The sequence below is a fragment of the Lingula anatina genome, chromosome 1 (assembly GCF_051362555.1).
Source record: "Lingula anatina isolate TDL-2025a chromosome 1, LinAna3.0, whole genome shotgun sequence".
NCBI lineage: Eukaryota > Metazoa > Brachiopoda > Lingulata > Lingulida > Lingulidae > Lingula > Lingula anatina.
Window position 1 is genome coordinate 38344200 of NC_141767.1, and position 218658 is coordinate 38562857.

General features: G+C 34.5%; 21 protein-coding genes and 1 long non-coding RNA gene across 38 annotated transcripts; 12 read left to right on the forward strand and 10 right to left on the reverse strand.

The window, feature by feature from the left end:
* Positions 1-375: 375 nt before the first annotated feature.
* Positions 376-9749, forward strand: LOC106180937 (casein kinase I). The gene is made up of 8 exons (XM_013565113.3): positions 376-654; positions 750-856; positions 4528-4654; positions 5739-5837; positions 6038-6256; positions 7476-7550; positions 8148-8385; positions 8723-9749. The coding sequence occupies exons 1-7, from the start codon at positions 526-528 to the stop codon at positions 8364-8366; spliced, it is 975 nt and encodes a 324-aa protein (XP_013420567.2). The 5' UTR covers positions 376-525; the 3' UTR covers positions 8367-8385; positions 8723-9749.
* Positions 9750-9862: 113 nt separating this feature from the next.
* Positions 9863-28173, reverse strand: LOC106180936 (ATP-dependent RNA helicase SUPV3L1, mitochondrial). Its single transcript, XM_087000254.1, has 16 exons — positions 27339-28173; positions 24924-25001; positions 24249-24356; positions 23633-23747; positions 20398-20566; positions 20089-20200; positions 19361-19438; positions 18462-18553; positions 17940-17991; positions 14298-14426; positions 12145-12238; positions 11585-11804; positions 11187-11267; positions 10768-10947; positions 10355-10503; positions 9863-10178 (listed from the first exon to the last, which is right to left on the reverse strand). Exons 1-16 carry the CDS (start codon positions 27643-27645, stop codon positions 9986-9988), a joined length of 2157 nt encoding a protein of 718 aa, XP_086856380.1. The 5' UTR covers positions 27646-28173; the 3' UTR covers positions 9863-9985.
* A 70-nt stretch (positions 28174-28243) lies between these two features.
* On the forward strand, positions 28244-50418 carry LOC106180931 (uncharacterized). Of its 2 annotated transcripts, XM_087000253.1 has the most exons (18): positions 28247-28437; positions 29235-29390; positions 30188-30299; positions 30470-30563; positions 35863-39952; positions 40267-40377; positions 40518-40912; positions 41238-41352; positions 41554-41654; positions 41950-42122; positions 44910-45266; positions 45840-45901; positions 46210-47912; positions 48156-48406; positions 48667-48841; positions 49209-49272; positions 49676-49775; positions 49933-50418. In XM_087000253.1, exons 2-18 carry the CDS (start codon positions 29344-29346, stop codon positions 49984-49986), a joined length of 8004 nt encoding a protein of 2667 aa, XP_086856379.1. In that variant the 5' UTR covers positions 28247-28437; positions 29235-29343; the 3' UTR covers positions 49987-50418. The 2 variants fall into 2 exon arrangements, with proteins under 2 accessions (XP_013420558.2, XP_086856379.1); XM_013565104.3 differs by lacking the exon at positions 30470-30563 and having other exon boundaries at positions 28244-28437.
* LOC106180932 (uncharacterized) lies at positions 42767-44700 on the reverse strand. Its single transcript, XM_013565105.2, has 2 exons — positions 44150-44700; positions 42767-43887 (listed from the first exon to the last, which is right to left on the reverse strand). The coding sequence occupies exons 1-2, from the start codon at positions 44167-44169 to the stop codon at positions 42834-42836; spliced, it is 1074 nt and encodes a 357-aa protein (XP_013420559.2). The 5' UTR covers positions 44170-44700; the 3' UTR covers positions 42767-42833.
* Positions 50419-50722: 304 nt separating the features above from the next.
* On the reverse strand, positions 50723-56600 carry LOC106180933 (sideroflexin-1). Of its 3 annotated transcripts, none has more exons than XM_087000257.1 (11): positions 56511-56600; positions 55672-55920; positions 54770-54940; positions 54455-54553; positions 54019-54094; positions 53032-53117; positions 52643-52770; positions 52402-52451; positions 52168-52217; positions 51972-52019; positions 50723-51563 (listed from the first exon to the last, which is right to left on the reverse strand). In XM_087000257.1, the coding sequence occupies exons 2-11, from the start codon at positions 55851-55853 to the stop codon at positions 51467-51469; spliced, it is 987 nt and encodes a 328-aa protein (XP_086856383.1). In that variant the 5' UTR covers positions 55854-55920; positions 56511-56600; the 3' UTR covers positions 50723-51466. The 3 variants fall into 3 exon arrangements, with proteins under 3 accessions (XP_086856383.1, XP_013420560.2, XP_086856382.1); XM_013565106.2 differs by having other exon boundaries at positions 56467-56600; XM_087000256.1 differs by having other exon boundaries at positions 56404-56524.
* Positions 56544-60992, forward strand: LOC106180934 (transmembrane protein 128). The gene is made up of 4 exons (XM_013565108.3): positions 56544-56697; positions 57831-57990; positions 58422-58589; positions 59166-60992. Exons 1-4 carry the CDS (start codon positions 56619-56621, stop codon positions 59275-59277), a joined length of 519 nt encoding a protein of 172 aa, XP_013420562.2. The 5' UTR covers positions 56544-56618; the 3' UTR covers positions 59278-60992.
* Positions 60993-61762: 770 nt separating this feature from the next.
* Positions 61763-74625, reverse strand: LOC106180935 (cytoplasmic polyadenylation element-binding protein 2). Of its 2 annotated transcripts, XM_013565109.3 has the most exons (9): positions 73521-74625; positions 72896-73016; positions 69715-69738; positions 68249-68434; positions 68019-68108; positions 67698-67816; positions 67281-67395; positions 66479-66660; positions 61763-65336 (listed from the first exon to the last, which is right to left on the reverse strand). In XM_013565109.3, the coding sequence occupies exons 1-9, from the start codon at positions 74496-74498 to the stop codon at positions 65109-65111; spliced, it is 2043 nt and encodes a 680-aa protein (XP_013420563.1). In that variant the 5' UTR covers positions 74499-74625; the 3' UTR covers positions 61763-65108. The 2 variants fall into 2 exon arrangements, with proteins under 2 accessions (XP_013420563.1, XP_013420564.1); XM_013565110.3 differs by lacking the exon at positions 69715-69738 and having other exon boundaries at positions 73521-74624.
* Positions 74626-76447: 1822 nt separating this feature from the next.
* On the forward strand, positions 76448-81844 carry LOC106180938 (E3 ubiquitin-protein ligase MARCHF5). The gene is made up of 6 exons (XM_013565114.3): positions 76448-76842; positions 77626-77831; positions 78281-78411; positions 78643-78829; positions 79092-79255; positions 80686-81844. Exons 1-6 carry the CDS (start codon positions 76799-76801, stop codon positions 80797-80799), a joined length of 846 nt encoding a protein of 281 aa, XP_013420568.1. The 5' UTR covers positions 76448-76798; the 3' UTR covers positions 80800-81844.
* Positions 81845-82346: 502 nt separating this feature from the next.
* Positions 82347-101058, reverse strand: LOC106168930 (insulin-degrading enzyme). 4 transcript variants are annotated; one of them, XM_087001594.1, is made up of 29 exons: positions 100890-101058; positions 100034-100218; positions 97903-97979; positions 97696-97722; positions 97399-97502; positions 96946-97115; positions 96663-96785; positions 96387-96499; positions 96001-96090; positions 95673-95745; positions 95347-95439; positions 95039-95130; positions 94375-94455; positions 93826-93929; positions 93366-93468; positions 92916-93011; positions 92523-92632; positions 92088-92232; positions 91746-91856; positions 91309-91429; positions 91085-91176; positions 90835-90946; positions 90451-90618; positions 89934-90058; positions 89544-89691; positions 89204-89265; positions 88737-88925; positions 88236-88362; positions 82347-85479 (listed from the first exon to the last, which is right to left on the reverse strand). In XM_087001594.1, the coding sequence occupies exons 1-28, from the start codon at positions 101000-101002 to the stop codon at positions 88261-88263; spliced, it is 3129 nt and encodes a 1042-aa protein (XP_086857720.1). In that variant the 5' UTR covers positions 101003-101058; the 3' UTR covers positions 82347-85479; positions 88236-88260. The 4 variants fall into 4 exon arrangements, with proteins under 4 accessions (XP_086857720.1, XP_086857722.1, XP_086857721.1 ...); XM_087001596.1 differs by adding an exon at positions 100684-100735 and having other exon boundaries at positions 82347-88362; positions 100890-100997; XM_087001595.1 differs by lacking the exon at positions 94375-94455 and adding an exon at positions 94230-94310 and having other exon boundaries at positions 82347-88362.
* A 790-nt stretch (positions 101059-101848) lies between these two features.
* Positions 101849-108036, reverse strand: LOC106180940 (cytosol aminopeptidase). Its single transcript, XM_087001597.1, has 14 exons — positions 107877-108036; positions 107499-107614; positions 107121-107281; positions 106799-106867; positions 106099-106213; positions 105602-105760; positions 105036-105191; positions 104512-104636; positions 103921-104009; positions 103656-103758; positions 103351-103430; positions 102671-102817; positions 102305-102398; positions 101849-102102 (listed from the first exon to the last, which is right to left on the reverse strand). The coding sequence occupies exons 1-14, from the start codon at positions 108003-108005 to the stop codon at positions 102053-102055; spliced, it is 1593 nt and encodes a 530-aa protein (XP_086857723.1). The 5' UTR covers positions 108006-108036; the 3' UTR covers positions 101849-102052.
* Positions 107843-113947, forward strand: LOC106180941 (palmitoyltransferase ZDHHC16). 4 transcript variants are annotated; one of them, XM_013565120.2, is made up of 10 exons: positions 107843-107987; positions 108544-108791; positions 109175-109366; positions 109808-109919; positions 110170-110309; positions 110606-110668; positions 111380-111445; positions 111610-111831; positions 112109-112179; positions 112450-113947. In XM_013565120.2, the coding sequence occupies exons 2-10, from the start codon at positions 108597-108599 to the stop codon at positions 112556-112558; spliced, it is 1170 nt and encodes a 389-aa protein (XP_013420574.2). In that variant the 5' UTR covers positions 107843-107987; positions 108544-108596; the 3' UTR covers positions 112559-113947. The 4 variants fall into 4 exon arrangements, with proteins under 4 accessions (XP_013420574.2, XP_086857724.1, XP_013420573.2 ...); XM_087001598.1 differs by lacking the exon at positions 107843-107987 and adding an exon at positions 108111-108364; XM_013565119.3 differs by lacking the exon at positions 107843-107987 and adding an exon at positions 108112-108297.
* Position 113948: 1 nt separating this feature from the next.
* On the reverse strand, positions 113949-115533 carry LOC106180942 (mediator of RNA polymerase II transcription subunit 28). The gene is made up of 4 exons (XM_013565122.2): positions 115444-115533; positions 115216-115282; positions 114929-115041; positions 113949-114546 (listed from the first exon to the last, which is right to left on the reverse strand). The coding sequence occupies exons 1-4, from the start codon at positions 115516-115518 to the stop codon at positions 114277-114279; spliced, it is 525 nt and encodes a 174-aa protein (XP_013420576.2). The 5' UTR covers positions 115519-115533; the 3' UTR covers positions 113949-114276.
* A 187-nt stretch (positions 115534-115720) lies between these two features.
* LOC106180920 (transmembrane protein 127) lies at positions 115721-121761 on the forward strand. The gene is made up of 3 exons (XM_013565093.2): positions 115721-116274; positions 116657-116827; positions 117338-121761. Exons 1-3 carry the CDS (start codon positions 115911-115913, stop codon positions 117667-117669), a joined length of 867 nt encoding a protein of 288 aa, XP_013420547.1. The 5' UTR covers positions 115721-115910; the 3' UTR covers positions 117670-121761.
* A 3133-nt stretch (positions 121762-124894) lies between these two features.
* On the reverse strand, positions 124895-162403 carry LOC106180923 (otoferlin). 3 transcript variants are annotated; one of them, XM_087001590.1, is made up of 46 exons: positions 161974-162403; positions 156923-156981; positions 152662-152750; positions 152398-152497; positions 150517-150638; positions 149729-149784; positions 149527-149605; positions 149239-149293; positions 148766-148897; positions 148448-148510; positions 147217-147252; positions 145205-145328; positions 144782-144897; positions 143063-143101; positions 142204-142244; positions 141796-141982; positions 141123-141309; positions 140571-140785; positions 140209-140317; positions 139772-140034; positions 139251-139445; positions 138931-139059; positions 138479-138631; positions 137608-137800; positions 137081-137340; positions 136699-136860; positions 136189-136368; positions 135836-135997; positions 135272-135455; positions 134909-135099; positions 134602-134679; positions 134358-134445; positions 134086-134186; positions 133763-133846; positions 133341-133475; positions 132816-132962; positions 132414-132541; positions 130059-130229; positions 129631-129794; positions 128972-129114; positions 128667-128755; positions 128344-128490; positions 127910-128100; positions 127428-127621; positions 127025-127125; positions 124895-126623 (listed from the first exon to the last, which is right to left on the reverse strand). In XM_087001590.1, exons 1-46 carry the CDS (start codon positions 162050-162052, stop codon positions 126443-126445), a joined length of 6102 nt encoding a protein of 2033 aa, XP_086857716.1. In that variant the 5' UTR covers positions 162053-162403; the 3' UTR covers positions 124895-126442. The 3 variants fall into 3 exon arrangements, with proteins under 3 accessions (XP_086857716.1, XP_086857718.1, XP_086857717.1); XM_087001592.1 differs by lacking the exon at positions 143063-143101; XM_087001591.1 differs by lacking the exon at positions 147217-147252 and having other exon boundaries at positions 161974-162402.
* Positions 162404-163760: 1357 nt separating this feature from the next.
* Positions 163761-165652, forward strand: LOC106180929 (thyrotropin-releasing hormone receptor). The gene has a single exon (XM_013565103.2). The coding sequence runs from the start codon at positions 164246-164248 to the stop codon at positions 165308-165310; it is 1065 nt and encodes a 354-aa protein (XP_013420557.1). The 5' UTR covers positions 163761-164245; the 3' UTR covers positions 165311-165652.
* A 2466-nt stretch (positions 165653-168118) lies between these two features.
* Positions 168119-170576, forward strand: LOC147764333 (cysteinyl leukotriene receptor 1-like). The gene has a single exon (XM_087001072.1). The coding sequence runs from the start codon at positions 168796-168798 to the stop codon at positions 169900-169902; it is 1107 nt and encodes a 368-aa protein (XP_086857198.1). The 5' UTR covers positions 168119-168795; the 3' UTR covers positions 169903-170576.
* Positions 170577-173057: 2481 nt separating this feature from the next.
* LOC106180927 (structural maintenance of chromosomes protein 3) lies at positions 173058-186636 on the forward strand. The gene is made up of 34 exons (XM_013565101.3): positions 173058-173243; positions 173608-173683; positions 173849-173887; positions 174456-174595; positions 174820-174899; positions 175081-175159; positions 175337-175454; positions 175605-175719; positions 175902-175962; positions 176202-176282; positions 176477-176641; positions 176761-176882; positions 177175-177319; positions 177507-177575; positions 177805-177908; positions 178123-178222; positions 178392-178552; positions 178814-178955; positions 179289-179439; positions 179772-179921; positions 180287-180356; positions 180690-180771; positions 180927-181118; positions 181917-182100; positions 182244-182314; positions 182537-182626; positions 182825-182911; positions 183119-183262; positions 183392-183460; positions 183667-183756; positions 184022-184105; positions 184423-184600; positions 185149-185255; positions 185425-186636. The coding sequence occupies exons 1-34, from the start codon at positions 173229-173231 to the stop codon at positions 185494-185496; spliced, it is 3633 nt and encodes a 1210-aa protein (XP_013420555.1). The 5' UTR covers positions 173058-173228; the 3' UTR covers positions 185497-186636.
* Positions 186637-186638: 2 nt separating this feature from the next.
* LOC106180928 (transferrin 2) lies at positions 186639-193353 on the reverse strand. Its single transcript, XM_013565102.3, has 13 exons — positions 193161-193353; positions 192096-192344; positions 191785-191871; positions 191366-191524; positions 190967-191154; positions 190247-190628; positions 189870-190116; positions 189418-189536; positions 189094-189210; positions 188631-188807; positions 188193-188387; positions 187950-188025; positions 186639-187530 (listed from the first exon to the last, which is right to left on the reverse strand). The coding sequence occupies exons 1-13, from the start codon at positions 193222-193224 to the stop codon at positions 187284-187286; spliced, it is 2307 nt and encodes a 768-aa protein (XP_013420556.1). The 5' UTR covers positions 193225-193353; the 3' UTR covers positions 186639-187283.
* A 201-nt stretch (positions 193354-193554) lies between these two features.
* LOC106180921 (uncharacterized) lies at positions 193555-196610 on the forward strand. The gene is made up of 3 exons (XM_013565094.2): positions 193555-194056; positions 194277-194535; positions 194806-196610. The coding sequence occupies exons 1-3, from the start codon at positions 194051-194053 to the stop codon at positions 196476-196478; spliced, it is 1938 nt and encodes a 645-aa protein (XP_013420548.2). The 5' UTR covers positions 193555-194050; the 3' UTR covers positions 196479-196610.
* Positions 196611-196867: 257 nt separating this feature from the next.
* LOC106155704 (phospholysine phosphohistidine inorganic pyrophosphate phosphatase-like) lies at positions 196868-202786 on the forward strand. Its single transcript, XM_013530666.3, has 7 exons — positions 196868-197053; positions 198428-198615; positions 198961-199114; positions 199491-199554; positions 199742-199834; positions 201997-202088; positions 202339-202786. The coding sequence occupies exons 1-7, from the start codon at positions 196914-196916 to the stop codon at positions 202427-202429; spliced, it is 822 nt and encodes a 273-aa protein (XP_013386120.2). The 5' UTR covers positions 196868-196913; the 3' UTR covers positions 202430-202786.
* Positions 202787-202904: 118 nt separating this feature from the next.
* Positions 202905-208126, reverse strand: LOC106180918 (BTB/POZ domain-containing protein KCTD9). Its single transcript, XM_013530684.3, has 11 exons — positions 207940-208126; positions 207125-207246; positions 206765-206808; positions 206194-206379; positions 205824-205955; positions 205369-205436; positions 204963-205058; positions 204567-204716; positions 204244-204349; positions 203900-204033; positions 202905-203665 (listed from the first exon to the last, which is right to left on the reverse strand). Exons 1-11 carry the CDS (start codon positions 207985-207987, stop codon positions 203549-203551), a joined length of 1203 nt encoding a protein of 400 aa, XP_013386138.2. The 5' UTR covers positions 207988-208126; the 3' UTR covers positions 202905-203548.
* An 812-nt stretch (positions 208127-208938) lies between these two features.
* Positions 208939-212774, forward strand: LOC106155708 (uncharacterized). 5 transcript variants are annotated; one of them, XR_015333340.1, is made up of 5 exons: positions 208974-209596; positions 209787-209883; positions 210917-210994; positions 211806-211896; positions 212009-212774. It is a non-coding gene; the product is annotated as an uncharacterized LOC106155708 (long non-coding RNA). The 5 variants fall into 5 exon arrangements; XR_015333341.1 differs by lacking the exons at positions 208974-209596; positions 209787-209883 and adding exons at positions 209901-209915; positions 210501-210637; XR_015333342.1 differs by lacking the exons at positions 208974-209596; positions 209787-209883 and adding exons at positions 209901-209915; positions 210501-210637 and having other exon boundaries at positions 211858-211896.
* The last annotated feature ends 5884 nt before the right edge of the window (positions 212775-218658 follow it).

Below are 218658 nucleotides of genomic sequence, written 5' to 3' on the forward strand. Positions count from 1 at the left end.
ATGTCACGATCTTTAACAAATAAAAATAATATATATGCATTGTTCAGTGAATTCAGTTTCACCAAAAAGTTCTTTGTCCTTTAAATAGACTAAAAATACCTATTTAACTTTGAAAAGTAACTCAAATAGACGAAACAAAAACACTTTGTGTCCATAGCAATCGCAGTTGCTTGTTTCAAAATTATACGCAGTGAGTTAAATATAAAAGCAGTGAGCCCAGACCTAGATTATAAACACAATTCAATTCAAATCAATAAACCTATTCAATCATTTGATAACATATAAACACTCCGTCCGGTGCCCTTTCTTTCATTCAGTTTAAAATGGACAAAGCGGTTCATTGTGCAGGTTACCCTGGGCGACTGGTTACCTTCCCAGCATCCTTTGCGTTTTGTTGGATGAAAGACGTCACCAAGAGAGAGAAAATGTCTCCCAACAAAAGTGGATTGGACTAATTCGGGGGCATTTTACAGGTTAACAGATACTTCGAGGTTGTATATTTTGATCTGAAATTCGGAAGAAACAATGGCTGGTTCGTGTGAAGGTCCAAAAAAGGCTGAATTCATAGTTGGCGGAAAGTACAAATTAGTACGAAAAATAGGCAGTGGTTCATTTGGGGATATCTACTTGGGGATTAATACTCTAAATGGAGAGGTATGCTCTTTGTTTTCTACATTTTCTGTACATTTCTTTATTTAATCCCTGTAAAGTGTGTACAGTGTAATATCGATGTGAATCTTATATTTCAGGAAGTGGCAGTTAAATTAGAGTCCACGAAAGCCAGGCATCCCCAGCTTTTGTATGAAAGCAAACTGTACAAAATACTTCAAGGTGGAGTTGGAATCCCACACATAAGGTAAGTCAAATAACAAATACAGGTCCATCTGTGTAGACTTGCTTGATATATAATTATTCCCTATTACATTATGCTTCTGGTAAAACAATAGTTATCAGTATTTTACAGTATACATATAACATTTTACTAGTGCATCCTGCTGGTTGTCTGTTAGTGTTATTATTCATATTGTGATCTCGGGTAAGTTTTAGTCTACAGATACTGCAAAGCGAGTCAGGTTTGGTCTGTATACTATTTCATTTCTTGATCTCACTCTTGATATCATTTTAAATAACATAATAATGTACAGTGGTGTTGATTGGGGTTGGATTGTGAAACAATGCAGTAAGTTGTCTCATCCATACAGGAAGTAAAACAATATGGGCATAATTGTTACTCAGGTAAAAGCTGATATGAGTCATTGCACTACAGAAAAACCACTAAGTAGTTGTCTTTGTACTTTAGAGCTATAACTGTTAAGAAAAAATAAATAGGTGCATATGGTGGGATTGGCCTACTACTAGTAAGAGCTTTTTTGTTATGTTACTGGCACAAGTACTAGCTTCCTTTTCAGTCAAATGCTGTTTCTAGGGGGTATTAAATAGGGTTGCAATGATTGAATGGAATATACTTTTGCGACCAGTTATAATTGGTGGATGCTGAACTGAATAATTTTGATTTCTTTATCTTGACTTGTCATATAGTTATCATAATCAGGAAAAAATATGACATTAAAAGCATTGAGTGTGTGTTTTAAATATTAGAAAAATGTTTACAGACTTATGTGAAATGTGTGAAGTTATCTGTTTGGTGAAAAGTAATTCAGAACATATGAACATTTACTTTAGATAGCTATATAATGCAGCCCTATTAAACTTGGCTTCTCTATACATCTAATGTGCAATACCAAGACTCATGGGAATTTTCCAAGTCAGCAGCAGGCAGTTTGGATATGTATCAGATGGTGGTGGGATGACATGATAATGATAATGATGATACATTCTTAATTTGTAAATTTTATAAATTGATAAACACTTTTCTATGAAAGTTTGCCTATAAATGAAGAATAAGATAGGGAATAGATGAAATGCTTAACTTATATGCCTGAAGTTGGAAATTCCAATGCAGGGTGAATATATCATTTTCTTTTGTTTATTATCATTACAATCATTCATAGATGGTTTTCTGTAGCAATATAATGTCAATGCCTCTTTCTGGAAAGAAACATAGTTTTGAAAATATGCATCACTTTTCTGATAATAGATTGTGCTAGATTAAATAATCAGCAGGTAAACTTACATTTGCTTATCTGCACAAAAATGACATGGTAGTCTAATATATTGCATGCAGAAGAAAAAAAGGGTGGGAACATTATCTCACTGGTAATTACTACAGTAAAGTGGAAGTTCAAGTTAAAGTCAGTTGGTATCTACCAGCCTGTAAATTTTAAGTGCTACTGATGTGTTGGTTTTAGCGTTAAACCAGTAATTAAAAATTCATCTCTGATCCTTTAGGGATGGCAGTTATCACAAGAGCGTTAGAGAGCATGCTTGAAAAGAATTTAACAAAGTATAAGTTTATCAAAATGATGAACCACATACTAAGAGAGTTATAATGTTTTGTAAGTATGTGTTAAGGCATGTTTAGTGAGAGTTTCAGTGCTTCAATACTAGTAGATGTTTTTTATTGTTCAGCAGAGCAAATCAGCATAAAAATCTGGGTTACACTTGAGCTATCTTTTCAATCTGCAGTATTATTTGCCAAAGGTTTGACATGTTTGACCAAGAGGTAATATTAAGGATGAATTCATATAAACTGAAGCCCATGTTGACTAAGTTGCTTAATGTAAATCTTTATTTTGATTCTTTATACGACAGCCCACTTACCACTTCACACTTGTTTGTTATAAACATGGAGTAGTGGATTGGATTGTTGGCAAATTAATTGCATACATGCATTACTTGTGTGCAATATTTTTTTTTTAATACAGATTTAAAATTAGCACATTATTGTAAAAATTTGCCCTCTCTTTTTCCATTTTGGGCAGTTGTACACATATTTTAGTAAATATATTTTATCAATACCTTAATGGTAATCAGGACACTGTTCAAACAATATACAGCTCTGTATTGATTTCCCTGTTTTTATGGCAAAATGGAAGCAATACAATATTAGAAAGTGTACGCAGCTGATTGATTGGTGGATTATTACTTGAGGTTAGTGTTCTGAAAAGCTCAATTGATATATATATTATCTTGTATGTTCGTCCAGCTACTGCTGTTGTGGGTTGATTTAGAACTAAGTTAAATTATCATGTAACACTGGGTTCCCATACCAAAATTGATCTAACAGGATTGATCCATCTTCAAGGAGTTCCTCACTAAATTTCTTTTAGCTTAAGCGGCTAAGATACTGCACGCATACTGAAGCTGCTAAACGATAATTAATTAGAAGCTTAAGTAGGCTTGACAGACATCTAAGCCGTTTAAGTTGATTGCAATTTAGCGAGAATCCCCTCAGAGATAGATCGATCCATAGTTGGTACAATAGGGACAGGGAATGGTCCCTAAGTTTACTTATGCCTCTCTTGGAATTGATGCTCTTGCCCTGCCTATAAGAGAGAATAGTGTTTTGCCCATTTGCAGGTTACTACCCCTGCCACCTGCATCTGTGAATGAATGAAATAGTAAAGGTTCATGATTAGAAAAAAATAAATAATTATAAATAAAATGAAATGTATACAGTATATATGCATATAAAATTCACGGATTGTTTATGGAAAGGGGATGATTATCTGTCCATCTGTGTGTATATATATATATATATATGTATATATATCTGTATAGTCGTTATATAAATATGACATTAAAAAAGTCATGTGAAACTTTTTTTAGCTACAATATAGATTCAGATTTCTTTATATAGCAGACATGCTGAAAACTTTTCAGAATGGCCGGACATTTGGACTGCAGTAATGAAAAATTTGACGAACCAAATAGATTTTTGCCAGACCGAAAATCACCTTTTTTTTTTTTTTTGAGACGGATACTAAGATTAGGTAGCTTTGTTTATGAATGTGGTCGGTTTGAAATGGAAGGGAAAAACGCTTTGGGCTTTATATAATTTTTTTTAGTGAAGTATGTCGAATGATGACTGTAAATTCAAAATGGTGTCTCTTAAAACTCTTGTCGGTCCTGTGGACCGACTAAGTCCAATTTTTTACCGGTCCAGACAAATTTTGCCAGTCATGACCAATCAGACCGACAGTTTCAGCATGTCTGATATAGATAACCACTCAGTGTTACACCCAAGGTACAATCATGGACATAAACATGTAACTACACTTTTACACAAAAAATAACTTAACAGTACATTTATTTAAATAGTTAAGTACATACATATAAAACAAATTCTTTGCAACTAAATGCTAGGTTTAATCTACACAGCCAGTTACTCCCCACGGCAAGGGGATCAAAAACCAGCATAGGGGTTATTTTTAAGCATGCATGAAAAAGTTTACTCTTTTCTCCATGCATTTCTGCACAAACACAAGTAGGGGAATAATTATATTTATTTATGCTTCATTTCCCTGTCCACTCTGTAAAATGGTGTTGAGAAGTACATTTTTGAGTAGTGTACCTTCCTTACTGGCACGTGTGTCACTTATAAAAGCAAATATTTTTTTGTTTCAGATTTTATGGACAAGAGAAAGACTACAACTGTCTAGTGATGGACTTGTTAGGTCCAAGCTTGGAAGACTTATTCAATTTCTGCTCCAGGCGCTTCACTATGAAAACAGTGCTGATGCTTGCTGATCAGGTAGGTGTAAAGGAGCTGAATGAGCTTGGGCAATTTTAGAAAGGAAGTCATATCAGGTTTATTACCTGCTTTAAGCACATATGCCTTAAATCCCAATAGACAAACACTATATCTTATAGATAGAGGAAGCCATTGGATAAATTATGTCTGTGTGGCTTCATTGTGAAGACAAAATCTGACAACGTTGCTATTATTTCAACATATGCTAATTACCCGGTTTTCTGCATTTTGTAATCTTGACTTGACCCATTTACATTGGGGTGATAAAAAAATCCTAAAAGCAGTTTTACTTATTAATTCCACCCAACACCTGCCTGCTTGCCAGGCAATTACAGTAACCACTTCAACTGATCATTTAAAACTTGAAACCAGTTTTTACCCTCACATAAATGAAGGGTAGGGGGGATACATTCACCCTTGAAATATTGTCATTTTATTTTTAAGATAGATGCACAGCAGCTGTCTAGTCTGGACTGGGTTGTTTTGATAGAAGCCTAAATGTGTTTAAAACCATTTAAAATGAGAGAAAATCATTTGAAATAAGAGAAAAAAAGGGTTGAGCCCCTATTGATTTGATTTAGTTAGTATGATTTTGTGAGAAAATAACTGATGTTATATTGCAGACATTTTTTTTTCATAAAAATTAGATACAAGTAATCCATAGATCAAAATAATCAATTGTGATTTTTATGCTTCAAAATCTTGGGAGAAGTGAATTCAAAAGATCAAAATGGAGAATGTAATATATATATATATATGTTCATTATGAATAGAATGTATGTCGAACATGCATATCATGCATTATATGCATATCCTGGAGCCAAAAAAGACACATAAAGGGTTTGATACTTGGCTTGGAGATTTTATACTCTCCTGCATTGTGGTGATATGAAAACGTGTATTTCAAATAAGTGAGCATTACCTTAACTTGAAATCAGTTTGGGTAAATTGTAACTCTAGGTTTTAAAATGGGGAATGTGATTATTAGGGATAAAGGGATTTTTTTACATGATTTGTTATTGAGAAGATTTTTCTTTTTTGTGTTATATGTCTATAATGTTTATCTTTTTTTATATCTTTTCAGATGATAGGCCGGATAGAGTATGTACATAATAAAAACTTTATTCACAGAGACATCAAGCCAGATAACTTTCTTATGGGTATTGGACGGCATTGTAACAAGGTATTCACACAACTAAACCAATCATTACAGTCAGTAGTAAAGTGCGATGCTTTTTTTTAAGAAGTGAAGATGTAAGGAAGCAATCAATTGGTTATTTATTGACTCAAAACGAAAGCAAAGGTGATGTAAAGAACTGCAGCATTAAGATCAATTTGAAACAGAGATGAAAAAAATATCTGATGTGCTCTGGTTTCTTGTAGGTGTTTATAATTGATTTTGGACTGGCCAAGAAATACAGGGATAACCGTACACGCAATCATATTGCATACAGGGAAGACAAAAATCTAACAGGAACGGCACGATATGCGAGTATCAATGCTCACTTAGGTATTGAGCAGAGTCGAAGAGATGATATGGAGTCACTTGGCTATGTTCTCATGTATTTTAACAGGACTAATTTGCCTTGGCAGGGATTAAAGGTAAGGCTTGTGGTTCAACATAAAGTTGTTAAGTTGTAACTGAAAATTGTCATCTAACTTTGCATGACATGAAACTCTTTGAAATACATTCGGAATTGACCCAGATTTTGTTTGTAAATTTTATCTTACTTCCAATGGAATAATACAAAGTGAAATTATTTTTTGAAAAAAAAAAACAAACTTTTGTGTGTTTATTATATGAGAAAGCCTTGTAAATTAAGCATGCTCACACACACACACACACACAGAACTAGCAACAGAAGGAATTTTAATTGTCAGAATTATCCTCAGATTCCATCCAAGTACTTGTGATTTTGCCTCATTTTTTTTCTGCAAATACAGAAAAGTAATGTGGTGAAAGGACGTTAATTCTTTAAACCATTTGAAATATTACATTATTCAGTATTTTTGAATAAAAATTTTTATTATAACTATTTCTTATTTCGGTCCAGTTCTTTATGGTTTCATTATGGAGGCTTTTTCTTGTGTATGTGGACGCAGGAACGGGTGCAATGATTGCCTTCTGAATAAGCTATGAAAAGAGTAATTTCTGAAAACTTTAAAAACTAGTCATCCATTTGATGTTGTCATCCATTTGGTACATTTCAATAAGACCTCTTCCACTTTTACTAAAAAGCTTTTTCAGACAATTAATTAGCAATTTAGATGCCATTTATTGGCCACTTTGCAAAAATAATGTTATTTAAGTGACATTTCAGGCTATGAAATGTGACTTAAAGGTTATTGGCGTGGTTGACCCAGGCCTAAAACATTAAGTTATTTTTATCTGCAGTTTTAAAGCATCCTGTAATAGGGTAACCTTTCCTACTGTCTTGAAAAATTTTCATCATTGATATGAAGCTTTGTTTTCATTTGAATTGGTTGCAAGAATATAAATGATTTATATTAAAATTTGTGTATTGATAATATGTATTGCTATTGCCTGAATGCTAATTTACAGTTATCAACACCCTTCACATGAATTTATAACACAGAAATGCTCAATAATTTTAATAAAACAGTTGGCAAGCATATGCACACTTGTTTCCTTCATTAATATCAAAAGTCAAATCGGTTAAGCAACATGTTTGTTTTAAAAATATTTCAGTTGTTGCTAATGATGCATTTTTTTATTTCTCTGTCAAATGGAAGTTTTTGTCAAATGGAATATTGTTACTCAAACAAGCTATAGGTAATCAATTAATTTTTTTCTTTTCAGGCTGCAACTAAAAAACAGAAGTATGAAAAAATCAGCGAAAAGAAAATGTCCACACCAGTTGAAAATCTCTGCAAGGTAAAATTAATCCAACTGCTTGTTATATAAATATACAAATTTATTTGTATCAACAGATATTGAGTAATTCTATATCGAACAATTATATCTTCATGAAATGTAATTTTGTCTTACGTCAGTGAATGATATTGTATGGTTCTTTTTCTTTTGAAACTAAGTTTGTTGCTACCAACAAACGGGGTTCTTTTTATAATCTTTATTTCTGCTTAACACATTTAACTATGTACAAGAGCTCTGCCCTCTGACTGACAGCCCAAACAGTAACAGCTAACTGCTTGCTCCCTTGAACAACTGCTCTGACTTCCACCTTCTAACTCTTAACTGGCCAAATTGGCTCAGAGCCCCTGTATTTATAGAGGCTTACCCCCAGGCACATTCTGGCTGCAAGAAGAAGAAACTCCTGGACAGAGCTATTACAGTTGCAGTACAAGCTAAGCATGTGGTTTGATCAAAACAGAAAGGACTGCTGTTGCTAAAATTAAACAGGGATGACAGTCAGGGGTCAATTGAGCTGTCAGCAAAGTAAAAAATGTACATGTAGAAATGCTTCAATGTTACTTTCACGAATGTTTCCTTAAAAATGTTTTGTATTTTCAGGGATATCCTGCAGAATTTGCTATGTACTTGAACTACTGCAGAGGCCTTCGGTTTGAGGAAGCTCCAGACTACATGTACCTGCGTCAGTTGTTCCGCATTCTCTTCAGAACACTGAACCATCAGTATGATTACACTTTTGACTGGACCATGCTAAAACAGAAGGCATCATCCCAAAATGCAAGTTCTGGTGCTATGGCAACACCAGGAAAGAAGATATGATTTTTTGAGTGGGTGTAAGGTGGGTAGTTTGACATTGAGAACTTTCTTCCAAGGCTTGTCCTTTAGAAGTAAGTTTCAAAAATATGAATGTAATATCTTTTTATGAAGAAATATTATACAGTGTATAGTCAGGAATTGTATAGAAATGTATATTTATATCTTTATGAATCTTCCAAATAATATGATCAAAAGGGCATCTTTTTGGGACCTGGTTAAGAATGAGATTAATTAGTGATTTGATACAGTTCTGTAATGTTTGATAACCAAAGGCTTTCTAACAGCCATTGTGGCATATTATTTGTTTTTTTGATGTAAACCTACAAAAGTTTTAACTTGTGGTTTTTTTTTTTTTTCAGGAGAGTCATTGAAAGAAGAATAGCAAGATATCTTACTGGGAAGTCCAGAGATCTGGAACGCAGTACAAATACTTAACTTTTGTCATTTGTTTCAAGCACTGCACTGTAAATTATGCCTGTCAAATAGGGCTTGCAGTATCTCAGTACCAGCTTCAAGAACACTTATGTAGATGAGTCAGGGTGTCATTGTGCTCTGCAGATCTACTAGTACTCGTTGAACAATGTAACATGTACTTGAAGGACATTTTTTTTTTTCTTTTGTGGAAAATGAGACCTTGTAACATTTGTTGCATATATTACATTGAAGACCAAGGTTTTTCTATTTATCATTTCATATTTTCACAAAAGTATACATTCATTGTACTCTGTATATTTCATAATGCATGGGATGGGGTTCTTTTTTAAGAAATAATTGTAGTATCAGATGTGGGAAGTATTCTGTGGTAAACAAGATGTATTAGGGAGAAAAACTACAGGAGACACTTGGCTTGGCTACTTGGCATGGATGGGGAATGGATTAGATGATGCAGGTAGTTTTCAGAAATATCTATTGGTCCCTTTTATATCAACAAATAAGTTTTATTACAATGGACAAGAATGCCTTGGAAAAACACAAGAAAGACCTGGGTGCAAAAGATACTGTAAAAAATCGACACTTCAGACACAGACATGAGTAACAGTAGTAACATTAATCATTTAAGCTTTCAAAAAGGGTTACGTAGTCCATTGCAAACCTGTTATTTAAATATGTATGTTGTATGATATTTTAATAGTGTGTGATATCATTCTTGTTGATTTTATTCATGTACAAGAGGCACTTTCGTGTCAATAAATGTTTAGAAAAGACACATTTTAAAGTAAGTTGCAGGTGTCTTGCAGATGTGGCATTAAAGAAAGCAAGAAAAGGGCCTGTAAAAAGTTTTTGCTTTGTGTTCACTTCATTCTGTATCCAGAAACTGGAGTATTCCCTCAATTTGCTGTACTGACTGTAGATAAATGAAATAACATATGCTGAATTATTCAAGTATCTCAAATGACTTCCTTTCGTTTTTTTTGTAGCTTCATACACAAAAGGGGAATTAGAGTCCTTTCAAATCCCAAAATGTGAGGCATTTTTTTCATCAAACAAAACTTAACACGTTTGTATATGGCCAGTTTATTTTTAAGTGTATCAATTATAAAAATATCTGCAGTGAAATTTTCATGCAAAATTTTCAAGATGTTTATCACATCATCTTGATCTGTATTTGGAAATTTACTTTTTTACTTTTCTTTTACTTGTAAGGCAGATTTCCATTTTTTGTACATAGGTGATTTCTCAACCTTAGTCTCTTCTGTGTCACTTGCATCTTGTAAAACTGTTATATTTTTCACTCCTGCCAATATTAGGCGGTCTATTTCATCCTGCATCTCTTTGATTTGTTCACTATCTGGAAACATGTCTGGAAATCGTGTGCTGGAAAGTAAATATTAAAATAATATTCATCACAGAGCCTACCTTAGAAGACAACATGACAATTCAATAGATTAAATATCAGTGCTTTTATATTAAAAATAATACTTTGACAAATCAATTATGCTGATGTTTAATTTTCCAAATGTCAAAAAATTAATACCAAATCATACACATACCCAAACCAACGGTATAAATCAAGACCTTGATACACGGACTCTAAATTATTTATCATAGCTGTTGTTCTTGCAGGAGAAAGAGGCCAGTTAAGTGTTTTCTTTATGAATTTCACAGTCACTGGTTCTGCATGACTGTATTGTCGAGCATACTGAAAAATTCAAGTTTGTACAATTGAATTAAGTTTTGCTGCAAGTTTTAAATTGTAAAGAAAAGACTTTGTAGCTAGGTAAACTTTTGTTCAACATACTAGGACTTAGCGATAAGCTTCATTTAAGAACTTTCTTTTGTCAAGTAAAAAAAAAATTCTTTTCATAAATTTCACTAATATCTCAAGAGGCAAATCGAGTAAGTAATAAGTGCAAATCATATGTACTCAAAACATTGCTTATACAAAAAACAAAACAATTCTTACCCTCAAGAAAAAAGAAAGCAGAATTTTGTCCTCTGTTTTGATAGGTGCCACACAAAACACATACTTCACACGTAAATCTAAGGGAATATGGGCTGAGAGCTCAGCTAGCTCTTTGAAAGTTTCCATATCAGACAAGAAAAAACGATCTCCATCCAAACTGCACTGGTGAATAAAAACGTCCTGAAAGTGGAGGAAATAAATATTTAACACAAATTTGGTTGATGTAAAAAATATATCTGTCAGCAGATTAAAATATTAAAGATTAATCATGCTCAGACATTAATCCTTAACAGAAAACAAGAAAAGGAATAATTGGTAAAACATACCAATAGTAAGTTCAATATTCAATGCTTAAAACACAGACATTATGAAAGCATGTGAAAGGTATTTTAAATCTGAAAAAAGGAAACAATTCTGACCACTAAATCTGCAAGTCGAAGCTTGGGTAGATAGAAAGAAAACATTTCAATCTGGTCACTTGTAGGATGCAATCCAGCTTTCTGTAAAATAACATATAACCCATTTTTCCTTCAGTTTGTATTAAGTGTAACACAGGATAAATAATTTCTCAACTGTTTATTCCAAAGCTTAGGAGGAGAATTGGCGGAGGAGAATTTTTCAAATGATGCGAGTTATTTTCATGAGGGCACTAATGAAATAAAATGCAAAATGTTAAAAATCTTTAAAAAATCCTATCTCCACTTAAATGTATGCTTTAACTGCTTATGGCAGTGAACTTCTTATAGTCATCCTTTTTCATGTAAAATGGCTTTTTAATTTCATTGAAGTCTTCTGAAAAAATATTTTTGGGCGATACCTCAATTTCCGGGATGTCACTATTCAATAACCTCCTCAGTTTGTGGAGGTCTCTTTCCATCAATGTTGTTACAAAGCCATTTTCAAAATCTGTGCCAAATCTTCCTGCTCTGCCAGCAATTTGCAATGCTTGTGATGGAGCAATCATCCTGAAAACTTTTTGACCATCCTCACCAATATCCATCTTTGTTAAAGAATGGAATACAATTCTTCTTATGCTCCTGAAATAAAAAATAATTCAATCTTGTGGGGGTGGTATCAATGGTTTAGTGAGAACTAAGAAAGAACAACCTTAAAAATGCTATATAATCGCAATATAAGAATGATTTATTATTTCATTAGACACTTAGTTTAATTAATAACTTGTGAATGATTAGTAGTTTTGCACACTGGCTGATAAACTCACATGGAAAATACTGGCATTCAAATATCTAATTACTTGGATTGGGCAATCTGTCTTTGAAACATATATCACACTATTCTATGAGTAATATCATTGAATCACATTTTTGTTATTAAATTTCTGTAGAAAATTATTATAAATTCATATATTTTTCTTACAAATTGAGACCCATTCCTATTGCATCTGTAGCCACTAATATTTTACAAGGATCATCTGGATCATTAAACCTCTTTGCCTGAGCAAGTTTAGTTCCTAAAGTAAAAAAAAATTGTTCAATAAGATATATATATTGTTCAATAAGATTATATATTATTTAAAATTATGACAAAAGAATTGTACAATGTTCTCCTACATTTGTGATGAGGGCAGACTAGTGATAGCTAAATGAAACAAAAACAACAGTGTTTGTCAGCAAAAATGATGAAGAAAATAAAGAAAAACTAGATGGTGTCAATGGGTAGCCATTGCATATCCCGGCACTTCCCCATATTATCAAGAGCAGCTCACCCCTAGGGACCACTTACCATACACGCACGTACACATGTACAACCCCCTGTTGTAAAATTCAAAAGTGCCCATGCACATCTAGCTCTGATGATGGGTAAACTATTCACCAAAGTTTCAACTTCCTACCTGCAATGGTCTAGGAGAAAATAGCAGAAACTACAATGTGAAAAGAATTCAGAATCAACCTACCCCTGGGGACAGCCCAACCCCCGGTTGCAATAAAATTCCAAAGTGTATATGTACATCCCTGATGATGGATCTTCCAATTCCCATAGTTTCAATTTCCTATCTCTAACGGTCTAGGAGGAGATAGCAGAAATTACAATGTCATAAGAATTTAGAATCACCCCCCCCCCTCCCCCCCGGACAGCCCAATACCCTGTGGCACTAAAATTCCAAAGTGCCCCTTCACATCACTGATGATGGGTAAACTATTCACCAAAGTTTCAACTTCCTACCTGCAATGGTCTAGGAGAAAATAGCAGAAACTACAATGTGAAAAGAATTCAGAATCAACCTACCCCTGGGGACAGCCCAACCCCTGGTTACACTAAAATTCCAAAGTGTCCATGCACATCCCTGAAGATGTGTCTACCAATTCCTAAAGTTTCAACTTCCCACCTGCAATGGTCTAGGAGCAGATAGCAGAAATTACAATGCCATAAGAATTTAGAATCAACCACCTCCCAGGGTACAGCCCAACCCTCTGTTGCACTAAAATTCTTAAGTGCCCATACACCTCCCTGATGATAGGTATACAAATCACTAAAGTTTCAACTTCCTAACTCTAATGATCTAGGGCAGATAGCAGAAATTACAATGTCTTAAGAATTTAGAATCAACCACCCCCCGGGGAAAGCCCAAACCCCTGTGGCACTAAAATTCCAAAGTGCCCATGCACATCCCTGATGACGGGTATACTAATAACCAAAGTTTCAACTTCCTAACTCTAATGGTCCAGGAGGAGATAGCAGAAATTACAATGTGAAAGGAATTTAGAATCAACCACCCCCTGGGGACAGCCCAACCCCCTGTGGCACTAAAATTCAAAAGTGCCCATGCAGATCCCTGATTATGGGTCTATCAATTCCCAAAGTTTCAACTTCCTATATGCAATGGTCTAGGAGGAGATAGCAGAAATTACATTGTGAAAAGAATTAAGAATCAACCCCCACCCCCCTGGGGACAGCCCAATCCCATGTGGCACTAAAATTCCAAAATGCCCATGCACATCCCTGATGATGGGTGTACCAATTCCCAAAGTTTCAGTTTCCTATCTGTAATGGTCTAAGAGAAGATAGTGGAAATTACAATGTTATAAGAATTTAGAATTAACCACCCCCCGGGGACAACCCAACCCCCTGTGGCACTAAAATTCCAAAATGCCCATGCACATCCCTGATGATGTATCTTCCAATTCCCATAGTTACAATTTCCTATCTCTAACGGTCTAGGAGGAGATAGCAGAAATTACAATGTCATAAGAATTTTGAATCACATACCCCCCCCCCTCCCCCCCCCCAGGCACAGCCCAACCCCCAGTTGCACTAAAATTCCAATGTGCCCATGCACATCCCTGAAGATGGGTCTACTGATTCCCAAAGTTTCAACTTCCTACCTGCAATAGTCCAGGAGGAGATAGCGGAAATTACTAACACACAGACGCGTGGACAGGCGGGATAACATGATCCCAGACTTTTGTCCCAAAAGTGCGTGGATAAAAAAAAAAAAAAAAAAACACACACACACATTTGTAATTCTTTATTGACATCTGATGAATTTACAACTGAACACATTTGCTGACCTGGTGGAAGGTTCCCATAAATAACAGCTACTTCATGGCCAAGCTTTTCCAAGTGTTGAGTAGTGGCATATATTGCCTTTTTACTGAAGCAAACAATGCAATCACCAGGTTGTACATTTTCTAGTGAGCCTGGAATGAAAATAATACAGAAATGGATTTATTATCTAGAACAAGACAGCAAAGCTGTCAGATGTACAAAGAAAAAGCAGAAAATAACTAGAGGATCAGAGAGGCGATACCGCCTCTGGGTATTCAGACTTGGAGAAACTGTCGGACCGACCGGTCTTGACTGCCAGAAAAGCCTGAGGTCCGGCAACATCTTTGGAGTAACACATCTGTGTCTGTACATAAAAATGTGACTAGGAAAGGAAAGGCCCATGAAATTTCTAAGTTACATCTTGAAAATGCCAATATATACACAGGAGATAACTGTACTGAAATAAGTTTCTTTCCATTTTCAGCACTTTTTTATATAAAACAAAATAATCAATTGAGATGGGAAAGATATAAATAAAGCAATTTTAAATGTCCATTTTGATCCATTCTGAGATTCTGAACATAGTGAATGATTGAATCTGACAAACTGCAATGGAGTTTGTTTCCATTTTTGACACTTAATTACACAATACACAATAACAGGTTTACCATCATTTTTATATAATCAACTAACAATATTGTTAAGATGCAGAAAGAACACTTTTACCTATCTAATTAGTTCAATAATTAGACTGTTCACATGTATAAGAATCAATCCATTCTGAGATTCTGAACATAGTGAATGATTGAATCTGACAAACTCCATTTTTGAAACTTTATTACACAATACACGATAACAAGTTTACCATCATTTTTATATAATCAACTGACAATGTTGTAAAGATGCTGGAAATGTCAACCAAACACTTTTACATGTCTTATTAGATAAATAATGAGAATGTTAACATGCCTAAGAATTGAATCTGAGGAAGTGTGAAACAAGACAGCACTGTTCTGACATGGGTTTACTTCCATTTTTAACACTTTTTTTAACATAAAACAAAATAAACAGTTTACTGCCGTTTTTATATGATCAACTAAGGAAATTGATGAGATGGGTAAAATATCAATAGAGCAGTGTTAAATGTCCAATTTCTTCCATTCTGAGATTCTGAACATAGTGAATGATTGAATCGGAAAAACTGCAATGATATGAGTTTATTTCCATTTTTGAAAATTAATTACACAATACACGATAACAAGTTTACCATCATTTTTACATAATCAACTAATAATGTTGTAAAGATGCAGGAAATGCCAAACAAAGACTTTTACATATCTTATTAATTAAATAATGAAACTGTTAACATGCCTAAGAATTGAATCTGAGGAAATGTGAAAAAACGGCATTTCTTTAAAATAATGGCCCGATTATGCTGATTTTTTAACTCAACCTGCGTTTTAGCAGGAATGACCACTCCTGTGAGTTTAATTACAATTGGCCTATCTGTTTTTCTTATATTGTGTTTACAGTGTTGCATATTTGCTGAAAAGTGAAAAAAAGCATAACTACTAAAATAGTGGCCCGATCATGCCGATTTTCGAACTTGACCTGCATTTTAGTAATATCAATTACTCCTGTGAGTTTTATGACAACAGGCCTATCGGTTTTCTTTGAAATGTGTTTACAGTGTTGCATATATTCTGAAAAGTGAAAAAACAGCATAACTTCTACAATAATGGCCCGATCATGCTGATTTTCGAACTTGACCTGCATTTTATGAATATTCATCAGGTCTGTAAATATACAGCCAAAAAGTAAAACTGCCTTCCACTTATCGTGTTTACAATGAAAGTGCACGGCAACAGCGACAGTGACGGCGACGACAGACGCAGGTGATGGCAATATGTACAGACAAATCTGTACATATTTACTGTACTGTTTGAGAACAGTAAGTGACATGGTTTTTCTTAACTGGTCATCATGGGAGCAGTGCCCAAAATAGATTTTTTCAAAATTTAATGCAATATTACATAATGTTTAACAGCATAATGACCATCAATTTTTAATAATAAAATATTAGTATCATGGATATTCAGAAAATGTGACTAGCAAAGGCCAAGGAACTTCAAAGTCACAACTTGAAAATGCCAAAATGTAAACAAGACAGCACTGTTCTGAAATGGTTTTTTTTTTCATTTTTAACAATTTTTTTAACATATAACAAAATTAACAGGTTACTGCCATTTTTATACGATCAACTAAGAAAATTGATGAGATGGGAAAAATATCAATACAACAGTGTTAAATGTCCATTATGAGATTCTGAACATAGTGAATAATTGAATCTGACAAACTGCAATGATATGAGTTTATTTCCATTTTTGAAACTTTATTACACAATACACGATAACAAGTTTACCATCATTTTTATATAATCAACTGACAATGTTGTAAAGATGCTGGAAATGTCAACCAAACACTTTTACATGTCTTATTAGATAAATAATGAGACTGTTAACATGGCTAAGAATTGAATCTGAGGAAGTGTGAAACAAGACAGCACTGTTCTGACATGGGTTTATTTCCATTTTTAACACTTTTTTTAACATAAAATAAACAGTTTACTGCAATTTTTATATGATCAACTAAGAAAATTGATGAGATGGGAAAAATATCAATACAACAGTGTTAAATGTCCAATTTCTTCCATTCTGAGATTCTGAACATAGTGAATGATTGAATCTGACAAACTGCAATGATATGAGTTTATTTCCTTTTTTCACACTTTATTACACAATACATGATAACAAGTTTACCATCATTTTTACATAATCAACTAACAATGTTGTAAAGATGCAGGAAATGTCAAACAAACACTTTTACGTATCTTATTAGTTCAAAAATGAGACTGTTAACATGCCTAAGAGTTGAATCTGAGGAAATGTGAAAAAACAGCATAACTTCTAAAATAATGGCCTGATTATGCTGATTTTTGAACTCAACCTGCGTTTTAGTAAGATTGACCACTCCTGTGAGTTTAATGACAATTGGCCTATCTGTTTTTCTTATATTGTGTTTACAGTGTTGCATATATGCTGAAAAATGAAAAAACAGCATAACTACTAAAATAGTGGCCCGATCATGCCGATTTTCGAACTTGACCTGCGTTTTAGTAAGATTGATTACTCCTATGAGTTTCATGACAACAGGCCTAACGGTTTTCCTTAAAATGTGTTTACAGTGTTGCATATATGCTGAAAAGTGAAAAAACAACATAACTTCTACAATAATGGCCCGATCATGCTGATTTTCGAACTTGACCTGCGTTTTATGAATATTCATCAGCTCTGTAAATATAAAGCCAAAAAGTAAAACTGCCCTCCACTTATCGTGTTTACAAGGAAAGTGCACGGCGCCGGCGACGGCATCGGCGACAACAGACGCAGGTGATGGCAATATGTACAGACACATCTGTGTCTGTACATAAAAAGGACATACATACTATATGGTGTGTGCAGAAATAATTTTTTTTTTTTGTGATGGTAGACAAACTTATTAGGCTCAAGTAAAAATATATGTAAAAATAATGACATATATGTCAAAGGCATAAAGCATGTATATTACCATTTATTAAAAAAAATTTATTCAAAACACAGACCTACCCATTGCTGAATTCTCAATTGTAAGATCTGTTAGTCTCTCATATTCATTCACCTTTAATAAAAAGCAAATTAAAGTGGTAAAATTCATTTGTTGATTGTGTTTACTACCTTGCACTTGCTGGAAACTGTAGAGATTATCTCAAAAACTGTAAGACATAACCAGACAAATTTTCATCCAAACCAAAGTGGCAGCTCCATAAAAGGATCTGAGAGAGAGAGAATTCCTAAGTAATTGCTTCTACTGTCACGTGTGAAATCTGTTTAAAATAGTTACCCCCACCAAGGTGGTAATGTTTTCACCCCTGTTTGTCTGTTTGTTTTTTGTCATCAACATAACTCAAAAAGTTATGGACCGATTTTGATGAAATTTTCAGGAACTGTCAGAAGTGGGCCAAGGAAGAGATGATTAGTTTTTGGTGGTGATCCGGATCAATAATCAATCAATAATCAATAATAATCAAAAATTGCTGCCTTGGCGGAGGTCTGTGCTTTTCTAGTTAAAAATGAAGTGACTAAACTTGCCTCCACTTCTTCATCTAATTCTGCCAGTAGGTCTTTGATTAAAGGTATTGCTGATTTTTCTCCACATAAATGTATCTCATCTGCATTGACTCCTGCAAATAAAGGATAAAGGGATAATGAAAGTAATCTAAGCCACATGACAATTTCTGTACATTTGACTGAGTGTGTGACTTGTGCTTTAGGTTTTCTTACGGAACTTTTGACTTAAGGCCTTAATATCAGTTGACTTATTATCCTTCTGGCATTGAGAAGAATAAAGAAAATCTGGTGATTATAGGAGTACATTGGAAATAAGAGGATATGTTTTAATCTGATCGCATCAGCATGAGGTCCAGCAAAGCTGGATCAACCTATGTAGAATGGGAATGAGCCCATAGATTCTGATATTAATTGTTCACCATGCAGATATACTTTAAGTACTTGAAAATTGCCTTCACTCTGTATCAGTTTACATTTTAATTTTTAGATCAAATGAGTCATGTATATACTTAATACCAAACTTTGGGACAATTTCTCCATTATTCCATCAAGTTATTGGCTCAGTACAGTAAGAAATAGGCTGAATAATTTAGGGCTTTTGCAATGAGGTATGTGCTCCTGTAAATTAGAACTAGCAGTATTTGTTAAACTCAATCTGAACCAGGGAACAGAAAAACGTTGTTTGTAGAAAGAGTATAGGGAGTTCGTTAAGGAGGATCTGCGAAATTACCATGATCACAAAAACAGACACATATGCACTCATATTGGAATTAATTTCACTTTTTTAGTAAAAAAGCCAACAATCTTCAGAAAACAGACACTAGTACTATGGTAACCACTATGGTAACCACTAAAACAACTACCACTACAACTGTAATGGGAAATAGGACTGTTACTACTATTTCTACTAATATGCTTACCCAACAATGCTCTTGTCCAAGCCCAGCCTCTGTTGTAATCTCTGATCATCTGGATCTCATCTATTACAGCAATTTCATCTGTGGCATTAAACAAAATGCATTACAATTTATACACCATAATCAAACACCTATTACTTTATAACCTCGGTTAAACAATATAAATGCAATTGTGTGCAAAGAGTTTGTAGGCATCTGTAGTCAATTTTATATGTGCATACAGAATCACAGATACTCTCACATGAAACTGCAATATATCTACCCTCTGATATCAGGGCCACACTTAAATACTGTACAAAATATCACTGAAGGTTAGACAATATGGCATGATGAGACTACCCCACCTCTATCTGCCTCTTAAATGGTGGCTTACGTAACACAGACGTGGATGTGTGCTACTCAGCAATTAAGCGTGAGATCGTCCTCAATTTCAAATATAAAGGGTGTGTCTGGCAAGGAAATTATTCCTCCATATAACACATGGTTGCTTTCAACATTTTTGTAACAGACTACTAGTGCCCCCTGTGGTCAGAGAGTACAATATGTCCATGTCTGCATATAGTCACATAGGGCAATTTTGCTTATTCATATATTGGCTCTTGTTTGCAGCACTAACTACAAAATTGTTTCTAGAGAAAAAGAACGAAAGCTTTAGCATACTATCTTCCAGAGAACTCCCTATCACTAAGTCTGCTGAGCAGTGCAGGCACAATCTAACATGTATTACTTACAGTCAACTGTTGTATTGACCATTTCAACAGTGCAAGCCACGTGATCTGAAATAATCCCATCTTCCTGAGCATACTTCCTCTCTTCTCCAGTCACTAAGTCACAATAAGTACCCTAAAAATAAATCAATATTCATATTTAATGATGAAATTGTGATCTATTTTGAATATCTTTTAAAATTTTTTGCCAACAATTTCAAACTTAACCAAAGATTTAAAAATTCTGTATCATCATAGTTTTTGAACCTACATGTCATTATCTACTAAAGTCACAAATTTATTAATGAAAGGTAAAAATCAAACTATGGCTACCAAACTGTTGGTTTTATTAAAGACTTCATTGGCAAGCAATTTGAGAGGCCCACAGTAAACTCCAGATTGAGATGTTGTGAAGCGTGTCAAGGCCTGATATGTCTTTCCACTATTTGTAGGTCCTGCGTGAAATATGATTTTCCTTTTCTTTTGTCTGGCTTCAGGATACCTAAAGATAAAGGGTTTTCTTAAAAATCAAGATACAAAAAATGTGGAATTTACAAGTTAGTGTGTTAAAAAAATTAAAAGAAAAACAGTAATAGAGTCTCCAGGATGTTTTGATGCATTATAAAAAATGAATCTTCCTGATATCTTCAATCTTGTTATAACTCAAAGCAGGGGTAGCGCTAGCAATTTTTTTGGCTTAGCCAAATCACCACTTTTTTATCAATTTGTTATCCAAATGGTTATAATTTGACTAAAACAAGCCAAACCAAGCCCTTTTTGTTTAGCCAATTAAAGTCAGTTTTAGCATTTGGCTGAATTGGCAAGTGTTACGCTACCCCAGCAAAGTTGACCACTTTCCCATCTTCTGAAATGAACATCCTTACAAATATCTTTTTAGGATAACCTTTTCTTCAACTGGCTTGAACAAATTAATCTATTTTTTGTGTTACTGCCCCTTAATTTTCAGTAAAATGTAAATTTCAAGCAATTGGGGGTATTTATTTCTCAAAAACTTAAAGCAATAATAACTCTTCCTTTGAGGTTCAAAAATCCGCAAGAAATACATTGTAAACAACCCATGGAAATATATTCTATTGCAATTTACCACTAAAACGGCCGTTATTGTAGTAAAACTAAAATCTGTGCTTGTCAGTAGGGCTTTCGATGCCTTTCTTCCCGGTCGTCAAGGCATTTGTTGCCAATGACGTTTGGGTGTCACGCGGATTCTTGCGTTCATTCGAGACCAAAATAACATATGGCGCCAAACGCTAGTGCAGTCCGCAGACGTAAGTTGCGAGTTTTTGTACAGCGCGTCGGATAACGAACAGCCCAGAATGGCACACATTGTCAGGGTTCTCCCTAGGCCTTTATAGTGTATTGGCCCCGATACGCATCTTTTTTTGCTGATACGCATCTCTTTTTGCCGATACGCTTCTTTTTTTGCCGACACGATTCTTTGAACTCCGATACCCTTTAAGAGTGTGTGTGTGACCAATGCCTTTAATCCTGACAGTCGCGACGTAAACGATTTGTGTGCGTACTTGGATCTCTTGTGTGCACGTTAAGTTGTTTATTTTTATTCTGCCTGGGTCAGTAATACAAGTATAACATCTTAATTTATGTTGAGGGCGCGGGACCTGCGTACTGACAAGTTTCGAATATCAACATCCGCTTATTAGTTTCGTCATCAATGTAATTCTGTGAGATTTGTTTGCTTTATCTATATTTTTGGAGAAATATAATAAATAGTCTATCCTTCATGTTATTTTGACTGAAGAATAGTAGCAGTCGTGATCATTTATAAATAAATGTATCCATGCGGCAAGAGAAAATATCAGAAAAGATGCAACGCTATTTAATACATTAGCGCTTGTCCGGGTCAGGTAAAAATTCAGCTCGGACAGGTGAAGTTGCAGGGTTGGCTGTCCGACAGACAGGTCATGATTTATGAGAAATTTGGAGCAAAAATCTTTTAAAAATCATTTTTGATGCATACTAACGTCTTTTTGTCTCCTCCTAGACGGTACTGAAAAGAGTGACCTACTTTTGGCACAAAACACGTGCAGTCGCAAAACGAAGTCTGAGCAAACTTACCGTCAAGTTATGAAAGTGAACACCCTCCAGAACTTCATCAGACAGACTTTATTCACATAACAGGCTCACTACTGAATATTTATTTGGTGCTCTAGAGAGAAAGACCGTTACAGAAACAACACAAGTACTGTGCTTGTTACAAAGCCAGATTGGACTAGATGAACTGGCTGTATCTAGTTCGTTGTCCAGGCAACATACTGCCTGTCAATCAAATACGTTGTATGCTATCTACTCACTATAGAACGTGAAATCTTTGGGACTGAAGATCTTGTTGAAATATTGTTTATTTGCCAAAATATAACCTGAAATTTTGTATGATGTTTTCTTTAATGACTTTATCATCACCTATATTATTTACAGTTAAAAATTAAGTGCTGGAATATTATAAATTAACATTGCTGTCATATACCAATGTGATATTGATGTAAGGAAGAAATTAGTAATAACAAATATTAGAATTTAAATAAAAAGGGGAACTTTTTTATACTGATTTTATTTAACTCATATCTTTAAGAAAATCAAACACATGATATTCCCTAAAAAGTTGAATTGTTAACATAAATATAAGTAAAGTATTATAAGATGAATATTCTTTAATTTTTCATTGAACTTTATTCAAATATTATAAAATTTGAATATTTTAATAAAATTAATCTAACAGTACCCCCTCCCCATCTGCCACTCAGGGTATTTATATTTTGCTTTGGTTAAACTTCATGTGAATTTGTTATCAAATTGCAGATTTACAATAAGCAGACCCTGTACCCAAAATCCTAGGAGAAGCCCTGATTGAAACTTTATAATGTTAAATCAGACTTATATGCAAGATTAAATCTTCAGGAGTTCACAAGTATGAAAAAATAACTTTTTATCTGAAAATAAATCCACTTTCAGGTACATTTTCCGGCTCATTTAATTTAATGTCTTGGCAATAAATGCATTAAATGTATGACTACACATATTTATTTACACATTATCTACACATCCCTGGACCCCCCCCCCCCCCCCCCCCCCAACACTTTGTGCCTCGCTTCGCGAGCTTCGGTACTCTCGCGTAAAAAAAAAAAATAAGGGCTATTTTCAAATCCTGGGGAGAACCCTGCATTGTGGATATAAATGCATTTTTAACAAAAAGACGAATATATATCATGAATCTTATATTATTGTTATATAGTGTTGTTGTTGTCTGCTTTTCCCGCGGTTTTCAGTAGGTCACCAGTGACTATGCAATGCCAGAGAGAGCTCCGTCAGTTAAAATCTCTTAAGAGATTTTAACAAAAAAATGTACGTTTAGGAAAAAAACCCTGGACTAACTTTGAATGCAGGAATGGGGTCGTTGACCATTGGTAAGTAAGGGAAAATTGCCGTTTTTTTCCAGGAAAATCCATTTTTTGGCCAAAACAAAGAGTTATTATGACTTTGAGCTTCTTTTTGATCAATAAAGTACAGACCATTTCAAAATATATGTACATACCAGTTTGTTGGTTTCCTAAGGTCACTGATGTGCATCAACTCATGAAGACACTCTAAATGAGGAAATATATCTTTTGCATGATCTAGGAAGTATGGGAATAAGTCTGCAACATGACCTGACAAAATGAGAATAAAACAAAATTATCCATTCAACAAGACAAATTCAGAAAGAACAGAGTAATCTTTATTTCATATGATTTTGGGAGGCCATCAGGAAATTAAGTGACTTGCTTTTAAGTGGGTTGGCCATATTTGATCTGCAGATCTGTTAGCCTACAGATCAACTAGTTCTGAATACGGTCTAAAGGTGTGTACTTAAATCAAACAACTTTGAAACAAAACATTTTTTAAAAATAAATTAAGATATCCCAGTAATGACAAAAAACATATTGTTTGACAAATAAGATCAGGCCCAATTTATAAAACATGACCTGTTTTTTAGCCTTACAGATAATTTTGCTGATCTAAAACAAAATGCTTTCAGGAAGCTGCAATAACTTGAAACAAGCATGTCTTCCACACCCACAGCGATAGGTGATGGATATATGTACAGTGACAACAGTGACTTGCATACAAATATGAAGACAAAACTTAAAACATTCCAAATGACTTTTTACCATTTTTCTGAGACAGGTCATGAAGCAATACATGAAGACTTGTAGGTAGTTCCTCAGCCTCCAATAAAGAACTTTTGAAACTCTTAAATGATTGCATATAAAGTGCCCCTGAAAATAAAAAGGAGGGCTATGTGCAGAACAGAAGTTATCTCTAGCAGAAATGTTCTATTTCAGTGGGGATTCTTGCTATTAGAAGGCAAAGCCAGCATAATCAGCTTAATTGTCTGGCATACCCCCTCACAATTTAAAGTTCTTGGGTAAAGTCAGGGAAACTGATGTTGTTCATGTTGATATGCAAGGGGGCGTGCCAGATAATTATTAGTAAGGTGATTACAGTGACTGCGCCTTAGCGAGATTCCCCACTGAGATAGATTGATCAGGACTGCTAGTATGATCACTTTTATTCTGAACACAGCCAATAACTAAGTAACTGCTCTAAATTCAGATGTGATAAGATACACAACCTACAGATTGAATGCTAGATCTAGCCTCTTTGAATCATCTGAGTATCTCTTGCAACTACAAAATATACTTTATTTTTACAGCAACTGTTAGCATATCTGCATGAATAAGGTTGAAGTAACATTATCTCGAATTGATACAGCAATGTTTTTTGTTCACAATGATTATTGTTTAACGACTTTCATTTCCACTTTCCTTTCAAGAGGAACTTACTATCCAAGCCTTGTTCTTCTCCCAGTTTATACAAACTTTCATCTTTGGCAAAAGCAGAGAGCACCCTCACAATATCAACTGTAAAACACCATGTTTGCATTAATTCATTACTTTTTCAACAATAGTGCATTACATAATTAACTTAATAAACATTTTCAAATGAATGTATCTAAGATGAAGGATCAGATGACAATTTCATAAATTTTGAAGGAAAAAAATATTATTTTGGGACATTTTCAAATGCACGAAAGATACCCTCAAAGGTATCTTATTAGTTTAAAATCAAGAATCACCGAGTATGAAGTATTAAAAAGTCACATTTTGGTGTTAACAATACAAATGACAGTTATATGTACAAACAACAGTATCCGACATACAATTTAAATGCACATCTTATAGTTTCTAAGGTTAAGAAAGGAATGACAACATCAGATAAGCCTTTTTTAGAAGTTTTACCATATTTAATATTGGAGTTGGGAAAGATATATGACGCTTTGCAGGATAAAATATGATTTTGGGACACTTTCATTTGAACCAAAGATGCCTTTAAAGAATGTGGGTTATCCCTAAATTGTGCAACAATACGGCACAATACAGTACTACACAGCGCAATACACTTGAAAAAAAAAAAAGAGTCCAGTCACAAGCAAACACTGGAAATGGTCATTCCAAACAAAATAGGGTGATATAGGAGCCAAATATACTACTAAATGATTAATAGCGTTGATAAAACTTGACAAATCGTCACCATTTGTTTATCATCAGGTCAGTCGCAATGTTGGTTAGTGGCTCTTCTTGGCTGGTAATACTGTCAAGAGGAGCCACAAGCCAACATGACTGCGGACCCGAAGATATAGAAGTCTACCCATGTGTTAAGTTATATCAATGATATTAATAATCTCAGGGAGGGAAATGGGAATTTTTCAGCACTGGTCCACTTGGACCAGTTGACTCTGGAGGTAGTGGTCCTAGGCCTTGGGGCACTGGTCCAATTATGAAAGAATGGAAAAGGGGTGGATGGTTTAAACATACTGAGCAACTTCATTTTTTTAAAATTATTATTAAAATGCGCCAATAAAATAAAGCAAATGAAGTTTAATTTTCATGTTTTTATTTTGAACATATTTAAAAAAATTGAAATCAACCATATAACTCCCAAAAATTCATCAACATTTATTCACATTTTAAAAACTAAACAGCTTTTTCTCCCCACCTTTTATGGTTAAATGAAATGACGCCACATTACATTATAGGAATCGAGTATTTTAACTATTAGTTAAAAAATATAAAGGAGTTATTAATTTCTGGTAAACTGTGTTTACCCAAACAAGGTTTGGAATTAGAACAATGGGTTAACACCCATTGTATTAACACAAAATAGGAAGTCCCAAAAGTTGAAATATAACCATAAAATGGAGCAAAAAATCCTCGCCTTTTTATTTTCCTCAAAAATCCATAGCTGTTATAAAGGAAGGTACCCGCGCTCTCTTTTTTTTACATTTAGTGCTAGGTTGTTCACTTTCGTCATTTGTCGGTGTTTTTCGTTTAAGAGGCTCTGGCGGCTTTGCCACACCAGGCAAAAACCTCCACATCGCTATAAAATTGTAAGATAAGTTGAACTAATTCAATTCACACACTAAATGTAGTTTTGATTTAATTTCCAATAAGATAATATTTCGGCAGCATGCAAACGGTCCCAACGGGAAAAGTAACGTTTCTTGTAAAATCTTAAATGTACTTATAAGCTATTGACATCAAAAAAGACCAGAAATCATTTAAAGAATAATATTTACCCTTCAAAACTACAAAACAGCACTCATGTAAATTAGTATTTTTACAGAAAAGGTTTGTTGCGTATGTAGCTTTTCAATCCTCGAGGCTCTGCTACTTCATACGGCGCGAATGCTGTGGTAAAATCTGATTGGTCAAAATTGACAGTCTGATGCAAGAGGTCAGGTCGCATGCAAATAACGTCTGACGTGTTCGGAAGCGTCATTAAAATAGGTCAACACATCTGAAACTCGCGTAGTCTTCTATGCAGACAAAATTGGGAGCGGATTTTATTTAAAAAAGGAAAAATATCTAAGGACAAGTAAAAACCCCGTATATTTCTCATGTTGCCGCTGCTTATAGAGCAGTAGCCCGTTTGGACCAGTCACTGAGATTGGCACTCGCCAATTCGTTTTAGCGGTCGCATTTGGCGACTGGCGACCGCCCATTTCCCTCCCTGTAATCTAGTCAAATATTTTGCTTTTATATCACCTTATTTGTTAAATTGCAACTGCATTTGTGTTTTCAAGTGTATTGCGCTGTGTTACGCTAATACTGAGCACTATTGGGCAATTAAGGTCCACCAAAGAATGTGTTCTTGGCAAAGTAATATTTTGATATTTTCATTAAAATTTACCAATGTACCTTTTTTTAATTCCCCAACCAGCTCTTTGCCGAGTACATCATCCTCCTGAAGGTCTGCTGTAAAATCCACTTTTATTGGCTTAACTAAATCACTTAGTTTTTTCTGTTTAATTCTTGTTATATTCACATTTCCACGTTGTTTCTGTTTCTGTTCCGGACGTGCAGTATTCTTTTTCTGCGCCATCTTCGAAGATTTTTTAGAAGAGGCATGTCGCAGCACACGTAATGTCAGATCTAAAGGAGGCTGTGTGCGCAGTTTTAAGTAAGTGTTTATATGTACAAGTCCTCGTCGCCACACGAACAGCATTTTTTATATTACAATCTCCGTCATTCACTTCACAGACTCGAATATCTAATAAAAGTAATATCCAAAACTCTTATAAAAACTGGCTTACATGCTAGAATGCACGGAGAAATTTTAAAATGCCAATTTAGCCTACGTGCAAAATTCGTGGTAACTAGTAATGCCGTGGTCAGGGGTAATCCTAGAGAGGGGTGAGAAACGTCCATTGTTCTCGTCAGTGAGGCTAACCATTTTCAGGGTATGTACGCACAGACAGAAAACTAAGTATTGTGGGAACGTTACTAATGAAGCCACTGGTAGTACTAGTAGATATCAGCCTGTAGTCGTGAACAAGCACCTCGATGACGAGTGAACAGTTGTCAAAAACAAAAGACCCAGGTGTGGTAGTTCGACTACTGTTCATGCGTGCCGCAAAGACCAAACCTAATTGCTCCTCAAGGTCACAAAACAATATCCGGTACTGACGGCTAGGCTCGTCCTTATCATATAAGTAGCGCGTTTCCACCCCCTGCCGTGGTCCATGTGCGCAGCCATGTTGAAAATTGGGGACTGTGGGAGACTGTGTATTTTTCAAGAATTTAAAAGAGATTCACAAATGGTTAAAATTTCCACTTAAATTTCAATATATTGTTCAGTTGTATTTGTATTTAGTACAGTATTTTACTTTTTGGTTCATATAGCGTTTATCTCGTTTGAACGCAACGGCGCTATACCAATATGGCCGCTCATATTCAAACGTAAACATTGCTTCAAAATTCGTGACATTCGTTAAGGTTGCATGGCATGGAGTCGGAGGTGGGTAGAGAATGAGTGGTAGCACAAATGTAAAAATAACAGGCTACTCTATATGTCTTTTGAATGATTCTATGCAGTAAAAGTATCAAAAATGCTTTATAGATATCTAATTTTTGTTTTTGCCCATTGACAAGATCAGTATTAACCATAATTGCTCTGACCTTAATTGCTTGATTTGCTGTACTCGACTTAAAAATGCCACATTAGTCTACCATAATGCAAAAAAGAAAAACGATCAACCTCTGACTTTCTCAACATATGCGCCCAAACTATGAAATAGGCTACTCATTGAAATTAGACCGGCAGATGACATATATTTTAATATACGTCTTTTAAAAAAGACTTTTAAAGACTTATATTTTTAGAACAGTGAAATACCATTGACCAAACAGCATATTAAATCAGCTCCCCATGCTCCGTCACCATGGGTAGAGCACTCTTCCAAAGTGAATCGTCTCAATCGATCATATTCTCCGTGATATACTAGTATATATATATATATATATATATATATATATATATATATATATATATATATATATATATATATATAGAGAGAGAGAGAGAGAGAGAGAGAGAGAGAGAGAGAGAGAGAGAGAGAGTAATTTTAATATTTATCACTTGCTATTATATATGAATAGGTGTGGTAGATGCAAATTTCTTTAGGATCATGGAAAAAGTTACTTCATATTCTTTATAATTATAGATAAAATTTATAATATTACCTATTTAAATAATGTTGATCAAATATGTCTCTAATGGTTGCAGATAATAGGGATAGTTTGTTTTTATTGTAGCCTGAATGGGGTGAATTAGCAGGAGTCACTGCATCAACAGCAGACAGCATTCTGCAGGAATCTCTACCAGACCAAACAGGCTTAGTGTCAGTTCCCACACTCTCTCAACATGCCTTGTCTCCAGAGAGTGGAGGAGAGTACAATGACAGCTTTAAGGTTATCGTCTATGTTTACAACTATATTTTCTTAACTTTAATTCAATAATTGTTATTTTAATATATAGTTATGGGATGAATTCTTTTTTCTTTTTTGGGTAAAAGAATATTTAATTAATGCTTTTTTATATATGTGTTTATTATTGTTTATTTATTTATTTATTTATTATTATTATTATTATTATTTTGGATGGGATTGGGGCAGTATCAAATTTTTTCTTGAAAATGCCAGTATATTTGAATATATGTGCATAATGAGAGTACAGTGACAGTTTTAAGGTTATCGTCTGTGTTTACAACCATATTTTCTTAACTTCAGTTGTTTTTTTAATATAAAGTTTTGGGAAGAATTATTTTGTCTTTTTGGGGCAAAAGTATGTTTTCTGTTTAATTCTTTTATAATGCTTTTATAATACATGTTTATTATTTATTTATTATTATTATTATTATTATTATTATTATTATTATTATTATTATTATTATTATTATTTTGGATGGATTGGGACAGTATCAATTTTTTCCTGAAAATGCCAGTATATTTGAGTATATGGGTGCTTTCCCAGAGATTAAGATTGATCGAAAGATAAGTTTTAGATCGACCTAACTCCCTGGGGGTTCACGCTAAATTGCAGTCAGCCGAGCGGGCACCATAGTTAATTACCCCCTTACATCTTTTAGTAGGCGGGACAGACGCTTAAGCTGGCCAAGCTGACAGTAATCTAGTGAGACTCCCCACAGGGATAGATCGATCTAAAAATCTATGGAAATAGGGTGTATGTGCATAATGTTATTTTTCAGATTGGACCAGTTGATTTTCATGACAGTCGCGAAGAAGATCACTTCCAGTTATCACCAACTTATTCCAGTGGTACAACTGTTGAAGAAAGGAAACAAAACACAAAAACATCAGGTACAAAATATTCTTTAAATTGGAGTTTATGATTGAGATAAACAAGTCAAAAAATCAAGAAGCATAAAATTTTTATTTAAAAAACACAGTTAATTTAGTAAATATCATTGTTTATTTATTTTTTTTTTAATGGGAAAATTTCTTTTATTCTTCTAAAATATCAATCACAGATTACACCCTGGATGACGTCAGTGCTCACATTTTGCAAAATACAGAGAGCTGTTACATCATATTGTATGTATGTGATTGCCATCGCCCTAAAAGGTATAAATGGGGGACTAATAGGACCACGTGGCAGAATTAGCCTATCGCAGACCATGACTACTTGTCACCAAAAAAAAAAAAGCACATGACTGAAACGAGTTAGATCTAGTCTAGATGAAACTTTCTTCATGATTAGCAAATGTAGACAAGTATACCAGGTTTTTTCTTCACAAATTTATATTAGCATTATAATAGAAATACTACAGAAATAAAACAGACATCAACTACTTCATAGTGTTTTGTTTAACATTATCTTCTAGCTGTGTATAGATTTCCACAAGTTAGGACACAAGACATGGCAAAATATACAAAATTTTATTACCTGAAAGCAATTACTTTACAACTGCGGAGCTAAAATGTCTGTACACCCCTCCCCCCTTACCTGCTTTTTATGTACAGACACAGATGTGTCTGTACATATAGCCATCATCTGCGTCTGTCGTCGCCGTCGCCGTCGCCGTCGTCGCCGTGCACTTTTACCGATAACACGATAAGTGGAAAACTGTTTTTTCTTTTGGCTTGAAACTTACAGAACTGATGAATATTCATAATGCGCAGGTCAAGTTCGAAAATCAGCATGATCGGGTCACTTATAGGGAATTTATGCTGTTTTTTCACTTTTTTCAGCATATATGCAGCACCGATAACACGATAAGTGGAAAACCATTTTACCTTTTGGCTTGAAACTTACAGAACTGATGAATGTTCATAATACGCAGGTCAAGTTCGAAAATCAGCATGATCGGGTCACTTATAGGGAATTTATGCTGTTTTTTCACTTTTTTCAGCATATATACAGCACCGATAACATGATAAGTGGAAAACCATTTTACTTTTTGGCTTGAAACTTACAGATCTGATGAATATTTATAATACGCAGGTCAAGTTCGAAAATCAGCGTGATTGGGTCATTTTTAGTGAATTTAGGCTATTTTTTCTCTTTTTTTCAGCATATATGCAGCACCGATAACACGATAAGTGGAAAACCATTTTACCTTTTGGCTTGAAACTTACAGAACTGATGAATGTTCATAATACGCAGGTCAAGTTCGAAAATCAGCATGATCGGGTCACTTATAGGGAATTTATGCTGTTTTTTCACTTTTTTCGGCATATATACAGCACCGATAACACGATAAGTGGAAAACCATTTTACTTTTTGGCTTGAAACTTACAGATCTGATGAATATTTATAATACGCAGGTCAAGTTCGAAAATCAGCGTGATTGGGTCATTTTTAGTGAATTTAGGCTGTTTTTTCCCTTTTTTCAGCATATATGCAGCACCGATAACACCATAAATGGAAAACCATTTTACCTTTTGGCTTGAAACTTACAGAACTGATGAATATTCATAATACGCAGGTAAAGTTCGAAAATCAGCATGATCGGGCCATTTTTAGGGAAGTTATGCTGTTTTTTCACTTCTTTCAACATATATGCAACGCTAATAACACAATATAAGAAAAACAGATAGGCCAATTGTCATTATACTCACAGGAGTAGTCAAACTAACTAAAATGCTGGTTGAGTTCCAAAATCAGCATAATCGGGCCATTCTTTTAGAAGTTATGCTGTTTTTTCTTATTTCCTCAGATTCAATTGTTAGGCATGTTAACAGTCTCATTATTGAACTAATAAGATACGTAAAAGTGTTTGTTTGACATTTCCTGCATCTTAATAACATTGTTAGTTGATTATGTAAAAATGATGGTAAACTTGTTATTGTGTATTATGTTATAAAGTGTCAAAAATGGAAATAAACAAATATCATTGCAGTTTGTCAGATTCAATCATCTACTATATTCATTATCTCAGAATGGAGGAAATTGGACATTTAACACTGTTCTATTGATATTTTTCCCATCTCATCAATTTTCTTAGTTGATCATATACAAATGGTAGAAAACTGTTTATTTTGTTTTATGTTAAAAAAGTGTTTTAAAAATGGAAGTAAACCCATTGCAGAACAGTGCTGTCTTGTTTCAGCATATATGCAGCACCGATAACACGATAAGTGGAAAACCATTTTACCTTTTCCCTTGAAACTTACAAAACTGATGAATATTCATAATACGCAGGTCAAGTTCGAAAATCAGCATGATCGGGTCATTTTTAGGGAAGTTATGCTGTTTTTCACTTTTTTCACCATATATACAACACTGATAACATGATAAGTGAAAAATCATTTTACCTTTTGGCTTGAAACTTACAGAACTGATGAATATTCATAATACGCAGGTCAAGTTTGAAAATCAGTATGATTGGGTCATTTTTAAGGAAGTTATGCTGTTTTTCACTTTTTTCAGCATATATACAACACTGATAACATGATAAGTGAAAAATCATTTTACCTTTTGGCTTGAAACTTACAGAACTGATGAATATTCATAATACGCAGGTCAAGTTTGAAAATCAGTATGATTGGGTCATTTTTAAGGAAGTTATGCTGTTTTTCACTTTTTTCAGCATATATGCAACACTGATAACATGATAAGTGGAAAACCATTTAACCTTTTGGTTTGAAACTTGCAGAACTAATGAATATTCATAATACGCAGGTCAAGTTTGAAAATCAGCATGATCGGGTCATTTTTAGGGAAGTAATGCTGTTTTTTCACTTTTTTCAGCATGTATGCAACACCTTTGTGCTATATGACGGTACTGTATGGATAGCAGTCTTTAAAATTGTCCCTTGGGTGATCACTAATTAAATTAAGGTCTTTAAAGTCACTTGCCTACTCATTAATTTTCAATTGGCCATTAAATGAGATTACATAAAACACTCCTTGAGATTTCCCTGTAAAGTCCCATAGGTTTAGCTCTCTTAACTGTGTCACAAAATTAGGATTTGGTGATAATTGTGCAGATAAATGGTGTTTAACATTGCAAATAATTTACAACAAAAAGAATGTGTTATGCCAACATGCTATAGATGCATAACAGTGCTTTATTTTTCTCAAACTTAGTGGGGTTATTAATATCAAGTTAATACAGCTAGATTAAAAGTTTGAATAGCAGCTTTATTGGAATTTTTTACGTTTTATTTAAAATTTTTTTAAAATTATTTTTCAAACACTAGCATCTTCAAGATGTGATTTTATACTCCCATCCACCAGAAGTGCTGTGCATTTTCTGTATTTTTGTATATAATTGTTATTTCTTCAGATTTAATTCTTAGGCATGTTAACAGTCTCATTATGGAACTAATAAGATATGTAAAAGTGTTGTTTTGACATTTTCTGCTTCTTAACAATATTGTTTGTTGATTATATAAAAATGACGGTAAACCTGTTATAATATTGTGCATTGTGTAATAAAGTATCATAAATGGAAAGGAACTCATCATTGCAGTTTGTCAGATTTAATCATTCACTATGTTCAGCATCTGCAAATGGAGCAAATTGGACATTGAAAATTGTTCTATTGATATTTTTCCTATGTCAACAATTTTCCTAGTTGAACATTTAAAAATGACAGTTTATTGATCATTTTGTTTTAAAAAAGGTGTTGAAAATGGAAAGAAAATCATTTTAGTACAGTTATCTGTTGTTTACATTTTGGCATTTTGAAAGTGTGACTCTGAACTTCCATGGCCTTGAAGACCTTCCCAAATCACATTTTCTGAATATTCATGATACTTTTATTTTTTTATAAAAAATTTGATGGTCATTATGTCATTATGTTTTATTGCATGAAAGTTGAAGAAAACCCTATTTTAGACACTGCTGCCAGGATAGCGATTAAGGGAAAACCATGTTACTTACGATACTGAAACTTAGTGAAAAGTTTCATAAGACAGAAGTGCGCAGCTTGTGTTTTAAAACCAGTGTGATTGTTTTCTGTTTTGGAGGCAATGCAGGTTTATAGAGTGCTATACTGGCATTTTCAAGTTGTGACTTATCACTCCCATCTGCCAGGAGCCCTGTACTCTTACTTTGTAACATTTTTTGTATTTTGTTAAGTTACAAAAATGATTCTTAGGATTGACATACAGCCAAAAAAAAAAAAAATTAAAAAAAAATATATATATATATATATATATATATATATATATATATATATATATATATATATATATATATATATATATATATTATGAGTTTAAGCAATTTTTTTTTTTGTGTGTAATTTTCACTATACCTCATTCTGGCATTTCCAAAGTTTAACTCTTATCAGCCTGACACCTTAGGGACTATTTCCAGAGCCTATCACGCTAACTGTGGATCGATCTATCTCCATGGGAATTCTCGCTAAATTGCAATCAATGTAAGTGGCTTAGTTGTCTGTCACGCCTACTGAAACTGGCATGCCAGAATCCTAAGACTCTCAAACTGAAAGCAATTTAGTGAGAAACCCCTTGGAGTTGGATTGATCCTGTTAGATTGATCTAGGTATGGGAACTTAGTCTAATGCTTGATACACATTTTACTTTCATCCTAATCCAATGTTATGCAGAATAAGAATTTGATGTTGGCTATGCAGTTACAGTAAGCATAATACATTAGTTCATCAGAATTGACAGTATCCTATTTCCTGCGTTTTTATTTTCTGGTTTTTGTCTGTACATTTGACAGCTTTGCTGCCTGTTTTTTTTTTTTTTTTTTTTTTTTTTTTTTTTTTTTTTTTTTTTTTTGTGTAAATATCATTACATTAAAATTGCAGACCTAGTAGTGGTGAAACTATTTTGCTGTTTAAAATGATTAGTGTTTCATCATGTTCATCATATATTGCAGCCCGTTTATTGTAGAAAAGTAAAATGGTGCAAAGGAAAATTTCTGGTCATTAAAGTTCTATACGTTGATATACTTCTCTTTCTACAATTCATTAGGTAAATTTTAACTTGACTTTGTATAAAGAAATTATATTTCAAACAGCGTATGATATGATTTAGTGATTGGAGATTAACTAGTCAAGTGCAGTCCTTGGTCACTTATATAACCTTTGAAATGATTGAAGACTACTCGAACATTGTTGTCATTGAGTATTTCATGCCCTTAGAACTCTTCAAGCTCATCGAGGGCACAGCAGACTGTTTGGAGATTAGGCTGATATTTTAAGTAACTTTTTCTCAATTTTCCGGGATGCATCAGGAGAAGACGTGAGGTAGTGAAAGCAGTTTATTTTGTCAATAATAATAACTGTTAAACAAGTTTTGGACTAATATTGTGTAAACTGTTGCAATAAAATTTTGGTTATCTGAGTCAAAAACAGGGCATCTAAAAGACGGCTTGACAGCTAACACCTTGCTTGGAGATAATTTTGATAATTTACTATATGTCCATATTCATTTCTTCTAGATTCACTTTCACAGCATCCTCTTGAAGAAACGGCTGCAGCTGAATTTGTTGGAAGTGAAGTCAAGAATCTCATTGCAGAAGTATCATCAGATTTCATAAGTGGAAGGTTTTCATTGTCCCAGCAGCCAGTCAGTGATGAGGAATCCACACCACGTGAGTCAGGGGATGGTGGAAATGAGCAAGATGATTATCAGGCACTGAGTGGGAGATACTCACAGAGGTCAGAAAGTGACAGTTCTTGGAGGTCCAGTGGCACCTTTCACACTGGCTCCAATGGAGAGGGGAACCTTCAGCATTTGCTTCCACAAATAGGGCCCCAAATAGATGTTATTGGTACTAGAGGCAAGGTTGAAGAGCCTTTTGAAAATGAAGGATTGTTGAAAGAGCCTGAACCCAACAAAAGCACAGTTGTCAAGGCAGTTGAAGGGGAGAACCAACTCAGAAATGTCCATTCTGAAGACTCTGATCATGGTTCCCAAGAAGAGCCTCCAGTCAAGCATCCAAGATTAGCAGGGGAGGAACAGGCCAATGTCAGTGTCCTTCCTAACATGTATCTCCAAGCTTCTCCACCTCAAGAGGAGCCCCCTCAACCAAACCATGGGCTGGAAGAGGACTCTGTGGCCTTCAGCCATAGCAGGTACCCCTTCAGCATGATAAGTGACTCCTTGGTCTTTACAGAACAAAAGCCAATTAGTCAGTCCACACCTTATGTAGTTGGCCTAGTTGATCCCATAGCTCAGATAAAAAGCCCTCCAAAGACTTCAGGTGTTGAACTGAAGAAGTACTCCCAAGGCCTTACTACAGGGGGTAGTGGAATACTAAGCATTGGCACTACTAACCCAGCCAGGGCTGGACAGATCCCTTTAAGGGCAGATCATGACATTGGTTTACCTATAGCTGTTGTTGAGCAGGAAAAGCCTCTTTCAAAAGGCACTGGCCCACAGAAGCGTGTGTCATGGGGTGTCTCATCAGACAATAGTGGAAGAATTGATCAAAGTGAAGGTGCTGCCTCAGCTGAGGCAATAGATGAGGATGGTGATCAGATGAGGATTATTAGCAGACAAGACACGGTTCATTCAGATGTTGCTGATGGAGGTTTCACTTCTTCAAAGGATGCCCCAGACAACATGTCCAAGTCTGATGTAAAGCCTCTGGCCTCTTACATTTACTATCCTGCAGAGCTTAGGAGTGGGTCTGTGAACACCACTGATGCCACTAGCAAGAGAAGTTGCAGCTCCCAAAGTTCCTTGAGTACCAGTGAGTCAGTTGAAAAGAAAAGTACCAGCTCAGAAAGTTCAGACGTGAGTGAGGTCATTCGCAGTGCAGGAGTTGACTACATATCAGTGGAAGAGCGGGATCAGTTACTGAGTGCCTCATCATCGCGATCATCAAAAACTTCTGAAATTGAAACTGAAAGATCCAGAAGCAAAGAAGGCAGATCACCAGTGCCTCATACCTCTGAACTCCCAGATTCTCAAGAAACCATCACGTCAGTTGTTTCAGATCAATTGACTTTACCTCCATCACAAGAAACCTTATCACAGCCTCTTTCCCAGCCCCTCTCCCAGCCTGCAACACAGGGGCTCAGTCAGCCATCTTCAGGCAGTACACAGAGCCAAGACTCCTTGGCCAGACGAGTCGAATTACTGCTAAGAGGGGCAGATTTTGAGATGGAAGACCCATATGGCGAGGAGGTTGTGAAATCACTACCTCTTAGTACTGCCAGTGCTCCTTCAACTGTCAGGTCATCACCGCCAGCAACATCCAAATCTGATGGAGTCAAAGGTGAAACAAATAATGGAAAAGGCACTTTGGACGACATTACAAACTTTGGGCAAGCAGCTAGGGTACATGCTAAAAAACATGGGCCCTCACCAGTGGCAGATGTTATCAGTCCACGCAGCACTACAAGTACTGTGTATGATGAACTTCCTCACCCTAGGCTGAGTGGGTCTTTAGGTGAGAGAGGTTTCAGTGCTCTGAGACCAGGGAGTTCAAGATCTGACAACAGTTCAGTTAGCACGAAAAGTGTCCTGATGGAAAAAGCAAGGAAAACAAATATGTCTCCCAAAGATTTGCCTCCATATGGTCCGAGTGATAGAGTTTCTGACCCATTATCAGTTAGGATTCAAAGCATTCTACAGGGTGCCGAATTCTCCCATGGTGAGGCACACTCCAGTCCTATTTCGTATGGAAGCCTTTCGCACAGTGTGTCTCTTCCTATGGGTTCTGGCATCAGTGAGGATACAACAGGACCCACTGATGTTACAAAGGATAGGAAATCTAATGAAAAATCCAATTTTAATGCCTCCAGGGGGCTGGCTGCTGAGACCTTTCAAGATGATCCTGTGCCACGGCAAATGGTAGGATTGCAGAGGACCAGTAGTATGCAGAGTGTCCAAAGTACAGACTCCTTGTCAAACAGAGTGCAAGCAATACTGTCTAATACTAAGCACTTAGATGGTGAAGCTGCCCCTGTAGACTTGCCTCTGTCACAGGATCTGCTGACACAGATTCCTTTAACACAAGTGCCTGTACCCCAGCAGTACCTGTCACAAGAGGTGGACTATGAAGTATTGGAGCAGGAACTTAATGATATACAGCAGCAACTGCAGCAGTCACACCAGGATGAAGAGGACCTTTATGACAAGTACATCAGACCCCACATGTCCCCTGAAGAACAGAGCACTCAGCATGAAGAAGAACCCACAGAGAAATCCAAGGATTCAAGCCAGGAGTCGAGCAGTGGTCTGGCAGGGGCACCCAGAAGTAAGAAACTCCTCTGGGATTATGGTGCTGACCTGGGCTATGATGAGGGGGATGGTAGATTTCTTGGTACACTGAAGGAGGTTTCTCTGCCTGATAGCCAGTTGCCTGGCAGTTATGCTTCCTTTAATAGGTCAGAACCGGAGGGTACCAGTTCAATGAGAGCTGATGTTAAGAATCCTGCTTCCGGGGACAACTATGAAAGGGTAGTCCATGATGCTGTTATCACTGAGGAAGGTGAAATACTCGCCACAGGAGCTATAACTTCACAAAAAGATGATCATTATGGCAGCACTGATAGCCTTGCTCGCCGTGTTGGGGTACTCTTGGGTGCAGAATCACCACAGAAACAGGTCCAGCAAATACTACAGGAGGTGGAGGAAGAGGAAGAACAGCTATTGTCTCAGAACAAAGCAGAGATGGCTAGATCATACATTCAGTATCCATCTGATTTAAAGAGCACTACTCCTGGGCACAGTGAAATTAGAGGAGGGAGAAAAGATGAAGAATCTTCAGAAAAATCAGAAACCTCCAGGTCTGAAAGTCTTCTAGAGAGTGACAATCAACAGATTCCTACACAGATCCCTGTGTACAGCCTCAGCCAAGGTGGAAATGGTCTTAGTCAGCTCAGCTCTGGACCTTTGTCACAGCAAAGTGACTTCACACTAACTCCAATGGCAGCTGGCCCATTCACTGCATTTAACACAGCCACAACTTTACTTGCAGCTCAGTTAGAGAAAGCAGCCAGGCAACGCTTTGATAAAAGCCTGATGCAGACCCCCTCACAAAAAAATATGTCTCCTGGGGATCATCTTGGAATACATGCTTACAGAGATGAGCTTTTTGAAGACGAATCCTTTTTGCAAAATTCGCCATCAGACGCAGAGAAGTTTATAACAGAGAAAGCTGCTAAGGCTATGATAAGACAAGCCTTCCAGGCACCTGTTGTACCAAGATTGTACACTGACAACAGAATTCAACAACAGGAGAACAGAGACTTTGGTAAAGTTCAAAGGAGGGATCTGGAGAAGCGACAAATTTCAGATAGACAATCTAATATAGGCTCTGTTGACAATAGAAGTTACATTGAATATCCACCAGATCTGAGGAGTAAAACCCCTCAAGGTGGCCGCAGGTCAGAACCCAGTTATTCTGGACATAGGTCAGAAGCAGGCTATGCACCCATTCCCTCTGTGGTCACTGCTCAGGACAAGAAAGCAGGGAACAAGGACCAAATCCGCAGGCTTGTGCATGTGGGTGATGGTATTGAACACCAGCAGAGGGCTCAAAGTGACCCCCTTAGGGAACAGACCATGAAGGCAATGTAGGTTGCAACAGTTTATTTATTTCCATTAATTCATTTTGTTTTATTTATTTTTGTATTTTTTTTTCTTTTTTTCTGCTTTTCTAATAAGATTTCTTAATTTTCAAAACTCTAAGATAGATAGTCTCCTACTCTCATTTTTTATTTATTTTTTTTTTTTTTGCCTTTGATTTTTGTCAAAAAATGATACGCATGCATAAATCTTACTGTAAGTAATGATAGTTAAGTTTTTTTATGAAGTAAAGAACATTAAAGTGAAATCAAGAGCATAAAACTTTTCCACATAATACATGAGCATTGTTTGTTCTTTTAAGGAGCCCTGTACCAAACCGACACTCTGCTGAGGGCCACTCTGAAAGGAGGAGAACTGCATGGGAAGAAGAGCAGTCAGGTGATCACAGAGCATTTAGTCAGAGAGCTACCAGGTAAGTTACTGAAGTAATTTGAGATCGGTTATTGTGAATTTCTTAATTTTAATCCATGCATGCCAAAAGACATTTATTTACTGTCAAGGCAATGAGCTTTGTATGTTTTTATGCTTCGAAAATATTTTTTTATGTTACAGCCAATTAAAGACCTCTGCCAGGGGCAGCAGTTCTTTGGGCTCAGTGAGACGGGAACAAATGCAGGATGATAAAAGATTCATGAGGTCTGCTTCTCCATTGCAATCAAGAAAACCTGTAGTCCAGTCAAAGGTGTCTGATGGCTGTGACTTGAAACGAAAGTCCAATGAAATGACAACTGGGTCAAGAGGACATGATGTCAGGGCAAGAATACGGACACCATCACCAGTCTCCAGAAATGTTCACCGAACTAGAAGTACAAGTCCAGAGCCTAAAGAAAATGGTCACAGAATGGGTAGAATGTCCCCAGTATATACTGGTGGAAAAAGAATACCAAATGTAGAAAGGCACTTTGAGCTCGCAGTGAGACCAGTTGAGAGACAACACGTGAGAACAGGTAAGGGATGAGAGGCATGTGTGCTAGGTGATTAACTGATCAAAAACAAAAAATGTTCAAATGAGTAATGCTTTGTCTTTGTGTTTTTTCCGTTGTATGTGTCAGATATTATTTTTTCTGAGGTGTGCTCGTTAAATCACCATCTTTTCTGTATTCTTCTTAATGCCAGGAGGAGGCATGCTAATCTGTTAATCTGATTGCATTCAGTGAGAGTCCCAGTGGAATTGGATAGATCTACATAGAACGATAGTTTTTTTTTGGAAATTGGTCCTTAAGACTCATTTTCACAAATTCATTGACAAGCACTTAATTGAATTTGTTTCAGGTGGAGATTTTCACAGAAGATCGTGGAGTCCAACTCTAGGTCAGCAAATGAGATTTTCTGTAGGGGATGCCAGTAGGAGGTCAAGGAGTACCTCCCCAGCTCTCAGGCCATATAGGTGAGGCCTTGCCATGGGAACAATAATTTTTAATACTTTGCCATAAAGATGGTTAGGTGTAGTTTAAAGATCAAATAATGAGGTTTTGTATATTACTATTTCTAGTGGCTATCTACAAGCTTTAAAGGAATGTTTCCAGCACCTACTCTCACATATGAAAAAAATCATACATTGATCTATAACTTGGATGTATATTTTCAGGCCTCATGGTAGTGAGGAGCTGTACTATGTAGAAAGTGGTGTGGAAGATTCCGGGTTATCTGTAGCACACAGCGAAACCACCTTGGAAAGTACTCACACAGGTGAGAAAACATCTGCTCTCTTATTTAAATTTTTTTTTAACTTGAATTATTGTTAAATTTCCAGTTTTTGACATTTGTTAAATTGTTGAAGTGAAGATTTTTAATTCATGTTTGAATAGAGTATATTCATCTTACATGTGATTTTAAGCTACAAGTACACAGAAATTACAAAATATTTGAATTCGGTTGTTTGAACATGTGTTCCCTACTGTGGCTATAAGATACATCTCCTTTTTGGATGACTGTAGAATTCATAGTTTTACCATTTGTTTAATATTGTAATTTATCTCTCCAGGTTCAGATGATGCATTAGGTCCCAGCCTTCCACCACATCTTCTAGGATCCAGGAAGGATGTGGCACCCAAGCATGCACGTGGAATATACGGAAACCGTATCTCTCCTAAGTCAAGATCCCCATCCCCATCCCCAGGTCCAGTGTTAGGCACCATAGATGAGAGGGACACAGTGGTAGGTTGAAGTGTAAAGACCATAATTTTTTAATAATTTTTATTGTGTGTGTGTGTGTGTGTGTGTGTGTGTGTGTGTGTGTGTGCATACATGTGCACTTGCATATGTGTGATAGTCTTCTTGATTGATGCCAACAGTTGTATATTTTTCACTTCTGACTGTTTGCTGTGTTCATCATGGATTGTTATTTATGTTTTGTTTTAAAAGGATCTAACATGACAAATTTAGCTAATTATTTATAAATATGATATTTAGATAAATGAATAAGATAATAAATGATTTATAGAAGTTGTTAAGTTATATATAGACGTTGTAAATTCATTTCTCATAGTCCATGTTATTTGAAAATGCAGCTTAAAAGTCATGGCTGCAATTATTTGTAATGAACAAATAAGCAACTGCTGTCCAAATCAGCTGTAGATACATGAAAAAGAAATTAAATAACATTCTTTAGTCAAAGTTACTCTTTTTTATATGCTGTCATCCAGTATTTATTTGTTTAAATTAAAAAATAGACTTCTGTTTTCTGAGGTGAAAACAATTGTCAGTTATCAATGCCTTACTTTATGTACATAATCTTAAAGATTAAAATAAAATTTAAAAGAAATTAAAATTTTCAAGAAAAAAACAAAGGAGACAAAATCTTTATGCTGTATGTCAAAATACTTGTCAATTTTGGCTTCTTATATACAAAAAATGTGAGTAAGTTATTTATCTGCTGTTAAGTGCATCAATTTTTTCTGCGGGAAAAATAGTCTCATTAAGAAATTTTCTGACATCTGTTTTGCTCTGCTTCGAGTAACGTCCTTGTGGCTGAGAATGGTCATAATCATGTGGCAGCCATTTGTGGTCTGTGTAGGAGGAGGGCCATATTGGCTCATTCTGGAATTTTCTCTTGACAAGTTTTTGGCAAAGTTTTTCCTCTTGCTTAGTTTTGTTAGATTCTGCACATCTGATTCGCAAGTTTTGGGTGGCCTGCACATCAAAACTTGGGTTAAACTGATTAGCTGGTGCTACGCTTATGTAATCTAGCTTTAAGGTTGGTGGGTTCTGCATATATGAGTTGTACAGTGTGCTCAGAGTTACAGGACTGCTGTCCACTGTGGTGCCTGCCTTGATACTGTCAATTACCATCTTATAAAAAGGATGGTGTGGACGGCACATCAGTAAAGCACTGCTGAGCAGTTTGCTCCCAGTTGGATATTGAAACAAAAGTGCGTGTTCAGCCGGCTGCTCAGCTAGAACACACACTTTACCAGCCAGTGCTCTGTTTAGAGGTCGTAAACACTCCACGTCAAGTTCAGCAAAGAGTCCACCAAACTCGTAGATGATTAAATACCGGACTATCTCTTCCTTTATGATTCTGTGCTGCTTGGTACTATTGGCAGTAGACATTTCTTTTTGAAAACTGGGATAGAACTTTTTGAAAAACTTATCCACAGCATCTTGTGTCCAGAACCAGTGCTGCCAGTCCGTGTTCTTGGATTCCCATGATGATATCCAGGACTGTGTGTTTGGTGGAATGTGGTAATCAGGCCAGTACTGATGGATTATCTTGGGAATGGTAACTAAAGTCTTCTTCTGTAAAATCCTTGCTGATGATTGTCCCAGGTCTTTGAGATAACTCCCGTCTTTAGGATTGTCTTTGAAATCTGGATGATGGTTTTCTGTAAGCCTGGCCAGTGGTTGAGAAGACTGAGAATGCTGTGCTATCCATAGTAATGCAGTGATGGTTAAGATGCTGCAGATTATTGGCACCTTGGATCTGTGAAAGACAAGGGCATCTATGTTACAGTTACCTGTGAAGCTTTTATACTTGGAATTTGCCAACAGTGATTGAGTAAATACATTGATCATTCATTTGAAACTAGCTCAGTATTCTCTTTTAGTACTAGTACATTATTTAAGATATGACAAAAGTTGAAACCAACAGCTTAAAGTTTCTCATTTAAAACAAATATTTCACACTAACCAAAATGTAGGGAGCCTACACAAACCAAAAAACAACAAGAAGAATGCCCATGTACCTATAGAAAGATGTCCGCATGTTTTACTTTGTGTCAGCCTTTTACAGCTCCTCCATTTTAACTCATCTGGAAATGATTAAGTGCTATTGATTCGAATTGTGCATGTGCCTTTGTTGTACTATTGATTATTTTGACAGCACTGGGTGTAAATGTGCACTGCATGGCAATTTTTGCCAGTTTTAAGCCTTTAATCTCAGTTCCCAAAAGTTAGTGTTTGTTATTATATCATTTATTTGTTTTATTGATCAAGCACTATTATTGATTGATGACATCAGAAGAGCAGTTGGGTGTTTTGTTCCACCATTTCTCACTTAATTAGCATTTGGTATTTAATGAAGTGGTCAAGTAGGTGTGTTCTTTTCCATCTTGTGAAAAATTGATTTTATTATGGCCTAAAGACACTGCAAAGAAATCAAAACACTGGCCAGAATTCTTTAATGAACTTCACTGCTTTGCATCTCGTGGCATTGCATGATATGCAATTCTAGTATCTTTTGACCAGTTTTCAGGTGACCTTTAAATGTTCAAATATGACTATTTGATATGAAAACACAGTAGCAGTGGTATCTGTTTTTGCTATAATAGTAAATGTCTTTCAAACTTCTTGAATCAGTCATGAAATTGACAATGTACATCTATGGAATTATTGATCTTTTTATTGCCTTGACTTATTGCAGCTCCAGTGACATTCTCTTGAGCTTGAATAAAACATGATAACTTGAAGGTTATATCATACTATCTAAGTGTTCTTGTCTTACAGGTGCACAGAGGAGAGGAAAAAAGCACCAGGATTGTTACTGGGAGGCCAACTGCACAGCAAGATGGTCAAGTTGATGGACATCAAGGTGACAATCAACCAGGTGACAGCAGACACAACTCCAGGCCTCTTCAGAGAAGTCTTCACAAAGAAGATGTCCTGGATGCTAGAGACTACCACAAGCTTCCAGCAAGGTCTTTCATTGACTACCCTTCGGATCTCAAAAGCAAAACGCCATCTTCAGAAAGAGGGGGTTCTGGTGTACCTGTGGACAGCAGGTATCATGGAAGACGGACTTTATCCCCAGTGGAGACGAGAGATGGTGGAAGGGGAGATGCTCTTACTCCTCTTTTGGCAGAGGTGAAGTTTCATTTAAAAGTAATTAAATACCTAAACTGAATTTAAATTTGAAAAAAAAATGTGTCATTTTATCATTTTCACAAATTTAGCAAGAAAAAGACAATGTTATATGAAAGTCAAATGTTCTTCCTATAGTGTGACCATACAGTTTTTAAATTTGAATGAATCAGAACACATTAACTCTGACATAGAAAATGACATGATTTTTCTCCTTCATTTATAGTAAACAAATTGTCATTTTGAGATTGTTATTTTGAATGTTTTAGGTATTTGCAGTCAAAGAAATAATTTTTAAAATCATCAAAGAAAGACTTAAAGTTACTATTGACATTGAATATTAAATGAAATGTGACAAAATATTTTTTGATAGAAGTGGAAATTAGCTTGTTTTTATGGACCCAAACAGTGACTCTCCCAATTTCTTACTCACTCTTGTGCCTTCTTATCACCTTGAAATGCATATACTAGTAGGAGGCTTGTAGAATCCAAAGTACGTTTTATATCTGAAAATTAAAGGAGAATTTTTTTTGTACAGGAAGCAAAAATGCTTACAATTAGAATATTTCATTGCAGGAAGACAGTGAGGCAGATATCAGCAGTGATAAACACATTGAGGGGCACATGCAGGATAAAAGGTGATTTCCATAAATTAATTGTGTTTAATGTACCTTTCAAAGTGATTATACCTGTTTGACTGGGAAAGTAACAAAATGAATTTTAAAGGTAACTGGACTTTTAGCCAATTATCAAAAGATAGATGCTATGCAAATTTTTACAGTCAATATCCATTTTCACTTGTCAAACGTTTATATTAACCATCCAGTACTTTGTCCTCTGGTAAGTTGGACCAGTGAATGGAGCTACCCCCCTCCATCCTTACTCCTCCCTGTGAAAGATTTTATGGCCATCCTGTCAGGTGACTTACTTACAGTTTGTTTTTTAGCTCAGCACAGGAGATCCAGTCAGTAGGTGGCAGTGAAGTCAACAAGAACAAGAGTGCTCTTCAGCATCTGCAAGAAGCTCTTGACAGTGAAAGTGATATGTCTGATATGCCTTCCAACCTCCAGGAAATGTGGCAGAGATTCAAGGAAATAACTGGGGAAGCCAAGCAGAGAGGCCCACAGAAGAAGAGTGAGTTCAGTAGCCTCTTGAAAAATCCAGTGCAACACATGGTGAAAAAAATGTGTGCAGAGAAAGAAGGAAGGGCAAAAGAAGTGAAAAAGACTGGTGATATGATTGACTCCGTTATCAGCAGTAATTATGAATTGGAAAAAAAGCGAAATGTTCCTCGTAAGGCAAAAGAGAAAACATTAGAAAAAGGGAAGACATTTGATCAACAGAAAGATGACCAAATACAGCAGGGACATAAGATGGAGAAAGATAAGCCTGTTTCAAGACCTTCACCATCTAGGGTCGATTTTCTCCCCGGAGACCAACTGGTAAGTGTGTTTAACGAGACAGATGAAACAATCCAGTCTGTTCCTGAGGATACAACTGTTGATGCCTTGAGTAGCAAAGTAGTAACAGGAGAAGTAGATGAAAAACTCTACAGAATTTATGATCCAAAGCGAGTGGATCCAAGGATGGTAAAATTGCAAAGAAAAATTGAGAGGCAAAAACAAAAGTTCATCAGGCACCAAGAACGGGAGAAGAAAAGGAAAGACAAGATTGAACAGTGGGAGAAAACATTAAAAGAAAGAGACTCTGAAAAACAGTCTATAAACACTGATTCGATGTCCTCCATCTCTACAACATCATCAACTGTGAATGGTTCTACATGGAGCAATGAGAGCTCTCTTATGTCTTCAACAAGCAGTGAATCAAGAGAGGTTACGGCTACAAAATCTACAACATTAACACCAGTTCCAGAATCAGAATTGGAAAGCTACACACCTTCTCCCATGCCTTCTCAAAAAACTGCAGCAGTGCTTAGAAAACAGAAGCCACCTGATGTGCAAAGAACTGTAAATCTGCCCAGTACTCAGTACGAGGAAGTCAGTGATAGTACAACCGACACTGATCACAGCGTGTGTGGGTGCAAAGATGCTCATGTGAGACAGAAAAGGAAATCTGTAGCAAAGGAAGAGAAAGACAGGCAGATGATTGGGAAAAAAGAGAAGCCTTTGAAAGAAGTGTACGGTCCCCAATCTGCATACATCGAATTCAAAAAGCCAGAGTATGCAGCTCCCAAGGCAAAAGTGAAAGAGAAAGGGAAAAAGTTTAAACAAAATCATCCTCCTGGGAATGACACTTCTGTTGACAGGACAGGACAAGCAAAGAAAGCAGTGAAAGCAGAGAGCACACCCCTGAAAGTTGATACTTCAACCCAGAAAACAACACGAGATGTTGGAACAATATTTCCCTCACCCATGCTCCCTAGTCCCCCGATTAAACGCAAGTACCGAGCGGATGTCAGCATGGTGTCTGCAGCAGTGCAAACAACACCTCGGGTCTCGGGAGCCCCATCAGAACACAGGGAGTATACAGCAGAGAAAGGCGGCAGCAGCAGCAATCAAAGGTCATTTGTGACAGTACCAGTGAGCTCACCAAAGCCTAAGGATAAACCTGCTGTACGGTCTTCTAAAATCTTCAGTCCTGAGACTCCGCCCACAAGTGCAAAACCTGACAAACTGAGGCATAGTCCAGGTAATATTTTAAAGATGTATGACATTTCAAGTAAATGTGCGAATGTGTGGGCATGCCTGTCCTTGAGTTTCTGAAATTGTATGGGATACAGTACTTTAAAGTTTTATCATTAAGTAATTAAAGACAATGCAGGTATTTAGTAAAAGAGATAAAAACCAATTTAATTTACTAATGCTCATCCCATGCACCATACGTATTATTTTACTTTGAGTTAAAATTCATGGCTTTCTAACCTTTTTTCAGGTCTAGCTTGGTATATTCCAATGAAGGAAACCAAACCGAAACCCTGGAGAAGGCCATTACAGGAGAAACAGTCAGTTCAAGAAAACAAGCAGCTTCAATTCTCCAGTCATTTCAGAAGCAAAGAAAACCAAGATCCAGTCTTAAAGGACACTGGGAGTAAAGTGGACATGTATCTGTCAAGGAAAAGTGACCGTGTGAATGTCTTGAATAATGGAGAGAAGATTAAGCCCTCAGAGAAACTGACATTACAGGTAATAGTATGTTTATTGAATAAAAGAATATTATTGTATGTTGATTAAATCACATGATGTAAAATGATGTGTTCAGTGTTTAAACATTTTATTGCTTACTTTTAAAGAATAATTTAAAGCATACAAGCTCCCTGGTGATGTGCATGTAGTTCTGTCCACAAGTAAATTGGATGTGACATAATTATATATTGCCTTTTTTGGGAATGTATACATGATTTTAGGTGAAAAGAATTTGAAAATTAAATCTTATCCTCTTGTAGGAGGCCTTTGTCTTGTTTAAAGGTGAGGCAATCTCTAGGTCTAGAGAGCGCCAGAGGAGAATTGTCCTAGCTGCAGAGGAAAGGAAGGTTCAAGAACAGCACAACAGGGAGAGACTGCACCTCTTTGCTGATCAAAGAAGAAAACATGCCAATCCCAATGCACATCCTTACAGTGGTAATTATTTATTTTCATTTCTGGACTCTCAAAAGTGATTCCAAAATTGAGTTGGTTCACAGTGCAGATTGAAAGCTCTTTGTTTGTAGACTGGGATATTTTCTGTTAACTGATCAGCATACCTTGTAAACATTTTCTGATTGATAAAAAATTTGTATGGTATTGCATTATATATTGTTCTCATGCTAGTGTATTACGAAAATGCTGTTGTAATCTAGTGAGATTTCCACAATATGTGAATGGAAGGGGCATTTTGTATATATAACTTCTTTCTGTATCTTACAGCATGGGTTTTTAAGTTTAACAGTTTTAGTACATTTTAAAATTTTATAGTATGTTGGGTAAATTCAAAATGTATATATTTTAGAGCAACTGCACCAACCAAAGCAGCGTGTAATGACCAAGAGTGAAATGAGAGAGCATTCACTTAAGTAAGTAAATTAAACTTCTGTAAATTTTTACCCCTTGGCCCAATTTATGTCAAAGGAATTGGGCTCATATTTCATCATCTTCACACCACTGATTCTCTTAATGTGAAAAGATGTCCTTGTTAATTTAATACCACAAAAATACTAGGATAGTGCAGAGACCATTGCAATGAGGTCATTGATGGCTCTTGGGGAGCTCATTGGGGCACCCTGACCCATTTCAAAGTCACAGACGTCAACTTCAGAAATTTTTGTGTGGCAGGGATACATATGTCTATTTTCAGTAAAGGGAAGAAAAATAAATTAAAAGGAAGAAGAAAAACAAAACAAAAAACACTAACACTTTTAGTTTTCAAGCACAGTTTTTAGATTTTATATTTTCTAAGATTACAGTATTACTTTTCAGAATATATCAAAAGCTTCCAGAAGTGATACAAAAAATTGAGGAGAAGAAACGTCAAGAGAAGTACAAAACTAACCGTATCAGAGCACAGCTTTTCAAAGAGGTAAATACACATTTCTTGAAACATGTAAAATAGTATTCGGTGTCATAAATGCTACTTTTGTTGTCTAGAAATCGACATTTTGTTTATTTATATAGTTTATGAGTGGAATTTTACCCATTCTGTAATTTTAGCAACTTTTGGTTGATTTATTTTTCAGAAAGTCCTGAATAAGGTTTTAAAGAATAAAGGACCCTGGCTTCCAAATCCATGAGGGCTTATTTTGTCATCATAAGGCTCACACAGACAAGGGGACAAACAATAGGAACAGCCACAAGAGTCATGTAGTTGAGAGCCATAAATTTTCACGTCTTGGCACATAAAGAAAATAAGACAATCATATTGCTTTCCTTAAGCATATGTAAGTGTGCTGGCATTTAAATAAGACATTGCCAGTGCAGGAAAGTTTATTAAAACAGAAATATAGTCGAGGTTTTGTCCGTCATTGTATGTTGGCTTTTCTAGCTGAATGAGAAAAAAAACTAGAAGTCTTATTTTTGGATAAGTTTCAGATCATTTTATAGCGTTGCTATAAGTAATGAAGCATTTAATGAACCATTTTGTAAATAATATTCACTTCAGATTTAATATATTTATATTGTAAAACTGCATACCATTTTGATATAAAATGCTTTTTTACTGTTAACTTTTTTTTCCTCTTATGACACAGTGCTGGATGGATCAGTTTTTCTTTAATTCAAACGGACTAAATAGATTGATTATCCATTAATTACATTTCTATTCAGACTCCCATTTTCAATTCATGAAGAGAGATGATTTGGGGGTTTTAAGAAAAAAGTAGAAAGAAATAACTTAGTGGCCTTACAACTCGGGGGGGGGGGGGTATGTTTAAGGTCTAAAAAACTGCCAAAAAGAAATTGGATTTCCAATTTAAATCCAATATGAAAATCATGTCTACATTAGGAACACACAATTAAGGAAAAAAAATATACTTAGTGTGGCATTTATTCAGTTTGAATTTTATAATTAAAAAGAAAATGCATTTAGTCCTTATACCCAACAAAAAGTGTGCAGTGTCACATCATCCCAAATATATAACAAGGTAAACATTTTTTGTTCTTGGGCAGTAATATGATAACCACACCCACTGATTGCATACAATACTTGGCACACATGATCACATTGTAAAACTTAAGTGCTATATAATTCTACCAACAACTGTCTTTGACCGATTGCTTTAAGATACATCATGACATTTGCTTTTAAACCATGTAATACTATACAAACTGATATAACAACAGATGTATACTTCTACAGAAGTTTCATTGTTATCAATGAAATAATTTTAAAAATTCATATTTCATAATATTTCCATTGAAATATAAAGTTCATATTATTACTAATTCATGATTTTCCATATCAGGAAATGATGTTTTTATGCTAAAGCACAATCATAATATGTTTGAGATTAGGAGGCTTACAATATTTGCACACAAGACAGTCTTAAATCTTCCAATTTTATAATGTGGCTGTTTTTGAGAGAAGTCTTCGAAATCAATTTGCCTTCAAAACAATCATCTCATGGTAAATTTTAAATTGAAGATATACTGGATACAAGGGGACAACCCCATTTAAGACACTCTATTAAAATGCAATATTAGCGCCATGTTATTAAGAGACTGGAAGATCCATTATCCTCTGTAGCTGCTTTATGGCAAAAATGTATAATAACATCAGAGACCTTTATTGAAATACACAGTGCTAGGTGGATTGGGTAGGGCAGCTAGTTTCTCCTGTAGTTCTGGTTCAAGGTGAGACGTTGCCATGGAACTGAAAGTGGTCAGAAAAAAATTCAAATTAATGCTATGTAGGATATTACGCTTGTCAAGTGTGTTGTGGCACAACTATAGACAAAAGTATACATAGTCATCCGTATGAGGTTACAAAGGCCAAGCTGAATTTTACTCAGTGAGACTATTCCCGTTATAGACAAACTACAACATACTTATGTCAGAGCTATATTACTAGATGTGGCTCTTTATATTGGTCCTGGTTTCTAAAATTTAAATCCGTGTAGTGACCATTCCATGCAGACACATCTATGTAATACATGCTACTTAAAAGAAATTTTACATATTGAATCAAATACTAGACTATCTAATATACCCTAAGCATATTAATCTACTTAAAAAAATTGTGGAAAATGTAACCGACTTTGCTGAAAAATAAAAAGATTACCTCTTTTGTGGAAACAGTGCACAGCATAAAGGAGTAGCAAAAACCAGACTGAAAGAAAATAACCAAAATTATTCATTTGGTTTTCAAATTATCAAGTTATAAAATGTTGTTCAAAAATTACAATTTCTCTTCTTTATCTCTTATTCATGCAATTTAATTATTCCCTTGAAAATAGTGTAGTAGATTGTTTACTTACAACGCCCCTACCAATCCAACCTGAATTGGAGCATTCAACCATGGATACTTCTGGAAAATATGACATGGCAAGATGAATAATAGAACTGACGACGCCAAAAGATTCATATCTGACTAAAAGGATGTTTATGTAAATTAATCCTAAAAACGAATTCTAAAAAATTTGGATCATGCATAATGATCATGCATAATGATGTCTATGGCACAGATTCTGATGTATCACTTTCTTACTTACCATTAAAAGGCTACCTTTCTCTAATCTCTGCATTATAATTGGTGGAGTCACTGTAATAAAAAGAAAAACATTAAATACAATATCAAAAGCTCAATCATGTACACTCTTTAATCCAAAATGCACCAACACGTCAAACTACACAATACATAACAATACTACTAAATTTACTAAAATGATTAAATTACTTTTGGCAACTTTGTCACAACTTAATATCAGGAGTAACTGAGTTGGTTTAACTTACACATGCCAGGCATGGCCATACAAACTCTAGAGAAGACAACTTGAAAAATTGCTTTCTTTGCAGCTTTTTGTGAAGTGCCCAGTCTATTTCCATTTTCATCAAACACTGGAATCCCTGAGATCATTTCTCTATGAAAAAAACATTAATTAAAATTTCCATCAAATCTAAACAAAAAGAAGTTACATAGTTGATTAGGTGTATGCACATATTTCATGTTTGCAACCTGTGGTAAAGAGGATAAAAGTGAATTTTTTTCTTTACTTTTAACAATATAATTTAAAGGTGACCCTGAGAATGACTTAATAGATAGTCACAGCAATGTAGTAAATATAAAAAAGTCTTCAAAGACATGTTTGTTGTGTAATCCTAATCAACAGGTATTTTCTTACTGGCTTCTCATGCAGGGTATATTGATACAGTTAGCAGCAGCCACTGCAGAGAATGGGACATAGCGTGCTATCAGGGGAGGGAATCTCTGGAATTAAGAAAGGAAGCATACCTCAGAAGTAAATAAATTAATTAATTCATTTATCAATATTTATAAACTTTTATTTCATTTTTCAAATAGTGGGCACATGAGTACAATAAGAAAGGAAGATCCAGTGGTCAAGGGAGTGCATGCCAACCCTTTTTATTAGTTTCTGCATGGAAAAAGTCAAGCAAAGAGGAAAAAAAAAACTTTTTTCTACCCCTATCCCTCCTCCCAAAAGCCCTCCCTGTGCCCCTCTCCCAACTCCTAACCTCCCCTGTATCCAAACCTTGGAGCCACCAGTGGATCATAAAGAAGGAAAGATTCAGATGACATAATCAAATAGTTGCTGGACAAAAACAAGGAAAACAATGGTATCCACATTTCAACAAGGAGGGATGTGATTGTCCAAACATTACTATTAGTTGAAGGATAATATACCGTGGTAAATCAGTTCAGTTAAGTGTTGCATAGATGGGTCTCCTTTTAGACTTGCTATGCAAAGGAAATGTGATAAAGAGATTATGTCATTCCCAGTATAAGTAATTTCTAAAGATGGGTGTATCAATGCACTGATCTATCAAACCACAAAATTATGGCTTTTCTAAAGGAAAAATTGGTCAGACGATAAGGCTATTTACAATGGTTGTCCCTAGTCAAGTGAAAAATTTAATATTATAAGGAAAATACCACAACTAATTTGCAGTGGAAAATTAATATTTTTTCTTTTCAACAAATATATCAATAAAAGATAATAAAAGAAGAGCAACTGAGAAAGAGTACATAAATATCATAGAAATAAGGGAGGAAATTACATTAAACAAAAATAACACAATTTTTATTGAAATACTTTTTAAATAAAACATTAAATAAAATTTTGACAAATTTTGAAAAATAGCCAACTTACATGTACTTGACTATTTAGTCCTAAGGCCGTGACCAAAGCACCTCCTGTTGCCAGTACATATGACAAACCTAAATGTCTGCAAATTAAAAAGAAATAAAACAAGGAAAGCAATAGCCAAGCTGTATTGAAAACAAACTATAATGAGTTTTAACTGTACTATGTAATATACTCAATCTTTATAAAGTCTCAATCTTACTTCTGGAAAAATAAACCATTGAAGCATTCCAGAAATCATAATGATAAAGAAATTAAAAAATTTTGAAAAATATCTTAATTAAGAAACTATATATTCAAAACAAATATAAACTTAAAGACTTCTGATGTTTTATCCACCAAAGCTCATATATGCTTGTCAATCAATAATTTCAAACACACAATGCAAATTAAAACACTGATTAAACCTCCCTAACTAAAAATGTCCTTGGTTAGTGCTTACTTTACTGGTATAGGATGATCTCCACTCCTGTTGGTATAGTTGACGACTGCATTAAAAGACTGGTTAATCCACTGCCAGAATATAACAGCTGGTGTTGACCTGATACAAGAAAAAAAAATTAACATTTAACTAGTCCTTGATTTTAATACCAAAGCATTTTATCTGAATGTCAATTTTGGTCCAGGAATATACCAGTATCTATAACTGTAACATTAAACATTGACAAAAAAAAAATAGAATTTGTGTAGACTTCAAGCCTATAGCTAAAAATACCAGGGGGAGGAGGGGGGTTAACATTTAAATATTTTTCCTTACTTGTAGAAGGTCATCATACATCCTGTGATGCTCATGTTCATGGGCACCTGTGCTGACATGCGGCCAATGATGAACATCTTTTCCTTCGTATCTGGGTGGTAGGCAGAGTCATAGATGTGCTTGGCTCTCCAGATCTGATCCTCTGTAAGCCCTGCAGGCTCCTGGCCATTCCTGTTAAAATTGAGATCAATAAATCTTCTTCCTTGTACATATATGTTTCTCATTATATTCCAATAAGTTAGTTCCAAGAGATTTTCCGCATTCAATTTCCTTAAAAAATAACAATTTTCTCTTATTGAGAAATTTAATGCTTGGCCCATCCTTGCACATGGATTAAATGATATATACCAATTCTAATTGTGGCCAGTCACTTAGACTGCAATGTTTTCCTGTACATTTCAGAAGCAAATATCGACATCAGGTACTTTTACTTGAGGGGTTTAATTGATTTTAAGAAAATAAACTGGGAAATATGATAAGTAGCTTTGCAGAATATGTAGCTATAGATAATAACACTATGACTTTTTCAAATGCAAATATTATACCTCATATAAATACTTTTATGAATTTGTTAGATTTATCTAACATTTAAAAATATAATAATTGAAGTATATAATCTCGTTCCTAATTGTTCCCATGCAACATTTTGAGTAACATATTATTAGTCTTGATAAATAATTTGATAAAATATATTGTTTGCTTCTTTATAAGAGACAGTATGCATAACATCATAAAATGTTTGGTTTGAAAATTAGATATAACTGAAAATGCAATTACTTAAAAGTACACAATTAAAATGGAAATAACTATTACAGAAGAGATAAACATATCAAAAATTATCCAAATAGCACTTATTAATGATGAATATTTGAATATGAATGTTGAAATTGAATATTTCTTACCTGTATTTCTCTACCAAGATCTTTGCTTCTTCCAAAGTTTTATTGGAACAAAATAAATTCAGTGGATTTGTTGTGATGAAGAAGTGCTTGGCTCGCCCACTAAAAGTATTCTGATCATATCGTGGTTCATCCAAGTTAATGCGTGGTCCACCACTGACCTGAGAAACTGTTGCAGCCTCCATTTTGACTTTTTCTAATATTTGATAATTCCCTTACTTCATTTCAATCAAACAATTTCAAATGTCACAGCTGAAAACAATACATGGTTTAATTAACATGTTTTTATTAAATTCCAGTTATAGTTATCATAATTATATTGAATATCAGTTAATGCAATAAAATGTGCAAATAAAATACATATTTTATCCAGCACTTTAAGTTTTAAAACTGAATCAAAATCATTCGCCCGTGATAGTGCTGTTGCACATAAAATATCAAAATGCAATGAACTTTCTTTTTCTGTTGCACGAGTCGTCAGAAAATCGTCATTCGTTTCTGATATATCCTTGCACGACCTATACAAAATCTGCAAACAAGTGTTCACCATATGTTAAACTAACAGAAACAGAAGGTCATAAGACAGTCTGTATGGCAAGAATCTTGCATCAGTCACTGAGACAACACACATCCTCTGTGTATTGTTTATGTTATTAATTCATCGACGATTAAAAAAAATTGCAAATCGATGCAAGCAAGATGATGCATAATGGAATTAATTACAATACATCTTACCGCAAAATATTGCTTTGCTCGTAAAGTGCTTTGCTGTAGTAAATGCTGCACGCATTCACTTACCTTGGTCTTAATATGTGGCTAATAGCGATGATGCAAACACCCACCACATGCCAGCCAGTCTCAACCGGAAACACAACATCAGCAATTCTCCGCACTTTCTTTTTGTCATCATATTATTGGCCCCTGTGTTTTCCTCTAAGATTTGCGTCAAAATGGCGGACCGTGGAGACGAGATTCGGCAGCGGGTTAGACATAAAATGCAAGAAAATATGTACAGATCTATATTTCCAGGTACTCCTTACGTAAACTGAAACAAATTAATGTGATTGCGTCTGGTTGAGAGAGTATGGTGAGGTGATGGGGTTCTTTTTAGATTCCCCTCACTCAGTCTTTTGTAAAAAACCTGTACATACTGTTACTGAGTGTGAGATTGGAGTACATGTACCAGAACTGAAGCTGCAAAATGTGTGCACCATGATAATGCAACATAGATAAAGATAACTGGCGTGGGGCGTGGTGTCGTCAAGCGTCATTATTACGTAACACAAATAGGTCATACATTTAACGACATTATGATACACTGACAAACTAAGATTGTGTCAAGTACTCTATGTAACTTGAGACTTTGATTATCTGTGGACCATTGATTCAGATAAGTCTGAACAAATGATATTTCCTTGTTTCTACTAGTTCTGTCCTGGGAATGTATTTTAGAAATACAATAATACAGTTAGCATTATCATGAAAATATCATTTCAACAGTTGTCACACTGCTTTGAAGAATATTACATTATGTCTTGATACTTAAATTTTCTGTGCAAATCTCACCTGATCCCTCGATCCTCCCCTCCTTAACTTGCCAAAGTCTCAAGCCATGCAGTGGCAAGGTTAACTGTCCAAACCCCTTTGTTATAGATCCTACAAAATAGTAATGATTATTTTAAAAATAATATATATTAATGGAGTCTGGAAGGTCCAGTTATTGTCTTAATTATGATCTAATCATGGTTAAGTCATTGTTGGTGTGTTTAGTTGGATATGGATGCTTGTGACTGTGCCATTTTATTTGTTAGCCTCCAAACTTACCTTGGGATCAAAAGTAAATGAATTGCCAAACTAATTTATTTGACTAGCCGAGACATTACTCAGAGTCACCACACAAATTGATTTAGAAAAGATATTGAATATCACAGAGTTATATGGTGGGGGAGAATGCTGCAAGAGTGTCTAATTCTTACCTCATTCTTGAACCTGCCCCAAATCCTGTTCTGTAAATTAATCTAAACCTGCCAGTGAAAATGCTCTGGTTACTGGCCAACAGTCGGTATGTTAAACATTTTTGCCCACCTATACATTTGTATATCATTCATAATGATTAAAATTATTTATACAGTTGTATATGTCTATTCTTTTAATATATTTAGATCCAAAGGTTGCTGAAGAAACTGAAAAGAAATTGGAGAAACTGAAGAAAAAGTCATCACCTTATAGCATCCAGAATGTTTGTTGGCTTATTGCCTCTATGGCTGTATTTTACTACACAGACTTATATCTGGCAATATTATATGACAACAGGATCAACAGGTAACAAAAAATGTCATCTTGATACATGTAGTACATGTGTCTGAGTTTATTTTCTGTGCAGTAATGGTAACTGAATTTTTTGAGGTGTAACTCTGTTAAAATAGTAATGTTATTATTTTGCCATAGCACACCTCATAAAAGTAAAGACAGTTTTTGTTTAGTACTTTGTTTAGACTTTTTGCATGGAGTATTGTTTTAACATTTATCACTTTAAAGTTAGGCAAAAAATGTTGTCTGGGTGCCACTCCCATCCATTAACAAAATAATGGATATGCCAGTTTAAAAACATTTTTTAGATTTAATGTAAAACTTGTACTAGTAATTGACTTGGGATGTCCAGGTGCTCCTTGTTTTTTCATAATCATAAGTTATAATCCAGTTTTTGAGAAAAATCTAAGCCTAAATTAGTTTGTCATTCTCCATCATTTCAGACTTTGGCTGTACCCTGGGTTAATATCAATATCCATAACGGTCATGATTGCTTGTTTCCTAATAGTCTGGTTGTCATATATCAAGAAAGTCCCAAGTGATGAGTGGGAGACCAGATACCCTGCAGCTATTCCAGTGTCCACATTCTGTTTCATTCTAGGCAGTGTACTGTAAGTTAAAATACTATGAGAAAGGTTGCATAACACTGTTATGAAATAATGGCACTTTTTTAAAAGCCTGTATATAACATTCTCTCTGGACCCCCAGTGTCTAGGTGGATGATTTTTCATCCTCATGACCAACACTGGCCACTGGTCAGTGTCCTGGTCATTTTATTCATCAGTGACCACTGTCCATAGTTTTTGGGCTGAGGGTGCAACAGCATCTTTATAAGCATTATCTGTCTGATGATAGATCATGGGTGATGACTGGTTATGTTGAAAAATCTGTTGATTTTGTTTTCGCTCTATCAAAATTCAAAAATTGATGTAGAAGATAATTAGATATAGAACATTTTATATAATCATATGGAAGATGAAGGGTTGACATTGGGCTTGAAGGGAAAAGTATTGAAAATGCAAAACAGTTGTGTAACATTTTTCTCTAAAATGCCACCTCCTCCATCTCTAGCACCAAATATAACATGTTTTGAAAGAGTCTCATGCTGCTTGGGATTCAATTTGTCATAAATAACTCCTAAGTTTTCTGTCAAATTAAATGACAAATTGAATTCTTATTATTTTCAGGGTCATGATAGGACTGTGGCCTGTTTATGCCTTCCTTACTCCATTTATCCTGTTCACAATTTTCATGGGAGTTATTGTGGTGGCAGCAGCTCTTCCAGGAAGTATATTTTGAAAAATAAATTATGTCATTCACATTGGACTATTCAACATGAGAAATATAACTCTATTACATGTGATATCTTACTCAAAACATGAACCTATGTTTATGTCTTGAGTAACAAAACAAAAGAAAGTTCACATTTGCTCTGGAATATTTTCTTAGTATTATCTATAAGCTATTGACCTTGCCTATCAGATTTTATGGCAGCTTTGCAAAGATATTGATTGAATAAATATGTGATTTGTAGGTTGTAAATATATTGTATATATGCCAGCATACACTTGAAATTGTTTTCATAAAATACATATTTTTGTTGTTCACTGTATTCTTTGTATGTTTTACCCTGATGTTTGAGAGTGTTTGGTGAATTTAATTTTAAAATGTTTATTCACGGGTAAATGGCTTTTCTGTTTCTGATTCTTTTAACAAGACATAAGAAATAGGCATATATAAGCTGTCTCAGAAGTAAATCATAATTTATGCTAAGAAGGCAATATTTTGATACCAGATAATGATATTTTAAAATATTCATTGAATTTTTATTTTTATTTTAATTAAATTCCTTGGTTAATCTCTATGGATGTCATTCTTATTTTTCAGACAAAATATCTTTATGTCAAACTAGTACTGAGGGTTGTGTACTTATTTCCCCCAAAAAAAACATATATTAATTCAACTTTGGTTTGTGATTATCTTTACCACATTGGATATGAATTTCTAATCAGCATAGTGCATTGGTCAATTCTTAGAAGCCAAGCCTATTTATTTTTTACTCTGTCTTAATGATATGCAATGCATGTTATATTTTTATGGTACAAAAACAATTATAAATGATAACTGAAAATATCAATATTCTTTTCACCATCTGAAAGTATGTTCTATCAAAAACTGCTGAAAAAATATTTTGAAAAATCTATAAACTTGTTCTTGAGATAAAAATTTTGCAAGTAAGATCCACCAATCTCCATTCACATTATAAGTTAGAGTGACTCATGAATTCAAAACATTATTCTCAAAAACAGGTTTGAAGACCATACTTTGTCTCCAGATGAGGATATTGTGTACCTTAGTGATTAAGGGAAAAATTTCAAGTTTTTTTTATGTGTATTTAGGTGTTATTGCTTTAAGGATCTTTTTTTATTTATTCAGGAAGGTAAGAATGACAAGCAATATTAACTCTGTAATATAGCATATTGACTAATAGTATGTGTTTTTATACCAACATGTTTATACTGGAAAGAGAGATATATGTAAACAACTCTCAGCAGTGTATGATAACATTAGTGACCTTTTTACATTTCCTTAAAGGAAAACAATTGTCACTTCCAGAATGACAGAAATCCAATTACAGAGGTGACTTTTTTTATTTTTGATATAAGGAATAATGCAATTAATCAAGACAACATGGTTCCTATAATATGGGACTTGGGGATAAGTGTACATAAATAATAGGATGTTGTGAGGATTCACTGCTCTGAATTAAAAATATTTCATTTGAAGATTTTATAGTAAGGTTTATTTGTTTGAAAGTTAATTTTAACAAACATTCATTTGAACATTATTATAAGCTGCAAGAAAAATTTTTTCAACACCACTCTAAAACATCTTTTTTTCTTTTTCATTAGGGATGGAAATATGGTTCTGAATGAAAAAAATGCTCAAGTGGTTTAAGTCATAATATTTCTGCATGGTATTTTGAAATAAAATGATATAATTGTATTAAAAAAGGTATTTCTTTCCATTTTTAATCCCTTGATTGTCCATCTAGCATTTCAATGAAGTAAAACTTTAATCAGGAATGTGTGTATAGATAGATAGATATAAGATATTATTAGTTTTATACTAGGTTGGAAGGAAGTCTTGTATGCATAGTCAAGCCCTTTCTGCAGATTATCTCAACTTTAGTTTTGGGGAAAACATCCAAATTCATGCCAACTAGGCTCAAAATCTTTCATAAAGATATAGTCACCCTATTTATTTTGATAAAATGCTGCACTTCACTTGTTTCATTTGTTTGGAAATGATTATAGGGAGTGTAATGAACATCATTACACTCCCTTTATATATATATATATATATATATATATATATATATATATATATATATATATATATATAAAACTCACTGTTGGTTTAATTTGTATTGCTCCAATGCAGAGGAAAATGAATGCCTAGAAAGGGAGGAATCCTTACTTGGGTAGATCAATAAAGTGAGGCTTCTTTAATATGTTTTGACATTCTATCAACCAATTCCTCAGTCAGTGAATTCTATTTTTCCTCATTTCCTGTCAGCCTTAATTAGTTCCTTTATATTTTATTTACTTTGTTGCTTACTGACAACTATTTGCACTTAAATATGTGGGTTCAGGTTTGACACCATACCTCCTGCTTCCCTTTGCCATTACATAATGATTATAATTATTTTTAAAAAAATATTCATACAAACATGCACATAAACCAGTGTGTTATTGAGAGAAACTGCAAAAAAAAGACAAACTGATTTTCTTGCATTTATTGTTAAAAGAAATTCTGTTGCACAAATTTCCAAAGGTCATAAAAATGAAGTGGAAAGTATAAATAGTTATTAAAGTGGCCAAGAGAACTTGGTATTTCTGAATACTATGTGAGATGGATCTTGTTAAAGAGTCCATTCACTGCTTTAAAAACCAATCTACTTATAAAACAAAAGCCTGCAAACAGCAGCTGCTCATTATAATGTATGGCTTGAAATAGTTTTTAAAAAAACATACAAATACCCAATCATTCCAAATCCAACAAAAGTCTAACAAAAAAACTCCCCAAATACAAAAAAAGTGTATGAAAACTGGTTTCCAATTGTACACTCGTTTCCATGCATCTAACTAAGTGGAAAATATACTAGGATTATTCTCATATTAACAGAGAATAAATGTTCAACTGCCATAAACATTACTAATCTACCACTAGGTTTAAAAAAGTTCACAATTCCAAAAATAATCAGAACAGAAAAATAACTCAGCCATTTACTTTTTTTAAAGATAACTTAAATCTTTTTTTAGTATTCCTGCAAAATATGTGATAATACTGTAATAAGTGTTGAATGTATCTGATGATTTTATCACCTGTTGACCCACTTGATTGTAGATCTCCACTACACAAACATCACTATGAAACATGAAGGTGCTATCAAATCGACCTGAATATTAATGCAAAATCTATAACCAAACATTCAAGTGTCAAACTTGCAAATTCTATATATTAAAAAACTATAACTGTCACAAATTATGAAAGTGATGTTGGAATAATATTTTACTTATGCTACAGCTACTTGTTATTTGGGCACATACCTATCTGGCCTAAAGGTAAAATACCTGTCTTGTGCTACAGACATTGGAATATTTTGGGATATCCATAGTTCTAGTGTATTCTAATAAATGTATTAAAATTTCATATTGCACACAATTGGCTTGCATGCTATAAGCATTTATCAGCCTGCAAAGCATTTTTCTCATAGAATACAGCCATACCAATTCCCAGAATGGCATGGCTTCCAGTAATACTTCCAAAAGACCACAATATGACAGCATGTATAGCTCTAATACGTCTATATTGTCTGTCACTGCGAAAATTGCCTGCCTTACATTCAGCAGCAAAGGCAAGTCATGTAAGTACCTGATAGAGATTGTGTAGCACCAGTTGGTACACAGCAGCTCAGCCACTCCTACGTGACTCGTGCCCAAATAGCCAGGAAACCTGCAAATCACCACAATTCTAAATGCTCAGAAAAATACAAAATGTGGAATATTGTAAATCCTGGTAATGTAACATTCGGTACAAACCACAAGATATATGAAACATTGTTTTTAAGCTCCTTTTCTCTCTCATTCTCTCTTCATAAAAAAACTGTCAGCTCAAAAGTAGATAATGTACATGTATGCAAAAAGCTTACTAATATCCCAGAAAAAATAAAATTACCCATTTTCCTACCATAAATTATCTTGTGTGCTGAATTAAATTAACATACATCTTATATAATATCATTTACTTCTGGGGAATAAGTTAATTCAAAAATAGGACAATCATCTCTGATTTCACATATATTCATGTAAAATGTGGTATTAAAAGCTTCTGCTACAAATAACCTCAAAATCCAATAACACTTTAACAGCTACAACCTGCGGACAACCCAGAAACCACACACAAAACTTACATTGTTAAGGAAAACAACACAGAACAATTGCAAAGTGCATAAGCATTAATAGAAAAAACAGCACATGAATTTAAATATTTTGATATGTCAAAACCCCTAGTATTTTTTTATATATTTTTTTAAAAATAATTTTCTAACTCAAAATTAAAAATTGCATGTACACACTAACATGCTCTCTTTCATGTATGTTTAACATATAAATAACCAGGTAAAAGTCTTCCATCATGAGGTACTAGAGACATAGTGCACCTATCTGATACAAATTGTACATTTTAACAAAAGATACACAAATCACTCTAGTACCAAATCAGTTCCATCATATATATACATATATCTGGTGACATTTTCCCTAAAGTGACTGCCCTCCATGCAATGGGTTAGTGTTAACTGATAACATATTGAGCAAATAAGAGGGTTCACAAACAAACTGATACTCTAATATTGAGTACAAATATTAAAATTGCACGGTGGACCCACACAGGTCAGCACTAGCAAAAACAAATGAGACATGGCCCTAAAAGGCAACCAACAGATGCCTATAATATGTAATCATAACACTGCACCAGAAAATAAATTAAAAGGCTTAGCCTTCCCAGGAATGGAAGGTTCTGTCACATGTTAAAACAAAAATCACACTAACCAGCAAATTGCAATGACTTAAATGGGTTAAGGGGGAGTAGAGTTCAACTACATTGGTCACAGTTAATCACAAAATGGCACAGGGGTCATGGCACTAAACACCAGCTATTGGGATGGGAGGGGGGCTTGCAAACTATCTACCAAAATTATTTGCACAGTAATTATCCATTATTATGCATTAAGACATCAAGATGGGTTTATATATTGTTTGACAACCGTGGGATTACATCAGTATTCATGCAAAGTTAAGTACCAGGACATCAATCAGTTGACTACACATTACAAAAACTATATCAATCATCTCTGAACCTGAATATAGAAATATTACCACAGCAGTGCAAAGGAGTTTACCATAACTCTGTGACTAGACAGAACTCATCAAGACTTGTTATCAAGTATAAAAAAATCTTTTAGACAGTTCCTAGAAAATGATTGTCCACTGGTTACTTTTATGGTCAGTGCTACCATGTTTTATATGAATGATAGAGTTCTTTTTTTTTTACAATGGAAGGCTACTACTTTTTTTACAAAGTACAAATTTTTGTTAGGATACAAAAAGCTGAATCTCATTGCTTAGTAATATAAATAATAGTTATGTGCATCTGGATGAGATACTGTTGAGGAAGGTTCATTTAAAATTACCATTAATTCTTTGGTATCTGAGATCAAGCCTGATCAATGAATCTGAGATTACATCTGTCAATCACAATTATATTCATTCCAGTTGAGGAACTACTCATCCTGTATTATATGTCGGTGTAGTACTATGCACTACTGAAACAGGCACCTGACCCATGAGGTTAATAATAAATTAGTGATAGGACATTAAAAATTTAAGCCAAATATTAACTAAATGCATGCTGACTGGTTGTGTGTGCTTAACATCTATTATGTCATCTGTAGCACAGGACTTCCCTCCACCCAGCTGAACACTGCATGTCACATCACACTTTTTTGGTCTGGATAATATGAGGTAAAGCAAGAACAGGAATGCATGCCTCTCTAGATATTTAATCTAGCACCATCGAAATGGTACTGCCCTGGGACGATCGGCCCCTTCCTTGACTAGTGGCTTGTGGAATTCCCGTCCTGGGCGCGAGTGGATCTGGGCCCAGCAGTGTTCACAGTAATACTGCAGGCAAGTGACATTGGCGCAGAAGAAAGGAGCAAACTTGCCTCCACATCGGGCTCCCTGGCATTCATCACAAAGCTGGTCATCTAACACATAGGGCTTCACTTCAACCTGGATGATAAATAAGGGGGATATTAAAAATTGCTGTAAATTAATTAAATTACCAAATAAGAACTTTGCAGAGCAACACTATGCTGAACACAAAATCTGTGCATCTATAATGGTTATCAAGCCCAGGTCAAGAATTTTTCATCTTTTCCTCTTTTTTCATATGATCTCTACGACCTTATTAAAGAAGGTCAAGGTGAATCATCCACAAAGTCATCCAAAAGTCTCATGAGAGGTTTGTGTTCCAAATTATGTTCTTTTCTTTTTTTTTAATCTCCCCATTCACAAGTATGAGACGTGGATTGAAAGAGATAGATGGGTAGACCAAGGGACCATTCACAGACCCTATTGTACTGTGGATTGATCTATCTCCGAAGGGATTCTCGCTAAATTGCGATCAACTTAGGCGGCTTAGATGACTGTCACTCCTACTGAAACTGCTAGGAGGTAATTAATTATCATTTAGTAGTTTCAGTAGGAGTGCCAGACATCTAAGCTGCTTAAGCTGAAAGCAATTAAGCAAGAAACCCCTCAGATATGGATCAATCCTGTTAGAACGATCTAGGTATGGGAACCCAGCCCAATAGATTTTTTTTGCATCCTGCCATACCAGAAAAATGCCATGGTGCATAACTATTTTTTTAGGCCATAATGTAAGGTTTCACTGAAATTGATTGAAAACTGCAGTAGATGATATGCAGTTACAATTGCACACTGCAAAAGAAAGCACCCTTATTGTATATCATTGTGCAATTACATAAAAATCGTATTTAACTGCCATTTATTTCTGATTCAGTGCTTATCTGTAACTCACAAGCACTAATATTATATTGTTATGTAACACAAAGCAACAAAAAAAGGGGTAAAAAAGTTATCAGTGCACTGCTGCATATTGATTGGTACAATCCCTTCAGAGAATTTACCTACATAATTCAGACACGATGTTCAATAATGTGTTCAGCACAAGAGCAATCCCCAAAAGATTACTTAACATTTCCTGTAATTTAGCCACTACTTCAGGTTCTAAGCTTCTAAAATCACTTTGATTGGGGGGGGGGGGGAGGGGGGGGGGGAAGGAGTTCTCATGCACTTCAATACACAAGCTCTCCACAAATACTTTACGTGACAATTAACCTATGCCTTACCCTTTTATCTATGTCTCCATGCTGAAGTTGTACAAAGCGAGCACTGATAGCTGCTATGTAGCTCTGCTGGTTGGAAAAAGCAACTCGTCCTGCTCCTTTTGGATATTTCAACTCGGGGTCAGTGTCAATTCCAGCATAGCACACACCTCCATACAGACGGTCCATGATCATGGCCAGCTCAACTGGAAAAAAAAACACAAAAGCTATCTCTTAAACCAAGCCGTTTTCACAGTCAGTATGACCAAAATATTTTCAAAAGCTCTATTAAATATAGCTTTGCATGAAACCAGAAAGAAAACAAAATATTGTTTGTTTACATTTTCACCTCTCAATGTAAATTCACCAAGTCTACAAGCCCACTTGCAAAGGTTATAAAAACAACAGGGTATCATTGCAGGTGCCCTTCAGTGCACAACCAACCCTATCCCTATCTGCCTTTTCTCATGTGGTCTATTTGGCTAACAGTCAAACACACAGAACAGATAGCACTATATAAATTGCTGAATGTAATATAATCATGTGTAAGCCAATAATCTCCCAAGATTAGATTTTTTCATAATTTCAGTAAATGTGAACCTTCATACAATATACATGAAATCTGCTTTGAAATAACCAAAAACACATTATCAGAAGAAATAAATTATATCAAGAAATATGACATGTTTTGTGATTTAAACAGACTTGCAAATGAGGTACAAACTTTGATATCATAGCTATAAATATAATTAAAAAAAAAAACAAATATGTAAGAACTTAAGGAGTAATAAACCACCAATGAGCTAAAAATGATATTTTCCCATACCTGCTCTCAAAGGTCTAGGTACTCCCCCTACAAAAATGGTCTTCCTAGGATCAAGTGGTTGAGAGCCATCCATCACAAAGTCTGAGTCACTCAAGTTCCACGGACGAATCTGCACCTGATAACATGGGCAAATTTAAGTGTAGTTTATTTCAAAAATAATAATATCACTTTAACATGAGCATATGATATTGTATAATTATTTCAGTAAACTCTGAAAACAGTCAACAAAATTTACAAACATCTATGCTACAAATTAAAACAGCAAAATCAACACATGGAGAATGTTAGCTTTAAATTCAGCAATTAGCAGATTCCAAAAACCAGTATATCGGCACATGTTTAAATACCACTTACAATAATAACTGATCAACTGACTATAGCACATTTTAAATATCTGTGGGGAAAAAAGCAACTTACTGGTTTATCTTTCATGGTCGGGCTTGATACACACCAATATAACTTGCCATCATCAACAATACATGCATCGATTAATGCCTGAACAGACAACTCATCTTGGAACAGTAAGAAGCAATATCCTATTAAAAGAAAAATGTTTTTTTCAAAAAAGGAGTAATGAGAGGTCAAATGATTCAAACATCCATCTTTCAATAATTAAACCAGTATTTTCTTTCTCACATTTCAAACATTTTTACAAAAAGCTATAACATAGTTGGAAACCACAGTAGTAAAGTAAGCAAACCAAATGATCATTTACAAAATGAAAAATACAAAATGTACCTTTTGGAGGAAAGTAAGATTTGCTCTCTGCTTTGTGGGGCCAATCTACAACCAGAGGTCCAAATCGCCTAAATGCAGCAGTTATCTCTTCTGTGAAGCAAAAACAAGATTGGTTAAAATAAAGACCTGGTATGTTTTGGTTTAAAATAAATATGTGAATGATTTCAATACCCATTCAGTTACAGAAATCTCACCCTTAAGAAAATACATACATATCCTTTATTCCTTACCTTCATCAATGTCAGGTGGCAAGCCTCCAACGAAAACCTTTCTGGAAAATCTTTCTACCCTCTCCATGCCGGCTTCAGTTCGAGGAGACCCACTTGAAGGGGTTCCCAGGCTTCCAGGAACAGTCTGGTCCAGAGAACCATCCTCAAGGAGGTGATGATCTTCCACAAAACCAAAAGGAGATTTCCCTTCAGGTAAAAATAAAATTACATTCGTTTTGACAAAAAGTACATAAAAACTGCTCGAAACATTCAATATACTACATTAATTTTGTGATAGCTGAAATAATTCTTTAAATGAATAATTTAATCATTTTAATCACTTTTATCATCTCTTCGATAAATGAAAAGAAAAATCAAATGAAATGGGCACCAAAATGAGTTGACAATAAAATTTAAACAAAATGGATAACAAATATACTTTGTTTATCAGTGCTACAAATAATAATCATCTGTTTCTAGATAATAAATATATGTTTTAAGCTGAATTATATTAGATTAATATAACCAGTAAATATTTTTTGTAGAACTGAATAATGTATAAACTCCTTGAAAAAGTCCAAAATATTGCAAAAATACCTAAATTGTACGAGAAAATATAAAAATTTTATCTGTTACAAAAAAGGGCCAATGATAAGAATAACAATAAACAGATACATTAAAAACTGTTTGAAAATGTTTCAAACCAAGAAAGGTACAACCATATGACTTCAGTAACAACATAGATATGGATAAAACATCAAAGTTTCCACAAGGTTATTAACGTTTTAAACAATGGCCTCTATTCAGAAATCATGATATCATCTTAGGCAAATAAAAAATATGTGTAGCAAATATAAGTTCTATCTGATTTTGTCCCCTCAAATGCACCCCTAACATCATGACATTAACCCCCAAAAAAACATCGATATAATAACTCTTAATTCCTTTCAATCCTCTGTGTGATATCATGCACCAAAAGCCTATGATTTGTACTACTTCAAATGGGTAATGTGGTGCACAGAATATCCAAATGATGAAATTAAAAGATTTGTGCAGTTATTGGCAAAGCTATACAACATAATACAACTGACATTCTGAATAGTTCTAAGTCAAACACAATGATGCTAACATATTATAAAACACTAGAAATCTAAATATATGAAATAACTGAGGTACATTCAAAATAATAAGTCATTTCTTTTTATTTCAGCAATTATTGTACTGTATTTTTCTTAAAATAACTTTGTACCATTTTCTAACCTTCACAAGTCAAAAGATTCCATATATTTGCAAAGTAAGAATGCATGAACAGAATAAATTGAAGGAAAAACAACAGTATATTATATTTAATAAAAAATTGTCAAAATAAGAACAGGATTAAACAACATTAATATAAACATCCAATGTAGAATTACAAACAACCCAGCCTCATTGATATAAAACACATAACTGAAGCAGTTCTGAGCAAAACAACACCTATTGTGTACCTCTGCGTCTTCCATAAGGACGAGCTGCTCATGTAATTGAAGAAAAGAAGTTATGTACCTCATAAATGTGTAATATCCAATAGATGACATAAAAGACTAAGAACACTGCTGTGCACATGCTACCACAGGCCAAAGCAAACAATCTTATTTCTAGCAAGGACTGGAGGATGGGATTGAACTAAATCTTCCTGTGCTAAATTGGATTTACTGTGAAAATAGTAATTCTTTCAACATAGCTTGAAATGACGCAAGTTGGAAGGCAGGAGCTAGTGCTGCTGAACCACATACAGGTCACTCTACCCAAAATGCAACCTTTCAGTTCCCAACTAGCCCAAGGCTGTCACATCTTCAGTGCGCATTATGGGTTAAAACAGAAGCATGAAGACTGCTCAGCTTGATAAAAACCGTGTGACATAAACCTTTCAGTTATTAGAAATGCTTTTTGCTTTCTAGTGAGTGAAACTTTTCTGAATGCCAAATTACTGAATGCTTTACCAAAGTGGTAAGATAACATCTTAAATGTTTAGACTACCAATAATAAAACATACATGACCAAAGCATAGTCCAATTACATCTTTAAAGAATTATTTGACATATGAAATGGTAACAAGGACATTTAGGACAGATACATATATCTACTACTGGTATAAGTACATGGCAATTTCATTGAACTGCAGTTGTACACATTTCTGTTATACACAGAGTGCCATTACATTTCCTTACGTCTGATCACAATGGGTTGATATTACTTCATTTATCAATATGTCTTGAAGCATTGTCTCAACTATCAAGCATATAATGAAATGACGAAGAAGTCTTAAGAATTATGCTATTTCTACCAATATATTGATCGGCATGGTCCATAATTACTTTCTACTGACTGTGAAATCAACCCTTCCACAAGGGTAGCAACTGTGATCACATGCCTTACAAAAGTTATTGATCTCCTGAGAAGAAAGAGTTAAGAATATGAATACTGAGTGTAGATTGTGACAGAAAATGTTCAATAGTCTTTAACATCAGTCTTTGTCATGACCATTCTCATCTCTAGCAGAATTTGGTCATTAGACAGATAGGCATAATAAATTGCTTCTGAACATGCAAAACTCAGGTGAGTACAGTATGTTACCATATGGCAAATAATAATCCCCTGAAATAAAATATTGAATACCTGCACATTTGTGGTTACTTTGCAACTTTTCACCTGTATTTTGCATACTGATGATGAATAGCTTATTACTCTGCAGATCCTTACACTACCGGGGGGAGAACAGGAAAATCCCTGTCAGTATACTGGTTCACCTCCAAGGACTGTCTTATGCCTCAGACGATGTACCAAGCAGCCAATATAACACTCAGTTTCAAACATTAACAGCGTGCAGACTTCACATTTAAAACACAAGTTGAAGTGGTATATTTCTAACAACTAAATGACTTACATAAAAAAGACTTATTGAAGAAATATAGCCCAGTTTTTAGACATTGTTGGTCTGCTGGTGTTTAAGGCAAAGGGGGCAAAAAGCTGGCCTGAAATATTTCACAAATGGCTTTTGATCTTGCCTTCAACACTATTCTCTTAATGCCTTATCTGAATTGATTCATTCAAAACACTGAATCAAAACATGTTTTTCAGTTCTTTTTCTGAATATGTATCACCTTAACTGAAATCCTAAAGTCGTGCCTCATAGCCTCTCTGTATGACCATGCACTTCAAGGTTTAAATGAAGTTCAAATGTTTTAACTTTATATACTAGTACTAAAACTGACCACATGAAACTAATAACTAGGATTTATATCTTTATCTAGATATCCTGTTTACAAGACAGACTTGACCACATGAAAAACGGTGTGCTACTAACAGCTGGCACACCTATGATTGGTATTTCAGTGAACACTCAACCATCATGTAGTATATAATATACAAGAAATAAACACATATTCAACACTTTATGGGATGCTTGTTAGTTAAAAACTGTTTGAGGGATTGTTTAAAATTGTTTCCATGGTTTTATTTCAGCTGACAGTCCAAAATCCATAACAGAAACAACACTGGGTGAACTTGAAATGTTCTACCTGAAATAATCAATGGGGTTTTCATGCATAAGAGGAGGTGTTTATGCTAGCTCTGAATAAAATAACCAATACAACAGGCTATTTATATTCAGAAAAGCCTTGACAAATATATGGAGAAACAACTTTTGTAAGAACTTAGCTGAAATCCATCTGCTAATTTTAGACCTACAAGTAAGACACAACAAGAAAAAAAAAACAAACCCTCACATTTAGATTGCTTTTTTATAAAGTAGGGTCAGACAAGATTTATCTAAATTTAAATCATAACAGTGGTGTGGAATAAACTGCCTCGGCTATGATATATTTCCACTTGTTCTCAATAGAAATTCTTCCATGTTCAAAGATGGAAATACGTGTATTGATTTTTTAATACATTCTCAGGCCTACACATATCTATACAAAGCAGCCTGCAAATGGCAAACACCCACACTCAATGTGAATAGAACCTAGTTTCGAGATTAGCTCTGACGTAAATGCCTGCATCACACTTCACAGTTAAGAATATAAATTTGATTATAGACTACAAGCTTCACAGAGCTTGCCAGTAAATTTAATCTTAGTGTATAACATATACATATATCCAGTGAACCTATATGAAATCCATGACTTTGGTTGAACTACATTGTGGCCTAAAGCAAACCCAGGTGACTGGGTTTCAGAGCTGACTAATGATATTCGAGATATGAAATTGGGGACATATCACTATACAGTGGATGAAAGATTATGAATGCAAAACTAAATGCCCCAAGTATATGTATGTACAGAATAATTTTCATTAACATTCTACTTCTCCAGCCAGCATATTTTGGTCCCACTGATGAAAGTTATTATGAATGCCAAAAGTATTAATAGGCAAAATTTGTGAAACTCTTCCTAATATGAAAATAGGAGCACATTATCATTTCAAAGTTTATACATACAGTACTTGACTAATGCCAGAACAAGAAATGAAAGCATTAATTTTAATCAGAGATTATATCCAGATTTAAACTAAATCCAGTTTACCATACTTAGATAAGTAATATATGCCTTCTTAAAGAGTATGCTTGAACATTTTGGGATATCAGTTAGCTTGTTTTATTGACTTGATATACATATAGTATTCTACCTTTGAAATTTGCTTGTTGCTGATGCTGTGGCTGCTGCTGTTCCACTGCAGTTTGTCGCATTATATCAAGCAGCTGGCTCTCTAGGGTTGGGAATCGCATGCTGTCATAATTATTTTGATCCTGAAAGAAATTGGCAGATGTGGTTTTATTGTAGAAAAGAGGGAATGACCAATTAACCAAAATTTCATATCTGTATTTCATGAAGTCATACAACTTACCAAAAGACCCATATTATACTTCTAGCGGTAAAAATGCCCGTAAGTTTCATTATATCTTTGGGTGGATCCTCAAAATACTAATTAGGATTTACTTATAGAAATGCTGTGGCATCAAGACATCTGTCACAAACACAAGCTCTGCATAAGCTATTTATTTGTGTCTGAAATCAATCCACAGCTGCTCAGAGCTCCAAAAATCTGTTGGTCAATATTAGGAGAATAAAGGTTGGGTTACTGAAATGACCTTTCAAATCTCATATATTTAAGTGCTAAATGAAAATTTAGTAAATATGTAATCTTAAATTCTATGTTTTTGCTTAAGTGATCAGAGACCTTGATCATCATAATAAATACATTATTCCTTAAAAGAATTTCAAGAGTAATGTTATGATAAAATGTTATATACCTGCATTCCACTCATCTGATTCATTGAATTTGCTTCATCTACACTGCTGAAAGTCTCAAAGCCAGGTTTAGTTGCCATCTGTGGAGGTTGTTGCATGTGCCCTGGATATGAGGTACTTCGTCTAAATTTGGACGGGGTGAGGAACATGTTTTGTTTTCTCATAGAACCTCCCATTTGGGCAGGGTTAAAGGTTGGCATGTTTGGCACAGATCGCCGATTTGGCTGAATATTACCCCACATATTAGCCTGCTGCTGTTGTTGTTGATGCCCAGGCCAGGACTGGTGTGGGGGGTTACTCCAAGAGGGATAGCCTTTGGAGTTATTCACATAAACATGGTTCCCCATATTTCCAGGCTGATTTCTCTGCTGTCCAAACTGATTGTGTGTCCCTCCAGTTATGGCCCTTCTTGGTGGCTGGGCTTGCTGAGGCATTCCCATACTCATCTGAGGGGGAGCAACATTAGTGTTAAACATTGCTGGGTTAGTTGGGGGAGGAAAATTTTGAAATGTTACGGTTCCATTGAGAGCCTGAAACCCCTGAAGAAAAGTATCATCAATGGTTGCTGCTGAAGACCATGGAGCTTGGCTAGGCAACGAGTTTACCATAGCACTATTCACAGAAGCCGGGTCGACAAGACCAACAAATTCTGTAGTGGTCACTACTGTTTGGGCAGGTGCTGCAGACTCAATATTTTTTTCATCTTGTTGCTGGGGGGATTCGATCTGCGTTACGTTAACCGTATTGCAGGGCGAGTTCTGCTCTGGACTCTGGCTATCTGGAGTTGGTGAGCTCTGCTCTGTACTTACTACTGTTTTCTCAACCTGCGTTTCATGACGATTTTCATGATCTTGCATTGTGCTGGTCGAAGATGAGACAATGTCTGCTGAAAACAAAGACTGGTTGTTCGATAAATTGTTCAATCCGACTGGTGATAATACTCTTATATTGGAAGCCAAACTCACTCCGTAATCCCCCATCAAGTTTTTGGCAATAGATCTCTTTTTAAGTTAGTCAGATCAGTCTTCAGGGGAATTTTTTTTGCTCCAGATCGCCACGTCTGCTGGTGTCCTTTTGCAACGCACGATACTGTGGCCTCGGTATCGAATATTTCTTTTCGCCGGAGGTTTCTGAATCACCAATATGTGAATAAAATATTTCAAACAATATACTTCCCCCTACTCTACGTTATATAGTAATTGTATTAGATTCAGTTCGATATCATCTATAGTGTGGAAGATAATCATAAGTATATTTACGTTGTGATACGAGTATTAAGAAAATTCATCGCATAGGGTGCCTTGAAACTGACGACGTAAGGTCGCTTTAGGTCGAAGGGAAACAGGATAATGACCTTAGGCTAATATTACCGATTGTACAATTTAACATTCGCCAAAAATCAGATAATATACGTGAAAATGTTTGAAAAAAACATATAATTGTGTTGTTATTTGTTGCTTCGTTTTTTTTTTAACAGTATGTGCACCTACAGTGGTTTATGATAAAAATATTCCAGTGGGAAGATAATGTAATAATTCACCTTTGACCTACTGGTATAGTGCCCAGGGATGGAGGATCATATGGATGTAAAACTAAAAGCATTTCCTGCTTTATAATTATATTAATGATAAGAATGTTAGAAAGTGATATATATTTTTTGACTCAGCCATTATAGATTCATTTTTTCTTTTCACTATAAACTTATTTTTGTGTGGCCGTTGTCACAATTATTGGAGGGAAGAAACACGTACTGCACGTACTCGATCCTTTGCACTATTCATCACATGTCCCTGTAACAAAGGGCAACAAAGTAAAATCCTAGGTATCAGTATCCCCCCCCCCCCCCCCCTTGAATTCACAACTTACAAGTCTTTGATTATTTCTACATTTCATGTGAGATATTTTATACCTTTATTAAAATATTTCATTTCATTTATCAGAAGTCCATTCTTATTCAAGTACTTACTTTTTCATTATTCATACAACTTTTTTGATGCATTATTATTATTATTATTATTATTATTATTATTATTATTATTATTATTATTATTATATCTTGTCTTTTTATAAGTCTCTGAAAATTTAGATAAAAGAATACAAAAAATGAATATTCTTTATAAAGAAAAAGAAATTCTTTAGTGCATCTTTGGCCATTTTAAGTGATGCGTCATGCACATTCAGTTTTTGTCTAGGCTACTTCAGTATTTTATTGAAAAGATGCATATATAATATATGTACAGGTAGGTGTGCATAATAATAATAATAATAATAATAATAATGATGATGATGATGATGATGATGATTGTGGTGATGATAAAAAACTAAAACATCAAATGCCAAGTTATAAAGAAAATAATAATATGATGATGAGGATAATTTTTGTAATAATACAAAAAAACTAAAATTTCAAGTGACAAGTTATAAAGATAATGATATAAAGTTATGACATAGATCTATTTTTTTTTTTTTTTTTTTTTTTTTTTTTAATGCTTATTTTTCTGGGTAATCAAAAAGAAAAGAAAAATCGGAAACACGTGGATTGACTTTCAACTTACAAGTACCCCTGTAGACTTACTGGTACTTACACTTCACCAAATAAAAAATATTGATGCCCTAGGCCTATTTTCGAGAAAAAAAACTGAAAATTGTTTTGGTTTCTCCATGAGGAACGACCACGTACCGGTACGTTCTCTAAAAATTCATAGAGATATCGGATATCAAATTATTTATATCTTGCAAAAAATTTGGAAAGCCTCATTTCTTTCTTGCGTTGTCTGGATGATTTATAAATATAAACAAAAAAGAAAAGAAAGAAATAGAAAAGAAAAAATGCCGATTCAGTGGACGGTAAACTTTTAAATCTGTGACCCCCCCCCCCCCCCTCAATCCTTGTTTCCGCTTTTGGTTACTCGGTACACTAAGGGATTATGGGAGTGGGGAGAGTTAGTTCCGGTTTGATAATGGTAACATGGACTGACCTTATTACGAGTTATCGAGAGACCTAGCTCTTAGTAAACATTTTACGCGTTCTATATGGCTGACTTTTTATAGGGTCAAAATGGGTGTTTAATTGTAGGACACTTTTATTTGATGACATAATTAACATTTTCGGCAGAACACAGCAGTCAGCGGACTTCTATGTTTGACGGCGTCGACAAAAAAATTGAACAGTCTACACAAGATCTTCAGTTTTACTAGACTGGCTAGTTGAATCCGGAAGAGAACTGTCATCTTAAACAAGACTGTTGTAAAAGTGAAACAATATCGGTGATCTGAAGCCATGGCACGAGCACAGGTACAAACGCAGCTAGAAGAGGACCTGAGGTAATGTCTAATGTGTCTATGCAGAGTATGCCCCCCCCCCCCCCCCTCAACCTGAATTTACAACTTACAAGTCTTTGATTATTTCTTAATTCGTTATGTGGTTACTTTGATCATTGTGTCTGCTACCAGAAATATATTAGTTTGGAAGTGTTCGTAAAGTTTTTCTGTTTTTTTTTTTTTTTCTTATTTCATGCAAGCCCATTGAAAGAGAGTTGCTGTCATTTCAAGGGTAAATCTATTAACATGAAAAATCAGTAAAAAGCAAAACCAGTTCATCTGAATAGCAGAAACATTGATGAAAGTCACCAATTTTTGAGATTAGAAAAACCTGAAAAAGCTAAGACTTCATACCAGTACCTCCAAACATAACATGCCCACATATTACCTTTCCATAACAAATCCCAGTATTCCGAAATAGTTTTTTTTTTCATGGATATTGATTTGTATTTGGACAAGATGTTTCAACAACTTCTTCACAAATCTTGATGACATTTTCAGGACAGACAATTATATTCAGGAAGGAAAGAAGTGATAACAATCTCAGCTTGAACTGGGTCTTCTAATATTTTTTAGCATAAGTACAGTAGGCAGTTTGGATGTGTATCAGATGATGGTGGGATGACATGATAATTAATGCATTTTCAATTTGTAGTGTTATAACTTTGTTACATTTTTTATTTCATTACATTACGTATAATCTACATGTTTGTTATCATAGGTCTGTGCTCTCTGAGAGATCTATAGTTTTTGTAAGTTTAATTTTAAGAAACCTCTTTGTTTTAGACGCACCTGTTGGGTTTGTTTTGCCACTGATGAAGATGACCGCAGTGCCCTCTGGGTCAAGCCTTGCAAGTGTAAAGGAACATCAAAATGGGTTCATCAGGCCTGTTTGCAGAGATGGATCGATGAAAAACAAAGAGGAAACAGCACAGCCAAAGTATCATGCCCACAATGCAATACAGAATATATAATAATTTTTCCAAAATTAGGCAAGTTTTCCTTTTTTAAATATATAGAATTTAAAGGTTAAGAGGACCATGCATGGTATTTTTGTTCCTTAAAGCTTCTTATTTTCTTGTAGAAAGTGTGTATAGACATGTTAATATTCAAGGTACATGTTACATAGCTGAAATATTTCTAAGTTCAGATCCTGATAGATTGCTGATTGTCAACTACAAAGTGGGATACTGTTAGGATACTAGGAAAATTTGTAATTGTTTGTTATATTTGTATCATGTTGCACCTTAAACCTTATGGTTTCTTTGAAGTAATCAAATGTTGTTTTTTTTAATGTTTGAGTTTTTTTTACTGAGTTGTTATTATGAAACCCAAAGTCAATTACAACATACCTTTTGGATTTTTAAATCAAATATTTTAATTATAGAAAAGAAAAAAGTAAGTTAGCATAATATGGCATTTTTTCTTTTCTTTTCTATAGGTTCAGTTGTTTACCTCATGGATGTAGCTGATCGAATAATCTACAAAACATGCCCATTTCTTGCTGGAGGGATATTTGTTGGATCAGTATACTGGACAGCTGTAACATATGGAGCTTTGACTGTGATGCAGGTTGCTATGTAACCTTAACAATAGATATGTTAATTTCAGCAATACAGCAAAAAAAATTGTTGTGTACTGCTTAATGCTAATAACTATTATAGCATAATTACCATGATTGTTTTTGATTGTAAAATTTTCATGTTTTATAAAAAAATATCTCTATACACTTTTAATAGTTTTGAACCAAGGGATATTCATTTAGCACATTGAAAAAAGGGTGTAATCCATTTAATTATTTAGGTATTTGGACATACAGAGGGTCAGTCCAAAATGGAACAAGCAGACCCACTGTTTCTGCTCCTGATCCTCCCTGCCATACCAGTTATGTTGATCCTATCCAAAATGGTGCGATGGGAAGATTATTTCTTAAAAATATGGAGGAAACATTCTTCAAAAGTGCCTTTCCTCAATCTCTTATTCCCAGGATGTAAGTCATTTGTGATCATCTCTACATTATGTGTGATATTTCATTGTCACCTCTTTTTACACCAACTTTCCTTGCCTACATATTAAAAAATTTGCAATATTTTCTTTTCTGGTGATTGGATATACACAGTATTTTTGAAACCAATACCCAATACTTTGACATCAGTAATCAACTTGAGTTTAGAAAAATATTATACCAATATGTTATTTCTTGATTTACTAACACCACTAATGCATCCAGTTTTTATATGTTTACAATGTAGCCCAGAATCGACTCCAGCGTGTTCCAGCTCAGCCGAGCCCTCTCTCAGATCCAGTCTCTGCCACCCGAGTTTTGTGTGGAGCTCTGGTGCTTCCCACTGTGGCTACAATGGCCGGGAAACTTATGTTTGGTAATATCAGGTCCAATTTTCAGAGAACTCTTATGGTAAGTGTTTGTTCAAAGCTATTGTTTTGCATACACGCATATATTTGCAAGCAACCAAAGCAAGAATGGCATTTGGTATTTAATAATAATGATAATAATAATACACTTCTTTAAAACCGCGCTACACATGCGTCTCAGCGCTGTTTACATAAAAAATATAACTCCACAGATAAATTAAAGCCAGTATAGACTAAAAACAGAATACTTAAAAATTTTAAAAACTAAAAAGATGCTGTAAATTAAAGTATTCTTTAAATAAAAAAGTTTTTAAATTCTTCTTAAAACAGTAATATGAGTCATCCAGAGACACATTAGATCTTGTGATAAAATTAGACCATAAAATCGGTGCACAAATCTCGAAACTTCTGTGTCCATATGTCTTAAGAGTCTTTTTTGTGTCTTTTCGCTTAAGTTGAAGTTGTCCACTAGATCGAAGTGATCTGATAGGAGTTAAAAGTTCTATGGTAGAGTTTAAGTAAAATGGACAGTCGCCCTTTAAAATCTTAAAAGTCAAAAATAACATTTTAAAAACTATTTGTTGAGACACGGGTAGCCAGTGGAGGTTTCGCAGAATTGGTGTGATGTGGTCGGACTTCTGAGCTTTACAGAGGAGACGAGCAGCAGAGTTCTGAATTGATTGTAGCTTTTCCATTTGATAGTTAGGTATTCCAAACAATAAGCTATTGCAATAATCCAGTCTAGAGGTTACAAATGCATGGCTGAGTAATTCAGTTTGCTTGGTGTTAATAAGGTGAAAGATCTTGGATAGCCGTTGGAGACTAAAATATGCTGTTTTACATACTTTGTTAATGTGTGATGTCATTTCACATTTGTTATTAAAAATAACACCCAAGTTCCTTACTTCTGTTGTTGGTTTTATAAAAAATCCCCAACTCTAATACTATCAAGTGCAGTATTGTCTTTGGAAAACTTAAAGTTGAAATGGACTAATTCAGTTTTTTCATCATTAAAAACTAAGTAGTTGGACTTGAGCCAAGATCTAAGTTCATTCACACAAGCCTCAATAGTTGCTTTTTCATCACAAGGATTTTCACATATAACATATATCTGGGAATCATCTGCATACACATCAAATTGAAACCAAACTGAGCAACTATATCCTCAATTGGTGAGGTGTAGAGTGTAAACAATATATTTATAATAATAGAGACACAACCATGTGTTTTATTGTAAGAGAGCATGTAAAACATACTTATTTGAAATAGTTTGAATATGACAATTGTTAAGCACAAAATATATTATAAGTATGATAGTGTAATTGTATATGTTGGTAGAAAAAGGAAGGTCTTTATATATTATTTAAAGTGACAGCATTAGAAACATTATTTTTCATTTTCAGTTCGTAAGTGATTTGGTATGTTTAAACCTCTTAAAGAAATGATTTTCACCATGTTTTTAATCAATTTCAGGGAGGAGTAGCATTCATTTTAATCAAAGGGGTATTGAAGATATACTACAAACAGCAACAGTATTACAGACAAGCTCAGAGGCAGGTTTTGGATTATCCATCAGATTCAGAGTGAACTTGACGCGTACACTGAGACTAAGCCATGTAGATTATATTTAAAGAATTGAGTTTTCATTGATGGTAGAAGGGATATGCAGTAAGTGTATTGATGTATGATATACCTTAAACATTATTAAATCATTTCACTGAGTACTTCTTCAACATACTGATTGAATTTTTTTTTTAATGAAGAGGTTTATAGTTTTTTTTTTTTTTTTTCAAAAGAGATACTGTTTAAAGTTTGTTGTTAAAAAGATTAATATTAACATGTACATTTTGTGCTTTGCAAATTAGTAAGGATTTTAATTAACATACCACCACACTAATATGGATATTTGGCACAGTTACTAAGTGACAAGTATTGCCAGTTTTAAAACTTTCTGCCAAAAAGAGAAATTACTGTTTATCACATGATAGTTTCTCATTTTCTGCACATGGTTTGTTATCTGATGTTATTTCAAACACTATTTAGTTGATGTGTTTCATCTCAGATTTATTTAAAAAGGAAGTTTGGCAGGTAAAAGGTCAAATTAAGTAGTATTGGTTAGGATTTTAAAAAAAGATATGCATTTTTGTTGCATAAATTAATTTAGAAGTGCATATGTATTCCGTAAGTCTTTTTATGAAACATTTTATGATTCACGCATTTAACACTGGAATCACTTCTTACTATGATCTGTATTAAACAGAAATATATTGGTGACAGATAATATTATGGCTACTGCACTGGGCCTGTTTTTGGCCCATTTCATGAATTCATACTATATTTTAAAGAATGCAGGATATAACTTGAGTGGTATGCTTCCTTTTATTCATAACCAAGTATGCAAATTAATGCAGAACAGTTACTTGGCACAGACATACATGGATACTGTGTTTTAAGTATTGGGCGTCAAGCAAGTGATGATTTTGGGAATGATAAAAAAGCAAGAAAGTACCAGTAAAATGGTTAAGGAAGTGTCTCATAGTGAGCTACCTAACAATTTATTTGTAAGCATTTCATTCGAAGTCAAGGATTGTTGATAAATGTAATCTGTGAATAAATGCCCTCTAACTGTTAATGGCTCTTTTTGTATTTTGTATAAGCTTTAAGAAGAGGTACAAATGAGGTGCATTTTGGGAGGACATGAAGTTAGGATTGCAAGAAAAGCAAAACTTCAACTATCTACATTTCAAAACCATGTCTTCAGAGCTTAATGTCTCATTTATTTCTATCACTTAACATTTGCTGGGACATTGGAGAGACTAATGTAAATTCTACATCACACCATGTATAATCTGATCATGATTATGGTTTACAATTTATAAAGTAAAATGCAGTGATTAGGTTAAGCAACCTACCGTAGCTTATCATTTGACCCAAGGTAGCTTGGAGATTTTAAAGACTGATTTGGAAAACATTTTAGTAGAATGTGATTTGGTAATCATTGTCAGACTTGCAAAATTAAGAGATTTCTAGAACAATGATACCTTGTTAAGAATGTTCCTCAGTCTGCGGAAAAATATTGATGTAAAAAATCAGTGGGATCAACTGTGTAAACTTACAAACAAAAACTGAACATCTAGGTGTTTATCATTTATTGGATGTCATCATGACAAACTGCGTGTACTGAATATGTAAATCTCGGGTGAAATCAAGAATAAAAACACTAATATGTTTAAGAAATTGTAAAGAAATGAAAACAAGGCAGCAAAGCTGTCAAATGTACAGACAAAAAGCAGGAAATAACTATGCACAAAACAGGCTACTGTCAATTCTGATGCAAAAGTACATTATGTTAAACTGCAAATTCAACATCAAATTTTAATTATGCTCAACAGGTAATACCAATGTAAGTAAAATGTGTAACAAGCATAAGGCTTCAGGCCCATGGCAGTTCAAGTTCACACTTTGAAAATGTATAACTTCCAGAAAAAGAAGCCAATTAGACTGCTTTTCCAACTCAGGCTGCATTTTAGTCCTGTATTTCTTTTTTGAACGTTTGGCCATCAATTTTTAATAATAAAATATACGTATCATGGATTTTCAGAAAATGTGACTAGCATGGGTCTTCAAGCCCATGGAACTTCAAAGTCACACCTTGAAAATGCCAATATGTGAAAAATTAAATTTTCACAAAAAAACTGTTTAACTAGCAGAAAGAATTACCAAACAGACTGCATTGCCTACTGAAGCTGTATTTTAGTCCCATGTTTCTTTCCTGTAAGTCTGAGAACAGTAAGTGACATGATTTTTCTTAAATGGTCATCATGGGAGCAGTGCCCAAAATATTTTTTTTCCAAATTTTGATGCAATATTACATAACGTTTAACAGCATAATGACCATCAATTTTTAATAATAAAATATTAGTATTATGGATATTCAGAAAATGTGACTAGCAAAGGCCTTCAGGCCCATGGAACTTCAAAGTCACAACTTGAAAATGCCAAAATGTAAACAAGACAGCACTGTTCTGAAATGTTTTTTTTTTTTTTTTTTTTCATTTTTAACACTTTTTTAACATAAAACGAAATTAACAGTTTACTGCCATTTTTATATGATCAACTAAGAAAATTGATTAGATGGGAAAAATATCAATAGAACAGTGTCAAATGTCCAATTTCCTCCATTCTGAGTTTCTGAACATAGTGAATGATTGAATCTTACAAACTGCAATGATATGAGTTTATTTCCATTTTTGACACCTTATTACACAATACACGATTACAGGTTTACCATCATTTTTACAAAATCAACTAACAATGTTGTAAAGATGCAGGAAATGTCAAACAAACACTTTTACGTATCTTATTAATTAAATAAAGAGACTGTTAACATGCCTAAGAATTGAATCTGAGGAAATGTGAAAAAACAGCATAACTTATAAAATAATGGTCCGATTATGCTGATTTTCGAACTTGACCTGCATTTTAGTAAGATTGATTACCCCTGTGAGTTTCATGACAACAGGCCTATGGGTTTTCCTTGAAATGTGTTAACAGTTTTGCATATATGCTGAAAAGTGAAAAAACAGCATAACTTATAAAATAATGGTCCGATCATGCCGATTTTCGAACTTGACCTGTGTTTTAGTAAGATTGATTACTCCTGTGAGTTTCATGACAACAGGCCTATCAGTTTTCCTTGAAATGTGTTAACAGTGTTGCATATATGCTGAAAAGTGAAAAAACAGCATAAATTCTACAATAATGGCCCGATCATGCTGATTTTCGAACTTGACCTGCGTTTTATGAATATTCATCAGCTCTGTAAATATAAAGCCAAAAAGTAAAACTGTCTTCCACTTATGGTGTTAACGCTGAAAGTGCACGGCGACATGATCGGCGACGGCGACGGCGACGGCGACGACAGACGCAGGTGATGGCAATATGTACAGACACATCTGTGTCTGTACATAAAAATTAACATTTACAGATGCAAAAATGTACAATTCATGATACCAACACAACAGTTGTCAACTCCATGAATTGATTGGTTTAATGGTACCAAAATGATTCCATAACTATCTGAACACAGGATGACTTATAAAAGTTGCATATGAAGTGAGCATGGGTTCCCTATCAATTATATAAACCACTTCTACTCGTTTCTTATAATTCTCAAATATAGTTGACATATCAAGGGATAAACCAAATTAAACCTGTGATCAGCCAAAAAATACCTTCAAAACTGCACCTTTTTCAAATTTCTGGTTCCAAACTTGGCTTATTTATCCATCCATCCCTCCAGTTTGTAAAAGTCTGCCAACTGACATAGTAATGCATGGCGCATTACTGGTGCAGGCAACGACATCAATATTCAGACAAGACTTGATAAAAACAACCAAGGGTTATGTAAACAGTACAGAAAAAAGGCAAAAAATATCTGTTGAAATGTCATTCTTTCTAAATATGAGACAATACCCTTTGGTATTTCATTCAGTTATGCTATGTGAAATTATGATGGTGTTTGGTCAGGCTAAGTGGCAAAGCTTTCACTTCATATGTAACTTTAAGCAACACTGAAAATCTATAATATCATTTTAATATGGTATAGTAATTAATAAATGCACATATATTACCAACATGAAGGAGATTGGACTCAAAAATTCTTATTTTCTAAAGCAAATGACTTCACCAAAGTATTGCATAAGAACTTGTGATGATTGCCAACAACTTACAATGTACTAAGTTGGTTTACTGTGAAATTATTATTAACAATAATAATAATAATAATCTTTTCATGTGAATTTTAAATAAATATCACCCCATTAAAATATAAAGTAAATGTGCACAAAATATTTCATCTGCCTTTAGAAATGAGAGGTAAAATTGTGTGATGGCTTATGAATAAGATGCAGTGATGCTGTCCATTTTCATAATCATTATGATCGTTAATGTGCTGATATGGTGTCAAAACCTGAGGATCAACAAATGAAACAGATCCTAAAACGTTAATATGTAATCAGATCTATTACACTGACAGCCAAGTGAGTAAGATTTACTACTACACTCTGAAAAACTTATTTTTACAGTTAATTAAATACACGAAAAATACCATCACTGGCAAAACTAGAATTTAAGAATGAATATCTGAATAGATATTTTACATAAAAGTATCTTGTGATATACTGTTACCCTCTTGGGCTCTTTCAGCTTTCGATTAAAATGATTTTCCCTAAAATGAGGTGCAGCAATAGTGCAACAAACACAACAACAACTAGAGGATCAGAGAGGCGATACCGCCTCCGAATATTGTACCACCAGCTGAAGCAAGCGCATTCGTATAGACCCCCACATACACAAAATAAGGGACACAGCCACCAGTTTTGTGCTTGACAAGCTGTAAAAATGCAATCAACAAGAATTTTTAAACTTTTGCAAAAAATATATATGGTACAATCAAATTTAAGTTCTTCGTAAGATAGGTCAAGGGTCAATTTCAAGGTCATAGTAAATTGCCAGTATATGACTTCCTATTCAAGTTCAATAGTAACTACGGACCTATCTCTGCCAGTTTTGGAGATAAAAGGGAAGCAAAATTTGCAAAGTTCAGTTCAAGGTGAAAAGTAGGTCAAAGGTCAATTTTAAGGTCACATATAGATTGCCAGTATATGACTTCCTATTCAAGTTCAATAGTAACTACGGACCTATCTCTGCCAGTTTTGGAGATAAAAGGAAAGCAAAATTTGCAAAGTTCAATTCATGGTGAAAAGTAGGTCAAAGGTCAATTTTAAGGTCACATATAGATTGCCAGTATATGACTTCCTATTCAAGTTCAATAGTAACTACGGACCTATCTCTGCCAGTTTTGGAGATAAAAGGAAAGCAAAATTTGCAAAGTTCAATTCATGGTGAAAAGGAGGTCAAAGGTCAATTTCAAGGTCACATTTAGATTGCCAGTATATGACTTTCTATTCAAGTTCAATACTAACTATGGACCTATCTCAGCCAGTTTTGGAGATAAAAGGGAAGCAAAATTTGCAAAGTTCAGTTCATGGTGAAAAGAAGGTCAAAGGTCAATTTTAAGGTCACATTTAGATTGCCAGTATATGACTTCCTATTCAAGTTCAATAGTAACTACGGACCTATCTCTGCCAGTTTTGGAGATAAAAGGAAAGCAAAATTTGCAAAGTTCAATTCATGGTGAAAAGTAGGTCAAAGGTCAATTTTAAGGTCACATATAAATTGCCAGTATATGACTTCCTATTCAAGTTCAATAGTAACTACGGACCTATCTCTGCCAGTTTTGGAGATAAAAGGGAAGCAAAATTTGCAAAGTTCAGTTCAAGGTGAAAAGTAGGTCAAAGGTCAATTTTAAGGTCACATATAGATTGCCAGTATATGACTTCCTATTCAAGTTCAATAGTAACTACGGACCTATCTCTGCCAGTTTTGGAGATAAAAGGAAAGCAAAATTTGCAAAGTTCAATTCATGGTGAAAAATAGGTCAAAGGTCAATTTTAAGGTCACATATAGATTGCCAGTATATGACTTCCTATTCAAGTTCAATAGTAACTACGGACCTATCTCTGCCAGTTTTGGAGATAAAAGGAAAGCAAAATTTGCAAAGTTCAATTCATGGTGAAAAGGAGGTCAAAGGTCAATTTCAAGGTCACATTTAGATTGCCAGTATATGACTTTCTATTCAAGTTCAATACTAACTATGGACCTATCTCAGCCAGTTTTGGAGATAAAAGGGAAGCAAAATTTGCAAAGTTCAGTTCATGGTGAAAAGTAGGTCAAAGGTCAATTTTAAGATCACATTTAGATTGCCAGTATATGACTTCCTATTCAACTTCAATAGTAACTATGGACCTATCTCTGCCAGTTTTGGAGATAAAAGGGAAGCAAAATTTGCAAAGTTCAGTTCATGGTGAAAAGTAGGTCAAAGGTCAATTTCAAGGTCACAATAAGATAGCCAGTATATGACTTCCTATTCAACTTCAATAGTAACTATGGACCTATCTCTGCCAGTTTTGGAGATATAAGGGACTAAATGTTATAATTTTGGAGTTACCATAATGTGCCTTAAATTTCGTACAGAAAAAATTAATTAAAATAAAGAAAATGTCATTTTGGTCAAAATTCTTGAAAAAGGAGGTGCTCTGAAGTTTCAGAAGTTCAAATTTGATGAAATAATGTCATTTTTGAACACAAGTTGTCTGCTTTGCCAAGCCTTATGTTTTATTTTTCCAGAGTTCAAAATTTATTATCCATTACCGTACTGCACATTTTGCTTTTACCACCAATATGTACTTTTTGATACAGCGTAACTCAAAAACCGTATGGAATAGAAAAAAACGGAGACCACCCTCAGTGTTGGGCTTTACATGCTCTACAAAATGCAAAAAAGAATGGGTCTCTAGCATTAACGGTTCCCGAATTAGAGACAGTTTTCAGTTTCGGTATCTTATGGCCGCTACTCCCGTGAAAATGCACCGATTGACCCCAAATTCATGGAGATGAAAGATGACCTGAAGGGTAACACTTTCCAATAATATTATTGGTTAAGTCTGTGTAGTGTCTGAAAAACAGGGCAAAAAAAATTTTTTTCGTAAAAAATTTCATTTTTTTGAAAATTTTGGCCCATTTGACCTTGAAGTAAAGGTCAAAGGTCAAATCCAAGGGTATATTTGAAATCTACACATGTGACTTTTGGAAAGCCGTCTATAGAAATTTTTCCCATAACTCCTTCCGTAGGGTAGATAATTAGCATTTAATTTTGCCATTTTTAGACAAGGGTGCATTGTAATGAGTGCCACACCCAGACCCCAATACCGACAAAGCCCAAATTTTACGTGGAACGAGTTGAGATTATAGGTGACCTAAATCCATGAGATGGGTACGGGGGCCCTTACCGTCTAGGAGGAGAAGCGGTAACGGTAGCCGTCCGGCGGAGCCGGCGGAGCCGGCGGAACGATCCGGACGGGACCGAAACCATGTGTACCGCCAGCGCTAACGCTGGTGGTACAATTAATACAGTTTTGAATATTTTCACAATTTTGACTTGGTGCTGCTAGGGTTAATGAATGGCTTCACTAATGGAAACAATGGGAGCTCCTGCTTGAAGTCGCAAACATCACAAATAAGGATGGGCTGAAAAAATAGAACAGAGACTCAAGTTTTTCAATTCATTAGTATTGTGTGATTTGATTATATAATGTTTTACAACACTGACACAGAATCAGTTGCAAATAAACATCAAAATTCAAGAATGAAAATGGAGGCCCACAATGGCAATGAATTCTGTTCAAGAAAAACTTGCTAAAAAACAAGTAATGCAACCTACTTTTTTCTCAATTAACCAAATATATGATCAAAATCTCTTATTTTTTTTATGAATGTTTCACACTCTGCAAGAAACTCATGTATTTAATAAATATACTTTGACTTGTCAATTTTTAGCATTTTCTCTCCTTAAAAATGGATAAATCAAAAGTAGATATTTTGATAAGAAAGAAATGACTTACCTCAGCTACTTTGATTTCATCAGTTGTGTTAGAATCTTCTTTTGCATTTTCCGGAGTTGCCATGTTCAGTGATGCTATTTCTTTCACCACTTCATCAGATACCTCGTCTCCACTGCCTGTCTTTTTAGCAGTGGATACCACATGTACTGATACCTTGTGCCGTTTTGGAGCCTCTGGTGATATCAATTCCTATTTGAATAACAGAACAACATCGTGAACACATTTAAGTGGTGGTGATGCACTGTAACTCCCTTGAGAGTGAGTGAGTGCTTAAACTTATTCAATTGCTAATCTAACTTCTTGGGGCTCAACTCCCCCCTCCCCCCCAAAGAAATTATCAATTATCAATTTTAAATCAACTTTTTTTTTTTTGGGGGGGGGGGGGGGGGGGGTAGCCTCAAGAACTTAAAGTTTTACTATCATAACAATACAACCAATACTGAACAAAGTCACAAATAATTTTTTACCTTATAGAATTGCATAACATCATCCTTGGTGAGAGTTCTTAGGTGGGCTGCTTCAATTTCATCTAGAAATTATTGTAAGAGATACACAGCATAATGAAAGAACTGCAAAAAGAGGTGGATCCTGTATGCAATAAACAACATGAACCATTATTCAAGCAACATTTCTAATTGTGTATTGCTTCAACTCCCAAAAGAAAAATCCTTTTTATTTCTTACTGACCATCTCATGAAGAAGACAGAATAGGTATTTGCAAATATTACTTCATGTCTCATGTCTTATTCTAATATAAAACTTCAAGGACAATGACTGAGAGAATGGAATCAACATTTTCTAACAAACCTCTGTCAAAGTTATATTGCTTGCAGTTGATTTCAGACCATAATTTTCCATTCTGTGCTGACATTTTCTTTGGCTTTTCCAAACGTTTTTTTGCAAGTGCCTCTACATGTTTTTTAAATATATCATCAGTCATTTCCAGTATGTAGGACTGAAAAATTCAATATGGTTTAAGTGAAATGAAGTTTGACAACAATCCCTTTATACTTCAATAATCAAAACTGCCTAATCTATTTTTCTCCTTTTTTTCACCTCATATTTAAAAAACAGTAAACAATATCAAACACAAATGCACTAGGGCAATAGATGCCACGCATAAATAAATAATGCATTGAACATTTAGACATTCCCATATACTGGGAAGATTCACAGTGAAAAGAAATGCCTTCTTGCCTCCATTTTCTTTAGAAATGCCTCCGTTCTGCTCTCCACATACTCTGGACTCCTGTCTGACTGCACTATGATTCTCAGTCCTTGTACACCGCTATTTCTACGTATACCACTAAACACAATGTAACCTGTAACATATTAATATATCCTACTCATAAATTGAGCACTAGTCTTACAACATATGTGTGTCACCCCCCACTTCTTTGAACCCGTTTCTTTCCTGATGATAAGAACGATAAGAATTATTTACTGTATGTAAGAGTGATGTATTTGCAGCCCTGTGCAAAAACTAGCTACTATATTTAACCAACATTTCTTTGGCAAAGTTCAACAAATGGCCCCAAATATGCTTGCCAGCAGCATTGGACACCTGGTCTATGACTCGGTAATTGAGGAATGTACATACTTTGTACACATATTATGGATCAAATTGATTTCTTGGTTAATTTCAGTGTTTCGTCCTGCATTTAACATCACTAGCTTTGCCTATTTAGCCAATTTTGAGATAAACTAATCATACCTAGCTGTTCTTGTGTTCGTAGTATATTAAAACAGGGTTCACTGATGATCTGACAGAATAATTCCAACAGAACATTACTGTGAGTTTCCTGTAGGTTACACTGGTAATAAACCTCTATGGAAGAACTCTTGTGTACGTCATTGGTGGACTTGTATAAATAGGAACAACCTGCATATAAGGATAATGTATTACATATGTATTAAACATTGCTAACTCAAAATAACTGTGATAATTCTGTAACACTGACAGTAGAACTTAAAGTGAGTCATTCATGAAATCACCATGGAAGAGGAGATCAAAGTTTTAAAGAGATTTATTATTCTCACATCCAGAATTCTACCCCAGTTTTGAATAGCTACATTTGTCTTAGAAACCATTAGTTACCATCAGGGAGCTGCACCTCTCTCCAACGTTTCTTTTGACTTGGTGCTAGTGGTTTCGTATCACAGTTTTCCTTCAGCATGTTCTGGATGATATCTAGGACCTCTTCAGCTCTCTTAAAAACATTAATTAGTAGTACTTTAGTGCCTTTATATACAGTTATCTTTAAAAAAATTCAATTTAAAAATAAACTTGCATTCAACAATTCTGTGCTATTGAAAGTCACCAGCGAAATTTGTATATTGTCTTTTACCTGTCTCGTGACATTTCCATACACAAGACCTTCAATATTTAGTCTTGAAAGGAACTGTGGTATCATAGCCGTAAGTCTCTCCACAGTTATATCTGAAATTTCAAATAAGCAATGAGAAGTTGTTTGACAATCAAAATTGTTGGAAACAAATCCCAGATTAACCTTTTAGAGCGTATTCAGTTAAGAGTTATGTTTTCTTGATATAGCCTTTTTAAATCACTCACCTTCGAGAGCATCTAATAGTTCCTCCTTTGTCCACATCTGTTCACTAGTAACCAGATTTGTGTAATACACTGCATGTTGATGAGGTTGCTCTGCTCGGAAATTTTCTAGACTTCTTTTATACTATACAAACATATAGAAAAGAAAACTGTGTCATTTGTGATTTCATCTTGATACATTAATTCAATGAAAGGCAAGACTGATAGAAAATCAAGAATAGCTTTTCAAAAGTCATTTTTGCTTAGAATTAATTGGTCATGAGTCAAAATCACATTGATTTGATTTGATAAAATTTCAGTCCTCCATTTGATTCCATCCTCATTTGTATCATGGATTTTTCATTGTCAGATCCAATATCTATATCAAAGAGATTAAACCATTTTTTCAAATATTTTGAACACCTGAATAAGTGATTCTGTTCACTTATGGGGATACTTACAGCTTCTTTGAAGATTTCAAATCTCTTTGGATCTGGCTTAAATGTGGTCATTTTTTCCATCACCTTCTTCAGCAGTATTGGTTGTTTATCACTATATCCACGGATACCGAGCTAAAATGAGGAGAAAATTTGTCTTTTACTCAACAATTAAGCTTTACCAAAGAGGTATATCTTTCCTTGCACATTGCTATCTCAATCTGCATTTGCACAGACTACTTCATATGGCTAGCTTTTATAACATTTAGAACACTTTCAAGTCTTAAAAGACCTGTGCATTTCTCAATTAACCTATTCAGATTGATACCTGCATAAAGTATACAAGTTGTATTATAAATGACTTACATATATTCCATACACAGTTCCCAAGAGAGAATACCCAAGGCCTGCTAGCTCAGCATCATAGGCGTACTCATTCAATGCATCTCTAAATAGGTCACAGAACATTGCATTTAAGTTGGTGTGTAGTGGATCCATGTATGCCAAGGGACTAAAACAAAGGTGGAGATAAATAATGAATACTTTGCAATGTAATTTTTCCATGCATTCTAAGTAGTGGATACTCTGCTATAGCATCGGCAGTTATTACTTATTTCATTATAAAAAATATATAAAGCACTGCCTCACCAATCCCTCTCAATATTTTAATAATCATGATGAAAGTAAAAATCAACATTCTATGTCATGGCTTGATTCTATGGAACTTCTGAAATCAGTAATTTGGATGTTAACTTCAAATGGAAAAAATCTTCAAACCATGATTAACAGGACTTAACTTACCTGTTAAGTTCAAAGGCATAATATGCCTTTGGTAGCAGAAAAGTGTCATCTTGCTTGAACCACAACCGGCTAAGAGGAGTCTCCACAATTACCTGTGGGCTAGAAGTTGCCTTAGACAAAGGAAAACTCACGAATTATTACTTTAATTTGTGACTGGGAATACATTTTTTTAAAAAGATCAAATCATATAGACATTTTTCTAATGATGAGATGTGCAAATCTGATTGCCTGCTTCCAGGTATTGTATCTCGAGGTGTATAAAATGTGGACTTTTTATGTATATATTTTAGTCTATATTAAAACACATCAGAAAATTTCTACTTAATCTTTGCCTTAATATAAATCCTACATTATTTAGTCAAATCAGCTTCAAAATTTACAAAGTAAACTTACTTCTTTTTCTCTTGGAACAATATTAAAATCTGTGGCAATGAACTGATTCTTTTGCGGCAGCTTCAAGTTCTCGTGATAATCTACATTTTCCCACATCTGAAAAAGAGGGTTCATATTCAATTTTACATGGTATAACAAGACTGTCTAACAGGCTATTAATATGTATCAGGCATATGCTTATCATGAAGATTCTTAACTACAATGTCCTTTTGGGATCTTAAAACTGGCCCCATGCCAATAAAATTGTGTAAATTTGTTCAGCAGTTACTGGCCTGTATTTCTGCTTTCAGATAACACATACTTATAATTAGACTCTAGTGTGCTCAATGACCTGCAGGCAATAATGTTTTTATGCACAGGCAGTCTTTATAGCTAGACTTAGGATGCCTGACTGTCAAAAAAAAAAAAAAAACAGTAATAATCATATGGAAACCCATGGACAAACGCTACCTGTATCAGCTCTCCTGGTATCTTCTCAACACAATAGGCAGTGCCATACCACTTCTCTTTCTGCTCTGCAATACCCTCAAATTGTTTACCAACAACACCAACCCTAAAAAAACAACAGGATTTACTAACTGTCTTAAAAATTAGGATTATCATCTTTAGTACACAGTTTATCTCAATGTTTCAAGACATTAGCTCTATAAATAAAAAAAGACTAGCACAGATGGTAACTGGAGGCAAACACTAAAACACTAGTATGATAAATGCAGATTCTAAATTTTGTTATGATACATGGTAATTATAATCACATTTTAAAAATAACAATAAAAGTTGGTAGTCAATTAGTATTATCATCTTATCTAAATTTTTGTATGTTTGTGATTGTGGCAATCTGATAATAGGTATACAGAGTTTTATCCAACAATTTTCACTTAGAAAACACTTCTTAAGTAATCTTTCCTACCGAATCTTTTCTGGTGTAAGCATATCCAGCACCAAGCTGATCAAGTCTGGTCGGTAATCTGTCAAATGATAGCCATGACTCAAGGCTTCTTCAAGGGGATATTCCTAAAAAAAAATAAAGATTAAGAAAAATAACAGTTTGGATAAGTAGATGAAACATGCAAACTATAATACTCCACCTCATGCAGACAATGCACACAAGAAGCTTATGCAAAGCTGGGCAGATAGCTGTTACACATAAATAAGATATAAAGTGAATCATATATTGTTTGAAACATAAAAGGCCACAAACAGTTTATGATTGTGGGAAAAGCCAAATGAAAGGAATACAGTTATATGTACAATGCCCTAATAATAAAAAGGTTTAACATTCAAAATGCAGGAATGGCCAACACAAATACTTACATGTAGTATTTTAGCTAGACGACAGGCATATGCTCTTGGCGGGCTTTTATCTTGAAATCTGAACCTTATCTTTTTAAGCTCCTGTAAACACAGAAGACACATTGAGTATATAATGTGCCAACGAAAAACATGAATAAATACTTACATGAAGCACTGAGGCTACTTGGCAAGCATATCCCTGAGGCCTCTCTTTGTCCTTAAACCTAAACTGCATATGACTCAAATCCTGAAATTAACAAATAGAAAAGAAGCTGGATGCTTGCTGACTTTTGTTAACTAGTACCTAGTCTTCCTCATTTTACTGCTACCTAGAACAGAATTATTACTCCTAAAAAATTAATATAACACGAAAAGTTAAAGAACTGCAATAGAATTTGATGTACATTTTATATATAAACAGTACCAGTACATCATTTCTACAGCCTGTAAAAGCAGGCACACATAAAACTGACAATTATCAAGGATTTTAGTGGCACTAGGAAATTCATTTACAATTTCATTCTGTATAGAAATTGAGAAAGATCCAAACTAAGTTTATTATCTCACCATGTTCAAAAAACCAAATGTTCTCACCATGTTCAAATAACAAATGTAATATTACCAGGTACAAGGACATAACAGGATACATGCATACACATATATACATATAAAAGATGCTGGTTATGCAAAAAGACCAAGCCTGAAACCCCTATACCATCCCAACCCACCCAACCAAAATTAATACCCTAGATATCTTAATATTGAGAATACATACAGTATGAAACAAAAACTAAAATAATAAACAAATCAATAAAAAACATTGGTTTTACCTGAAGCTCTTTGAAGATCCATTCCTGAGGTCCCTCTCTCTTCAGCATCTTTATGTATTGAAATACTAAAGTAATGATGTCATCTACATGTTCTGTAAAAGGAAAATTAGAAGAAAGATATTCTTTTAGTCCAATTTACATGCACAAAACCATTTCTTCAAACAGCACTTACAAATATCAAGATGCAAAATATCCCTATTTCGATTCACAGTGCCGTTATTTTTTCTTTAAAAAAGTATAAGTAGGATTGCTCCATGTGGACAAGAAATTAAATATAAAGATCAAGATAAAGGTACATTTTATATTACCTATTCCTTCTTCAGTGAGGTCGACACTGACATGGAAAAACATGAACCCTTTGGCCCCTCCTGACTGCCCTCCAACCAATGTATTAACCCATCCTGTGAACATAACCCATTAGCAAATAATTAACATACTTCATCAAATTCTAGATACATTAATAAATGCATTTCATCAAGTGTAAACAGAAAAAAATGTTATTCATTTCAAACAATTACAACTTTACAGTTGAATCTTTTGACTGTCAAAGGGGGAATAATTACAATATATTTTATTAATTAACCTAATGATCAACATGTCTTTCATTTTGACTGAATTCATTTATATGACATACCCTTTGCCTTCAACTCTGACAAGAGACTCCCTGGTCCTTCATGACCTATCAGATGGCCTAGGTAGTGTCCAGGCTAAACAACATAAAATAAGGCTTTAATAACACTGAATTCAAAGGAGTTCATATGCTGTCTACCCTGGACTTGTTCAAAATAAACTTTGAATAACCTAATATAACTAAATTCAAATGACCATTAAAATAAAGCTATCAATTTTGTTACAAGATCCACACAGACCACACAATTTGTTCTATATTTTTTTTTTCATCTTTCTACATCAACCTATTTCTACCTTTCGCAGTAAGGGTACTGTTGTGTCTTTATACTTACATTGGATTTGTAATGCTCCTGTAAATCAGGAATAGGCCAAAGTATACTCAAATTCCTTATATCTTTTACTGGTACAACAAATGCCTTCACCTAGAATAGAAATGTACATTAAAACAGTTAACTTAATATTTCACATTATAAATCATTAATTCCAAGTTCACAGCCCCATTGTAATAGTATTAATGTAATCTAAACAGCAAGTCCTTATATCGTGTTTTGTGATGAACTATGGAGCTTAACAAGGTGGAACATGGCCTGCCATTCAAATCATAATATCAATATTACAATCAGGCATAGTTTTAACACTACATACTGGTATGTAAAATCCACAGTAAAACTAACTCATCTAATGTAATGGCATAACTATTTCAAAAAATAAATAATACCTGCAACTGTTCTGGACCATAGGGAGATTCAGGCCACTCAGGGATAGCCACTTCTTTATTCTCCACATTACTAAAGAGGTCCAATACCATTTCTTGAAGCTCATCTAGGGACTCTGTAAGTAAGATTTACAAGGAATAGAAGTTGTGTATCTAATAACTGATTAAACCAATGTCACTGATCAAGCAATGGACTATGGACTTTCTTCCTTAAAAATACCTTTAACAATAACTTACTAAAAACGTGACTACATTAATCACAATTGATGCACTACCAACCTTTTCCTAAAACAGACAAACCCATGATGTTGGCAGAGTAAAATTTTGAATGGAACTTCAACAACTCGTCCCTGGTATTAATTCCAAGTTCCTTTGGTCTTGTTTCCAGTGTATATTTGTTGCCTTTGTTGTTGTGAAAAAAAAATTAAACAGAATTTATTTGAATATCAAACTAATATCAGACTAATTTTCAAACTGTAAAAAATCAACAAAATATTCAGTATCAACATACTTAAGCAGATCATACAAGTTTGTATATATGCATACAAAATCAGCTCCTTACCTGTTCCAAATTTGCTAAAAGGATGTTTAGGATTGGCAGTGGCCTTTTCCAACTGATTGAACCGCCATGCATCATTGGGAATGTTTTTATCATTCTCTGAATTCACTGCATTCACTTCTCTTTCTGTAGCACTGGCTGTAAACAGGGGGCAAAGAAAAAACTGGGCAAACCTAAAACAAAGATACTATATTATATTTCAACATTGAGAACTATCAAGAATAAAACATTCTCACTTTTGTTACAAATAATCTCAATCTCTAGTTATTGTGATAATTATCATGATAACAAGCCTCCATGAAGATATTTCAGGTGTGCTTGTTGGACAAAATTATTTACACTTTTCAACTGACTTCAGACTGAAATAAATAAATAAATCACTTTGTTTTTGACTACAATTATTGAGAGAATGAGAGCCCACTGCTGCATAGCCACAAAATATAGGGGCAGTCTCACCTGTCCATAGCTCCCTTCAGGTGTTCTGGTGCAACATCAAAGAAGTAGTTGGTGTGTTCTGCACTGGTGAAAGCATTGGAACTACCACCATGCTCACTCAAGAACTAGAAATAGGATAAGTCAGTAGGATATGGATAAGTCAATAGTGTAGCTATATTATCCATGTTTTGGGCAATAAAAATCTTTCATCATGTAGAATAAAGAGGTATGCTTTTACTTAATGACAGCAAAGTGTTTATGTCTGGGAAGCAAAATACTGAGATGTTCAGCTTGAAAAATATAAATTAAATACACTACCTTGTTATATTCATTCTCGGATGGATACTGAAACATAAGAAATTTACAATAATATAAGACGTTTACAATAAATGTGACATCTTAACAACAGATAAAATTTAAATTTTCATATCAAAACCAGTGTAACTAAGATTCCATAATGCTGACTGCAAGTTTTCACTTCACTCATTTTTCTATTTTTGATATTAGATTATCTAAATACTTTACCTTCTCAGTCCCAAGGAACAGCATATGCTCACAGAAATGAGCCAAACCAGGAAGGTTATCAGGATCTGACATGTGCCCTGTGTTAAAAAAATACAAATTTGTAAAATGCTAACAATATAAGAAACTAGAGGATCAGAGAGGCGATACCGCCTCTGGATATTGTACCACCAGCTGGAGTAAGCACATTCAGATGGAAAGCCAAAAAAAAAAGACACCACCACCACCAGTCTTGTGCTTGACAGGATCTAAGAAATGCAATAAACAAGAGTTCTCAAAATATGCAAAAAAAAAAAAAAAAAAAAAAAAAAAAACTGTAAAAATGGTCCAATCAAGCGGTTTTTCCAATTGACCTGTATTTTCCTAACAATGATCACTCCTGTGATTTTCTAGACAATAGGCCTATTGGTTTTACTTGAAATGTGTTATCAGTGTTGCATATATGCTGACAAAAGAGGAAACACTGGGCATATCTGTGCTAGTTTTGAAGATATGAGGGGCAAGAAAATATGCAAAGTTCAGTTCAAGGTGAACAGTAGGTCAAAGGTCAATTTCAAGGTCACAGTTTATGACTTCCTATTCAAGTTAAAAAGTAACTATGGGCATTTCTTTGCCAATTTTGGAGATATAAAGGCCAGAAAACATGCAAAGTTCAGTTCATGGAGAAAAGTAGGTCAGTGGTCAATTTAAAGGTCACAGTAAGATTGCCAGTACATGACTTCCTACTCAAGTTCAACAGTAGCTATGGGCATATCTTTGCCAGTTTAAGAGATATTAGGGCTGGAAAATTTGCAAAGTTCAGTTCATGGTGAAAAGTAGGTCAGGGGTCAATTTCAGGATCACAGTTAGATTGCCAGTATATGACTTCCTATTCAAGTTCAACAGTAACTATCGGCATATCTTTGCCAGTTTTGGAGATATAAAAATCAGAAAACTTGCAAAGTGCAGTTCATCATGAAAAGTAGGTCAAAGGTCAATTTCAAGGTCACAGTTAGATTACAAGAATATGACTTCCTATTCAAGTTCAACAGTAACTATGGGCGTATCTCTGCTAATTTTGTAGTATTTCACTTTTTATTTTCACCACTAAATATTAGATGTTGAACTTTTCGATAAAGTGCAATGCCTAAGCAGTATCGAAAACAAATAACGGACACCACCTTCAGTGTTGCGCTTGATAAGCTCTACAAAATGCAAAAAACAAGAGGTCTCTAGCTTTAACAGTTCCAGAATTGGAGAGTTTTCAGTTTCGGCATTTAATGGCCGCTGCTCCCGTGAAAATGTACCGATTGACCCCAAACTCACGAAGATGAAAGAAAACCCTAAGGGTAACACCTGTCCATAATATTATAAGTTAGATCTGTGAAGTTTCTGAAACTTGGCATAAAATAATAATTTTTTTGCAAAAAATTCCCATTGTTAGAAAATTTTGGCCCGTTTGACCTTGAAATAAAGGTCAAAGGTCAAATCCAAGGGCATATTTGAAATCTCCACATATGACTTTCGGTCAGCCATCTGTAGAAATTTTTCCCATAATTCCTTCGGTATTGGAGATATTTAGCATTGAATTTTCAAAAATTTTGACAAGGGTGCGTTACAATGAGCGCCACGCCCAGGCCAATGCACCGACTGAGACAAAAAAACCAGGGTGTTCAAGTTGAGATTATATGTGACCTAAATCCAAGAGATGGGGACATAGGTCCTTGCGGTCTAGAAGGAGAAGCGGTAACGGTGACTTGTATCCAACGCCATCCTGCGGAGCCGCAGGAGCCGCATGAGCCGCAGGAGCCGCAGGAGCCGGCGGAGCTGTACGAGACGGGTCGGGACTAAAACCATGAGTACCGCCAGCGTACACGCTGGTGGTACTAATTAAGAAATTTGAATAAAAGTTTACCAAGATTTATTGATAAGACAGTCAATATTATGAATATTATGAGGATGACACATAAGTCTGACCTCTTGCAGCTATTCAGCCCTCCATAAATCCATCTTTACAATGCACTTCTTTTAGAATAAGCTTTTTTTATTCTCTTCAGAATGCAAAATAAATGCATCCCTGATTTCCTATGCAAGTAAAGATGAAATGAACATTTTAGGGAGTGGGAGGGAGGGTTGAAACAAAAACTTTACTGACCAACATGTACATCCATTGCAGCAGCTGATTTGTCCGTAGTCTCATCACTAATCAGCAGTACTTTCATTCCATTGGTCAGCTCCAGACCTCTATACAGTCTCTTGTCTTCTTCTGATTGAATAACATCATTGCAGACATTCTTTACACTGACAGTGGACATTGTGTATGCTGGCTGTATGAATACTCTGAAAATAAATAGGACATTCAATCCATGCAATGCATTACCAGTTTAGCACAGTGTTAAACTAAAAAACACAATAGCCAATGAAGTGCTTTACCATGGCACAGGATTTTTGAAAACAACTGAATTTTACCTTACTCTCAGCTCTGTTGACAGCAAAACTGGCTGTGAACTAATTCAGGAGAGGTATGATAAAACATTGAGAGTCCATGCAACTTGGTGCATGGATGGGCAAGCTGGCCATTATACCTTCCATTCGTTAGCAAATTATGTAAAAGAGTGCTAATGCAAGAATTTTCAAACTACTTAAGGAGGAAAGAGGTAAGCAGAAGATTTGAGAGAAGTCATGCCAGCGAAATACGTTGCTAATCATGGGTGCTAACAAATGGATTTCCATGCATATTAAGTGGCATGATGTCTAAAAAACGTTTGCGTGTTCATTTTGAAAGCGAAAAAGCTTGTAACTTGCACTTTTCCTCCAGTCCTCTGCACAAAAGTGTGCCATGGATCCAAATTTTGGCCTAAAGTGACAGGAACATATAAGCAATGTCATGATCATGAAATGGATTACGTACAACCCCAAAGAAGAATTCTTAAAAGAAAATTGTACAAGCTAAAAGTATCATTTTTCAAAACATAAGACTTAAGTAACATTTGTGCAAGTCATCAGCTTACCTTGATATAACTAAACCCGACAAACGACCACTTAGTGCAGCACGTAATCTTAAACAGCTTTGCATAGCTGCATTGTCATACGCAAACAAACAGGTCTCCTTTCCTGCCTTCATTTAGTAAAGAGTGCTCAACCAGGGCTTTTCTTGTACATACTACTGGTGATTTGTTGCAGTCTGTTTGTCTGTGGAGAGCATCACACAAAAAGTAATGAACGAATTTTGATCAAATTTTCAGGATAGTCACAAATTGGCCAAGGAAGAAATGAATAGATTTTGGTGATGCTCCACTCATCAGTTAATTAATTAATCAGTTAATTGAGTAATTGATTAAGTAGTTAATAGGTTTATTAGGTACAGATTTTGATGAATTTTTCAGGATAGCTCAGAAATGGGCCAAGGGATAAATGATTAGATTTGGCAATGATCCATTAATACATTAAGTAATGGTAATTAATTGTCAATTGTTTGTCTCGGCAGAGGTTAGAATTCCCTCTTTGAGTGCTTTTCTAGTTCATCTTAGTTTTCACAGTTTACTTGACCACTGAATCTTGCACTAACATAAATGAAATGTTTTAGAAACTAGTGTACAGAAGTTATAACTTATAAAAATTCATAAAAGCTACTTAATTTAAAATGGGGTTTCCAGTGGCAAAAGGTCTTGTTAAGACTTATAAATGGGATGGGAGGTGGACGATTTTTAATTTCCAAATTTTGTAATAAACTATGATATGATGAAGATTTATTAAGGAATTTTAGACAGATTGTGTAATAAAAGTTCCAGCAGTTACAGGCATCATTCCCAACTTTGTCCAAGACCTTGTCACAAACAGTGATATGATAATTTATTTGTTTAATCATTTTTTTCACAGTTTGTATAATAAGAGTTCCAGCAGTAATAGGCATCTTACAATTATCTTGACCTTTAATCTTTTTGAATAATAATGTCTATAAGAATGCAAACACTTTTCCATAAAATGTTTATTCCTTTTATGGGCATATAATTTTTCACTTCGTTAAAAGTTTTCAAAACTGCACCAGTAAGCATGCAGTACAGGTTTATGTTATTATCATAATTCTTTCAGAGTAGAGTCACGTGCATATCGTGCGCATTGATAATTTTCCACCTCCATTTCACTAGACACTGCCTCTCTTTCGGGTTAGGGTTCATATTTTAAAGTTCCTCAAAAACTCAATTATGGTTCTGGTCGGACGGCCTGTAAGATAATCAAACTTAATGAACAACAATTATCGACAAAATCTTATCCAACTGACAATATCTCTGACTCCCAGAATTAAGTGGGATTAGTATTGTTCTTCACTATTTATATGTGTGTTTTAATCTGCATTCTACACTAAAATATAGATTTGTATATTCAAAATGGTACAACAAACTAGCTTTCTGCATCTAAAGCATACCTGCCATCCCTTTATTCAAATATGATATCTCTGATTTGTTTTTCATGACTCCAGCTATATCTAGGTGGGCCCAGTGTTCATTTTTAACAAACTCCTGAAAACAAGTTTATGAAATAAATTTAATGCAGCACAAAGTGAATCTTCATAAAATGATTTAATTCTTATATAAAGTTAGCAAATCAAAAATTAAACAGGCCTAAGTGATATCATTTTACAACATTCCAATACATTTTTTAAATTAGACTCATTGACATGGTATATAATCATTACCTTTTTATTTCTTTGCTACAGCAATGAACAATGTGAATACAATTTTGTGGGTTTATGTTGGGAAGTATGTGTATAGTGCAAGTTGTTTTGACCTACCTTCAAAAATGCTGCTGCTGTACAAGCCCCAGCAGATCTGCCACCAGATATATTATTCAGATCGGCAAGCTGTGATTCTGTGATCTGTTTAGTATAGCAATCCCATAGTGGCATCCTCCATACACGATCACCAGTCCTACTGCCAGCCTGAAATATAATAAAAAAAATTAGTGATTTCCCAAGTTTAATTGTAATTGATAAAACAAAGAGATATTACACTCAATCTTTGTAGCTACTGAGTCCTGTTTCACAAAAGAACTTTAGATCCAAATTTGTTCTCAACTTTTAAGCTTAAAGTGTGGTCTAATTCATTTTAGTGCTTTTGTCCACTAAAATAGCTACTAAAACATTACCTATTTCCCTTTTCTGTTAAAACTACCGACTATTTCATTTTATTAGACTTATTTTATTAGACTATCTTGGATCAAACTACACTGAAATTATGGTCTAAAATTTTACACACATTTTCCTTTTAGGATTGTATTGTATTCTAGAATATATCAGGTAATGAAAAATCAGAATATTAATCTAGGAGGAGATCTGATTGAAAATTTGTGTTTCAATATAGAAGGGCTTGTAATTATAAAAACTTTCACAAATAAACATTGTGAAAAGTTTATGCTGTGCAACAAGAAAATAAAAGGTTCTTATTCAATTCCAAAAAATAAAAAGTACAATACCTTTTCTAAGCTAGACCACAGAACTGAGGACTTTGTAAAGACGGCAGCAGCTCCAGCACCTAACGCAACATCTATTGCTCCTAAAAATTATTCAACAATCGATTTTTGTTTCATTTCAGAAGCATTCTAGTTAGTCTTTGATTCCAAATATATATGTTAACTAACACAGAAGGGAAAAAATACTGAGATGTATTTGTAACACAATTTAAAATATTTAAAAATTTGTTACACATTTCAATTACAACTTTTACTGATATTAAAGAGTAAAAAAAAAATTTCTTAAGTTATAAAAAATGCAATCTTACCTGTTAGTGTTGCCATGTCTAGAATTGCCTTTGGCTGAAAAGTCTCAGCATAACACAAGGCATCCGCCAAAATAAGTCTGCCTTCAGCATCTGTATTGTCAACCTTAAGGAAAATAAAAAAAAACTTGCATTTTGAGGCTCTACATTATGTGAAATGGTGTAAAACTTTAGAGCTTTCACTACCAGTAGGAATTGCTCTAGAATGAGCGAATACTTCCCTAATTTTGAGAACATTTTCATAATGCTGTATTTACATTAACAGTACCTGTATTGTTTTTCCATTCATTGCTGTGACCACATCACCTGGTTTAACAGCAGTTCCAGAGGGCATGTTTTCACACAGTGGCATAAACCCTATTTACAAAAATATGTTTGAAATATAAAACATAACAGTTATCAGAATTCCAAATAAATAAAATGATAAATAAGTACTTAGTAATGAACCTTGAGAACAACATATTTGTTTTTGTGAGTCAAATTAACAATCCAGTTCCAATCACTAAGTTACCAGTAAAGTGGAACAAGATGGGTCTACTGCTTTTTCTCAAATCGTTAATCATTCATCACATGGAACATCATAAAACGCGTGCCAACAATTGCCTTAATTTTTAGTCTCATCAGGTGTTACACTAGGAGTAGTAAGAGCCCTCTAACAATTTAAGACTGTGATAGCCAAGTGCTTGCAATGCATTCAATTTTCACTGCTTGTGTTTAGAGATCGAACTTATCTTTGTATAAGTTTTTAGTAATTCCAACTAAGTGAGTAATATTAACTCAATTATTAAAACATGTTGTGGCACCATATGTTTTTCTATCTTCATGACAAGTCATTTATTCTTGAAAATTTACTACAAACCTTTAATATTTATAGGTAATCTCAATTTGGCAGCAGCGTAGATGGCCCCAAGTGTACAAGCAGCACCCCCCATATCAGCCCTCATTTCATCCATGCTTGCCGATGGCTTAATGGAGATTCCCCCACTAAAGGAAATAAAATTTGGGTGCAAATAAATATTATGATATATCTGTTCAGTTAAAATATTTTTCATGTCCAACTGTTATTTGACTTTGAAACTAATTTAAGATTAAGATAGTATTCTTTCTCTCAACCTGTCTTATCTACTGCATTTAAGAACATTTCCTAAATAAAAATAAAAATATAGGAATTACCTTTCTTAACATCTCCAGGCACATGATAACAATTGTAAGGCTTGCACTCAATGCCAAGTTACCTATCATTGCTATTATCATGTTTATCATTTATTTTATTCATCTTTTTCAAATTTTCTGAATTTGTAAAATCTTGATCACAACAATTACGCTAGCCTGACTTAATAACTCTATTTTGAAAATATAAAAAGAAAACATCTCGTCTTCTACCTATCAAATGTGACGCCTTTCCCAACTATTGCAACTGGTAGATCTTCCTTCCCTGCTCCTTGGTAACTAACCTCCAGGAACACTAATGGTTCTTGTGAGCCTTTTGATACACAAAGGAATGCACCCATGTTCTGGTCCTCAGCCCACTTTTGGTCCCTAGTGAGATTAAATAAAGAAAAAATGTGTAAAATATTAAGTTTAAAGATGGTTATGGATTTTAAAATGTTTGAAAAGTTAACAACTTAATATAAGGCATTTGATTTCTCATTATATTACTAAAACAAGTTCAAAGCACTGAAAATCAAAATGCTTAATAAATATGAAACTAGAAAAGTAATAGAGAATGCAGACCTCTGCTAAAAAAGTTCTATTTTCATAAAGAATTAATCAATCAATGGGTGAACACTCAAATCTAATCAATCTTAGGTAAGCCCATTTCTGGACTTTCCTATAACTTGAATCAAAATCTATCCATAACGTCTTTAAGTTAGGCTGTGGACTAACAAACCAACAAAGGCAAAAAAACAGAACCTCCTTGTCAGAGGTTATAATGAAATACACAATACCTCACGATGATCTCTGTATTCCCTAGGTTTTGCAATTTTTCTTGTGCAATACTGGCAAAAATTCTTGGAGTCAACTTGTTCGATGGCATTTCCATGAGTTTTCTGGCTAAATTTTGTCCCTCTGCCTGCACTTGCCCTTGTTTCCAGGAAGATTTTGCACTGAAAAGACAGAAGTGTTTTTAGACCAGAGGCATTGCAAACTTAAAAGTGAAAATAACAATTTCAAATGAATTTTGTTAGACACAAAGGACTCATAATTTTAAACACACCAGAATGTTCCATCATATAAGCCTAGTTTCAGTTGAAGCTCCTATAGACAAACAGACAGTGATAAATATAGTCTTAAGTTGCCACAGACAGGAGACAGTTGATACTGCAGATAGTCACTGCCTCCAGCAAAGTTACGAGTCTCCAACAGTAGGTAAAATGGTGGAAATTATTCTATTATAAAAAGGTGGGTCACAAAGGACTCTGAAGTATATTACATAATAATATACCTTGCATTGCTTTTATCTGTCAAGTAACATGTTAATTCCATAGGCAATTTTCTTTTGTCCTTGGCCTTGAGTTCATCATACGAATACATTTTTAAGTAGCTCCCTTCAGCTGCAGCTGAAATCAGAGAAAGTGAAACCATTTAAAAATGAAAAAAAATGTATACATGGTATTATAACATGGCAGTGTTGCAAGTGTAAAACAAAATAGTAAATAATTCATTTTCACAATTACTAACTCAGTAATTACATTTAGTTTTTTCCTAAAATTCAATTGAAATGGATTTAAATCTAGACCATACAACACAAACAATATTTCATCATGTTCATGATGTAAATTGGCCTGCACAATTCAGGACTACCCAACTACCAGACTTGGCACTGAATGATCCCATGTTCACCGGTAGATCGGACCACTCTACCCGTTTTCAAGGTGTGCTTCTGTATGCGCTCGAAGTATCAGACATGACACCATGCTTGTCTGGTAAGCGATGTCACAGAGATGATTCTCAGCAGGGTTGGAAAGTAGTGCATCTTATCTCAAAATTTGTTCTGGGTATGATACTGTGAAATGTGTACAGACGCACACCTTGAAAACAGGTAGTGTGGTCCGATCTACCAGTGAATATGGGATCATTCAGTGCCGAGCCTGGTAGTTGGGTAGTCCTGCAGTTTAACATATCAAATCCAGTGTAAAATCTACCTTCAGCATCTCCACAGGGGTCAACTTCAACTTCCTTGACATCCAAAGATTGCAGTTTTGATATTCCAGCTGTAAAGTAACTCTTTAATATGAAAAGAAATTTATCCAATTTAAAAAACTAACTTTAAAATGCAATATAATTGTTTTGAAGTTTGCCATACATAGGTAGCTTGATCTGACTTGATTTTTTAATCAATTAACTCTCTACTCTCTTATAAGATCTTATAACTTCTCTCTCTCTCTTATAACTTAGCTATAACAGTGCAGAAAAAAAACTATCTTGAATAGATATAAAAAAATAGAATTATCATGAACTATTTACCTGCAACAGCTTTTCTTACATTCTCTTTTCTAGAGTCCAATACTTCCAGACTATCATATGAAGTATCTTTTTTCCCTAGACAGACCAGAGCCACAGCGTCATATTCTTTATCTAGACCCATCAGGACTCTGCAACCTCCAGCTTTGAAACTGTTTGGTGCACTAATTAAAAGAATAGAGATCAATTAAATGGAATCATATTATAGTGGTAATAAAAACACTCTATTAATATCTCCTCAGCTTAAATGATAAAACACTAATTCAAATATTTAAGGTGGATAATTTCAAGATCTTCTCTTTCTTAGAAATATTATTATACAAGTATGTCTTGTATTATTTTTACAAATTCTGGATATCTTTACATTTGGCACTTTCCTACATTTTAAGTTTAGCCTCAAGCTCTCCACCAAATTTTTCATTGAAGACTGTAGAAGCAATTGTAAATTCTGGATCTGCATCTTTTTCTTTGTACACTCCAAGAATGACAGCTTTACTCTGAAAATAATATAAAGTAAAAACGACAATTTAGCTATATTAGTAGCATAAGCGGACATAATCAGTAAGCAATGCTGGGCATAAAAGTCAAAGTTTCTGCAGTACAAAGAAAATAAGGCAACAATTTTTTTCAACGATCACTTGACATTTTCTGTTTGGGATTTCTGGAGTAGGGTGTGTCAGTATAATCTCGTTCTCTTGCAATTCCAACTTGATGTCTGAGCAGTTTTATTTCTCAGACAACAATATACACCACGCTCACCTTGACCGGTGTTGTGTGGATGCTTCTGTGAGATAGATATCTGCAAAACTTTACTCCACGCCGGTGAACTATAGAGGCTGACATCTTGAAAGGCCGCTCACAGCATAGAAAGTAAATGAGTCTATTCATTGCTTGTTTATTGATATTCTGAAGAACATAATTAAATAACGCAATTTTAGTAGCTAGAAAATAGGAATGTATAGAAAAAACAAGAAACGTTTATCTAAGTTGAACCAAAAATAGAGAAATTATTTACATCCTAAGGAGCATATACCATTCCCATTTTCTTTTCAGTATTTTGCTCTCCTTTGCAACATCTATTTGACAAACATTTTTTTATGGCCATGCTTAGCCTACCTTCGTGTGGATCACGCCGACAGATTTAATAATGGTCATCATTTTCATATCACAGACAGGGCAGGTAACAAGCAACATCAGAAAGGACATTGTACATGAAAGTGAAAGAATGTGCATGTGCAGTGAATTAGGTGAACTGGCTTCGGCACAGCAAATCGCACCCAACTGGCTATAGTTAACCTCCTGAACTCCCAGTATTTGTGCATGAATAATTGCATAGTATTAGTAAAAGTAAATTTTATAAATCTTTGTCAAAGGGTAGGGTTAAGTACAACAAAACAACTTTTTTACCACTTATATCTCATTACAGTGATACAAGGAAGAAACTGGAATAGTTGACCATTGCAACAGGAATCGGGAGAAATGCCAAGATTTCACTGCAGAATTGGTCTACTTCTGCAAAATGTGAAGGATTATATGAACAAACAATGGAGATTGCTTATAATTACATATAGAACTCTTTTCTATAACTCATTTACGTCATGGGGCATAGCACTGGACACTGCCATGGAGCCTCTGTTTTGGCTTGTAGAAAGACTAGCAAAACACTTAGGACCAGTATGTATACATTGTTAGCTTTTTAATAAACAAATAGCTCTTTTAAATCATTATTTTGTATAAAAAAATAAAAGCATTTTCCAATTGCATGATTAATGCAAGATATGTTTGTTATATAAACCTATGCGAGGTGCAGTGGTACTATATAGTACTATAGTATATAAATTAAGGGTCTGTTAAGAGCTCTAGATCGAGTGTATTAGTATAATGTCATTCACTTGATTTTTAAGGTAGAAAAATAATTAAACTTTACTTAGATCAATTTTAGTTATAATGCCTGATTTGTATGTTTTTCATTTAAAAGTACTGTATCATTGAAAAAGAATAGCATATAGAAGTCATTCTTCTGAAATTAAATGATTGTGTTCTGTATTTCCTTTCAGATATTTGTATGTCTAGTCACGATTCTCACTTCATCTGTGGTGCTGATTTTTTACATCTATATATTGCCTCATGTTCATCACACTAGTACTGGCTGGACTGTTTTCCATCTTATCTTTGGACATTGGCTGCTGGTCAATATAGTGTTCCATTATGTAATGGGTGTGTGCACTCCACCTGGGTCTCCACCAGAGGTATGTCAGGGACAATTAGGGACATATTGGATAATGTGTATAATTCTGGAAATGTGATTGTCATCCTAAGCATTAGTAAATTAACATGTATTCCTAGTGAATTTTGAATTCATGAGTAAGCCCTGATCACATAGAGAATGTTGATAGAAATTAGTTTAGACATGTTGCAGACAGCCATAATTGTACTGTAGATGGTACGTATAGTTTTTTTTTTTTTTTTTTTTTTTGTGTAATACAACATTAATTAAGATTTAAATTCATTTTGTCAAAGATGTTATATATATTTGTCATTTTTTGAAAGTACTAGTAAGTAATCTAGTCCTTGACCTTGAAACAGATGTATATTGAAATGTTCTGATAAAATTTTTTTTGTAATGATATCATGATTCCTATTTTTATTAAATAAAAGATATTTATACTTGTTGTCTTTATTAATTTCAGAAAGTCACAGAAGTTGTGTCAATATGCAAAAAGTGCATTAGTCCCAAGCCTCCAAGGACTCACCATTGTAGTGTGTGCAATAAATGTGTGCTCAAAATGGACCACCATTGTCGTATCCTTTTATAGGTACATGTATTTAGAAAAAACAATAAGCATGAATGAGTATGGGCTGCATGTGTGTGTGTGTGTGTGTGCATGCATGCATGCTTGTGCGAACAATCTTGTCTTAAAGAAAACCATTTATTATATAATGATCAGGTCAATTGGATATTGGTTTTGGACTGTATAAAGTCATTTTTTATTGCTCTTTTTAATAGTCTGTTTAATAGAAGTTGCTTTTAAGCTCCTTAATTCTATAACAGCATGGCTGAACAATTGTGTCGGCCACTATAACCACCGTTACTTTTTCATGTTTATGGTTTACATGTGGATAGGGGTGGTGTATGTTTGTGCCTCTGTTTTTGAACTCTTCAAACAAGAATTCTTTGGTGTTAATAGGAAGGCAAGTAATGATCATGATCTCAGGTTTTAATAAGATTTTGACTTTTAAAAAATCCATTAGTATGTGGGAAAACCCATTATTTTTCCTTTTTTATGTGATCCTTTGAGAGGGTCTGTCATAGTATTTGTTTACTAGCACATTTAATTTATTATTTTAATTTCAGTATTTTATGATTATATTTTAATGATTTTTTTCTATTTTTTTATTAATAAAGTTCTGATGTGCACAGACTGAAAGAAATTTATCTTATGGTATGGAGTAAAAGTGATCTGAAACTTATAACTTTCTTCATTTAGGGTTTCAGTTTAGTTTTTCCAACACTTATGGCTCCATTTGCTGTGTCAAGTGATCTCTATTCTGTAAGTACTCAGTATATTGTTGGCTGCAGCAAGCTGGTAAAGCATGAGCTGAGATCTGAATTGTTTATGTCATTTATGTGTTTTCAATTTTCAAATGTGAATTCAATTTCAATATAGAACAGAAGTATCATAGCTATATTTGTGTATGTCTGTGACAATGCTGTCTGTGCATTTGGTAACTTTGCTGAAAATGATTTTATCTAAAAAAAAACATAACGAAAGCATCTTCTCTTAAATGTAACTGTTATTAGCTCATTTGTGCACGTTTGACACAATATTCTGTAGGGAAGTGTTAGAGGTGATATTTTTTCTGCACTGAGAGCTGGGGTAATTTTTTTAAACTCACTTTTTTCTCCTGCTTTTAAGAGTGTTATACATGCTTCTTGCTATTTTTCTCATTTGCCGCATCATAAATAATGAGAAAGTGATTCATTAATGGGAAGCTTAACTCATCTTTATTGTGACAGTATGCATTAGATTAGTTGAAAAATATATTTCTTATGTCATTTTCTATAACAGTGCTTCTTACTATTTTTCTTAATCATATCTTTTGCATCACAACAAAAATGGCAAAATGTCGTAATTCTTCAATGGAAAGCTTCAATCATAACAGTTGTATTTTGGAAATGCATGAATCTTACAGCATCTGGAAAATAAATTGACTTAAAAATTATAACATCCTGCTGATGGGCTTCCTTTTTATCTATGTAGTTCAAACAAGAAGCCATTGGCGTGTGCTATGATTGGAGCTGGGAAGATGAGATGCAAATGTGTTGGGTGAGAAATGCCTACAGAAAGCTGAGATATTTAGTTGAATTTTCTCTAATTTTAGTTGTGTTTTAACAGTGCATTTTGTTTACTCTTCACAAATTGCAACAAAAAAATAAGTGCCTTTCCAAGCTTATCTCAATTCTATGAAGAATATAGTTACTTTTTTTCAGGCCAATGAGACAATATCAGACATGGAGCATTTACAATCCCTGGAACAAAACTTTGGAATATACCATTTCTGTGTAATTTATGAGTTTTTACTGTGTAGTGGAGTTATCATAGCCTTGGGACTGTTAATGCTGTGGCATGCATTGCTTATTACCAGAGCAGAGACGAGCATTGAAGTGCACCTGAACAAGAGAGATAAAAAGAGGATGAAAAGTCAGGGATTGGTACGTTCCTTATATATCTAGACCTGTAATATCTTTAGGGGTTAGTCTTTTGGTATTGAGTGAAATACAATAAAATTTAAAGTCACGTTTTAAATAATGGAGGGGAGGTTTTTACTCTTGATAGATCCATGTACAGTTACAAAGTTTCTACAGCCAATAATGAAATACTGTTGTTCCAGGGATTTGGGATTAAGATTTATAATCAGACTGCATGGAACAGTGTATTTATAGTCTCTAGTCTGTTCCTTTGAATTTGATAACATGATATTGTTTTTAGGTGTTTAAGAATCCATATAACTTTGGTCGTCTACAAAATTGGAAGCATTTCTGGGGCCTAAGAGATGGAAGGTAAGATTTACATGTATAGTTATATAAAAGAATCAGCCCATAATTATTTTTTATGCAATTTCTTTTCTGGGTAGATATTTAATGGTTCTTCACTAATTATGTTATATATATATATTATTTTTTTTTATTATTGTTTATATCTTATGCCTATACTGCTGTATTTCTAATGCTCATTCATGTAAAAAAATGTTAGTCTGTTATTGATCTATACTTCTCATTAAGCTGGCATTTATTCCTCTGTCTGGTCTCATTTTTGGTGGTATATTTCAGATCTTTTATTCGACATGTATTGTTTCCATCAAGACACAAACCTATAGGAAATGGAATCACATGGGAAACGGCAACATATAAAATAGAAAAAGAGTTACACGATATCTGATATTAAAATCATTAGTAACTTTTAATGAAGTAGATTTAGCATTATTTTGAGATAAATGTGATGGATCACAAAAGAAGCAAATGTGGAGGAGCACAACTTCCCAGATTGAATTTTTATGTCAAGTGTAATAAGATGACCTTAGATTTTATCTTTTCTTTTAAAGGAACTGCTTGTTAGAATTTTGCGTAGAAAAGATGGCATTTCCAAGGGACTAATTATGACCAGTGTGACCCATTTTAAACTTATTTTAGAAATAACAGTATAGTATATTAAATGTATGTCTTTCAGACCATTCTTTCTTCACTTCAGATAAAATGCAATTTTTGAGCAGTATTTATCTAAAAAGAATAGTAATTTTCACCTACTCATTAGTTATTGTTAAACCTGCTCCTGCTATTGGATTTTTCATTTTAGGCCTTTTTAATCAAAGAGCTCATTCTCAACGAATTAAGCCAGGCTTTACAAAGCCGGTGACCTAAAAATGGCCGACGTACATGAAAGAAAAACCGCCTAATCTTTTAATAGTCTCTCCGCCTCTCACACGCCTCCCCACATGTCGTCCCTGCGGGGTACAGTAATTAAATCTCGGCTCCGAACATTAATATTTCCGTGAATATCTCTGGTGATATTATCTCCGTAGATAGTCGATTCATTGCTGCTCTACGGGCCAAATTATTCCTTTTTCGTCTCTGTTTTCAAAGATAATAGAACAGAAGAGTTTTTTTCCTTCGATTGCCTTCAGCCGGCATTCTTTCTTCACCACGAGTTTAACTGATGAGCATGCGCACTTAATATTTCTCAGGTAGCTTCCACATGGCGAACGGAGACGCGATTTAATTACTGTACCCCACAGGGACGACGTGTGGGGAGGCGGAGAGACTATTAAAAGATTAGGCGGTTTTTCTTTCATGTACGTCCTCCATTTTTAGGTCACCGGCTTTGTAAAGCCTGGCTTAATTCGTTGAGAATGCGCTCAAATACTTTTAGTTCTAATTGTTCACCATAATGACTGTTTAAATGGCCACATCTGTTAATTGGGATTTTTATAATTTTCAAGGTCTGAATGGGGAAACAAAAGTACCTTTATAGAATGTGCAGACAGTAATTTTTACTTTTCAGCATTTTCAAATGAAAAAAAATATACTTTTAAGAATGAAGTTACGTGCCTCAAGAACAGATCATAGGGTGTTAAAAGGAAAATCTAATATCTAGACAGCAAAATTATGAAAAGGAAATACATTATTATTTGAAGTATTACCATGGCATCAATTTTTTTAAATCTCAGTTCATATAGATATTTTGTATTCTAATACTTTATTCCAAATGTGTAATGTATTATTACACTATGTATGCAAAAATCATTTTAAATAAAACAATTTCATGAGACCAGTTCAGTTTTTTGATCTTTTTATTTTGACCAACTTTTTCTATAATTTTCTCTTTAACATGATTTTGTAAAATGTTTCCCATACAAATATCATTTGTATACTAAATGTCACTGCTGCTTTTTGTTTGTGTCAGTATTACTTCATTACTTAATGACTTGTATTCCACTTTGTCAGCCAATCAGGCTAGAAAGATATCTGACCTTGATATTTCATTTTCAAGTCTAGTGAGGCTGAAGCAACAAACTTCATGGTAGCTCAACCACTTAATATTTTCTAATAGTCACTTCCTTACTGAAAGCAAAATATAATCCATAAAAATACCCACAGATGCTACCTAATATTGGACATAGTTTGTTCGAGATAAGCCAAAGGTCCATGAGGATACATCTGTCCTTGTGATTGCTGCCCTCCTGGGGTCTGAGAAGCAGCAGGAGTGGAAGGCTGGTGGGGCTGTTGTTGTTGTTGCTGGCCCGCTGGCATTGATGTCTGTGCCCCTGAAATTCCATCTCTCAACATGCTCTGCCACTGAAGAAGTTTTTCATAATGTTTTTGTATAAGTTGTTCTTTGCGTATAAGTTCTTTTTTCAGATCTTGGGTTTCCTGAAGAAGACAAAAGGCAATAAATTATACAAACAGAACAAAAAAGAAAGTGTTTCAAAAAAGTATGCATTGTTTTTTCTTTTTTTAAGTAAGATACGAAGTTTCCTCATAACCTCATATAATACATCTACTATTCATCTTCTCAAAAGTAAATAATAATATCTAGAAAAAATATCAGAAACTAACATTATATTATATTATATGATTAATCAGTGACAAGATATTTAATGTTTTAGTAATCCACATGTTCTCTTTGGCCATGTACACAAATTAAATAACTTAAAAAAGAAAATCCAGTACCATTTCGAAAATCCATCAGAAATTAATCAGAATATCAATTTTAACTGAAATTTCCGTGTAACTTCACATCATTTGCTCTTACCTCCATGATGATTTGTTCTGGTTTGTGAACCGAAAGCAGCATTCTTTTCTGAATAAACCATGCTTCATTCTGCTTTGCAACATCTAAAAACTTTTGAATAGACAGCTCCACTCCTTCAAAATACAAAGAGGGCGGTGACACACAATGCAGATCATGTTGCTTGTGGTTTTGGATGAAACCGGTGTAATATTAAATTTAAAACAAATAAATTGTAGATCACATGTATTAAAAATTTTAACAGCAACACTGAACTTTAAACGAAATAAAGAAAATGGAAAAGATGTTACCTGTTTTAGTTTCGTCTGAATCAACGCCATTAAAATGATCTTGATTTAGTATTGAAGAAAAGCATGTCTGCAAAATATGATCAAATGGTAAGCTATGTGAAAGTAATTACAGTATCTTTTAAGACGATTTTAATTGATATATTTAAATTCTTATTTACTATGTCAGTCAACCCATCGTCAATTATAGGCGAAATTTTACTCTTTTCAAGCGAAGATCAACTTTTATACCTGAAATGCAGCTTCAAACTCGTCGATAAGATTCTCCCCGCCAGAAGCCATGACAGAAAAAGACTCAGTACGCATGCGTAGTAACTATCATGAATCCAATGTATTATGTACTTGTAAATATCATTTATCAATTTCATTCAGTTTTCAAAGTTTATGAATTAATATGATTCGTTTCAAATAAATATATCAATTAAAATGCTTTTTGATCATAAAAAGAATGAGAAAACATTACATGATAGAGAAATGAATCCGCTAATCAATTATTGAAACTGCTCTGGGCTATTGATAGTTATGTAGTTCCTGGTTGTTGTAAACAGAGGTGGAGTGTTCAACCTACAATTGCATTTAATTTTCGTTCTGCGAAATTGTTTGTCATGGCTTAAACGACTTGTCCTATGGGTGCATGTAAACTTCAGGAATCAGGAGAATAACATTTCACATTTGGAAATCACTACTGTAATAGGAAAATGCCGCGAGACCGCGAGGGGTCCAGCTCAGGTTCGAGTCGTAGACACGGACACAGGCGTCATTCCAGTCACAGACACAGGCGGCGATTTCGTTTAAAAAACCGTGAAAGAAACTTTGCAGCTGCAGTTTGTAGTATGGTGGCTATTGTAACATTATGTACAGCTTTAGCAGAACCAGCCTGGTTCTATTCAAAAGGAGGAGGGTGTCGATACAAAAGGTTTTCTACAATGCTAAATATGACATTAGGTGTCAGTAATTTCTTTTACCTTGGACACTTCGAAAAGTACGATCAGCCTGCACCGAACGACGAAACCAAACTTGTAACACATTACATATTATATTATGGTGCAGATCCGACAGAAAGTGAGTTATAAATTAGTAAATCAATATCTCTCTCTCTCTCTCTCTCTCTCTCTCTCTCTCTCTCTCTCTCTCTCTCTCTCTCTCTCTCTCTCTCTCTCTCTCTCTCTCTTCGCTGAATAAGTTATTTTGGCACATGCAAAGTATCCCAACATCTAATATTTATAAATAATTTAAAGGCACTCGGTAGTTACATGCCAAAATTAATATTCCTGGTGAAAAAATCAATTTTCTCCTACTCATAAGTCTTTGCTGGGCCCGTCCCTGCACTTGGATTAGATGTTTTATTCCGTTTTCATATTGATAATTTACTGTGAAGCATTAATATAGATACATTTGAATAAGCAATGGTTTAATATATCTTTCTTTCCTTTTTTATTTTCAGCTTTGGTTGATTGTGTAACAGAAAAAGGAGCTCTTGTTATGCAGTGTATAATTGGTCTTGTATTTGCTGCGATCATATTTAGTGGAGCTGGCTTCGCATTAGATTTATATGGGCCAGCACAAAGGTTATTGAAACAGATTAGAAGACATGCAGTGTGGAACATACTAGCAGGTTTGTATAAAAAAATTCTCTAACTCTTTAAACAAATTATATAACTCTGACACAGTTGTTTTTGTTACATGCACCTCTGTTTGTTTTACATTGGTTTTGTTTTAAACTGGCCTTGAATATTGGAATTGCTTATCATCAATCAATAGATATATAACAATTGCTAGATATTTCAAGGAACTATGTTATTGCTATGTGAAGAAATGAGATTTTATTTGTGAAGTGTCCCATGATCTGAAAGTTATCAGACTACTGTAGCAAGGAAGTCTATTGACTGTTTACTGCAGACAGTCCATAGTTAATTAGTCTGCCTGCAAACATTATATGGCAACTTTGGTAGGTGTGAAACATTTGGCAGCTGCCTCCCCTCCTTATTTGCTATAATTTATAACCATTCATCTGTATTAAAACCTTTTATTTTTTCACTTTGATCTGAAAACTTCTGTAGGAAAATCATTTTCAGCATTGTTTAAGTTTCTTGTTAATACATTCTCTTTTCTTTATATTTTTCAGTGCTTGTATGCGTCACTGTGAATGGCTTTTGCTTCTGGGAAGCACAGTTGATAAAAGATTTACAAGAGAAGACCAAGCATCATGCAGGCAGCAAGGTGGAAGTGCATTTTGATGTCAGTTTCTATTTGGTCACTGCAGCGGGTGCTGTGTCAGTCATAGCAGTGGCGTGTAACTTGCTGCAGAGATACCCGCCAATCCATGACTCCCGTCGTAGTAGTGATAGACACAGATTAATGGAAGACTTTGATGGGATGGAGGTTATCCCTCCCTTGGGTGCTGAGCTTATTCCTCCAGTGACAAATGTACCCCCTCCTCCACCTTATGCTCCATGAGGTCTGATTTAAAATGCCATTAGTGGAGGCTTGTGTGTGTTTTAGAGCCTGTTTTTTAAAAAATTCATGGAGACTTTAGATGGTACATTACTTATTTGGTGTTTTATAACTGAAAAAGTGAAAGTGTTGCTGAACATTTATTTTTAGTCTAGTCTGGTCATGCTTAAGTGTTTTTTTTTTTTTTTTTTCTGTTGAAGAGAACTGTAAAGTTGCAACTATTTATTATATTTTCCATGCTGTATGTCAGCTACTTGTTGTATAATGAGTTTTATTTAAACAGATATAGAATTGGATGCCCTTTTATTATATTTCTAACAGTTATTTATAGAGATAGCTTTGGCATTCTGCTTATTATCAAGATCAGACAAATAATTAGATTTTTTCTTATTACATCTGATTTTTAAACACCAAATTATGTATCTGAAGCAATAACAAATGAGGTCATAATAATGAAACATATATGCAGGACAAAGCGTTTCTGTTAAATGCATTTTTATTGACGAAATTAGTTTTAAAGAAACTTTTATTATTATTATTATTATTATTCATGTTACTACAGGACTGTACTTGATCCAGTCTCGTAAAAGAATTAAAAGCCCACAATGAGTAATATACCTAATATGACAAAAAATTCCTCTTAATTTTATGTCCTTACATTTGAGTGAAAAGTGTGTAGGATTTAAACATGAGTTTTGTAAATTACTACTTGTTGAACCCACTTTATTTATGCCATGAACTTCATGTTCCCCCCACCCCCCCACCCCCCCACCCCCAATTTTTTTTTCTTATTGTTGTTTTTATGCTCTAAAATTGTTTACATTGACTATACCGTGGGTTTGGCACTTCCCCAAGTAGGATGAATTTTTTTTTTTTTTTTTAAGACCAATGTGCAACAAAGTTCGTTGTGAAACTGACCTGTTTGAAATTTGATGGCATCAGGATATGAAACGCTGATCTTTATTATTATTTTTATGTACAGACACAGATGTGTCTGTACATATTGCCATCACCTGCGTCTGTCGTCGCCGATGGCGATGGCGATGGCGATGGCGATGGCGATGGCGATGCCGATGCCGGCGCCGTGCACTTTCCTTGTAAACACGATAAGTGGAGGGCAGTTTTACTTTTTGGCTTTATATTTACAGAGCTGATGAATATTCATAAAACGCAGGTCAAGTTCGAAAATCAGCATGATCGGGCCATTATTGTAGAAGTTATGCTGTTTTTTCACTTTTCAGCATATTTTTCACATTTCCTCAGATTCAATTCTTAGGCATGTTAACAGTCTCATTATTAAACTAATAAGATACGTAAAAGTGTTTGTTTGACATTTCCTGCATCTTTACAACATTGTTAGTTGATTTTGTAAAAATGATGGTAAACTTTTTATCGTGTATTGTGTAATAAAGTTTCAAAAATGGAAATAAACTCATATCATTGCAGTTTGTCAGATTGAATTATTCACTATGTTCAGAATCTCAGAATGGAAGAAATTGGACATTTAACACTGCTCTGTTGATATTTTTCCCATCTCATCAATTTTCTTAGTTGATAATATAAAAATGGCAGTAAACTGTTAATTTTGTTTTATGTTAAAAATTGTTAAAAATGGAAAAAAAAAACATTTCAGAACAGTGCTGTCTTGTTTACATTTTGGCATTTTCAAGTTGTGACTTTGAAGTTCCATGGGCCTGAAGACCTTTGCTAGTCACATTTTCTGAATATCCATGATACTAATATTTTATTATTAAAAATTGATGGTCATCATGCTGTTAAACATTATGTAATATTGCATCAAAATTTGAAAAAAACCTATTTTGGGCACTGCTCCCATGATGACCATTTAAGAAAAACCATGTCACTTACTGTTCTCAAACAGTACAGTAAATATATATAGATGTGTCTGTACATATTGCCATCACCTGCGTCTGTCGTCGCCGTCGCCGTCGGCGCCGTGCACTTTCCTTGTAAACACGATAAGTGGAAGGCAGTTTTACTTTTTGGCTTTATATTTACAGAGCTGATGAATATTCATAAAATGCAGGTCAAGTTCGAAAATCAGCATGATCGGGCCATTATTGTAGAAGTTATGCTGTTTTTTCACTTTTCAGCATATATGCAACACTGTAAACACATTTCAACGAAAACCAATAGGCCTGTTGTCATGAAACTCACAGGAAAAATTGATCTTACTAAAACGCAGGTCAAGTTCGAAAATTGGCATGATCGGGCCACTATTTTAGTAGTTATGCTTTTTTTTCTTTTTTCAGCATATATGCAACACTGTAAACACAATATAAGAAAAACAGATAGGCCAATTGTCATTAAACTCACAGGAGTGGTCAATCCTGCTAAAACGCAAGTCAAGTTCAAAAATCAGCATAATCAGGCCATTATTTTAGAAGTTATGCTGTTTTTTACATTTCCTTAGATTCAATTCTTAGGCATGTTAACAGTTTCATTATTTAATTAATAAGATATGTAAAAGTGTTTTTTTGACATTTCCTGCATCTTTACTACATTGTTAGTTGATTTTGTAAAAATGATGTTAAACTTGTTATTGTGTATTGTGTAATAAAGTTTCAAAAATGGAAATAAACTCATATCATTGCAGTTTGTCAGATTGAATCATTCACTATGTTCAGAATCTCAGAATGGAGGAAATTGGACATTTGACACTATTCTATTGATATTTTTCCCATCTCATCAATTTTCTTAGTTGATCATATAAAAATGGCAGGTAACTGTTAATTTTGTTTTATGTTAAAAATTGTTAAAAATGGAAATAAACCCATTTCAGAACAGTGCTGTCTTGTTTACATTTTGGCATTTTCAAGTTCTTGCTTTGAAGTTCCATGGGCCTAAAGACCTTTGCTAGTCACATTTTCTGAATATCCATGATACTAATATTTTATTATTAAAAATTGATGGTCATTATGCTGTTAAACATTATGTAATATTGCATCAAAATTTGAAAAAAACCTATTTTGGGCACTGCTCCCATGATGACCATTTAAGAAAAACCATGTCACTTACTGTTCTCAAACAGTACAGTAAATATGTACAGATGTGTCTGTACATATTGCCATCACCTGCGTCTGTCGTCCCCGTCATCGCTGTTGCCGGCACCTTGCACTTTCCTTGTAAACACGATAAGTGGAAGGCAGTTTTACTTTTTGGCTTTATATTTACAGAGCTGATGAATATTCATAAAATGCAGGTCAAGTTCGAAAATCAGCATGATCGGGCCATTATTGTAGAAGTTATGCTTTTTTCTTTCACTTTTCAACATATATGCAACATTGTAAACACATTTCAAGGAAAACCGATAGGCCTGTTGTCGTGAAACTCTCAGGAGTAATCGATCTTACTAAAACGGAGGTCAAGTTCGAAAATTGGCATGCAGCCTGAGTTGGAAAAGCAGTCTAATTGGCTTCTTTTTCTGGAAGTTATACATTTTCAAAGTGTGAACTTGAACTCTCATGGGCCTGAAGCCTTATGCTTGTTACACATTTTACTTTCATTGGTATTACCTGTTGAGCATAATTAAAATTTGATGTTGAATTTACAGTTTAACATAATGTACTTTTGCATCAGAATAAACAGTAGCCTATTTTGTGCATAGTTATTTCCTGCTTTTTGTCTGTACATTTGACAGCTTTGCTGCCTTGTTTAAATTATTATTTATTCATTTATTGTAAAATCGTATATTGTTTTTGTTATGTACACCATCCACCAATCTGAGGATTGTTTTAATAACCCAGTGCTTGCTGCCTGGATACTGTAAAACATTACTGTACATTTATTTGTGGGATTGTAAAAAAAAGTCATGCATTCGTACTCTTCCCTGTACCACTTTTATCTGGCTATTGAATATAATGGATACTTTTTATTTACAAGTATTGAGTTGCCCATTTTAGCTTGCATTTAGTGTTGATGTAAATAAGGATGATCCATTTTCAGATAAAGTTTAGCTTTGGATTGTATCAAATTTGAATTTTAGGGGTGAATGTCAATATGTCTTTGTTTATGAAGAAACTGCATATTTTATACTGTGATCAACGAAAAAATATAAATAAAATTCCTAACAGAGCAAGGACTTGCAATTTATTATGCAAGAATCTAGTGTTTGTGGGTGCCACTAAAATGCCAAGTTAACATTTCACATGTTTGTGCCCTACTGAATTTAGCACAGGCTCCTATGGCAGGGCTACTCTCTGACCACACTGGCCCCTACTAGTCTGTTACAAAATAGCTGAAAAGTTTCTTCCACACTTTTGTGATATAAGAAGATGCCTATATATGGGCTATGGTACAGTTTTTTTATTATGTACAGACACAGATGTGTCTGTACATATTGCCATCACCTGCGTCTGTCGTCGCCGATGCCGATGCCGATGCCGATGCCGATGGCGATGCCGATGCCGATGCCGTCGCCGTGCACTTTCCTTGTAAACACGATAAGTGGAAGGCAGTTTTACTTTTTGGCTTTATATTTACAGAGCTGATGAATATTCATAAAACGCAGGTCAAGTTCGAAAATCAGCATGATCGGGCCATTATTGTAGAAGTTATGCTGTTTTTTCACTTTTCAGCATATTTTTCACATTTCCTCAGATTCAATTCTTAGGCATGTTAACAGTCTCATTATTAAACTAATAAGATACGTAAAAGTTTTTGTTTGACATTTCCTGCATCTTTACAACATTGTTAGTTGATTTTGTAAAAATGATGGTAAACTTGTTATCGTGTATTGTGTAATAAAGTGTCAAAAATGGAAATAAACTCATATCATTGCAGTTTGTCAGATTCAATCATTCACTATGTTCAGAATCTCAGAATGGAAGAAATTGGACATTTAACACTGCTTTATTGATATTTTTCCCATCTCATCAATTTTCTTAGTTGATCATATAAAAATGGCAGTAAACTGTTAATTTTGTTTTATGTTAAAAATTGTTAAAAATGGAAAAAAAACATTTCAGAACAGTGCTGTCTTGTTTACATTTTGGCATTTTCAAGTTGTGACTTAGAGGTTCCATGGGCCTGAAGACCTTTGCTAGTCACATTTTCTGAATATCCATGATACTAATATTTTATTATTAAAAATTGATGGTCATTATGCTGTTAAACATTATGTAATATTGCATCAAAATTTGAAAAAAACCTATTTTGGGCACTGCTCCCATGATGACCATTTAAGAAAAACCATGTCACTTACTGTTCTCAAACAGTACAGTAAATATATATATAGATGTGTCTGTACATATTGCCATCACCTGCGTCTGTCGTCGCCGTCATCGGCGTCGCCGGTGCCGTGCATTTTCATTGTAAACACGATAAGTGGAAGGCAGTTTTACTTTTGGGCTTTATATTTACAGAGCTGATGAATATTCATAAAACGCAGGTCAAGTTCAAAAATCAGCATGATCGGGCCATTATTGTAGAAGTTATGCTTTTTTTTTCACTTTTCAGCATATATGCAACACTGTAAACACATTCCAAGGAAAACCGATAGGCCTGTTGTCATGAAACTCACAGGAGTAATCTATCTTACTAAAACGCAGCTCAAGTTCGAAAATCAGCATGATCGGGCCACTATTTTAGTAGTTATGCTGTTTTTTCATTTTTCAGCATATATGCAACACTGTAAACACAATATAAGAAAAACAGATAGGCCAATTGTCATTAAACTCACAGGAGTGGTCAATCTTACTAAAACGCAGGTTGAGTTCGAAAATCAGCATAATCGGGCCATTATTTTAGAAGTTATGCTGTTTTTTCACATTTCCTCAGATTAAATTCTTAGGCATGTTAACAGTCTTATTGTTTTACTAATAAGATACATAAAAGTGTTTGTTTGACATTTCCTGCATCTTTACAACATTGTAAGTTGATTATGTAAAAATGATGGTAAACTTGTTATCGTGTATTGTGTAATAAAGTGTCAAAAATGGAAATAAACTCATATCATTGCAGTTTGTCAGATTCAATCATTCACTATGTTCAGAATCTCAGAATGGAGGAAATTGGACATTTAACACTATTCTATTGATATTTTTCCCATCTCATCAATTTTCTTAGTTGATCATATAAAAATTGCAGTAAACTGTTTATTTTGTTTTATGTTAAAAAATTGTTAAAAATGAAAAAAAAAAAATTTCAGAACAGTGCTGTCTTTGTTTACATTTTGGCATTTTCAAGTTGTGACTTTGAAGTTCCATGGGCCTGAAGACCTTTGCTAGTCACATTTTCTGAATATCCATGATACTAATATTTTATTATTAAAATTGATGGTCATTATGCTGTTAAACATTATGTAATATTGCATCAAAATTAAAAAAAAAACTATTTTGGGCACTGCTCCCATGATGACCATTTAAGAAAAACCATGTCACTTACTGTTCTCAAACTTACAGGAAAGAAACATGGGACTAAAATACAGCTTCAGTAGGCAATGCAGTCTGTTTGGTAATTCTTACTGCCAGTTAAACGGTTTCACATATTGGCATTTTCAAAGTGTGACTTTGAAGTTCCACGGTCTTGTTTATTATTGCATCAAAATTGGCAAAATGACCTCTTTTGCATCCTTTTTTCTGTTATTTTGTCTGTACATTTGACAGCTTTGCTGCCTTGTCTTTTGTGTAATGTGAAAACTGAAACCCACTGCATGCATTCATTTGTTCCTGGGCAGGGGCATAGTATCTACAACAATTCAAACCCAACAATAATTAATTAATTAAATTATTCTCATACAGCTCAGACTCGGAGGAAACTTGGTAAATTGTTACAAGTCATGGCCCTGTATAATTGTGTGGTGTGTTATCATAGGAAATCAAAAAAATAGAAAAATTTCGGTGAGATTTCACATGTAAATCTCAAAAATTTATACAGACAAAAAAAAAAAAAGGCATGATCCTCAGTTGGAAGAAATCATGACCGAGTGCCACTCTATTGAATTTGATGTGATTAAGAAAAACTGTCAAAGGGCTTTGTTAATTTCAAAAATTTGAAATTTTTTACCTATAGATCATATATAAACAATAAATATGATAATGAATATGGTTCAATAGGTTCCAAAAATATTTTTTGAAACTAAAATCTGAAAAGTTGTGGCCGCTATCATGAAACAAAAAATTGGCCACACAAAAAACAAACAAACAAGCAGACGAATATACAGCCAAAACATTTTTTGCAAGTAATAAAACAAAACTGGAGTCCAAAATATATTTACGTGTGTATAGTTTATTCTTAAAAGGTATGTTTCTTACATCATGTGCAGTCTTTATAAAACTTTATGGCCGGGGGTTTTAAGGTATAAACAAAATTAAAGGGATAATAACTCTTCGTATGAGATCTATATTTCACAATAAAAACATTATAGCTAATATTCTGATATCTGAGATTGTCTTTAGACCACGTGACCTCCATTGATGGCTATACTCTGTTATAATCTCTTAAGAGATAAAATAAAAAACAAACTTTTCAGAAAAAAACCAGGGAATAACTTTGAATGTAAATTCAAAATGGATTCATTAACCATTAGTATGGGAAAATTGTTGTTTACTCCAGGAAAATTCATTTTTTGGCCAAAACGAAGAGTTATTATCCCTTTAAATCTTCATGTTCTTTATTCTTTGTTTTGTAAAAAGTAAACTAAAACCAATAAACATTGAATTTCAGCACAATATTGCACACAGGTAACCAATGTATTTGTTTGATACCTTTATCTCTTACATGAACTGTCTATAAACTGGCTTTCAGACACTCATCTTGCAGACAAAATATCTACCAAGTACTACATACCTGTTTTCAAGGAAAGACAGCTCACTGTTTCCCTTGAACCACCAGTGTGGCTTATTTTCCAATTCTTTCAGTTTTTTTTTTTTTTTTAAACTATTATTGCCATATCATAACCATAAATAATTATGTATAGATCATCATTCGGGTGAAACTAGTAGATTGTTTTATTTGCTACCAAGCTAAAAAAATGTTAAATATTTTATTGCACAGATGCCCATATTGAAAGAATAAAATAACTAAAATCTGATTGAAAGGAATGATAAAGATTTTATGAAATTTTGTTTTCTAGTTCACTCATCTCTCAGAAGTACTCTTTTCCTATTGAGACTTCCAAATAGAAAATTGTCATTTCTGTAATAAATGGCAGCTAAGAGAAAATGTGAAAATTAGTGAAAATTAGATAAATTAAGCAAAAAAAGTTGTAGTGTGTATGTCCCTTATACAAGACTTATGTTCTCCAAAACTAACCAGAAGAGCTCTTCTACTGTCTGTACATCAATCCATCACTGATGATAATATTGCTCAAAATTATACGAAAAATAATATATCTGGTGTACAGGTTTGTCAAAAATAATTTCTTGGTCTTTCACATAAGCAGAATTTCTCTTAAACACTTTGTTTCATACACAGAAATGTAGATGTGATAAACAACTAGCAAAACTGATTTCTTTTTTTACATACCTTTTACCCATCTGCTCTTCCCACCCTACCCAGTAAATTTCAGTAAACTGGAAATTAACCTCTGTTATCATCTTGTGCCTGACATTCCCAGTTACTCAGGCTTTTGTCTTCAAAAATATTAATTAAGGAACCTGACAATAAACTTTTCATTCCTTTTTTGAATATGTCCACTAAGCATAAATCTTTTGCTGCAAAATTGTTATTCACATGCAAATGAGTATACTCAACACCAAGGAGTTTTCATCTATGTAGTTCAGTTTTTTTTTTCAATTTTGCTGCAGTTCCAGATCTATGCGCCTAACATCTTCTTGGCAGTGTAACCAGGTGCAGCATAAATGAAGAATGCAATGAATGCTGTAATCAGCATAAAAATGAAAAACTTCAGAATCTTGTATTTGAAATTAGCCCATAATATATACTTCAGTGACTTCCATGGATTTAAGAACCAAATAAAGGAGGTGTCCGGGCGGCTGAAAAAAATATAATGAAGTTTTTAAAATCCATAATTAAACATTGTATGAATTACATTCTAATTAAATTTTTTAACCTTTTTGCAACCAAACTATTATAATGTGACATATTCACAGATAATTGGAAGACTGCTATATATGCAGTATATTGTTAACATGATTTATGATTATATATTTCTTAATTTGTAAACATCTTTTTTAAAATTATAATTAGAAAACCACTGCATATGGAGAGGTAATATCCAGGTATGGGCAACTTCAAAATGGATAAATTGACACAAAATTGATGCTGTGACACACAAATTTGTTTCTACAACCAGACTGCATGCATGTACTGCATGTCACAACACTATACAAGTGCAGAAAATTGGTGTTTCTAATAAGGTACATGTGGTACTCACTTTGGTGGTGGTAAACCATCAGGTTCCTCTCTTCCGAGTCCTGCGGGGCTCTTTTCTGCCTCTTCTGCTGTGAGTAACTGAATCTCCAGCTCAGCTTTGCCCTGATGTGAAAATGTTCAATCAACAATCAGATTTCTACCATATATAGCCTTTCTTTGCTATCTATGATTATATTTGTTTAACAGTCAACAGTGCAGTTTGTGTTATTGAATTAACAAAAAAATCACAATAACCACAGGGAAAGTGCAAGGTATAAATTAAATGGTGGGGATCAAACAAATTTTCATCTTACCATAAAACCACTTAGAAAATCACCTTTGTTAAGTATGTTGTGACGTCTTTTTTTTATAACATTGATATATTGTGACTGACACAGCACATCAAAAAAGATGCACACACTCACAGTCATTTCAAATTCCTGCTCCTCATTCTCTGCAGCTTTCACAGTGAAAGGCCACCATCCCCTCATCTTTGTTTGTTTCAGTAAGCTGACAGTTCGCCTCTTGCCTTTCATGATGTCCATCATCACATTTTCATCCAATGCCTTGGCTTGCTTGGAACCCATTGGAATGCGATTCAAGTCCAAGGTTAACTGACCTAAAATCAATCATGTTCAAAATGGTTTATTAAAAAGTCTTTAAAAATGTGCAATTACAACATTTCACTTAAAAAAATACCTTAATTTAACTTCAATACATTCCATTTCATTTACCTTGAATTGTTTTCTCTTGGAAGACTTTTTATACTGCTACATTCTACATAACGATTACACTTTTTTTATGTTAAGTTTATGTAATTTTTTTTCATTTTGTCAATTTCATATTAACAAAAACAATTTAATATCACCAATGTCAAACAAAGAAATCTTATCAGAACTGGACTCACCAAGACAATCATCCCTGCTGACTAAATCTGCATCCCACACCTGCAACTCTAACCTGGCAGGAAGCTTGACCTCTGTCTCTGCATTGTCCCATAAAAATTCTTTCTTTTTCACAACAATTTTTTCATCTGCTATCATGTAATCAAATGGAAAAACGAATCTCCAGTTGAAGTTCCCTTCTCCTGTCAAAGACCTTGGAATTTTAAAACAACAATGATATAGTTAAATGGCTGCAAATCTTCATCAGATAATAATAAGACAATGCTTTTTATTTCATACAATCATAAGGTATTTCGTAAAAGCCAAACATACTGCAGTGCTTATATTTATGTATGCAGCAAACCTACATTTTTGCTATATCAAAAAACTGAAATAGAAATGCTGAATTCACAAAGGTCAATGACAGTCTATATGTTATAGAATATAAGTTGACTACCTGTAGTGTACATCTGTGGACTGTGAATCCTCTGGACCAGTCAACCAGCCACGGACATATATGTCACTCATCTTTTCACCAGTTAGTGCTGCAGTGTCCTCTAAAACTACTTCATCTGTGTTCCACACAATCACACGAAGCTCATAGCTAAAATAATAAAACACTCCATTTTGAAAGAATTGCAAACATAAAATATCAATATGTTACAATTAGTAGATAACAAGAAATACATTGGGATTATAACAACTACAATGTACAAAGAAAAACGCTAATGACAGCCTGACAGCTTTAAAAACCATAGCGTTATCTGATTTCAAATTTACCTCTTTGGTTTTCTAGGAGTGATGTCTACATGTGGAGCTGGGGGAGGGAGACTCATTGGAAACATATCTATCCACATATGAAGTTTGCCCTGAAAGAGAAATAACAAACTTTAATCTCACATTTGTATTCATAATCAAATTATAATAAGCCTTAAAAGCTAACTGGTGAAGGATATGAAATTAGACAATTATATGAGTGATTAAACAAAAACAACAAAAAACCATTCAAAAAACAGATTTGTGTTTTGTCACACATGATGCAAGAATATATTCATGACTAGAGCCAAGCTGCTAGGTAAACCAACCTGTTCAATTCCCTTCTTGTCGGGCAATTCCAGCTGTCTTATTTCCACATGTTCTGGCATTAAGTAACAGCCAGTGGGCTGGATGTCCTGCCAGTGATTAAGTACCTCCAATGCCATGTGCTCTTCTGTCTTTGATACAACACCTCAAATAGAGAAAAAAAGGGAAAAATGATCCACATGCCTATCTGGCTTCAGTACATTGTCATTTCATAAGTGATGGGTCTACATCCAATAGTTTTACAAATAGTTTTTTAAAAATCCTTTTTTAATTGAAAGGCAGCACCAAGCTTTTATTAAGTTTATCCTTCTTTGGAATTGATCTTTTGGACAAAGCATGCGTGTCCGTTTTCCCACGAGGTAACATGGCAAATTTGTAGCTATACCTCCAGGAAGGCCTCATCTGTAATTGCTCTTGGATAAATTTTGTTGACAAATCCTGCCTAGGGGAGTGGCATTAGACAACCCGCATTTGGGGTGACTTGATTCAATTCATTTCAACCTCTTCTCAAAGGTGTTTTACTCTGTACCAACTTACATAAAAATTCCTAGTGGTGTAAAATTTACTAGTAACAAAAACTTCTGAGAAAACAGTGCATCCCCTGGTCTCTGCATTTGCAAAAATTAAAAATAATATCACATTTTCAATTCTCTCTGCTCACCTCCTTCATCCATGATATCCGTTGGTGCATTATATGTTCTGCCAGCAATCTTCACACTTCCTCTTACTTTATCATACACAGGTTGCTCTATACCAGCAGTCTGACACAGGCCCTGGAGAATCTGAGAAGGTTTTTGGGTGTCTCTCCACTGGTTAAAACCATGGCTAGAATAGATTTGCAAACCATGTATTAGCTGTTAACATAATCTCAAAATTTCTCCCCATTTTAGGAAAACTTTGGTTATATAAATCATCATCATCATCATCGCATAAGAATAATAATAATAATAATAGTTTTTCTTTTCAGTGTACAATTTAAAGTCAACTAATGTACGTACAGAGAAATATTGCAACATAAATATATATTAAACAAAAATGTTCTTATTAGATGTAATGCACAATCCTTAACAAAGCCAACTTCCTCTTTACCTCTCATATGTTCTTGCTAAACCACATGTCCCCCTGTGTTTACTATAAAACCTGTCCTCCAGGTCTATCTGTGTTTGTCCTATCAGATCATCCATGCCCACTTGGTCCCAGTCATAGATCTGGATGGTCAGCACAGTGGACAATGGGAATTCAGCATCAAAGCTGTAACATCTAGAACAGAGAAATAGAGTCACTCAGTAAGTGGCTCCAACGTTTCATCAACTACATTTATGTTTCAAACAGTCTAGATATTATTATTATTTAATTAATTCTCCTTTTTTGGCAAAATATATTTTAAAGTATTTTATCAAAAATAAATTGTGAATATTCATATCATGTGCAACATAATGACAGTTACTGTAAGAATATTATTTTCAATAATTTGCGCATGTCAATAAGCCTATCAACATTATAATTAATTAATCAGAAAAACCACTCAAATAATGTCACATTCATTTTGTGACAAAAGTTACATACACTAAAGGAAATTATACTTTAAAATTAACAGACTTCGAGACCATTCCCAGAGACTATTGTAATAATTAAACTTTGGACCGATCTATCTCCAAGGGGATTTGCGGTTAATTGCAATTAACTTGTGCGGCTTAGATGTCTGTCACGTCTACTGAAGCTGATACGTAGGGGGTACTTTCTGGTTCCTAATTGCCATACGGTTTTGAATAGTAGTACAGGGTGGAAAAATGCCAAAAATCTAATAATAGTACGGTCCCAAATAAACATACAGGGTGGAAATTTGACCAATAAAGAACCAAAAATCTATAATGTGATGTGATTGTGACTGGATGTGATTGCGTATATTTGTATGTCCTGAAATGCACTGCTGTCACAATCTAGAGTAAACACAGGGCATCAGCATAATGGATCTCACTAATTGAGTGTTAAAATGGATCAATATACGTATGTGGTGCATGAAGAGATCTGGGGTAACTCCGACTTTTAATAAGCGTACAGTCTTGAATAAGGCCATACAGTGTGGAATTTTTTTTCCAAATAAATACCTGTACATATATGGCAATGAGGAACCAGAGAGTAATTAACTATTGTTAAGCAGCTTAAGTAGGTGTACCAGACATCTAAGATCACATTCACAACGAGTTGAGCCATGGCTTTACAAATCCTGGAACTAAATATGGCGGACGTACATGAAAGAAAAACCGCCTAAACTATTAATAGTCTCTCCGCCTCTCACACGCCTCCCCATGCGTCATCCCTGCGGGGGTACAGTCATTAAATCTCAGCTCCATTGGGGCGACACATGGGGAGGCGTGTGAGAGGCGGAGAGACTATTAAAAGATTAGGCGGGTTTTCTACCCCTGTGAAGTTGATTCCTGGTTCCTTATTCCTTATTCGGTTACTTATTCAAATGTGAAGTTGGTTACTTATTCCCGGTTCCTTATTCGGTTACTTATTCAACTTTTTTATGTTTTTTTATGATTTTGATGCTAAAATACCTGTTTCATCATACTAGCACCCCCTCTTCATCTAGATGACACCCTAAAATTGTTAAATATACCACTAAAAACACAAAATATAACCCATTCCTTATTCAAAAGTCCTGTTACTTATTCGGTTACTTATTCCTTATTCGGTTACTTATTCAACTTTTTTATGTTGTTTTATGATTTTGATGCTAGAATACCTGTTTCATCATACTAGCACCCCCTCTTCATCTAGATGACACCCTAAAATTGTTAAATATACCAATAAAAACACAAAATATAACCCATTCCTTATTCAAAAGTCCTGTTACTTATTCGGTTACTTATTTAACAATTTTAGGGTGTCATCTAGATGAAGAGGGGGTGCTAGTATGATGAAACAGGTATTCTAGCATCAAAATCATTAAAAAACATAAAAAAGTTGAATAAGTAACCGAATAAGGAATAAGTAACCGAATAAGTAACAGGACTTTTGAATAAGGAATGGGTTATATTTTGTGTTTTTATTGGTATATTTAACAATTTTAGGGTGTCATCTAGATGAAGAGGGGGTGCTAGTATGATGAAACAGGTATTCTAGCATCAAAATCATAAAAAAACATAAAAAAGTTGAATAAGTAACCGAATAAGGAACCGGGAATAAGTAACCAACTTCACATTTGAATAAGTAACCGAATAAGGAATAAGGAACCAGGAATCAACTTCACCGGGGTGGTTTTTCTTTCATGTACATCCACCATATTTAGTTCCAGGATTTGTAAAGCCATGGCTCAACTCATTGTGAATGCGATCTAAGCTACTTGAGCTACCGGTAGATGAAAGCAATTTAACAAGAGACCCCATGGAGATGGGCCGTTCCTGTTAAATCAAACTAGAGATGGGAACCCAGTCTTACTTTCCAAATACAGGGTTAAGTGTGCAATTTATTTTCTGCTCCTTGTCATCAATGACTGTCTTCCCCAGTTTAAGTACAACATAGGGGTCTGCTTTACCATTGACATCTGCTGGGTGAAGATCCGTGGCCTGCAAAGGAAGTCTGCCTGTTATTTTACTAAGTTAAAAAGCCTCATGCAGGAACATTTAATCTGTTGTGTATGTGTGGGTGTATGAAACTTGTAAAACTCCAATTTGTAAAGATGATACTGGTTTAAATTAGTCTAAACACAATCTTTGTAGTGAGTCATAAGAACCACTATGTTCCTAATTTTTTATATTTTTCTTTTTTTTTCTACTTGATATAAATGTATATGTTACACCTTTCCTTAGATTTATACCCACTTTACCCAAAATGGCTCACCTGTATCACATACACTCTCACCCATGCTCCTATCATGTCATTCTTTGGTACTCCTTGAAAAGTTCCCAATTTTGGATGCAAACTTTTGAGTCCCAGAGATCTTAATGCTTCTTCCTCTTTGTCTAGTTTATAGATTCTAAAGCAACCCTGAAAAAATGTTGCATGAGCATAAATAATTATCTACATGATCAAAGTCTCTACAAATTTAAAAATAAACTTAAGGTTTTACTATTAAGCAAAACTTTTCTTTGCCACATACCTTTTCCAAATCCCCATATGTTTAGACCTTGGTGATATTCTTAAGTAGGAAATGCTGAGTTTCTATACAAGAGTAATGTTAATTCATCAGAAACATATACAGTGTTCCACAAAGCACGATCATCCTTTTTTATTACAAACAGCCCTGTCCAATGTGTTACACTCATTTGAATATATTGAGAAATAAATCTCTACCCATCTCCCTCAAAAAAAAAAAAGAAAAAAATAAAATTATAAATAAATAAATAAATAAAAATAAGTCCTTACCTTAAATATCCCTGCTATTCTATGGTCATCATCCTCTTCATCATCAGTCTTTTTGCCTCTCTTCAATGTGAAGGAATGCAAAAGGTCCTGAAACTTCTCAAACTCTGGCTGATCTTCAAGTTTGCCATTGTACACCTAAAAACAATGATTATCTTAAACCATTACATTAAGTCTATGTACTGAAATTCTGCTAAATTCAATAAGTACATCCAACTCTGTTAAAGCACCTTTAATGATACTATATTTACCCAAAAGGTACTGACGTTGTTTAACATTTAATGAAAAAAGGTTTGATTTATATTTCAGTAGCAAGACAATGCTTTTTGCATGTTCTTGCAAACATACAATTTCAATGCCAAGTAAAAGGGGTAGTTCTGATTTTTAAAAGTACATATCCACAAACGTAAAACTGGCCTACTTACTGTAAACTGTGGAATATTGGCTTTGTCATCCTCTGGTTCATCAAAAAAATCATCCAAATCATCAAATGCTTGGTTGGTCGCACCCTTATAAAAATAAATACTTAACATATTCAAGAAATTGTCAATTGAAAAGATCATAAGCTGGGAAACATACTGCATAACCCTCGCATAAAAACAAATATAGAAATTGTTTATCCCACAAAAAAAAAAAAAAAAAAAAAAAAAAAACATGCCCACAACCAAATATTACTGTCTACCTTAATTTGGTTTAAATCATACATTTGAAAAGCCTTGTTACCAATTTGAGAAAACTGCCCAATTACCTTGATTTTGTTTATTTTGCTTGAAGTAGATTTCTTGAAATTTTTCATTCTTTTAAAAAAGCCGACTTTTTTCTTTTTTTTCTTTTTGTCTTCTTCATCATCTGAAATTATATGAACAAAGTTATTTGAAATATCTGGGAGCTGTATAAATAAATCATAAAATAACTTTGAAACATCTTTTTTCATGTGTCTTGCTAACTAGAGTCACTGGTTACACAAACATGCTTTAAAAGTGGAGTACATTACGCGAACAGATAATTTTGCGATAATACCTTTTGGAATCTCAATTTTTCCAAATCCCATTTCATCTTCTTTATCCAGTCCAAGTTCCTTTCTTTCTTGTTCTTTTCTTTCAGATTCCTAGATAAACATATAAAATAATCATCAAAAACCCCTCACATCTAAAAGAATGCTGTTGGTGTACACATGTGCAACATTAATTCCATGTTAATTACCATTTAACCACTGAAAATACTTGAAACAGTACTATAGTATATGAGTATTTAAAAAACTTACCAGCTTCTCAAAAGTTTCCCAAGAAGCATGAAATCTTGTCCACCAGTCTAGTGCTTCCTCTTCCTCTTCAGTCAAGGCCTAAAGAAGTATTTTAGAAGTATTTTAATCATGTGTCAAATTTATGTTAATTAGGATATCATGTATGATAGGCTATTCAAGATTCAGCGATCATGATATGTTTAATTTTAAATCTCTGAAAACTGGAAACAGTAATAAAAGATACAATGAGTTGGCATATATTTACAAAAAGTTGACAAACAAATCGGACCACTAAGATTATTATGACTGTACACCTGTCTATGTGTACCTCAGTTTTGTTTGGTAACAATGGAGCTTTTTCATCTATCTCTATGGCCACTTCATCAACTGCCATAATAGATCCTTTAGATTTTCTGCGATCTTTTCCTGCTGTGAGTCCATTCTTCTCCCCATGAAGTTTACCAGGGGTGACAAAATCTACTTCAGGAACCCCTACAACACTTCCATTGGTGACAGTTCCTAAATAATGGTAACAAGAATACAAGGATTAACCTTGGCCTTGACTAATGTTCATCACACTTTTTTTCTGTTGCTTACTGAGGCAAAAGTTTAACACAATATCACTACATGTACATGAGCAAGGAAACAATTCATTAATCACGCTTTGTTGAGAAAAAAACACTACATTTACCATTAGGTACAGAAACCAGGCTGACAGTGTCCTTGGAACAGTCAGTCTGTTGGTCGGCCTTGATCCTGTATTTATGTATGGCACTGATGACATGGATGCCAACTAGCTCAAATCGGCCAAAGCTACGGCAGTCCACACAACGGATAGTTATAGGTGGGCAGTAATGGTCATTGTCCGGCAACATCTGGAACAAAATTATTGTGCGTTAGCTCCAAATACATAATTGTGTTGCTTGTTGGCAATTTAGTGATACAAAACAGTGTGTATCACTGAACTTGTTGTTTTAAATTTTTTAATTTCAAATCACCTCCAAGAAATAAGTAAACTGATGTATACCATCAATTTTTTTATGCATTATCTTATCTTTCTAAAATATACAATTTACTGAATAATTTACAATTTTTTACAATATCCAATTATCTAGCTGTTGTATCTCTATACTCATGTTTAATTTCACAAAGCATAAGTTCAGTCACTTTCTTTTTGAATAGGGCAATATCCCGAAATGAAATATCCTAATTCCACAATAGATAACACTGTGAAACTAAGGGGGAAAAAACTTACCACTTCATCATATTTCACCATGTTAGGAAAGTTTGGGTTTTTGCTGGCCTCCATGATGACATCACTTGAGATGATGGTCTTGCCAATTTCTATGTCCACCCTGGGCTTGTCTACACTTAGCAGCATCAACCTCTTCAACTCCCGTAATCCCCAGAATAACACCTACATACATAGGTCAGCATATTCATAATACACTGGGTATGGACACAAATATGTTTGATACATATAATACTCAGATGTAAAAATACACTTTTTAGGCCTTTCAAAATATAAAAAAATTCATCTTTAATGCAGATTGTATAATCTTTTACTGTATTACATATATAAGATTAAAAGAAGGAGCTTCAACTCACCTCAATCCTGTATTTGCTTAGAGTTGGTCTGATTTCCTTGGGCACCCTGTGTATCACAATGTCTTCTACAACTGCCTGGCTTTTGTCTTTACCTTTGGGTTTTTTCTTCACATTCTTTTTTACGACCACTTTCTCACCGAGTTTTGGAAGATCATCAAAGTCTTTGTCATCCTCATTTATCTGACAATCAATAAAATACCAGTCTATTTATATACAGTGCTTGTCTTTAATTTCTATGCTTCAATTACTAGGGATGGAGACAGGGGCAGATTGAGACCGTCTTCTGGGTCTTCCGGAAGATGGTCAGATTTTAAAGTTTACATTGATGATTATATTCTTCTGTTGGGAGACCATCAAAAATGGAGGATGGATCAACAAAGATAATTTGGAATACTGTCAGAAAATATCTCTGGATCTTCTCCTGGGAGATGTAAAATACTATACAAGTCAGAGAACATTTCTAATAATTCAAATACATTGCACCCAGCTTTATTAATGTGTCTTACTCACCTGAAACAATTCAAATGAAGCTAAAATTTCTCCACACTGCATTGGTCCTCTATAGATGTCATACCAATCTAAGAGAGCAGGAAACTTTGGTTCTATGTATCCTTCATCTTCCACTTTTACTTTGGGTTTGGCCAAGGTACGCCCTAGAAACTCTGCAGAGCCCTGAAAAAAAAAACGACAAGTATAGATGTCCAGTTTTGTGTCAGTATATATCATTTTATATACCACAAATATTATATCTATTCTTTTCTCTAGCAAATTAGTTGCTATGTAATTTTAAACCACTATCAAATTCTTTTTTTCTCAGAAGCAACAAGAAAAGGAAAATCATATAAATCATATTTTCAAAAATGTAAAAAAAATGCAAAATAATTTGACTCACCACTCTGTCCTCATCAAACACCTCAATGAGCACCAGAGGTGGTTCTCTGGCCACCTCCTCTATGTCCCCATAGATACACAGCTTCTCCAGGACCAGGGTCTCATCCCACAGTGGGGTCAGCGTGGTGGGGATGACCTGAGTGGTGGCAAACCCATCACCACACACCACATGGGCAAAGGGATCAGACAGGCCAGACTCATCTGACCCTACTAAACCGCGGGCACCATAAACATGTGCCCTGAGCTGGAAATGGGATTTTTCTGAAATTACAATAATGATAAATGAGATGTGTATAAATGATTAAGTAACATTTGTGATATGAAATGTTATACTCAATCCGTTAAAAACTCCGTCAGCTGCCATTCTCTTAAAAATACTGTATGATATCCTAAATGTTGCTTAATTCAAACATACACCATTTTGCCAACTCTATAAAAATCATTCAGCAAGTTCTTTAAAATACCAAAACAAACCTTTTTACTTACATCACCATAAATTACCCTTTAACAACACCATATATCTATTACCTGCATAAACTATTTGTGTTGGAAGAGCATGGGTCTTTTCCCCAAAGTGCTTAAGTTCAGGTGAAGAGTTGTAGCCACTGTGGAGCCCAGACAGAGCTGCCTTGATGTTCTTCATACTTCCAAGCCACAGGTATACTTCCAATTTGGCCTGGATGGTCCAGCCTGAGCTCCCCATTGCCTTCTTTCCTGGTAACTAAAGAGAAAGACCTTTTTATTATTTTTAAAATTTTGTTTATTTATTATCATATAATCTACGCCACAGAATATTTTTTATTGAAATCAACTATCCTGCATGATTACTCTGTTGATACCATTGTCAGTATTTTCAAGTGCTAAATATATTCATTTTAAACTTGGCATAAGAAAATGTGACACTGGCTAAGTATCAGCCCACTTATACATAGTGAATGTCTTTTTTATGATGGGATCTTGGCTTACAAGGGATAAGGGAGATATGAAAAGCATTTTTTAAAAAAATGCATAAATAAAGAAATATTATACCAAAATTTAGCAAATGTTGCAAAGTAAAATATTTAAAGATGATATCTTAAATATCAAAGTTCAATCTGGCATCCTTTGCAAGAATGCCAAACAACAACATATAATAGAGACCTTAAGCTGAAAAGTATTTACAAATTACGCTTGAAAAAGGTCACAAAGTAGATGTTTCAAGAAACAAATCTGTTTTAAACATCTCACAAAACTTTTAATCGAGTAAGGGACCATATTTTAACTAGAGGATCAGAGAGGCAACGCCGCCTCCGGGTATTGTTCCACCAGCTGGAGTAAGCGCATTCATATGGAAAATAAAAAAACAAGACGGGTCGAGACTAAAATCATGTGTACCGCCAGGGTCTACAATGAAACTCACCCTAAGAAATCTAGTATGAACTTTCCCACAGTATCTGCCCATCTCCTCTTCTGCAGTAGAGTGTAGGATTGTTTTAGAATCTACTCTGCAGTAGGCTATACGTTTTTTGTCTACGATCATCCAAATAAACACATCAGGAATGCTATGCTGTGGCTGGAAGATTGTAATAAACAAAATAAACTGTTCAATATAAATAAAATGTAGCAGTAATGCCACCGATTTAATCATGTTTCAAAATATTTGGTAACTTTAGATTTTTTTCATAAGGTTGTAATATCCACTGGGTTATACATTTGTGTTTTATAACTACGTATGTATATAGAAAACAAGCCTACAAAAAAGTAGAACATTTATCATCAAAGATGTGACACTTAAAATCAGGGGCATGTCATAGGTTAATTCAAAATGATTGGTAAATATAATAAGCTGACCCTTAAAACAACATTACATACCTCTTCTGAAATGTCCTTGACTTTCTTCAACATCTGTTTGGATTTCTTCATAGCTTCTAAAACTTTTTCAGTGTCTTCAACTGATTTGATACCTGCCTTGAGTTGCCTTGCCTCTGTTCCAAATTTACTCTAAATCACAACAGCAATTATCATCATTCTATTACTTAACTGATTCTTAAAAATCAGGGAGCAATTGAGATATCTTGAACAGATGAGAATATACACAGTAATTACAACAATGAAAATAAAAGGCAATATTTTTTAAACATCAATAAATTACAAAAATTAAGTAACTAAAGCATTATTCAAGTATCACATACAATCTTTCTTTCCAGCATTTTCAGTCTTTCCTTGTCTAATTTGGTTTTTCCCGATGTTGCTCTTGCTGCCTGTCCATGGATAGAGTTACAAAACTGGCTACAGCTGTTAGCAAAATGACTCAGAGCACGGCGCATGCGTTTGCCCCCTGGTTCTTCATGGTCCAGAAGATGTTGAACCTCTTTCAGTTCATCTTCCTAAAGTAATTACAATAAAAGAAAAAGAAATACAATCAAAGTGAAAGAAAATAAGGGTAAAAAATAATGTTTATTTCTAATAGATTTGTGTTTAATCAGTATTCTGCATAATTAAATAAATAAATATCAATCACTGCTGCTCTTATGACAGGAGCATCATGACGCCGTTTTCATGCTGAAACATAACTTTTTTATAAATATTTTGTTCCAAAGTAAGTGATTACTATCACAAAAAATATCACTAGATAGACAAATTATTTTAGAACCATGAAAAATCTAATACGTAAATAATATAAAATCCATCTTAAATATAATAATTTCCTCACTAGAGATTCCACCATTGCATTCAGAACATTAGTGCGCTGTAACCTCTGTCGCTGGTCTTCAAATCTGGTTTTAGCATACAAACACGGCTTTTTCTCATGAAAGGGTATGTGGTAGTAATTTTTCCCTCTACTATGGGGTTTCATTGGTGGTGTCTGGTTGAGCACCATTTCCTCAGTCTCCTGTTGAGGTTCTTCTTGTGCGTGTTCATCCAGAGATGTGTGTCTGTAGAAATGTTTTCCATCTATGGAATTGCCATAGTTACCTGTTCAATAAATACAGCAGTCATTGTGAATTACAATCAATAAATACAATAAGTAATATAAATCAATCTTTTTATGCAAGTTTTTCAAAGGTAATAATTCTTAAAATTAACTATTTCAAAAATAATTAAACAAGTAATAAATAATGATTTAAGTTTTGTGAGACCCTGACTTACCCATACTTAGTTCAAATGAAACAAACTTGTCTGCAAATTTCTTATCAATCATTGTTGCTTCCAAAATAGTACCCCAGAGAAAGTATTCCATTTTAACACCTGCTGCATTCTGAAAAGTAAGATGGAAGGATTGATGAGGATGAAGTAAGTTCATTTCCAAAATTTCTTATTTCATCTGATCTGACCTTTAAAACCTGTTACTATATGTAATAATAAACTACAGAAGCACATAACAGCAAAACTTAATAGTTTTTATATACACTAACCCCCATTAAATTCACAAATTATTCTTAGATTAATTTATCCCAACTACGTACCATATCATATATTGTTTAACAGTTATTGGTAAGCATAAAACTTACCTCAGAAATTGGCATTGTAGCTTCACGTGTCACTTGCAATGGACTGGACTCCGAATTTCCTAGGATTTCAACTTTCACTGCAATAAGCAGGCGCCCCCTATATGCAACACCTTCACCTATCCCATCATTCAAGTAGTCATGGCTGTCAGTGAGCATGTAACCCCTGGGAGAGCCATACAGATTGACCCAGCATGGACCAAATGTGTGCATGAACCCTGTGGTTAGATAAGTTTGATGTTCTTAAAAAGTTAAACTATGATCTTAATGACCAATCATAAGCTTATATAAATAAGAACTTTTGGTCAAAAAAATCACTCCTTACAAAGCCAAAAAATCAACATTTCTGGGCATTTGAATCACCACAAAGTACCACCAACTGCTCATAAGAGTTTCATAAGTTAAAAAACATGAATATTTTATACCAAACTAAAACTATGCATGGTTTCATGTCTGGGGATATTTCCACTATATGCGAGTTGACACTTAAGTTAAAAAAATTCCTTATATGTAAGTTGCAAAAAAATGCAACCTGGTCTTCAACTCCTATCCTACCTTTGGCTCCCCTGCTTGATATATGGTTCATATTAACATAGTGTGTCCCTATCACAGAGTCCAGGACCATGTCATCATCCCGTAGCTGAACCTTAATCCTCTGGCAGAGAGGGGGGAACAGATCCGTGAACACCACCTGCTCGTTCCAAGCAGGGTCATAGGTAGACTTGTCTGCAGAAGTACGGCCCTGTTAAATTTAATGTGTTTAAACTTTAAGGTTATGGTTGCATGGTGATGGCATTTTGCTGCTGAAGAGTTTTATGTTAGATGATGAAAACATGTGGTTGTTAAGTTGTCATGATGTTGGCCAGGTACATGTAAAACATGACTGACGAGCTACTGTACATTGCAAGATGCCGACTGAACTGATTTAACAATGGCACAAGCATGCCTTTTGACAATCAAAGCCAACAAACACAAATATATGAAACAAAAATTTATAAAATATGAAAAAAATGGAATTCCCTTTTTCTAAATCATTTTAACATCAACTGAAATTGTTTAATAAGGCTTTTTTTTCTTTTTTTTTTCATTCACAAACTTATTTTCAAACTAAATTCCAGGTAAAAATGATAAATTGATCTTTTTAATTAAATTAAGTACACTATTTAAGACAAGTATGCAAACATGACATATCACAACCAAAATTATTATTATTATATGGAGTACTCACTGTTTGTCCAGCAAATGAGACCTGAACATAAGGACTAACTGAGGGCCTGTCATCTCCAGTCATGGCTTTCTTCACATTAGCCATCAACCCAGACTTCATCCTAGGTAAGTCTTCTGCCTTATAGATTCTCACCTGGTACGAAGCACGGTGGCGAACCTCTGGAATACCTCTAGGGAGCAACAGGTTCCTGAAATATTTCATGGTATTAGAGAGGAATTCCACATAATCAAATGTAATAGAATGGCTTGTACCCTGTAATTTAATTGATTGTACACTCATAATGTCTTCTGTTTTAAAGACTTCAAGAAACCTTTAAATCATTTTTAATTTTAAAGGGCAATATCAAACTAATTTAAAAGGTCAGATTCTTACTTTTCATCTTTTTGAAAGACAAAAATGTGTTCTTACTGTTGAATGTTTTCTGTATCAGACTTCTTTGACAACAGCTCCTGCAAGTTAAAACATTGTATCAAAACAGGTGCATCGATTTGAATATTTAAAAAAACATCCATTGTCTCCAAGGGAAAATATTAGATAAAATACAACTTGGTCTTGCATAAAAAGGGATAATGTTGATAAATATAAAAATTTAACTAAGTATGTTTTTGTTAATTTACAAAATCTGTCCTCTAGCTTGAATACTGGATGATATCATACACATTTTAGTGACTCCACAAAACACTGACTTATAAAAAACAGGTTTCAAAGCCAATGCTGCAAAAGCAAAACATATGGGACACAAGTGGCTTACAAGCAGTTATATACAACATAAGGGTGTCCAGAGGGGAAAGAAATAAACTCACAGAAATAATGCAATATAATAAACTCACGAAAGTAATGCATTAGCTTGTATTTTTTTATCTATAAATAGTAACATATACTTTCCAAAAGTCCAATCATTAAATATAGTGTTAAAGTCCAGTGTCTTTCTTAAGGGCGAAAACTGCAGTTTTCAGTTTTGGGGTTTTCTCTGGCACAAGGACAGTTATCAAAATAATCTAAATAGCAATGTAAAGCTAGGTTCAAGCACCACTGTAACAATAAGGTATCTTATAATTTTCCTAACTTACTTGCTTCTCATTCCATCAGCTTTCTTCTGCAAATAGCCCATTATATATATAACTGACTGTTCATGTCAAAGGGGGATAACTTACAAACAATTTTAGTTTCCAAAAAAAACCTTTTGTAGTCCACATACTTCTTAATGAGCAGGGAGATATTCTCCCCTCTAGATCCCTTAAATTACTATTAGAACCATGATACTCACCTCCTCTGACATACCCTCTCTCTTTGTGTCCTTTCCATACTGTAGGTACATGGGTAAAAGGGTCAGAAAAGTGCAAAAAAATGTGACATGTGCAAATTAGAAAACAATATCCTAGGATTATTTTCACAAAAAAAATTTATAAATATATATATGTGGACCAAAAGTAAGAGTAAACTTTAAGACCAAAATTTTAGTCTACTTGACTTGCTTTAGTTGCATAAGGGTGTATATATATATATATATATATATATATATATATATATATATATATATATATATATGTCCACTAAAATCGGGGAAACTACGTATAGGCTTAAAACATAAGCCATCATGCCTTTCTTGTTATAAAACAGACACAACATTGTATCTAGTCAGTCTACTACCGATTTATATTGGGTCAAAGTAGACAGTAACATTTTGGTCTGAGAGTTTAGACTAACTTTTTGGCCCAAGTTCTTTTGTGAAAGAAACCCTCTGATCATCTTGTTGTCATGTTAGACAAGCTTTGATTTCACACTGCAAGTTAGACACACAAGGCAAGTTACTCATTTTTTCCACATAATTTGTTCAGCTTTTGGACTAGGACTGCATACAGGACTTGCCAAGATGTAAATTGTCAATTTCAGCCTAGGCTAACTGTAAGATAGTAAATATTGGCAAAATGAAAACAAATTCTAATTTGGATATACCATATGTATGCAACATGTAGAGTTTTCTGTTGCTTTTTCCAAATTATTTCAGTTCTAAATATCTGTATGGCTAAAATTATCTAAATAGTCTTAAAGAATTTTATATTTGAGTGAGACTAGGCAGATTAATATTATATAACAATTTTTGCTACTTGTTCAGATGTTGCATGCAGAGTCTATTTTTTAATGTGCAAGGTGATAAAGCAACAGAATTACAATATCTTTGAGACTCACTGTTGAATGATGCTGAATTAGGTTTGGATTTTGTTATTTTTGTAATACCTACTTAGAAATTGATACTTGAAAATCTAGGACTGTATGATTGCAATAGGTTTATTACAGCATCAATCTCTAACTAGGTATATCTATATATTATTACAAAAATAACAAAAGTTTTTAAGCACATGTATAGTAGACTACTCGCATAACCAGTGTCACTTTATAACTCAACTTATCATTTATCTCAAATCAATCTTGTGGAATGGACCTACTCTTGCTAGCAGAAACATATGGTGAAATTTGCTTAACTCAAATTTTTTGGTTTCAAAGTGCCTAAGTTATGCTAAGTCCTCAGTATATAAATATATGGTCAAAAAGCTACTATATATTAAAGCAACATTTATCAAACAACACAATTGGTACATGTACATGTTAACAATGAAACGGGTGATTGAATAATTGAAAAAATTTTTAGTAAAAATAAAAGCAATTAGAGAATATTTTGGGTATTATGGAAAGGGTTTAACTCGTGGTGAGGTGTGTGGATATGGCATGCAATTTTTGTAATCTGAGTGCAAAATGAAATAAGTGAATAAAATAGGGAAATTACAAGTTGTCAACTGTCTTCCATCCGGGGCCGTAGCGATAGTCCGAAGGTTCAATAGTCCGAAGGTTCATTGGTCCGAATGTTCACTATAAAACCTTCGGACCAATGAACCCTTGATTAAAAAATCGATGAAAATGTTACCACTTTTCGGACCAATGAACCTTCGGACTATTGAGACGCCCCCCTTCCATCCATGGTCATTACCTGAGTACCTTCCCCTTTGCTTAGTACAGTGATGTCAACTTTGAGGAAGCCCTTCAGTCCACCATTAATATCCTTTGGGTCTATCAGCTGGGCCCATCTTTGACAAAACTGGTGATCTACAATACAAATTACATGTACTAGCTAGTATGGTTGAATTTATATCAACTCCAGCACCTTTTTAAATCTCAATGGTAAATTCAATAAAAAAAAGGTCCTATTCTGTGCAATGATATCTTGAAATAAAATGGAACCTTCACTAAATTTTTTGTTTACTTTATAATTCATAAAATAAACCATAAAAACCAACAAAGTGTATCATTAAAATGTACATGATCATGTTGAAGCTAAAATTTTTTACAGGTGGAAATTAAGCATATTGCTGTCACAGCATAAGTAACATATCAACCATATGTTTATGCTCACCAGTGTTGTCATACACTGTACGGACATCTATTTTATATCCACCAACTATGGAGCCCATATTCAGCATGTTGCCCACAAACTGGCCTGCTTGCCCTGCCTGGGAGAGCAGCCCTGAATGAATGATCTGCAAATAATATGTTAGAATACACCTGATTTAGTGAATACAGACATGTTATAGGGGCTTGAGCAACAAATTAATGAACTTGTTTTGCTGCTATTAAAAACTGTCACCTGGTTTAAGAGGAGGTAAACTTAAACCAATGGTAACCACATACCACAAAAATAATAAATTAAAAGTTTAAAAGACAGTTAACTATAACCATGACTTTGAAACAAAATGCATTAACTGAACTGAATAATACATGACAAAAAAAAAACTAATTTCCATTATAATTTACTAAACATCAATCTAGCAATATTTCTCTCTACACTTCTATAAGAAAAAAAAGAAACATACACATGATAACAAAAGAATACAAATAATATACAGCTATGCAATCCAATTGTTATACATTCACTTTCTTCAAAACTTAATAATCAGCTACTTTAAAAAATCTCTGTACCAGCTAGCAACACCAGCAACATATGTTAACTACTGGCTTTTACAAATGACCCTTTATCTAAGCAGATTTTCTACAACATATAATATTTCATAAAAGCAAAAGAAAAGCTAGCTTCCTTCTTAAAACTGAAACCCATGCAAACAGCACAATGTTCTCTATCCCATATGTAATCATTCTAAAAGCTATACAACTAAATGAAAACTGATACAACCTCGATAAAACATATCTTAAGCAAATTCCTATAAACATTCATGTCACACTGCAATGATTGATGAGGTTAAGTATTGCAGAGTTCAAGGAACAACAGAAGGATATAGTTTCAGGCATTTTAATACACACTTTTAACTAAAACACAGACAGTAATGCAGGATAGAGATAAAGAGAATCACAAGGTACGGAGTACAGAATAGAAATATATATATATATTAGTTATAACCATTTGTTTTTAAACAATTATTTTGAATACACTAGTATGAATTAGACATACAACGAAACGTGACAAAACATGACATTTAAGAATGTTCATCATTATCACTAAATGGTATAGTTTAACATGCAAAATTTTACAGTGTGTTTTTTATTTCTTACTGCAGAGAGTAAAATTGTGAAATGGTATGATATAAATGTGACTGATATGTGCAATATGAAATTTTACAACAGAAACACGTAATAAGATTGAAGCAGAAAGAAGATAAGAGAGAGAGAGAACAAAAATATTAATGGTATATTGGAATTGAGCACAGCTCAAAAATTAAAATGTGCATATTTTAGAGTTATTTTTGAAGCATTTTTTTTATTGGAGTCACTATAAAACTAAATGCAATTCCACCATTGCAAATTGGAGGTCCAGTTTTAAAGTTCTTTCAACTTTTAATTTTTTTCTTCTTTTCATGATTATACACATTTTCTTCTAGACAGTTAAATAATAATATTATCACATAAATTTACAGACAGCATACAAAGATATATTTAATTATGATTATGTGATTAATATTAGAATCTAACATTGGTGATTGGTGGTGGTTCAACTTTAAGGTGTACATGAAAGGACTGGCAATTTAGCACATAACCAGCTATTAACTATGTATAATCTCGTCAAATGTAGTCAAAATAAAGCAGTGAGTATTCAAAAAAGTAAAATATTTAAAATAAGTGAGAAAGCAAACTGGCCTGGTTAATCATCTATGCAAAATAAGAAATAAATATTCAGAAATAGATTTTAATAAACATACATGAGGTGAGATATCATTTTTGAAATATGCAAGGTCTAACCTGTCAAAATATAAATGCTACCTACTGTAACAGTAGCACGTTAAAGAATTACAATTTCACTCTTAGATGAGTCACCTACAAACCAACCTATTATTAAATTTATCACATTTCTTTTAAAAAGAAAAAAGATAATGTGATTATTTTCCATACACCAAAAGTTGAATTCACCACTATTACCTTTCCTGCATTTGATAACAGATGAGAGGAGACAACCTGTCAGTTGGTCAATGGGGAAAACAAAGAAACAAATGTAAGAATTCAATTAAACTACAAATATTTTATAAGCATGCAAACAAAATGTCACTAAATTGTAACATACAATTATTAACAACATTCTCAAATGACAAAAAGTTAATTTAAAAAAATGATATCACCAATTAAATTTGATAAAAAGAGATGAAGAGAGAGAACCTCCCCCCTCTACTTCCATCTTTCACAAATTTCTGTAGGCTTACAGCACCATACTCTGTATTTATCTCAAAGGACACTGAGGACATCCACATTTAACATGTCCATGGGCAGTTTTGCTTATATAAGCAATGATGGCCAATCAAAAATTAGAATTATACTTTTCAGATTGTGCAAAATTCCAAAAGTTTTTTGGCATTTTGTCTGTAATTATTGTGTCAAAAATAAGTTTCTCTCTGATTTTTCTTCCACAATGTAAATTTCAAAAATAAAAGTATTATGAAGCCAAACTCAAGCATAAAGTATAGCCAACATTTTGTATTCAAAATTTAGAGTTAAGATAATGATTTCAGCAATAAAGCAAAATTCTAACATATATTGACTATATCAACATTTTAATCAAAGAAGAGACAGTAAAACATGCAAAAAAGACAGTTGCATTAAAGATTTAATTATTGTAACAGCATCAGCTAACATGTCAAGAACATTATAACTATGAAGCTTTAGTTTCAATCTAGGTCAGAATCAAGTGGCAATAGACATGTTGCAGTTAATGCAACCTATATGACACTCTAGTTTATTTCTCTACAAAAAGCCATGCACAATTTATTTCATTTTTCAAACAATGGCCAAAAACACACTTCCAAGTTCATATCTTGAAGCTATTCATATTTAAATATATGTATATGGGAAAGATAAAATGTCATTTGGTGGAGGTTATATATTAAAAGGCAAATGGCAAATTAAATTAAATGGTAAATGACAAAACCCATTTTTTGCTAAGTCAATTTAAATACAAAATTATACTTTAAGAGTTCTTATTATCAACAAATTCATAATTCAGTTATCAGCTCATTAATAAACACAACCTCTCATTAAATAGTTGAATTATTTACAACATAAAATGTAAGTAATTAAGATATAAATGTAAATTACTCTGTAATCTTATTGCCTTAAATCAAATTAAATCTTACCATAAAAGTGTGACATTTGAACTCACCATGAGAGAAATAACTTGATCCATAAAGGCTTCCTTTGGCAGTTTAAAATCAAACGCAAAGAACTGGAAAGCATAAATTATTGTGAGAAAGAATTGTACAGGGGGAGGACCTTAACTGCTTTATCAATTTCTACAACAACAAATTTATCTTTACCTAAATGCCTCAATCTTTTAACAAACAGAACTCATTCAGACAGATAAATCAGTAACAATGACCACAAGTTAATCAAATATATGATCATAACAGATACAAGTACAAATACAAGTTTCTTTAAATTTGTTTCCTTGTTTTGCTTTGTTCCATTCATCTACACCTACCTCCCCAAAGTGAGGGCAGTTGGTAGATTTCCTGACACTTGTGAACTTCCTCTGTGTCCCCACCTCAATGATCACCATAGGATTGGTATCCAGGCCTGGCAGCTCACGGGCCTCATGGATTGTGATATTCACCTTAAGTTAAAGAGGAACAAAGATTTTAATGTAAAACCTTGAAAGGTCACAGAAAATTTTTGACAGTGATACTAAAATAATGAATTATTAGGCATATAGACTTTATTGCTGGAGAAAGACTCTGGTCATCATCTTGGTGTATCTTCCAGAAGATTGTCATTATTTTAAAAATAAATAATGATAACATAAGTTTTGTTAACAGACAGACACATTCACAGACCAATGTAATACCAACTGGCATGGGTAATAATGATCAAATGTAAAGATCTAGTGTTTCCATGGTTTAAGTAGTAAAAAATAAAATTACTATTTTCCATGATAATTAACCATTGCATAATTACCTGAAAGTTGTGTTCTTTTAAGCAAAGGTCATCGATTATTGGCTTGACTTTCAGTCTGAAAAATAAATGCAGATTTAGAATTTTTAAGGTTCAAGTTAAAAAATATAATATAATATATTATATAGGTAAAGCAAAAATGTTTAAAATAAACATAGGTCGAAAACAGATAACAGAAACAGGGCTTCTATCTGCAAAATCTATCTGTAGATGCAATACAAACAACTCAAATTTCAAGCAGACATTTTAGAGCTTTTTACCTTTAATATGAAACATTTGCAGCAGACTTACTTATTTTTTGTTCCCACAGCAACCTCCCCTGTTGCCTCATCATCTGACTCCACCTCACTGGTCCAGGCACCAAGGATATCTGCATTATTCATAAAAGTTTATGCACACTATATGTATATGGTTGTGTTTATAAAAATTTACAAAAACAGTGAGAAGCTGAATTGATTCTTATACAGAGATTTGTACTTAATACAATGCATACCTGTATCAAACAGCTGCTGGGCAGAGCCAAAAAAACTAGTTCCATCATTTTTCTTCCTATTAATTGAAAACACAAATAGTAAGTTTATTTTTCAAAAACATGTAATTTAATGCCTCATATCAAATGAGTTATCATCTCAGGCCAACCCAACTACCAGACTCGGCACCGAATGATCCTGAACTCACAAGTAGATCGGACCACAATACCCATTTTCAAAGCGTGTACCACTTTGAAGTATCAGACGCGACACTGCTCTTGCCTAGTATGCGATGTGATAGTGATGATTCTCAGTAGGGTTGGAAAGTAGACCATCTCATCTCAAAATTTGTTCCGGGGTATGATACTGTGAAATGCGTACTGACACACACCTTGAAAACGGGTAGTGTGGTCTGCTCTACCGGTAAAATTGGGATCATTCAGTGCCAAGTCTGGTAGTTGGGTAGGCCTGCACCTGTTGGTTTTTATCCTAGGGCTACCTTGAGTTGAAATTTCAATGCACACCAGGTTTATCTTGAAATAACATGCCCATGCATGCACATTTGTGAAAATGAAGATGGCCATTTTTCTCTGACACTCAGGCTAAAGATGGCCAAATTAACAAATAATATTTAAAACACTTTAAAGAAATTATCCAATCAGAGTGAAAACTTAAGGGGGGAAATTTACATGTAGCTTAATTTTTATTCAATCTGTTAAATAAAGACCACAAGTTTAAACAGTTTAAATCTTAGCACAAAAGGTATAGACATGCACGCCAGTATGCACAAAGTAGCTCTTTGGTAGTTTACCTTCCTCCCGAATCGGTATCTTGTTCTGTCATAAAAGACTCTGTGACACTGACTTCATCAATGGCCCAGTTGCCTACAGTGCCATCTGGTGAGTGATACTGGAGCTCAAGTCTGATGATGCTCTAAGATATAATGGTACAAGAGGCTTGATTATTCAATAGTAAAAGATTTGATGAGTAGCATTGATAATTTGTAGTTTTTGCTGATATCCAGAGCAGATGTATTACATATACTGATTGAAGACAAACATATTATACTAAACTTTATGGACAAAAATACTTACATGTATATTTAAGACTGCATTCCCACAGATTTAGATCAATCCATCTGGATCGACCTAACTCCCTGGGGGTTCATGCTAAATTGCTGTCAGCCGAGCGCGGAAATTAATTACCCCCATACAGCTTTTAGTAGGTGGGACAGTTTAAGCTGGCTAAGCTGACAGTAATCTAGTGAGACCCCCCACAGGGATAGATAGATCTTAAATCTGTGGGAATGCAGTCTAAGTCATATGACTTCCTATTCAAGTTCAATAGTAACTATGGTTGTTTCTTCGCCAGTTTTGGAGATATAAAGATCAGAAAACTTGCAAAGTGCAGTTCATAATAAAAAGTAGGTCAAAGGTCAATTTCAAGGTCACAGTTAGATTGCCAGTATATGACTTCTTATTCACATTTAATTTTCACCACTGGATATTGCATAGTACTTTTTTATATAGCGCAGTGCCTTAAGCGTATTGAAAACAAAAAAGTGGACACCACCTCCATTATTGCGCTTGACAAGTCCTACAAGTTGCAAAATTCAAAAGGTCTGTGACATTTACGGTTCCAGAATTAGAGAGAGTTTTCAGTTTCGGTATCTAATGGCTGCTTATCCCATGAAAATGCACCGATTGACCCCAAACTCTCAAAGATGAAAGGAGTCCCTGGATGTAACCCCTCACCATAATATGAGAGCTTAGGTCTGTGTAGTTTCTGAAAATTGGTACAAACAAATATTTTTTGCAGAAAATTCCCATTTTTTGAAAATTTTGGCTCGTTTGACCTTGAAATAAAGGTCGAAAGTCACATCTTAGGGCATATTTGGAATCTCCACATATGACTTTCGGTCAGACTTCTGTAGTAATTTTTTCCCGTTATTCCTTTGGTTTGGGAGATATTTAGCATCAAATTTTCAAAAATTTTGACAAGGGTGCGTTTCAACGAGCGTCATGCCCAGGCCAAAGCATCGACTGAGACAAAAATACCAGGGTGTTCAAGTTGAGATTATATGTGACCTAAATCCAAGAGATGGGGACACAGTTCCTTGTGGTCTAGGAGGAGAAGCGGTAACGGTGACTTGTATCCCACGACACCCTGCGGAGCCAACGGAGCCGGCAGAGCCGTACGAGATGGGTCGGGACAAAAACCATGAGTACTGCCAGCGTACACGCTGGTGGTACTAATTAATTTTTGCTTGTAACTAATTAAGATAATTTTCACGTGGATACTTCACCTCTGACTTGCTATATCTTAGCTAAACTAGACCTCATTCCACAATGCCCCTCACTTATAGCATAAGGGCATTTTGCAGGGGTGAATCCAGGGTCATTTTAAGGGGAGGTCCAGTTTTTTTAAGAATGACAGGCCTCGGATGCAAAGTTGACCCTTTTCCCCTTGGTGTGGGGTTCCACGTTTTGTACATAGGGCAAACCATGCTATTTGGTGCAGTTTAGAACTAAGGTTCAGCTTTTCAAAATTTTAATATCAAGAGGGGAATATTTGTGTGATTTTTTTCCAGAAACCGAAGGGGGGTGGGGTGGTCCGGATCCTCCTGACCCCCTTCCCCCCCCCCCCAAAAAAAAAAAATCTGCCACTGATTATACATTATTGTCTGACCTACCCCAGTTACAGTGTTGTTTGGATCCAATATATAATCTGCTAGGATCAAGTTCCCAGTTGCGGCCAGTTCTTGTAAATACATCTCAAACTTGCCAACCAATCTAAAAAGAAAAATTAAGTACCTCAGTCAACAAACTAAATATTATAATAGAAATACATAGATTATAGTGTACTTTGGGATAATTTAATAATTACTAACAAATTGAAACCATATACATTATAATATATAATCTAACAGCAGACACTTACTGCATATTATACTTACTTATTAGATTTGTACTTGTTGAAATTGTACAGCTCCAAACTGACCAAGTCTTCATTTTCTAGTCCTCTGGCAACAGGCCAACTGAAAGTCTAAAATGAAAGGATGCCATGTTCAGCCAACCTTGGAAGAATATTGTAAGAAACCAGATATTGGCATCATATATGATACATGTACAGTAACATAATACTATAGTGACATACAACATTTTATGAAACTTAATCAGTAAGGTCGTATCTAATATGTTCAGTCCAAGCACTATAAAGTCTCCAAGCAATATAAAGTTTCACTCTAAGCAAATTTATTTAATCACAGTGCATTTTCTCATATTATCCTATATATAGTAATTCCAACATACTAAAAGTTCCCAAAAATTCCTTCTGTTAGGAACTTGAAATATCTGAAATAGCTGCAAATTTTCTGAACAAACAAGTGCTGGGTATCCAGTTGAAGTAGTTCAATCAGTGTAAACAAAAAAAGAGGATATCCACAAAAAACTGTATTACAGAGTTGTATTAACTTAATTTTGTTCTCATGAATGACAGCCTTCTTTTATTTCTTAATTATCTTTTTTTTCATAAAATATTATGATAATTGTTCATATTTCACAAAAACCAGTCATCATGCTGAACAGTTAGAAATACTGTTCCAAAATCTTATCAGAATTTTGAGGAAAGCTTTGCCCTAAAATGACAGTTGTATTTTTTTTTTTTTTACTTAGAAAAAATTAGAGGCCTATGTAAAAAAAAAAATTATTTGAGGTACACTAAAATGATTTAGCCAACTTTATGTGATTGTCTCCACTTCCTATGTTGTTTATATTTAAAGACACTAAAAGGCAGGTATGATAATGACTATTCTTTTGTGGTTACCTGCCAAAGATTGTAAGAAATCAAGTTCCCTTGACAAGAAAGATAAGGTTCTATTTTCACCTACGTTGGCCAATTAGCAGCTCTGTCTCTTTCACAGAGATAAAATTGAATGCATTCTACATGGACAGCAGCTAGGCCTACATGTACCTGTACATCTCAATCTACCAGTCCCCCCCCCCCCCCCCCCCCCCATTCCAACATGCAAAATGGTCATTCACTTAAGTTGCCCCAGATTGAAACAAACATTTCCATGTTTCAAGAGGCCACTTTAACCCTCATCCACAAGGAAATGGAACCCTACGTAAACCCTGAAACCGGGCCTCAGAGGCCCGGTGTACCATGAAAATCTGACTCCCCCCCCAAAAAACATTCAAAAATCTAATTTAATTTGAGTAAATGACTATGATCTTGTAGTATGCATAATGGAGGACACATTGGCACTTTTTGTTAGTTTGAAGGTGAAAATTTTCATGAAAAAATAAAAAAAATTAAAGATTTGTATTTTACCACCCAAGGACTCCCCTATGAAAAAGCTATTTATTTGACATTTGATGACCATTTCAACATCTTTTCTTTGAGTATACTTTATGAGGACTATATTGAAAGTACTTGAAAGTTTAATGGTTAAAAATTGGGTGAAAAAAATAATAATAATAAAAACACATTAAAAAATAAGAAAAATTAAAGATTTATATTCTAACACCCAATGACCCCCCCTATGAAAAAGCTATTTATTTGATATTTGATGATCATTCTGACATCTTTTCTTTGAGGATACTTTATGAGGAATATATTGAAAGTACTTGAAAGTTTGATGGTTAAAAAATTGGGTGAAAAAAATAATAAAAAAAAAAACACATGAAAAATAAGAAAAATTTAAGATTTGTATTCTAACACCTAATGACTCCCCTATGAAAAGGCTATCTATTTGATATTTGATGATCATTCTGACATCTTTTCTTTAAGGATACTTAATGAAGAATATATTGGAAATATTTGAAAGTTTGAATGGTAAAATACTGGGTATGCTATATAAGAAGAATTCAGTAAAAAGGCGATGGGGCCAATTTCTTGAGTTAAAAATGTAGCGTTTTGACATGGAAGTGCAAAACCCACAGGTAGTAAGATGAATAATGTTTTAAAAATATTCACCAAAATTTTCACCACCAAACTTTCAAATAATAACAAAATGTACATCTCTGTGCAAACTATGTAGAAAACAATGGTATGGTGACTGAATATAAAATAGGTCCTTTTCTTTATGGGAATCCAAATCTCATGGGTATAAAAATGAAGATTTTCATGATTTATTTTTCATTCTTTCACTATTTTATCATTAAACTTTTAAATATTTCCAATATATTTTTCATAAAGTATCCTAATAGAAAAGATGTCAGAATGATCATCAAATATCAAATAAATAGCTTTTTCGTAGGGGAGTTATTGGGTGATAAAATGCACATTTTTAATTTTCTATTTTTCATGTTTTTTTTTTTTTAGTTTTTTTTAACCCAATAGTTTACCATCAAACTTTCAAATATTTCCAATATAATCTTCATAAAGTAAATTTAAAGGAAAGATGTAGAAATGATCATCCAATATGAAATAAATAGCTTTTTCAAAGGGGAGACAATGGGCGGTTAAGTGCACATTTTTAATTTTCATATTTTTTTCATGAAAATATTCACCTGCAAACTTAAAAAAAAAAGTGCCAAAGTATCCTCCATTTTACATACTACAATATCACAGTCATATACTCAAATAAAATAAGATTTATGAACATTTGTGGAGGGGGAGTCAAATTTTCATGGGGAGTCAGATTTTCATTATGAAAATCTGACTGGGGGAGTCAGATTTTCATGTTACACCAGTCCCTTGCTCACTTTACCTCCACCTGGGTGCATGAGTATATACTGTGTATGGAAAATGCGGAAAAACGTTTTTTTTCTCAAAATGGAAAGTTTCGCAAAGGCAGTAGCGCAGTAGCGCAGTCTATCAGGAATGTAATAATGACAGATTTAAACTGATATCTGCATATCAGGTGACCAAGGTGACCGAATACTCATAAATAATAATTTCTCCAGGTCTTGAATCTTTCACAGGCAGATTTCATTGACCATACTGATAGTCATAGCACACATGATATTGCTTGTGTAAAACATTTTATAGCAAAGCTATTTGAGGTAACATGGACTTATTTATCCCATGTGGAAGTAAAATTATCAAGCGACCGGGCCTCAGAGGCCCGGTTTCCAGGAAATGGGACTAACTTTTGGAAAAGTTAATTTCTACATATGTTGTAAATTATTTCAAAACTAATTCTTTATCCATTGATGGGGTATAAGTTGCTTGAGGATTACATGAAAGGAACAGGCTCAAAACCTCATGCGAACGAAGAGAGAGCAAAAGATACATGGGTCCGGGCCTGCGAGGCCCCTGAAAGGTGATTGAGGGTTAAAATTATATTTATATAAAGAGACCTCTTGATGGCAAAGGATTTTATTTAGTAACAAGAACAAATGATATAAAACTTACCTGCAGTAAAACTTGGCGATCAGCCTTTACTAACATTACTAATTTAAAATATTAATCAATTTTTAAAGAATCTATTACAAAATTTCTTTATTGAGCTTTTGAGTTGAGGAATACAGACTGCCATGATTTTGGAATAACATACTGACCTAATAGTGTTGTGTCAAAATGACAGCACTTTGGAGTACTGTAATGTGAACACAGTTAAATACAGGTCATTACAGGATTCAGTTTCAACACATTTCAAATTTGACAAATGACGAGTGATAAACTATACAAAAAGTATGACAAAAGACTGCAACTATTAAATGTCAATGCTTAAATATTTATATATATCGCCAAGTTTTACTGCAGGTAAGTTTCATATCACTTGTTCTTGTTACTAATTAAAATCCTTTGCCATCAAGAGGTCTCTTTATATAAATATAATTTTAAAGTGGCCTCTTGAAACATGGAAATCTTTGTTTCAATCTGGGGCAACTATATATATCGTTTATGGCATTTTAAAACCAAAAATGCAGTGAACAAATTTTCTTGGGATTCTCAACATTTAACTTTAATAAGTATTTACTGGCCTTCACTCTGTTGAATTTCAAACTCAGAAATACCCTTATGTTTTTAAGACAACCTATGAGAGACCTTGCTGTTTTTTCTTAACAGAAATTTAGAGTACTCAGTGTGCTTAAGTTAGTTCATGCTTGCAGTCGCATTTATTTTGAACTGATCACAATTTCAATTGAAATAATAGACAAGTAGCTGTTAAATCCGAGAGTAATGCCAATGAAACAAACGTTTTTTGTTTGTTTGTTTTGTTTGTATTTTTTTCCTGCCAGTTAAGGCCAACCACTTATGCCACTCACCTGATTAAAAATGGCACAGTCCTTGCAATTGTGAATGATACCAGATGACTGGGATGTTCCTGCAAAAAAATTAATTTCATTTCATAAATTCAAGTTCACTTCTTTTCCAAGTAAACTATCGACTGCTGATTTAGTTGGTCTCACAACAGTTCCTTCCATTCAATATTATAGTCCTTAAAATGTGATAATAATGAGAAAAAAAGGAATCTTTTAAAGGAATAACAATTGTTTGTTTTAGCAAAAAAAAAACAAATTTCCTGTGATTAATGACAATTTCCACATACTTATCAATGGTTAATGAATCCATTCCTACATTTAATCCATTTTTTCAAAATGTTAACAGATAATTACGGAGGTATAGCGATCTATAGCAGTCCACGTAGTCCAGAATAATTTGCAATAATTGCTGTTTTGGTGGTAAAATGAATTTTTTATATTGCTATGAGTTGTTTACAAAGTATTTATTGTGAAATTTAAATCCCATACGGAGAGTTGTTATCCCTTTAATAATGCAAGTATGCGTTACCAAAAAACATTGATTATATATATTTTTTCCATATATTATATACAGGTCTGGCATTCTTCTTGCAGTATAAGTAGGTCATAACCTTAGCTAAACTCATCCCATACCTGTACTTATGGTTAACCACAAACTGACTACGTTAATTAGCTATACGTAGATCACAACAACAAGAGCCTGTTTAGGTTCATGTTTCAAGATATTTCATTAAAGTGTCACCCATATACATGCTATAATAAAAAACTATATAAAAACATTCAAATAGACAGAACTAAGAGAGTCTAACACTAGTATCTTAATTGGAAACAATCGACGTTGACGAGTGTAAAATTGTCTTAGTGCAGTAGTTGTAGCAGTAAAAGCATCAGCAGTTGAACATGTATGCTCAATATGTTCCAAATCTTAATGGATTCATGTAATTAGGCATATATTTTTTAAAATATGGAAAATTTTACTTAAAGTCTATTTTAAGTCAATTGAAATTACCAACATCCGGTATCTTTTAAATTGAAAAAAAAAAAAAGAAAGCATACTGCTACCACGAACCTTCACGCCCTTTTTGAAGTGAAGAATGGAAATGCCAGAAAAGCTCCATCATCCCCTTTCAGCTATTTCGGCCTTATCATCGGACAGTGATGAAAGATTTGATTTAAACTCAATATCACTCATTCACTGTTATATCTCGTTACATTTGATTATGCATCTGTCTGTGTGTTTCAATTTCAATTGAAATATTTATGAAAACAAATGTCAAGTTATTAAACGTTGCATATATAACCGCCTGCTGCATTAATAGGGCCTTGGGTGAATAAAAACTTTTTTCGTCCAAGAAAGGGCCTACTGTTCATTTTTAAATTATGAAAATGCTCAGAAAAGATTAATTTTATAATTTACGGTAAGTTACCGTTCGTTACATTTTTTTTTGACTTTTATTTAAAAGTCATGGAAGAATATGCCCTTGCAAAGAAAACTGTTTTTAACTTCATGCGAAAAAAGAAGGGGTGCACCATCAATAGGTTTTATTGGTAACTATTCATTTCATAATTGGCTTTATAAGAACGTTAAAGATTTTTAATATAGAGGCATTATATCACAGGTATCCTTTTTTGAGTAATGGATAGTATATTTTACAGTCGATTTTATTCTGAAACGCATAGAATCATCGGCAAGCTGGATAAAAATGTTGATGACACCAAGGGAATTCCATTTTAGCAAACGGCTTATAAAAATTTTTCGTTAAACTTAGAACTCCAGAATAGCCAAGTCTGAATTAGACAAAAAAGGAAGTTGGGTATTCGGTCAATGGTGGAGTGGGGTATGGTACTAAATTTTAGGATGGGTGGTTGTTGTGCCCTCTCTGTGAAGTATGTGTTTTGAACCAAAACTGTGCCCTGTAAAAGATGAACCCAGCAGGCATAGTTGCGTTGGATCAACGTTGAAAACAGGTTGATACGTTGAATTGCCGTTGATCTACCTAAATTCAAAGTGAAATCAACGTTGATCCAGCCACGTCGAAACACCATCATAATGTGACGTTGACTCAACGTTGTATTTTGGTCAATGACACAACCTTGCAGTTATGGATTGTAATTTAAAATATTAATTATTGAAAACGTGATACTTTGTTCATCAATACTGTAACTAAATTTATCAATATAATAACAAAAGGGGTTTAAAGTAAAAGTGACAGTTGTTTTGTGTCTTTAGTTAACTAGTGAATTTTCTTAACTTGTTATTCAGAAATACATTCCAATAAACTGAAATACTTGCAAGGTCAGCTAACACTAGGATGAATAAGTTGCTGTAAATGTGGTGGAGTTAACAGTTATTGGTAACCTGTTATAGATAGACAGGTTGAGGTGACTGTGACTTTGATATATATATATATATGATAGTAGTTATCTTCTTATAGGCATATATATATATATATATATATATATATATATATATATTAATCTAAACCTTGGAAAATTTAACTTAAGGGCCATACCTTTCTACCCTACATATATTTAGCCATCAAACATGTCCTACTGCTAAACACATCCAGGCTTATTTCCCACTGGGTGGGGTTGATATATACATTGTTTTCTGACGTTGATACAACGTTGTTATCTGAGGTTGACACAGCTTTCAAATCCAACGTTTATCCAATGTCTACTCAACGTTATGGTTCAACGTTGTTTCAACGTTAAAACAACATAATTTGCCCGCTGGGAACAGTGTACCAGACAGCTGATAAAATAGGTATCCGGTATGTGCTCGGTGCAAAACCTTAGACATACATGTATAATGGACATAGATATGTTCGTTTTGAGAACACGCATGAAAATTTGTTGGCCTGAAAAACCACTTCTGTTATCTAGCAGAAATGATTATTCGCGTGTGATTGACAGAGAAAAGATGTTGACGAGTTAAAACTACGTGCATAACTCTGATGCGAAAGGAGTGCGATCAAGCATGCCCACAACCCAAAAGGTTACATACAACGAGGGTTCTATTATGTTTTGTTCATGTATTTCTTACGGATAAAGAAATCTGACGACTGTTAGCATCTATGAATACTTTACAGGGGCAGATCCAGGATTATTTGAAGGGGGGGGGGGGTCCACGGATGCGAAGCCGACCTCCCCGTCCCCCGGCCCCCCCCCCCCCCCCCCCCCCCCCCCCCCCCCCCCCCCCCCCCCCACTTGGCGTGGGGTTCGGGGCTGACTAAGTAAATCAATAATCATCATTAAAAATGCTAGTTTTAATACAGACTTATGCACTTAAAACTTTTTTAGTTTATAACCAAAAAATTTTATAACACATTTGCAAAGTCAGATTTGTAAACTTTTTAAAACAAAAAGGTCAAATTTGTAAATGTACGGCTAATTTTAAGATTCTATATAATAAATATGAGGGGGGGGACTATTATTTCTGTTCTTTATATATCTAATGTACATCGTATAGGGAATAAATCCATATGACCCGCAAGCGAATTACGCGAATAGATATATGGATATAAAGCTACACCACCCCCTTTCCATGATTTGCTGAATCATGACATCGAGACATTAACTCTTTTGAGTATAGGCCTACCAGGGACGTAAAAGGCCCGACGCAGCATTAATTTTGTCCAAAACAGGTGCTATTATTGTACATCATTATTATTGTACCTCATTTTCAAGGTCGACGAAGTTTTCAAAGTGAAAAAAATTACGTCGGCGGAAAATCGTCTGCTGACGAAATTTTCAAGAACGACGAAATTTTCCGTATACACTAGGAGAGTGGGTCCGAGAACTTTTTTGTAATCTGTTGAAATGTGTTCCTCCCATGGCCAAACTTCGATTGATATTAACTGGCTCATGCAAATCTGATGTTGCGTAAGATATAGCCCACAAAATGATGTAACAAGGGCTCCTCAACTCCGGGTAAGTGTCGATCTCTATCAAATGCATTTCTGAACAGGACACTGCCAATTAAGTTTCAGTGATATACATGTCGATATAATAAATGGAAGTTATCGCTCAACTAAACTTTAGGGGCATACTGCATCCAGTCGTGTTTTTAAAAAATTTATATTCAGGTGGCATCTCATTAAAGGGGAACCATTTGCAAATGAGTTACACATGATATCTATCTTTTTGACATACATTGTCGTTGTGAAGTGTTATTGCATCGTGGGCAAGTCATCTTATTGTGTATATACTGAAGACATTTTTTGTTCAACAGTTACATTAGCTATGTGTTTTAAATAGACCAATAAAGTTTCATTTGTCAATAGCTAGACTAACTGATATTTACCAGCCAATATTAAGGTGATAATATATATCACAGTGACAGCCCTCATTTCTCTGATGAAGTCTCAGCAGACAAAATATTGGCTGGTAAATATCAGTTAATTTTTTTTCTATGGCTATTGACAAATGAAACTTTATTGGGCTATTTAGATACATTTTTGCCAGTACATGCTGGTCTCTAAGTTGCTATAAATATTTTAATAGCGCCTGTTTCACGAAGCAATTTCAAAATACTCTATCCGGTATGTGCTTAAAGATTATCACACACTGCTTCAACTGATTATTCGTTATTATGTCCAAGGGTGGCTTAATCCATTGGTTTCTCTCTCGAGTCTCTGCAAGTTATTTTTTAATTTTACTTTTTTTTACATTTTATATTTTAGCCATCTAAAAATGCCACTGAAATGTGTGGAAAATCGTCCGAGAATAATACGTTTTCCATGCACACGTACTGACACGTGAGCAGCATATTTTTTCTTCTCGAACATCATCTATCCGTGACAAAAATATCCTATGCCGGCTTCACATGAAACGTGATATACACTGGGTCTATACTTAAACAGATAGATTCTTAATACATTGTATAAAATATTAATTCGAACTAATTATAACGTACTTTTTCAAAAGAAAACAAATGAGCAAAAGCGCCCAAGCTATAAGTCTCGTATAAAATCACACGGAACTAGTGCAAACCTGAAACATTACATACACTCTCTCTTCGGGTATTCAATTTGACCCAATGTAAAACTTACCTCGAAATTTCACCTTGATAAATCTGTCAGCCTTTCCTGGTAAATTATCTAATGATTTTAGATTTATAATGAGCGCCATTGGAACGAGTTTGAATGCTTCTTCTAGTTAGGCTACCAACGCTTCATCTTCAAATTTTTGTTCTCTTGCCAAGCCCCTCGACCACATCTTCGAGTGTGGATTTCTTACCATAAAACTGGCAACATTGTTTTTGACTCTGAAGACGGGCAGCAGTTTATCTTTCTTTGCACTCTCACAACATATAGTCCTGCTTATCTAAAATTCTATGACAATTTTGTATACATCACAAACTGTGGTGCGACATCAACTCTAATGCACCTCAGCATGCACGGAGCTCAATGCATTTTTGATAAGACTTAGGTCACCAAATAAAAGCTATTGCCTTGCTGTGAAAGTGTCGTGGACCGTGACTTAGTCGGAAGAGGGGCCAACAGGTGGTATATTAATGCAAGTAGATCGTCCTAAGATAAAACTCAAACTAGCGATAAAAATCAATTAAAATGTCTCAGTTCACAGCAACTCTCCCCCTCTTCCCTTGAACACACTCACAAACACGTGCTTTTGCCCATGATGACCTCTCACGTGTGCTTTTAAATCACTTTTCAAGCTTATGAAGACAGATGTTATGGAAACTTTATTATGACTTTATTTTGCGTACACTTCTTTAAGTTGATCCACGCTTACAGCAGGGTTATCGCTTAATAGTTTTTTTTTTCTTACTGTTTTTCGCCATCAGACAAAACTTTCATTTTAGATCAAATGAAAAATCGAAGATGTAAGTCATCATCTTTAAAAAAATACCACACCAGAATACAAAATTTGTCAGTCTACCCGACGGAGCCCCGATAAATGTAAATTGGACTATTTGCTGTCTGGTATCTGGAGCTATTATGGGCATGAATAAGTAGATTTTGCGAGGATAAGAGTTACGGGCACTCAGGTAGAACAATAAATTTGTATGGCGAGCGAAATTTCATCCGCGGGTCTCAACAAAAGATCCCACAAATCAACATGCATTGCTTCAAGCTGTTTGAAACCTCAGCTGTCTTTTGCCGTAAACATGCTAAAAATGCTAAAATACTTTTGTTCGTATGTATTTTTCAATAAACAGATTTGTGAGTTGCAGTTGTGAGTCAATGCTTTAAAAATTTAATGTCTTTCTTTCAAACTTACATAATTTCTTTGATTAATATAACCTTGGGTACAATAACATGCCAAAACTCCATTGCAAACTCTCATGAATTCTAATACAAATTACTTTAAATTCATTGGTCCAAGTTCAGATTAATCCGAGGGGTTCGTTGGGGAACTAAACGAGTTGGGGCAAACCATCAACACGATTATCGCAGCAGCCACTGCAGCACACCTACTACAATCAACACAACCAAACGCAATTCTTCATTTGCTATTGGCCCTAGTCACCAACAAGTATATATATGTATGCGTGCTGGGTATCATTATCTGTTTTTATCATTTGTGGCATATATATAATAGCCATTTCAGGGAAGGAATGTTTCGCCTTGCGGTGCATATCTGATATTTTGTCAACGTTGTTTTGCATCAACCAGAGGTCGGATACAGTTGACAAAATGCAGTACAAAACTATATTTAACTCAAAATAGTTTTTCCTTCGTGCTTTTAGATGTGGCCTGTATATGTTTTAACATCAAAACCATCAAGCATCTTTGTACCTTAAAGAATTTTCCTATTTAAGATGGGGGGGGGGGGGGGGTATTTCGTCAGGGTATAAGCAACGATGGAGATTCTTTCGGTGCAAGTTTAAGTAGCCTTTCCTCGGAATGAAAGAACGTAAGATTCCTTCCCCTTTAAGTTTCTAAATATAACACAGAGTTTCAATATTCATATTAAAAATCCATAGCAACTTTGGATTTCAATAACATCGACGAACTTAATTACAAGGAATATCTAAAGAATACTTCTGGCAACGCAAGATCTTTTTATTGAATTTAAGTTTACAAAGGTGATAAGACCTCTTGTGCAAGGAGGAAACTGTGACTTAAGATGTTGCTATGGAATACTGTTACTATTGGGGCCTAGAACGCTCATCTGGAAATACTTTAGGGAACTTATAATACGAAGAAGATCGTGTTGTACAGTTAGAACGATCTATAACAGCAGCATTGCCTGTTATATTATCTCATGTTATCAGCACTGCGGGTCAGAGAATACCATCACTAAGTACGTCACAGCACAGTGATACAGCAAGGGTGAAGTCCAGTAACCAACAATTCAATGGCATTTACAGAAAGTTACTACGAGTACATCATTGCACGGGAAATATGGCGAGTTTTCCCTCCGCTTTACTTGTGTATCGGCACCGTGGGTAATGTGTTGACATTTCTTGTCATGTGCCGAAAGGGGATGCGTCACCTGCCATCAGCACTTTACCTAGCAGCTCTAGCAGTGACAGATACAGTGGCAATTTGGGTTGGCCTAATGCGCCATATTTTGAAAGAGTACAACGGATATGATCTCCTAAGGAGTAGTTTGTTTATGTGTCTTGGTCAGCGTTTTGTACTGTACTTCGCCTTGGATGCTTCCGCATGGATTCTTGTGGTAGTGACACTGGAGCGATTTATATCGGTCGTTGTACCTTACAGACTCAACTTGAAATTCTCCATGAAAAGAGCAAGAATCTCCCTTATTATAGTTGCTGTATTCACAACATTCCAAGATTCGTATGTGTTTTTTACAAGAGGGCTGGAATACGATATTAACTCAAATGGCACTGAGGTCTTGGTTGACGTGTGTGGGTTTGTTTCACCGAATGCGAAATATTTCTGGGAGGAGATTCTTCCGTGGTACGTGTCGTCTTTCTACGTTCTGGGACCATTTCTCTCCATGATCATTCTCAATTCTTTCATCATTCGCAAACTGTTCATTTTGAGAAAAACTCGTCTTGACGCCTCTGTAAGCCTTTCGCGCACGAGTCAGCAGTCGAATAGAGATGTAAGTTGTTCTCAACAGGATTCCGAAAGGTCGTCAGTATCTCGCCCGGACAACACGGTCTCATTCACTATAATGCTACTGTGGGTCTCGTTCATTTTCCTTATTCTTACTTTCCCTAGCACGGTAAATTTGCTGATGGAGAAACGTATTGCCAAAGAATCCGACCCCCATCGCAGGGCGGTGTTTGCATTGGTGGTGTCCATAGCGCACGTGATGAACTATTTGAATCACACGGTTACCTTTTTTCTCTACTGTTTGACAGGAAAACGGTTTCGAAGGGAGTTGTGCAAGATGTTTTCTGATTTAAGGGTATTTTGTTCACGTTCTAGAGTGGAACCACACATATGAAGTGCTCCGAGTTTTCTTTTATGTGACAGTATTGCGTCTTAAATATTTTGTATTGTTTTGGAACGCATTTATAACTATATAAGTGTACCTGTGGCAATTAAACATTTGTTTCTAAGATGGCAAAAACGATTAGCGCTACTTACCACCGCAAAAGAAGTGTTTTTACCTCCGTTTGTTTGTCACCAAACTAACCTAAAAACTTAAGGGTGGATTTTGATGAAATTTTCAAGATAGGTCAGAAATGGGCCAACTTAAAATAGTTTACAATTTGGTGCCGATCCATTGACCAATTAATGGTTAATTATTAATAAATTACTTCTCCTGGCGGAGGCTTGCGCCCTCTGAGTGTTTTTCTCGTTTTAATGTTTTTCATTCAAAATCCTTCTATATACAGTAAAGATTTTTTATCAGATCCTTATCGTCACGTTCAATGAAATTTCAGTTTTTGACATGACTCATCACAAAAATCGCTTTATTTTGAAGAGTGAATGAAAAAAGTATTCGTCCCATTTAGTTTAAAACGGATAGTTTAGGGAAAACCAGTCTTGCACATCGATTACATTTTTTTTTATTTTGAGAAAAACTGTCCACCAATACACATGAGAAATCTAAATAGATTTGCCTGAAAATATCAGCAATTTATCTTTTATCAACTAGGTGCCCTTTATCCAAAATCGTTGAGACGATCCATATACCCGTTTTCTAGCTCTTATGGTTTCTGAATTTCACCGTTACGAGTAGAATTCGCCAGTCTTAATATCCCCCACCAGAATGGCTTTAAAATGAAATTCTTAGAAAAGAAAACCCGGTTTATAGCTCGTGATCTTGTGATTTATTTCACCATGATGATTTAGAAAGTGTTGAAAGTTTCAGTAAAATTTAAGTTTATAATATCATGGGCGTAACTAGGCATACGCACGGATGCACTGTGCGTACAATTTTTTTGGGCCAACCATGATATTATTTTATATAAATTTAGTGTATTTTTTACGAAATATATATCGAAAATCCTCTGCGAATTAAAGTCACCTGTATGTACAAATCCTCTGTATACGCACAATTGTTCTGACCCCCCGTCTTGCATACTTTTATTCAACTGAGGTAAACAATGACTGTTACCTTTACAAGTCCTATCTTAATCGTCCATCTAACTGGAACATCCTTTACCTCTTAATTGGATGGTTAAGTGGCCTTCAACTCTCCTGTAGTCATGAGATTAACGAACGCACTGTCGCTGGCGATATTTATCTTAGGTAAAATCTACCTGTGTGTTATTTTCAAAGAGCAGCTCCCGCAACCCTGGGGGCACTAGATAAAATCTGGACACCAGGTTTAATAAGGAGCTAGAAAAACAAAGGAAGAATTTTTCCTGCAAAGCTTCAAAGAATTTCACACGGACTTGATCCAGCTTAGCCCTCCAAACTAACAGGGTGACATGGGCAATTTTCACAAACAAATAATTAAACTTAGATGTATCAGAGCTCTATTGTGTCATATAATTGGTTGTTTTTGGGAGCCATGCACCCGCATGAAAGCTGGATGAAACCGTATATAAGTTCAACTCAGAGGAGGATCCAGGATTATTCGAAGAGGGGAGGGGGGTCCGCTGATGCGAACTTAGCTTCCTTTTAAATGAATATACCGTTCTGGGTCAATAAAAATATTGAAACTTTATTAAATCGCAAGAATATTTTTTACTTAAATGATGATTTTATTATTAATGGAAATTAAGCTACGATGTGTGGTACATATGCTGTGATTACGCTGCCCTTCATCTGTTGCGTTAGTCTACATTTTGCTGTACGTGCTGGGTATTTTAAAAATCTGTGCGTACAATTTTTAAAGGTCTGGTTACGCCCCTGAATATAGAGGTGTAAGTCGCAATGTGACTTTTAAGTTAAAACATGCTCGCTTTAGTTTGCTGATTCAGACGATCGTGTAATATAATCTGCGATAAAATCTTGTCATCAATTATTCAATCAGGAGGATTATGCGTAGTTCAGTCGCTGTCTTTGCAAATGCACTCCAATCCACACATATCAAATTCCTATTGACACACGATAAAATAAATAAATAATTACCAAACACTCTTATCTTGGGCCGACCGGGCTTATCGAATACCATACGCATTTTAATTTCAAATGAAAATGTGTATAGAAAGAATAAGGTAGTTATTGCTCAGCTACAGTTAGTGTCACTATTGGTCTGGCTCGATAAATGAAAATCTGTTTTAACTAGGATTCATGATTAAAAAGATCTTAGCTAAAAGAAACTTGAATTTCATTATACATGTATTATTCATTTTAAGTAGGAAGTTGACAATAGCCTATAATGTTTCTTTTACTTAAATGATTATCTCTACTTAAATATTTATTACACTAATGAGGGTAAAATATTGCTTCTTTATTTCACTCAAATAATAACCATACCTAAAGTCTATAGCTAATGTGTTTGTAAAAAGATGCAATGGACGGTATAAAAAAAAAAACAGGTCACGCTAGCACCCTGTTAAGTTCATTACACCTAAATAATGTACATACGTTTGTTTCAGGACTATTTCCTGAACTATGCGCATTGTTTCTCGTTTCTCCCCAATGCAAATTTCTCAGCCTAAGTAATTTTCATTACTTTAAAAGCTTTGGTACATTATCTCTTTTTGAATAGGAAATACGAACAAAAAATCTGTTCATTAGTGATCAATAAATTACATCAACACAGTCAACCGAACGACAGGGCAATTTACCCGGCGCTTCTGCCTTTAGATTCCGCAACGGTTTTGTATTTACCGTCATCAGGACAACGCGGCTACGCGGAAGTTTGAAATGACCATAGAAAGCAGTTACTCGTAGTTCAGTAATCAGAAATTTAACGTTATATGCAAAGGTAATACGGCTAACACGAAATTAAATTATAAATTATTCACGAAAAAGAAGGGAGTAGGAATAAATAGTGTGATGGATTAATTTATTGCCAGACGCAATATGTAACCATTCCGATCATCATTTCCCTACCCTCGATTTGATTGGATTATATTCGCTAAAGTGATGTTACAAGATGCACTTAGTAATCAATATTATCAGTGAAATCAACGCTGATGATAGAGCAGGAAGACATTTTCTTCCTGAAAATACCAGAATTCAGATGTAGATAAGAGAAGGACTTTCCAGGAAAGGAGAGGGAGCGTCAAGTGAAAATACTAGCGATGTTTTTTTATGTTGATACTGGAACCTACGTGTAGCTTGATGTTTCCTCTGAAGATGTTCTTTCGCCTCATACCTCAGCAAGATATCATTCCAAGAAGTGAAGAATGCTCTAAGCATAGGTCTAGTACGTCGAGAGAATAACGCCCCAGTAGTGTTGTAATATATACATTTGTTGCTGAGAACTGTCAAATTATTTACGAAACACGCTCTTAGAGCCCGTGGCAGTACCATTACGTACTATATATCGACAAGATTGGTCTTTTAAACCGTGGTAGCTCAGCCATGATGAACTGTTCTAACTGGACAATAGAACTTAATGATAACAGGACTTTTCATATCTGCTCGTCAAATCAGTGCGCCTGTTCGTTGCTGGGGCAACCATGCATCTTCGATAAAGTTGCACCAGGACTCTTGGTTCTTGGAACAGTTGGCAATATCCTTGTCTTAATAGTCATGTCAAGGCGGCATATTCGTTGCACGGATATTGGCATGTATCTGTGTTGCCTAGCAGTCGCAGATCTTGTTATTTTGTGGACTGGTCTTTTACGCCATTTATTAATCTATTACAGTGGTTTTGACGTTAGAAATATGAGCGATTTTCTTTGCAAAACGCAGAGGTTTGTTTTATATTGTAGTTTGGACACTTCCGCATGGATTTTAGTAGCTGTGACTATAGATCGTTTTATTTCAGTACGTTGGCCTTGGCGAACTGTGTCTTCACGTGTCAAGGCTGGTGCTATTCATAGAGTAATGAAAGTCTTGGCCCTCATCGTGACACTGGTCATTTTAAAGAACCTCCATGTCTTTTGGACATGTTCGTTGGTATCTAATGGAATCGCCAAATGTTCCTATCCAACAGACGAATACAAGCATTTTTGGAAGCATATCTTACCATGGCTAGTATTTTCATTGTACGGATTCGGACCGTTTACGCTGATATTTATTTTCAATGTGCTCATTATTCGTCAGCTACTTATTCGGAGCAAAGGATGTCCGAATGTTGACCAGATTACTCCTACCACCGGAAGGCATTCAGAAGTGGGAGAAATTGAAATGGTCCAGAGGACAAATAGGACCATGTCCACAAGATCGATTCGCCGTCGACAGTCAAAGACCCGGTCCACCACACTAATGCTCCTTGTGGCTTCGTTTGCGTTCCTCATTCTGGCAACCCCGAGTTTTGTGAAACTAATAACGGATCCATATTGGCGGGATGGCTCTGAGCACTCTCAGAAAATACACCGTCTTGTAGAACAGATAGTTCTTATTTTGTTATATACTAATCACAGCATAAATTTCCTATTGTATTTCATTTCTGGTAGGAAATTTCGTGATGCACTTAAGAATATATGTACAGATATATTTAGGCCTGGGGGTCGAGCGAGATAGAATATTTAGGCCCAAGAGGCGTCGAAAAGTAACGGATCGAAATATTTCCTTGAATGAGAAATTTAATGTAATAGAAAGCTAAATTGCATTGAAAACCTTAATTTTTTGAGCAGCCGAAAGATATCGATAAATTCAGTTGTAAGTAGTCACAACAATTAATATGTTCAATATTTTTTATAGATATATGGGGCTAATTTAATGTTTATATTAGATGAAACTATCTTGTCATTTGTATTTTTAACCTGGTTTAAAATTTTAACAAGTGCAGAAACACCGAACCTGCTTTTTTAATAAACCTATTATTTTCATTTTTTTCTGTAATATAAATGGTTTTAATTTCCATTCCGTTTTTCATTCATCATCGATCCTGTTCATCATCCAATTGCTTCCTTTACTTTGAGTGGTTACGCTGATGCAGTAGCATCAATGAATTGCGTATAATAATCATGGGCGCTGTATTCGTAAACATAGTTAGCCACAGAAAATAATAGAATAATGGAAATAGTAAGTTTTCTTAATTACATCGTATGAGCACTATCTGTGTGACGGAAAAATATTGTATTTAAAGCTTTTAACATTTCTGTGATTTAAAGAGTTCTTAGAAGCCCCCATCCAAATACAATGTGTTAATCAATTGATGCAAACAATAAACAATAAACAAAACTCTCAACTTGTCGCAAATTGTCCGAAATAATAATAATAACAATAATAATAATGATAATAATAAAAATAATAACTAGAAAAGCACTCAGAGAGCGCAAACCTCCGCCAAGGCAGCAAAGTTTCCATCCAATGCCATTTCACCCCTAAAATTTCGATATTTTTTTATTAGTGATTATTGATTGATTATTGATCCGGATCACCACCAAAAACTAATCATCTCCTCCTTGGCCCACTTCTGACAGTTCCTGAAAATTTCATCAAAATCGGTTCATAACTTTTTGAGTTATTAAATTATTGTTTTTCTTTTTGTCAAGAGCTTATAAAATATGTGGGTATTACCTCCAATATTTCTGTGACTGTCAGTCACCATCATCAGGGAGTAAATTTATAAAAAGAAAAACAATAATTTAATTTGATACATACAAAGCTAATGAAACTGTTCTCTCATTTTTGAGTTATGTTGATGACAGACGGACAAACAAACAGGGGTGAAAACATAACCTCCTTGGCGGAGGTAATAATTCATTTGTCATTTAAAATGGATAATGATATTTTGACTGTAAACTATGCACAACGTGAATTTCACACTTGAATCGCTTTAGTAAACTTCATGTTTTAAACACTTCGGGTGTTTCTGTGTGGTAGTTTGTATGAACTAAACGACGACAATTTGATACGAAATACGCTGCACTGTCAATCATTAAGTGAGAAATTAAAATATCCGCGTTTAAAATGTCACAAAGTCTTAGGGCAGGTGATTTAAATAAATCTCACTGGCCATTTAGTTGATTAGTAGCCCATACTGCATCTAGATGAAATTATCTAAATTAATTGACAAAGGCAGTGAAAGGAAATGTCTGAAAGTACTAGTAGGAAGATCCCTTTGTGATGAGACCGCAGGCCTATATAGGCTACACCGTACAAAGTATTAGCGACTTTCGGCTTGTGCCAATGTAAAAATGTAGCCCTTTATTTCCACACATCAAAATGTATTTTAAAACCTGAACTGATTTTTATATTTTTAATTGGAGAATTCTATAAATATAGGCCTATAGAAGAAAAGCGTCCTGGAAAAACGGCCTGGTACGACGGAAAAGCTATATGTTCCTGGAAAATTCCTGTTGTATCTGCTGCTATATTGATTGCCTCATTATTAATTTAAAGTCAAAATGAAAAACAAGGCAAAACTACTAACTCTATTTTTCTATGCAATTATTCTATGCAATTTTCCTATTGGCCGATGGCAAACCCTTCATAATGTAGGAGGGTGACATGGACGGCAGGAAGCAGGGGCGGATCCAGAATTGTTTGAAAGGGGGGGGGGGCGCCGATGCGAAGCAGACCTCCCCCCCCCCCCCCCCCCCTTGGCGTGGGGTATTTTAGGTATTTTAGGTAAATTTTGGTATTTTAGAGGGCGAACGGTGGTTTAAGACTATGATTCAGCTAGTCAAAATTCTAATTTCAAGAGGGGACCATTGGATTTTCCGAAATCGAAAGGGGGGGGGGGGTCAAGATCCCCCTCCCTCTAAACCCGCCACTGGGAAGTTATGGCCTAAATGGTAATTTCAAATCTGTTTGCCTGCATCACTGCGTCAGAATTATATATTAGCATGGCCCTGTCAAATGATGTGGCTGATAGATGGTACAAAACTGAGTAGGGCCTAGCCTAAGACTAAAATTTGAAAATGAATAGCCTAAATAAGCAGGACTTGTATTTTTATAATTAAGAGATGAACCGTTGCAGTGAATTTTGTGTTTCAAAAAAAAAAAAAAAAAAAAAAAAAAAAAAAAAAAAGTATAGTAAAAACGTCACATCACTTTGATGGATTCATGCAGTTAAGAGACTTCTGCTGTTAAAGATTAGGCCTATAGGCTACCTAGCACAAATTAATTTTGTGTAAGGTGATTTGAAATTCAGGACAAGATTGCGGCATTAGACTGTTTTGATGGGGCCGTAGCAATAGTCCGAAGGTTCAATAGTCCGAAGGTTCATTGGTCCGAATATTCACTATAGAACCTTCGGACCAATGAACCCTTGATTAAAAAAATCGATGAAAATGTTACCACATTTCGGACCAATGAACCTTCGGACCAATGAACCTTCGGACTATCGAGACGCCCCCTTCAAAACGTATACAAAATTACAAAACTAAGAGGGTCTAAGAAAAAGAGAAGAGAAATAAATGAACATATCGTGCGTTCGCATGCGTTGTAGGCATTTGAGGGTGGTGTCTCTGCCACAATCACACTTGAGGGCCCGAGCCCTGGACATGACCTCACCAACCACAATCAGCTTCCCGCCAACGCGATACCTGCGCTATCGCTTATGCTCTACTAAAATAGTACTATATGAAATATGTGTTTATTTCTTTTTCTTCATTTCGAGCCACAGTTATCCGTCAAAATATTGAAAATATTATTTAAAACCAAAGCAAATCGATCAAATATCTATGTTTGAAGTATTTTTAGATATTTTATAGGGGAACTCAAGCGAACATTCACCTTTATTTGCCGCCATTTTGGATTTGGTAGTTGTGATGAATGACCCCATGCTTCTTATGTAGCAAAATAGGTGTTTGATTTGATCTGCCAGTGGAATTGTGATCGGTTAAATTGGATGTCAATTGGAGCTCTAACCGCACAAATACCACTGCGATACCATAATGTACATTAAGCAGGTGAGTTATAGATATTTTGCGTGTTCATCGGGGGTGATATTCAACCAAGCGAATACTTAGTCCCATTGCCGGTGGACACTTACTTTTTAATATTGCATTTCTGTGATTGAAGGCAACCTTGCCAAAAATGACATGAGCAAAATAGAATGCGTTCACACTAATCATGAGATCAGGGATATTTCCATGTATGCGCATGCATAAGGAAGCCGAAGTGTCTTTAGCTGTATCAACAATGACATGTATTGGCTTTTGTCAACTTGACCTGATTTCTTTTTAATATCTCAAAACTCAGAGTTTATCTTTTCAGTTGCATTTGTATACTGTTTTAATTCTTTTCATCAAATCATTTGCTTCTTTATTTTAGGTGATTATTCAAGGCTTCCGAAGTTACAGGGACCAAACTATTGTCGAACCATTCAGCCCAAAACACAATGTAATTGGTAAGTGTGTTGTATAAAGAATGGTTATTTTACTTAGGCATGAAACACAGTTTTTTTGTTTCTGTGAATGTGTAAAATGTTGGTCAGGTTTAACTGATATAGATAGTAATGAAATATTGTTAGTCATATGTATATTTACCTATTAGTGTTTGTTTTACTTTACAGTGGGAAGAAATGGGTCTGGAAAAAGTAACTTCTTTTATGGTGAGTAGTTGTAAACATTTTTGAGAGGACTACATAATATAGCATAATATAGAGTCTTTGGATGTGTGATTACTTGCTCCTTTAGTTGGTAACATGTAAATATCCTCTTATTGCAGTCTTGGTAAATCTGATGTGATGGAAAGACCAGATTTGAAATGCTCAATATTTATACTTGTTAAAATGTTGCAACAAGGATATAAACTAAGCATGCTATTGCATACTTTTAATTTTGTTTAAAATTAAAAATTGGTCATGTTGGAGCAGAGAGAATACCCCCCCCCCCACCCCACCCCCGCTTAATCACCAATAAAACAGCTCAATCACCAAGATATATTCAGGCCAATCACCAATCACCAAGAATTCCTGAATCACATTTCATGCAGAAAATTGGGCTCAAATAACACATCACGCTCGAAAAATAAGGCCAATCTGCATAAGGTATTCCCAACCCTTGGCAGATGATATTAATATTTTATCAAGTTCTCAATAAGAGAGAAGAGAATGAATGATTACGTGATATTCTTTTAAAATGTATATTATATTATATTGTACAAATATTGAATTTCAGCTATCCAGTTTGTATTATCGGACGAGTTCAGCCACTTGCGTCCAGAACAGAGGCAGGCCTTACTTCATGAAGGCACAGGACCCAGGGTGATCTCAGCTTTTGTGGAGATTATCTTTGATAATTCAGACAACAGAATCCCAGTAAGTTGAAAAATTATAACTGTTATATCTGTTTATAACCTTTAAACTAAATATTTGGCTTACAGTAGGTGGTGGTGTTTTGCTTAAAGATAGACATTACCAGAGGATTTTAATCATAAAGATTTTTTTGTAAGGTCACTGCACTTTATCAAGCTGGATATCAAAAAGTTTTCTGATAAGGTGTATTGTTGATGAAATACTTTTATTTTTGGATTTGTTTGTAGATTGACAAAGATGAAGTCACCCTAAGAAGAGTTATTGGTTCAAAAAAAGACCAATATTTCTTGGACAAGAAGATGGTCACGTACGTTTTGATATTTCTTTGATCATACTTTGATCATTATACTTTATCAATACATGTTGTCATTATTATTACTTTACCAAGCTTAAAAAAGAAATCTGAAAGATATAATAATCAGTAGCAATTTTCAGTGTAATTTAATGTTTTAAGTATTTTCACAATGTATCATATCATTTCATTACAGGAAAACTGATGTTATGAACTTGTTAGAAAGTGCTGGATTTTCAAGAAGCAATCCTTATTATATTGTCAAACAGGGAAAAGTAAGAATATTTTATTGTTAAATCACACATTGTAAGATTTTGTTCTTGAAAAACCAAAGATAATACATGATAAATCTTTTAGTCATAAGTTATATATAAAAGAAGCCTTATATTGACTTCCTGGTTTTCGCATGTTTGACTCTGTCCTAATTATGCATATAACGTTGTTTGACATAGATCAACCAAATGGCAACGGCTCCAGACTCCCACCGTTTGAAGCTTTTGAAAGAAGTTGCTGGCACCAGAGTGTATGATGAGAGAAAGGAGGAGAGTATGAATTTACTCAAAGAAACTGGCGAGTATTTCCTTCATTTAACACTTTTATACCTAATTTGTGCAAAATTATGAAAAAATGTCATTAAAAGCAATTTGCTAAGTGAGACCTGTGAAGATTACTTAAAATGTAAAGTTGTGATTAGTTATTTTTGAGTTTTTGATTTTGCAGAAGGGAAACGTGAGAAAATTGAAGATCTCTTAAAATACATAGAGGAAAGACTGAGCACCCTTGAAGAAGAAAAAGAGGAATTGAAGGCATATCAGAAGTGGGATAAAATGAGGAGGTATATTTAATTACAGAATTTTCAACAAACAGAGCAGTTTGCTTGAAATTGAGGTTAATGAAGAGACATTCTAAAATGAGTTATTTTAAAGTTTTAACACTTGAGTTCTATAAATACTGTTGGATAAAGAAATAAATTGCAATGCCATTTTAAATTTCATAAACATCATTGATCTCTAATAGATCCCTGGAGTATACCATCCATGACCATGAGCTCAGAGATACAAGGAAAAAGTTGGAAGAGGTTGGTTTTCTGTACATTATATACCAGCTGATTTGTAGAAAGTTTTGTTTGTAATAAATGATTACATGGACTAGTCTTACAAAAGTAAGAATGCTAGAAATGCGTTGATTAAGAGTGAAAGAAGACATTTAAAAGGGTAATTGCACAATGACGCTTCAAACATTCCCCGTAGTTAAACTTCTGGGCCATAAAACGAAATGACGTGACTTCACTAATGTGGTTTTGTATTATGCTGTCAGCTACAAGATAAGAGAGAAAGCAGTGGTGCTGTTACACATAAATTAAGAGATGCCCAACAGTCTGCCAGTGACAAAGTCAGGGTATGTAGCATCTAAAAGCTGTTCTTGATTGATTTAAAATAAATTTTATAGAAAAAGTTTGAATTATAGATAAAGGTGCATTTGAAACCAAGTAGCACATCTTTGTTTGAAATTATAACTTGTTACTGTATGTTGAAGTTATGATTACCCTGTTGGAGTTTTTGTATAAATACCTTTGAATTGAAATTGTTTAGGATCTGAGTAAAGACCTTCGTGACCTGAAGACACGCGTGCAAACTGTAATGGACGACAAAGAACAACTGACAGCGGAACACCAAGAATTGATGAAACGAAGGGCTAAACTTGAGTTAGACATCAAGGATTACCAGGATGAAGTTGAAGGGGATAGAAGTGCTAAAGTAAGTTATTTTACCATTCATTTCCTTTACATTTTGATGTTTTTTAATGCTTTAGGTGAACTCTAGGTTGATATTAGCTGCAATTTGCTTCGCTATATGGTTGAAACTTTGGTTTTCAGAAAAAGACGGAAACTGAACTTGCCAAAGTTAATGAAAAAATTAGCAAGACACAAGTACAATTGGACAAGATCACCCCTCACTATGAATCATTGCGACAGAAGGAGGAAGAAGTTGGCGCACAGTAAGTTAAAACAATATTTGTATTTAACACATTACAAGAGAGGGAAGAATAATTATTTTTTCTTTATGAAAAAAAGTATTTTTTTTATTTCACTACAAAAGTACTTAAAGTCGTGGCTGGAAGTTCAAGGATATTATTATTTTTCTTAAATTCTATTATTTGTGTTCTGAAAGATAAAACTTTAGGGCCCTATGAACCACATATCAGTGAACTACGTATTAATTAGTTACTCGAGTCACTTTTTTTGCACAAAATAGTAAGAAATGATTAGTCTTATCTGCTGTCTCTTCAGGTTAACAGTGGCTGAACAGAGAAGGAAAGAGCTGTATGCCAAACAAGGTAGAGGCAATCAATTTCAGTCCAGAGAAGAGAGAGATAAATGGATCAAAAAGGAACTCAAGTCTTTGAACAGAGCCATCAGAGACAAAGAAGAACAGGTATGAAATTGTGTGCTGTGGATTTAATTGTGTGCTGTGGATGCTGTGAGTATAAATCTTATTTAGAAATATTTAGAAAAAATGATTGAAGTCAGATTGGAAAGCTTTCAGGTAAGATTGAATGCTTCCATACTAGTGAAAAAATAAAACCTGAAAAATTTCAAGGCAGTATGAATCCTTTTTACAGATCAAGCGCCTGGAAGAGGATCTGAGAACAAGTCAAGAACGATATGAGCAACTAGATGTTAATATGAAGGTGAGGATTAATTTCTGTAAATTGTCTTTCATGTAGCTTATCACTGTTAACTGCAAATTGTTGCATCATTGAGCATGTTTTGATGGAAATATGTCAGTTGTAAATATAAAATTTTAAAGAAAATTAAATTATAAGTTTAAAAATATTGAATTTTTTTTCTCTAGCCTCTTGACCTTTGATTTCCTGTAATATTAATAAAGGTATATTTGATATGTTATTGTTTAATTAGGATGTTAATGAAAAAATAGAGCAATATAAAGAGGTTATCGACCAAAACAACAAAGGTTACTATGAACTGAAAAAACAGAAGGATGAATTGGCCAACGAAAGAAAGTAAGTGGAGTGATTAATTTTCTAATTGAATCTCTATAAATCTTTATCATGAAAAGGAAAGCTTGAGCTAAGATCCATGCTCTCTGCTTTGCATAAATTTGCCTTTCAATTCAGTTTTCTATTTTCCAATGGTGCAAGAATAAAGTGCAATTAAGAAGCTAAAATAAAGAAATTAGGTTCTTCATTTGCAGTAATTTTTGGCATTCAATTTCAGTGATCTGTGGCGTACAGAAAATGCCATGCAACAGGCCATTGCAGCCTCTAGAGATGAACTTAAGCAGAAAGAACAGGCAATGAGATCTATGATGGGAAAAGTAAGCAGTTTTATTATCTTGTGAAAAAGGCAATTTTATTTTGTATTTTTAATAGATCTTGTAACTCTCAAGTTTTTGTTGTTATTGTAAGCTTAGATTCGTACCAGATTCACTGTTGATTATCTATTTATGATATATAATAATTTATAATTGTCCATTATATTTCCAGGGTATATTGAATGGTATTGACAGTATCCAGAGAGTCTTAAAATCATTCAAAGAAAGAGGAATTAATCAAGACATGATTGATGGTTATTATGGTACACTTATAGAAAACTTTGAAAGTGAGAAGACCTTCTTTACTTGTGTAGAAGTAACTGCTGGAAACAGGTTAGTGAGAGCATGACTTTATTTAGATAGGTTTCCATTTTACGTAAATCAAATTTACAAAGTATTAAAATAAATTAGCCTACATTTGTAAGTAGTTATTGTTTGTTTAAATTATTTTAACTGAACTGCATACCTAAATGGAGTAAATAAGCAAAAATTGAAAGAGCTAATAAAGATTCATATTAGTTGTAGCTAACTTAAAACCTTTCTTAGCCCTTATTATTGGCACATGGTGACATATTTGGTCTAATCATCTTTCAGATTATTTCACCATATAGTCTCCACTGATAAAGTGGGCACCAGGATCTTGCAGGAGATGAACCGTCTTAAGTTACCAGGAGAGGTCACATTCATGCCTCTAAACAGGCTAGATGGCAGGGACACTCAATACCCCGAGACAAATGTAAGTACATGGTCACTTAGAGTGTTTCTTCTGCGTTTTTCTTTTAAAGACCAGTTAACAGACATCTTCGTATTGACATCACTACAGTAAAGATATTGCAATTTGTTATGCTTTTTAATTATAAGTTACCAGATATTTATTTTCACAGTAAACAGCCAATAAAGACTGCAATTTTATGTATATTTGGCACAGTGATCATATCTTTTTCGTGCAGTTGGGTTAAGTAGGGGTTCAGTAAGTATAATGACAGTATAGATATTGTTGATTGAAGGGCCCTTTTATTATAAAGGAAACACCTTGTTAAATGAAAATGGTGTTTGGTGTAATTTTCAGGATGCCATTCCGATGATATCCAAACTGAACTATGATCCAAGGTTCGACTGTGCCATGAAGCATGTGTTTGGCAAGACTCTTATCTGTAGAAGCATGGAGGTGGCCACACAGATAGCTAGAACACAGAACCTGGATTGTATCACTTTGGAAGGTAAGAGTTGTGGAGATAGTCAATATCAGGAGAAAAAAGGAATGATTTTATGTTTTGTTTCAAGTTAAAAGATTGTTAGAAGGCAAAATTGAAATCGTGCATTACTTGAGGTTAAGGTGCAGATATGAATTACAGCTTTTCTAGTAATCTAATGTAGTTGACTACATTTTGTATCTTGTCTTAAGAAATGTGTCTCTATTCAAACATTATATAATGAGAAAGGTGAATTTTACATTTGTGTCTATGAATGAATGCTAAATGCATAATTTAGATAATAGTAATTTACTGTTTAAATCGGTAACTAAGTCAGGGTTTTACCATTAATGCAACAGGTGACCAAGTGAGTCGTAGGGGTGCTTTGACTGGAGGCTATTATGATACCCGGCGGTCGCGCCTAGATATGCAGAAGAGCAAAGCTGAACTCACAGAGCAGCTACAGCAGAAAGAACAAGAATATGAAGAACACCGGTCCAAATTGCAAGATATCCTTTGTTGACAATGTGAATATAACTGATAACTGTGGGTTTTTGTTGTTCATCTTACAAGAAACTTTCCTTTGGAAAAATTTTGCAACCTTCAATCTTTGAACTGGAATTATAGTGGAGAAACTGTAGTACAGTAGTAACTGTTATATATTATCTGCTGTTTACAGTGTATGATCTCAACTGCTTTTACTGCTCTATGAAAGTTTCTCTCTCTCTGATTTCCTGTGGAAAGAAATTCATCATAATTGTGTGAATAAGACAACGTGCCTATTGAGATTTGTTTTCTGATAGAGATGTTATTTTAAGGTATAAAGGTGGTTTTGCCTTTAATGTTTTTCTCAAGTTTCCTTGACTGTTGATACCTCTTGAAGGCAGAATAAATCAAATCATCAGTGAAATGCAGAAAGGGGAGACTAAGATCAGCAAATCAAAGTAAGTTTTCAGTGCAACTCTGCCTATTGAGATTTGTTTTCTGATAGAGATGTTATTTTAAGGTATAAAGGTGGTTTTGCCTTTAATGTTTTTCTCAAGTTTCCTCGACTGTTGATACCTCTTGAAGGCAGAATAAATCAAATCATCAGTGAAATGCAGAAAGGGGAGACTAAGATCAGCAAATCAAAGTAAGTTTTCAGTGCAACTCTTGTACAAAAAAAAAAGAATTGGTAGTATCCTTGATGATTTAAATTACATTGAAAATTTATATTCAATATTTCAGAATAAGTTAGTGATTGGATTCCTTTATATGATTCACACTTTTGTTTTCAGAGATGTATATGACAAGATGAGGGGAGACTTGAGACTGATGAAAGAGGAGCACAGTCAGATACAAAAGGCCAGACAGCCTAAGGTAAGAAAGACTGATATGTATTCCAATAGGACAGGTTTATTATTAAAAATACTACTGGATAGTATTTTTAACTAACAAACAGTGTTGCTCATGGTTAAGAATATAATTCTAAGTCCAAATTGGTATACAGAATATATATTTTATCAATCTTTCAGGAGCGTAGTCTTGCCAGTCATCAGGCCAGTTTGGATTCAATGAAGACCTCGGCACAGTCACTGAATGAAGAACTCGGCACAGACTTGCTCTCTCAGCTGAGCACAGATGACCAGCAGGAGATGGATCGTCTTAATGATGAGATCAGGCGGCTGACACAGCAAAACAGAGATTCTTTGAAAGAGAGAATGAAGGTAGGAAGAGAGAGTTAACTTGTTTCTGAAGGGGGGGGGGGGGGGGGGTCATTGGCATATCACTACTTTTTAAGTGTAGCCTGTAATTTAACCCAACACTAAAATACCATGTATGATGTCGCTAGAACATCACCATGCAATTATTGTGAGGCCTCATCAGGTTTTTTGGTTACAGAAGGAATAACTCACAATGATATTTATAGACACTTATTTTTTATCATTGCAGAAACTGGAGAAGGTGCATAGTTTGTCAAATGATTATTAATTTTAAATTGTTATATGTTGTAACTAACTTTAAGCTTTTAAATTCATAAAATTATTTTTCATTGGGTTGCTTTTTGTAATTGTGAATTTAAGTGATTTTTATGAAAATGTTATTTTTATATTTTTCGATGCTCGATATTAACATGTTGAAATTTAAGGAATTTAACAACCTCACTTTTTAAGTGTTAATGAGTTTTGAAAAAAAAAGGTTTCCAAAATGCAGCTGCATCAGTTAGTTTTATTTTTTTGATTACACATTCTAACAAATTTGATCTATTCTTAAGAAATTGGAAAAACAACTGTTCTGATATAAAGATTGGGCAAAGTAGCAATACTATACATTGTGAGGGGCACTTGCTAAAATATTTTTTGAGTGCCAGTTCTAGACAAGAAAATTAAAGCTCGGTTATAAAAGATTCTGTAGTGAGTGTTTACCTGATTTGAATCATTTACAGTAAAACTAGTTATTATCATACAAGTGATTATTTAAACAATGACTTGTGGAAATTGACTCTTTTCATTTTACCAATACAGCTTGAAGGAGAGAAGAATAAATTGGAGAACTTGTTGAACAACAACCTAATGAAGCGGCGTGACCAGTTAATGCAGGAGATGGAGGGACTAACTGCTGGAGACACTAAACAAAGGCTGGAGGTCTCCAGTACAGAAATACAGGCCGTGGATCACAGGATTAATGAGAACAAATCAAGGACCAAGGGTATGAAATGTTGTGTTTACTTTTAAGAGTTGGACAACCATTGTGATTTGTGTTAGTAATGTGAGTTATCGGTGAATTGGTTTTTGGGCTTGAAATTAATGAAAAACTGGTTTTCAATTAGTTCTTTTCTTCCTGTTATGTAGAACATGATGACAAGTTGGAGGCTATGTACAAAGAACAAAGAGAGCTCCAGAACAACATAGAGTATTGGAAGGTAAGTTGAGAAACTACAATGCTTTTTATAATTAAAACGATTTTGGCATAATTTATTAATAATCTTGTCTCTTGTTTTGCCACTCTTTATTATTTTGTTTTCTAGCATAATATGCGAAAAGTTTTGTAACACATCACTTTATTTATTAAGGACTGCTGAAAATTTAGCCCATTAATTAAGCATAAAATAAGACCATTTTGTAATGGCATTCTTATGTTACAGGCACAAGAAAGAGAGGTTACAGATAAGATAGATGGAGATGCCAAAGACTTGGAGAAAATGACAAACAAGCAGAGTTTACTGCTTAAAAAGGCAAGCAGGTGTTTTTTTTATAGTCTGTGAAGTATACAAAATTGACCATGAATTGTAAGTCTAGATGTATTGCAAATATTATAATTTACCTGTTTATACAACAGTCTTAAATATTTGCTTTGACAGGATAAACTATTCCAAATATGAATTTGAAAGACTTTTGAAACTATTTAACTTACCAACCGTATTATTTTACAGAAAGATGAATGTATGAAAAAGATTCGAGAGTTGGGGTCCTTGCCCAGTGACGCATTTGAAAAATATCAGGATCTCAGTTTAAAGCAGGCAAGTATTGGTCAAACCAATAAAGTTATGAGAATACTAGTGATGTGTCTGAAAGAACTTTAATAGTAGAAAATGTAAATTAAGCAAATCAAAAAATGATTAAATGAATGAAAAAAGCAAAGTTTTGAAACACCATGTTTATGAAATTTGACTGGAAGAATAATTTTATGCAGATAATTTAACTTGCCCTCTCCTGCTTTTTTTCAGCTTTTCAAAAAACTTGAGCAATGCAACCAGGAGTTGAAGAAGTACAGCCATGTCAATAAAAAAGCATTAGACCAGTTTGTCAACTTCTCAGATCAGAAGGAAAAACTTTTAAAAAGAAAAGATGAATTAGACAAAGCTCATTCTGTAAGTTAAAGCTTAATGTTTCTCCTTTAATTCAGATATTCCAATTTTCAATTTGTCAACCCTTTAAAAAATATGACATCAAAGATGTCTGTTTTAAACCATAAGTAACCACTCAACTTTTAATTTTAGTCAATAGCAGACCTCATGGATATTCTAGACCAAAGAAAGTATGAAGCTATCCAACTAACATTCAAACAGGTAAGATTCAGAAAACCATTTATCTTTATGAGGATAAATAACAAAATTATCTTCCAGCCATAGCTGTAGTTGTCTTAGACAATTTTAACTTTCTTTTCTCCAAGCACATAGTTAAAATTCAACAGCATTACAGCAGTAGAATATTGTTTTGATTATTTTAAGTTTTCTTTTATTATTTATTTATTTATTTTATTTTATTTTTCAAGGTCTCCAAGTACTTCAGTGAAATCTTCAAAAAATTAGCCCCCCAAGGACACGCTGTGCTGGTTATGAAGAAAGGTGACCAGGAGGGAGAGGTAAGAAGTCCTTACTGCAGACCATTCCTTGTTACATACAGTGCTGTAATATCAGATGTAAAGTTTGGCCAAGTTACGTTTTATAGACCACATTGCCTTGAGTACTTCATTTACTGAATGTTTAGACGGCAGTACTGACCCCTGAAAATTCTGATTTTGTTTATCATGTTCACCCTGTCTACTGACTTTCAGAATTACTCTTAGCTCTATGATATTTGGTAATAGATAAATATGTGCTTCATTGGATGTGTATTACGTATTTCAGCCTGAGGATGCCCCCAGTCAAGGTGCCTCCGGTTCACAAGATGCTATACCAGCCCTGCTGCAGTTCTCAGGAGTGGGGATAAAGGTAACACTGGAGAAACTATTTATGCATATTTGTTATAATAGGGATGACTTTTGATGGCTGTTGGCAGATTATTTATGGTGGGATTATTTCTGACTTCCTGGGAGCCAAAAAGTCTTTTCCCTGATATAACTTAATGAAGTTATTCCTACTCTGTTTTGTATATGACAATCTTTTAGTTGAACTGGTTGTTGTATAAAGTGAATAGCAATAATCTTTGGCTTTACTTTGTGACCATCCATACAGTTTGAATGTGGTGCAGTTTTGTATAGAATGCATGAAAAATATGAGATTTTCACACTGGTTTTACCTTTGTTCAGGTATCTTTCACTGGTAACAGAGCAGAGATGAGAGACATGCAGCAGTTATCAGGTGGACAGAAGTCATTGGTGGCTTTGACTATGATCTTTGCCATTCAGAAGTGTGACCCAGCCCCTTTCTACTTGTTTGATGAGATTGACCAGGCACTGGACTCACAGCATAGAAAAGCAGTAGCAGGTATGCACTGGTCAATGATTTGTTGTTATTTATATGCTGGCGACACTCATGTTTATGTGTACAGGTTTTGCTAACAGTCAGTGACAATGAGGACTGTCTGAGAAATGTTATACAAGAATAGAAAATATGCAAAAATGTCACAGTATACAGCGTAGGTCAGAGTTTTGAACTATTTCTGTATTATTTTCGTGTTATTTTGATGAAAAGCTTTTTAATGAAGGTAAATCTCCATTTATGTAACAAACGAGTTATATGGAGTTATAACTTTATTAAAAATCTAGGCTGTCTCTCATGATTTTAACCCCTCTCTTATCCAGAGCTTGAATTATTTCACACTACTTATCTTGGATGTTTCCCATTCAAATTTTATTGCCATGCTTGTTAGATTAATTAATATGTAATTAATTCAACTTGTGACATTTGCATGTTTTATAATGGAAATGTTTACAGGTTTCTTAATGTTTTTTTAGCATTTCCTATTCTTTCACTGAAGACTGATGTTTTTAACCCACCTATAGTATAGAAAAATGCACTCTATATAATTTCAGACATGATTCATGAGTTGTGCTCTGATGCTCAGTTCATTACCACAACCTTCCGGCCAGAGCTTTTGGAACATGCAGACAAATTCTATGGAGTGAAATTTAGGAATAAAGTAAGAACTTTGACTTTTTGGAAATATTTGAATACACTGACTTGTGATGAAGGAAAATCATATCAAATAGATTTTAAATGGATTAATATGAGAAAGCAGGCATATCAGTAGATTGTGAATCCATTGTGAAAATGTTTAGTTGTAATTGATCATGCTTCTGATCTTTCAGGTCAGTCATATTGAATGTGTCTCCAAAGCAGAGGCAGAGGACTTTGTTGAAGATGATGCCCAACATGGATAATTTATATCCCTAGAGTTCAACATGATGTGCACTACTAACACAGGTGTAGTTAAAAGACAATCTTATGTGTTCTATGTACAAAAACCACTTCAAATGTAAGTGCTGCAGCTTCTGGATCAGATATATGCTCAAAGAGAGCCATTGGTTTAAACATGATTGTAATGGTAATTTTGTTCTTTGTCTGAAAGTTTGTATGCAAGTTTGGTATTACATTTTATACCATAACCTGCATCATCATTGTTTTCATTGTTGAACATAGAATCCATACAGCATTTAGAACAGTTTCAGAAATGTATAAGAGTACTGTAGATAAAGGTGTACAAATTTTAGGTAATGCTTAACTGTATTTAGTGAAAGTAATTGTCTAACGTGTTAAACCCAGAAAAAGTGTATTTTGAAGAGAAAGTTGTGAACAACACTGCCAAGAACTTATTTTCAGATTTTTAAAGCTTTGATGAGTAGATTTTGCTGTACAATAAGATTTGTGCTATTAGGTTATATGCTTTATGTATTACAGATGTTTAAGGTGTTGAAAGTTGTTGTAATGTAGTTGATGGGAAATGTTTGGATTTAGTCAATGTAAAATGTATCAACAGTGAAAAAAACCTTTTTAATAGCATTCAGTGTTGTTTTTTTAAGGACAGATATTTGTAAAATGGCTATTGTATTAAGAAATGTTGATATCATTTTACAATTTAACATCTTCCAGAAGCATTTGAGTTTCTTTACTGTTATTGCAAAGTCAAAACTAGGAAACTGTTTAGGTGTATAATCTGGCAGTTTGGGGAATAGATTTGTTGTGACCTATTTTTCTGTGGAATTAACAAAATGCTTTTTGCATTTTACATAAAATTTAGTTCATTTTTACAAAAAAAAACTTATTTCATCCAACAGTGGATGATTGATGTAAATATTTCAACTTACAGTAAGTAATTTTGTATTTTAATGTTTTGTATAGCCTCTGAAATTATTAGCTTTTTTATGTAAAAGTCATTCCTATTTATCCTTATAAATCTGGTATTAAGCTGAAAATGTCATCAACTTCAGGTTAAAAAAACTGTCAGTCTTAGTGTATTTCATAACCTAAAATGTAAAATAACATTCTTATTTACCCAATGATAAATAATTGTTTATAAACAATCTTGTCTTAGATTTTTTTCTTTATTGTCAAATATCCAGTATTGACCACAAGGTCACTCTATAAAACACCGTTTAATTTGAAATTTTAAGAGAAGTGAAAGTATGTGGCAAATATCAACCTGAAATTCTTTTTTCATCAAATTATAATTGAATGTACAGCTTTGGATGCTAAAATACAATAACCAGTCTCCAATCCTTTGTAAAATAACTGCAATGTATAAGAAGCATAAAATATGTGATATCTTATAAAAATCTCATATGTCTAACAAAATATGTACATGAAAATGTACAATATAAAATTGTAATAATTGCAACATGGCAAAAGGGAATTTGTTACATCACTGGTTATCACACTTTTTTGGACCCAATAAGTTCATCTGGAATGAAAGGGAATGTGTATGTAAAACACTTTCCTCCAGGATATACAAGTATTCTTTAATCTTTAGATTCACAACACGACTTGTTTAAAAGTATTTACATCAAATATTACATTTGTTTTAAAAAACTTAGCTAAATGCATTATCTAAACTCTCTTAATACATAGCTTCTAAATTGCATTTGCAGTTTCTGCAAAATGTCTATAAAAGCATGTTCGTTCATGTCATAATGATGGACTATTTACAGTATGCTTTGGAAGCATTTTATACTCATAACATAAGAAAAGTCACCACTAGAATGATCAGATGGAAAAATGTGTTAGTTGGAGTGAGGAACGATGCAGAAGAAACACAGTTGGCCTCCTCTACTTCTCTGATCATGTTAATGAAATGAGATTGTAAGTAGGACTTGTAATCCTGTTTGTCTTTTGGGATCTTCTCCAGACGTACTGCTGCATCGGACATCATCAAGTTGGAAGTACCGATAGGTGAGCTGAACATCTTGAAATCTGGGTTACTAAAAATGAAAGATTCTCTCATTTGAATGATGCACTACTAAAATTGAAATCATGACATAAATTAGATGCTCTTTCAAAAAACTCTTTGATGTACAGTTTGTATTGTCTTGATATTTGATTGTATTGGCATAAATTTAAAAGAACACAGAACCAGGCTTTATCTTAGGCTCTATTCCCATAGATTTTAGATCGATCTATCCCCGCGGGGAGTCTCACTAGATTACTTTCAGATAATCCGACTTAAATGTCCGTCCCGCCTACTACAAGCAGTAAGGGGGTAATTAACTTTCGTGTCTGCCCGGCTGACAGCTATTTAGCGTGAACCCCCAGGGAGTTAGGTCGATCTAAAATAGGTCGATCTAATCTATGGAAATGGGGTGTTAGTCAATACAAACTAAATGCTTAATGCTCTTTTTACCTGTCGGAGCCAAAAAGGTATTGCCCGTAATTAAGTAGGTTCCAGTAATGATTTCTGGTCTCTTCATCTTTATAATCTGAAATTGGAAAGCAATAAAAAATTAACAGAAATACTTTTAAAACAGGCCCAATTAAAGTGCTCATTTTCAATTTATCTTCATTGATAAAATAGCTGATTATAAGGATACATCTAAAACTGAACATGGTAAACCAGAGTGAGAATAATTATCTAAATAATGCACACCTGCTGTTACAATTGCGCTGGCTGGTACTTTAGACAGGTAACATGTTTTCCAGTCATCAACGGAGGCACGCGTCCCATCCTTACAGAGGAGCTCATAGTCATCAGCACGCCTGTTCCTGGCCCACTCGGCCTGGTTCTTGCCTCCTGTGTTGTCACGCACAGTGGTGTGCATCACAAATGCCACATCTCCACCACCTATGTTGTGAAACAAACAATAAAATAAAAGAAAACACTTCTCATTTTAATCTGATAATTTAAAGTAAGAAAGTGGCCAAAAATACAGAGTGAGGAACAATACATTACTCATTTGGGTAGGTGTAGAAACATTTGCAGAACTTGAGCAAATGACTGACTGAGCAGTCGAAATGTGGTCAATTTCTGTTGTAGCCTGGATGCATAGAATTCATATATCACTAAATTATAATGCTTTTTCTTCACCTTCTGCAAGGCACCTAAATGCCCCAGTGTCACTGTAGTACAACTCCACACTGTTCCTCTGGCACTTGTACCTTCCACCAGAGGCACAAGCTTCACACAAACTAATGGGGTTGGTCCCCTTCACATTGTACAGGGGATCCAGGATGCCAGGAACACAGCTGCGACTCACGAATCGCCCTAAATCAAGAGAAAATATGCAATTCTCAGACTGTGAATGAAACAATTAATTGAGCCTGTACTACAGCAAACAATCCTTAATTATAAATTTTAGTATTTGGACAAAGGCTGGGATCAGATCTTTAAAGGATTCAAATTGCTTTCAAAATTTTAAAAATGTGCCAATGTTCTGGACTGTATTCAAAATTTGGTTTTGTAGGTGCTGTTTTTCTTGCTTCTCAATCAAGTCTGTAGGCACCATTTTATACACAGAGTAATGTCAACTTTCTTAAACCTCTCTCCTCACCTAGAGCCTCGTAAAGATCACAGTTATCCACAGTGAGCTGGCCAGTCTGCAACATGATATCCATGGGAACTATCCAACCTGCTGCAAGACCAATGCCACTATGACATGTCCTCTTGTCTGGAAAGTAAGCACTTTTTTTTACTGTTCTGATTTACCAACTTGGAACAGCATTTTACTGTAGGGTGTTTAGATACCTGCATGGAAACTGGGAGCATAGGATATTTTTTTCAATAATTTACTTTTTAACTTGAAACTTACTTCAATTATAAAGATACACTGCTAACACTTTTAAAATATTAATATCCTAGTTTAAATACAACTTACCTTTCAGATTAAATAAGTTAGTGGTGGAATCCACTTTTCTTGACACTGCCACGGCATAATAAAAATCAGTATTTGCATCTCCTAAGTTTTCATAAGCAATTGGGACAAGACCGTAATTCCTGAAAAAGGCACAATGTATGGGTCACAACTGAAAAATGATGCATATCACTTTGGACAAATATAATGATGGTATTTATTCAACACTATTACAATGAAGGATATCTGCTTAACTGAAAAAGATATCATGAGATGCAAAATAAAAATCTGACATTCTGTCATTGATTTATTGAATTTTAACATATTTTATGAATTATAATAGTCAAAGATATATGTTTATAGTCTGGTGGAATTTCTGTATGATAACAATGCAACATCTTGAGCCAAACTTATTTTAATGTTTTTCAATGTCTTATAATCATTTGTTCCAAATATCAAATGTTTTTTTGTTGTACCTTCCTGCAATGTACACATCAGAGGCATCCAGATTAATGATATCAGCATCTCCCTCCTTGATGATTCTCATACAATCACGGGCATTGTCTCCACGGACACAGTCCAGTGTGGGACGTAGGTTCATAGCAGCAAAATTCATCTTCATCTGCTCGCACTTTGCCATTTCATCAGAAGAAATGACACACCATCGAGTATAGGGCAGTGGACAGACAATCAACTTCTGTCTTGTTTCTCTGAACTTATCACCTGATAAAATTATGAAAAAGAGTTAATCAACTTTTGGGAATGTCTCGACTATAATCCTTCAAAAAACAGTGCTGAAAATTACAAATATATGAAGTTTGACAATTATTATAAAATCAAATTTGCCACTAACCAAGCCATTCGTAGTAGGTATCCAGCTGACCTACATCAGCCAGAGCCCTTGTGTCATCAGTAAACAACAAATCATATGCCCCAAAGCTCCGGGACTCGAAGATTCTAAAGCTCCCTGGCCTGGGTGTGGTTGTGGTGGTGGTGGCATTAGTGCCTACGCCAGTTGAGGGTGGAATATACACTGTGAAATCTCTAGAAGATTTGGACAGCAGACTTTTGAAGGCAGCTTTTGCTTCAGTTGTGCGCCTGCTGCCAGTCATCACCACATTGTCGGGGACTTGTCCAAAGTTACAGAGCCTGAAGTCACTTACAGGTCTCCTGAACAGGACAGGATCGACTTCAACGCCAGACTCCAATACGGTAGGACAAAGAAGCTCAAAATCCTGCAAGGTAAACAGCAACATATTAAGCACTAGAAATGTATCTTTAACACCTTTGCTTGTTGTACTTTTTTACCTGGACTATGTTAACTGTAAGAGCTAAGTTTATGGTCAAACTATTCTAAATTTCAATACTGTATTATTCAATATTTTCCATAACAATACAGTGAGATGAATTCAAATAGCATCCCATTTTATTTTAGTCAATAATTTATCTAGTTCCAATTCAAAAATGAACCAGCAAAATAAATAAAGAATAAGAAATTAAAGAAATAAATTAAATAATAAAGATGGAGAATTTGTATATTTGTACAAACCAAAGGGAATTAAGCATGACTCACAGAATCTGCGTAATTTGGATTTTCTCTGGTATATTTCAGCACATCTGCATGCCTAAGGAAGGCAACATCTCCTCTGCCACTGGCAAGGCACTGGAATGCACCAGCAAATCCACCAAACGGATCTGATGACATGCAGAAGTCACTGCCTCGTCCCTGACACAGGCTACACACGTCAGGTGGGTTGTCACCTGTGCAAAATAAAAACTTCATCATGTAAGAGGGTAAAAGAAAAATCATATGGAATGTTTTACATAATAAAGTAATCAATAAATAGAAAATAATAACAAATTATAAAATGTCATTGAATACAGATCCTGGAGGGATGAATGCTGGATAACTTCAAGTGAACAAGTATGAAACTCTTTCTGCCTCCATAATATCAACAAAACAAATTCATACCAAATACATTCTTGTGTGTACTGAGTGCCCCAGGAATACAGGATACATTGAAGAAGTTGGCCACTGACTTCAGCTGCACATTACACTCAGTTACCGAGATCAGTTTGCTTTGAAACATCTGTGCCATGGGATACACATAGCCTGCAGCACTGTTTATCCCTGGAATATAATAAATTGAGGTAATCAAAAGGATTTTCAATTTGTTATACATTCTTTCAAAAAGTAAACCTAAATTTGAGTATTACGGGTATCAAAATTAAAAAAAACACTTTCAGCATGGAGATTTTTAATTAAAAAACAAGAAATTTCATAAATGTAACATAAAAAGTTGAACAAATTTTCCATTTGAGTAAATTCTTTCATTATTCATAAAACAATTTTATGCAAATAAGCTTATCGGGTATTTACTTAAACCTTACCTGGATGACAAGAATTTTTACCAGCCAGTGTTTTTATATTGAAATTAGTTCCCTTTTTTACAACAGCAACAGCATACATTTGTTCCTCTGTAAAAAAAAATTATAAAAGGAAAAAAATTAAAATAAACACACTTCTGTACTTTTTTTTGAAAAGGCTTATTATCAGTAAACTTTAAATTCACAGAAAAACCTCAAACTTTCTGTATACTCTATATGTAGTTTTGGTATTTTTCTGATAAAACAACCCTTATAATTTATGCTTTATTTTTTTAGTTTATCATTAATAATTTATATTCTAATTTATGACTTACTGTTAATATACTCCTCTGCCATGATTGGAGCAAGACTAAAGAAACGCCCAGCAAAGTAAGCATCACCCGCATCGACTGCCATCAAGTCTGCTGTGTATCTTGAAATTTTGTCCATGCAGTCAAAGCTATTCTCCCCAAGGACACATTCTAGTCTAGGTGTGCCAGTATATTGTTTTGCTTGTACAGCTGTGCTCCAAGCATTACACTTCTGCAACTCTGCCTCAGATATGGCACACCATTTGGCAACTTCTGTTTACAAAAAAAGAAAAGCATGCTAGACATAAAACTATAACAATAAATTAATTGAAAAATTAATTATTTTCTTCTTTCCCTATTATCTATGCACTGGCATACAAATTAGAATCAATTAAACATTTCCAAAAATATATATATAATGCATTGCTTTTTGTTTCCACTGTCATAATTTTATTTTTCAATTCTATCAATAATTACTGATGAATTTTTTAGTTACAAATGTCTAATAAAACATTGAGGTTAAGTAATTGGTGTTTTTATGCATATAGGCTACAACATGAAATATTTCACCGCCAAGACAAGTCTTAAAACCCCTTTAAACTGGACGGCGTCCTTTCTGAGACCATGAAACTGGCATCGCTGTGGTAGTAGAAAGGAGGCACAAGCATCGGTTTGGTTGCAGAATGAATGCTTAATGATTGACCGGTTGTCGGCACGTAAATATATTTTTACTCTCAAAATGGGCCGAACTATGGTACGCAGAAAGGACGCCGTCCAGTGTAAAGGGGGCTTTACTATAAATCATAGACACCACTAGTGAAAGTCTTTCGGGTGCTATCTTAGATATCAAATTGGCGATCAAATCCTTTATTTCTAACACCAATACTAATTTTAACAAAAAAAAAAAAAAAAAAAAAAAAAAATTATGAAAGATTGCCAGGGACATATATAATTTATTCATAATCACAACAAAAAATCACTTGGTTTAGAAAAATACCTCACATTCCTTATAGTTTACAACCGACATTTTGAAATGAGTCATGAGAAAGCAATAAAGGTGGCCACAGGTTACATTTTTGATCAACTCACCTGTTTGCGATACGACGAAGCTGCTATGTATCAGCACCAGAAACGAACCAACCCATCCCTTCATCTTCTCCGATTTTTACAAAATGCAGCCTTACACTCCTATTCCATTTAACATTGATCCTGAAATTTTACAGGTGGGCACCGTTGGCCCTCCAAAATTAGGTCATGTACCTGGAGTGATTCACACCTTCGCACATGAGAGAAATTAGTTCTAAAATAAAAACATTTTTTCTTTTATACAGAAATGACGAGATTGTGTTTTTGGTATTAAAAAGTACCACATGCGAAAAAAACAACAATTTCTTCTGTTTTTTAAAGCATTCTTGACAAATCTTTACATATATTTTTTCACCTCACCTGGCCCGCGGAGCGCATGGATATGAAAGAGACAGGTGCGAAAACATAGCTATAACGCGCGAACATTGCTAACGATAAGTTAAAGAAATTATTCAAGCTAATTTATTTATTTCTTCTTATAACTTTAGTAATTCAAGTTGATATACATAATTTCATTATAATATATTGATGTCCGTTTTAATCCTAAACTTGTTTCACATTGTCAACACTTATTGGGCAATTTTTTTAGCGTGTTAGACGCTATTCTAGAAAAACTGTGTTGCTACACGTCAGTGGAGAAAACTGAGAGTCGCGAGCTTGAAAAATGCGAGTTTTAATAAGTTATGCACTGAACATATGCAGTTTGCACCAAGGGAATTGATGTTGAAGACGTTCTTATCAGCTCTTTTTAACGTATCGTTTAATCAATCAAGGTGATAGCCGAGCGTTGAGATAGTCTACCACTGAGAGTCAAACTGCAATTCTTTGTAGTACTGAAGATGATGTTGAGTTGAACTGCAGTATGCGAGTGTAATACATGTAATGCACACGCTATGCAGGTGAGGTAAAATATTACTGTACAGGTACTTACTGGCTTTAGAAATGTTATAGTCAAAATGCTCAAAAGTAAGCTAGGTTTGAAACAAGTCTTATCCAGTTAATTAAATGGTAATTTACATGTACTAGTATACATGTATACTGTATATACTGTAATTTGTAAATATGTGACACAAACTAAAGTAACTAAGTTGATAGGGGATTTTTTTCCCTTATTTTCAGGTGTCCTCTGATTTAATCCAAGGCTACTGCCAGCAAGGAGACCTAGAGGCATTGCAACTGTCTTTGTCAGGAATCTCCCAAAAAGACATCAGAAACTTGCTGAGCAAAAAGAACACAGCAGCAGGTACTGCATTGTTTGAAGCCATTGTGCACCAACGAACAGAGATAGTAGACTTCCTGCTGAACCAGAAGTACTGTGATTTGGAGCAGGAATGTGATGTAGACATAGAATTCTGCCCCTTGCCAGTAAAAGGAATATGTGAGTAACTGAAATCAGACCAGTAGACAAAATATGAGTGTATATATACCAGTATGCATTGCAAGCTTTTATCTTTTAAAACAAACAATTAAGACGAAGCCTGGGAGAGGCATAGCATGTCAAATGTACAAAAGCCTGCTCAATGTTCATCAGTATATCATTCACTGTCAGTAGTTTAAATGAACTCATTAAATATATCAATGTAAGAAATTATCAATACTGACCATAATGTTATAAAAATGTTCCAACAATCCAACTTTCACATTTTAGGTACAGCTCTTTATCTTGCCATTTTGGTGGATAATGAAGCTATTGTGAAGTCTCTTCTGGAAGCTGGGGCATCAGCAACTCATAGAACCAAGAGGAAAACACCACTGTTTCTAATAGCGGATTCTGCAGGCTTGTCTGTTAACCTCTTGCACTTACTAGTTCATCATGGTGCAGATGTGAATGAAAAATTAAATGGATGGAATGTTTTACATGCTGTGTGTCACAATCACCGTGCAAATTTTGATGCAGCAAATGTAAAAAAAGTGGTACAGTTTGTACGAGCATTAGCTGAATATGGTTTGGACATCAATGCCCAGTCTGACTGTGGATGCACTCCAGTCGAAGAGGCCTGTAAAACTGGATGTTATCTTGTAGGAAAATGGCTTTTGGAACAACGTAGTTTAAAAGTCACTGAAAGAGAAAGAATAAGGTTGTGGCTTCAGCTGGGAGCAGCGTGTATTCTACACAATGCACAATTAATATACCACCAGTGCCTTGTATCCAGAACTTTAAAATGTTGGAAAAAAGCTCTGAAAGTTGCAGATGTCTCTCATTGCACTGATGCCTTCAAACATTTGCCAGATTTCATAGTGGAGTTCAAAGATAGTGAAGACTTTCAGGGCACCTGCAATGAGATTTTGCTCTCAATTTCTCCATTCAGAGATAAAGATACTCTTCGAAAATTGGGAAGGAATTTTAGAGCTTTAGAGCAACAGGCATTAGCTTTGCGCATGTCTCTGAATGTGGAGCCTACTAAAAGCAAACTTGTGCTTGGAGAGCTTTTGCATGAAGCATCAAGAGTGGTGGATCAAGATATGTGCCTGGGGATTAAACTATTTATCTACTCAATAAATCTCAGTTTAGAGGGAAAGTTTCAAAATCAGTGTGAGGAAGCTCTTTCTTTTCTCATGCAATATGCACTTCACAAATTCACAACAGGTAAAATAAGCAACAATTCTGATGCTGCCCAGTATATAGATCCACTCATTGCTATGATAAATCTTATAAATAAATTAATGAGGCTCATACTGGAGCTTACACCAATTTGTGGAGAAAAGGATGATTCTAATTTTTTGGAGCAGATAGAAAATCTGATGGGGATTCTTGGAATGCTGTATGTCATCAACAGTAAAACTGCATTAAATCCATCTCAAAAAGGAAAACTCATTCACAGTCTCTCTACAATCCTTGAAATAGAAGATCAAGTGTGGCAGACATTTGAAATTAATTTGAATTGGGAATTCATTAGAATTGCATCATATAACGTGTTCACTGCTAGAAGTACTCTGTATTTTTTCCAAGAGGCTCTTTACCCCAGCATTCTCATCACTGACTGGCTTGTTAAGGCAGGCATAGATGTAAATGTTAAAGACAAAGATGGTACCACACCTTTGATATTTTGTCTTAAATCTTTACACCCTGATAAAGATTTCATCATATATTTTATTATGAATGGTGCACATGTTGATGTTGAGAACAGGTATGGCGAAAATCCATATGATATTCTAATGGCTCATCCAGAACTGGGGATATCTCCATTTGAATTTATGACACTGAAATGCCTGGCAGCTCGAACTATTATTAAACAGAAACTTCGTTACAATAAGTCTGGAATGTTGCCTAAGAATTTACTTGCATTTGTTCAAGTACATGAAAAATGTGGACATCATTGAAGGGATGTAAGTGAGAATAACTTTTGTGTGTGAAAAATCTGAGTTGAGAGTTCACTGTGTTACCCCAAAAATATGCAACTGACAAGGTTATCAATAAAACGACAATAATAAAAATTGTACTGGAATGAAAAAGTATTTGATTTTTATTAAGTATTTAGATGCAGGATCCACCATATCCTCACTTACCAAGCAGATTTATGATTGCATTCTATCAGGCAAACTTGCCCCTGTGTCCATAATCCAAATTATTTTTCCTGTTCCTGTCATTTATTAAGTATTTATTTACTATTCACTAAAACTACATTTAGAACGATTCGAGAAAAAGAGATATCTTGTAATGATGGTAAAATCCCAACCGGAGAAAGGTTCCAACTTTCGTGTACGCTACATGGAGAAAATACCTACGATGTTAGCAGCCGGTTGACCCGACCCGATATGGCCTTACCTGTTAAGCCTAGCCCGTGGAGCAGTAAATCCATTCAAGGGGTACTCTTAGATATATCTGGCGTTTTGTATAACAACACAGAAGACGATGTAGGTGTTGCCATTGATGGATCTGTTGAAGCTGTGGAGAGGTTAGTTGTAGTTTGGAAATATAACGTTCTTGCTATTGTTATTATATTACATGTACACACGCTCGGCTGTCACCTTGATTGGATAGTAAACGATTGTCGTAAAATCGCTAAATGATATTAAAACCGGGTGCATAAACTTGAAAACCACCTACAACAACCTTGGACTACCACATTAATCCAATACAATGCAAACATAAACTATAACAAGTGGTTAAAGCCTTCAAACCGAATGTCGTAAAGTCCCCATATACCTCCATAGAGACAATAAAATAGAATGAGCTTGTGAAACAAGAAAAATCCAGTTCCAACATAATAATCGAAATAAAATACTGCCGGGCATCGGAGCCCCCTAAAACTTGGCACGCTTACCGCTAATACTGCAGGCTACATCATCCCGTCGCTCGTTTGTAAATTCCGTGCATGGCATACGCACAATCAAACCGTAAAAAACAAATTCTCGGGGTGTCGTTGGCCAGGTCCACTCTAACCTACCATTACGAAAAAGAAGCCATGCCATTGGACAATGCGACCTCTGCGGTTACGTCATTTCCTGAATTGGATTGTTGAGTGGACCTAGCCAACGACACCCCGAGAATTTGTTTTTTACGGTTTGATTGTGCGTATGCCATGCACGGAATTTACAAACGAGCGACGGGATGATGTAGCCTGCAGTATTAGCGGTAAGCGTGCCAAGTTTTAGGGGGCTCCGATGCCCGGCAGTATTTTATTTCGATTATTATGTTGGAACTGGATTTTTCTTGTTTCACAAGCTCATTCTATTTTATTGTCTCTATGGAGGTATATGGGGACTTTACGACATTCGGTTTGAAGGCTTTAACCACTTGTTATAGTTTATGTTTGCATTGTATTGGATTAATGTGGTAGTCCAAGGTTGTTGTAGGTGGTTTTCAAGTTTATGCACCCGGTTTTAATATCATTTAGCGATTTTACGACAATCGTTTACTATCCAATCAAGGTGACAGCCGAGCGTGCATGTACATGTACGTACGTTAATGCTGAATATCAATATGGATCACTTGGGCCAACTGTTGGGGTGAATCAAGGAGTATTCTGGATATGTTTTATTTACTTATCCTCTTGGAGTCATTCTGGAGATGTACAAGCCGACAAAGCCATATATCTTAAGTCTATATATGTCTTTTTGCTGTTTTTGGTAAAGTGATTAAAACATTTATATCATTTAATTTTTTGGGTTTAATTTTTGGATATTTATTTGTTTGTTTATTTAATCCATTCTTTCATTTATTAGCATATTACAGGACAGTAAGTAAATATGTACCATAAAAATATTGATTAAATGGTGCTTTAATGATCATACATCGTTTTTAATTAATAGGACTTATTACCTTGCAGGCTGAGAAAATCTGGCCTTCCAGTTCGGTTTTGCACCAATGAAACCCAGTGTACCAGAGAACAGCTGGTGAGAAAACTAAGTCGGTTAGGGTTTACCCTTGGTGTGTCAGAGGTGTTCCCACCAGCCCCTGCTGTGTGTCAAATACTAAAGGAGAGAAACTTGAGGCCATTTACTGTGATACATCCATGTGAATAAAATGTTTTGTTAATTAAATACCATTTAATTTATTGTCTATTTTTGTCACTTGTTTTTGAGGTTCATAATTTTAACTTGCTTTTTACCGAAGTCAGTGATGGGTTGCTCTTACTTTTTTCATTTATTTTTACTTACGTCTTGTTGGCAATATTTAAGACATACATATGATTTTAAAAAAAAATTACTGTTGAAATATTACTAATTAATAATAACAGTAACTCTTTATAAATCAGTATTAATACTATAGCTAATCTCCAAATAAATTTTATTAAATTCAAGCGCCTATATGTTTTATTTCATTTCCTTACATGGGCCCGGAATGGATTTCCAATTTCAGCATGTGATCCAGAGTTTGCTGATATTGATCAAAATGATCCTAACTGTGTTGTACTGGGAGACGCTGCCAAATATTTCACATTTGAAAAGGTCAATAAAGCCTTTCAAATCTTGATGTCACTGGAAAAGCCAATATTGTTCTCTATGGGGCAGGGGTAATGCTACAACCTTATTCTTTATTTTAATCAATCACTTTATTTAAACATTGATTTTTTTTTTTTTTTTTTTTGTTTGTAAGAAATGTTGTTTCACAGTAACTTATAAAGTGGAGGATAATATAATTATGTATCTTTTTAAATATTTAAAAAGTATTGAGTGGAATATTTTACTAAATTCTGATTAATTCAATGATGTCAGTTTCCATAATATTCACATTTATGGATGTTTTGTTAATTCAGTAATTGACTTTTTACATATTTTTACGAATCCCAAGGAATTGTGGGTAGAATTAAAGAGGGTTAAGAAAGCAGGGTGTGCTTAAATCGGGAACATATACTCTTTAATCTTATTTATTATTAATTTATGTTATAGGAAATACTACAAAGAAGCAGGTGGCTTGAAACTGGATGTTGGAGCATATATGAAGGCTTTAGAGGTAAATTCAGTTATAATAGCGGAATTAGATATCAAACAATACATTCCATGCTTTAGGTTAGGCAAGGTCTGATTCATAATTAGTTGTGTGTTTCTATTTTACAGCATGCCCATTGGAAATTTAGCTTTGTGGTCTCACTTTTTTGTAATTTTTCATTTTTTGAGCTACTACAGCATTTTCCTTACAGTATGCCTGTGATGTTAAAGCCGAGATAGTAGGGAAACCATCACCATCATTTTTTAATGCAGTGCTAAAAGACATGGGTGTAGATGCATCCAATGTAAGTATAGAAAATGGTGGTCATTTTTGTTTAGAAGCCTAATTGTTATTAATGATTTTTTTCTTGTGATATTAACTTTTATGTTCATTTTCACAATTGTGGGAATTTTGTTAATTTTAATTAAAAGTTATTGTACACACTTGTGCGTGCGTGCACATACACTACACAAACACTCACCAAGATGACTTGGCCCTCTTTGATGTAGGGTGCATTATTGTACCACCAGCGTAGGCGCTGGCGGTACACATGGTTTTAGTCCCAACCCGTATGTTCCGCCGGCTCCTGCGGCTCTGCCGGCTCCTGCGGCTCCGCCGCCAAGTCACCGTTACCGCTTCTCCTCCTAGACGGTAAGGGCCTCCATACCCATCTCTTGGATTTAGGTCACCTATAATCTCAACTCGTTCCACGTAAAATTTGGGCTTTGTTGGTATTGGGGTCTAGGTGTGGCACTCATTGCAATGCACCCTTGTCCAAAAATGGCAAAATTAAATGCTAATTATCTCCCCTACGGAAGGAATTATGGGAAAAATTTCTACAGACAGCTTTCCAAAAGTCATATGTGTAGATTTCAAATATGCCCTTGGATTTGACCTTTGACCTTTATTTCAAGGTCAAACGGGCCAAAATTTTCAAAAAAACAAAATTTTTGCCAAAAAAAAAAAAATTATTTGCGCTGTTTTTCAGACACCACACAGACTTAACTAATAATATTAATGGAAAGTGTTACCCTTCGGGTCATCTTTCATCTCCTTGAATTTGGGGTCAATCGGTGCATTTTCACAGGAGTAGCGGCCATAAGATATCGAAACTGAAAACTGTCTCTAATTCGGGAACCGTTAATGCTAGACACCCATTCTTTTTTGCATTTTGTAGAGCATGTAAAGCCCAACACTGGAGGTGGTCTCTGTTTTTTTGTATTCCATACGGTTTTCGAGTTACGCTGTATCAAAAAGTACATATTGGTGGTGAAAGCAAAATGTGCAGTACGGTAATGGATAATAAATTTTGAACTCCGGAAAAATAAAACATAAGGCTTGGCAAAGCAGACAACTTGTGGTCAAAAATGACATTATTTCATCAAATTTGAACATCTGGAACTTCAGAGCACCTCCCATTTCAAGAATTTTGACCAAAATTACCTTTTCTTTATTTTAATTAATTTTTTCTGTAGGAAATTTATGGCACATTATGGCAACTCCAAAATTATAACATTTAGTCCCTTATATCTCCAAAACTGGCAGAGATAGGTCCATAGTTACTATTGAAGTTGAATAGGAAGTCATATACTGGCAATCTAAATGTGACCTTAAAATTGACCTTTAACCTACTTTTCACCAAGAACTGAACTTTGCAAATTTTGCTTCCCTTTTATCTCCAAAGTTACACTGTATCAAAAAGTACATATTGGGGATGAAAGCAAATTGTGCAGTACGGTAATGGATAATAAATTTTGAACTCCGGAAAAATAAAACATAAGGCTTGGCAAAGCAGACAACTTGTGGTCAAAAATGACATTATTTCATCAAATTTGAACATCTGGAACTTCAGAGCACCTCCCATTTCAAGAATTTTGACCAAAATGACCTTTTCTTTATTTTAATTAATTTTTTCTGTAGGAAATTTATGGCACATTATGGCAACTCCAAAATTATACCATTTAGTCCCTTATATCTCCAAAACTGGCAGAGATAGGTCCATAGTTACTATTGAAGTTGAATAGGAAGTCATATACTGGCAATCTAAATGTGACCTTAAAATTGACCTTTGACCTACTTTTCACCATGAACTGAACTTTGCAAATTTTGCTTCCCTTTTATCTCCAAAACTGGCAGAGATAGGTCCATAGTCTCTATTGAACTTGAATAGGAAGTCATATACTGGCAATTTACTGTGACCTTGGAATTGACCTTTGACCTACCTTAGGATGAACTTAACTTTGATTGTACCATTTTTAGTTATATATATATATATATTTTGCATATTTTGAAAATTCTTGTTGATTGCATTTTTACAGCTTGTCAAGCACAAGACTGGTGGCTGTGTTCCTTATTTTGTGTATGTGGGGGTCTATACGAATGCGCTTGCTCCAGCTGGTGGTACAATATCCGGAGGCGGTATCGCCTCTCTGATCCTCTAGTTTTATTCCGATATGATATTTCTAGGCTGTTATGATAGGTGATGATATAGTGAATGATGTTGGAGGTGCCCAGGCCTGTGGTATGAAAGGAATTCAAGTGCGAACAGGAAAGTTCAGGTAAGTATTACATAACCTGGGCAGTGCATGGTTAAAACATTTTTGTAAGTCCAGAATGTTATCATAATATGCCAAGTTATTGAAATTCAAAACTTATTTTGAATTGTATCTACCTTTTCCAAATTGGAAACCTTCTTACATGAATACACATGAAAATATTTTGCCATTAAATGCAGCAAAATGTAAAGAAGTGAGAAATAAACCATCCTCTGCCCAGATATGTTATAAACTCTTGTATTTTTTTTCACAGGCCCTCTGATGAAAATCACCCCACAGTTAAGCCAGATAGTTATGTTGACAACCTAGCAGCAGGAGTGGATCTTTTACTTCAAAATAGATAGAACATTCCTTGTTTAGAGCTTGTGCATTTGAAATTAGTTTTATCGCATGGAAAGAATATAAACTCATAGGGGAATTGTTCAGAGAATTGTAGTGGCTTATGCTTTAAAGACCTGTTACAATATACCTGCATATTTGGTTTTGTTAAGGGGACATGTTGTGCAGTTTGCATAGAGACAATTTACCAAGGATATGCTCATTTGCCAATAAAAATGACAGTATGACAATGGAGAGGAAAAACAACATTGTGGGCATTTTATGAAATAACTGCAATTGAATTTCTTATTTTATTTTATTTTTTTTTTGCTTTTAAAATACTTTACTTCCTTCCAGATCGAAATAAACCTTTTTATGAATAATGTTGTACACTAATGGACATTGTTTAATGAAACAAGTTTAATAAGGTTCAGCCCAAACAGAACTTGCATTGATATTTACATCAGCCTGTATGGACATATTTCCAACAAAACTTTAAGCTTCTTGATAGAATATATGGCATTTATTTACTACTAATTTTGTACATACAGTAGTTCTAAAGCAAACTTTCAATATTTTGAATTTGACGTATGTTCAGACGTAATGCACAGTATTAATCTCAAACATAAACCAAGCTTGAAACAAAACTTTTAAGACCCTGTCACCTCAGCTGAGGATACTACCATTATTGCTTTTACTTATCAACTGGTGTACTCCTCTCTGATATCAGAAATATTTACATAAGAAATATCATAAAGTTTTTATATTTAATAACATGATTGAAGTCTACTTGCTCCACTGGATGGATTTAAATAGGCACTTTTAGAAACGCCAGGCTCACCAGATTCACCTAAAATTTAACTTTATAATTTGAAGGTATTTGAAAACAGAAAAAGGTGTATGAATAAGGTGTATGATCTACAACGAACATTTTGCATCAGCCATGTTAACAGATTATTTTTAAGTCTTGTTATCTATCCAACTGCTGATTGCATTATAACGCTATCAAAACTTGATGGAAAAGTCTACTTTCTTTTTTTAACAATGGGTACATTTGATTGTGTTTGGGCGTCAATATCAAGACTTTACAAATATAGAATTCACAAGAAAAATTTGAGCATAAAAGAGGACCGTCTGAATGTGGACTAGCGTATCGTCTGTGACATATGAAGTGGATTCAACATGAGTTCTAATGATGCTCCTTTCAAGTTGGCACCACGCAGGTTAGCCTCTTGTAAATCACAACCAGAGAGGTCACAGTTCTGGAATAATGAAACATAATGACTTAACATCATCTCAATAATAACTACATACATAAATCAATAAAATGAATCAAAATTTATGAATTTAACATGAAATTTAGTCAACTCTACATAATTTATGTGCACATCTGTAATTTTGAAAATATGCTGTATTCATTAATAAATGCTTTTAAAAACTTAAATTTATGATTTAAATAACAATTGGCCAAGGCTAAATGCATTCAATCCTCTTACTTCCAGATCAGCTCCAGCCAACACTGCAGCCCTCAGATCACAGTTCTTTAAATTGCTGTTCTTTAATGTGGCAACTCGGAGATTAACACCAGCCATGTGGCTGCCTTCTAAATTCACATTCTTCATATTGGCACCTAAACAGATCAATGAATTCAAAAGCTTTTAGGGGCAATGTTACTTTGTGCAATTTCATTGTTATCATATAAATTTTGATTTGTAAGTGTGAACTGTGTAAAATTTGTACTATGAATGACCCTCTTGCCTTCAAAGGATATTTAAAGCAGGTAAAACCATAATTATAATAGTTATATGTATAATACAGAAACGCCAGTAGGACTACAAACCTTCCATATTAGCTCTACTGCCAGCAGGGTCTTCAAAATTACAACCTTTCATTAATGCACCTTCCAAACATGCACACATGAACTTTGCTCCAAGCAATATAGCACCCTACAAAAAATGATTTGAAAATCTTAATCAGTCGTGATTAACAAACAAGAGTTAAACAGAATCAATCCAGCTTTAAGACAATAAAATACAAAATGTTTCTTTTCAATGCTAACTAAAATGTCATTTTGCCTACAAATGTCACTAAAATTACAATTCATCAAAATTTTAGTCTCACTGAAAAAAAATTCTCATATGAGTTCATGTCAGTAAAACTTACATCAAGTATTGCATGTGAAAGATCTGCTCTCTCAAAGTTACACTGGGATAGATTGGCCCCACTCAAATTTGTTCCTTTAAGAATGGCATATCTGAAATTAATGTGTCTCAGATCTAGCTTGGACAGGTCTGCTCCTGTGAAATTAAGACCCTGTAAATAACATCATATAGACTAGTTTATATTTTAAAACTTTATAAAGTGATCTTAACTGATAATTATTGTACCAATTTCACATGAAAAAGTTTTCAAATAATCAGTTCCTCTTTGTCAAATGACCCGAAAAATCTTTATCTGCTTAGAAACATGTACTTAACTTTATGCAGCATAAATAATTTTTCACAAGAATATGAAAACCTTACAATACCATTTTCTGAAAACTGAAAATAAAAAACTCACCTGACACCTCAGATCAGTGGTAGTATTTGTAGACATTAGTGAAAATACAAATTCTCTTCTGGAAATTGGAGTAAAATCTTCAGCTGGCTGTTGTTTCTATTGAAAATGAAAAGCAATTCATTGTTAGGATTTTAGCAAATTAACTATAGAGGCATCTACAAACTGTCATGGTATTTTAATTGGTTTGTTTTAGAAGTTTTAATTCCAATATTCAAATACTGAGAAGACTGTGTAGCAAAGTCTCAAAGTTCTATTTTTTTTACCAAGTAATTGTTTTTACAGGTTCCAATTTTACATCATTGCAAACAGTGCAGTCTTACTTAATCGTGATTATAGGCAGTTGTTAAATTAGATACCAAGATTCCACTTTTAACAGTGAAGGAATAAGATCTCTGGTGATACCCACCCTGACAATAGCCTCGAGTTGTTCTACCAGTGATGTGATTCCAAAAAACTTGCACTCTTCTAAAACACCTGAAATTTACATAAACCAGCATTTACCTTACCTTTGACCTGTTCAAATTAGTTTTTGTGAGAACTGTTCTCTTTAATTTGTTTAAAAAAGTCAATCACTGTTTTTTAGAGTAATTTTTTTTACTCTTTCACTTAGCAAAGGTAAAATGAACAAAACATGTAAATAATAACATAAAGTTATGGTCAACAAATTGTAGAACATGCTACAGATGTTTGATATTTGTTCAGCTTTCCATCAAGGTTGCATGAGCCAACCTTTCACAGACAAAATCAGACATTTCATGTTAGACAAATTAAAAATTTAAATACTCTCCTACATAAATTCACAAAATGCCCTTTAATGATTATCAATCTTTCCTAATACCCATGGGCGTCTCATCCACTAACCTTGAGGATTGATGTTTTTATCTAAAATCAGTTGCCCATGTCTGAGATAGTTGAGTATTGGTTCAAAGTAGATAGGACTTCTGTCAATGAGATATGCCCCATGTTCATCTACACTGCTCTGCCATGATGATGCTGTAATACATACCATAAATATAATTATCTTTAATAGCTCATATCCAAAATGACAATTTCAAAAAGAGCCAAAGTATGAAAGTTGTTGCAATGATTTTTGCTGATGATTGCTTTGTGATGTCAAAGAGCCTGCATATCCAAAGTTATGACTCAAAACTTGCAGCATTTATAAAGCAACATCAAAGCATGATTTATTTTCTTTTTCAAAGTTCAACGCAAACAGTATATAATTACAAACCTCCTTCATCAGCAAACATCCTGGCAAGCATGCTGTCAGTTTCTTTTCCTGTGAGCGTACTTCTGGTGGTAGTGAATAGCCTGCCCCCTACATTCAGTGTGATCCAATTATCACTACTGCCAACTTTCAAACTTGTATGCATCGAGTCCCCATCACTGGGAGTCCACTGCACTCTCTTGTTCAGTTCTGAATTTTTTTCATAAAATGTTAATACAGATACATCAATTCAGTGAATAATAATTCAGTGAATTTCACCATCTTATTATAACCATCCTGAGTTAATAGATTAATGGGAACTAGCTGTTATCATCACCATGTTCTGCAGTTTCCAAGGACAGGTATGGCAAACTATGCACATTTTCAAACATTTTTGGTTCGGACTTAAATCTAAACCATAAATATTTTGAAAATAAATCTCTGATTAACTTATAGTCTTAGTGAGTGTAAGTGGGTTAAAATAAAACATGACTCAACTGATCCATTCAATTTTCATGACGCCACTCTATAAACGCAACTGGTCTTTTTTTTTTTAATTGGGACAGTGTTTGCAAATTTGATAACAGATCTTTACCTATAAATGGTTCTCCAGGTGACACGTACATGATATCTTCATCCCTTTAGAAGACAAAGAAAAGTGGCTAGTATTATATATGTTTATCTACTACACTTAATAAAATTTATTAATATTAATTTAGACTTTTTTGCATAAAATAAAGCCTATATGTTTTACTACCCAAGAAAAAGTCAATACACAAGCCGTTATGGAAATTGTGTTTTAAACATTTAAAAAACAAACATTTTAAAGGACAATACACTGGAAGTGCCATTTCTACATGATCATGTTACTTAAAAGTTGTTAAATTTGTAGCATGTTACACTGCCTCTAAAACCATTCAATCATTTACACTTTTCTGATAAAACATCTTTTAACCTGATTAGCTTGATGTCATCCACTAGTCCTCCTTGAGGTGTATATAACTTCTTAACTTCAAACCCAACTTTCCTTCCTGCTTCCTGAAGCACCTCCTCTAGACTATGTGTTACTGCTATAACCTAAAATATGTGAATTATAAAATGTTTTATTGATGAAAACTTTCATGTAAATACATGCAGGGACTTTTAAAATAAAAAACACACCTTCCCAGGACTTTAAAGTGACAATTCTTCTAACTGCTGTTCAACAATGAGTGGAGTAACAAGTTGCCTCAGTTTGCAGCCTTACGCGCTAATGGTACCCTTACTGCAATAAGGCTACCATTAGCACGTTTCACTGAAAACTGAGGCAAAGTAACACATCAGTAATATCACAACATTTTTCTAGGGAGAGTAACAATGCAGGAAACTGATCATGATGTTGTGCGGGAGTGGGATAATGTGGACATAAAGAAACTATCCCCTTATTTGGACTGCAGTTTGACTACGTCTACATATTTTAATTTGATCAAATTTGATTGTCCGTGAAATAGTAAGATACATGTACAGTACTGATACTGATAGTGCATTGCTGTTATATTAACAGTATAATCGTAAAATACAATTTTACCAGCGATTTCACACACACAAACGCACACACACAAACAAACACACACATAATTATCATCAAACACCATGTAGAGCTTGGACCCATTATAGATCGAAGGTTAAAGGAATCAAATTATGTTCCAAAACAAAGATGCACAGTTGCTAATTCTATTTTACTCCACGTTTTAACGTTAAAACAACACCACCAGACAGATTCATACTCACCTTTCCGTCTACATTGGAACCATTTCTAAATATCACTATTCTCTTCATCGTATCACTGGCCCTCTCAAAGGCAGAGTTAATAGTTAGTAACTACATTACTTGTGTACAGTTAAAAATGGAATCAAAGTCACTCTGGAGTTAACGCACTATTTATAGTCTCCGGAAATAGCATTGAAGGGGAAGGTCGTTCTGAATGCGCTAGGTGAGAAAGTTGAGATTGCGCTGTGCGGTGCCAGGAACTGATCAGCACATATCAGGTCCAATCCTTCGCGCACCCGAGTCAGTGCAAGCAAGGTCAATAACATAAAGGCTAATAACAGCACAGAAGATAATGGCCATTTTCTTTTTTCAGTATTTAATTTTTTTTTTAAATTCAGAGTTAAACTATTTATTGGCCTATGGTTTCATTTTTAGCCTACTTTTAGTCACTGTACTTATTAAGGCGTATTTGCATGATATAGCACTTGCCAGATAGGTCGCGATCGGGAAAACGACAGAAAATGACAGTAGTTTTTTATATTTTACAATGAACGTTGTTGGTGTTTTGTATAATTGATGCATTTTATATTTGCAAAAATAAATGGGAACAAATTATCCATTTTTCCTGTTTTTACATTTAAAGTAAGACATTTTCCACCTTACAGGTGCATGAATCTCCCCCCCCCCCCAAAAAAAAATCATTTTGGCGGTCTTTCACAGCTATAACGAAGTGATATTTAATTGATATGCCTGTAAATTTCAGATCACTCGATCCGTAAGCTCAAGTTACATGCTGGACTAGCTATACTAGTCTATGATAGGCTATGTAGGCCTACTAATAGAACGAATGACCATAGTTAGCTGAAAATGACGAGTCTTATAATCCAAACAGTAGCACGAAAATTCATGCGCTAGCACTCCTATTGACGATTCTGATATGTAGCCTACTGTCTGCTAGTACATATCGGAATTGTCAATAGGAGTGCTAACGCATAAATTTTCGTGCTATCCAAACGGGTGGTAATTTGCCAGGAAGTTAAATCGATCGCGATAAGTGTGTGGGATCGTTTCTTTTTTTATCATCTTTATTTAGCAGAAGGGCATTTCAAAAAAGTTGCAATTGTTAACCGTGGGTAGAATTGTCTCACTTATTGAACCCCAAAAATGGACCTGTTCCCATACGGCAGCGAAGTAGTGCCACATTGAACTTTCCATGATGAAAACAAAGTAGGCCTATATATATATAAAGCAAAACGAACTATGTAATTATTCTTGTTGAAAATATATTTTATTGAATAGCATTCAAAGAGTAGGCGTATGTCTGCACGTCATGTGTAAGTATGTAAATGGCAAATAAAAAATAGGGTGTCTGATTTGGTGAATAGAGGAACCTGTTGGCTAACAAAATGCGTTCGTTTTGCTTGTATGTTTTCAACAAACCCAAATCCCCTCTGGATGATACGGTATGCCTTATCATCTACCAAAATCTAAATCGAGGCTTCCGTACGGAAATTAGGCGAATTATATATTTTCATGTAAATCAGGTGAGCATTTCGGTGAGAGGTGTTCAGAGAGGACCGAGGACAGCATGAGATGGAGAAGAAAGAGGCCACATGCCTTTACTACAATTTCTACATGCAGGCCGAAAATGTGGAATTGAAAACGACAGCAACCTGTTGTAAGTACTGTATAGATAATTGAAGATAATACTGCTTTTTTCAATTTCCAATATTTACCTGAATGGTGCAAATCGCACTTTGGGTACATAGGCTTAATAAGAATGGGAATTTTGCTTACGTGAATGATAACTGTCCTGAAAATAGACAAAAAGATTGTTATTTAAATAGCTGATTTTTTTGTTTCCGTAGAGAACGGATTTGCCATCAAAGAATTCGAAGAGAGGAAGCCTTCAAAATGTCTGAACGCGTATTCCGTCTTAAGGCATATTCGAGGAGAGTCACCTAGGCATGTAATATTTGCTGCTGCATTGAAATAAAGTAATTGATATATGTATCATTATACATAAAATGTTAAATACTAGTATAAGAAGCACGTTTAGCAATTGAACAATTTCGTATGCTCGAGCAACTCGTTTCTGCTCAAAATTGTGGCATCATGTAGGCCCAGTTAAGAATTTATCACGAAGAAAACAAAATGATTTAAGACATGAACTTACTTGATCTATGAGCAATATAACCATGGATTTTATGAAATTGAATATTTTGGTTACCGTTTGTTTTTATGCGGTGTGCTTGCTTGATAAATAGTAAGTGCATGCGTGTGGCAGTAACAATTACATAAGGTTATAATATACCGTTATATGCATTTTGAATTTTCGATATCGTTCTCACCACTAAAGTTGGACATATTTAAATCTGCGATAAATTATTAGAAGAATTCTTTTATATCAACAAAACGATTAATCTTCCTTATTTCTATTAATCGTGGCCAAACCACCCAGAATTTTTGTTAGAATTTGGTTCGTTTATTATTCGAATTATGTTTATCGTTTGAATGCCTGTTTTCCAAATGCATATAAACATGGATATATTTTAATTAAAACTGTTTGGTGCTTTGACAAGGTAGTTCCTTTGAGGCGTAGGAGCAAGCCCGTGTGAACGCCATCATCGCCCCCACCTGCTTATACTCATAGACGACTGGTTGCCTTGGAAATACACAGTTACATTGTATTAGGCAGGGAACCCATGTCTCCTACTGGGTACGTCTTCCACCCCTCACAGATGAGCGACGAGGTGGAAGAGTTGCCTGACTTGTTTTCTTATTTCTAAATAACAACCAGTTTTATACGAAAAACGCAAGCAACTCAGATTAAGGAAAACTCAGTTAACGCACATACCGAATAAGAGACTAGAATATAACAAATAATTTGTGCACTTGATTACCCCTCCCCTCCCCATTCTGGTATGTCTTTTTGGGGAACATAAAACCCAATAGTTTAATATGTATGTGATTATGATGGTTCTTATACTTTTTTCAGATGAGACTTGGACTCGAGATGCACGCCGTTTTCTGCTTCAAACTGACAGGTTCCCAACAAACTCTTCCTTTAAGATGAGTATGCATTATATAGCCTACTACAGCACGCTCTCACAAGCACGAATCAATTGTTCAGTACACAATAGTTGAATATTTAACTCAGAAATTGCCGTCTCCAGTGAATTGTAGCCTATCTTGTTCTACCTTCTACATTAAAAACAACATATCTGTTTTACATTAAAAAAGAAAATGATACTTGATTGTATTTGTACCCAAATTATGTATGATGTGTTTGATAAATTACGCATAGGAAACTTGGAGATCTTTTGTCAATGTTAAATACTTAAAAAATAATTAGCAATTAGGTTGCGCCTTATAAAATATAACGTTTAATAGCAAGTGTAAAGAAGTTATTAATTACCTTCACCAAGGAGGTTATGTTTTCACCCCTGTCTGTCTGTCCGTTTGTTTGTCATCAATATAACTCAAAAAGTTATGGACTGATTTTGATGAAATTTTCAGGGTAGGTGGGAAATGGGTTAACTTAGAAGCGATTAGTCTTTGATGGTGATCCAGATCAATAATCAATCAATAATCAAATAATAATCAAAAATCGCTGCCTTGGCGGAGGTCTGCGCTCTCGGAGTGCTTTTCTACTTCATAAAAGTTATTACCTCCACTGTAAAAAAGGTTTTCGTCATTTTTTTTTCTGTAAGCAAAATATTTCAAAAAGTTTTGATGATGAAATTTTCAAGATACGTAGCTCTTCAAGTTGGAAAGAATCGATTTTTAACCGAGTAAATTTGTAAATTTGAAGATGAATTTACTACAATCTATATTTTGCCTTGGCTTTCTGAATACTCGCTAGTCGTATCACTAACTCATTTCAGGTTAAAAGTTTGACTTCAGCCAACTTCAACTCCAGTCTGAATTTTGTTCCAGTCCCAACCAAGGATGGCATTCGGACAACCAAATTAACACGTACGTCTTTTCAATTATAACCACCCTCTCCTCTTTGGTATTTCATACTTGAGTGGCATTTTGAGTCTCGTCGTTTTATCAATAATTGTAAGCTTTTTTTTATTCATTTCAGGAACCTGCTGAGATACTGCGCAACATGTGCCTGTAAGCAACCAAGCCTTTTGTTCGCAATCAGGAACCCCACGCCCATTCATGGATTTATTAGTTCAAAGCTGAATAAATGTCTTTTTCTGTTGTTGTTGTTGTTTTTTTAAATTTCAATTTGAAATAATGATAATGGCAGTTCTAATGATAAAGTGAAAGTACTGTATAAATAGAACAACTGTTCGAGTATTGGTTTGCTTTTGGGATTGACGATTTTCTGTGATATCTTGAAATATTGAACAGTAATTTTTTCAATTTTTGCAAAGACACCTAGTATTTGGTTAATGACAAATAATCTAGAAAATCCGGCATAATGTATCTAGTTTCTACCAACCCGCATTTGTAAATTGCGTTTACAATTCCTTCGTGAATTGGCAGACCGATTTTGAATTCAAATAAATGTGCTGTAAATTGTGTACAACTTTGGTTTAAACTTTTTAGTAACTAGCTTTAAGAATGCCAATTAATGTTTCCTGCCTGTCAGAAGTAGATATCCCAAGCTCGACATAAATCGTAGTGAATCATATTTTGTTTGATGTTAAACTGCATTTTCATTGTGGGCTGGTTTTGTTTGTTTTCAATAACTTATTATGAGCATTATTTTGATGACAAATTCTGTTGTATTTTTTCATAGGCTTTTGTAATGAAAATTTGGCACTTAAATTTAAATTTCTCATAGTTAACTGTCCACTGTGTACGTTTTTATGATTTGGAAATAAAGCGTTGTATAAATATTGCTTGGCGCCCCTCACAATGGAATGGACTTTTCCATATGCCTTATCACAAATAGAATAGCCTCGCCCAACTTGCTTCCCCTCAGATGAATGTCCTTGTCCCACCTGTCACCCCTCGAGTGGAATGGACTCAACCTACCTGAAACCCCTCAATCAAAATGAACTGTTCCCACCTGACACCCCTCAAAGTGGAATGGACTCGCCCCACCTGACACCCCTCAAAGTGGAATGGACTCGCCCCACCTGACACCCCTCAAAGTGGAATGGACTCGCCCCACCTGACACCCCTCAAAATTGAATGGACTCGCCCCACCTGACACCCCTCAAATTGGAATGGACTGTTCCCACCTGACACCCCTCAAAATTGAATGGACTCGCCCCACCTGACACCCCTCAAATTGGAATGGACTGTTCCCACCTGACACCCCTCAAAGTAGAATGGACTCGCCCCACCTGACACCCCTCAAAGTAGAATGGACTCGCCCCACCTGACACCCCTAAAAGTGGAATGGACTCGCCCCACCTGACACCCCTCAAAGTAGAATAGACTCGCCCCACCTGACACCCCTCAAAGTGAAATGGACTGTTCCCACCTGACACCCCTCACAGTGGAATGGACTCGCCCCACCTGACACCCCCTCAAAATGGAATCACATCAATCACATAACTATAAGATATTTCAAAAGTTTTATTTTCTGTAATAGGAAATAACTTATTTGACAGAACAAATATGTCACGGTAAACAAAATCCAAAGAGAAAAATTTAAATACAAAAATATACAAATGCATTTAAATGGACATCGACTTCCACACACACTTTGTGCATGACCGTTACCTGAGAGAATGTAAATTTGCAATGATAGAATTACACATCACATATACCAAACATTTTTTTTTTTATTTTGTTTTTTTTTTATTTTATCAAAACTTATCGAAGTTTTGACGACAATGACATTATGAAAGATAAATGTAACAAACTGGACAAGTCGAGTTCCCTGCATACAAAACGCCTCAAAATATATCTACAATAAGAAAATTAAATAACACATTGTGGAACAAGACATTAAAAAGTATTCCATTATCTTTTAACACGATTTTCGCTCTAAAATTAAGCGCTTTCATAGTGTTATTCAGTATCACACACGGATTTTTAAGGCCTATCCACGTTACAAGGAAGTAGAACAGGTTTTTTTAAAGAATTGGACTCACCATAGCCTGGATTTAATGGGTAGATTTTGAAAAAAATTATTCCTCTCATTTGCCGAAACTTTAAACAACTAAATTTTTACATGCTAAAGGTACTGGATTTTGAATAATGGCGTCTTTTTTTTTCTATCAGAAAATAATCTCTAAAAAATGGTGCACAAATAGACTGACGACTTTGAAAAAGAACGTCTAAAACACCATTCTAACCGTCTACGGTGTATAAACTAGATCCGAATACGTCAAAAATTGGCAGTTCCGCAATTTAATCAATTTCATATTTTGTGATAAATGCACCAAATCTTATTAATTGTGATATCACAATAAAGACTTGCATCGTTTTAAATTTCATTTTTACAATTCAAAAACTTTTTAATGAGAAGGAGAAAAAGAAAAGATTTCTAAACGAGTATATTGTAGGTTTTGATACATCAATCTTACTTCTGTAAAGATCAAACTAAAAACACTTCCAAAAAGCGCATTTATTACGGCGAAATTGTGGTTCATAGGTGTCGGAGAACATAAGCAAACCGTAACAAATAGTCTACTTCTACAATAAACATTGTACATCAGTAAGTAATACGGTAAATTAAGTAAACAGTTGTATGTAAGTTTCAGCTAGCAATATGGTGAAAATGCATTTTAACCGTCAGGAATATAGGAAAACCACGAAATTTACATAATGGCAATTTATACACTGTGATAATTACACTAAACATTGTATCATCAAAATTGGATTTATACTAACTGGATTTCAAATAGAACCAGATACGGTGCTCGTCCCAATGTTTAATTTGAAACGGATCAAGATCGTTCCCAAGGATATTCTTTTATAATTTGAATACAATTAATTAATGGGTATGGCTGGGAAAAAAACACAACACAACACAATTAGGCTCAAATATTTTGAAAATCACAGTACAAGGATATATGATTTTCACCATATAGCATGTGTGTTTGGTGTATATCTATGTCCGACTGACAAAATAAAACACGGACTGAAGGCTGGACAAGCTGCTATCGGTCGCATGTGCATTTGCATTCGGTAAAGGAGATGGCCGTTCTGAAATATGAAAATAACGGTAATGAAATAAATCAATATTCCAAATCCAATAACATTTGAACTAAGATAAAATGAACTGAAAATGGAAACGCTTCAGCTGATGTTGAAAAATTGCTTTGAGGTTGCCTGAACGTCAAATTAAAAATATCGAATGAAAAGGGAATTCGATATTGCAAAATATAACGAATGTTGCACACTAGTTTCTATTACACTATAAGAATGACAGGGAAAATACGATCAAATATTATTGGAAAGTGTGCTCAAGGCTAAATTTAATGGATCTCTTTTACGGAGCGACAGAAATTAAATTTTTTCCATTATATTACTGGAAGAAAATAGTTAACAAAAACTCGGAACCTATAAAAACCGTATAGATGTGAAGAATTTTTTATGTCGTCATGAAAACCCATCAAAATGTCCCCCGCTTGTCTGCTTCAGTTACAAACAAGAATATGTTTCCATGATAATTGAACTAGATTCTACTGTAACCACCCCTTTCCCACTAATACACAACTAAAAATACTAAAACGTGGAAAATACTTTGTTCACGAGACATGTACACGTACGATCAATGTTCTGGTGGTATTACAGTGAAAGTATCTGGGCACGATAAAAGGAATACCTAGACAAACTGTAGTTAAATACAATTGTTAATAAAATGTAGAAAAAAATGTTACTCACAAGTCATATTTGCTTCAAGTTTGAATAAAATATTCGGTCTTGGCACTACACCACACCAATCCTGCGTCCTCTTCTTACAGGGTCCAGCTGTCAAGTGACTATTCTGGAAGACAGCTCGCACTGCGCTGCGCGACGCATTGTTATGTAAATCACAACAGGTGTGGGCCATTTTGATTGAGGGGTGGCTGTTGAAATAATTCTCAAGGGAGAGATAAACCTTTATCTTACATATTACTAGAAAAGTAAAAAAATCCCTAATAAGCTCTGCAGTGATACAGATTATTTAATCAATCATTCATAATATATGTATATGGAATCATGCGTTGCAGATTGCACCAATACCTAACACTGTGCCCACTCAACACTGTCGGAAGGTTATTGGTTTAGACAGATAGTCCGCTCACCTGCCTTACCTATTGTGCTGTGGTTTGGCTCATTCTGTGTAGGGGGATATACAGTATATGACACATAGAATATTTGGGCAAATATGGTAAAAATCCAGTCATAGAGATCTTCCATGTATATAGGTCTACATATAGATAGATCGTGAGGTTTTCTGTTCGTAGTATACAATTTTTTAGCTTTTGAGCTGAAATCACAGAGTCATAATTTCACTGAACCCAAAGGATTCTATCAGCTCGTTGACTAATTCAAAGTATTCTACATTGGGTTTTAGCGACTAAATCTATATACTTTTCCCAGACACAAAAAATAACGGTCGACCCTACCCTGCAGGATTCGAGGTTTTGTACCATTTCTAATCTAATAAGTTAGCTCTTAAAGAATTATGGGTCATTTAGAACCGATTCCCACAGACTTTAGATCGATCTATCCCTGTGGGGAGTCTCACTAGATTACTGTCAGCTTAGCCGGCTTAAATGTCTGCCCCGCCTACTAAAAACTGTAAGGGCAGGGCTGTAGCCTGAGCAAAATGCCAGGGGGGGCAGTAAGCGGACACGAGGGGGCGAAGCTACCGAGGGGAGTGGGTGTGGTGTGTAAAATTCCAAATTCCAGGGGGGGGCAGTTGCCCCCCCTGCCCCCCCGGAGGCTACGGCCCTGAAGGGGGTAATTAACTACCGTGCGCGCTCGGCTGACAGCAATTTAACGTGGGAGTTCTAGATGGAGCGATCTACATCAATGGGAATGCACTCTTAGACGGCTTTGGTTTCCAGGTATTTGAGAAGGAAATGTAGTAGCTCCGCAGGATATTTTGACAAGAAAACATTGGAACGTGCACAGAATATCTTTTACTAATTCTTCTCTTCTTCTTATGTCACTGTGAGAGCAATTTGTTTTTCATTAAAGTTACCCATATTTGCAATTTTCATCAGTGAAAAAGTCTACATTGTACGACCAAATACCTCAAAATCGCACGCATGAGCCGGAGCAATACTGAGTTATCATTAGCTATCACGGGTTATTTATTTCTCACAAACATGCACTGCCATGTATTGATATTATATTTCCATTTTTGTGATGAGGGTATTAAAATCAAAATAAAATTTATTGGGTATAATTACAGAGAGTAAACACACGGTATTAATGTATAGAATTGAATTTATCGGAGTACTAATGAGCTGTATAGGGGTCTGGTCTCTCGCGAGAACGGTAAGAATTTTTTATTTATGAATTGAATCATAACTATTTTATTTCAGGCTAGTACAGGTCGCTGTACCTAATAGACTATACATATTGATGTTGGTTATATTTGAATCAGCTTTTTTTAAAGACAACTTATCAATAGTAAATGCATGTATGATTGGTATCATATAGGCCTACATGTAGGCCTACATGTAGGTCTATATTAGCTGCTAGATGCGTGTCGCACAAAATGAAAAACAGGTACATTTTACGATTTTATTTTGCATTTTAATACCTATACAAATATTCAATCAGTAGTCTGCTAGTTTTTATTAAAGAAAAAAATGTTGCTTGGTGGTCCGGATTCAGAATTGTTATTTACGATATTTGAAGTGCAGCATTACGGCACTTATTAGAGTAATACAAATGTAAGAAGTTCACATGACAAATAGAAATATACCTTTTAATAGACTGGATAAATTGTCTTGTTCTCAGTGCAATATAAAAGGGAAATCTGATCGAAGAAAGACCAACAACATAGTAAATTTGCCGCGGTAGTATAGAAATGTAGACTATGTTTCATTTATGATTATGAAATAATTGTTTGTTCCTTAACCGTTAAAATCAGTTTTCTTATTGCAAGTAATATTGTTGTTTTATTCATATATTTTTTAGGTATAAGTCGCCTGTGAATTTACGTAATTTCCAATCAAATATTGACAACAAGGCTAAAATGTCCATTTTTCGCTGACTTAAATAGCGCCCTCTATCAACGTCACGGCTCATTGGTTTTATAGGACGACCACACTGAAATAAACCGTCTATCATAACCCAGTATCAAACCGAGTAGGCCTATAGATTGCCTAGGAAATAAAAGTCACTTTATGAGCCTCTTTTCAGTATCAGCGTCTAGTCTAGATCGACTTCACCAGCAGTAGTCTGCAACTATACACGCAGGTCAAGGTCATGAAATCTTGATTTCTGACCACTACACACCCCATCCTTACCGCAGCAATGGCCAAGTATGGATTGGCAAATATGATATAGCGTGATTACGAACGTGGTAGACCTTACAAATCACGATTTTCTCGAAATGATGAAAACCTTCAAAAAAATTGGGGAGGAGATATCCTTTTTTTCATGGGGGAGGGGGGGGGGCAAGATTAATCACAGGAAAGAAAACCAGATAAATCGATTTTTCAGATGTGTCAAAGTATATTTGTTTCTTACAAATATCCGTTCCAAATGCTACCAAGCCATCATTTGAACATATATTCACTTATTCATATAAGCGCAGTATAATAGTTAACGGTAAATGTGACATTTTTAATTTCCTCTCTCCGGTTTCAAATTCAT

What these genes read in the sequence shown, in the direction of transcription:
- LOC106180937 (XM_013565113.3), top strand. Translation starts at nt 526, where the DNA reads ATGGCTGGTTCGTGTGAAGGTCCAAAAAAGGCTGAATTCATAGTTGGC. An exon ending in TTAATACTCTAAATGGAGAG is followed by an intron (nt 655 to 749) that starts GTATGCTCTTTG and finishes CTTATATTTCAG; the next exon opens with GAAGTGGCAGTTAAATTAGA. An exon ending in CAGTTGAAAATCTCTGCAAG is followed by an intron (nt 7,551 to 8,147) that starts GTAAAATTAATC and finishes TTGTATTTTCAG; the next exon opens with GGATATCCTGCAGAATTTGC.
- LOC106180936 (XM_087000254.1), bottom strand. Translation starts at nt 27,645, where the DNA reads ATGCTGTTCGTGTGGCGACGAGGACTTGTACATATAAACACTTACTTA. An exon ending in GGTCAATACAACAGTTGACT is followed by an intron (nt 19,439 to 20,088) that starts GTAAGTAATACA and finishes TTAATGCCACAG; the next exon opens with ATGAAATTGCTGTAATAGAT. An exon ending in TGCTTTCTTTTTTCTTGAGG is followed by an intron (nt 10,504 to 10,767) that starts GTAAGAATTGTT and finishes TGAATTTTTCAG; the next exon opens with TATGCTCGACAATACAGTCA.
- LOC106180931 (XM_013565104.3), top strand. An exon ending in TTTAGTCAGAGAGCTACCAG is followed by an intron (nt 40,378 to 40,517) that starts GTAAGTTACTGA and finishes TTTATGTTACAG; the next exon opens with CCAATTAAAGACCTCTGCCA. An exon ending in CAGAGAAACTGACATTACAG is followed by an intron (nt 48,407 to 48,666) that starts GTAATAGTATGT and finishes ATCCTCTTGTAG; the next exon opens with GAGGCCTTTGTCTTGTTTAA.
- LOC106180932 (XM_013565105.2), bottom strand. Translation starts at nt 44,169, where the DNA reads ATGCGGACATCTTTCTATAG. An exon ending in ATGCGGACATCTTTCTATAG is followed by an intron (nt 43,888 to 44,149) that starts GTACATGGGCAT and finishes TGTCTTTCACAG; the next exon opens with ATCCAAGGTGCCAATAATCT.
- LOC106180933 (XM_087000257.1), bottom strand. Translation starts at nt 55,853, where the DNA reads ATGGAGGCTGCAACAGTTTCTCAGGTCAGTGGTGGACCACGCATTAAC. An exon ending in GATCATCCTATACCAGTAAA is followed by an intron (nt 54,095 to 54,454) that starts GTAAGCACTAAC and finishes TTTAATTTGCAG; the next exon opens with ACATTTAGGTTTGTCATATG. An exon ending in GTTGGATTGGTAGGGGCGTT is followed by an intron (nt 52,020 to 52,167) that starts GTAAGTAAACAA and finishes ATTTTCTTTCAG; the next exon opens with TCTGGTTTTTGCTACTCCTT.
- LOC106180934 (XM_013565108.3), top strand. Translation starts at nt 56,619, where the DNA reads ATGGCGGACCGTGGAGACGAGATTCGGCAGCGGGTTAGACATAAAATG. An exon ending in GTACAGATCTATATTTCCAG is followed by an intron (nt 56,698 to 57,830) that starts GTACTCCTTACG and finishes TAATATATTTAG; the next exon opens with ATCCAAAGGTTGCTGAAGAA. An exon ending in TTCATTCTAGGCAGTGTACT is followed by an intron (nt 58,590 to 59,165) that starts GTAAGTTAAAAT and finishes TATTATTTTCAG; the next exon opens with GGTCATGATAGGACTGTGGC.
- LOC106180935 (XM_013565109.3), bottom strand. Translation starts at nt 74,498, where the DNA reads ATGGGGGATTACGGAGTGAGTTTGGCTTCCAATATAAGAGTATTATCA. An exon ending in GCCACCTGACATTGATGAAG is followed by an intron (nt 68,109 to 68,248) that starts GTAAGGAATAAA and finishes TTTGCTTCACAG; the next exon opens with AAGAGATAACTGCTGCATTT. An exon ending in CGACCATGAAAGATAAACCA is followed by an intron (nt 67,396 to 67,697) that starts GTAAGTTGCTTT and finishes CCATGTTATCAG; the next exon opens with GTGCAGATTCGTCCGTGGAA.
- LOC106180938 (XM_013565114.3), top strand. Translation starts at nt 76,799, where the DNA reads ATGGCACGAGCACAGGTACAAACGCAGCTAGAAGAGGACCTGAG. An exon ending in CAGCTAGAAGAGGACCTGAG is followed by an intron (nt 76,843 to 77,625) that starts GTAATGTCTAAT and finishes TCTTTGTTTTAG; the next exon opens with ACGCACCTGTTGGGTTTGTT. An exon ending in AATAATTTTTCCAAAATTAG is followed by an intron (nt 77,832 to 78,280) that starts GCAAGTTTTCCT and finishes TCTTTTCTATAG; the next exon opens with GTTCAGTTGTTTACCTCATG.
- LOC106168930 (XM_087001595.1), bottom strand. Translation starts at nt 101,002, where the DNA reads ATGAAGGCAGGAAAGGAGACCTGTTTGTTTGCGTATGACAATGCAGCT. An exon ending in CCGAGAATGAATATAACAAG is followed by an intron (nt 97,503 to 97,695) that starts GTAGTGTATTTA and finishes TCCTATTTCTAG; the next exon opens with TTCTTGAGTGAGCATGGTGG. An exon ending in TATGCCTTTGAACTTAACAG is followed by an intron (nt 92,233 to 92,522) that starts GTAAGTTAAGTC and finishes CCTTTGTTTTAG; the next exon opens with TCCCTTGGCATACATGGATC.
- LOC106180940 (XM_087001597.1), bottom strand. Translation starts at nt 108,005, where the DNA reads ATGAATAGACTCATTTACTTTCTATGCTGTGAGCGGCCTTTCAAGATG. An exon ending in TGTAAGAAAAGCTGTTGCAG is followed by an intron (nt 106,868 to 107,120) that starts GTAAATAGTTCA and finishes GTTACTTTACAG; the next exon opens with CTGGAATATCAAAACTGCAA. An exon ending in AGACATGGCAACACTAACAG is followed by an intron (nt 103,431 to 103,655) that starts GTAAGATTGCAT and finishes AATAATTTTTAG; the next exon opens with GAGCAATAGATGTTGCGTTA.
- LOC106180941 (XM_013565120.2), top strand. Translation starts at nt 108,597, where the DNA reads ATGCCAAGATTTCACTGCAGAATTGGTCTACTTCTGCAAAATGTGAAG. An exon ending in CAAAATGGACCACCATTGTC is followed by an intron (nt 109,920 to 110,169) that starts GTATCCTTTTAT and finishes ATTCTATAACAG; the next exon opens with CATGGCTGAACAATTGTGTC. An exon ending in TGGGGCCTAAGAGATGGAAG is followed by an intron (nt 112,180 to 112,449) that starts GTAAGATTTACA and finishes GGTATATTTCAG; the next exon opens with ATCTTTTATTCGACATGTAT.
- LOC106180942 (XM_013565122.2), bottom strand. Translation starts at nt 115,518, where the DNA reads ATGCGTACTGAGTCTTTTTCTGTCATGGCTTCTGGCGGGGAGAATCTT. An exon ending in TTCAGACGAAACTAAAACAG is followed by an intron (nt 115,042 to 115,215) that starts GTAACATCTTTT and finishes TGTATTTTGAAG; the next exon opens with GAGTGGAGCTGTCTATTCAA. An exon ending in CAGAACAAATCATCATGGAG is followed by an intron (nt 114,547 to 114,928) that starts GTAAGAGCAAAT and finishes TGTCTTCTTCAG; the next exon opens with GAAACCCAAGATCTGAAAAA.
- LOC106180920 (XM_013565093.2), top strand. Translation starts at nt 115,911, where the DNA reads ATGCCGCGAGACCGCGAGGGGTCCAGCTCAGGTTCGAGTCGTAGACAC. An exon ending in TGGTGCAGATCCGACAGAAA is followed by an intron (nt 116,275 to 116,656) that starts GTGAGTTATAAA and finishes TTTTATTTTCAG; the next exon opens with CTTTGGTTGATTGTGTAACA. An exon ending in AGTGTGGAACATACTAGCAG is followed by an intron (nt 116,828 to 117,337) that starts GTTTGTATAAAA and finishes TATATTTTTCAG; the next exon opens with TGCTTGTATGCGTCACTGTG.
- LOC106180923 (XM_087001590.1), bottom strand. Translation starts at nt 162,052, where the DNA reads ATGGCGCTCATTATAAATCTAAAATCATTAGATAATTTACCAGGAAAG. An exon ending in GAGAGGGTATGTCAGAGGAG is followed by an intron (nt 142,245 to 143,062) that starts GTGAGTATCATG and finishes TTTAACTTGCAG; the next exon opens with GAGCTGTTGTCAAAGAAGTC. An exon ending in GAATAGCAGGGATATTTAAG is followed by an intron (nt 132,963 to 133,340) that starts GTAAGGACTTAT and finishes ACATTTTTTCAG; the next exon opens with GGTTGCTTTAGAATCTATAA.
- LOC106180929 (XM_013565103.2), top strand. Translation starts at nt 164,246, where the DNA reads ATGGCATTTACAGAAAGTTACTACGAGTACATCATTGCACGGGAAATA.
- LOC147764333 (XM_087001072.1), top strand. Translation starts at nt 168,796, where the DNA reads ATGATGAACTGTTCTAACTGGACAATAGAACTTAATGATAACAGGACT.
- LOC106180927 (XM_013565101.3), top strand. An exon ending in CTGCCAGTGACAAAGTCAGG is followed by an intron (nt 176,283 to 176,476) that starts GTATGTAGCATC and finishes GAAATTGTTTAG; the next exon opens with GATCTGAGTAAAGACCTTCG. An exon ending in TGAGATCTATGATGGGAAAA is followed by an intron (nt 178,223 to 178,391) that starts GTAAGCAGTTTT and finishes TTATATTTCCAG; the next exon opens with GGTATATTGAATGGTATTGA.
- LOC106180928 (XM_013565102.3), bottom strand. Translation starts at nt 193,224, where the DNA reads ATGAAGGGATGGGTTGGTTCGTTTCTGGTGCTGATACATAGCAGCTTC. An exon ending in TGATCTTTACGAGGCTCTAG is followed by an intron (nt 188,808 to 189,093) that starts GTGAGGAGAGAG and finishes CTCTTGATTTAG; the next exon opens with GGCGATTCGTGAGTCGCAGC. An exon ending in ATTTAGGTGCCTTGCAGAAG is followed by an intron (nt 188,388 to 188,630) that starts GTGAAGAAAAAG and finishes TTCACAACATAG; the next exon opens with GTGGTGGAGATGTGGCATTT.
- LOC106180921 (XM_013565094.2), top strand. An exon ending in CTTGCCAGTAAAAGGAATAT is followed by an intron (nt 194,536 to 194,805) that starts GTGAGTAACTGA and finishes TTCACATTTTAG; the next exon opens with GTACAGCTCTTTATCTTGCC.
- LOC106155704 (XM_013530666.3), top strand. Translation starts at nt 196,914, where the DNA reads ATGGCCTTACCTGTTAAGCCTAGCCCGTGGAGCAGTAAATCCATTCAA. An exon ending in ATTTACTGTGATACATCCAT is followed by an intron (nt 198,616 to 198,960) that starts GTGAATAAAATG and finishes TTCCAATTTCAG; the next exon opens with CATGTGATCCAGAGTTTGCT. An exon ending in TGGGTGTAGATGCATCCAAT is followed by an intron (nt 199,835 to 201,996) that starts GTAAGTATAGAA and finishes TGATATTTCTAG; the next exon opens with GCTGTTATGATAGGTGATGA.
- LOC106180918 (XM_013530684.3), bottom strand. Translation starts at nt 207,987, where the DNA reads ATGAAGAGAATAGTGATATTTAGAAATGGTTCCAATGTAGACGGAAAG. An exon ending in GTTCCAATGTAGACGGAAAG is followed by an intron (nt 207,247 to 207,939) that starts GTGAGTATGAAT and finishes CACATATTTTAG; the next exon opens with GTTATAGCAGTAACACATAG. An exon ending in GATGACATCAAGCTAATCAG is followed by an intron (nt 206,809 to 207,124) that starts GTTAAAAGATGT and finishes TGTCTTCTAAAG; the next exon opens with GGATGAAGATATCATGTACG.